The sequence below is a fragment of the Gossypium hirsutum genome, chromosome D11 (genome assembly GCF_007990345.1).
Source record: "Gossypium hirsutum isolate 1008001.06 chromosome D11, Gossypium_hirsutum_v2.1, whole genome shotgun sequence".
Classification (NCBI taxonomy): Eukaryota; Viridiplantae; Streptophyta; class Magnoliopsida; order Malvales; family Malvaceae; genus Gossypium; species Gossypium hirsutum.
Window position 1 is genome coordinate 854,299 of NC_053447.1, and position 254,492 is coordinate 1,108,790.

Sequence of the window (254,492 nt, forward strand, 5' to 3'; positions counted from 1 at the left end):
GGGTAATAACAGTGATTGTCAAGATACATTTGGATCGATGGGACAAATTCGACGAGAAATATGGTTATTATTATATTTTATGGTCTACAATTTCACGGAAATTTTCGTAAAATTTCGTTCGAAATTTCGACGTTTGGGCACTCAATTTAGTCAAAAGGACTAAATTGTAAATAGTGCAAAAGTTGAGTTCTATATGTAGAAGTATCTAATTGATATGAAATTTTAAATTGGAGGTCTTTATGTGGTAATTAGACCATTAGTTAGTTGATGGACAAAAATAGACATAAGAAATGAGAGAAATAGATTTTTTTAAGTGGGGCATATTAGTCATTTGGTAATAAAAAAATAAAATGGGAAAAGATGACAAAAATCATCATCTTCCTCATTAGTTGCTGCCGAAATTTGAAGGAAGCCATAGCTAAGGTTTCTTTGCTTTCTCAAGCTCATAGTAAGTGCATCCTAGCCCCGTTTTTAATGTTCTTCGCATTTTTGAATCCTCGTAACTCGGTTTAGCTTATTCTAGCAATAATTCGTGTTAGGCTCATATTTGGAAAATACCCATAGGTGAATGTGTTTATTTTGCTGTTTTATGGTGGAATATGAAGCTATAAATTATGTTAAACAACTTTTGCTAAGCGATTTAAGCGAAAACGGGTAAATAGGCATAATCGGTAAAATAATTATTGTTCATAAGTGTATGTTAGAGTGAGAATTTGATGTTGCCATAGAAGGGAAAAATGTTCAGCATGTCATAAAACTAAGAATAAGTGATGAAGTTTAATTTCCGAGCTTGGGGACAAAAGTGTAATTATGCAAAAGTTTGGGGGCAAATTGTAATTTTTCAAAAAGTTGGGTGGTGGATTATTTTAATGAATGTGAACATTAAATGAGTTAAATTTGCTATTATAGATCAAGAAAGACGTGAAGATTATCTCAAACGAGGAAAAGAAAAGATAGTGGAGTGAAGTGCAAAATTACGATATTTTGCACCGAGGTAAGTAAACACGTGACTTGATGTATTATTTTGACATTAATTGATATATGTTGAGATTTATTTGGAATTAAAATAAATGTTTGGCCATATCCTAAAATGTTGTTAAATCGGGAAAGGTGGTAAAGGGTTGCAATATATGATTTATGGGTTGAACACTCGGAATAAGCCGAAGTATGTTGTACATAAAGGGGTTGCTGTGTGCTGATTCCCCGATTCATTGGTGGTGCTATGTGCGATATCCACCGTATCTTTGAAATGTGAAAGGGGGTTGCTATGTGCTGATTCCCCGAGGGGTTGCTAAGTGCTGATTCCCCGGTTCATTGGTGGTGCTAAGTGCGATATCCACCGTATCTCTGAAATAAAAAGGGGGTTGCTATGTGCTGATTCCCCCAAGGGGTTGCTAAGTGCTGATTCCCCGATTAAGTGGTGGTGCTAAGTGCGAGATCCACCAATAACGGTTAACATTCCGAGTGCTCAACGAAAAAGTGTGGAAGGTGAATATTGCCATATGGTGGAAATTTTTATGGGGCAAATATTGAGTTGGATACTAAATCGATCCATGTATGAGATGGGAGAAAATATCAAAAACGAAAAAAGGAACGATTTAGTTATAAACTGTGTTGAACAACAGCAGATGGGTAACTTTGAAAAATCACCATAAATGGTGGAAAATGAATGGGAAGCTGAATAATATATGAAATTGAAGCTGAATGTGTCTATTTTCATATGAAATAAATAGAATAAGCAAAAGAGTTGTATTTTTGGAGATATCTGAATTTTACTGAAACAGGGCTGGATTGATTTCGGGATCCCCTGTTCTAACTTTGGAAAATCACCAAAATTGTACAAAATAATTATGGTGTGAAATTTATATTCCTGGATTCCTTATTGACTCTATTTTTAATAGAAACAAGCGAAACCATTTTTAAAATTTTGTACAGAGAGTTAAGTGAATTTTTTTGAGGAAGGGTCAGAACCGTTGGGCAGTGAAACAGGGGAAGTTTTAATGAATAAACTGTACTAATTGGCTGGGTAAAAAATTCTGAATTTTTATGGTGAAATGGTATATGAGTCTAGTTTCAGGGAAATTTACGAAACTCAATTTGGAGCCCTGTAGCTCCGGATAAAATAAATTAGCGACTATGACGCAGAAAAACAGTTTGCTGGAAATTGCCTAAACAATGAAGTTATTCATGAATAAGTTTATATTTTGGTGTAGTTATGTGAGTAATTACTTATTTATCATGTGTTTACTTACTAAGCTATATGCTTACTCGATTTTATTTTTCCCTTGATTATAGTGACTTCCGACAACTCGGAAATTTGGAACGAAGTCAGACAATCATCCACACTATCCTTCACACTTGGGGTATTTTGCTACTATCGTTCCGGAAATTATGGCATGTATAGACGACCTATGAAATATGGAATCATCATGTAATATATGTTATGGTTTGATTTAAAATGTGGTGTTCATTAATAGTTAAATTGTGAGTATTATTATAAATGAGTTTGGTTGATATATATATATTGGATTGTGATTTAAATTTGCAGGAGGTTTAAGCAAAATTAAGCAGAAATGCTGTCGAAATTTTTTTTAAAAAACTTAGTAATACCTCATACTCTGTTCCGAGCCGGAATACGAGTAAGGGGTGTTACATTTTAGTGGTATCAGAGCTACGGTTTAGTCGGTTCTCGGACCAATAAAATATGTGTGAAAGTCAGTCTATACATGCCATCAATATATTGTGATAGTGTGATGATTTCTGACAATTTAAAATTTTGTTTTATATAGTAAATGGATCCTAATCGAAGTATGGCAGATGATGTTGAAAGTAACACGCCGGTTCCCGCACAAGGGACCGCGCATGAAGAGAGTAGACATGAGACACTGGACAGGATGAGGCTCGAGAAGCCTTCCTCCGAATGATGAGTGATTGGTATACAGAATATGTCCGTGTAAATCCGAATGTTCCACCTCCTCCACCCCCTCCTATTCCTCCGCCGGTCCCCGTAGCTCCACGAAGTGCTGAATTGGTGAGATCAAGTAAACCACCCGTTGATAGAATTCGAAAGCATGGGGCTGAAGATTTCAGGGCCAATGTTGATGATGATCCGGAAAAAGCCGAGTTTTGGCTTGAAAATACTATCCAGGTATTTGATGAATTATCTTGTACTCCTGAGGAATGTTTGAAATGTGCTGTGTCTTTATTGAAGGATTCGGCATACCGTTGGTGGAAAACATTAATAACGGTGGTTCCAAAAGAAAGAGTTACTTGGGACTTCTTTCAGGAAGAATTCAGAAAGAAATATGTAAGCCAACGGTTTATTGATCAGAAGCGCAAAGAGTTTCTCGGATTGAAACAGGGCCGAATGTCAGTAGCAGAATATGAACGGGAGTTTGTCCGGCTTAGTAAATATGCCCAGGAATGTGTGCCTACGGAGGCTATTATGTGTAAAGATTTGAAGAGGGGCTAAATGAAGACATCAGATTACATGTTGGAATTTTAGAGTTAAAAGAATTTGTGGTATTAGTTGATCGTGCTTGCAAAGCTGAAGAGCTGAGTAGAGAAAAGAGAAGGGCAGAGATGGAAGCTCGAGATGTAAGGAAGAGGTCAATGGGCAGAACATTTCAATCTCACCCGAAGAAGTTTAAAGGGATGGATCCACGACCAACCGGTTCAGTTGGGTATTCACGCAGAGACCGAGGGAGGTCATATTCCGGAACTACAACTCGAGCTACCTCAGTGGCAAGTGTGGGTAATGTAGGAAACACCAGACCTGAATGTCAACAGTGTGGCAGGCGACATACTGGTGAGTGTTGGGGATTTAACGAGCTTGTTTCAGATGTGTTCCCAAGAGCATTATGTAAAAGACTGCCCTGAGAGAATAGAAGAAGAAAGATTACAAAGAGCTGGATCGGGTGATGTTGTCAGTAGAGGCAGACCACCGAGAAATGTGGGAAGCAAAGCCAGTGGTAAGAGTGTGATAAAGATGCAGCTGGAGGATCAGAAACTAGAGCGCCTGCCAGGACTTATGCTATACGCGCTCGAGAGGATGCCTCATCTCCCGATGTGATTACTGGTACATTTTCTCTTCATGATATTGATGTTATTGCTTTGATTGATCCCGGCTCTACTCATTCATATATATGCATGAATTTGGTGTCTAGTAAGAAATTGCCTGTTGAAAACACTGAATTTGTAGTTAAAGTATCAAATCCTTTAGGCAAATATGTCTTAGTCGATAAGGTTTGCAAGAATTGTCCCCTGATGATTCAAGGTCACTGTTTCCCGGCTAATTTGATGTTGTTACCATTTGATGAGTTTGATGTTATTTTGGGGATGGATTGGTTGATATTGCATGATGCCAAGGTAAATTGTAGACAGAAAATTCTTGAATTAAATTGTGAAAACGGTGAAATTCTCCGGGTTGAACAAATGAGCCGAATAAGTTGCCTATGTGATTTCGCACATGTCTGCTCAGAAATACTTGAGAAAGGATGTGAAGTTTATCTTGCTTATGTGCTGAACACGGATATTACTGGGTCGAAGCTTGAATCAGTGCCGGTAGTTTGTGAATTTCAGATGTATTTCCAGAGGAATTGCCTGGTTACCTCGATTAGAGAAGTTGAGTTTTCTATTGATCTGTTACTGGTACTGCACGATTTCTATTGCACCATATCGAATGGCTCGACTGAGTTGAAGGAATTAAAAGCTCAGTTACAAGAGTTGACAGATAAAGGATTTGTGAGACCGAGTTTTTCTCCTTGGGGTGCTCCTGTGTTATTTGTGAAAAAAAAGACGGCTCTATGAGACTTTGTATTGACTATCGTCAGCTCAACAAGGTGACTATAAAGAACAAGTATCCTTTGCCGAGAATTGATGATTTATTTGATCAATTAAAAGGGGCAACAGTGTTTTCTAAGATTGATTTGAGGTCTGGTTACTATCAGTTAAGAGTTAAGAGTCTGATGTGCCGAAAACCGCCTTTAGAACAAGGTATGGACACTATGAATTTCTAGTAATGCCTTTTGGGTTAACAAATGCTCCAGCTATTTTTATGGACTTGATGAACCGAATTTTTCGGCCGTACTTGGATAAGTTCGTGGTGGTGTTCATAGATGATATTTTAATCTATTCTCGGGATGAATCTGAGCATGCAGAACATTTAAGAACTCTGTTGCAGATTCTGAGAGAAAAGAAATTGTATGCTAAATTCAGCAAAAGTGAGTTTTGGCTTCGTGAGGTTGGATTCTTGGGACATATAGTTTCAAGTGAAGGTATTCGGGTTGATCCAAGCAAAATTTCAGCAATTGTTGATTGGGAGCCACCAAAGAATGTGACAGAAGTTAGAAGCTTTCTGGGCTTAGCTGGGTATTACAGACGCTTTGTCAAGGGATTTTCGATGATTGCTTCTCCTATGACTAAGTTACTGCAGAAGAATGTCAAGTTTGAATGGACCAATAAATGTCAACAGAGTTTTGAAAAGTTGAAGGCATTATTGACTGAGGCGCCAGTGTTGGTGCAACCTGAGTCCGGGAAGGAGTTTGTAATTTACAGTGATGCATCGTTGAATGGTCTTGGGTGTGTGTTAATGCAAGAGGGCAAAGTAATAGCTTATGCTTCGAGACAATTGAAACCGCATGAGAAGAATTATCCGACGCATGATTTAGAATTGGCTGCCATTGTTTTGCTTTAAAAATTTGGCGTCATTATTTGTATGGTGAAAGTGCCGAATCTTCACTGATCATAAGAGTTTGAAGTATTTGATGAGCCAAAAAGATTTGAATTTGCGGCAACGAAGATGGCTCGAGCTAATCAAAGACTATGAGCTAGTGATTGATTATCACCCCGGGAAGCTAATGTGGTTGCTGATGCCTTGAGCAGAAAATCTTTATTTGCTTTGAGAGCTATGGGTACGATGTTAACTTTATCTGATGATGGCTCAATGTTGGTTGAATTGAGAGCTAGACCATTATTTCTTCAGCAAATTCGGGAATCTCAAAAGAATGACAGTAAATTGCAAGCTAAGAGAGCTCAGTGTGAAGCAAGTGTTGACTCAGATTTTCAAATTGGTTCAGATGATTGCTTGATGTTCCGGGATAGAGTATGTGTACCAAGAAATGATGAGTTAATTCAGACCATTTTATGTGAGGCACATAGTGGTGACTTGTCAGTTCATCCGGGTAGTGTGAAAATGTATAATGATTTGAAGAAGTTGTATTGGTGGCCAGGCATGAAAAAGGATATCTCGGAATTTGTATCAAAGTGTTTAATCTGTCAACAAGTGAAGGCTGAGCATCAAGTACCATCGGGTTTACTTCAACCGATAACGATTCCAGAGTGGAAGTGGGATAGTATTACGATGGATTTTGTGACAGGATTGCCTTTAACTCCAAAGAAGAAAGATGCTATTTGGGTAATTGTTGATAGATTGACAAAGTCGGCTCATTTTATTCCGATACGCATTGATTACTCACTTGACAGGTTGGCAGAATTATATGTTGCTGAAATAGTGAGATTACATGGGGTGCCTAAATCTATTATATCGGATAGAGATCCGAGATTTACTTCGAGGTTTTGGATAAAGTTGCAGGAAGCCTTGGGTACAAAATTGAATTTCAGTACTGCGTTTCATCCGCAAACTGACGGGCAATCGGAAAGAGTGATTCAAATTCTTGAAGATATGCTCCGGTGTTGTATTTTAGAATTGAAAGGCAGTTGGGAGAAATATCTACCATTGGTTGAATTTGCTTATAACAATAGCTATCAGTCAAGTATACGAATGGCACCGTATGAAGCATTATATGGGCGTAAGTGTAGAACTCCTTTATATTGGACTGAGCTCGGTGAGAACCGGATTCATGGAGTCGACTTGGTGAAAGAAACTGAAGAAAAGGTGAAAATAATTCGTGATTGTTTAAAGGCTGCCTCAGATCGGCAAAAGTCGTATGCAGATTTAAAGAGAAAAGAAATTGAGTTTCAAGTAGGTGATAAGGTGTTCTTGAAGGTGTCTCCATGGAAGAAGATTCTGAGATTTGGTCGTAAAGGCAAACTAAGTCCACGATTTATTGGACCATATGAAGTTACCGAAAGAGTTGGCCCTGTAGCATATCGGTTAGCTTTACCACCGGAGTTGGAAAAGATACATAATGTGTTTCATGTGTCGATGTTGCGACGTTACCGTTCGGATCCTTCACATATAGTTTCCCCTACAGAGATTGAGGTCAGACCAGATATGACTTATGAGGAAGAACCAATAAAGATTTTGGCTCGGGAAGTCAAGCAGTTAAGGAATAAAAGTGTATCCTTAGTAAAAGTATTGTGGCAAAAACATGGGATGGAGGAAGCTACGTGGGAACCGGAGGAAATTATGAGGAAACAGTACCCAAATCTCTTTTCCGGTAAGATTTTCGGGGACGAAAATCCTTAAGGGGGAGAGTTGTAACAGCCCGATTTTGGGCCTAGTCAGAATAGTGGTTTCGGGACCACAAATCCGACGAGGGAAAATATGGTTATTATTATATTTTTATGGTCTACAATTTCACGGAAAATTTTCGTAAAATTTCGTTCGAAAATTTCGACGTTTGGGCACTCAATTTAGTCAAAAGGACTAAATTGTAAATAGTGCAAAAGTTGAGTTCTATATGTAGAAGTATCTAATTGATATGAAATTTTAAATTGGAGGTCTTTATGTGGTAATTAGACCATTAGTTAGTTGATGGACAAAAATAGACATAAGAAATGAGAGAAATAGATTTTTTTTAAGTGGGGGCATATTAGTCATTTGGTAATAAAAAAAATAAAATGGGAAAAAGATGACAAAAATCATCATCTTCCTCATTAGTTGCTGCCGAAATTTGAAGGAAGCCATAGCTAAGGTTTCTTTGCTTTCTCAAGCTCATAGTAAGTGCATCCTAGCCCCGTTTTTAATGTTCTTCGCATTTTTGGAATCCTCGTAACTCGGTTTAGCTTATTCTAGCAATAATTCGTGTTAGGGCTCATATTTGGAAAAATACCCATAGGTGAAATGTGTTTATTTTGCTGTTTTATGGTGGAATATGAAGCTATAAATTATGTTAAACAACTTTTGCTAAGCGATTTTAAGCGAAAACGGGTAAATAGGCATAATCGGTAAAAATAATTATTGTTCATAAGTGTATGTTAGAGTGAGAATTTGATGTTGCCATAGAAGGGAAAAATGTTCAGCATGTCATAAAACTAAGAATAAGTGATGAAGTTTAATTTCCGAGCTTGGGGACAAAAGTGTAATTATGCAAAAGTTTGGGGGCAAAATTGTAATTTTTCAAAAAGTTGGGTGGTGGATTATTTTAATGAATGTGAACATTAAATGAGTTAAATTTGCTATTATAGATCAAGAAAGACGTGAAGATTATCTCAAACGAGGAAAAGAAAAGATAGTGGAGTGAAGTGCAAAATTACGATATTTTGCACCGAGGTAAGTAAACACGTGACTTGATGTATTATTTTGACATTAATTGATATATGTTGAGATTTATTTGGAATTAAAATAAATGTTTGGCCATATCCTAAAAATGTTGTTAAATCGGGAAAGGTGGTAAAGGGTTGCAATATATGATTTATGGGTTGAACACTCGGAATAAGCCGAAGTATGTTGTACATAAAGGGGTTGCTGTGTGCTGATTCCCCGATTCATTGGTGGTGCTATGTGCGATATCCACCGTATCTTTGAAATGTGAAAGGGGGTTGCTATGTGCTGATTCCCCTGAGGGGTTGCTAAGTGCTGATTCCCCGGTTCATTGGTGGTGCTAAGTGCGATATCCACCGTATCTCTGAAATAAAAAGGGGGTTGCTATGTGCTGATTCCCCCAAGGGGTTGCTAAGTGCTGATTCCCCGATTAAGTGGTGGTGCTAAGTGCGAGATCCACCAATAACGGTTAACATTCCGAGTGCTCAACGAAAAAGTGTGGAAGGTGAATATTGCCATATGGTGGAAATTTTTATGGGGCAAATATTGAGTTGGATACTAAATCGATCCATGTATGAGATGGGAGAAAATATCAAAAACGAAAAAAGGAACGATTTAGTTATAAACTGTGTTGAACAACAGCAGATGGGTAACTTTGAAAAATCACCATAAATGGTGGAAAATGAATGGGAAGCTGAATAATATATGAAATTGAAGCTGAATGTGTCTATTTTCATATGAAATAAATAGAATAAGCAAAAGAGTTGTATTTTTGGAGATATCTGAATTTTACTGAAACAGGGCTGGATTGATTTCGGGATCCCCTGTTCTAACTTTGGAAAATCACCAAAAATTGTACAAAAATAATTATGGTGTGAAATTTAAATTCCTGGATTCCTTATTGACTCTATTTTTAATAGAAACAAGCGAAACCATTTTTAAAATTTTGTACAGAGAGTTAAGTGAATTTTTTTTGAGGAAGGGTCAGAACCGTTGGGCAGTGAAACAGGGGAAGTTTGAATGAATAAAATGTACTAATTGGCTGGGTAAAAAATTCTGAAATTTTTATGGTGAAATGGTATATGAGTCTAGTTTCAGGGAAAATTTACGAAACTCAATTTGGAGCCCTGTAGCTCCGGATAAAAATAAATTAGCGACTATGATGCAGAAAAACAGTTTGCTGGAAATTGCCTAAACAATGAAGTTATTCATGAATAAGTTTATATTTTGGTGTAGTTATGTGAGTAATTACTTATTTATCATGTGTTTACTTACTAAGCTATATGCTTACTCGATTTTATTTTTCCCTTGATTATAGTGACTTCCGACAACTCGGAAATTTGGAACGAAGTCAGACAATCATCCACACTATCCTTCACACTTGGGGTATTTTGCTACTATCGTTCCGGAAAATTATGGCATGTATAGACGACCTATGAAATATGGAATCATCATGTAAATATATGTTATGGTTTGATTTAAAATGTGGTGTTCATTAATAGTTAAATTGTGAGTATTATTATAAATGAGTTTGGTTGATATATATATATTGGATTGTGATTTAAATTTGCAGGAGGTTTAAGCAAAATTAAGCAGAAATGCTGTCGAAATTTTTTTTAAAAAAACTTAGTAATACCTCATACTCTGTTCCGAGCCGGAATACGAGTAAGGGGTGTTACACTTTTCATCTATTTTGGTCTCTACAATAAAGACCATTTGGGGGTTGTGTTGCTTCAGTAAATACCAAAGCTTCTGTACTGCCTGTGGACTCCCCAATCCACGGACAACTCAATATATAGTTGTCATTTCGCCCGGTCGGCTGACTTTTTGGCAGCCGCCGATCTATTTTGGTTGGAAACATAAATTTGTTTCAAATTTTCTACCGACAAAATTAAGACATCTTCGAGATGTGAATCTTATCTGTCATGTTTCATTCTTTTTACTCCATCTTCACGAGCTTTTTCTATACAGCATTATTCGATTTTTATTTCTGCAAGTTTTCTCTTCCTCATTATACTGTCTTCACTATTTTGGTTAATTGAGATCGTTGGACCAATTCTTTTTCAACTTGTCTTCTTGACTGGTTTAGACATCTCTTCCAGTATACAATTTTTTTATTCAACATTTCATTTTTCTCCATTACCGACCCTTCCTCCTGCATCTTCGTTGCCTTCCCTATTCTTCTTGATTGTAAATTATCCTCTAATCTCTAGACCATGGTGCTCCCATCCTCTTGTTGTGTATTCATCTCAGGAAGCTTCTCCGTGTCACCTATGTACAAACATTGAGGCATCATCTTCTTTGAGAGGGCACTAAACTTTAAACTCTCATTCCTAATTAAGTTTTGTTCTGCTTTTAATGCTAAAAAATATGGTGGATCATCTCTGATTTTATTTTTTTTGCATGTGTTAAACCAGTACATTCTTTGAGACCATGCCCTATCCTTCCACATCCAAAACAGAAAGTCGGCAGCTTCTCATATTTAAAAGAGATCCATGATTTCCTTTGATTATCTATTAAGACGAAAATACATCTACGAAGGGGTTTCTGCACATCCAATTGAATTCTAAGACGTCAAAAATCTCCATTAATTTCATATCTAATTACGCCTCCAAAAGTAACCCCAATGGCATACAATAGATCTTTTTGTCGAATTATGGTAAACACGGTCCTATCTTAATCCAAAATGGGAATGAATTAAGCCAAATCTGGCTTCTTTCCATCGGTTTAGCCAACCGATCAAAGACAACTAAATTTTTTCGAAATCCATGGTCACCCTTCCATAACCGTCTCTAGATCTTCTTCAGTTTCAAGCACGATCAGAAAATTTTTTTACCCTGATAGTTAAATCTCGAATTTTTTCCTTGTTTTCCATATACTTTTCACCTGTACCCTAAAACTATCTGGATTATAGGATTTTTCTGTCCATATTGTACAGAGTAGAGTTGACTTCTTGTTTGGTTCCACCATCGAGCTTTTAACCGATAATTGGATGAATTTTTCTACCAAAAGGGAGATCTCATCTCCTCCAATCCTATCGTCGCCACCACTTTCCTCCATCCCAAGCCACAGTAGTTATTGTTTTCGCTAAGATACTAAGCAAAGCACTCTGGGCCTAATGTTTTGATAATTTAATTACATTATTTTAAAATTTTAAATTAAATTAAAATGTGGAGCATCATTTAAAAACAATTCATTTGGTGCTGTTTAACCAAATAAATAAAAAAGAAGAAACTTTAAGGTAGTGTTTCTTAGGGGGGTTGCCTTGTCAATGAATAAGATAAAATTTCACCAAAACTCACTTGGCTTAATCCGCAAGAGAAAAATACTACAAAATCCAAAACCATTTTGATAGTTGTTGGTCGTAACCAGATTTGGCAATTCCTTGTTGAACTAAAAAACATGTTAGATTGTTAGATACAATTTATCAATAGAAATGGAAATATTGGAAGAGCCCTGGAAAAAGTGGAAAGAAGGTCGAACCTGGGTCAAATCTCGAGTTGGATTTCAAGTCAAATTATTATATAATAAAATATAAATTATAAATTATTATCACGGTATAACAAAATATATTATATTTTTAATACTTTAAAATCTAACAAACAATTAAAATTCACAAAAAAAAACATATTCGAGATCGAATAAAAAAATTTATTACCCTTCTTTTCTTTTATCCGTTTTTTCATATATTTGTATCATAATTATATATTTTATTTAAAACATAAATATGCGGCTATGATATGTCGTATACATTTTAAGTTGTACATCTTATTATATTCATATTGTATAATGCATGCCATGCATAGTAAATAACAACGCACAAATATAGTTTTTTTAAGTAATTAAATTTAATAAATTAAATTTACTAATTTTTTTATGTTTTATTAGTTAATTAACAATAGGATGCATTTAAAAAGAATACATGTTATAATTTTCTTTCGTAAAACTAAAAATATTCATTGCTTATATTTTATTAGCATAAACACATGGAGTTTTCTCTTCTTCTTTTTTTTGATTTCGAAATAATACATAGTTTATTGGGGCATATTTTATAGGGGGACAGGAAACCGACCAAATGACATTAAAAATTCGGGGTCATGGGGATGAACATAGCATTTGTTCCCAACATTTTTTTTTGAGTCTTTTTTGTCTATGTGGCAAGAGAAAATTGTAATTTTATTTTTACTCCAATCCAATTTCCGATGCATTAAGATGTCACAATATTTTTTTAAAACTTCTATACTAAATAATAAATTAGATAATGCCACTTAATTAAAAATTAGTATTTATGTAAATATATCATTCTAAAATACAATTACTAAAGAGAGAGAGAGAGAAACCCCAATTATTATATCTTGGTGGGTGATGTACTTGCCATTGAAAAGCGTACATCTGGTGAGAATGTATAATCATCATGATGGCCATTGATAGATTTATAAGAGCATCACAGCCGTTGATCTTCAGCAATGGCCCAACAGTGGACATGGCATGTCTTGTAATCCGACATTGCAACCATTTAAATATTGTCGTTAAATAGTATATATGTATATAGTATGTTTCGGATTTGGTTCCTCACTATACCAATGTCTTCTTCTTCTTTTTTTGAACGGGAAAATGTCTTGTTTTTAAAGGAAAGGTATTTATTTTCACAATTTTACATGTCTATGAAACAAATATCAAATTAACTATGTTTTCCCCAAATTCAAGAATTTTCAAAAATAAAAAGTTAATTGTATTTGGTTGATTTAAAAAAATAATTTTTTAAAATAATTGTATGAAACAATTAAATCTAGCTCGAATTTGAATTTAGATTTAGATGTTGTTTGATAATAAAAAATTTAAGTACTGAATTTAAGTTGTAAAATATATTTGGTATTATATAATATGATTATATTGTTTGATAAATATAAATTTAGAATTTTAAAGGTAAAATATTTAAAAGATAATGTTAAAAGAAATAAAACAAAATAAAAAGAATTAAAAATTTCTATATTAAATAATAGGTAGCTTCTTTATCTATTTATCATTTTCCACACTTTTTCATTGAAAAAAAATCTATCATTTGCTTTTATTGTTGCAAATTATTAAATACGTTTAGTAAATAAACTCAATAAAAATATTAATTTTTAGTTTATTTAACTTTTTTAATAATTTACCAAGTCATCAAATACTTAAAAGCAACCAAATTATTTTCCATTACACCAATAATTAATTGATAAAAAATAAATTTAAAATTTAAATAAAAACTCTTAAATTTAAAGTAATTGGAAGAATAGCATCAGATTCATAGGCTTTTTATTTTAATTTTGTTTTTAAAAGAAAGCAAACACTCAAATTTCACATGTTCCATAATCGTAATTTTCATTAATTTTATTACTTTTCAAATCATCCAGAAATAAAAAAATAAAATTGGGTGGTAGGAGGTCTCTATATTATCTATTAATTTAACAATTTGGAAAATGAGTATCTAACCACTAAATAATTAAATGATAAAAGAGACCTATAGAATAATACAATTGATCTCTAATTATGTGACCTAACGTTTATAAATATTAAGCCAATTGTATGAAAAATAAATTTAAGACGATAAAAAATATATAATTCCTTTTTAAACTTCATCATGTGTCAAATCGTGCTAAATTTGGGTTGAATTTATATAATTTAGTGTGAATTTTCTATTAACCTAAATATTACATTGGTTACGTAATAAAAATCATCCTATAGACAGTTGGTAGAAGTTTTTAAACTCACATACATTACATTTAAGGTGCTAATAATTTAATATATAAATAAATAAAATATTTGTTACATTCTTAATCATTTTTGAAGTTTTACGATTATCATTAATTTAATGGTATAATATTTAGTATATTAATAAAATACTAGAAATCACATTCTATTGCTTATAAAACAAATTTAATGAGAAAAGCAGTTTTTTTACAAGGTTAATTCCCATTTTTTTAATGTACCAACAAAAATCCCATCTATTTATTGATTGAAGCATACTGATTTATTAGTTGAGAATGCACCAAACTGGACGGATTACCCATTTTGATTGAATCAATCCAGCTATCTTTTTGGTCCAATTTTTCATCAATATTTTATAAATCCCATTCCACCTATGATTATCGTGCATTGTAGAACTAGAGACTAATACATAACAATTATGTTTGATGGGATTCTCAAATCTAAATTAACTATCCATGTTAGTCCTCACTGGTCGAAAAAAATCACGGTAAAAGTATCCTGCAATTTGCCCCCCTTTATTTAAAAATGGATAAATTAATTTCTATATACTAGATAAATGAGCAAACTAGTCCTTCCAATTAAAAATTCCATTCATTTTTATTGTTAAAAATTGGTCTTTATACGTAAGCACAACGTGTAATTTTTAGTTATTCCATCAACTATATCAATTTTTAACAATAGAAATAAATGAAATTTTTAATAAAAATAACCAATTTACTATTTGAGCTAACATATAATAACTAATTTGATGTTTTTTAATTAAAGGGACATAATATAATCTAAATACTGACCAAAGGACTTCTCGTAGTTTTACCAAAAACAAAAAAAATCAGTGAGGACCATGGAAAATGGGACATTGCACACTAGGCTTTCAAATCAAAGAGGCAATTATTCGGCACAGAGAAGGGGTAGTGGGGATTGCGCAATGCCATGGCTCACAATCAGCACAGGCCTTATTCTTGTTCCAAGTCATGCGATGCACCCTCTTTTCGTATCAACGATTTGACAGATCTCTGCTTCAGTTTGGCGCAATCGAAAATTTTCTTTGTTTCTTATCTAAATCCCAATTAGGTAGGCTTTGATTGACCCACTATTTTATATTAAAAATATTTCATATTGATAAAATATATTTTTAATATTCTATTTAAACTCAATTTTAAATAAATTTAAATTAACTCACGATTCAACTTGTGCAGATTCTGATTCAGATCAAATTCAATACCAAGTTGATAATATGGACGAAGTGAGAAGGCTTTTTTTAATCGAATTTAAATTATAAATTTGTAAGAAAAAAAGTTATCATTAAGACATATTTACCATTTTTATTTGGTTGCTTAAAGGTTTTTCATTAAATGTAGCATTTAAATTATCAATTTCATCACGTTTGGTCAAAAAAAGTGTATTACATCCAATAAAAATATTCCACATCTCAAGTTTTATTGGTTGATGTTTTGACTTGGAATGAAATAAAATAAAATTAATAGTTAAACACTTTTGACCAAAAACTTTTAAGTATTTAAGTGAGAAATTTAATTTAGTTTGAAGATTCATTTTGTATTTAAACCTATGTTTATTTATTGGGTTACTATATTAGTAGTCACCCAACTATGAAAAGTTACAAAATGATCACTCGATTATTATTAAATTTCTTTTTTGGTCACTTAACTGTTTAAATTTGTCTTTTTCTAGTCATCTAACTATTTTGAGTTTTTAGGTGTTTCTCTTTTTACGTTAGCAAGTCGATAATTCAAAAAGATAAAATTAAATAATTAGGTAACTATTTTGTAATTTTTCATAATTAGATGACTAAAATATAAGTTTATTAATAATTGAATGAACATTTTGTAACTTTTTTATAATTAGATGATAAAAAAATTCATAATTAAATAACATCTACCATAATTTACCCTTACTTATTTGTTAAGAGCAACGTGGGTATTCACGTGATATTCCTTACCTAATCTCTTTCTAATTATGGTGATATGATAGCTAAGATAATTTCATCATCAATGATCTTTGTGTCTGGTATTTTTAATTTATCCATTTAAAAGAAGCAATGAGATTATTTATATTTTATTATTTTAAAGAAAAAATTGTAAGTTATAAACTAGTACCAAAATTTGATCCAAAGTAGTACCAATAGAGTGCAATTTGAAATTATTCATATATAATCATCACACAAGTCACATCTTATACGATGATTGGCTAAAAAGTTAGAGATTTGTTTAAAAAATTACACAACACATTCAACGTAAAGTTCATTTAAAATTTTAATGGTATGACATTTGTTGATAGAATGTATAATAAAGAGGATGAAGGGTGATATTAAGGGGGTTGGTTCACCTAGTAAGGTGAAGAGCAGGAAAGAGACAAGAAGATGGATTGAGAATTGAGGAAGGAGGAAGTAGCCAGCGAGAAGGTTGCTTGAAAGGTTAAAAAATCTTTTTTTTTTCATTATTTCGGAGGATATTTATAGTGGAGGTTGGCTTATCTACTAGTGTAACGAAGTAGGCTTTTGTAAAGAAGTTGTCATTAGAGAGTACATGCAGGATGTGCATTGTGGTCCTCATTCTGTTATGACAGTACGAGGTTGTTATGCTCAAGTGGGGCCTAATGGTCATAAGAGGAGTGTTCATACTTGAAAGAGCAAGTGCCTGTCAAGAATATTTGCCAGGTGAGTGAGCAGTTGTTTGAGACGAGTGGCTCATGTCCGTGAGGAGAGAGCAAGTGGTTTGAGTCCCACGCTGATACTGAGGGATCCAGGACAACTAGTCATCAAGGTGCATTGGTGGAATCGAAGGGTTGACTGTAGGCACTTCTCAAGTAACTTGTCATGCTAACACATGTCCAAGTCCAGAGAAAGTATAACAGTATTTATCAAAATTTTTGAATATTTTTAGAGTTATTATTTAAAAAGTTCTAAAAACATCAAATTAACATTTTTACTCTAATTCGAAGGACAAAATAGTTATTAGCTATTGAGATAACATGACACATCATTATTTCATTAAGATAAAAAAATGGAATTTAATAGATGAGTGACAAAATAATGTGGATGCATATTATCACAATCTACCCTATCTTTAACCCTAAATATACCGTAAAGCCCCTGCTTACAATCGTATACTCCCAATTCTCAAAACCCTAGATTTCAAGAACCAATAAAAGCACGCCACATCATAATCTATTGAAATCAGAAAAATTCACGTAAGCTCTGATCAAAGAAAATCCATTTATCCAACGTCAGCCCGTAACTGATCATCACCTCAAAAGAGTTTACCCAAAATGGCATCATCCTCAGTATCTATTTCGGCCGCATTTAAATCCACGAATGAAACAAAGACACGCTACCATCAAACTCGCGTCTCCACAGCTCGATCTAAACACCGACTTCGTCGTGCTATCATGAGGAAACACGTGTCCTTTGTGACAACCGACACATTCGGTTACATACCGCAAAATTACCGGTGCAGCCGGTAACTTTCTCTCTGTCATTCCCGCTAGGTATATAAACAGCGTCCTGGAAAAATCTCCCTCTTTACCAACTTTCTTTTCAGTTTCTAAATTAAGTTATAAAATTAAAAAAAAAAATTAACATTTACTCCTTTTATTTATATATTTTTTCCAGCTCGTAGCTCGCGATTTTAAGGTTAGTAGATTCTCTCTTTATTTGTTTATTATTATTTTTATTTACTTAAAAGTAGCTTAATCTGCTTTGATTTCTAAAACCAGTTAAGCCCATCGTTTTCCTTTTTGGAAATTTTGTTTTTATTTTAAGTGATTCATGCTTGCTATATCTTGATCTTGATATTAAGTATTTAATTAATCGTTAATCTATTGATTCTACTGGGACTGTTCATCTTTCTAATTCGAGTTTGATTATACTGTGGGATTTTCAAAGTAAGTAATTTAGGACTAAAACCTGATTGGTAGCTCGTTTTGATTAATGGAACGATTAGATTGCTGCTATGTACTTCCAAAATGCAAAAACTTTAGGATTTTATTGTTCTAGTAGTTATACATTCTTGTTTTAGTGAGATGGGTCCAAAATTAGGGTTTTTTGGGGTGTGTGGGGGACGGGATGGTCGAGGGGATAGTTAAGGAAGTTTGTTTCGTTAAAATTATGGGGATTTATTCTTTGAATCATTTTGGTTTTCTTTTTCAGTGTTTCCAGACCTGATTGATTTATCTGAGTGGTACTGTTTGAAAAATTGTAACTTTGGACTGTTGAAGCACGTGCAATTTGAACTCTAATATTTCTTATCTGTTTTTTCTATCATACATTGTTTTTAGATATCTGCAACAAATTGTTGAGGGTGTGTTTTGTTATTATTAGAAAGGTCTGGCTCTGGATAGCTATTTAGACTCCAGTCACCAGGGGGCGGTGCCTCCGATGGTACCTTCTCGGATGGCTGGAGGGTTAACCCAATCTTCCTCAAGTTCTGGAATTTTCCTCCAAGGAAATGGGCAGTCCCAGGCTGTAGTTAGCTCTCGCTTGAGCTCACCTTATGAGAACTCATCTAATTCTATTCCTGGAACTGGGGTTCCTAATCTGGGTCCTGTTTCAGATAGTGTGGTGTTGAACAGTGTGGCAAACTCTGGACCTAGTGTTGGGGCAAGTTCTTTGGTCACAGATGCAAATTCGGCATTTTCAGGAGGTCCCCACTTACAGAGAAGTGCTAGCATTAATACAGATTCATATATGCGCTTGCCAGCTTCGCCCATGTCGTTTTCTTCCAACAATATAACCGTGTCAGGTTCATCAGTTGTTGATGGGTCTTCTGTAGGCCATCATGGCTCTCATCAAGACCCAAGTGTCCAACAGATGCAACAGAGTCAGCAGCTGCAACAAGGGGCCTCAAGTGCTGCATCTCGGCCACAGTCACAAACTGGGCAAGTTTCTGTTCCGTTGGGTCCACGAGTCCCAGGGCCCTTCTTGCAAGACCCTGGTAATTTATCCCAGGTGCAGAAGAAGCCTCAGCTAGATATCAAACAAGAAGACATTATGCAGCAGCAGATGTTGCAACAACTGCTACAAAGACAGGATTCCATGCAGTTGCATGGTCAAAACCCTCAATTACAAGCTTTGATGCAGCAGCAGAGACTTAGACAACAGCAACAAATTTTGCAGTCGTTGCCACCATTGCAGAGAGCACACTTGCAGCAGCAGCAGCAACAACAACAACAACAGCAATTGCAGTTGAGGCAGCAATTGCAGCAACAGGGGATGCAGCAAATAACTGGAATGAAACGTCCCTTTGATGGTGGTGTATGTGCTCGCCGCCTAATGCAATACTTATATCACCAACGGCAAAGGCCACCAGTGAGTTAATGTTTTTTATATACTGCATCTTGTGCCAAAGTATCTTGTATATTAATTGGTTTTATTCAATGGTTTCAATCCTGTTAAGATTACATTTTGTTTTTGGGAATCTGATTTATGTTCATATGCACAATTATTTTGTTGTTGCAGTCAACAAGTTATCTCATTATTAGCTAGTGTACGAATCTACTAGTGTTCATATGCTCAATTATCTTGTTTGCGGAAATCTGATTTATGTTCGTATGCACAATTATCTTGTGACAGTCTTAACTCATTTTCAACTTAGTAATAACTGAGATGCAAAGTTGTATGAATCCTGTTACATCTACTTGATTTTGTAGGACAATTCCATTGCATACTGGAGGAAATTTGTTGCAGAGTATTATTCTCCACGTGCAAAGAAAAAGTGGTGTTTATCAATGTATGATAATGTCGGGAGTCATGCACTTGGTGTTTTCCCTCAAGCAGCTATCGTCAGTATTTGTGCTTATTTCTTTCTACTTTGTAAAACTAGAAAATTTATTTTTCTATCTCGAAGTTAGTCTTTTCTACTGAATTTTTTGTTGTTTTCTGATTTGATAACGTTGCATGCATTCTTTAATGAGCAATACTCCATCACATTCCTTCTTGAATTAAATGCTTGTCTTCTAAATATGCAACATTCTTACTTTCATGTAAATTTCAGGATGCTTGGCAGTGTGACATTTGTGGGTCGAAGTCTGGAAGGGGGTTTGGTAAGAGATTTTATGAGCATTCCAATTGTTCTAGAGTGAATATTCTTGTTAGTTGATTTAGTAAAAGTACGCTTTAGGAATAGGGTATGTGAAACAAGCGTTCTATAGATTGTGCATGTTAGTGAATGTGTACCACACCACTGTAAACTAATTACTTTCTTTTCATTTATTTTTGGTTTCATCTTAGGACTTCTATGATTATAGAATATCATTTTTTCATTCTCCATATATTGACATATTGGACTGAAGATGGAAATGGAATTTCTTGAATTTTTAGGGTTATGGGTTTTAGAATAATTGGTATTCCTTTTTCAGTTAAAACTCCCCTAGAATACGCCTTTTCATTATGTACCAATGACTTGAAATGAACATTTATTGACTCATACTTATGGATTTAACCAACTTCACCTAAAGTCTAGTGATTTTTAACGTTCTATGGACTTGTAGACTCCATTGTTAATACGCTTATTTTGTCTGACTAGTTGAAAACATATGGCCTTGCAACTTAGCATCTGAGACACATACTGGATTTTGACTAACTAATTACTCATGTTTACAGAGGCAACTTTTGAAGTACTTCCCAGACTTAATGAAATCAAATTTGGCAGTGGAGTAATTGATGAACTTCTATATTTGGACATGCCCCGTGAGTGTAGATTTCCTTCTGGAATAATGATGTTGGAGTATGGAAGAGCTGTTCAGGAGAGTGTATATGAGCAGCTTCGTGTTGTTCGTGAGGGTCAGCTTCGCATCATATTCACTCAGGACTTAAAGGTCAATATAAAACCTGTTTCACATTTTGCTGCCGTTCTCGACAATCTAGGGAATAGCTTATTAACTGTTTCTGTTTTTCAGATATTGTCTTGGGAATTTTGTGCACGTAGGCATGAACAACTTTTTCCTCGTCATTTAGTTGCACCTCAGGTACTAAAGTTTGTGCCTTATTAGCTCTAACTTATGGATGATGCCTGTGTAAACAAAAACTCACTCTGTTTCTGTTTCTTTTGCATGTAATGTTTTCTGCTATATAAATCTTTGTGCTCTTTTCTGATCATATGTCCATTTTGTTTAAGTTCTTTAAAGACATCTGACATAAACTCAAAATTATAAATTATGTAGGTAAACCAGATAGTTCAGGTGGCACAAAAATGTCAGAGCACAATTTCTGAAGGCGGAGCTGAGGGGGTTTCTCAGCAGGACTTGCAAACAAACAGCAATATGTGAGTTAATCATATAAATGTGATTATTTTTCTTTTTATAAAATCCTGTGGACGATGTTATCCTGATTCTTCGATTGGAGCACTTGAGAAACCTTGGAAGTATGAAGTTCTTTTGATTTGTTACATGGTTCACCCTCCTCAGGTGCAATTAAGCCACAGGGACGCAACCCAGAAAAGTGGTTTTGCAGGGTCTTCAAATTATAGTGTTGATTTTAGCTTGAGCTTTATGTTTTAGGAGCTTCAACTGGATGCATGTATATATTTTAAGATTAGCATAGGTTATGAGTACATTTTTTGCTTTCTCTCAGGGTCTTAACAGCTGGACGACAGCTTGTTAAAAGTTTGGAGTTACAGTCACTGAATGACTTAGGTTTTTCGAAAAGATACGTGAGGTGTTTGCAGGTACGGTTTTAACGTAGTGCATTTATATTCCGGTAAACAAATATTTTTTTTAGTTTCTTTATAGTTTGTTTTGCATTATTTGTTAGATTGCTGAGGTTGTCAACAGCATGAAAGATCTGATAGATTTTTGTCGAGAAAACAAGTCGGGGGCGATTGGTAAGTCGTACAATTTGCCATTCTGACCTCTGGATTGGTAAGTCGTACAGGATAGCTTTTATTCTCATTCCCTGTTTTTTGTAAACACCGTATTTGCAGAGGGCTTGAAGAACTATCCTCGACATCCCTTTTCGACCAAACTCCAAATGCAAAAAATGCAAGAAATGGAGCAGATAACAAATGTTCGGGGTCTGCCAACTGACAGGAATACCCTCAATAAGCTGATGGCATTGCATCCTGGGATAAACAATAATCCAATGAGAAACAACAGCCATCAAATGGCTGCTGGTCGAGGAACTTTAAGTGGTTCGGCACAAGCAGCTTTGGCACTTTCTAACTACCAGAACCTGCTCGTTCGGCAAAATTCAATAAATTCAAACCCTAACTCACTTCATCAGGAAGCCTCATCTTCCTTCAATAACTCTAACCAGAGTCCATCTTCGAGTTTCCAAGGGCCTGCTGCCTCGTTACCAGCTCAGCAACATACATTAAGCGTCACAGCAAATAACCTAATCCAACAGAATCACATGCAGTCATCTCAAGGAAATCCGGCTTTACAACAACAAATGATCCAACAACTTCTCCAGGAGATGTCTAATAACAACACGGGAGTTCAACAGCAGTCCGTGAATGGGCAGAATGAGAATGGAAGTGCGGGGAGAAACACCTCTGCTCTGGCTACAGCTACCTCTACCGTGTCTGGAAGTGTTGCAGGGCCTGCACTGAGTCAAAGCAACAGTTTCAAAGCCACTTCAAACGACAACTCTTTAGCTGCCGGTGGCGACAACAGATTCAACCGAGGACAACCTGATTTGCCCCAGAATCTCCATTCACAGGACGATACAGTTCCGGATATAGCAAATGATTTCATGGATAATGGGTTTTTTAACAATGACCTTGACTATAATATTGGTTATGGCTGGAAGGCATGACTAACATAATTTTGCCCCATATCATTGACTTTCTGCTAGTTTGAATCTTTTGGGCAAATCATTGTACAAAATATTTGAAATCATTTTTTTTTTTGCCTCTCTAATATGGTATTACTGTGCCATAGCTAGCTTTTTTTGTTCTTAAGTAGGTATTTCCTGATTTTTTTTTCTTTTAATTTTCCCTTTCTAAGGGTTTTCAGTTTTCAAGTATTTCAAGTGTAATCTATTGAACGAACTTGAGAATAGACTGGGTATCTTTATTAATATGATATTTACAAGTTTTTCTGTCCTTTTTCTGTTTTAGGTAAAAAGGTAAAAGCTCAGCTCTGATCTAAAATCTTTACCGACAACCCTTTTTATTAATGTTAATGGTAAATTACACAAATGATTCTTAAACTATTATTAAGCTTATGTTTTGGTCACTTAATTTTAAAAAATTCAAAAATGATCCCTGAATTATTTAAACATTTTTATTTAAGTCACAAAATTATTTGGAAGTACTTATGTCACTGGACTGCTAATTTATTTTATTTTTTATTTAATTTTAACTAGTGAGCTCTAAGTAACATTTCAACGATTGTGGATCAATACCCATAGACAAGAGAACATATTTTAAATCTAAGTCGATTTGACAGTTTGTTTTGAAGATTGGAAAAGAAAATTGTTTGGATTTTGATTTGTAAATTCGTAATGATCAAAACAATTCCATAAAAAAACTGAATTGTAGAAGAGAACAGGAGGTAGAGCTTTTAGTTGGTGCAAACAGCACAAACATAGAATGTTATACAGTAGCGATTTTAATAACCCAGTACTAAAATAAAAACTTCTGAATTATGCAGTGACTATTTTAAAACTTTTTGAAGTTAAATAATCAAATAGTTTAGTGACCTTAACTATAAATTACCCAAAATGTTAATAACCATGGAACATGCCATAGGAAACGGCAGCAATAAAATAAGAGTAGTTACTTGGCAATTTTAAAATCTTAAATGTTTAGGTTTGGGTTTTCAGTGTAATTAATATATACATTTTCTCATTTATGGATTTAATTTTTCAATCCAGTAGTTGCAGGTCTTCACTTTGATTGAAGCTTTAAAAAATCATCAAATAATTAATTACAATCACGACTTGGACTAAAAATTGATAAAATTTCAATACATTTCTTTAAAAATTTGAGAAATTATAGATTAATATAATAGTAAAATTACAGTTGATCCCCAACTCTTAGGTGCCACTAATGCGAATACACAAATGATTTAAGATATTATTGTGTTTTTATATGAATGCAAATGGCTTGATTTCTTTTTTAATTAAACTAAAATTTGTAAACCACCCACAAGCAGAGCCTATTTGTAAATAGGAATAACCACCTTGGTTATATGCAAAATAGCCAATTTCTAACAAGTTTCAAAGGGTCAAAACTCCCATTATAACCTACGTTAATGTCGAAAAGCACAACAGGGTTCAAAACGAGTCTACTACCACGGTTCCAAAGACATCCTTCTAGATTGTCTTTTTTACATTTACTGACTGAATCTAAGCATCACGACTCTTACATACCACACACCAAATTCGAGAAGTAAGAACACGTAATCAATCTCCTCCGACTTGTCTCTTCCATGAGTCTTCCACAATCAACTCATCGACTCCCCAGTCTTCATAACTGAAATGTTATACCAAAAGTTTAATCCATTAGGATAACTAAAGCGGAGGCAAGTAAATTAAAAACAAGATCCCAATTCCAAAACAAAAAAACCTCACCTTCCATCAGGCAAGTAGCGTCTTATGGTAAAGGGTATTTTCCGCTCTCGAAGCTCCTTCATGGCAATCTAGTATAAATGCAAAAGAATCGAGTTATAGCAAAGAAAAAACCAAATCTATTGTTGTCGGCAGTATCACGTGTATATTGCATACGGACTGGCAGGAAGATGGCTTGTGGACCATATTCCACGCTAATGTGATAGTAGACATTAACAGAGTTAAACCCTAATTCATCTATTTAGTCTTGATTCCATATTAAATCAAAGGCTGAAGCCTGAAAGCCAGTGTGGTTTTATACATATAGGTATTCAAAACATGTATTGTCAAGTAGGAAAACCAAGTGGCAATCTCTTAACTTTATACTAAGCTAACCTATGGTTACAGCGTTATCAAATTCTTTTTATAACTCAAAATCAAATGCAATCATTAACATAATCATACCTCAAGTGGGTCGGTCTCACCTTCCAACTCAACCATAACAGGTGCATTCATACTGCTCATCAGGACAAACAACAACAAATAAAATTATCGAATCATACAACAAAATCAAAACCATTCAAGGTACACGAGATTCTAAAAGGTTACTAAGCAAACCTGATTTGCAAGGCTCGGGTACCCAAGATTCTAGCACGCTCGTATTTGGTCATATACTTTGATGTTTTACGAGTAGTTTTGTCTTTAGCATCTTGGTCTACATTGTCTTCAGTTTCGATAGGTTCTAGAGGAACATCATCGTTGTTATTGTTTTCCAAATCCTCCTCAGCTCCTTCCTGTTCACCATAAAGACAATTCAACACACAGTAAATAACTTTATCAGTTCACATTCGATTTCTTACAACAAACAATGTAGTTTTTAAAAAAAATCCTTACTTCAATCTCAGGCTCTGGTGGCTCATCCTCATATCTACAGCAACAATATCAACATCCCACAGTTAAGTTCTTAAGCAACAATGCATAAGAAACACACTACGTTCCAACCAAAAAGAAAATTTTGCCCTCTGTTTGCTTGTTTGTAAACATTAGGGTTCATAAGAGAAAATTTCCCATACCCTAATTTTATTCCCAAAACAATCGAAGAGCGAAAACTAAAACAAACCCACTTCTTGGATTTGATTAGATTATCCGAATTTCAATAAAAACAGGGAAATATAATCAAATTATCGAATCGACTACATAAAAAGCAAATTAAAAGCACATAGAAAGGAACAAAGAGTGAGATAGAGAAGAACCCCATGTCCATATCATTATAGTCGTCGTCCGCCATCGTAGGTTTTGCTTGAAGAAACTATGGAGAGAGTGGATTCTCGGAGGATTTTTCTCAAAAGGTCAAAACTTTTACTTCCCTGCTTCGTCTCTGTAAAGCCCTAACTAAACAAATAGAGGTTTTATGTTCTAGAATTCTCCTTAGTTATAGCCGATTTAAAGATAAAAAGGGTAAACTACCAAAATAATCACTTTTATTTGCCTCAAGTTACATTTTAGTCTCTTATGTTTGAAATATTAAGTTTTAGTCACTTACTTTATCGTGTTGTAACATTTTAGTCACTGAGCAATTTAATTTTTTTCTTTTATATTCTTTTAACTTTCTTTTTTTTTTCCATTCTCTTCTGCTTCTCCCTCTGTTTTCCTCCCTTCTCCATTTCTTTTAACATAGTTTTTCTATGTTTTTTATTTGTTAAAACTAGTCCACAAGCTCGCCTCACTCGAAAAAATTTAAATTGTTCAAAAAAATAAAAGTATAGGGATTAGTTTTAACAAATGGAAAACATAAAAAAACTACGTTAAAAGAAATGGGGAAGTGACGAAAACAGAAAGAGAAGCAGAAGAGAATGGAAAATAAAGAAGAAAAAAGAAAGTTAAAAGAACATAGAAGAAAAAAATAAATTGCTCAAAACGAAAAAATATGGGGATTGATTGTATAAATTAACCTAAAATTTTTGTTTGAAATGATGATTTAACGTGCCACGTCAACTTACCGTTACACCATTAACGACAATTAACAGCTCAGTGATTAAATTGTTACAACGTGATAACGTAAGTGACTAAAACGTAACATTTCAAACATAAGTGACTAAAATGTAACTTGAGGTAAACAAAAGTGACTATTTTGGTAGTTTACCCTTTAAAAAATGAGTAAATTAATTTTTATGCATTAGATTAAAAAGTAAATTCATCTTTTGTGTTACAAATTTTATGCATTTCTTCTGTTAAAAATCGGTTTGGTTAATGAAATAATCAGATAGTTACAGGTGACATGTCACATGTTACCTTATACTAGCCTACAATGATAACAATAGAATTAGATGAAATGTTTAATAAAAGGCTCAATTTACTCTTGATATAAATGGAACAAAATACAATCTGACTTTTAATACAAAAGTTTACATGATATTTTTACCTCAACGAACCATTAAAAAAAAGCAACAACAACTCAACCTTAAACCTCTATTATAATGTCGTGTTGGAGATATTATTAGGACATTATCTTAAATGATAAGATTTAAAAATAGTGGTAAAATTTACAACTAGTCTATATATTGTAAATTATGAATTTTATTCTTATTTTTAATTGATCAATTTTAATCTCTATATTTTTCAAAATTTTAAATTTTAGTCATGAACCAAATGGTAACAAATAAATCTGTTAGACTAAAATTTGTTATTTTGTTCCATAAGTAGTGGATTTAATCATTATTCTTCAATTTGATATTTTTAATCCTTATGCTTTTAAAATTTTAGAATTTTAATTTTAATTCAAACGACAACCATTAAATCTATTAACCATTAAAATTTCAATTCCTATGCTATATATGGTGCATAAATACTAATCTTTTCAGAATCCGTGATTATTTATGTTAACAATGTCAACTTCAGTTTTCAAACTTAAGTTCTCTTTTTAAGAGTACAATCCAATGTTATTTTAACCAAATCGGACCAGTCGGTCGAACCAATTAAATTAGAAACTGAGATAAAAAAACCACGATTAAACTAGTTTATAAAATTTTTAATTCTTTATTTATTGTTGGACTGACGATCAAACTAAAAATTAACGGTTTGATCAGTTCGACTATCAATCTAATAATTAAAAGATTGATGCAACTATCTTACCGTTACATCTAATCCAACTTTAGTAAAAGGTGATTTTTTTTTCTAATATTAAAAGATATAGTGAAAAAGAATATTAATTAGCCTAATGTGATCAGCTTGGCTGGACTTGAATAAAGAATTTTTTGTTCACTTGTATGACTCAGTTTGAATTTAAATAAAATGGTTATTAAATTAATTTTATTTTAAATTAATTATTAAATATATAAAAACATTAATAAAAAAACTTAAACTTAATCTCGAATATTTTTAAGATCCCTTTGAATTATGTTATCAAAAATTTTTCAATTTCAAAATTTGGCCCAAGTCATACATCCACGAGAAATGAACCCACCAACTGTTCTAAAAAAACCTTAGGTAACTCACACAATCGATCATCACACTGATCAACTCCCAAATTCCAATCTATAAATACAAAAAATCGCAGTGAATAAATCTCAAAAAATGAAAAACCAGCAAGAAATCATGGTAAGTCTCAAATCACTTGTATCTCTCAGTTCCCGATCCGCTGCCGTAGCACTACTTGTTTTGGTGGTTTCAGTGGCAGTGCAGACCCATACTACAAATGCACAAAGCTGCCCGACCGAGCTGACGAGCCTGAACGTGTGCGCACCTTTCGTGGTGCCCGGTGCAGCTGTGGCTAACCCTAGCATTGACTGCTGTAACGCACTCCAATCGGTGCACCATGATTGCCTTTGCAGCACTCTAAGGATCGCTTCTCGACTCCCTTCTCAATGCAATCTCCCACCACTCACTTGTGCTTGAAAGAAAAGCAGTGGTGCTGCATGCTTAATTGGGTAGGAAAATCTAATAACGCCATGGAATATGGATACCGCCCTGTTTTTTTCTTTCTTTTTTAATGGGTAATAAGCAATGGTGGTGGTAAAATGGAAACTAATAAGAGCAGCAGTTTCTTTTATATATTTTTCTTACAAAACAGTAAGTGTTTTTTTATTATTTTAAAGTTTTAATATTACAAATACAATCAAGTAATGTAAGAGCAACTAAAATATCAAATTAAATCAATGCAAAGCATAACGGATAAAGAATTAGAAAGAACGTAACATAATTCTCATGTAATCACACATTACAATTGTGTATGTTGAGACTTGACCTCATCATATAATTTTGATTATATTATCAATTTTTCAGTTAATATATCATTTGTTAACTAAATTTTACTTTAATGTTTAAGTTAATATTTTTTAATCTCAATTTGATACCCATATCAAATGACACCATGTTTGCTTTAATAAAAAAGATAAGAATTTAATTTCAAAAAAATATATAGGTATCAAATTAATCATTGAAGTTAAATTTAAGTGTTTAATTTGGTAATTGAGACAAAAAAAATTCAAGTATCAAATTGAACATCGAAATCAAACTCAAGCATCAAATAATATATTATTTGTTTAAGGGGTGTAAATATAAAAATATTTTTTTATACAACTAAAGAAATATAAAATCATTTTTTGTTGTTGAAATATTAGACATTTTACACAAGCGACCATACCAACGCATCGTATAGTAATAACCCAATACCATAACATCATTGGCGACGAAGAATGGTTTTTTTGACGCAGACAGGCAGAACCGAAACCTAGTTCTTACATGATAATAAGAGTCGCCCAACCCAACAGTCGACAGCGCACTAGATTGATTCTTAACTGTAGAACTAATCTGCTAGAAACCATACGTGTCAATCCCTAAACCAAGGACAGATCAATAGATTGTTAATTTTTCCTTCATTTTATTATACTTAATGTCTATGGGGCAGCCATAGTTATCTTCTTCTTGCAGCAGTTTCTCTCTGGGCATTGAAGTACACCGCCGCTACCGGAAGACCCAAACCGTTCTCCGCCGAGAACCTCCTGGTGTTGAAGTAATCCCTCGAAGACGGTGACTTCACCGTTCTTCTTCCTCTCTGTTTGAAAAGTATGAACACGTATCTGTGGATGCCGACCGCCGGATTTGGAGTCTCGTAGCTAACAACTTCCCTCCCTGTCGTCGTCGTTTAAAATCGATTAAATTCAGCCCTAAATTTCCATAGATTATAAAATGCATATATATATATTGAAATTGGGTTTCCGAAACTCACCAAACGAAACATCGGTAGTACCAGGAACGTCGGTAACCATCCTGCAACAGAAAATATACGTTAATGGCTGAAAATTTTACAAATTATAAACATATATACAGTTTATATTGATACAAACCAGTGCAAATGTTCTCTCAAGAAGGGGTCACTAGGGCTTGGAGCGTCGGGGTCTGTCATGATCTATACAAAGATAGCAAAAGGAAAATAAGATAGAAAAACAACTATATACATGACTGTAGAATGCAAGGGTTTATGGTGGAACTTACTAAAGTGTAAGCGTCTCTCATGTCGTTGCCGCCGATTTCAACACGAGGCCTAGCAGAGATGGCAGCAGGCATGAGCTCATGGCCATTGGCGACTTGTTTGTTGGGGTTGTACGTTACCGTCATTTGAACACTTGGGGTGAAATTGTCCACCACTTCTCCTATAACTCTCCCAACGGTAAGTGGCTCAGGGACCCTTGACATGATGAACAAGACGATATGTATGTATGTTTTGAAGCTGCTTTGATGCAATAGATTTGAAAGAGTATGAAAGCATTTTTATAGATCGAAGTAGGGATGGAAATGCCGCGAGATGAGATGGTTTTTTTCTTGTTGGATCATGTCCCAATTATAAAAGTTTTAAGAAATTTTAATTAAAAATATACAAAATCAGTTCAAATTATGTGAAGAGATTTATTTATATTTGTGTAAAATTAAAATAGGATTTACATCCCTTTATATCTCATTGTACGAATAATATTTTAATAATCTAATTGTTGAATTTATTGATATAATTATATTTGTCATATATGTAAATTTTCGAACCAATCTGATATCTCTATCATGTTGATCTAAAATACTATATATATACATATCTTCATATTTACTAAATGGTAGTTAAATTTTTTTAATTTACATCAAATTTGACACGCGTGATTGTAAGAATGAAATATAAAATATACATGATAAATTTTTGGGGTTTGATTCGAAAATTTTTAATAGAAATCCATTCCAATTACCTTAAATTATTTATTAAAAAGGTTTAAGTTAAATGGAATCAAAATTTTTCTATCCCTAAATAAAAGGGTGAAAGGGACTTGAAAAAGGAAGCTTGGGTTTGAAGCTGAATGATTCGAAGATGCTTCACTAAATAAGAGGGAAGAAAATGTGGATATCGAGTTTCCAGAAAGAACAGAAATTTACAAAATCACGATATATGGAATCTAACACGTTTTTGGCTTATGAATATAACTTTATTTCGACTTTAATATATATATCTCTTTGGACAAATGGGAATTCAGCATTTATATAGTGCATTATGTCATACCCTAAACCTTATTAGAAACTAGAAAATCAACCAAAAAAGGGATTTATAAATTTGACGTGTATAAATGATAATGATATTTTATTCATTTGATAAATGATAATTTATGAACTAATCATATATTATTGCTGATAAACTTATCAGCATGTTGTAGATAATTCGATATTGATGGGAGGCAAAATGCATCATTCAAAATGGTTTATAGTCCATAGAGATTAAAAGAAATTCATGATTACAAAGTAAGAAATGTTACTATAATTTTTTCAAATTTTTTATTTAAAATCTAGAAGATTACATAATAGATTTTAACACATCAATTTTACTGTTTTATCTAAAATTTTATTTATTTTTCATTAATTTTATATAAATATATTTATTTTTTCACATTATAACCTAACCATGCGATTACGTTGGAGACATGAGTATAACGCATTCTTTTAGTTTTTTTTAATAACCCTTGATGACTTCTCATGTGTGTATATATATTCCTTCTTTAAGGAGGCTATATATATAAAGCACGGTCCATTGACATGACATATTAGAAGTAACTAAGCACCATGCGTGAGTACATGTTACACCCTTAAAGATTACACATGTTTTCGAATACATAGAAAAACAAATAAAGAATAAGTGGTGAATACATAAAAAAGCGAGTGAGTTGGAGAACGAACGAGGAGTCAAATATCGAGTTAGATATATATGTTGTGCTCTATATTCCTTATATAATATATATATTTCATTTATCACATCCAAATTAGGTCAATAGTTTATCTTTACATAATATTTCTTAAATACATCTTTTTTCACCCAAATAGTAAATTTATCATAATAAGTTAATAGAATAAAATTATTTTTCTCCTTTTCCACAGTAACATTGCAACACACACACATTATCCCTTAAACTTTTGAACAGAAACATGACATATAAAGGTTTATAACTTTATTCCTTTTCCAAATTATGAATAAGATTCAAAAGAATAAGAGACAAGAGTGATTTATTGTATTCTAAAAGAAGAAAAGCAATATGTCCAGCTGTACGTAGGGAAATCATAGCAGCCAACCACATACAAATCTTTTGTCTTTCATATACAACAAGGGTTAAATCACTCTTTGGATCCTTAATTTGGTAACTATTCTCAAATTAAGATTTGAATTTTTTTTGTCCAAGTTAAACACTAAACTTGGTAATTGTTCCCACATTTTCTTTGTCCAAGTTCATTTCTGAACTTAGCAATTACTTTCATTTTAAGGTTTGAACTTTAGGGTTTTCAAAAAGTTTAAACTCTAATGTGGAAACAATTATCAAATTTAGGGCCTAACTGAAACAAAAACAAATTGGAGCCCCCAATGTAGAAATAATTGTAAAGTTGAGTGCCAAAAAGAAAGTGATTTAACCGAAGCACAAAACGAACATTGGGAAATGAATGAATGAATTCTAGACAGGGGAAAAGGAACATGAAACGGGGAACTGCCACACGTCTGATATTGTTTGGCTAAGAGAATAGTATAAACCTGTCTGAATTCGACACGTTGTTGAGGGATTTTCACCAGAATAATTTTATTTTGTCCATTTGACAGGGAATTCCAATCACTCAAAAAGTTCCTTTTTTCTTTCTCCGATTCCCTTCGACTAACATTTAGCTTTTACCTGCTCCCTCGACGATCAGCATAGAACCAGGCAAATATATGCTTTTTAAACAAGTGGTTTCTTCACGACAATGGAGCATGGCTAGGGTCTGGAATTGCCTCCTGGACCTGAAAGCCTGGAAATTGCATCATCACTGTTAAAATTATAACATAAAAATCATGGAAAAAGCCTGTTTTGTTTTAACGATGACTATGTCTCCAGGGACCATGCTCGTTATATTCTGAAATTAGCCACCTGAGTTAAGGTTCACCATACCGTTATGGTCTTAACACAAAGTGTACGGTGATTTAGTCCCTGGTTTTGAACTTTCAAGAGCTGTCATGTTACACTTTCATGACGGTTTCGAAAACATTGTTCAATACGTGTATGGGTAAAAGTTCGGATATTATCAGTTTATTAAAAATTAGATATTTTTATAAAAAAATATGTCACGTGTAATTATTTGGTTATTTCATCAATCACGTTAATAGGAATAAATGAGATTTTTAATAATAAAAAAAGACTAATCTACTCTTTAATATAATATATAATGATTAATTTACTTATTTTTAAATAAATAAAAATAAAAAAATTCATCATATTAAGAGTGCATTGGTTGGTCAATTTAGACCCATGATCCACAGAATTGGCTCAAAATTCTTACCCCTTGGAATTGATTGGGCCTTAGCTTTCAATTTCTAGATCCCACATTTTTAGACATTATGACTGCTTCTTTAAAATTTATGTACTCATTAAATGTTTAACTTATTATTTTATTGATAAAAAAAATGAAAAGCTAAGGAAAGCAATGACCCCACTTCATTTGAATGCTTGATCATGAAATCCGTTGAAGTTCGCATACTTCTTTTGACGCTATGTTTAAGCTTTTCCGCATTTAAAGTTTCGATAGGTTTTAGGGTTAAATTGCTCTTTGACGTTTGAATTTAGTTTTCTTTTTTTTGGTCTCATGGTAATTCTTACGGCATTGAAATCTAAATTTTAGGGTTTTTAAAGATTTATTAAAAAAAACTTAAGCCCCAATATAAAAACAATTGTCAAGTTCAAGCTCAAAAAATGATTTAACATTGAGTTTTAGTATTTGAATTTGATAATTTTTTAATACAATATTGAGGATAGAGGTTGAGGGTAATATAGCTTTGAATCTATGCTAAACGTGTGTTTAATAAAAGGCTTAACAACCACTCATCCGCTCCATACAAATTAAAACATTTCTTTTTTTAATTTTTAGATCTAAATATTTTTCTCTACATTAATTTTGGAATTTGGTAGTTTTTTTAGGTTGGTTCCAAATTTAGGTTCCGTTCAAGTATGATGATGTAAAATTTTAATGTTGCGGTATGTCATATCAATTGATTTTTTTATATATATCTTTTCATATTTTATATATATTTTTAAAATTCTTAAGTGATAACGAAATTAATTTTTAGAATATCACATCATCACATTTAATAAAATCTGAATTCAATGATTAAATATAAAAATTTAAAATTAATATAGATAAAAAAATTATGCAGAGACTAAGTTGAGAAAAATATTAAATTTAAAGACTTAACATTACTTTTATCCCTTAAAATTTTCATGGCAATATGCCGTTAACTTTAAGGTATAAAGTATTTTTGTTTAACAATCACTTCATATTTTAGACATCATCGGTATAGCTTCGATATGAAGATGGTGATAATAATAATAAATTTAATTCTTAATATTTATTTCCTGTCAATGTTAATTTAGTTATTATTATTTTAGCTACATTTAATCATTAAAATTTCAAAAATAATCAAAATATTTTTTTAATAAAATTTTTATCTAAAATATTATTTTTTTAGCGATATTAGTGTGACAAACGGTGTGATAGTCTATATGCACTTTATGCTAATATGACATTATTTATCTCATATATCACATTAACAAATGATTTAAATTTTATAAAATATTTAAATATCAAAAGAATTCAAAATTCAGAAAGAAAATAAAAGTTAAAAAAAAAGTATGAAGTACACGTCATGTTTGAAATTTTAATATTTTAATTAGTATTCCCGTTAGAAAAAAACAATAATTTAACTTTTTTTCAAAAGATTGATGGTCAAATTTGATTCTTTTTAAAAGGTTAAAGACCAAATTTAACTAAAAAAAAACAAGTGTTACCTGAAAAATTAGAACTCAACATCACAAAGGCTAAACTACACCCAAGGTCACTAAACTATTAGAAAATTTATGTTTTGACCACTTAACTTCAAAAAATTACAAAATAATAATTGAATTCGAAAGTTTTCATTCAAATCACTAAACTGTTCAAAAGTTTTTTATTTAAGTCACTATGTTATTAAGTTTTTTTCTTTTAAAAGTTCCGACTAGCGATCTTCAAGCAACAATCTGACTATTAGTACGATAGATTAGTATCCATAGACTATGAATAGAAGAACATACATTAGATCTAAGTCAATCTGATAATTAATATCAAAGATTGAAAAAAAATATTTTTATTTTAATTTTAATTTACAAATTCATGAAGTTAAAAGTTACTTCTTAAAAAATAAATTATAAAAGAAGGATAGAATGAAATATAGAATAGTGATTTATTACTGTACTTTGGCTTTGTAAAGGTTTTTTTGTCTTTTTGGAAGTAAAATTCAACGGTGTGAAGATATTAAAGTAACCCAACAAAAGAACAAAACACTACGTGTCGGAAAATTATAAACGAGAGAGAATGAAGGGCAGACGATTTTTGTTCCTTGAACGCATGGTTTTTTTTTTCTGGGTTCAGACAATCAAGTGTTTTCTTAGTCTAAGTTGATTTTTTAATAATTTTATTATAGGTTTTGATTATATCTATTTTTTATATAATATTTAGAATTATTAATAGCTTATTTCTAATTTTTAAATAAGAGAATAACGCATTTCAACATGCTCGAACTTACGTCCTTAGGCCGATTCATAATCAAATCAACCTTTTATTTATAGATTTATGATCACATATGGTTCACCCTCAGAATAAATAATAAATGTCTCATATGAATTTTTATTTAATTTTTAATATATAATATTATTAAATATAGATATGATATACTTACATTTTGTGAGTTTCTCTCCTATTTTACTAACTTTCTTGATCAAGAATCACTTAGTAAGTTAAAGATTCACTGTAGATGTATAATATTGAAAATCATTATTTCTCCCATACATGATGGATGTATCAATCCCCGCTTCAATTTAATTTTTTATACTTGTTTTTAATATTTGTAATCTTTTAAATGTCAAATAAATATTTAAACATAAAATATATAGATTTTTCTATAATACTTTATTACATTTTTATTCTTTTCTATACAAGGATAAAATGTTAATATCCATAATCGCTTTGTACCATTGTCCAAAAGAGAACGTCCACCTTGCCCTGTATACACTTTTTTTTTTAATATATAGATATATATATGTTTCGAAATTCATCGAGCATTTTGATTTTTACCATCCTACCAAGAAGTACTATGAGAACGATACATGAAGCCTGGAGAAAGTTTGGCGATATTCCCATATAATGCATTTGGGGACTAAAGAAAGGAATAGCGCTCAATCTAACCCTTCAAAAAAAATTCAAACTTCGATCAACTCTATCTCATACAACTCTTTGCCAACTCTAGCCTCACATTAACAAGATATGTTTAGAAAAACCCCCCCACTAGGGATGGACTTGAAACATTTGAGTCACACTCACCACGAAAAAAGCCAAGAAAAAGAGCATTAAAAAAAAGAACCTCGGGATCTTAAAAGAAAATTGGAGTCGCCAAAGCAAGAAAAGGAAGGCCTAGCGAATGCTTTTTTGAAACAAGTCCAAAAAGCCATTGCATGCGAGCAGACAATATGCAAGTTTTTTCTACTTCTTTATAAATGAGGTTAAGGCGTTTGTTTCCAAGCTCTTTAGGGTTTCCATCATCTACAATTGTTTTTCCCCTTCAATCATGGACCTACCTACGGCTTCTCGTTTAATTGAATCGCCATGGTTGCTACTGAATTTAACTTTTATTTTACTCTGTTCTACCATTTTCTCCTTTACAAATTCATGATTTATGAAAAGTGAAGGTGTTTTAAAGATTGAATTATTTGTTGGATTAATTTTGAAACCAGAGAAAATTTATCCTAATATCAAATGTTTTGGGGAATTAAAAATTAAAGTAAAAAATCAGTTAATATTGTTGTATCGTTGGAAGATATATAGTCATCAATTTCGAAAGAATTTGTACTTATAAACATTAAAATAAATATAAAAATTACTTATAGGATAATTTGATTTTATAAAAAAATCAAAATAAAATTATAAATCTTTAAAAAAATTTAACATTAAGATAACTTATATTAAATTATAACTTCTAAAAAAATATTAACAACAATTTTACTATATGAATCAAGGTGCTCAAAACTTCTGTTAGAGCTGATCATGAGTTGGGTTGACCCATAATAATAATTTAGGCCCGTTTGATAGGCTTAGGCTCGACCTGGCCCAAAAAGTGGGTTTAAATTTTTACTTAAATTTGACTTGGATAAAAAAGTTAAAACTCGAGTTCGGCTCAGCCTGCCAATGTTAAATTTTTTTTATATAAAAATAAATTTTAAAAATATAATACATCAAATAAACTAAAAGTATTAAAATAAATGTTTCCCAACAAATTGAAAATAAATAAATAAAAAAAGTCTTTATACTTAAATAACACTAAGATAGATGTAACTTAACAAATATATATCTTTAAAATAGTACCAAAATTAACAATAAAACAAGAGTTATATAATATTCAAATAATAATAACAAAATAATAATATAATAGTGAAATAACAACAAAATAGTAACAAAAAAGAACAATTTTTGTTTGCAAATTCGGGCCGGACTAGGCTCGGGGCAAAAAAAGCTTACCCGAGAGGACTTATTTTTTTGCCCAACCCATTTTTTGAGCCTATATTTTTGCCAAAATTCTCTCACTTTTCGAACAAGCCTTTAAATTAGACTAGATGACCTCTTGCGTATCACCTTTTTATCCATCTTAATAATTAAAAAAATGCTACAAGTACTTTTTATATGAATTTTCTTGATTAGTCCAAATGTCTTTTATTTGCATAATTCTCTCTGGAGGTAATATATAAATATGTCCGTACTTAGTCTGATAGTTAAAAACATATATTTCAGGTGAGCTTGAATGTAATAAATGGATATTTCTACCATGCATGTGAGTATTAATTTCTTACCAAAATGATTATAAAAAAAAATCCTTTTACTTCTATTTGAAGAAATTTCTTTTAAATTTAATTTCATTCAAAATATCACAAAACAAATCAATATTGTGTACAAGTTATTTATGCCGTGAGACTAACAACTCAACAATCTTAGGCGTTAACGGCACCTAAAAAAGTCTCACAAATTCACGTCATTGTCATTTATTAACTTTCTATTGTCAAATTACAACTTAATTCCAACCAAACACATTTGATCGATTCTTTTCATTACTCTCGAGGATTAAGCAAAATCTAGAAAATGGGTTCTATTTTTCAATTTTTATAATTAGAAAGAAAAAGAGAGAGAGAACAGTAAAATATAAGATTTTGGACTTTAAAGTTGAAGAAAAGAAAAAAGAAAAAAAAAAGAGATATATTTATATATATTTTATATATGGAAAGATGTCCCACGAAAGTTCTTGAAGTGGGGGGTGGGTCCTCCCTCAAGGTTTCAGAAATCATGTGCGTTTCATTCGCACGTGAATATTCCGGTCTGATCACCGTAATCATCATCCACAACCCGATGCCCGACCAAAAAGCTACCTAAAAAACCCGAACCCAAAAAAAGAAAAATCAATTACAAACCCTTTGATTCGCTCGGTGCACCTGCCGAAGCCACGGCGCGTCTTGGATCCCACGATCATCATCGCGCCCTCGGTTCTGGCAATCCAACGGCTCTAATTTAATAATCTCACTTCCACCGGGCTGTTGCAGTTGTAATTGCGTTTCGTCTGCTGCCGTCGCCGCTTCCGTCCCTACGCCTTCTCCTTCTTCCCTGGCCCGCTTTGCCGCTCCTCCTATTGGAACGCCGAATAACCTCGGACTCGTTTCTTCTTTGACTGATTCTCCCCATGATAACCGCTTCGCCGGCAAGAAATCTAGCGGTTTGTGCACGGGAGAAATGTTCTCCGACTGAGAACTTGCGTAATTCGACATCAAACTGAATATATTATTGCACAAGCTCTTCATCTCTGATAATTGTTTGTTAAGCTGCACGTTCTCTTTCCTCAATTTTTCGTTTTCTTTCATGAGCTCGGCCATAACGGTTCCTGCTTGGTTCAGCCTTGAAGGCGATGAGGCCGATGAAATGACTGGAGATTGCTCGTCTCCAGAATTCGACGGTGATATAATAGGCTTCGCCATTGGAATAGCCGCAACCGTCACCGGAGCCACCGTAACAGCTGCTGCTGTTGGCGACGAGATCTTCCGTCGCTGGATTTCGCACAAAAGTCGCTTTTCACCTCGTCGAAAATAATCGTTAGAGAATTCCCATCGATCGGGCACCACTTTTCTAAATCCCTAAAACAATTAACAAAAAATCAACAAAAATATATAAAAGAATTGCACGCTTAGAATATAAGAAAAATAAGACTAAATTTGAGAGATTCTTCTATTTGGCTCACATAAGTATTGAGTTGACGAACAAAACTAGAGAAATTGTTATGCTTGAAATATTTAGGAAGCAAATCACGAGCGAACACCGTGGGATTCCAAACGATAAAAGTAGATCCGTCGTCGTTCCACGAAATCACGTCGTCAATCGTGTGATCATCAACCAATTGATACGTTTTAGTCAAGAACGGTGTCGGAATAGACCTTTGTGATTCCGCCGTTCCCGTCGTTGCATCTCCGTTTTGCTCCACCGGCGGCGGAGCCATCAAAGACGATAATTAATAATTCCTTAAAGAAGGTGTTTGTTTCGTTCACCAGAGATGAGAAATCTGATTGTTAAATTCTAGAAAGTTCAGATTTTATGATGATTGCGGAAACAAATAAGGGGAAATAGAATACAAAAATGAGCGAAAAGAAAAAAAAAATACAAAGGAAAAGTGAATGGAACAGAAGAAGAAGAGAGGAAAGAACGAGAAGCTACGTTACGTCTCGTCGAGAAACTTCCTTGTCGATGTTATTCTTTATACGTGGCATCGCTTTTTTTACTTTTTGTCAAGTAAAAATATTTTTACTACCATAAATTATTACATCTGTTGAGGACCAAAATGACTTGTTTGAAAAAATATTTCTTTTTAAAAGTAAGTATTAAAATAGAATTACATTTGACTTATCTTATTTAAAATATAGATAAATTAGTCTATCTATATTATATTAAAAAGAAAATTAGTCATCTTATTAAAAATTTTATCAATTTTTATTGTTAAAATTTAATCATTATACATGTAACACCCCTTACCCGTATCCAACACCGGAATAGGGTACGAGGCATTACCAAAACACATACACTTGTAAACGTATTTAATCGAGTTATAAAATTTCATCAAAATTAAAACTGTCAAAAATAATTAACATGTTTCTATAACTTTTCACAATATATCCTCAAAATATTATAATCATAATAATTAGGGCCTGCGAGACCCGATACATACTCATGCAATTTAATGCTTCATTTCCATTTCATTCAATTCGCAATTTCTCATGCTCATAATTTAAATCATATCACTAGAAATTTCCATTTAATTCACGTACAATTCAATGACATCAAATTCAAAACTAATACGTATTTACCATTTAACTCAATGTTTATTGATTATACCATTCAATAACACATTTATGAAATTCTCAATTTAGCAATGAAAATATCACTTTAGTTTGAATAACAACATCGTCCTGATATAAATACACTACCACTTATCCATTTACTTTAATTCTTTTGGGCCCATTTGTCACTTACCATCCTTAATCAAATTAGAGAACGGTCACGGAAAATTGAGTACTTCACTTTCACTTTGCCATAGTATAACTATGGTCTTACGTATGATCACTTATCACTTGTCCCTGATCAGATAAGTGTAGCCACCTATCACTTTGTTTCTTGATCAGATAAGTGTAGCCACTTATCACTTTGTTTCTTGATCAGATAAGTGCAGCCACTTATCACTTTGTCTCTTGATCAGATAAGTGTAGCTAAAACTATCACTTATCACTTTGTCTCTTGATCAGATAAGTATAGCCGAAGCTATCACTTATCACTTTTCACTTGTCACTTGATCAGATAAGTATAGCCGAAGCTATCACTTATCACTTTATTACTTGATCAGATAAGTATAGCCGAAGCTATTACTTATCACTTTCCACTTGTCACTTGATCAGATAAGTATAGCCGAAGCTATCACTTATCACTTTATCACTTGATCAGATAAGTATAGCCGAAGCTATTACTTATCACTTTCCACTTGTCACTTGATCAGATAAGTGTAGCTAAAGCTACCACTTATCACTTTATCACTTGATCAGAAGTACTCAAATCCGGCGTTCCGCTCAATTTGATCATTTATTCATATATCAGGCTTACCAACATGTGTTAATTCATAAAACCATTCATGGTATTATTTCATGCCAAATCATATACTGAATATACCATACACACATACTATGAAACTTTATTTTCACACATGAGCTGAAACCATGACCAATAATGCACAAAAATAAGCATCATTCATATTTCATCGTTTATGAGTTATAATCAAACATATGACCATTTATACACGAATCATTCATATATTTCCCAATTTTCCTCCTCCTCCTCTCCATTCCACATCCTTAATGTGTATAACACACTTGAACAACATTAACCATAATTTCAATATTCACTAACATGTATATTCAAAGCTGTTTATCCGAGTCAGAGTCACTAAATTATTTTTATCCGGAGCTACGGAGCTCCAAATTAAGATCCGTTAATTTTCCCTGAAACTAGACTCACATATCTTCATACCATAAAATTTTCATAATTTTTGGTTCAGCCAAATAGTACAGTTTATTCTTTAAAGTTTCCCCTGTTTTGTTGTCTGACAGTTCCGACCACTCTTCACTAAAAATTAATTATCTCATTGTACAGAATTCGGATGATGTTTTAGCTTGTTTCTTCTAAAAATAGACTCATTAAGGATTCTAACCATATAAACTATAACTCATAATAATTTCTGTACAATTTTTAATGATTTTCCAAATTCAGAACAGGGGAACCCGAATTCATTCTGACCTTGTCTCACAAAATCTATTATATCTCATGATTTACAATTTCATTGCTCACATAATTTCTTTTATAAGAAACTAGACTCAATAAGCTTTAATTTCATATTTTATTCATCCTCTAATTCAATCTCTACAATTTTTGGTGATTTTTCAAAGTTACACTACTGCTGCTGTCCAAAACTGCTTTAGTGCAAAATGTTGATTTCCATTTTGCCCCAAATTTCACAGTTTATACAATTCGGTCCTTTCTCAATTAACCCCTCAATTAATCTAATTTTCTCAATTAGTACTTTACTAGACATTATAAGTTGTTACACAACTATTGAAATTCAGAATTGCCACATATAACTCTATCTTCAAACTCTTTTACTATTAGGTCCCAAACATTCACTTTCTATTCAATTCTTTCAATAAAATCAGCATATGAACAATTTAAAGCTCTAATTTCATGCTAAATCATCATATACTTCCAGCACATATTCATATCAACTTTCAACTTCTTTCATAAAATCAAAAACTAATGAATTTAACAAGTGGGCCTAGTTGTAAAAGTCATAAAAATACAAAAATTTCAAGAAATAGTCAAGAATTGAACTTACTTGTAATAAAAATATGAAGAACCAGCTTGAAGAAGCCCTTCCATGGTGTTTTAGCTGATGAGAATTCAGAAAAATGAAGAGAAATCTAGATAATTCCACTTGGGTCCTAACTTTATTAAGCAAATTTTGCAATTTTCCAATTTTGCCCTTAATTCTCCTTACTTTCTTGCTGATTTCATGCCTCTGCCGTCCAGACCAAATAGACCTTGGGTCTATTTGCTTTTTAAGCCCTCTTCCTTTTATCATTTAAGCTATTTAATCATTTCCCAAAATTTTGCATTTGTTACAATTTAGTCCTTTTTGTTCAATTAATTATCGGAACTTTAAAATTTCTTAACGAAACTTTAATACTAACTTTTTAACACTCCATAAATATTTATAAAAATATTTATGGCTCAGTTTAAAATCCCCGAGGTCTTGATGCCTCATTTCGATTCTAATTATTTTAATATTTATTTCTAGTGCACTATTCACTATTTCAAAAATTTTCCTAACTTCATATTTAACTTATACTTACTAAATTAATAATATTTTCTACCCATTTGTCGAATTTAGTGATCTCGAATCACCGTTCCAACACCTCTGAAAATTCAAGCCATTACATTTTTTTTCGTCGGATTTGTGGTCCCGAAACCACTGTTCCGACTAAGCCTAAAATCGGGCTATTACAATACATCTGAATAAGATACACGCGACAACTATCAATCATGTCATTTTTTAAAAGTAAAAATAAATTAAATTACTAACAGATAGGACTGATTTACTATTTAATTTAACGTACAAGGATCGATTTGTTCAGTTTTTGAGTAAAAGAGGCAAAATGCAATCTAACTACTAGTACAAAATATTTTATAATATTTTTACCAAAAGAATTATATTATTTAAAAGAACATTTTCAAGTTTGAATATTGAAAATAGTTACCTAATTCACTTTTTGAGTAAAAAGCTTATCCGTATTAAAAATGAAGGGTTGAGTACATTGAAACTTACAATTAGAATAACTAAATCTAGAAACCGACAACAAAACAGATTTGCCAACATGCCTCAAAATGGAATTGCCCTATCCCAATACTTGTCAACCAATAATTCTTGTATTCGTATTTACTAAAATAGGATAATGTTATGAGACTGTATAAGTGAGATGAGTAAGAGAATAACTAGGAAAAACCTCACACCACGCAGAGTTTGCAACATCCTTATATAATCTTACCCTGATGTTCGTTTTGACAAAATTGCCCCTTTCCCATGTGAAGCATCTTTCTTGATACCCTGTATCAGTCAAGTTACAGAAATCAAGCATCGAACGAAAGTCCCCCATAAGATGGTCATCTCATACTTGACCACCTTCTTTTTTCCCATTAAGAGAATATCTCATTGAAATCCCCACGACCATCTAGGGTAAACTTTGATCTTGGCCCAATTGTCACAAAAGATTCCAAGACTTTGATATTCGTCGATAATCTAGAGCACCATAACAACTTGTAAGCCTCCATATTATGCCCATCGAGAGAAGGTCCTAAGTGTGATATTAGTATCCTATTTCCATCCCATAGTCAGCTCTCCATGTAACCCCTTGGCCGAAATATCAATATCAATACCAAATCCAAAACCACATCTCCTTTGAATCCATTTCATCCTTTTAACATCCAACTTAGTTTCAATTAAAAACACAACCTGGGGATTAATCTCATTCAACATATGTTGAAACTTTTGAACAGACTGTGGATTCCCCAAACCACGGACATTTCAACTTAAATCTTCTTCAGGTCTAGTTGACCTGCTTAGCAAGTTCAGCTGATCTCGTAGATTGACTCGCATTAATTAGCTCACCTGAAATCTTGTTCAAATCCTCGTGGAAAGAAACGGGAGAGACATTAGAATATGATCTGGGTCTCTTTTTACCGTTTGCAATCAATATTTGGCCATCTTCGTGCATAACGATTCCATCCATTCCCTTTGGCCCAACCTAATATCCATCCAATCTCCCATTCAATCTGCTCGCTAAATTAATTCCAAGATTGAAGCACATTCCCTCCATGAAATTAGGGATATAAATATCCCTAGATTCCCTCCCTCTCATTATTTAAACCTTCTAAATTTACATCTCGAAAATCGCCTTCTTCCCTTAGCCATATGCTCATTCCGACAGTCTCCCGATAGGGAACCACCTTGAGTGAAATATCCTATTCCAATGGCAGCTATTTTTTCTCGTGAATGATTTGCATTGGGCAAAACATTTTGCCATGACCAAGACGACCACGTAGAAAACAAAATAATGTCAACTTTTCATACTTAAAATTCACATAGATTTGCTTTGATTGCGAAAGAACTAGTTCTTTTCTCCTTTTGAATGGCTGACACACATCCATCCTCACTCGAATTTGCATATAACTCCGAACACCATTAGTGATAGATTTGGCATCATAATCAATAAATCTCCCAATGAAATCGCCAAGTTGCTTGGCTATTGTTTTAGATATTAAGCCATGCGGAAGATCGTGAACTTGAACTTAGAAATTGAAAAAAAATAAAGGAACCCCTAACGGGCCTTCCCCATCCTTAAGAAGCTTGTGAAAAACAAGAAGATGGTTGTTAAACGTCCATAGAGCACCATCTATTACTCGATCCAGATCTACTTGGTAATAAAACTGAAATAAAAATCACTTTTCTCCCACTTGCGCCATTAAAACCCCTCCCAAAGGGTGCCAAAAATTCGCTAAAGTTGTTTGCTTAGATTGGTACGAGGAATTTGGCACGCCTCTTCCTTCCCATCATCGAATGCAAATCTGCTAAAAACCAAAGAAAAAGGGACAAAACATGGTACGAGGACAAAATAATTTGAAAACCCACATCCAATATTTCTTTTAATTCTATGGTTTTATAATTAACAATATATAATGGTGTTGTTTAAACATAGTTTAATTGGTACGTGATTTATAATATTTAAGTTGGTGATTCCAGCTTTTATATATACGTAAATAATTTGCATAATTTATATTACGCATTATACAAATTAACATAATTTTAATAATGTAATTATTTTAATTTTAGAAATCAGAAGTCAGAAAGAATTTTGAAAAAATTGTATAAAAAAGTAATACAAGTCAATAGATTCATAAAACGAGCAATCACTTGTTGACTTATAATAAACATATAAACATTTTTCTTAAATATCTTCCTCAATAAGTTACTTGAATGGGCAATGAAATAGAAATGCCAAAAGGGCTATCCCACTGGATTGGATAGAATATACCTTCAATATTCCATCAATTATCAGAGGGTGATTTTCCCTTTTTAACCTTTTTTATTTTAAAGTTTATAAACAGTACTTTATTTCTTATCTTTTAAACTTTTATTTTATAAATAAATTTTTATTTAAAAAAGTTGAAGTAACTTTAGCAATCCCTAACATATATATGTATTCTCGTTTTTGATTAATATAATTTGGAAATTTAGGCTTCGCTTGTATGGGTGTTTGGATTTGAACGTAATTGTATCGATCAAGTGAGAATGAATAATAACTATTAAGAACATTAGATTAGAAATTAATATAATAAATTAAAAATTTTAAATTATTTAATTTTTATGAAATGATCAAAAGTATGTGAAATTGTAATTTTATTTAATAAAATAATAATTTGTAATTTAAATTATTTAACGTATTTTTTACTATATTTTTTTTCTGCTATTTAAATACAAAAACATACTTCAATATGAGCAATTACAAAAGAAGCTAGTAACCTTCAGCACTGAAAAACATTAGAAAAGGCAGGGATAATTTTGATTGAGAAAAAGATCTCTAAACTCATTGCACCTTTTAGCTTTAGTTAAAAATAATCAGTACGTTCCATCGATCTCACCAATACAAAAACACTGGTTGAAGTGATTTTCTGCATAGAAAGTGTTAAGGTAATCTGACTCCAAAAAAACTTTTTTATATGTATTTCTAAGGTTCCTTTTTTATAACAAAACCCTTTTTCTCTATACTCTAATTACCTGCCAACTAAATCTTGTATCAACACAAAATTATGAGCCACAGCTAATTTAGAATCCAAAGGGCCCTTTTGGTTAAACTTGCAACAAAACACTTTCTCTTACTTGCATCATCCATATTTGCTGCATATTGGTCCCTTTTTGTATAACCACAAGTATTCTTATTTGTTTTATCATTTGAGTCTAGTCCCGTTCGAATAGGAAGTCTAATAATATCGATATTCCAATATTCGAACTTAGTCCAAATACTTAGAAAAAAACCTACTTCTACTTCTTCCAACCACTTAATTTTATAATTTTCTTCCAAATCATGTAATCTGACCTTACTATATTTTTAACCATTACAAGCTTCTAAATAATTTAGAGACTATGTTTTGGATATGGTTTGTGTTTCCCACATGCCTTTTCTGGATTTTGATATAAATTTTGAAGAATATATGTTTCCTAAATTCCATTTTTTCCCCTGGTCCCCTCTATATAAGGATACAAAATTGCCCCCTAACTGATATGAGGTTTTTAGACCATAAATGAATTTTGGCACTCAAAATAATGCCAAATATTCTTTATAATTATCGAATTCAAGAGAAAAAAGAAAAAAAGGGGGGTATTTATCCATCAACTGAAAGCAACTCAGCAATACAAGCCGCCACTTTGATTTTTCTTTTTTCATGCTATCTTAATCACGTTAAATTTGGGTTTAATGGAAAGTTTATTTTATTATATAAAATAGGAATTATTATTTGATACATTAGCGCTGAAATTGTTTAATTTTATATGTGGATTTAAAAAATCATCGTGTGTCTTATTTATTTAGTTTTTATTTTTTAAAAAGAAAAATATTTAATTTATTGTGAGTGAAATTTTTAAACTCTACAAGATTAAACTCCATAAGCAAGCAGAGTCAAGAGCTTGACAAGTGTCTTATAGGCTATAGTAAAATTAAAAAAAAGACATATAATAATTTTTCGAAGCTACTTGTATAATAAAAAAAAGTATACTATTATTGTGCCAAATACTAATCATTTTTAAATTATCAATTAAGCACACTTAGCAATTTCTTAAGTCTGCTTATTGAGCTAAAAAACTTCACCACCAGTATGAGAAAATATTTAATACACTGCAAACTCCACAAGCAAGAGTCAAGGGATTAACAAATTATACTTATTAAAGAATAAATATTAAAAAAAATGACAAATGATAATTTTTTAAGACGACTTTTATTAGTATACTAAATACTAACTCGATTAAAAATGATCTTTATATTTTAAGATATTTTATAAATTAAATTTAAATAAAAGTAAAAAGGTCGCATATAAATTCAGAAACTACATTGCTCAGTGTCAACAAATAGCAGCTGGATTGTCTCATAGATCCCAAACTATGGGTCTAAGTTTAAATTGATCCCTAAACTTTAAAATATTTTATTAATATTTTTAAACTTTCAAATTTATGTCAATTAGATTCTTTCGTTAGTTAATTTCACTGTTAAATTATACATTAAATCCCAAGTTTCATAATTTAAAAGTAAAAAAACAAAACTAAAACCTTAAAATGAAAAAAAAAGTTTACATTAATGAAATTCAAAGGTAAAAGGGAGAGAAAAACTATCTAAGCATTTCTTCTTACATCATTTTCCTTTATTTTTATTAATGAAACAATAGTATAACCTAGTGTTTAAAATTGACATTAACCAAATTTAAATGATTTTGACTAAACTTAAATTCAAATCTGTACTGAAAATAATAATTGTACAGCCCAATTTTAGCCTGGGCCAACACCAAATGAACCCACAGCCCAAATTTTAAAACCCTAAACGGCCCAATGGGGCCCAAAAGACTAAATAGCATCAGGGAACCCTAGGGTTCCCTCCTTTCCTTTGCGCCGCTGCCTCCATGTGCAGTGTTGGCGAGCACATCGCTCGAGGGCTACCTCTCTTGCACCAAAATGGTAAGGGTCAGCCTTTCTCTTCCATCAGCGCCTGCGAACATGAGAAAAGACGCGTTAAATTATACAATAATATCGATAGACAAAATAAAATATGGGTAGAGAGTGCTAGATTGGCGACTCCCTCTCACCTTGAATATTTTCTAAAATTGAATATAAATCAAATTCACACTCGCTCTTACTTCTAATTAATATATTATTTATAATAATCACGTTATGTTAGAACTTATAAAATAACATTGTGATTGCAAATCATAATTAAAAATAACCAGCTTATTCCCCCCTCGCCCCCGCGTAAAATCTGTCTAGTTACCACATACATTTAGATCAACACTACAATTAAAATTCTTGGCTGAAAGAAATGGACTTCATTTATAATTTAGTCTATAATCACGGATTTTGGAATTCAAAATGACCTGAGTTCGAGTTATACTAGTTATGTTGCTGTTAAGATTTTGCATTCCTCTTATAATTTATTAAATATTTTTTAAGTAAATATTATTATTCATAATTTCTTCAAACTCTTAAATATACTATACACATTAAATTCGGTAATACATTGAAATTTCTGGGAAATTTTAAATTCAAGCAAATGTGGCCTTCACGAACTACATATCGATGGCCTGATGGAGTTTTTTTTCTTCTATACATATTTCGTTCCCATTTACCGTCCCATTAGAAATTCAAGTTTGATTTCAACATTCTCAACTACAGCAAAACCTCATGGTCAAGGATAAACTGGACCGCCATGTATAAAGACAACTAATCATGGTCAAGGATATAATGATAAACATGGACGTTTTCCAATATTTTGATAAACTCGAATTCTTCTTCTTCTTTTTCTTCTTCTCTGCAAACGAATACTATAAATATGGAGCCTCTGAATTCATCTTCATCATATCCACAGCCATATTAATTTGTAGCATAAAAAATGAAGTCCCTCCAGCTCTCAATGTTACTGCTTTCTCTTGTTTTGGCTGCTCTTTTGTCGTTTTCAATGGGGGCTTTGCCTCATGAAGATTTTCTTCAATGCCTTTCCCTTCGTTCAAAAGATTCTTCTACTATTTCCAGTGTGATTTACACACGAAATAATCCTTCTTATTCGACTGTTTTGGAATCTACAATACGAAATCTTCGGTTCAATTCGACTAATACCCCAAAGCCTTTGGTCATTGTAACACCGTCGCGAACATCCCATTTTCAAGCAACGATTTACTATTCGAGAAAACATGGGCTCCAAATTAGGACCCGAAGTGGCGGCCATGATTACAAAGGTCTTTCGTATGTCGCCAAAGTCCCCTTTGTTGTCGTCGACTTGGTTAATTTCCGATCAGTGGATGTCGACGTTGAAAACAGAGTTACATGGGTTCAAGCTGGTGCGATTCTCGGTGAAGTTTATTATAGAATTGCAGAAAAAAGTAGAACACTATCCTTTGCGGGTGGCGTTTTTCATTCAATTGGAGTTGGCGGTTTTATTAGCGGCGGAAGTTTCGGGTTATTGTTCAGAAAATACGATACTGGCGGTGATAACGTGATTGAAGCTCAATTCATCGACGTAAATGGAAGAATTCTTGATAGGAAATCTATGGGGGAAGATTTGTTTTGGGCGATTCGAGGTGGTGGTGGTGGTAGCTTTGGGATCGTACTTGCCTGGAAACTAAAACTCGTTCCAGTTCCTGCAACTGTGACGGTATTTTCCGTCAGCCGAACACTCGAACAAAATGCTACCCAACTCATCCTTCGATGGCAAGAGATCGCTCATCAACTTCCCGACGAAATGAACCCTGACGTTTCCATGTTCAGCGTTAATTCAACTCAAGACGGGAGGAAAACAATTCTTGCTTCGTTCAGTTCATTGTTCCTCGGCACCATTGACGAGCTTCTCCCAATTATGCAACAAAGATTCCCCGAGCTCGGATTATCAAGACAAGATTGCTACGAAATGAGTTGGATCGAATCGATCCTTTACTTCAACCAACTCCAAAACCAACCCTTGGAAATTTTGCTTAACAGAACTTTTCGAAACCCCGTTGGCGGTCAATACTACAAAATCAAATCTGACTACGTAAAGGAACCCATCTCCGAAACTGCATTGAATGGTTTATTTTCAAGACTTTCCGACGAAGAAGCTGTTGTTCCAATAGGGTCGGAAGCGTATAAATTATTGTACTAAAAAATCACACAAAGTTCAATTCCCAGGAAAGAGAGGTGGATCACATGGATCTCTTAAATACCAAGTCTTTCCTTAGACAGAATATCCCTTCTATAGTAATTTAATAGCACAATAATTTACACGCTTTCGACCCTATTAGAATAACAAGTGGTATCAAGAGCCAAAGGTTAATCGTAGTATGCTCTGTGGTTGCAGTTTAAACTGATCTTCCACATCAGAAAAGATTTCCTTAGGTATATTGAAAGATTATGGAGAAAACGGTCGGTGTAGGAGCTTCAACATCGTCCATGTGGACAAGACCGACAATTGCAAATGCAAGATTGGCCGTGGAGATCTTTGATGACACGGGCCATTTTGGTATGTGGCAAAGTGAGGTTCTAGATGCCCTTTTTCAGCAGGGTCTAGACATTGCCATTGTTGAAGAGAAACCAGATGATGTACAGGAGAAAGATTGGAAGGCGATCAATCGGTTGGCATGTGGCACAATTCGATCGTGCCTTTCTTGAGAGCAGAGGTATGCTTTTTCAAAGGAGACTTCTGCGAATAAGTTGTGGGTGGCACTTGAAGAAAAATTTTTGAAGAAAAATAGTCAAAATAAGCTCCACTTGAAGAAAAGACTGTTTCGCTTCACATATGTCCCAAGTACCACAATGAATGATCACATCACCAAATTTAATCAGTTAGTCACTGATTTGCTGAATATGGATGAGACATTCAAAGATGAAGATTTGGCTTTGATGCTGTTGGGGTCACTTCCTGAGGAGTTTGAGTTCCTAGAAACTACTCTACTTCATGGCAGGAGTGATATATCTCTGAGCGAAGTCTGTGCGGCCTTATACAGTTATGAACAGAGAAAGAAGGACAAACAGAAAAACTCAATCAGAGATACAGAAGCTTCAGTAGTCCGAGGTCGTTCATACACTCGGAAGAAAACTCAAAAGGGGAGATCAAAGTCAAAGTCCAGACTCGGGAAAGATGAATGTGCTTTTTGTCATGAGAAAGGCCACTGGAAGAAAAATTGTCCAAAGCTGAAGAATAAGGGAAAAGCTGCTGTAGATGCTTGTGTTGCTAAGCATGATACTAGTGACTCTAAACTATCACTGGTTACATCATCATCGTCGTTCCATTCAGATGAGTGGATATTGGATTCGGGTTGTACCTATCATATGTCCCCTAACCGGGAGTGGTTCTCTGATTTAGTAGAACTAAATGGAGGAGTTGTTTATATGGGCAATGACAATGCCTGTAAAACTGTTGGGATAGGTTCAATCTAATTAAAGAATCAAGATGGATCAACCAGAGTTCTGACTGATGTTCTGTACGTGCCCAGTTTGAAGAAAAATCTCATCTCATTGGGAACCTTGGAATCCAATGGTTCAGTTGTTACTATGAGAGATGGGATTTTGAAAGTGACATCTGGCGCACTTGTGATATTAAAGGGCATCAGGAAAAATAACTTGTATTACTACCAAGGTAGTACAGTTATTGGAGCAGTCGCTACAGCTTCCGGCAACAAAGAATTGGACTCAATACAGTTGTGGCATATGAAGTTGGGACATGCCAGCGAAAAATCCTAGCAAATTCTGGCAAAGCAAGGATTATTGAAAGGTGCAAAGGCTTGCAAATTAAAATTTTGTGAGCATTGTGTTCTGGGAAAGCAAAAGAGAGTGAAATTCGGTACTGCTATCCATAATACAAAAGGTATTTTGGAATATGTTCACTCAGATGTGTGGGGGCCTTCCAAGACACCTTCATTGGGAGGAAAACACTACTTTGTTACTTTTGTTGATGACTTTTCCAGAAGAGTTTGGGTGTATACCATGAGAACTAAAGATGAAGTGCTTAGAGTTTTTCTTAAATGGAAAACTATGATCGAAAACCAGACTGGCAAGAAAATCAAGCGGCTTAGGACGGACAATGGAGGGGAATATAAAAGTGATCCGTTATTCGATGTGTGCCAAGAGTATGGTATTGTTTGACACTTCACAGTTAGGGATACACCACAACAGAATGGATTGGCAGAGCGTATGAATCGAACATTGCTGGAGAAAGTTCGATGTATGTTGTCCAATGCTGGGTTGGGCAAGCAATTTTGGGCTGAGGCTGTGACATACGCTGGCCATCTTGTTAATCGTTTGCCATCATCTGCATTAGAAAGAAAAACTCCTATGGAGGTATGGTCTGGAAAACCGGCTACAGTTTATGATTCCTTACATGTGTTTGGAACCACTGCATATTACCACGTGAATGAGTCAAAGTTAGATCCGAGGGCAAAGAAAGCTCTCTTTATGGGAATCACTTCTGGAGTGAAGGGATTTCGTCTTTGGTGCTTAAGCACAAAGAAAATGATCTGTAGCAGAGATGTTACCTTTGATGAATCTGCCACATTGAAAAAGGTAGCAGATAAAGATATTCAGACGAGTAATACTCCACAGCAGGTGGAGTGTACTCCAAAACAGGTGGAGTTTGAGCTGATGGGGATTTGCCCAGTTAATAAGTCTAATTCTCCAGCCACAATGGAGGAATTAGAGGTTGAAGAGGTTCTGACCCAAGAACCACTAAGTACACCAGAACCAGTTGCAGTTGCAAGGCCACGGAGAGAAATTCGTAAACCTGCTCGATTTACTGATATGGTGGCCTACGCCCTTCCCGTTGTTGATGATATTCCTATCACTTGTCAAGAAGCAATGCAAAGCTTAGAAAGTGATAAATGGAAAAGCGCCATGGATGAAGAAATGCAGTCTCTCCGGAAGAACAATACTTGGGAGTTGGCGCAATTACCGAAAGGTAAAGGGGCAATCGGATGCAAGTGGGTATTCGCAAAGAAAGATGGATCTCCTAGCAAGAAGGATATTCGCTACAAGGCAAGATTGGTAGCTAAAGGCTACGCTCAGAAGGAGGGAATTGACTACAATGATGTATTTTTCCCTGTTGTGAAGCATTCCTCCATTAGAATTTTGTTGGCCTTGGTAGCACAGTTGAATTTAGAGCTAGCTCAACTTGATGTTAAGACGGCTTTCTTGCATGGTAAGTTAGAAGAGGAGATCTATATGACTCAGCCAGAAGGATACACAGATGCTGGTGGTAGAAATTGGGTTTGTAAGCTTAACAAATCGCTATATGGATTGAAGCAATCCCCGAGGCAGTGGTACAAGCGATTTGATAGCTTTATGAGAAGGCAGAAGTACACAAGAAGCAAATATGACAATTGTGTATATTTGCAGAAGCTGCATGACGGATCTTTCATTTATCTACTCTTATATGTTGATGATATGTTAATCGCTTCGAAGAGCCAAAATGAGATAGATAAGCTGAAGGCTCAGTTGAATCAAGAGTTCGAGATGAAAGATCTAGGTGAGGCCAAGAAGATTCTCGGCATGGAGATAAGTAGAGATAGACAGATAGGCAAGCTTTGTTTGAATCAGAAGCAATATCTGAAAAAGGTATTACAATGTTTTGGTGTAAATGAAAACACAAAACATGTAAGTACCCCACTTGCTTCTCATTTGAAACTTAGTGCTCAATTATCTCCGAAGACTGAAGATGAAAGAGAATATATGGCGAAAGTCCCATATGCTAATGCAGTTGGGAGTTTGATGTATGCGATGGTGTGTACGAGGCCTGACATTTCACAAGCTGTTGGAGTTGTGAGCAGGTATATGCATGATCCTAGAAAAGGACATTGGCAAGCTGTGAAATGGATTCTATGGTATCTTCGAAAAACCGTAGATGTTGGTTTAATTTTTGAACAGGATGAAGCACTTGGTCAGTTTGTAGTTGGATATGTTGATTCCGACTTTGCTGGTGATTTAGATAAACGTCGTTCAACTACGGGGTATCTGTTTACTCTTGCGAAAGCCCCAGTGAGTTGGAAGTCTACCTTACAGTCTACAGTAGCTGTGTCTACTACAGAGGCAGAATATATGGCAGTTACAGAAGCTGTTAAGGAGGCTATTTGGCTTAATGGATTATTGAAAGACTTGGGAGTTGTTCAAAGTCACATTAGTCTATATTGTGACAGTCAGAGTGCTATTCATTTAGCGAAAAATCAAGTCTATCATTCAAGAACCAAGCATATCGACGTAAGATATCACTTTGTGCGGGAAGTCTTTGAAAAAGGAAAAATTCTATTTCAGAAGATTCCGACAGCAGATAATCCCGCAGATATGATGACCAAAGTGGTAACAACAATCAAGTTTAATCATTGTTTGAACTTGATTAACATCCTGAGAATTTGAGCACCTACAGGTGTATGGCGCTCGAGAGCGCATTTAGTGGCACTACAAAAGATAACTTTATCGAATTTGGGGAGTTGAAGGAAGTGTGTGAAGATGTGATTATCCTAATCAAATCTTCAAGGTGGAGATTGTTGAAAGGTCAACAAAGGTAGGAAGCAACTTGTTAAAAAGGTTGAGCAAGTTGCACCGAATGTTGAAAAGTTGAATGGGATAATTGCAATTTTGGTCCCTAATTTTTTAGGCCATTTGCAAGTTAGTCCCTGAACTTCAACTATAAATAGGCCTTTTCATTTTTCATTTCAACCATCCCAACCAATCTTTCTCTTTTAGTTTTCTCTCTCCTCCCATTTGAGAATTCTTAAGGAATTCTATTTGTTTGTAATACTTTGAAGATAGTAAAGTTATCATCTGGTGTTAGTGCCCGAGGACGTAGGTATAATTTACCGAACCTCGTTAAAACTCTTGTGTTCTTTTTTGTCCTATTTTTCTTTCAATATTTGAGGGTATAATAGTAGTATTTAATTGTGCTATTAAATTACTATAGAAGGGATATTTTGTCTAAGGAAAGACTTGGTATTTAAGAGATCCATGTGATCCACCTCTCTTTCCTGGGAATTGAACTTTGTGTGATTTTTTAGTACAATAATTAACACGCTTCCGACCCTATTGGAACAACAGAAGCCTCGTCGGCCATCATTATCTTCATGGCTTATGGCGGAATCATGGATCGGATTCCTGAGGACGCAACACCATTCCCGCATCGAGCCGGTAATTTGTACAAAATCTATTACAACGTGAATTGGCAAGAACAAGACAACGTCAACTCGCAAAAATACATCGATTGGTCAAGAAGAGTTTATAATTATATGACTCCATTTGTTTCGAAATCTTCCCGAGAGGCTTATGCCAATTATCGAGATCTTGACATTGGCTCCAACAATGTGGGTATCACAAGCTATACGCAAGCAAGCGTTTGGGGTCGTAAATATTTCAAAAACAACTTTGATCGATTGGTGCAAGTGAAGACAAAAATTGATCCTGAGAACTTTTTCAAGCATGAACAAAGCATTCCTCCCCTGCATTAACATGCTGAAAAAAAAGAAATAATTATGTGTCATTGTGTTAGAGTAGTTATCAAAGTAGTTAAGACTGTTAGTGTGGTTATCAGTTGCAGTTAGTCTGTTCTAGCAGTTTCTTTATTGTACGTATGCCTATAAATGCATGAGACTTCTACATGCATTAAATAAGCAATAATAAAAAGTAAGAAAGTCTTCTTTTCTGAATATTTTTGTATAAGTCTAACATGGTATCAGTTGTAAGTTTTTTCCTGGCGTTTCTTTCTTGTTAACCGCTGTGCAAATTTTCTTGGTTGATATGGCTGCTAGCTCTTCTGATGGATTGCTTGACAGCAGGTTCTTCTCTACAAAGAAGATTAGCGTTCTTCTTGATGATGATACGTTTTTGTTATGGAAACAGCAGGTCCTCTTGGCGGTAAAAGCGCACAAGCTTCAGCGTTTTCTGGATATTCAACAAACTCTTCCTCCACAGTTTATTTCTGATGAAAGTGGCGGTCAACATGAAAATCCAGAATTTGAACGTTTTGAGCAACAGGACAGTGCCCTTGCGTCGTGGTTATTGTCTTCCATTAGTCAGGCAGTTCTTCCGCATTTGATAGGTATGGACACCAGTGCCAAAATCTGGAATGCTGTAGTTACTTTGTTTGGCAGTAAAACCACCTCTAAACTGATGTTTTATCATCAAAACTTGCATTCTCAACGAAAAGGAGATTTGAAAATGAAAGAATTTTTGATGAAAATTAAAAGTTGTTGTGATAATCTTGCTAGTTGTGGTGAAGTCATTAGTGAGCGTGAGTATGTGACAGCAATTCTTAATGGTCTTCCTCCCGAATACGAATCTGTTATCTCTATTGTTACAGCCAGTCAAGTGCCCTACACAGTACAAGGAGTGGTGTCAATGCTTCTTGATGCTGAGACTCGGCAACAGGTGGTTAGTAGTGATATCTCTAGCTCTGCGAATCTTGTGTCTCACCAACCTTCTGAAACTGTTGGTTCTAATGGTTCTATGCCTGCTTATCGACCAACAAATGCAACTCGGGGGCGTGGTCGAGGACGTTATTCCAACTCAAAAATTCAGTGTCAATTATGTGGAAAACCTGGTCATCTTGTTGATCGGTGTTATCATCGGTTTGATTCCACTTACAAGAGCAATAATTACAGGCCTCCCCCACAAGTCAATATGTGCATGGCCGGTCCTTCTGTGACAACATGGCCTCCCTTCTCGCCAAGTGCACAATGGAGTACACAAGGTTTCACGCCAGTCCCTGGTGCAACACAGTCTCAAGCATCTTTGGCAACTCCAGAAACAGTTGCTGATAACTCTTGGTATCCAGATTCTGGTGCAACCCATCATCTCACAAATTCGGTTACTTCTATTGGAGACAGTGGTGCATATAAAGGGCCAGGTAAGGTATTTGTAGGCAATGGTGCAGCTCTCCCTGTTATGTCTACTGGACAATCATCCTTACTTACTCGATCTAGACCACTGTTCATGAGGTCTTTGTTGCTAGTTCCTGGAATTACTAAGAATCTTTTGTCAGTATCCAAGTTTGCCAAAGATAATCAAGTAATGTTTGAGTTTTTCCCTGCTCAGTGTCAGGTGCGTGATTTACAGACTAGAGAAGTTCTTCTTCGAGGCTCAGAGCATCAGGGGTTATATCGACTTCATCTTAACAAGTCTACAGCAACTCCTGTATCCTCCACATCTGCTCAATGTTTTACAACTACTATGAAGCTTCCTCTTAGTATTTGGCACTCTAGACTAGGACATCCATGTCATGCTGTTCTTTCTAAGGCACTTGCAAGTTGTAATATACAGGCTACTGATATTAATAAAATGGTCAATTGTATTGCTTGCCATCTGGGTAAGGAGCGTAAACTTCCGTTTGTCAAGTCCAGCACGGTTTATACTGCTACTCTACAATTGGTTGTTGCCGATGTTTGGGGGCCCACTCCGGTTGTGTCTAATGGGTTTCGCTATTATGTTGCATTTACTGACGCTTACTCGCGCTATACATGGCTCTATTTTTTGAAGAACAAATCTGATGTTGCTGGTATTTTTCCACAGTTCCATCACCAAGCTGAGAGAGTGTTGGGTGCAAAACTTAAAGTTCTGCAAACAGATGGAGGAGGGGAGTTTCAAGTGTTAAAAAATTATTTAGCTCAGCAAGGAATACTGCATCGCTTCACCTGTCCATACACGTCTGCTCAAAATGGACTTGTTGAACGCAAGCATCGTCAGGTGGTTGAAACAGGCTTGTCTATGTTAGCTCATGCCACCATGCCATTAAGTTTTTGGAATGAAGCCTTCTGTAGTGCTGTGTTTCTGGTTAACCGATTACCATCTCAACCTCTAGGTAATATATCCCCATATGAGTAATTGTTTAAAACGAAACCTGATTATTCGTTTCTTCGAACTTTTGGCTGCTTGTGTTTTCCAAATCTTAGGCCGTTCACAAAAATAAAGCTGCAATTTCGTTCAATACCCTGTGTTTTTCTAGGTTACTCCTCAGTACATAAAGGTTATAAATGTAAAGACCCCAATGGCAAAGTCTATGTCACCCGTCATGTCACCTTTAATGAAACTACTTTTCCATACAAAAGTCATTATTCACCAGTCACATCACCTATTTCTAGTCCACAAGTTAGTGCTAAACTTTTAGTTGTTCCTTCACCTCATGTGTCGTGTTCTAGCACTTTGCCTACACCTCCACCATATACGCCACCTACCTCCACTACACCTATCCCATCACATTCAACACCTATCCCATCACATTCAACACCTACCTCCACTACACCTTTTCCATCACATTCAATGTCTCACTCACAATCTGCTTCCCATAATGTAATACATAATACACCTACTTTATCACCTTTACCACCTTTTTCTCAACAAACAGTACCATCCCCACAATCCGCACCTGTGTCGCCTTCTCTTCAACAATAGGAGCAAACCCTCCAACCCTTGACACTCAACAATCATCACATGATTACCAGAAGCAAGGCTGGAGTTTTTAAGCCAAAGGTGTATCTTAGTACAGCAGCTTCTTCCCCAAAAGATGATCCTTCCAATATTCATGAGGCAATGATGTTTGAGTGTTGGCAGGAAGCAGTTTAAAGTGAGCTCCAAGCCTTGGCACGAAATAATACCTGGACTTTGTGCTCCCTTCCAGAGAATCGGAAGGCAGTAGGGTGCAAATGGTTGTTTAAGGTAAAAAGAAAGTCTGATGGCTCCATTGACAGATACAAGGCTCGGTTAGTTGCAAAAGGTTTTTCTCAACATGCTGGGTTTGATTTTCATAATACGTATAGTCCAGTGGTTCGAGCTTCCACCATCCGCACTGTTCTTTCACTTGCAATTATGCAGGGGTGGTCTCTTCGCCAAGTCGACATCAACAATGCTTTCCTTAATGGTAAGCTTACTGAAGAAATATACATGGACCAACCTCCTGGCTTTGAAGTCCCAAGTGTCACTGGTCAGAAACTGGTGTACAAACTAAATAAAGCACTGTATGGTTTGAGACAAGCTCCTCGTGCCTGGTTTCAGACTCTTAAGGAGTATCTCGTGACTCAACTCGACTTTCAAGCATCTAAAGCTGATTCCTCCTTGTTCATTCGTGTGTTTGATGGGAAGTGTCTTCTACTCATGGTATATGTTGATGATATTGTTCTTACTGGAAGTCATGATCAAGACATTGAAGATGTTGTGCAGCGTCTTCACAGCAAATTTGCTCTCAAGGACATGGGAGCACTCAGTTTTTTTTTGGGCATTGATGTTCGACGCACTTCACAGGGGCTGATGCTCAGTCAAAAGAAATATGTTACTGAACTACTTGAGAAGACTGGAATGCTTGGAGCAGCATCCACACCAACTCCGATGGTAAGCACGCCTAAGCTAATAGCTTCTGATGGCAGTCCTCCATTTTCTGATGTGCACTTATATAGAAGTGTTGTGGGCATGCTTCAATATGTTTGTATTACACGGCCTGACTTGTCGTTCTGCACCAATAAACTTAGCCAATACATGAGTGCACCAAGTGACACTCACCGGAGAGCAGTCAAACGGGTATTAAGATATTTAGCTGGCACCATGGACCATGGTTTATGTCTTATAGCAGGACAACTAGAACTGGTAGGATATTCGGATGCTGACTGGGCTTCTTCCATTGAAGATCGGCGTTCCACTTCTGGATATGTGGTATATCTTGGGTCAAATCCGGTGGCTTGGTGTTCAAAGAAACAGTTTGTAGTCTCTCGATCCTCTGCTGAAGCAGAATATCGCAGCTTGGCTAACTGCGTGTCTGAACTCCTATCTATTCAACAGTTGCTAAATGAAGTTGGAATGTCAATGTCTAAGATACCAACCATCTGGTGCGACAACTCTTCTACAGTATCTGTTGCTGAAAATCCTACTCATCATACTAAAATGAAACACGTTGAAATAGACCATCATTTTGTTCGTGAAAAAATACTTGCTGGTTGTTTACAAGTCAATTTTGTTCCCTCTGCTCAACAAATTGCAGATGTCCTTACAAAACCAATCACGCCTAAGCAATTTTCTTCCTTCAGACGTGCTCTTCGAGTGCTGCCATCGAAAGATCTTTGTAATACAAAAACAAATAAGCAAGGGGAATGTTAGAGTAGTTATCAAAGTAGTTAAGACTGTTAGTGTGGTTATCAGTTGCAGTTAGTCTGTTCTAGCAGTTTCTTTATTGTACGTATGCCTATAAATGCATGAGACTTCTACATGCATTAAATAAGCAATAATAAAAAGTAAGAAAGTCTTCTTTTCTGAATATTTTTGTATAAGTCTAACACATTGAAGAAAATTAAGTAAAATAAAAGGGTTTCAATACAAATTAGATTTATCAGATTGCTAAATAAAGAGTTCAGGGCATTTATAGTGTGATGGTAGAACCCTGGACTAATAACCTTAAGTCTTTGGAACAATTTGTAAGTAGGTTTTATCAGTTCTTTCTCCCAATTATTTTGTATTTGATGCAATATGTGATGTGATGTTATATTGAAAGTGTATTTAGGTTAGAATAAAACCATATTCAAATAGTATTATAAAATAATAATAATATATGAAATCATTTTTTCAATAGTTTAATATTACATCAGTATTTTCATAAATCTAAATGAAAATCTAAAATTTAAGATAAAATTATTAGAAAGAGATATCCGTACTTCATACAATTTTTTCTCTATTAAATAAATAGTTATTGAAAATATAAATTTAATCATACATGGTTTCATGCACAATAAATAACAATATGACATATAACCAAAAAGTAGTGAACTTAAAAATACACACTAACCACATTATATATAAACTCATTTATAGTTTATATTTTAAGATTTAATGTTTATACCTGGAAGATTTATTTTAAAATAAAATTAGTAATATTCATCTAACTTTTTTTTACGTAATTATTATTCTTATTCATAATTTTTCCATACTTTTAAATCAAACGATAACACACTTAAATATGATCAAATTTATATTTATCTGGTCCTTATAATAATAATAACGATGTGTACACTTTTAATGTATATAATTAGGATGGTATAAACTTTTAATATGAAACTGAGAAGTCATATAACATAAAAATTTGGTCACAAACCGAAATTTCCGGAAAATTTTCAATCAGACATCACCTCGTCACAACTAATGAAGCACCCGATACACGTTGATGGCTTCTGGAATTGCATCCTATAGAATTGATGATAGAATGTTCTTTAGAACATAGACTTTCTTATGCATTGAAGTCATAATTGCTTATGACTAAGTATTTAATTTTAGGGTAATTTATGTTTTTGATCATTTGACTTTAAAAAGTTATAAAATAATTATTAGGCTGTTTAAAATTTTCATTTAAGTTATTAAATGGTTAAGTTTTTTTCTTAAAAAATTTAGTTAGCAAGCTCTAAGCAATAATTTGACAATTTGTGTGATGGATTAGTACCTACATTGACGAGTAGAACATATTCTAGATCCAAGTTAATTTGACAATCAATATTGGAGATTGAATAAAAAAATTGTTTAGATTTTAACTTGTAAATTCGTAACATTTAAAGTTGTTTCACAAAAAAAAACATAAAAAAGAAGAGAAATGAAAACTTTTGATTGGTGTAGGTGGTACGAACAAAACAATCATGAAACAACGGTTTTAACAATGACTTTCAATAATTCAATAATTATTTTTTAACTTTTTAAAATTAAATCTTCAAAATTTAAACATACTAATAATTTTATTTTTAGTAAATTAAGAAGAGGACAAAACTCTAACATAACTTAAATTTAAGTCACACATAAGATGATAAACATCCTAACTATCATACTAACACACAGGAGTCCAACGTATTAATAATAAAATATAATTTAGTTTAATTTACTCATTAAACCAGTTACAAAAGAATGACGCCACGTCATTGTAATAATGACATAATTTTCGGACAACTTAAAATTGAATGGTCTAGTTACAATCTAAAAATTTATCAAAGCAGGGTATGAACCGAACCAAATGACTGTTTAAGTAAATTTGATAAACATTGAGGGTAAAGATTCAAACAAAACTACCCGTAACCCTCATTTCGCCTATAAAAGAAAGCTGAGGTGATCATTTTCAAACCACTCTTCTCATCACGACTTTCCCCATTATAGAATACAAGAAGCTTCCAATGTAGCATCCTTTATCTTTTTTCGCTTTGATATTTTAAAATTAAACTTATAGTCAAATTTCTCCTGTGTCTAAAATGGTGAATTTATAAAGAAAAATGATCATAATGTTTTAAAGCTTTAGTTTTTGAGGGTTGTTTTTCAAGCTGCGATTATCTGTTTTACGACTTTTTACCGGGTAAAGCTGAGTTCTTCCAGCAATGGTTTGGATTATGAATGTTTTGTAGTAAGTGCAGCGATGATTAAAATGAGGTTTAGGGTTAATGAGGCAAGGCTTTGCCTTAGCTATGATTACAATATAATCTCTAATGAGCTGCTTTTATGCTATTATCTGTTTTACGACTTTTTTCCGGGTAAAGCTGAGTTCTTCCAGCAAAAGTTTGGATTATGAGTGTTGTTTTGTAGCAAGTGCAGCGATGATTAAAATGAGGTTTAGGGTTAACGAGGCAAGGCTTTGCCTTAGCTATGATTACAATATAATCTCTAATGAGCTGCTTTTATGCTATTATCTGTTTTACGACTTTTTTCCGGATAAAGCTGAGTTCTTCCAGCAAAAGTTTGGATTATGAGTGTTGTTTTGTAGCAAGTGCAGCGATGATTAAAATGAGGTTTAGGCTTAACGAGGCAAGGCTTTGCCTTAGCTATGATTACAATATAATCTCTAATGAGCTGCTTTTATGCTATTATCTGTTTTATGACTTTTTTCCGGGTAAAGCTTAGTTCTTCCAGCAAAGGTTTGGATTATGAGTGTTGTTTTGTAGTAAGTGCAGCGATGATTAAAATGAGGTTTAGGGTTAATGAGGCAAGGCTTTGCCTTAGCTATGATTACAATATAATCTTTAATGAGCTTCTTTTATCTTTCTAACGACGTTTTTCCGGCTGAATGTTCAAGATTTATAAATAAATGTTTGGTTTTCGAGTGTTGTTTTGTAGTAGTTGCAGCGATGATTAAAATGAGGTTTAGGGTTGTAATGAGCCAAGGTTTTGCCTAAGCTATGATTACAATATAATCTCTAATGAGCTGCCGTATCTTTTTTACAACGTTTTTCCGACCGAATGTTCAAAATTTTTAAACAAATGTTTGGTTTTTGAGTGTTGTTTTGTGGTAATTGCAGCGATGATTAAAGTAAATTAAGGTGTAGGGTTATAACGATCGAAGTTTGTGCCTAAGCTATGTTTACAATATATTCGCTAATTAGGTGCCGTAAAGTCTTTTTACGGCGTTCTTCCAATTGGAAGTTCAAGGTTTTCAAACAATTGTTCTGTTTTTGAGTGTTGTCTTGTAGTAATCGCAGCGATGATTAAATTAAGGTTTACGGTTAACGAGCGAAGTCTCGTCTTTGCATTGATTACATTTAAATCTCTTATGAGCTGCTGTCTATGGTGTTTTTTTTTTTCACCGAGTTTGTGTCTTTCAGTTAAGGTTTGGTTTTGAAGTATTGTTTTGTAGTAAATGCAGCAATGATTATGTTAAAGTTTAGCACTTTTGCTTCGATTACATTTTTATTTACTTGTGAGCTGCAGCTGTTTTTTTTCTACTTTTTAAGATTGTAAATTTAGTCTGTTTTTACTTTGAATTTGAGGTTTTTTTGTTTTGTTTGTCTGTTTTTTATATAATATTTTAATTTCAACCGAAGCTTGAAAGAAATTTAATCTTAGTCTCAAAGATTGTATCTTCTGCAACAATCCTCAAAAATTCGACCTTAATGAAAGTGAAAATGGTTAATTAAGACAAACCAGCTAAGCAGCTTTTAAGGGAAAGAAAGAAATTATATAATAAAATCTCAGATTTTCATAGGTCTTCAAACCCATTCTGATAAGATGGCATGATGTGATAATGACATAGCGGCTTGCATTACGATCCATTATATTGATTGAGATCCTCCTCGGTGATCTCGCTGAGCTAATGGTGATCCTCGGACGACCCCATTATACTCGTGGGTTTTTAATGTAGTTCTTAAATATGTTAGCTATTGTAGCTTTGTGCTTAACTAATCAAAGTTAATTATCTCTTGCAAGGTATCTGTAAAAGAAAAATAAAACATGCCTATGTCGATAATGTGGCATAACCGCATTTTCTTTCGTTGATTTGATAATGCATCTTTATAGCCTATCGATTGTAACCATCTTAGAAAGTACTCGGCATCAATTTTTATTTGGTTTCCTGTAAATCTCTTGAGAAAGAAGAAGCCGAATTTAAGTTATTTAGCCCAACTCTTAGCTTTCAGACCCCAAAAACATCCCTCCGAAAACACACGCGACGCACAATACTAAGGGCTAACATCACCCCTTAAGGCGTTTTCACGGCTTCGTTGAAGCCTATTTACGTACCGTTTGGTATTGGTCGAGTTCGATTTTTAATTTTTTAAAAGTTTATTGTGTAATTGAACTTAAAAAATATCATTTATGTTTTTATAAAAATTAGGAACAAGTGATGACAGCTTAATTCTAAAATAATGGAAACAAAATTATATTCAAATTTAATATAAAATCTAACTAAATGCTAATTCAGCAATTTTTGTTATAGCACCATGTGTTGTGTTGTTTGGAGAGTTCTTATAAGCTTCAATTGGGCTTCAACTCAACCTCTTTTACCGAACATAGCACATAAGCAAGTCAAGCGAGTTGATCCATTTTCATTTCGCCCTCTATCTAATTCAAATTTTAATATTCAAAAAATATTAAACAACAAAAATATTTTCTGGTAAGTTACTTTAGCCTAGTGTCAAATTTAAATAATTTTTTATAATCTTTATATGATTAATTAGTAACATTTTAATTGTTAAATTTATTAATATAATCGTATATGTTAATGAAGTTTTTGAGGAAAAAAAATCACTATATCGTATCTAGCCTAAGACTCAAAGTCTATGGGGTTTTTTTACTAAAATATTATAAAAAAAATCAAAATAATACATAAAAAAATTATTTACTAAAATAATACAAAAAAAAACGGTTGAATGGAGAGTTTGTCGTGGCACCAATTATGCCAGTGACAGAGGCGGCACCTACATGTACGTAATTTAGCTCTTTGTTCGTATTTTTTTTCGATTTTATTATTTTAAAAAATATATTATTTTTTAGTTTTATTATTTTACATTATTTTAATATATTATATTTGAAATGTATTTAGTTAGTGTGTTTTTTATTGGAAGTAATAAAATTCAGTAAAAAATACAAAAAAATAGTTGAAATAAGGGTTTTTTTAAAAATTTATTTAAGCACACTAAATGAAAATATTTTAAATATAATGTATTAAAATAATGTAAAATAATAAGATTAGAAAATATTATATTTTTTAAAAGTAATAAAATTCGGGGAAAAAATACGAATAAAGGGCCGAAATAATAGTTTTTTTAAAATTTATTTAAAAAACACAGTAAATTAATACATTTCAAATATAATGTATTAAAATAATATAAATAATAAAATTAGAAAATAATATATTTTTTAAAGTAATAAAATTTAGAAAAAAAATACGAATAAAGAGCCGAAATAAGGATTTTTTAAATTTATTTAAAAACACAATAAATTAATGCATTTCAAACATAATGTACTAAAATAATGTAAAATAATAAAATACAAAAAATAATATATTTTTATTGAAAGTAATAAAATCTAAAAAAAATACGAACAAAGGGCCGAAATAATGGTTTTTTTTAATTTCAATAAAAAACACACTAAACGAATACATTTCAAACATAATGTACTAAAATAATGTAAAATAATAAAACTAGAAAATTGTATTTTTTTAAAGTAATAAAATCCGGGAAAAAATACGAACAATTTGCCGAAATAAGAGTTTTTTTTAAATTTCAATAAAAAAATACACTAAATGAATACATTTCAAACATAATGTATTAAAATAATGTAAAATAATAAAACTAGAAAATAGAATATTTTTTAAAAGTAATAAAATTCGGGGGAAAAATACGAATAAAGGGCTGAAATGAGGGTTTTTTTTTTAAATTTCAATAAAAAAACACACTAAATGAATACATTTCAAACATAATGTACTAAAATAATGTAAAATAATAAAAATAGAAAATAATATTTTTTTAAGTAATAAAATCGGGGAAAAAATACGAACAAAGGGCTGAAATAGGAACATGTTGGTGCCGCCTCTGTCACAGGCACCGTTGGTGCCGCCTGTGCCAGGCCCTCCATTCAGCCTTTTTTTTGTATTATTTTGATAAATAAATTTTTTTGTACATTATTTTGATATTTTTTTATAATATTTTAATAAAAAAACCCGTATAGTATATATTAATGACAAAAAGTGGATTATTGATGTTACATATTGGTGAGTGAGCTCAGCTGTCATGGTGAGAAGAAGGGATCCAGGGCATTAGGGTCGACATCTGTTAATCGACAAGTGTGTGTATACATATACATGGAGCGTGTTAGCTTAGAGATGTCTCTGTACACGTAGGTAGCTTAATTAAGTATTGACTGTAAGGCTTTATGTATATTGACAGACAGAGATACGGTGGGGAAGTACTGCTCCACTGTCTCATTCATTTTCTATCATAAACTGTGTCTCTTGCTGACTTTTATGGCAACTATATATATAAATATTGCCGTTTTACATTCCAAGCTCCCTTGTTGGCTCCCTGGTTTGGTGATGATGTTTGATGGACGCGTATATATACATATGGCAAAGTAACAAGTCTCCTTCTATTGGTTTTAAATCTCGTATTCTTAAGATACGATTTTTTAATCTCAATAAATGACTTGTATAATTTGTTCTAAGTCACTTGCTAACTACCCATATGTGTATATAATTATGTCAATATTCAGTAAAATATAGAGTTTAATCCAATAATTTTGGAACACATTTCATGCTCCAATTGAACACATTAATCAACGTCTCTTCTATCCATTTATAATATAATCAATTTAATGTTTTGTACTTGAGTGATTGGAGCACCATTAATTTATAAGTTGGAGATTAAATAATGGAACTATTTTTTTATTCAACAAATAATTGAAAATATGTAATATATATATATATTTGTATTCAAATATTAAAGAAATTAAAAATATTTATTTTTTTATTTTATGTACAAAAATAACCATTAAGACTATAGTGAAAAATAATAATATTTTGGATTAGCATATTCATGTTATTACTATTTTGGAAGCCCTAATTTGACTTTATATATCAAATTAAAAGAGAAACAAAAATGGGGGAGGTAGGTGGAGGTTGAAATTGTGTGAGGCCGCGTCATTACTCATTTTGAGATCTTTTAATGGAGGTTGGTATGAAAAAGAACTGACATAAGCATATTGTGTAAGCATCACGAAATCAAGGGGTTAGAATTAAATCTTAAAATGTGATTTTATTATTGAGAAGTTATGGGTAGATTTATTATTTTTGGAGAGTCGGAAAAGTTTTAGAGGTTAAAACAAATAAAAATTTCGTTAGATTAATTTAAAATTTCACAAATTTTAAAGGGATCAAACATAATTTTACCCTCGAAGCCCGTGCTTATCCCTAGGTTGGTAACATTTCGTAATTATGGTGGCAACCATACAAAGGTGAGAGTCAAAAAAATTGGGTAGAATTAAATTATTTATTTTCATGATAATAATAGTCTATCTTTATAATTTTTAAATGATTGAATCAAAATTTTATTATTTTTGAGGAGACAAAGTGTAATTTTAACATTACTAATTTGAAATTTTATAAACCTTTGCCAGCCTCCACTGGCTTCGCTGTTGGCAACAATGCCAACTAAGGATAGGTAGATTTTTGTCTATCTATCATGAGTTATATTTTATGTTCCATTTATGTAAATTGTATATACAAAGTATTAAGTAAATTAATAATACCTAGTTATTTAATTGACATAATAATAAATTTAGCTCTTAATGTTTACATTTTTTTTATCAATTTAATTTGTATTCTCTTTTTTTTTTCTTAAACAAAATTTAGCTCTTAACGTTTTAAAAAGAATCGAATTTAACCATCAACATTTAAAAAAAGAATCAAATTATTGTTTTCTTAATGGAAATACTTACTAAAATGAATTTTTTAAACATGACAGTCTGTATGGCAATCTATGTGCACTTCATGATAATTTTTTTTATAAACTTTTAATTTTTTTAATTGTTTATAATTTCTAAATTATTTGTTGACTTCAGTATCATATCAACATGAATTACACATAAACTATCTCACGGGTTGTCACACCAACATTAATAAAAATTAATTTTTTAGTCGCCATTTCTATTTAAAAACGATCCAACTTCTTTTTTTTTGAAAGTTTTAGAGCCAAATTTAGCTAAAAAAATAATGATTAAATTGAGAAAATATAAACATTAAGGGTTAAATTTATTATTATACCTATTTTATATTAAAACTTAATCCATAGGCCATAACACTTTTTCTTATTCATTTAAATATTATTTATTCCAATTATAAAAAAAAAAAAAACTTACACACAATTTGTCAAATGGCTCGTAATCTAATTTGAAGAATGAGTCATAATTGACATAAGATATATTTTAATAAAAATATTTTTAAACCCCCCTTAAATTTTATCGTTTTATTAACGAAGGTTCTTATAATCTTCTAAACCTAAATAAAATTAAATGAAACTAAGCAAAATGTAACCATTTAAATAAATTAAATAATAACTCATATATTTAAAAAAAATATAGCTTAATTGATAAATGATTAGCATATAGTTGAAAGAAATAAAATAATAATTAAATGATTAGGTCATAATCCCGACAACCAGATTTTCTAAAAAAAAATCATATGATTATATAACACGCGTTTTATTAAATAACAAATACATTAATTAATATATTAAAAAAATAACATATAATCTATAAATAATTGGATGGTCAAATTTATGCACCAATTACTTGAATTTCAGCATTAATTTAAAATAGGAATTAAAATGATTGCTGAGGACAAAAGCATCAAACTGTCGGTAACATCGTAAAATACCAAAACGAGTTCACATTTTTGTTTTATTTTTAAGCAATAAATTATTCAAATACTAATCACCTCACCTAACTTGTTAATATTTTAAAACAATAGCTTTATGTGCGCTAATTAAAATGTGGAAAATTTTGTTAATTATATGGTCTTCATGTTGATTGGTTTAAGTTCTGGAGTGAATATGTAAATTTCAAAATTTTTGAAGAGTTTAATGAAATTTTGTAAAAAAATTAATTATGTATTGTTATTTATTTGTAATTAGCTTTATTAAAACATCGAGTTATTTGATAAGATTAATCTATTAATTGGTACCTAAATTTAGTTTCAATATTTAAATTAGTATATGAGTTTCTGATTTTTTTCTCCCAATCCAGTACTAAGCATACGTACGTGTGAAATATTCATTGAGTCATATGACGACGTTTGATTTGAATACCAAATTAAATATTAAAAATAAGCTCGGGTATCAAATAAAAAATAAATTCAAATATTAATCGAATGTTTGGATAAAGTGTTTATGAATTTGGCATTGAAAGGTAGTTTTATTACAGCATATACACATATTTGTATAAAGTCAACTAAAGAACAAGAAGCAATTTCAACGAAAATATAAAGAAATTATGCTTACTTGGAAGATACCAAAGAATTAAAAAAAATATCCCTGCGTACTAAGAAGTAAAAAAAAAAAAAAGAGTTTAAACTTATATTATTGGAGATAATTGCAATATATAAAATTAAGTATTAACATCGAATTTTGTAACTAATTCCACCAGTAAGTGGTTTAGAATTTAAAAAAAAAAAAACCTTAATCTTACTATTGGAAGGTTTTGTTCTTTTATTTTTGGTCCAACAAGAACTTATGGTTAGGTATAATGAAGTCGATAATAATGTAAAAGATATTATTGTACTCCAAGTGTTGATTACGGGTGTAAATGAGATACTTGTAAGCTATTTAAATTTTATTAAAAAAAAAAAACTCAAACTCAATTTGATAATAATTGAGTTGGATTTGAGTTTGATCCACTCAAGTTATTAGTCAAGTAGAATTCTAACACTATAATACTTTATTTGAATGACTCTCGAGTCTTATTGAGGTTTTCTTTTTTAATATATTTTTATATTATGAAATTATATTATTACTGTTATTATTAGAAAGAGCTTAATATAATTAAGCTCGAGCTTAAAATTTGATGCTTAAATCAAGTATTGAGCCTCAAATTTATAATCAAACTCAAGCTTTTTATTATTCGGGCTCAACTCAACTTGATTACATTTCTATTGTTGAGTGCAACAATAAAGCATATCGTACATTCAAAGAGACAATTTAAGTTCGAACTTTAAAATTGACATTGTTAGAAAAAACGTGTATAAACTCTAAAAATATTATTTTTCATGGTTCTTGAAATGAACATGAGCAACACCTTAATCATATCAGCTTAAAAATAATTGCAATGGAAAACATGGGTTGAATGAGTATTCATTAACATTCTAGTTAATACCAGAGTTCGAGTCTCACAAATAAATTTTCAATTGACACTAAAATCTGATTCGATTTTAAAACAACCCCAGCCTTACCCTTATAAAATAAAATAAAATTCAATAACAGAAAAAAAAATTAAAGAAAAGCCCACATTGTTAATTGTTTATTCCACAACTGTTCCATTTTTAAAATGATTGAACTTACAACTAATTTCAGCTTTATTTTATGATCTTTTTGGGGTTGCCTATTTATTTCTTTTGGTACTGTTCCTGTAGCTTGCCCGTTCAACCTCATTGCTTTTAGTTATCTTTTTGTATAAGTTTTTAAAGCTAATCTCTTTGAGTTTCAAGCAAGCAAAAATGGGTTCTAAATCATCAGATCAGAAGCCAAGAGCTAAGCACAGAAAGGGGTTATGGTCACCTGAAGAAGACCTTAAGCTTAGAAACTATGTCCTCAAACACGGCCATGGCTGCTGGACCTCTGTTGCCATCAATGCAGGTCAGTCTATATGTATACACATACCATTTAATGTATTTGTAGGGTTCCAATGGACCAAATTGCATTTAAACAAAAATGACATTGGGTCCTCTGCAAATATTCTGGCATTTTATTTGTATTCAAGTGCATTGCAAGTGCTGCAGATTATTGAAATGCACCAGGTTTTCTTTGATTTGGGCAGTAATTTCTGCTATAGACACGATTATCAAACACGAACATATTTTTTTAATAATGGGGATACCGTAGCTTACAAGTTAACAATACACAGGTTTACAAAGGAATGGGAAAAGTTGCAGATTAAGGTGGATTAATTACTTGAGACCGGGTTTAAAACGAGGGATGTTTTCGCCTCAAGAGGAAGACACTATCTTAACCCTTCACCATTTGTTAGGCAACAGGTAAATATTTCGTATCCGACATTTATATCCGAATATGTGTTTAAAAAATCCGATTGTTCCGGAGACAAATATGAACTCAAATTAATAATGTAGTTGGTAGCATTATTGCTGAAGTCAACAATGGTTTTTGCAATGAACTAACTAGGATGCCATGCTTTTTTCTTTAATTGACTAGGTGGTCCCAAATTGCACAAAATTTGCCTGGAAGAACTGATAATGAGATTAAGAACTATTGGCATTCACATCTGAAGAAAAGAGTTGCAAAAGCTGAAGAATTGGAACCTCAAACCAGGACTCCATACACCACATCTAGCTCGGAAAACACTGATTCCGCTTTGTCTCCTCGAAACTTTGCCGACATGCGAATCCCGAGCTTTGAACCCTTCCATCACATCGAAAAGCCATCGATAAGTACCGATCAAACCGTTGCAAGGCAATTAAACTTCTCTAACGAGCCTCACGGCAGCCTGATGCCAAGGCTTTTGTTTGCAGAGTGGTTATCAATCGATCAAGAAGGTGAAAGTGTCACGAATTCGGCTTCCTTAAATGGATTTAACCGTGGTTCGAGTTCAAATTTCCAAGACCCTTTCTTGAGTGCATATTTAGGATCATTTGACAATGATTTTCAAGATGGGCTGAGCTATGCATTGGTGAATGACGAAATGTTTAGCTCAGAATTCAAGTTCGAAACCCAGATTTCAGAAGAAGAATTTCTTGGTAATGAAATAAACAATAATGTACTGTACATATAAGGGCATATTTTACATGGCGAAATTTTTCAAGGGAGGATAATTTCTATAACTTAATTAGTAGCCAAAAAAAGAGAGAGAGAGAACACCTCATAAATAAGGCTTCAAAGTTTTAATTAGTTGATATTTTTCTTCGTGTTTGTATTTTTTCGATGTAATTTTATCTTTTAATTGATTATGTAAATCAACGAAATTAAATTTATGTTTTTCAGTTAAATAATGATTTAAGAAGTATATACAAGCCAAATAGCATGTACCATATCATTAAATGATCCTTAAGTGGAGTTCAAAATATTTTAGATTCGTTGACTTTCCAAAATAATAAATAATAAATAAATTTCAGCACATAACCTAACTCTGCCTTACATCATCTTCACGTTTATATCCGTTAAGCTAGGGGGGCTTTTTGCCTCTCAACCCATGCCCAACCTGTTTTACCATTTTGAATAATAATAAATTTTAAAAAATATTTTTATATTAACATTTATATATTTTTATAATTAAATTTAAATTTTATTTTATTTTATTTTATTTGAATTCAAACGGGAGTGAACTCATTCAATTTTTGTTTCATTCACTTTGGGCAACACAAGCTTCTAAGAAGATGATGAAATAGTTTAAGGGATAGTCTCTAAACTTAGATAATTTTTTTTAATTTCGTCTCTAATTTTTTATGCGTGTTAGTTTCATGTTAGGTTTTTATTTATTTATCAAAATTATAAAAAAAAATGAAATGCCAAAATGGTATAGAATGTAGATTATTTACGAAAATAAAATATTTTTTTACAATGCTATTAAGGGTCACTAACCTGTCAGCTGATACTCTAAGCTTTCCCCCAAGCCAATTATATTGTTCAAAACAAATGTTTTTAAGTGGTACTGCCAATATGTTTTTTTCTAAATAAAGTACAAATAATATATGAGTACGATATTTTTTTTTGTAGTACTGCCTGAGATATTGGTGACACCAATTTAATTTTTTTTAATAATATTGGCAAAAGAAAAAAAATAGATAACGTTTTTAAGGTGGTGCCGCCAATGTGCCAAGCAACACCGTTTGAAATTTTTTTAAAAATAACTTTTGTAAACAAAAAAATCGAAAAGAAAAAAAATGTAATGTTTTAAAGAGTGTCATCTAACAGTGTAAACCACTATTTAAACCCCCCCTTCCTGGCTGAAAAAAACAAGTTTCGATTGTTTATGGGTCTCAAACAAAACAGCGGAGAAAAAGATTTGTTAGAGATCAAAATTGAATATCAACAATATTTATTTTTTATTTTAGAATTTAATTTAATTTTTTTTTACTTCAAAAGTCAAATTTGAATTGATAAGTTAATTTCCAATGGCATGTAGAAAAAGTCCTATTTTTGTAGATAATTTACATCCTATACCATTTTCGTAATTAATTTTTTATATAATTTTGATAAAAAAAATTCATTTGTGTCACATCATCACACATTAATAAAATTTAAATTCAAAGATCAAATTAAAAAAAAATATCATATTTTTAAGACTAATGACAAAAATTTTCAAGAACTAAGATGGAAAAGATTGACAAGTTCGAATACTAAATGTAGATTTATCCTTTTTATTGTAGTTGATGAATTTCTTTGGCCTTAAAAGCTCTATAATAAAAACTATTTTTGGATTTTTAGTTATTTTATTTTAAGTTAGTAAACTGATAAAGCTAAAATTAAACAATTAAATGATAATTTTGTAATTTATTTCCGTTAGGTGATCACAAATGTTTTCTATCCCTTAGAACAAGATTCCTTGTAAAAATAGGAAATTCAGTTTGTAGAATGAAAATCGATACGTAATCATTTGAATTATGTTTTTGTATTCGTTAAAAGTACAGGGTGCAATTTTGTTAACACATTATGTGTTGTATTATGGATAGGATTGGAAGGTAAGGTTGTTTTATTGATGGTTTTGAGTCCTCCTTTGATCGTATAGAGGAAGAAAAATGTTTGGCCGTCAAGATATAATCTTTCTCAAATGTGGTAAAATCTTTATAGTTAAAAAACATTAAAACTATATTTGATTGGTTGTAATAGACTATGTATTTCACACTTGTTTAGGCTTAATTCTCAAATCTACAACCAAACAAAAGGTTAGGTTTAATGGGCTGTTTAAGTTCCCATTACAATTCAGGGATTGAATACAATTTAGCAACCCTACATCTGAATTGTTGTTTGGTGTAGAGAAAAAAAAAATCCTCCAGATACCTATTCACATTCATCTTCCTCACCTAATCAAGCCATAAACCACCTAGCTCATTCAATTTCAGTGAACCAAGAAATCTCTTCATTGAAAGGCAACGCTACAATGATGTTATTCGTTTCAGTATAACACTCCGTCACAAGGTATGTCTCAATCTCTCTGTGCTTAGATTATACTCCATTTGATTTGATATTTCCTTAAATATATAATTTCTTTTTTGTCTTTTCACTCTAACCCCCCATCTTAATTCATTTGATTTTTGATGTTAATGATTTATTATGATTTCTGATTCTTTTAAGCTCTTGGTAGCAAATCTCTCCTCTTACTCTCCATCAAAGTAGGCTTTGTTCAATTTCTTATTTCTGTAAAAATTGGTCTGCCCACTTATCTATATAATTAAATGCAGAATTATTAATCATTCGTGGCTTTTTCTTATATCTATTCTCTTAAACTATAGGAATACGATTACATTATTAATTCTATCATGATACTCGATTCTATTTTATTTATTAGTCTATTATGATACTCATTCACTATTCTATTCCGACAATAAAAAAAAAAAAAGAACTCTATTCCATTATAATTCATGATCACCGAATCAATGGTTGTGATTCTCAATCCAATTTCAACTAAATAATGATTAATTCAACCAAGCTCAACCGATTTTCCATTCCAGTTCAAAAAATTCACGATCTAATCAATCTAGTTCCAACTATGACCTAGTAACAAACTTATGTTTGTTTCAATTCTTTAACACCAAATTCAATACTAAGATTTAAGTTGATGAACAATTGCCATATGTAAACTTTGCCCAATTATATTTCAATTCTTAGTGTTAGTTTAATGTTAATTAAATTCTATTCTATAGGTCATATATTCATATAACCGTACGTTTTACTGGTAAACTCCTAAAAAACTCCTTAACAATCCTTTCCCATCCCCTTCTTTACAAATACCCAAAAATGATTCTTTTAAAAAAATTGATTAAATTATGAAATCAAATTAACCAACCTAATCGATTGAATCAATTTTAAACCAAAAAAAAAAACGAAGCTCTGATTGATTGGATCTTCCACCTGCCTTTCTTTTAACCATGACAGAGAACATTTAAATTACTGAAAATCATGACATTGATTTTTTTTTAATTTTAGCTTATTCTAATACAAAGCATACAAAGATAAAATTAAACAGTGATAACGTTCATCCATAATTGCACGACCAACACTGACCTCAAACAAATCCCCCACTCTAGTAATGAAAAACACGTCATGGTGTTTTTCTAGTACGACAGATAAGGGTGAAAGTACAATCATCTCCTTGGTTTATTATTATGACAAGCTATCATCAATTCCTTAAAATGTTCAATGTTTTTCATCAGATTGAAATTGGGTCTCATAAAATTTACTAACCTTAGAACAGGGGCAAACTTGGTGGGAACCGCACATGCATCCATTGTCTTTCATACGTTGATAAATGATTCCATCCAATCTCATCCAGCAATGACAGCTTCATTTCGTAGAATTTCTTCTTTGGTGGCTCTCCATCATCCTGAATCATGTCATTTAGTACCTGCGACAATAGCAGATACTTGAGCTCAAGTTCCAGTACAGGGGAAACTAACCACATTTGAAGTCAACTAATGGGTTGTATCGGAAAATAACTTGTGAACAGCCTAAGGCAGTAACTAGCATAAGCCTAAAAACATATCAAGGGATAGAGAATCATTCCACATAGTATTCAAACATTTTTTTTCCAGGCTGACAAGTGATATAAAGCATTGACAATCCAAGTTTCTTACAGTCCTCGTTCTTTCACTTCCAATTCTTTATTCCTATTATGAAATTAGTGGTTTGTATTGAAAGAGGGAAGAGACTTGAATTGAAATAATAATAAATGCATCAATATTCTTAAGGGGATCCATTTACACCTGTGTAAAACTAAAGTAGTTCTATATCATTTAATATCTTTTTGAATGATTAATATTTTAACAACCCAACTGTTGAATTTATCGATATAATTATACTTATCATACATGCAATTTTTTGAACCGATTCAATATGATAGATCTAAAATATTGTATATATTAATATTTATTGAATAGTTGAAAGTTTTTCAAATAAAATAAATAATTGAAAATTTAATATGCATGATCTATATAAACAAAATATGAAAATGACAAAACCATTAAAATATTAATCGAACAAAAAGACAAAAAAGGGTGTAAGATCACTCTAGTTTTATACCGGTTTATGTAGATAGTTTCCTATATTATTATTGTCATAGTTTCAAATGCATTTTAAACAAAATACCATTCAACTCATCAATTGAAATTTTCATCAGGTAACTTCTTTTTAGTGCTTACTAGGATTGTAAGAAGAGAAAATACCTTCAGTGCAGTTCCAAGCCTCCCAAATCGCCTCTCCCGCAGTACATAGAGGGTGCCATATTTAGAGGACTTCACATCTACCCATTTTGTCAGTTCTTTAAAGTTTTCCTCAAATAAGTCTGACCGGAGATCAGAACTGACAGCTTCACTTGCAGCCAAGGCTGAAGGTTTCTCACCCTATAATGGTGATGAAGAAAATGATTAATTCCAATGAAGATGATAAACCACCATAAACATGCTGATATAAACAATCTCAGCACCATAAAACCAATTAGAAATAGGTGGAGATGCCCGATATAACACCACAGAAAACCCAATATTTAACATATGTAGGATAAAATCACTTAACACTTCCCTCACGTGTAGTTCACACATCCTACAAGTGGACAATCTCACTAGAAGTCGTCAACATCAATGGGGTAGACATGCTGAAAAACGTAACAGAACCTGGGCTAAAACTAGTAATGAGACGTATCAAATTCACCAACGAACTAGCAAGAAAAATGTAATGCAGAATGGAGATTAGTTCAAGACATTAAATTCCCTCAGCTCTACCAAAATAATAGGTTTTGCATAACGGCCATGGGTTTTATTTTTGTGCCATTGCTTCATATCTTCGTCTCAGTAATGGACTTATAAAGTTCACTTTTCTTTGTGAATATGTATGTCAATGTTTCTTTCCACTTTGAAGAAAAGATTAGAAAATAACCAATATCAGTTAGATAATAAGCTTATTTAAATTGGAAAATAACCAGGTGATACATATACCAAACAATACCTTTATAGATTCAATCTCAGCCAGTGCAAGTCCTTTTTGGTACAGTGCTTCTGCTAATCGATCACGAGTTGTCTCCATCTTCTTCTTATTTTTCTGAAGAAATTAAAAAGGGAAGGGGGGTTCTCATACATTTTGTGTATAAACCGCAAACACTAAACCCCTAATGATGCACTAAAGCATAAATGAAATTGCAGCACAGGAAACACCTTGGAGACAATCATAACCATTGAAAAATAAAAGTCAAGAACAAAAAATACGTTTAGCAACTTCAATTCTGATAATATACTTGGCTGAATTTACTAAGAGGATGTTCAGCATAGTATGAGCAAAATGATGGAAAGGGTAGAGGGAAGAGCAAATTGACAATTTAAAACCGAACCTCTGAATCCTCATCCTCAGGATCAGCTTTAAGTGAAAAGAGTTTTGCCAGTTCATCTGCATCGATACTATCAATCACCTCATCTGCCGCACTTATAATCTGAAAAGTTCAACTATATTAGTTAAGGAAAGCATTTATTTCAGATTTTCCATTTCAGTTTTGAGTACTGTAAAAGATAAACTGACAACCTTAATATCAGTCTCTTAGCTACTTCTCATGTTTGGTATTTTTATATATTCTGGCCAGTATTTTTTGCTAAATACATAAACTTCAAGCATCTCCAGTAGATGCAGGTTATGAACTTTCAACAAGTCCCCCACTAGAACCAAGAGAGGGTTCAAATTTTAGGCCTTCATGGGGCTCACTTAAATATCGTTATGCTTAAAAATAAATAAAAAAAAGAATATGAAAGCTAGCAACCTATAAGGATACTTTCCACTTGATACCAAAAAATGAAAAAAAAACAACTTTTAGGCATGCATATATGTCATCTTTACGAGTTAAATAAGTAACATCCACTCTGAAGTGAGTCATTGATTTACCACATTATATCTCTGAAGGTAGTTCAGATTAGCAACATTGAGCAACTGAGAAGAGTTACATGGCAGCAAAGCACAAAACAAAATGAAGGGAAAAACCTCAACAAGACACTTTACAAAGCAAACTCAAGAGAGCCATCAGCATTTTCATACCAAAATATGCTTTCAATACGACTCACCTTTTCATAATAGTGGATTTTGTCCCCAATATTGCTTCGTGAAAGCAAACTTTCCAAGATCTTTACAAGCAATGGAGTGTACTTAGGGTACTCAGACTGCCAAAGAACACATGTTACATATTAAAATAGGTACAGCACACTATTGACTGCCTAAGACAAGCAGCTCCAAAAACATCCACTTCCAGATTTAGACATGTTTTCATCTAGTTTCAGGAATTATATGGCAACTAAAACACAATTGACTGCAACAAGCTACAATAGCACACTTCTCCCACTAAAAAATTAACCGGACTGAAAATGGAGGCCGCTAAACCTTCTCTGCCATTTGACAGCCATTTAGACAGTTATAAGACAATAATCAGCTTGTACTTAAAGAACTAATAAACTTAGGTGCTGCAAAATTATTTTTCAGGTATAACTTGTACGTAAATTTTACATACCACTTATTCCTAGCTATAATATTGCTACAAGCACACCGCTATTTGAAAAGAAAAAAACAGAACACTCAACCTGATATATACTAGACTTGCAATGTAGCATTCACTAACCAAGAGACCCTTTGACAGAAAGTGGAGAAAGTAACGCTTAGGGAGAGAGGATGACTCCTCATAAAGAAATATATCCTTCTTCAACTCTTCGCATAGAGTACACCTAAACTAAAGAAAGGACGACAGAGAGTTCTAACCTTGAGAGATTGAGCTAATTTTTTCCATTCTGAGCGATCTTCATCACTATCTTGCTTCAGGCTTCCAAAAACCTTTATTTTTGCCTCTCGAACCTGATTGAGGAATTGAACAAGCATTACTCCATATGTTAACACCAGAGAAAACAAATGTTTTAAAAAGCTAGTTGATCTTGATGAAATTTGTTCCGGTTATCTTAATCGATACCATACAATAGTAAAAATTTTTCAAAATAAATGAACTATTCAAAGCAAAAAACACCAAAGTGATTATATGAATATATGGGCAAAAAAAATCATTAAGTTAATATAAGAGATTATTATAGTTTGACAACATTTAAAAAGTATGAGAAAAAAACTTTGCAACTATTTGATTACCAAATATCAAGGTTAGCATAAACATTTGTGCAAGTACCTCTTCTTGTAAACGTTCGGCCATAGGTTTAGTGCTAGCTGAAGAAGAACCTTTGCCTTTGTCTTCATCAATCTGTCAATGAAATGCCATGAGTCATGGCAGAAGAAAGAAGAATGCAAAACATGGAAGTAAAGCTCCAGAGTGCATCACTTAACCATAGAAGCATTATTAGGCCTTCCCATAAGTACCATACAAGGTGTAATAGAAATATGTAAATATTACATGGGTAAAGGCAAAAGTATCACAACCTTGCTGGGTGGCACCACATAAGATATCTGATATGATACAGGATTCTTCTGTGGATTTTTTCCCTCTCCAGCATATGATAGGTTCCCGTGTGATATTGCTCCCAGCAATACAGATCCTTGTGAGGAACACTGCAGGAACAATTCAATTGTTACATCTTCTATGCTGTTTACTTAAGTAAAAGAGACATCAAAAAATGTACTACCTTTGGAAGCTTATCTTTGTTTGGTGGACTTAAATAAAATGATTCCTTTATCCTGAAAAATAATGCTTCAAGTTAATTAGAGAGTAAAAATAAGAAAACAAATTGGACAGGATTGCTGTGAATAGCCTAGATGAATTACATATATTCGAAATCAGACATACCCTGGAACCAAAATAGAATATTTAAAGGTACCATTCCCCATCACGGGGCCATCTGGTTCAGAGAAAAAGTTCAATGGAATAATGTCCTGATTTCAAAATAACCACAGGGATAGTAATGAGCATACCTCATAAACCTTTCCAAACAACCATGGAAGATGAAAATAGCTAAAGAAATCAATACTAATTTAAAGCAATTTGACAATACATCTACTATTATGCCAATAGAAAAAATACAAGACCTAAGAGGCAATGGTTAAACCATTTTCTGCATGCATGCCTTATAATTTAGAAGCAGTGCTTTTAATATAGAGCCATTTCTAACGTGAATAAAGAAAACAAACAAACAAAGACACGATATTACCTTTTCCTCCAAATTCCTTTCCAGAAACAGAACTAATTGCTTCATTTTTTCTAAGTACTGGACATTGTCATGCCTGAAACATGATAAGTCAATGTAAGTGAAAGCAAGCTTGGATTGAAGCATCTCATTAGAAGAGATTGATAGGATGAGAATTCCTGTTTGCAGCTATCCTACTACAAAACCAATTTCCTAAACCTTCAAAAACAAGAAAGAAAATGGAATATAAGAACAGACAATCTCAAAGTTACAAGATAATCGTGATATTCAGGAATTCCTTTAATTAGCTAAAACCAGAACAGAGGGCCTATAAAGGAGTTGTTTGGGGGCTAGGGAGGAGAAAAGCCACACCAGTATCCAAAAGAAACTAATTTCATTTGATAATTTTTAGCCACACACGACTTGGTTTCAGCAAATGGAAGGAAATTTTTTTATTTATTTTCAAGAGGTCTTTTTTGTACTAGAGTTTTACTCATCCTTCTAATATTGAGTTCGAATTAGTACTAATTATTTTAACACTTATGTATGGTTAAGCTTGCTTTTCCTTGATTTAATATACTAAATAACCAAACGAGGCATGAATGTCTAGTATAAAGCACATCTATAAGTACCTTAAGTACAGTCGCAGTGAGTATTCACCCTTTGGAAGTTGTGAAGAGGCTGGATAACAATCACCCATTGCATATACACGCTATAATTGATGAGAGCAAAAGGATTTTAACAGGTCAGCAAAATTGTGGCACAAGAAGGAAGTAGGAGCAAATTAGAAACCCATTATGGTAGAACAGAATAAAGCACTGGAGATGTAAAATGTGGATTCTACATGATTTGGAATAAAGCATATTTGTCCAGATTTGTTGCTACTGATTCTTTTCAAAATGATTGACAGTACAAATAAAAATGTACCTTGTTTGTGTCAGAAATCATGTAAAATTGGGACTCAAATTTTGTGTCATATATACGATTATTGAGCAATGGAATATGCGGTTTCACTTCTGCTCCATCTTCCAATTTAAAGTGGTAACTGTAGAAGCAAAAAAAGTAAAGCGCACAAACAGTAATTGAAGTGATTGATTACATATGCACATATAAAGGACATTCTTCCATAAGCAACTGAAAAAATACACACGTTAGTGTCAATGCCAGTATCTGTTTCCCTGATGGTAATTTGTCACGATTAGTTGGAAGAGTACAAAGTTTTGCCTCAGTAGGTCGATATGGAACTCTTATCTGCATATTGAACATATAAAAAAAACAGAAAATTAAAAAAGAGCGTCTTATTAAATCCAAGCAAGAACATCAAAAGGAAAGCAAAAAGCCCAAAGGAAGAGAAAGCCTAAATGGCCTACATGGCACTGTACAGGATAGACTTCATTACCTTGTTTAAAGTAGCAGTAGGGGCAAGTCTTTCAGAGGCCAATAGTGCTTCAGCCTCAATTCTGATGGGTGCTTCACTTCCATCAAGGACTACTTCAGTTCTGTTGACTCCAATTCCATGAAAGACGATCTAAACCATTCATAAAAAAGAACCCAAACATAAGACTCTCAAATGCAAGATAATTTAAAACAGTATTCCCAAGTTCGCTTCATTGAGATACCACAACTTACAGAGCATGCAACAGTAAATAAGTAAAAGATACTAGGTAAGGTTCTCACAAGCCAAAACTAAAACAAAACTTATGCAGGATAAAGCATCGTTGACATAGGCATGGCCCCAGGTTGGGGAAACACATCTAGAGAAGAAAGCAGAAAATCAAGAAAATTGAAAAAGAAAAGTAGACCATCCAAGTGCAACTTCAACAAAATGGTCTAGGGTGGCAAATATTCACTAACTGAGCAATTATAGAAGCAGTAGTGATAGTAGGAGATAAAATAAAAATAAAATGAACCGATCAAATAATCAGTAGAAAAGTTATTAGCAGAAGAAAGTTTCTAGATTTTTTGACAGAAAATTACCTCAAAATCTACAATTGTCGTCTCGTGACTTCCCATGCCACTTGACCAAAACTGAGCTATTGCTAATTCCATTGTTTGACCACCTACAACAGGAAAGTCAAAGCTTTTGGCAGTAGGAGAAGAAAATGTTACAACACTCTCCCACTTGATAGGCCTTCTCAATGGACAGAGCTGCACATTTTAAAACAAGTCAAGACTTAGGTCAATCTGGTATGGGTTCAAAGTGCATGCTATACCTGAACGGTGTCAACAAAAAATCGTCTACTAGTATCAAACCCAGATGTCCTCATGGTAGCCTCAACCCAACTAGCACCAAGCGGTACTTCTATATACCTTCGTTCTATGTGGCCTAGACAACCACAAAGGAGAAAAAGGGAATCAACTCATGGAACAATCATAGCATGAAAGAATTTTTAATGTATAAAGGGTACAGAAAATATAAGTTGGGACGAATTCTATGACAAAATAACCTGGAAGGAATGACATCTTTGAGAATGAAACCAGTGGTGGCCGATTCAATACAGCCTTGGGCTTTGTTATAGTAATTGGAATTCTGAACAAAGGACCACGCCATGGGGCTTTGCAATCAATTCCATATACTTCATAATAGTGCAGCCCATCAGCCAGATTGAAGGGATCAACAACTACACTGAAAAGAAACGAAAATAATGCACCATTATCAAACAAGCAATCTTCCAAGATCACAAATCTAAGCATCCAACCCAAAACCAATTGGTAAGAGATGGAGGGCCCAATAAAACCACTAGAAACCCGATGCATAACAGATATGAGATAACACTACTTAATACTCCTCTTTTGTGTAGCTGTTAGGACCTACACATGGACAACTTTACTGGAAGAACAACATAACAAAACCCAGACTCAAACATCTTACTCATCCAATCATAAACCCATTAGCAAGAGGTGGAGAGGCCCAACTTTAACATACAACCATATAAAACCCAATACTTAACAAAGTGGGATAACATTACTTAACACATCAAATATGGAAATTACAGAAATTTTGATTCATCTACCTTACAACTCAAAAGAGGATGGCAAAATAAATAAATTGTAGTAAAATGAAGTTCACAAAAATGAATAAAAAAATTGGAGTTGATAGACAAACTGCACACAATTTATTAGAAATAAGAACTTTCATATGGGTAGTGAAGTATGTTTACTAACTTGAAGGTGCGCCCATTATGAGTGAGGAGAAGATACTCAGGTGCTCTCACAACTGCATTATTACTAGAGCGCAGCTCAATACACTCCTCAAAGGGAACCAATTGTTCTAATTTACTTGCATCATCATGAAACCTTGGTTCAACATGCACTGCCCACTATTTAAGATGTAAGTTTAGCAGCTTTAAAAATCAAGGATAAGCAGAAAACATGAAGTTGTAAGGCAGGTGGGGATTGAATATCAGAAACTAAAATAATCATTTTTTTTTCCTTTTGAAAATGAACACTTAATGAAGGGAACACCACATAATTATTTAGTAATAAATGAAAAGCAAAGAGCAAAAAAGTAGCCATGGACAAAAAAGTTATAAAGTATATAAATCAGCACACCTCAGTAGACTGTTGGCAAGCAGTAGCCTCTCTTAGGTAGATGCCTCGTGATATAGGAGCTGCAAGTGAAATACACAGTAAAATGGATTGTAAATGCATGAATGAGATGGACCAAAGGACAAGCAGTTCCTAATGGAATAGGTAACAAAGCAACTTTCCCACCTACTGCCACTAAATCACCACTTCCCCATGTCAAACTAGCGCAAAAGATAGTTAAGTTCCATAGCTAAATCCAGAATCCATTGAGAGAACTCAAGCTTCTAAACGTTCTCATTTGCGAAATGGATGCTCATAACAAACAGGATATTAAATAAAAATCAGAAAAAAGCTGACTCCCAATATCAAAGCAAGTCCTTAAGAAGTTAGATAAAACATAAAAAGTTTATCATTATTGCTCTTGGCACTAGGTAGAGTTTATCAATTTAAAACAAAAAACTCTTCTATTAATGATTTGAGGCTTGCCTCTGATATTTAATGAACATCCACAAATTTTTGGATCGTAAGTATAATAGTACTGAACACATTGAACACTGGATAGCATTTTTCAGCACATCAACCTAAACTTACTTGATTTTCCAGATTGATTAACCTTTATTTGATAACAAACACATGAAAGATCTTGAGACTTCTGTATATATTCATATGCTCTGCCAAACATAAGAATCAAAGAAGTTCAGAACTAAGAAATAATATATAAAGAAGCAAAGGATATGGCCAAATTTCCTACTTGTCAACTTGCATAAGCCCTTGACCAGCGGTTAGCTTATCTTCGGGCAAACCACCTACAGGAATGGATGTATTCTCAAGAGCTATCCTTACACTATATGGGCTCACAGGAATTCCCTCAGCCTACAGACAACATTAGATAATTTTCCTTTAGACACCACAACAAGAGGGAAAAAATGGAGAGGGGAAACAAACAATCAAAAACTCAAATAAAGGAACTCAAATAATCCAAAGAAAAACCTTCATAGCACTAATAAGCAGTGCGATTCCCCCACAAGCAGATGGAGACGCCATTGATGTTCCATTCATGAGCATGCGCCCTTGGAGAGTCCAAGTAGGAACAGGGGCAACAGCCCCTCCAGGAGCACTTATACAAACTCCAAGATCTCCATCAGCTGTTGGTCCTCGGCTGGACCTGCATCCATTGCAACCAATTTCAACGAGTTAAAGATGAACAAGGACAAGGATTGAGAGCTGGAAAAAGTGAGACTATATGTTTGAAGGCCAAACATGGAAGAACTGAAATTATCTTACCAAGTGTACTCAAGCCCTTCGGGTGGAGGTTCAACTACAGAATGAGCACCTGCAGCCATTGCAGGAGAGACATATGCACCAACTCCTATGATGCTTGAAGAGGTACCACCTGGAGCACCAACTGTGCTCAATGCTGGCCCACTATTACCAGCACTACTCACAAATATCAAACGATATTTATTCACGACCTAAATTAGACCCAAAGATGACACCCATAACATCTTAGAGAGAGAGGAAAATGAAGGTAAACTACACTAAACAATTATGCCTATAAGGAAAATTTGGTGTTCTTACTTCATTAACAAGATCAACAAAGCGTCCATAGTCAGGTAATAATGTAGGTTCTCCGTAGCTCATGTTGATCAGATCACATTTATGCTGTGAAATAAAAAGGAGGTAAAACAGCCAAATGGTTACAATTAAAATGTACCAGATTGAAGTCAGTGATATGACACATTGACACAAAGGGACACCCAAGTACCATTTGCAGTACAGAGACAATATGCTAAAATAGCTAACCACCAACACAAAATGAATACAAACATCAAAAGAAAATATGAATATATGTTCTATGCTCATATTAAAGGAATGAATAGACTGCAGATATGCCAGATGGTCAAAAAAAATCAAGATAATAAATGCCTCAAGGGCCATAACAACACAAAGGTGAATAAATCATCAGAAAAATGCACTTTTAACCACCTCCACAGCAGCTATTAGTGCCCGTGTCAAGCCTGTTCCAGTCTCCATCGAACCTAAGCGTGCATCTCCAATTTTACATGAAATTATCTGGGCTCCAGGTGCAACACCATTTAACAAGGGCTCCTAAACCATCATGCAAATCAGAAGACATTTTTTATGAGAACTCTGAAAAGAAAATGCCATAAACCATCAGTTAAGCATACAGTACCTGTGGGTGGAAAGCAGTAGCAATACCAGCAACATGAGTAGCATGAGGAGAGCAGTCTGTAACAATACTTAAGATGTTTCCCTCGTCATATACATTAACAACAAATGTACAAGCATCTAATTCACTAAATATGCCATATTTCTGTTCAATCCTGCAAGGATTATTTCAGTAGAGTTAGATAATAATTATATTATGTTTGTTTCAGAAAAAACGAAGCACAAAATCAAAGAGGGGCACTTAAAATTTTTTAAGACAAGTGGTTAACAATATGAAACAATATGCAAATAGAATGCCACGTGCAACCAGCCAAGCAAAAATCTAGCAAGGAGCTTCATTAATATTAACATTCTCCATCATTAAAAAACCACTTCATTGCCTTTGTATAAATTTCTGCCAAAGAAATAGTAGTCAGCCAGGTGATAAGATAAATGACAAAGACACAGACCTGTAATTAGTTAGGGGCACAAAATCAGCCAGTTTCCCACATTTACGATCATCATGAAGACTCTGAGTGTCAAGAGCAACCCTCCATAATTCTCCATCATGCCATACGACAGCATCTATAACAGGTCCTTTATCATCATAGCTCTAGCACATTAACGTGAGAAAAGCTCAGAACAATGTAAATTTAGTTAAATAAAAGCAATTAATAAATCCTTGGTACTCACATCGCCCTGCTTTTTTAAGAGGTCTATTCTATTCTGGAGATCTTCACGAGCCCTTTTCAATTTTAGATCCTCCACTTTTGTATATTTCTGTATACATGGACATAGAAATTTTCAATTTTAGATCCTCCACTTTTAATGGTAACAAATGCATGCAGCACAAGTATGATGATAGAAATTTACCCACCATCTTTATCATGGAAGACTTTTCTACTTACCCCTAGAGAACCTTCATTATCATGGAAGAAACCAAACATATTTTGAAGCATATGAGCGATTAATGAACTTGAATTATAAGAAGGTTAAAATAATCACTTATCACCAAAATGAATGATACTGAGTACAGAAAGCATGTAATCTTTTTGTTGCTAACCAAAGAAAGAGCGAACTCATCCCTCAATGCTCATATATTTCAAATTGAAGTCAATCTTGCCAAATTAGTGAAGATATAATTAAGGCATTAGCTACACAGCACTGTCACAGCACAAGAAATAAATAAATCTGAAGAACTAGTTATGCATGCAAATATATATGGAATATATATTTGACAATTTGCATGCAATTATACCAGGTTTATTCAAACTAAAGAAAAACCTATTTGAAATATGAATATCTATGTCTATTATCATACAGAAAGAGATTAGCAAGTGGAATTTTCAACAACCTGATCAAATTCATCAAGATGCAATACAGCCTTTGCAATCTCCTCCTGATTCTTTTCATCCCATTTTCTCTTTCTTTCTTTCTGCAACATGAATAATGAAGGGAATAATAAGAAGACAGTCATTCATCAGTTAATTTATCATGGTCAATAGCAAAAATTCAAAAATTCTGATGAATTAAACAGAAAATAGTTCTTACCTTTATACGTGAAGTCAAAGTGTCAGTAAAGAGCTCATAAATCAATTTATAGCCCACATGCCACTCACCAGAAGGGTTTTTCCAAGAAGAATTGACAACCAATGAAGCCCCTATATATCATTTTTTATCAAAATACAGAACATGGGATCAGAAAATAGAAAGTCAAGTCAGAATCATGATTATGCTACAAGGATATATACAAAAAGACAATAGCACAGAACATTGCCAAGAAGCTAAATACTGTCACACAAGTACAAGAGAATAATCCACCATGCTCTGAACATTTGAAGATTCACACATTTTATTAACAAAGATAAAGTGAAGGAGAAACTATCCAAGAATTACATGAAAATAGACCCTATTGATCAATCGGAAGACAAACTACATGAATAACCTATCATTTAGCATTTAATTCAGTAAGTTTTAGCAACCACTCCAATGCAGAACCAAGTAAACCTCGAGGAACAAGAAAAGGAACTCCCATCTTTTGCTATAATAATATATATAATTACAAATGTGAATAATCTTTTGAACTAACAAAAATACTCTTATTATATTACTAAATTGACATTAGAATAATATTTTATTTTAGCATATTACTTATTAGAAGATTTACAAAATTATATATCCCCCATGTCAAGTCGAATTACACTTCTTTTCTATGTTGAATCGCACTTTCACTATGATTTTAATTATTCCCTTTGCTCGATAAGCAACGAACTATAATTGTAGATTAATTCGCACTTAATTTGTATTACAGATATTATAATATTTGAATTATCAAAATAAGTAAATATATTTCAAATATATTCAGCAAGTTGAACAATGATTGGTTTATATGTAATAAATTAAAATTAAAAACGTAAAATCACTTTATTCAAAATTAATCTACTGCACATTTCCATAATCACAAGTTCATCAAATATGTCAGCAATAATACAACCTGAAGCTCCTTGAATTCGACCATCTTTATCAGCCTTCACCACTTTTGAGGTATCAACATCTCCACTCCCAGTACTAAATAAATAAATAAATAAATTCTCAAGTAACTTTAAAATATAATAAGTAAATAACAAGTTCAAGAAATAGATAGTACAGCAAGCTGAAAAAAAGAAGTACCAGTCAATAACATCTAAGATCTTTGGCTTCCCATCTGATGTCAGTTGCAAGCCAGAAGCAGCAGGGTCAACACCAGAATCTGAAAACAACAATTTTAATCAAAAATTTTTTTTTAAAAAAGATCAAGAATCAAACACTTGCTTTCTTTTCTCTTCATTTACAGATTCTTTTTTTTTATTAACAGTCAAAAGAAGGTACCAAAGATTGCGATGACGGCGCCGCGACCGTCGTAATGAGGATGAGCTTCAATGAAGCGATCGGCGCCAATCTCCTTCTTCGGCATCAGAGAAGCTAAGAAAGTGTGCTCGTTCAGCTTGAAATTGTGAATACGCCCATTCACATCACCTCCGTCACCGCCACCACAAAAATTATTGCTAGTCTCGATCGAAGAACAAGGCATCGCAGTATAGTTACCACCGCGAATCCCGCTTCCGCTTCGATGATGACGCTCCTTTTTCTTTGAAATTATTAGTAATAAGTTTTAGCTTTCTGTTGGGTCCAGTGATTTTTATTTTTTTTCCCCTTTTGGTTACAGTGATCAGTACAGGCGGAAGAGTGTAAAATGGCGGAGATATTAAGGTCAATGGGTGGTTCAGTAGTCCCTTAAATCTCAAAAATCTTTTGCTCTTGGGATTAAGGGTGTTTTGGGAATTCCAGTGGCTTGTTGCGGTGCGTTATGGTAGAATGCCACATGTTTATGAGTCTGAGTGTCAGTTGGATAAGTGGGTTTTGATTTGGTAAAAGTGCGGGGCGGGCATGGCATGTAGTTAAATTACCCATTTTGTCCTTACATTGCAACGAAATGGCGTGTCTGTTTGTCATGTATGAAAAATGAAACAAAATGTTTATTCGTATTATTAGTTCATTTACATTATTTTCTTAATACTAAACACGTGAAGTATTATTTTATTTTATCCAGCTAGCTCTTCCTAGGCGTGTAGTGATTTATTTATTTCTTTGTACACATAAAAAATTTTATTTTATATTTTATCCAATAATCTCTTTATATTTTATATTTGTATGGTATCAAATGAGAATTCGGGTTGACTTAAAAACTTAGTAGCAGTGGATTTATCACTATTTTATTTGACGTTATTATTTTATTTAAGTATGATTTTTTCTATTTTTAAAGGAGGAATTATGGGTACAAATAAGCATGGTATAAAAAATAATAGTGAATAATTTGGATCCGTAGCTGATACTCTCTCTAAAACCTCCTCTATCTTTAATAGCAACACATTGCCTTGTTGGCATCGCTTGTGCGATTGGTTGGTTGCTTTCCTCTTTCAATGAACTAATGGGTTTATTTCGACTGTTTCATCATATTTTCGTTATTCATTCGTTGGATTCTTTCATCTCTTTAAGGGAGAGTTTGGCTAGAGTTTGCTTCTTTTTATTTTTCACTCATTCAGCATTGTTTCTCTACCACTATATTTGACTTGTCGAAGTAAATGGTTTTGGGCGATTAGGCTGTTGTTCTTGCCTCCATTTGGAGGTGTGGGCCTTTTACTAAGCTTGAGATTAACTCTAGTTCTCACCTCACCTTTTGTCTTCTTTGTGATTTGTCTTGCAGAGTTGATAGTTGTTAACGTGGAGAGTGCAGTTATTGTTGGGAATCAATGCACTTGTCTTGGAATGAGTGATTGAGCACCTTTTATTTGTGTTTTAACACGTCTCCATCCTTGGTCCTTGTTGCGATAGCTACAATGGATATCTAAATGCATTTTCTTTCTCATGGGAGGGATAAGTTATAGCATTCTAGCTCTCAAGTGCTTCAATTGCTTTGGCTCTTTTCTCTCTATGTGAACGACAAATATTGCTCTTTATAAAAAATAAAAGCTTAAAGAAAAACACACTTTGTTTGTAATAACATAAAAAAATATTTATTATATATGTATTATAATAGTTAAGCATGAAATAAAAATAATTAGTATAAATTTAAACTTGAATTAGAAAGATAAGTAATAACTCTTGTAAAAAATAATACATCTTCAAAATAAACTAAAATTTTTCATCCTCTTTACTAAAATTAATTTATGAATGAGACTAAACATTACTAATTAAATTAATTTATTACTAACTTATATACTAAATATGTACTAAAATTAAAATTAAGAATATTTTTAAATGTAAAAAGAAATTATCGTTAAAAGTGGAATGCTCAACAACCAAAATAAGTTCACAATATATAATACGGTATTGAAGCAAGTTTCAAATAAACATTAATAAAAATAAATGCATAGAAACAAAAGTAGGTAAATTAAACTTACATTAATAAATGTTATTTTCAAACTTTCTTTATTAAAAATAAAAAAGCCGTTTTTTCCTCCTTATTAAAATTAAAAATTTTATTAAGTATGCTTATGAAAATCATAAATTTAAAATACAGATCTATGTTTAAGAATAACATATAATAAACATATAATTAGTCATCATACACTCCAATTTTGTTGAGAGGTTAAAAGTTAATTTTTTTAAGTTTATTAAAAATATTATTGATATAATGGTAAAATATTTGTTTATAAATCCATCAAATACGAGTTCAATTCCTTAAAATGTTATTTTTTAATTATTTTATTTTAAAACTATATAAAAGTATGAAACAAATTAAAAAAAACCATCAAAATAATAATCATTTAATGAAATGGTATATTAAACATTTTTGAACTGTCCGTGGCACCAACTTAGAATTTTTATTAATAATATAGATATTGTTAACTCGTGACACCAATTAAGATAAGAATTTTATTAATAATAGAGTTGATACTCAATTAACCTGTGACACCAACTCAGGATTTTTATTAATAGTAGATATTTTGATAGGAATTAGTTTCTCACTTTGATTTTCAACTTTTACAAAATAATACATTTTTTTAATATTTAAGGACAAGTTTTAAAGTTATATATTAATTTTAATTTAATATGTAATTTTATACCAACTCAATCATGAGTTCTATTAATAGTATAGATATTTCAAGAAAAGGTTTCTCATGTCAATTTAGAATTTTCATAAAATGATACATTTTTAATATTTAAAGATAAATTTTAAAATTATACATGAATTTTAATTTAATATATAATTTTATATACCAACTCGGTTAATAAATTTATTATAGTATAGATATTTCAACAAGAGTTAGTTTTTCACTCTGATTTAGAATTTTTACAAAATAAGCATTTTTTTTAATGTTTAACGGTGAATTTTAAAATTTTACATGATTTTTTATTTATCAAGGTATCTATTGAAGCGAACCCAGTAACTAGTTTTTCGCATTTTATAAGCCCATTAAGAGATAGATGTTGCCACGAATTTTAAAACTACTCCATACCCAGGTCGATGATCAAACCCTTGACTACTGGTTAGTATGTATTTTTTTTAGATATAACCATAGCTATCTTTATTTGTATGGTTTAAGATTTATATTGTTTGACTAAGGGTAGTATTCATTACGTGGAATATTTGTTATGTGAAATTAAACTAAAAAAATATATAAAAAAATTAAATATCTTTAGTATTTAAATTTGGTAAATTTTTTAACTTAGATTTTTAAAATTTTTTTATCTACAATGATTTCAGAATTTGATAATTTTTTTAATTTGATCTTAGAATTTAGATTCCGTGAAGGTATGATGACCTTTCACGGCAACATCTAAATTTTTTAATTTAAAAAATTTAAAATTTTCCAATTCTAAAAATAAATGATATGGTACAATCATATAATACTTCATCATTGAACAAATATAGAATATATATTCAATGATTAAATTGAAAAAAAACTGTGAAATTCCAAAACTAATTAAATCCAGAAAAATTCAAGAAACAAATTAAAAAAAATCAACAACTAAATCTTGCTTTGTAAAAAATCATCTTAAATTAAAAAAGTAAAAACACTTGCCACCCAAGCTCAATTCATGAAGACAAAAGAAAATTAAAAAAAAAAAATCTGTCGAAGTGAATAAACCAAGTCCAAGGTTAGTCTTTAACGAAAATATCTTCTCCATAATCTTACCACATTATTTTTCTTAATCCTAATTTATGTTTCTTTCCCTTGTCCTTTTACTCATCGTCGAAGATCAAATTTTTGTTGTACATTTTTTTGGGGGTTAGAATATGCTTATATGTAAGAATTTATTTTATTTATTATTTTCTTTTCATAAAAATTTGTAAGCCTTAGATTGTCTGCACATATCTTGAGTAATTATCAGTGCGTTTCATCTTAAACTTTCTGCATGTTGATTTGTATGGAATTTAAGTTTCTGAGGTGATTTTATATACATCGACGTAAAACAGAAACGAAAATGTAAGTTTAATTGTTTCTCGACGAGAATGGTAGTCGTAGTTGAATGCAGCTAAGCTAAGCAATTGAATTAGGTCTAATGTGGATCTGGGGCTTCGTGTGATTAAAGAAAATTTGTTTGAATTGTAATTAAGTTTTTTTAGTTTTACATCTTTAAGACGTGTATGCAGTTAAATTTTTTGGATTTTAGGTGGTTGTTTGGAGCATATTTTCCTTCATGTCTCTGTTTGGCTTTTGAGATTTTATATGCAAAATCAGAGGAATGAATGTTGCCTCAAAAAGGATTAAACAGAATGGGGAATGGGATGCTAAGGTTGCAATTTTATAGATGACCTTTGTTCGTTTTTTTATTTTGAAAGTATGGCTTCTGCAGTGAAATTGATTTTTTTTTCCATTTTATCTTAAATTGTTATTCTTTTACCTGTAAAACATGATATATTAGTAGTGGCTAGGGCTGCATCAATTTTATTTGATTTAGCTACCGATCTGTTTTTAAGTGTTTTAATAGTTATTGAATTGGCATTGTTTTGCAGGTTGCATGGATTTCTCTGCTTATAGTGTTTAGGGAGGTTGTGCAACTTTGAGCTCATCGTGTGTTGTATTTGGTTTATGTGCTTAAAGAGCATACATGATTAGTTATGGAATCTTTATGGAAGCTTTTATATTTACTTGAACCTGCTCCCATGACTCTTATAGTTACGGCGATGGCTGTAACATTTGGATCTGCATTTCGTGCTCTGAATCATGGGAAAGAAATGGAGCGGAACCGTGACTTGTTGGAGGCATCAATTACTTTAGATAGGTCCCAAGCTCCAATGATCCCGGTAATGAGCTCCTGCAGCTTGCTATTGATGTTTTACCTTTTCTCGTCTGTCTCACAACTCTTGACTGCATTCACGGCTATCGCTTCTGTTTCATCCCTTTTCTTCTGGCTATCTCCTCATGTTGCTTACTTGAAATCGCAATTCGGTTTGGCTGACCCATTTCTGTCTCAATGCTGTTCGAAGTCATTTACAAGAATACAAGGGTTATTGTTGTTGGCATGCATCTTTATAGTTGCCACTTGGCTTGTTTCAGGTCATTGGATTTTGAACAATTTGTTAGGGATCTCTCTCTGTGTTGCATTTGTGAGTCATGTCCACCTTCCGAACATTAAAATATGTGCGATGCTTCTTGTATGTTTGTTTGTGTATGACATATTCTGGGTTTTCTTCTCTGAAAGATTTTTCGGCGCTAATGTCATGGTATCAGTGGCAACAAAGCAAGCATCAAACCCGGTTCACACAGTTGCTAATAGTTTGAGTCTTCCTGGCTTGCAATTTATAACAAAAAAGCTTGAGTTGCCTGTAAAGATTGTATTTCCAAGGAATTTGTGGGGTGGTGCATCCCCTGCTGGGAATACAGCAGACTTCATGATACTCGGTCTAGGTGATATGGTATGAAAGCATTATCTTCTGTATCTTCAAAGTAGTTTTTGTTACCTTTTGAAGGTGTCTTACTTGATGAAATTAGCCGTCATCATTGCATCTCATTATTTTGAGCCCAATTTTTCATGAATGAATATGTAGAATAATTCAGATATCTGTCTGCTATGCTGCTTCAGCAGTAATTACGGGCAACTTTACTGGTGCAATACTATTAAATTCCCTACAGTGAGACTTTTTTTTGTTTAGAGTTAATGTATTCAATTCATTATTCTCTTTATTTTCCCATGTCACATATCATGCGGTGCCTTGCATATTTGCATGTCTGTGTTGTTCTTTGTTACTGGGCAAACATTTATTAGTATCTATTTTAAGGTGCATTTCAAGTAAACCTGGTAATTCGAGTATTCGTGTTCATGTATTTTCTTGTGTTATATTCATGTTTAAAATGTTTTTATTTATATAAATTTTGACATGTTAATAATTTGTGGTTATATAGATTTTGCCATGTTCATGCATTCATGTCATGTTTTATAAGTTTTTTGTAGTTCTTTTTTTCCTGTATCATGTCTGATATTGTGAGGTCTAGTTTCGAGCTTTGAAAAGTTTGTTGTTATTACTTACTGCCCCTTTTCCCGGCATGATTGCCATTAGATGAACAAACATGTCCTCTCAATCAAATCTTAGTGTGCAGATGATACTTGCACAAGGAATACCAGTGCTGTGTACTTGTGGACCAACCATAAACAATTTGCAATTCATGGTTTTGTAACGACAAGCACTCCCAACTTATGCATGTGACATATTGAGAATAACATTCTAGCACTGTTTGCCAGTTCTACACTATTTTGCCGGTTAGTTTCCGTCTTTTTCCTTATCATTAAAGGTTCTGATTAATTTCATTTTATGTTCATGTAGGCCATTCCCGCCATGCTTCTAGCATTAGTCATTTGTTTTGATCATCGAAATAGTAGGGACACTGTAAATCTTTTAGATTTGCATTCCTTGAAGGGGAACAAGTATATATGGTATGCTCTTCCTGGGTATGCTATCGGATTGGTGACCGCCCTCGCAGCTAGCATTTTGACTCACTCACCTCAACCTGCTCTTCTTTACCTGGTACTTTGTTATCACTCTTATCAAACTACTTTATCAATATCCAATGCGGTTTACATTCAACGGGTAATAATATTTAATTGTTTTTCCCGGGTTCTTCTATGGCATTATATCCTCAATCCTGTAATTTTACACAGGTACCTTCAACGCTGGGACCTATATTTTTTATCTCATGGTTAAGGAAGGATCTAGCTGAATTATGGGAAGGAACCATGCCAAATCTCAATGACAAGGCTAGACAAATAGAATTGTGATCCCAAATCTCAATGACTAGGCTAAAACAAATAGAAGTCCGAACCATTTCTTTATGCGATACGACCATTAGGCCGATGTCAGGTTAATCGGAGCCTTTTGTTTGTATATTCCTTTTTGATGTTCTGTTATCGAAATGTATCAAACTTTTTTCGGCTTACCGGAACATGCCAGCCTGCCATTAGCTTATGAGTTAAGATGTTTGACTGATTTAAACTTTGACTTCATAATTGTGATTTTTTTTTATATCTTCCAAGTATCTAATTGTTAGAAAGGTCTATTACAGGGGCCAAATCTCAATGACAAGGCTAGATAATTAGAAGTCTGAGGCATTAGGCCACATCAAGTTACTGGGATCCTTTTTGGTTGTATATTCATCCTTTTGATGTTATGTGATCGAAATGTAACAGTGTTTTACAGATTTAAACTTTGAGTTTTTGCTAATGTGGCTTTGGTATAATTGCCCTAGGACTTAAGTATTTAGGTTCTAGGTGTTAACATTAATGGGAGACAACATTAATGGCAAACAATACAAAGTGGTGCACGTTTAGCACCCTAAAGTTGACTTTGAAAAAGTGGCATGGGATAATTTTTTTTGGTCCTTGAGATAATGGGCTATTTATTGTTTGGTCCTTAAACCTCAACTATAAATAGGCCTTCTCATTTCTCATTTCAATTCATCCCAACCAATCTTTCTCTCTTAGTTTTCTCTCTTCTCCCATTTGAGAATTCTTAAGGAATTTTATTTGTTTGTAATACTTTGGAGATAGTAAAGTTATCATTTGGTGTTAGTGCCCGAGGACGTAGGTATAATTTACCGAACCTCGTTAAATCTCTTGTGTTCTTTCTTGTCCTATTTTTCTTTCAATATTTGAGGGTATAATAGTAGTATTTAATTGTGCTATTAAATTACTATAGAAGAGATATTCTGTCTAAGGAAAGACTTGGTATTTAAGAGATCCATGTGATCCACCTCTCTTCCCTGGGAATTGAACTTTGTGTGATTTTTTAGTACAATAATTTACACGCTTCCGACCCTATTGGAACAACAAGTGGTATCAAGAGCCGAAGGTTAATCGTAGTATGCTCTGTGGTTGCAGTTTGAACTGATCTTCCACATCAGAAAAGATTTCCTTAGGTATATTGAAAGATTGTGGAGAAAACGGTCGGTGTAGGAGCTTCAACATCGTCCATGTGGACAAGACCGACAATTGCAAATTCAAGATTGGCCGTGGAGATCTTTGATGGCACGGGCCATTTTGGTATGTGGCAAAGTGAGGTTCTAGATGCCCTTTTTCAGCAGGGTCTAGACATTGCCATTGATGAAGAGAAACCAGATGATGTACAGGAGAAAGATTGGAAGGCGATCAATCGGTTGGCATGTGGCACAATTCGATCATGCCATTCTCGAGAGCAGAGGTATGCTTTTTCAAAGGAGACTTCTGCAAATAAGTTGTGGGTGGCACTTGAAGAAAATTTTTTGAAGAAAAACAGTCAAAATAAGCTCCACTTGAAGAAAAGACTGTTTCGCTTCACATACGTCCCAAGTACCACAATGAATGATCACATCACCAAATTTAATCAGTTAGTCACTGATTTGCTGAATATGGATGAGACATTCAAAGATGAAGATTTGGCTTTGATGCTGTTGGGGTCACTTCCTGAGGAGTTTGAGTTCCTAGAAACTACTCTACTTCATGGCAGGAGTGATATATCTCTGAGCGAAGTCTGTGCGGCCTTATACAGTTATGAACAGAGAAAGAAGGACAAACAGAAAAACTCAATCAGAGATACAGAAGCTTTAGTAGTCCGAGGTCGTTCATACACTCAGAAGAAAACTCAAAAGGGGAGATCAAAGTCAAAGTCCAGACTCGGGAAAGATGAATGTGCTTTTTGTCATGAGAAAGGCCACTGGAAGAAAAATTGTCCAAAGCTGAAGAATAAGGGAAAAGCTGCTGTAGATGCTTGTGTTGCAAAGCATGATACCAGTGACTCTGAACTATCACTGGTTGCATCATCATCGTCGTTCCATTCAGATGAGTGGATATTGGATTCGGGTTGTACCTATCATATGTCCCCTAACTGGGAGTGGTTCTCTGATTTAGTAGAACTAAATGGAGGAGTTATTTATATGGGCAATGACAATGCCTGTAAAACTGTTGGGATAGGTTCAATCCAATTAAAGAAAAAAGATGGATCAACCAGAGTTCTGACTGATGTTCGGTACGTGCCCAGTTTGAAGAAAAATCTCTTCTCATTGGGAGCCCTGGAATCCAATGGTTCAGTTGTTACTATGAGAGATGGGGTTTTGAAAGTGACATCTGGCGCACTTGTGATATTGAAGGGCATCAAGAAAAATAACTTGTATTACTACCAAGGTAGTACAGTTATTGGAGCAGTCGCTGCAGCTTCTGGCAACAAAGAATTGGACTCAATACAGTTGTGGCATATGAAGTTGGGACATGCCAGCGAAAAATCCTTGCAAATTCTGGCAAAGCAAGGATTGTTGAAAGGTGCAAAGGCTTGCAAATTAAAATTTTGCGAGCATTGTGTTCTGGGAAAGCAAAAGAGAGTGAAATTCGGTACTGCTATCCATAATACAAAAGGTATTTTGGAATATGTTCACTCGGATGTGTGGGGGCCTTCCAAGACACCTTCATTGGGAGGAAAACACTACTTTGTTACTTTTGTTGATGACTTTTCCAGAAGAGTTTGGGTGTATACCATGAGAACTAAGGATGAAGTGCTTAGAGTTTTTCTTAAATGGAAAACTATGATCGAAAACCAGACTGGCAAGAAAATCAAGCGGTTTAGGACGGACAATGGAGGGGAATATAAAAGTGATCCGTTCTTCGATGTGTGCCAAGAGTATGGTATTGTTCGACACTTCACAGTTAGGGATACACCACAGCAGAATGGATTGGCAGAGCGTATGAATCAAACATTGCTGGAGAAAGTTCGATGTATGTTGTCCAATGCTGGGTTGGGCAAGCAATTTTGGGCTGAGGCTGTGACATACGCTGGCCATCTTGTTAATCGTTTGCCATCATCTGCATTAGAAAGAAAAACTCCTATGGAGGTATGGTCTGGAAAACCGGCTACAGATTATGATTCCTTACATGTGTTTGGAACCACTGCATATTACCATGTGAAGGAGTCAAAGTTAGATCCGAGGGCAAAGAAAGCTCTCTTTATGGGAATCACTTCTGGAGTGAAGGGATTCCGACTTTGCTGGTGATTTAGATAAACGTCGTTCAACTACGGGGTATCTGTTTACTCTTGCGAAAGCCCCAGTGAGTTGGAAGTCTACCTTACAGTCTACAGTAGCTGTGTCTACTACAGAGGCAGAATATATGGCAGTTACAGAAGCTGTTAAGGAGGCTATTTGGCTTAATGGATTGTTGAAAGACTTAGGAGTTGTTCAAAGTCACATAAGTTTATATTGTGACAGTCAGAGCGCTATTCATTTAGCGAAAAATCAAGTCTATCATTCAAGAACCAAGCATATCGACGTAAGATATCACTTTGTGCGGGAAGTCTTTGAAAAAGGAAAAATTCTACTTCAGAAGATTCCGACAGCAGATAATCCCACAGATATGATGACCAAGGTGGTAACAACAATCAAGTTTAATCATTGTTTGAACTTGATTAACATCCTGAGAATTTGAGCACCTTCAGGTGTATGGCGCTCGAGAGCGCATTTGTAGGCACTACAAAAGATAGCTTTATCGAATTTGGGGAGTTGAAGGAAGTGTGTGAAGATGTGATTATCCTAATCAAATCTTCAAGGTGGAGATTGTTAACATTAATGGAAGACAATTAATAATGGTTGCCATTAACATTAATGGGAGACAATCAATAATGACAACCACCAACTTTGGAAAAGTGGCAAGGGATAATTTTTTTTTGTCCTTGAGATAATGGGCTATTTATTGTTTGGTCCTTGAACCTCAACTATAAATAGGCCTTCTCATTTCTCATTTCAATTCATCCAAACCAATCTTTCTCTCTTAGTTTTCTCTCTTCTCCCATTTGAGAATTCTTAAGGAATTCTATTTGTTTGTAATATTTTGGAGATAGTAAAGTTATCATCTGGTTTTAGTAGCCCGAGGACGTAGGTATAATTTACCGAACCTCGTTAAAACTCTTGTGTTCTTTTTGTCCTATTTTTCTTTCAATATTTGAGGGTATAATAGTAGTATTTAATTGTGCTATTAAATTACGTTAGAAGGAATATTCTGACTAAGGAAATACTTGGTATTTAAGAGATCCTTGTGATCCACCTCTCTTCCCTGGGAATTGAACTTTGTGTGATTTTTTAGTACAATAATTTACACGCTTCCGACCCTATTGGAACAACACCTCGTACGTTGGTGTGTAGATTTAATCCCTTTGATGGCTCTAACTATAGCATCTTTTAATGGAAATATTTGGCCCAGGCGGAGTTTGCAATTGTATATTGAATGGATGGTCATATTTTCAAAAGTTATGCCCTCAATTTGCATGAAAGATGGTGCTTGATCTGTAGGAATTTCGGAGCTTTGTCCACTTTAACACCAACTTCGACTTTGGCTTCAAATCCTTCCATTTCTTTGAAGTCATCGCCAAAATGTTGGGGTCCGGAAAAGTGAGATTCGACTTAGTTTAACATTATTTCTCAAAAGTACTTTTGGGTCAAAAATCATTTTTAAGTAAAAATTAAAAATTTTTGCTTTTGTTTTTAGTTAATAAAGTGTCTTTGTAAATTTTTTTTTTGTCCCAAAAGCATTTTTGAAAAACTCAAAAGTATCTTGTTTTGCAATGTTTTTATCTTAAAAATATTTTTTGTCCCAAAAGTGTTTATTAGAAATAATGCTAAACTGACCTTTGAATTACAATATTACATCATTCTAACCTTTAAATGTCTATTACCATTGGTGTAGTAGGCTATAAGATTGGTTCAGTTCAATTAAAGGCATCATCTTTTACATTTTAGTTATCACCAACTCTTGAATAGAAAAATATTAAAATTTGAAAATCTCCACTTGATATTATAAATTTGGAAGCCTTACTATGAGTAGACACTTGATATTATAAATTTGGAAGCCTTACTATAAGTAGACAATCATAAATTTCGTATTCATAGTCAACATCTTCAACCTCTGCATATATATTGATTAAGAAATTGTTAATTTATTAGTGTCTATATACCATGACCTCGATAACATTATAATTTAATGTGATTTCAACAAACTGAACACATCCTTTCGTAAACTCCTATCACTTATATTTTAGACGAGTTATCTTATTTGTATTTTTAGTAATGATTTTCCTATAAACTTTCATTTTTAACTTCGGCCCCAAAGATGTCAAGGCTAATCTATCCAAGTCAAAATTGTATCAGTGCAAGTACAAAATTTCTATAAGAATTTTTGAAAAAAAAAGACCAATATCAACATTAGTTGATATCGAAGTTAACATAGTGTCAACTCATTATATTCTAAAGATGTCGAGGTCTAAATTCCAGGAAAAAAAACATAATATTTTAAAAAACAACAAAATTTTAAAAAAACTATATTTGAGAAAAAAAAATAACCTGTTTAAAAGATAAAAAATAGCCGTTTCCCTTCCAAAATAAACCCTAAATATTTCAAGAAATAGCCGTTGCGCCTTCCATAAGAAAACCTAGATTAGAAAAGTACTCGAAATACAAAGACGTCTGCTTATTATCGGCGTTCACTATATAAACTCCATCGATTCCTCCATTAATCTTCAATTAATTCTCGCCCCAACGTCTCCATCTCCTCTCGCATCGCATCTCTTTAATCTTTTTTTTCTCTGTCTATAACATTTTCCATTTGATTTTGTTTTTGTTTATTGTTTTTTCTTTGAAATTTTGAGATTGAATTTTGCAGGTTCTGGGTTATTATTATATATATTGGATTTTGCTTAACTATTTTTTGCAGGATCTTAAATAGTTTTATTGCTTTTTTCTTTCTCTTTTATTATATATATATTTGGATACTTTGATATTATGGATGCAGGATCTTTGAATTCTTTTTCAAACTTGAAGGGTCAATCTAGATGCCCACTTCAAGAACAGCTTCTCTTCAGAAAGAATTCTAAAGAAAATGTAAATATTTCTTCTTATTTTATTAAATTTTAATGATTGCAAATCTGGAGTTTCTTTGTTTTTGATTCATCACAAAAGAACAGCTTTGAATTAATTGATAAATTAGAGTTTGTAAAGACATTGAAATTGAATGTGCTTTTATTGTTATTGTTTAGATGGATAGATTCATACCAAACCGTTCAGCAATGGACTTTGATTATGCACATTACATGCTGACCGATGGAAGGAAGATAAAAGAGAACCAAACAGTGTGTTCACCTGCCAGGGAGGCCTACAGGAAGCAGCTGGCTGAGACTTTGAACATGAACCGTACCCGAATCTTGGCTTTCAAGAACAAGCCACCGGCACCTGTCGAACTCTTCCCTTCCGAGCACTCAACCACTTCAGTTCATCCGACCAAATCCGCAAAGCCGAGAAGACACATTCCCCAGGTAAGTAGAGCACTATATGGATATTTTGGTTAGTTCAGAAAATTCTGGTTCAACCGACTCTAATATGATGCGATTTTCAATTCTTCAGAGCTCTGAGAGAACATTGGACGCTCCTGATCTCGTTGACGATTTTTACCTGAACTTATTGGATTGGGGCAGCAGCAATGTACTAGCTATAGCACTCGGAAACACTGTGTATCTGTGGGATGCTTCAGATAGTTCTACTTCAGAACTTGTCACTGTTGATGATGAAAATGGACCAGTAACAAGTGTGAGTTGGGCTCCTGATGGTCGGCATATTGCCATCGGCTTAAACAATTCTGAAGTACAACTATGGGATTCAGCTTCCAACCGACAGGTTTTGTAGACTTATTTGCAGCCTGTCCTTTTTGTTCTTCCAACGTTTACTCTGATACTAATCTTTCTGTTTGTTGCTGCAGCTGCGTACTCTGAGAGAATGTCATAGATCAAGAGTGGGTTCAATGGCATGGAACAATCACATCCTCACGACAGGAGGAATGGATGGTCAGATTGTTAACAACGATGTGAGAATTAGATCCCATGTTGTCGAAACTTACAGGGGACATCAGCAAGAGGTTTGTGGGCTGAAATGGTCGGCTTCCGGGCAACAACTAGCCAGTGGAGGCAATGATAATGTTGTTCACATATGGGATAGGTCCATGGCATCTTCAAATTCGCCAACTCAATGGCTTCACAGGTTGGAGGAGCATACCTCAGCTGTCAAAGCCCTTGCCTGGTGCCCTTTCCAGAGCAATTTGCTGGCCACAGGTGGAGGTGGCGGAGATCGAACCATCAAGTTTTGGAACACACACACTGGTGCATGCTTGAATTCAGTTGACACCGGCTCTCAGGTTTGCTCATTGCTGTGGAGCAAGAATGAGAGGGAGCTATTGAGTTCTCATGGATTTACTCAGAACCAATTAACTCTTTGGAAATATCCATCGATGGTGAAGATGGCAGAGCTAACTGGCCACACGTCTAGAGTACTTTACATGGCTCAAAGCCCTGATGGGTGCACCGTGGCATCAGCTGCAGGGGATGAGACACTAAGATTCTGGAATGTTTTTGGGGTCCCAGAAGTGGCTAAAACTGCTCCGAAAGTGAACCGTGAGCCATTCTCTCATTTGAACCGTATCCGGTGATGATGAAAGACTAGGAGATGGTGCCTGATGCTGTCCCTGTAGTCCCTAACTCTACCATAGATGGTCCAGTTGTAGTTCCTTCTAAACCAGCTTCAAGTTATCCAAAAGGTAGTCAGTTGCTCTAACTTTTCATTTCTCCAACTTACACCCGAGTCCAAGTAATATATGTCTTTATTTTGAGCAAATGATGGAGATTTACTTCATCTGGGAGCAATCGCCACTATGGGAGGCAACAATGGATTTTGTACATTTTTTTAGGGGTTTTGGACATCAATTGATCAATTGTTTCTTCAAGCTATTATGTTGTCAATTCTAACTCTTATGAAATTGAGATAGGTTCATTTGACATGAATATCAATGACAAATATATATAAATAAAGAATAGTAATATCCAAACTTGGACTTAGTTCAATTGATACATACAACACTCCTAGTAAGGTGATATTTAACAAATTCAATGATCAAATTTTAAATGCTGTGTACTATGATTTTAAGAGCAACAAGCCAATGGCAGTGACTAAAAGGGTGGAGGGGACTCCAAATTTGAGATGGTTCCAAAAGGTTAGAGTGTAACCCAGATCCGGAACACGGCTAGCTTGTTCACACACTATCAAGTTGGCTGCCGATCCCAACAACGACAGGTTCCCAGCCACTGTGCTCACCCAAGCCAAAATCAGCCATGCTTTCTTCTCGTAGGCTGTTGATATCAATGCTGCGGATGCCGCCATTCTTGCCCCAAGCAACAGAACTGACACAGGAGAAACATGCTTCAAATAATGATTCGAAACAAACAAAAAGTTCATCACATCATATTGTGTTCTTTGAGCTCCTTGAAGGGTTTGTCACCCGCAAGTATGCCTTTCTTAGTTCGAGCCGATGACTGACAACACAAGCACCGATTGGACTAGGTAGCTTGAGTTAGTGATCCTTGGTTTGAACCAAAAGACAAATCCTTGAAAGGCTAATGAGTAAAGAGTTCCCATATGTTCCAAATATGATACATTTCTAATGCTCAAAAACTCACATTAAATAAGGGGTAAAAGAATCATGTTTGTTCCCTTTACTAAAAAAATAAGCAAATTAGTCCATGTATATTATTAGATCAAAGAGAAAATTGGTTTTTTTGTTAAAAATTTCATTCATTTTTACCATTAAAAACTGATCATTGTGTCAGCGTGGCATGTCATGTTTCACTGTCTAGTTATTTCGTTAGGCATACTGGTTTTTAATAATACAAATAGATAAAAATTGTAACAGAAATGACAAATTTGCTTTTTGGTCTAATAAATAAGGAATAATTTCTCCCATTTTTTAAGTAGAGGGGCCAAAATGCAATAAATTCCTAGTACAAAAGCCTCTATAATACTTTTACCTAAAAGAAGGCCGAGCACATAAAAGAGAAAAAATCAACATACCAGTAGGCACATTTGAGACCAAATTTGACAGTACAAGAATAACAAGTGCAAGAACTGCTATTCCACTGATTTCATCAATCTTTGCATAAGGTTCCATTAATTCCCATAAAGCACTAGGGATTCCAGTTTTATTAAACCCTTGGACTGTCACAAACATCCCACAGAAGAATATTAGAAGAGAGTAGGATACCTGTTTACAAAAAACGAAGAAATTAAAACCCCAAACAAGCAATTAACACAAAGAACAATAATAAGTGTCAATATTGAGTAAAAGTACCATGGAGGTTATTGTATCAAGAGTTAGATTGTATTTTGCCCCCTCTACTTAAAAATGGGCAAATTAGTTTCTACACATTAACAGTTTTTAAGAGTAGAAATTGATGGAATTTTTAGCAAGAAATAGTAGAAATGAATAACAGGAAAGATTAGTTTACATTTTTATCTAATATACAAAGATTTGCAAGTAAATGAGTTAAAATACAATTTAACTTCTAGTATAGGACCTTCATGGTACTTTTACCTCAATACTGTTGTTTTCTTTACCTTCTCCAAGCATGGGACAGCATCTTTGAAATCAAGAATCATTAAAGCAAGGGCTGCAGTAATGGCAGTCCCTGACATATTAAAGCCCATAAGCAAAGACACCAACATTCCAACAACAACAATATAAACACATGATTTCCATAGTTTTTGGTTCCTATGGTCCCAATAAGCACCATTTAAAGACCAAGGAACCTCGGCCGCGCCCATTGCTTGCTTCGAGTTAACTCGGTTTCTAAGACTTTCATGATGATGAACTGAGTCCACATTTGTGGTTTCCACATGTGACATTGTAGCTGGTGAAAATTGGTGATCAACACCATCACCATTAAATGCTACAGTTGAATCTTGTTGACCTTTCTTAACAGATAACAAGTCACCATACATGAAAATGAGCAACAAAGCATTACATACAAGTCCCAACACAGTAGCAGGGAGAATCCCAATTAAGAATTCACCAAAAGAAACCCCACTTTGAGTAGCTATCACTAAATTTTGAGGGTTACCAATAGGTGTTGCAGTGGATCCAATATTAGCACTTGAAGCAAGTGCAAGCAAAAATGGCTGTGGTGGGAGATTATTTTGCCTTGCAATTTTCAATACAAACTCAGTTAATACCATACAAGATGTATCATTAGTGAACAAAGCACTTGAAATAGCTGAAATTAAACAGATCCTACAAATCAAATCCTTTGCACCTTTGCTTTTCCATGTTAATAACTTACCCAAATACTTAAACGCATCGGCTCTTTCGAGGTATCCACTTACCACCATTGTTCCAAAGAGAAGAACAAGGATTGAAAGATCAATGGCTTGATATGCTTGATCGACGGTTAAGATTTGAAAAATGACCATTAAAATACCTCCTAATAAAGACCCGGCAGCTCTTCCAATAGGTAATAATGGAACAGTGGGGAAAACTGCTAATACCCAGAAGATTGAAAAGGCAACTGAACCTAGAATCAGTTTCACATAAGCTGCCATAGCCATCTTTAAGCTAAAAAAAGATCAGAGAAAAACCATAGAAATCTCCAAATCAAAGAAACTGCAAGGTTTAATTTGATGGGTTTTATCAACTTTAAACAAAGCCGTTGAATTGAAACTACATGAACTATAAATCCCTTTACTGGAATTCAGCTTTTACACTGAGAAATGAGAATATGAACCCACATGTATGATCCCACATGTATTTTAGCAACTTAGCCTGCCTCTCATCTTTCCATCCTGGATAAGATCCAGCTATTCGTTGATTTTGTGTTATTTTTTTAATGAATTGATAATATTAGTATGGAATACAAATTACTTTCAATAATTGTAGATAAAGATGATATATATTTCACATATATTAATAATTTAAATTTGATCTAAAAATATCATGAGGCTCATGTATTAAGAGTTAGATTTTATTTTATCTTATTTTTTTAAAGAATAGTCAAATTAATTACTATAGGTTAGATTAAAGAAATTAATATATAAATATTAAACACTTTGTAAAAAAAAAAGAGTGGTTATTTTGTAATTTATCATAGTTGAATATACAAAAAAATTATTACGGATTAAGTGATTGTTAAAATTTAATTAATAGAAGGGTTTCGAAGTTGCAAGCCAATTAATGTGGAAAGGGAAGGTTTAACAACTGCCATGTATGAGGGTTTCAAATGTGAAAATTTTGGATAAAAGTATTATAGTGTATGTATTAAGAGTTGAATTATATTTTGTTTTATTTATTTAAAAAAAAGTAAATTAATTTTTATACGTTCGATCAAAAAATAAATTAGTCATTTTGTTAAAAATTTCATCCATTTCTATTGGTAGCTATGTCAACTTTTAACTGTAAAAATGAATGAAATTTTTAATGGAAATGACCAGTTTACTTTTTGATCTAAAGTATAAAGACTGATTTACATATTTTTTAGAAAAAGGGGCAAAATATAATATAACTCCTAATAAAGGACTTTTATGAATTTTTTACTCATATTTATGGTATTATATTTTTGTAATCATGTTTATGATCAGAGGCGAAGTCAAAATAATTTTTTAGGGGCGAATGGAATTTTAATTTCTTATAGTCTATATTTTTATAATTTTTAAAGTATTAAATTAAATCTTTATAATTTTAAGGGTTAAATTTTTTTTAAAATTTAGAAGGTCTAAATAGCAAATTTCCATAATCGCCTCTGTTTATGATTTTAATTAATAAGGGTTTGAAATGTGACAATCTCATTTCACTAATTTAATGGGTAATCTACTCACGTCATGAGTGCAATTATTCATGGCACAGATCAGATTTGGACTTTAATAAGCAACTGGGAAACCTAATATAATTTTATTGGAAACTTACTAATAGAGATATTAAACTATTTGGATGGACCTTAATGAAAGAAGATTCTAACCATCCAATAAATAAATAAATACTGCTAAAAGGAAAACAATATAAAATTCTGTTAATAATAGCGACCTATGTACTAAGAGTTTGGTTATATTTTGTCTTCTCTACTCAAAAAATAGGTAAATTAGTTTTTGTATGTTAAATCAAAAAGCAAGTTAAAATTTTCATCCATTTGTACAAGGCATAGTTTTAAACAGTAGAAATGGAAGAAATTTTTAACACAAGAACTAATTTACTATTTCATCTAATATATAGGGACTAATTTGCTCATTTTTTGAGTTGAAAGAATAAAATACAATACAACTCTTAATATAGAGACCTCCATTATGCTTTTATCGATTCATTTCTTGTTAGTTATTACTAGGTGTATGCACATGGTTATACATGCACAAACAAAATCAAAGTTTCAAATAAAGATTTAATAGATAATTAAAATTATCGTAAATATTGAGATTTGAATATTATTGGATTAACTTTGAATTTAAGATCCTACAATATTATACTTGATATTTTTTTTAATAATAAAAAACCTCACCGTTCTTGATCAAGTGAATGTCATGGATTCTCAAATTAGTCTCTTCCTTAGTTGAGTTTCAATTCAATTGTAAAATTACTAATAATTTATTATTTTAATTATATTCTTATTTTTTTTATATTTTTATATAAAATCAACAACTTTATTATCTTAATTTTATCATTTCATCTAAAGCTACATTTAATTTTTTAAGTATTGCTTTTATAAAATTGATGAGAAAAAAATTCTATCTACATAGTAAGTTGTGTCCAAATCTAATTTATAATGGTTAAAATATGTTTTCTTTTCATAAATTTAAAATTTAGTCATTGTATTTTTCATTTTCAGGAATTTAGTTTTTTATTAAATTCGTTAGTGTGACATTTTGAAATTTTTTAAAAAATATCATTTGTCAGTAATATAACTCAAAAATGACTTTGTAATAACTTGAATTTAATAAAATAATTTTAACAGTGTTAACAGTTATACCTAAATTTTAAATTAAATTTCTAAAAATAAAGTACTAGGACTAAATTTTAAATTTACAAAAGAGTACAGATGTTATGACATATTTTAACCAATTTATAATTAATTCTGTTTATGTTGTAATAATCATCTAATAAGTGTCAAACCAATTGCAGTGACTATAAGCGTAGAAGGAACTCCAAATTTAAGGTGATTCCAGAAAGACAATGTGTAGCCAAGATGTGGTGCTCGACGAGCTTGCTCACATACTATCAAGTTCGCCGCCGATCCCAACAACGACAGGTTTCCGGCTACCGTGCTCACCCATGCTAATATCAGCCATGCTTTCTTCTCTTCACTTGCTGATATCGCAGCGGCTGATGCCGCCACTCTCCCTCCAAGCAACAGAACTAAAGAACATACATATATATTAGCTGTTAGTTACTGTACTTTGACAAAATTTTATAAAATATGCTGTTAGTTGATGTAGTTTATAAAATTTAAGATTTAGTGTGTACTTTAAAACTTAAACATTAAGTCTTACTATTTTATCAATCATTAAAATTATAAGTATTTTTTTATTAAAATTTGTCAGATTGACATGATGATTTGACTGTTTTCATGTGATATGAATATGATTGACGAAAAATAAACATGTTATGTTAGTAAATTTTGATTAAAATTACTAGAGAATACAATGATTGGTCTAAGATTATTAAATGAAAAAAAGGTACGAGGATTGAATTGTTTTTACTTTTAAGTATAGGGATTAAATCTCAAATTTTTTTAGAATATATGAACTAACATCAAAATTTGTCCAAATTTATATAAAAAATCTGTAATCTTGTAGGCAATAAATTTAATAATATATATATGTGTGTGTTTTCTAGGGGAGATTGATTCTTTCCTAAGAAGTCCTCGAAAATGTCGTTCATTTAGAGTCGATGAACATCTTAACAAGTCGGTATTATTATTAGGTCAAGCCGAAGTTTTATCTCATGACTCTATGGAAAGTTTGAGTTCTTGAGGTTGTTTTAAGAGATGATAAGTTCACAAGAATACTTATGATAAGTGACCATAAACCACGCAAGGTCCAATCCAACAAGACGTTTCTACTCTGTGAACCTATTGTCTCTTCAGACAATCTCAATCACTTGAACTCTCTTTAAATCAAAGACAAGACCTTAACTTAACCTGAGTACAGTATCGATCCATTAAGGAATCGATCAAATTCCGGATAAACGAGACTCCAAATATTTCTCCATTCTAAAAAAAAGTTGAATATATTTTACCGGTTGGTACGTTGGAAGCCACATTGGAGAGGAGAAGAATAACGACAGCTAAAACCGCAATCCCGGAAACACGATCGACCTTGGCATGGGGTTCCATAAAGTTCCAAAGAGTACTTGGAATCCCAGTTTTATTGAACCCTTCCACCGTAATAAACATTCCACAGAAGAAAAGCAAAAGCGAATACGATACCTGCTCATACAAAAAATCAAGCAAACCTTTTTTAATCATTCAAAAAAAAAAATCAAAACTTAAAATCCCACTCTGTAATCTTAATTCAGAAACCTTTTCCAAGCAAGGCCTTGCATCCTTAAAATCGAGAACAACAAGTGCCAATGATGCTGTAATGGCTGTCCATGACATATTCAAACCCATAAGCAAAGCAACCAACATCCCAATAGTGACTAAATAAACACATAATTTCCACATCTTGTTCTTCCAATGCTCTGCTTTTGATTCTTTGTCCTCTGAAATTTGAGTCGGCGATGATATATCATTTGAATCAATCGAACCACAAGGTGACCTCTGGATTTCAAGTTGATCGCCCGAGTTGACTCGGTTCCTAAGGCTGTCAAGGTGAGTTGCTAAACTTCCATTAGTGTTATTAGGAGAGCTCTGAACATGATCCATTGAATTCGAAGCTGAAATATGTGACATTGTGGCCGGCGAAAACCGATGTGAACTCACATCATCTTCACCCACGATTTCACCAGTCCCATCTTCTTCATCTTTATGAACAGATAACAATCTCCAATACATAATTATAAGCATCAAAGCATTCACCGACACACCAACCAGCATTGCCGGCAAAACCCCAACAAGAAAATCCCCAAAAGAAATCTTACTTTGAACAGCAATCACCAAATTCTGTGGATTCCCAATCGGAGTAGCCGAAGAACTTATATTAGCACTCGAAGCAAGTGCTAACAAAAATGGGTGAGGAGGCAAATTATGTTGCCTTGCAATTTTCAATACAAACTCAGTTAATATCACACAAGAAGTATCATTAGTGAAAAAAGCACTTGAAATCGCAGAAACCAAACAGATTCTACAGATTAAATCCTTAGCTCCTTTACTTTTCCATGAAAGCAATTTACCTAAATACTTAAACATATCGGCTCTTTCGAGATAAATACTAACGACCATGGTGCCGAATAAAAGACCCAAGATTGGTAGATCAATGGCGGCATAAGCTTCATCTGGGGTTATTACTCTGAATAAAACCATAAGCATGGCACCGAGTAAAGACCCGGCGGTTCTTCCGATTGGTAGAAGTGGGACGGCAGGGAAAACAGCTAATACCCAGAAGATTGCAAAGGCTATTGAGCCGAGAACCACTTTGTATGTAGCGGCTAACGCCATTGTTGTTCTGGTCTTAAACCTTCAACTTTTTTTTCTTTTTTTCTTTCGATCATGCAGGATTATAATCTTAAAAACATTTATAAGAAAGTAAACGAAGAAAAGAACAAAGACTTGCCGCTTTACAATTAAATTAAAATAGTTATGGTCATTGTTTGTTTGCATGTGAACGCCTTTAATTCGATGAGAGATTTGGGTCAGTAGTTTTAAGTTTCTCGAGTTTTTAGAGGTTCTTATACAACTGCGACGAATCCTGTATGATTTCATTTTTCATGGCCGTGGCCGCCACGTACTTTTTTTTTCTCCTAAAATCATAGATTAACCATGTTAAATTCATGTGTGTAATTTTAAAAATTATAAAATATTATTGAATTATTTGAAAATTTTTTATTTAAGTTATTAGGTTATTAAATTTATTTTTTTTTAAAAATCTGGTTAGTAAACTTCAACTGACAATAGATACGATAAGGTAGTGATCATCAAAGAGTTGAAGAATAAAATGAAGAAAATTATTATTTTATTATTTTATAATTTTTTAAAATTAAATAATCAAAATGTAAACGAATCATTATATAATGTAATTGATAATTCATGCATAGATGAGGTGTATATATTTTTGTGGTTTTTATGAAGTGTGTAGGTTTTGATGATGCAAGTTACAACCCTACCATATACTAACAAATGTACCGTAGTAGGAAAATATTAATATTTTAGATTAAATATAAAACTTTTAAAAATTGATTAATAAATTTTTCAAAAAAGACAAATACCATTAATGAAAAAACCAGGAAGGGTTGGAGCCAATAATTCAATGTTTAGGAACAACGATGGACTGGGACCATCTTACATTTTCCATACAGCCAAGACCTAACTCTTGGGACCAAAACAGCGACCAGTTTTGGTATTCTTATTACTATATTTGGCCTTATTCGAAAACATTCATAATTTATTTAATTCTTTTAAACATGCAATCATAATAATTCCTTTTTTAATTAAAATTAACGAAAATTTTTGAAATTTTATTTTTCTATAATTTAGTGTTGGCGAAAATTTAATTTTTCTAATAAAATAATAATATGGTAATTAAATGGTTTTAAGTATTTCTATTTGTTAGACTAAACATGTTACGTTTACTTGTAATAATAGTTATCATTGTAATTTAATTATAGTCGATAATGAAATGATAATAAAAAATTGACATTTGTTTATTAAATTTTGAAAAATTCAGAAGCTATGACAATTTTTTCATAAGGTGTGGTGTTTTGACGTGGACAGCATGCTATAATTAATCCAGAAAGTCAACAACTATGTTTTCATTATTATATTTTAAAAATTATTTGTATTTAATTATGCAACTATTTATCTAATTTAATATATAAATTATTTTTTTTAAGGTTCTCAAATATAAATTTATGCATGATCAATATACGGGCAAATGACCAAAAAAAGTTTCTTTTTTTTAATTACCGAAATGGGTCAATTAGCTAATTATTTACCAGAATGGTCCATTTTTCACGAAATCGCGTCCACGTCAGTGCGATTTGTTGACGTGGACACAAATAGCGCCCTCTAAGACGCGATTTACTGACGTGGACACAAATAGCTCCCTCTAAGACGCGATTTGCTGACGTGGCATGAACAGTTTATGTTTTTTAGCTTGGAAAACTTTGAAAGGCCATAACTTTTCGCTCGGTTGTCCGATTGAGACGATTTTTTTTTATTTCGAATAACTTTTCGAGATCTACGTTTCATCAAAAAAAATCTTTTTTTGCCCCTAAATTTCGATTTTTTCAGTTCAAAATTGAATTTTGAAACATTCAAATCATTATTTTCCTTATTTATTCGAAGTAAACACCAAATTTTTTTTACAGAATTGTTGTATTATTTCTTTTGATTTGACACGTGTATGGAATAGGTCCGCTAAATCGTTAGAACGTAAGTAATATAATTAAGATAATAACAGTATTTTTATAATATATCAATTAATTAGTTTAGTTTAGTTGGTTAAGATGCTTGCTCTTTTCCCTTAGTACCTTGGTTCAAATCTTGTTGGTAACAATTTTGAATCTTTTGAATCAATTAACTCTTCAATATTACATCAATAGCAACAAGTACAAAATTCAATTTTGAACCGAAAAAATCAAAATTTAGGTGTAAAAAAGGATCTTTTTGACGAAAAGTGCGGCAAACGGCAGTTTGTCAGTGCGTAGATCTCGAAAATTTATTCGAAATAAAAAAAATCGTCTCAATCGGACAACCGAGCGAAAAGTTATGGCCTTTCAAAATTTTCCAAGCTAAAAAACATAAACTGTTCATGCCACGTCAGCAAATCGCGCTGATGTGGACGCGATTTCCTGGCGCATAACCTGACATCGCACTGACGTGGACGCGATTTCGCGAAAAATAGACCATTCCGGTAAATAATTAGCTAATTGGCCCATTACGGTAATTTAAAAAAAAAAACTTTTTTTGGTCATTTGCCCTCAATATACCATATCATAAATAAATTAATGAAAAACTAAGTATTAAATTTAAAATCAAAATTTGTTATTTTTTATTTACTAAAATGTGTATATTTTTACAAACTCTAAAACTATTTTCTTTTTTATTTCCATTTTCTATTTTGGAATTGGACCGCCATTAATAAAGAATTACAAAAATATTATATTTGGTTAAATGAATTAACAACTCGTCAAATATTTATAAGCAAAATGCTGGCTTCTTATAATTGAAACATCGTATCAATTAATCATAATTCATGTTTAAAATCATTTCATTAATATAACAAATATTTAAGTGATTTTGGTACAATGTAATAATTTTGGAAACGATACATATCTAACTAACCCTAAATATGAATTATAAAATGGTTATAAATAATGTAAAAAAATTAAATTTTTCACTGATTTTAGTGTCATAAATTAATCGAGTACTAACTCAATTGAGTAATAAATAATAACAAAAATAATCACCCAAATTTTTATAATTTTCGATATTTATATTTTACTATTCAACCAAATTACTAAAACCCACAACTGAAAATTCTAGAGTGCAAGAAATATGAAAAAATTAACTAAACAATGTTTACGTAGAAGAAATAATGTTAGGAATTCAAAATTATAACTGTTATTTCTTTTAAAATAAGATTTAGTATCTAAATTGATAATGGTGTTATTTTTAATACATATAAATTTCAACTAATAATATTTTGGTTAAATTTTATTATTAAGTGCCTATATTTTGCAAAAATATTGATTTAGCCTCTCTAAAATTTGGTCAATTTTAGTCGTTATATTTTTTAAATTTTAAAATTCTAATCTTTACAAAAGTCATTTCCAAATTAGGCTCCGTTTGTTTGCCAGTAAAATATTTTTCGAAAAATGATTTACTTTTCTGGAAAATGATTTACTTTTCTGGTGTTTGGATGAATCTATGTAAAATATTTCCTGTTGTTTGGCAGATTTCCTGAAAATATTTTCCGAAAAAGCTGTTTTTACATATATTAATAAATTTATATACATATTAATAATTTTATATTTTAAATTATTTTTACATATATTGCAATGATTTATTTATAAATAAATATTTGATCACTACAAAAAAGATGCAAGATTTTTATAAGATCACATATATGACTAAAAGTTACCATGACTAAAGTGCATACATACATATCAAGCTAATTATATTTGCATTAATAATTTTTTGAGAAATTAAGCTACTTTCTTTGTAATTTTAATAATTTTTTGAGAAATTATAAGCTACTTTCTTTGTATCAATACTTCAATAAATATTAATATATACAATATTTTAGATTAATTTATAATTTTACATGCATGACAAGTACAAGTATATTAATGAATTAAATGGTTAGTTCGTTAAAATATTAATCATATCAGTATTAGTTTTTAAATATATTATTTTAATTATTTTCTGGTATCACGTAATCAAAATATATTTTAATTAAACATTGCATATTCTTGGGCATATATACTTTGCTATCAAAATGGAACCCAATGGAACTGATTGTAAAGTATAAATTTTTTTATTAAAAAGTTAGATACATAAAAACAGATGTGGCGACAGAGGATGTCAAGTATTTTTGCCTCCCTCACAAATAGAAAAAAATAATTATTCTTTAATTTATAAAAATTTGAAAGCTATAAAAGTAGTACAATAATAAAATTATATTATAATGTTTGCAAAATTTTATAACTCAATTTTGGTCCCTCCATAAAAATTAATCTTTCTTCATATTTCATAGTCTAAAATTCATCAATAAATATATTTTCCTACTAGATAAACATCCAACAAAACATTTCGGATAAATATTCATCAATAAAAATAACCCTTATGCAACGTCACTGGAGCTTATGGATATTCATGAGGCATGGTTAGATTCTTTTCAAAACATTGAATAGTCAATTTTTCGGTTGTTTAACCTCTAACGTCCAACAGATACGTTCATTTTTTCTTCCAGGTAACTTTTCAATCTTCAACTAACTGGCATTTATATGTATAAACCATCACAAAACTTATTAGAGCACCTTTTCGCTCCTTAGCTACAGAATTACTACATGCAGCAAGACAAATTCATCAACAAAGATATTCATCTCTTCCCCTCATATATGAGGATCAATTTTTTATGTTATATTCATAAGTGTCTTACAGATTGCAATAAATGATTTTCAATCCTAACTTTATAGATTAGTGATCCTAAAATTTATCCTGACTTTATAACGGCTAGCAAGTGGCACATGTTTACAATCAACTAGAAATTCTAAGCAATACCCAATGCTCTGAATCACACAATAACTTCACTAACTCAATAATCAAAAGCTACAGAGAACTAAGATCAATTAGATATTTACGTAATAGCACTATAATAGTTTACTTAAGGCACTTTCCAGTAAAACCCATATGAATGTTAAATCATGATTGAATCACCAATTCAATTTACCTTTTATTTAAATAAATTTCTAAACTATATAACTCATTTATGTAAATCACCTCTTATGCATCAAAACAAAAATTGCTACCAAGGCTGTTTGCCCATCTCTGCAGCACAAATTTAATAAAACAAACATATTAGAATCAGAATCAAAATCATGAATCAGAGATTGATAAAGCTTAAAACATAATCAGGGTTTATGTGTGGAAAAACCTTTTACAACCATATCATTAACACATTATGACTTAAGATAGAATCATAGTTCAAAAAAATTAGCCCAACAAATAAATTTCAGCAAAATAACCAAACTCGAGCGGAAGAACACTGCCATTTATTTTACTATACCTCCAGCTGAGCAACAAACTAATAATATATATCAATTAAATATCAATCTCATTGAGATTGTACATCGACGACTTGAACTAGCTTTGTTGAGTTGCAAGGACTCTCATTTCCCGATTGTACACCAGGTTAATGCATTTGAAGTTTACTGTTCTTAAAATAAAACAAGGAGAGGCATAATATATCTACATTTAAAATAATAAATTCATTATCCAATTAACTATTCTAAACGAAATAATGATTACAATTAATGCAAGTAATTCAACCAAGAACCATAAGGAGAAGGAAGCAGGGTGAAACCCATAATTAGAAAAAGTGCCCAATAATCCATTAAATGAAATGTATAGAAGGAGAATGCACGGAGAAATACAATTTATTACAAGAAAAACTGAATATTCATTTGAGATCATATGTCTATTATATTTGGAACATATGTCCCAACTCCCAACAGTATATACATGGCTCATGTTATTACTGTAATAAAAAACTGAAAAACATATATGTGAATGCATGTATGAATTCAATATATGTATGTATGTAATGTATGCTGCCATTACACCACGTAATGTTCCCATCCATCTCATCTGCAGTAACTTTCAAAAATATTCCCCAATGTAAATCCAAGCCAAGATTGAAATGAACAAAATCCAATTTCAATCATTTTTCTGACTAATCAACAAAATCCAATTTCATCAAATAAAATGCTCCATTTAACACAGTAAAGCCAGTTGAAGCTAAAAAATTACCAATTTTTAATTCCTCAAGTTTACATCTCAATCCTACTTCATTCGTTGAACCTCAACAATTGAACAAAATAAAAAATAAAATACTAATACAAATATGCAGAAACCTCTAAAAATTAAATCCTAGAGCTTGCAATTAAGAATGTGAGTAGAAATCTACCTTCGATGAATCGTGAGAAGCGATGATGATTCAGGCTATAATTTTTTAGCAACCTAACGAGAAGAGGTGAACCAACATGCATTACAAATCTGCCATTAGAAGAGAACCAACATGAGCATAAATAAGAAAGAAGATAGTGATATACCTGTGGCTGCTAATTTTTTAAGGTTTCTTCAAAATACAGACTTGACAACGGTCGACCGACAGAGATGACGAGGCCAACGAACAGAGATGAGGAGGAGCGGCGGAGGCTGATGGACAAAGGAAGGGAGAACCACTGCGATAAGAGTGAAGAGAAGGGAATGGAAAATGTCTTACAGATTCCAAATCGGTAAGACGTTTTCCGAAAATTGGGAATTGATTTACTCGTGTTTTGGAGAATGTTTTCCTTTAAGAATTTATTTTCCACCAAACAATCGCCGGAAAATCCGGAAAATGTTTTCCGAAAAACATTTTCCACCAAACAAACGGACCCTTAGTCTTTATATACATGGCATATCACATATCACTACTTACTACTATTTGGTTATTTTTGTCAACCATGTTAGTTTTTAACAGTAAAAAGTAACATAAACTTTTTAACAGAAAGGGTAATTTGTTCTTTGATCTAATGTAAATAGATTAATTTGTCTATTTTTAATATAAGGGTTAAAATACAATCTAAGTACATAAGCCTCTGTAATATTATTATCAAAATTGATCAATTCCAACATTATAAAAGCTAGAATAAACCAAATATATAGAGACTAAAATCCATAATTTTCATAAAGCTCATATAATAATAGTAGAATTTAACCTAAGACTTTCTTTCATTTATCCAATTCAATATGTCAGCAGATTAAAAATTCAAGAGTAGGAAACAATTTCAATAAGGAGCTGAAAATATAATGTAGACGGGGATGAACAATTTATCCCACTATCCCTAACATTACTCTACACATGCCATCAGAGGAAAAACTTTACAAAACAAAGAATCCAACGGCACCGCCACTACTCCTAGTCTTTTTCTTCATCACCGGATACGGTTCAATTGAGAGAATGGCTCACGGTTCACTTTCGGAGCAGTTTTAGCCACTTCTGGGACCCCAAAAACATTCCAGAATCTTAGAGTCTCATCCCCTGCTGCTGATGCCACTGTGCACCCATCAGGGCTATGAGCCATGTAAAGTACTCTAGATATATGACCCGTTAGCTCTGCCATCTTCACCATCGATGGATATTTCCAAAGAGTTAATTGATTCTGAGTAAACCCATGGGAACTCAATAACTCCCTCTCATTCTTGCTCCATAGTAATGAGAAAACCTGGGAGCCGGTATCAACTGAATTCAAGCATGCACCAGTATGTGTGTTCCAAAATTTTATGGTGCGATCGCCGCCACCTCCACCTGTGGCCAGCAAATTGCTCTGGAAAGGGCACCAGGCAAGGGCTTTGACAGCTGAGGTATGCTCCTCCAACCTGTGTAGCCATTGAGTTGGTGAATTTGAAGATGCCATGGACCTATCCCATATGTGAACAACATTATCATTGCCTCCGCTGGCTAGTTGTTGCCCGGAAGCCGACCATTTCAGCCCGCAAACCTCTTGTTGGTGGCCTCTGTAAGTTTCAACAACATGGGATCTAATTCTCACATCGTTGTTAACAATCTGACCATCCATTCCTCCTGTTGTGGGAATGTGTTGCGCGGAAGCGTGTGAAAGAGTAAAATTATTGTACTGAAAAATCACATTAAGTTCAATTCCCAGGAAAGAGAGGTGGATCACGAGGATCGCTTACATACCAGATCTTTCCTAGCCAGAATATCCCTCTATCGTAATTTAATAGCACAATAAATCACTACAATGACACTTGCAAAATATGCAGAACAAAAATAAAGAACACTAGAATTTTAACGAGGTTCAGCAAATTTTGCCTACGTCCTCGGGCACTACCAAATATATTTCACTCCAAAAATACAAGTGAAAGTTTACAAATAGGGAGAGAGAACAATTGCCTTAAGTAGAGAATGGCAAGTATGGGATGAAGAAAGTAAGAGATGGTTAGGCCTATTTATAGTTGAGGTTTAAGGATAAACTTGCAATGTCCCTATACAATTAGGGACCAAAATTGCAATTATCCCATGCCAACTTTTAACCCAACTTGCCAACCAATCTTACTTTCTACTTTCGGTGCCAACTTTCTGCCACTATTCATCTTTGAAAAGTCAAAGATTGTAGGTATCTAATAATCTCCACCTTGAAGATTTGATTAGGATAATCTTATCTTCACACAATTCTTTCTTCCTTTGACAACAATACTTGATAGTGCCTTCTTCAACTGTTAAACTTGCAGGTTATTGATCAAGTTCAAACAATGTTCGAACTTGGTTGTTGTTACCACCTTGGTCATCATATCTGCGGGATTATCTGCAGTCTTGATCTTCTGAAGACAAATTTTCCCCTCTTCAATAATTTCCCGCACAAAATGGAATCGTACGTCGATATGTTTTGTACGTGCATGATAGACTTGATTCTTTGCTAAATGAATAGCACTTTGACTATCACAATATACGTTAATATGCTCCTGAACCAACCCCAAGGTTTTAGCCATACCTTGTAACCAAATAGCCTCCTTTACAGCCTCTGTTACAGCCATGTATTCGGCTTCTGTGGTTGACAATGCAACTGTAGACTGTAGTGTAGACTTCCAACTTATTGGTCCTCCAGCAAGTGTAAACACATAACCGGTGGTTGATCTTCGCTTGTCCAAATCACCGGCATAGTCAGAATCAACGTACCCAATAACACCTTTACCAAGTGTATTATCCTGCTTGAACAGTAATCCAACATCCACGGTCTTCTGAATATACCGTAGAATCCATTTCACAGCTTGCCAATGTCCTTTTCCAGGATTATGCATATACCTGCTCACTATACTAACTGCCTGTGAAATGTCGGGTCTTGTACACACCATTGCATACATCAAGCTACCCACTGCATTAAAATACGAAACTTGCAACATGTATTCTCGTTCCGTATTCGTCGAAGGAGATAGTTGTGCAGAAAGCTTGAAATGAGAAGCCAACGGGGTACTTACAGGTTTGGTCTGCTCGTTCATGCCAAACTGCTGTAGTACTTTCTTCAAATACTGCTTCTGAGATAAGCTAACTCTGCCATGAGCTCTATCTCTACATATTTTCATGCCGAGAATCTTTTTAGCTTCTCCTAGATCTTTCATCTCAAACTCGAGATTGAGTTGAGTCTTCAATCTTTCAATCTCAACTTTGCTCTTAGATGCTATTAGCATATCATCAACATATAAGAGCAAGTATATGAAAGTTCCTTCTTGTAGCTTCTGAAAATATACGCAATGATCAAATTTACTTCTTGTGTACCTTTGCCCTTTCATGAACTGATCAAATCGCTTGTACCACTGCCTCGGAGATTGTTTCAATCCATAAAGCGACTTTGTCAGTTTGCAAACCCAATTTTCTTTATCAGCAACATTGAATCCATCAGGCTGAGTCATATAGATTTCCTCTTCCAAATTACCGTGTAAAAATGCTGTCTTCACATCAAGCTGAACTAGTTCAAGATCGTATTGCACAACCAAGGCTAGCAAAATTCGAATAGACGAATGCTTCACAACTGGAGAAAACACTTCATTGTAGTCTATTCCTTCTTTCTGAGCGTAACCCTTTGCTACCAATCTAGCCTTGTATCGAATTTCATTTTTACCAGGAAATCCTTCCTTCTTTGCATATACCCATTTGCATCCAATTGCCTTCTTTCCCTTGGGCAGTCTCACTAACTCCCAAGTCCTATTTTTATGAAGAGACTGCATTTCTTCATTCATAGCTTGCTTCCACTTTACACCATCAGAGTTACTTATTGCTTCTGTGTAAGTGGAAGGAACACCATCATCTGCAATTGGAAGTGCATAGGCCACCATATCATCAAAGCGAGCAGGCTTATGAATCTCTCTTCTTGGCCTCCTATATGCAATTGAATCTTGTTGCTGTAGAAGTTCTTGGGTCGAAACTTCTTCATCATTTGTTCTTTCAATATTAGCTGGATCATCATTAACCTTTTCAAACTCCACCTGCTGCAAAGTACTATTGGTTTTGTCATCCTTTTGTGAATCCTCGTTCTTCATCATGGTTGATTCATCAAAAGTTACATCTCTACTGAAAACAATCTTCCTTGTATCAGGACACCAGAGACAGTATCCTTTTACACCACCAGTTATACCCATGAATAATGCTTTCTTTGCTCTTGGGTCTAACTTAGATTCTTTTACATGATAATATGCAGTGGAACCAAAAACATGTAAAGAATCATAATCAATAGCAGGTTTACCAGTCCACATCTCCATAGGAGTTTTTCCATTTATTGCAGCTGATGGCAATCGGTTAATTAGATGGCACGCATATGTAACTGCCTCAGCCCAAAATTCCTTGCCCAATCCAGCATTGGACAACATACATCGAACTTTCTCCAGTATAGTCCGATTCATGCGTTCTGCCACCCCATTCTGCTGTGGTGTATCTCGAACAGTGAAGTGTCGCACAATGCCCTCATCTTGACATACTTGTAGAAATGGATCATTTTTGTACTCAGTACCATTATCTGATCGAAGTCGTTTGACCTTTCGACCTGTCTGAGTCTCCACCATCTTCTTCCACTTCAGAAATGCATCCAAAACTTCATTTTTTCTTTTCATTAGATACACCCATACTTTTCTTGAATAATCATCAAGAAAAGTGACAAAATAGTGCATACCTCCTAAAGAAGCCACTTTGGTAGGTCCCCACACATCACTGTGAACATAGTCCAGAATTCCTTTCGTATTGTGAATTGCTGAACCAAATTTTACCCTCGTCTGCTTGCCCAGAACACAATGTTCACAGAATTCCAATTTGCAAGAATTTGCACCTTTCAACAAGCCTTGCTTCGCCAAAGTCTGCAAAGCTTTTTCACCAGCATGTCCCAATCGCCTATGCCATAACCTGGTAGCCTCTGAATCTGCATCTTTCGCAGAAGCTGTTGATGTTGATCCAATAACTGTACTTCCATTTAAATAGTACAAGTTATTTCTTCTAGTGCCTTTCATCACCGTCAATACCCCAGCTACTACCTTTAGTAATCCATCTCTCAAAGTGATTGTGAGCCCTTTAGATTCTAAGGCCCCTAATGAGATGAGATTTTTCTTCAAGCTGGGTACATAGCGAACATCTGTCAGAACTTGGATTGAGCCGTCATGGTTCTTCAATTTGATTGTACCTACACCCATTGTCTTACAGGCACTATCATTGCCCATAAAAACAACTCCACCTTCTAGTTCTTCAAGACTAGAAAACCAGTCCTTATTAGGACACATATGGTAAGTACATCCCGAATCCAATATCCACTCATCCGTTTGACATGCCATTGCCATGCCAACCAAGCTAAAGTCTGACTCCTCATCATGCTCCGCTACACATGCATTAGAAATAGACTTGCCCTTTTGTAACTTAGGACAATTCTTTTTCCAATGCTCTTTCTCACGACAAAAGGCACATTCATCTTTGGCGGGTCTCCCTTTGGACTTACCCCTTCTACCAGGTTTGCTGCTGTGTGAACGACCTCTTACTGTTAAGACTTCTGCAGTTGTATCTCTGTGATCTCTTTTATCTTTCTTTCGAGTCTCAGATCTATACAACGCACTACAGACTGCATCAAATGTGATTGAATCTTTCCCATGAAGCAATGTGGTGGTAAGATGATCATATTCATCAGGAAGGGAATTCAACAACAATAATGCCTTGTCTTCATCTTCAAATTTCTCATCCAAATTTAGCAAGTCTGCTAAAATTTTATTGAATGAGTTCACATGGTCATTCATCGACATACCGGGTGCATACGTGAACTGAAAAAGTTTCTTTTTCATATAAAGCCTATTTTCAAGACTTTTCGTTAGAAACTTTTCTTCCAATGTATCCTACAGCTTCTTCGCTGATGTCTCCCTCATGACGGAGTACTTCTGCTCTTTGGCCAAACATAGGCGGATTGTACCACACGCCTGTCTATTGATCTTGGCCCACTCCTTGCCATCCATCTTGTCAGGTTTTTCTTCAAGGGCTATATCCAGCTCTTGCTGACATAAGACATCCAGGATCTCACACTGCCACATACCAAAATTATTGGTACCGTCAAATTTCTCTACTTCAAATTTTGCATTTGTCACAGTAGTCCTTGCTGATGACGATGCTGCTGCCATTTTTCTCCTTAATCCCAACTACTGTATATGTGAACAGTACCGTATACGTGAATAGTACCGTATACGTAAATAGTATTGTATACATAAATAGTGCCGTATACGTGAATAGTACCGTAAACGGTCGTATTCCCCAAGTACGAACCTGGCTCTGGTACCAATTGTTGCGCGGAAGCGTGTGAAAGAGTAAAATTATTGTACTGAAAAATCACACTAAGTTCAATTCCCAGGAAAGAGAGGTGGATCACGAGGATCGCTTACATACCAGACCTTTCCTAGCCAGAATATCCCTCTATCGTAATTTAATAGCACAATAAATCACTACAATGACACTTGCAAAATATGCAGAACAAAAATAAAGAACACTAAAATTTTAACGAGGTTCAGCAAATTTTGCCTACGTCCTCGGGCACTACCAAATATATTTCACTCCAAAAATACAAGTGAAAGTTTACAAATAGAGAGAGAACAATTGCCTTAAGTAGAGAATGGCAAGTGTGGGATGAAGAAAGTAAGAGATGGTTAGGCCTATTTATAGTTGAGGTTTAAGGATCAACTTGCAATGTCCCTATACAATTAGGGACCAAAATTGCAATTATCCCATGCCAACTTTTAACCCAACTTGCCAACCAATCTTACTTTCTACTTTCGGTGCCAACTTTCTGCCACTATTCATCTTTGAAAAGTCAAAGATTGTAGGTATCCAATAGAATGTGATTGTTCCATGCCATTGAACCCACTCTTGATCTTTGACAACCTCTCAGAGTACGCAGCTGCAGCAACAAAGGGAAAAATTAAAAAATGGAGGAACAATAAGAAGAAGCTGCAAAATGTTCGGCAAAGACTTTAATATGGAACCTGTCGGTTGGCAGTCGAATCCCATGGTAGTACTTCGGAATTGTTCAAGCCAATGGCAATATGCCGACCATCAGGAGCCCAATTCACACTTGTTAACTGGTCCGTTTTCGTCATCAACAGTGACAAGTTCTGAAGTAGAATTGTCTAAAGCATCCCACAGATACACAGTGTTCCCGAGTGCTATTGCTAGTACATTGCTGCTGCGCCACTCCAATAAATTCAGGTCAAAATCGTCGACGAGATCAGGAGCACCCAATGTTCTCTCAGAGCTCTGAAGAATTGAAAATCGCATCATATTAGAGTCTGTTGAACCAAAATTTTCTGAACTAACCAAAGTATCCATATCGTGCTGTACTTACCTGGGGAATAGTCTTCTAGGCTTTAAGGATTTGGTCGGATGCTTATGACATATTTTAAACAATTTATAATTAATTCTGTTTATGTTGTAATAATCATCTAATAAGTGTCAAACCAATTGCAGTGACTATAAGCGTAGAAGGAACTCCAAATTTAAGGTGATTCCAGAAAGACAATGTGTAGCCAAGATGTGGTGCTCGACGAGCTTGCTCACATACTATCAAGTTCGCCGCCGATCCCAACAACGACAGGTTTCCGGCTACCGTGCTCACCCATGCTAATATCAGCCATGCTTTCTTCTCTTCACTTGCTGATATCGCCGCGGCGGATGCCGCCACTCTCCCTCCAAGCAACAGAACTAAAGAACATACATATATATTAGTGCCAAGAGAAACTGTTAGTTACTCTACTTGACAAAATTTTATAAAATATGCTGTTAGTTGATGTACTTTATAAAATTTAAGATTTAGTGTAGTTTAAAACTTAAACATTAAGTCTTACCATTTTTTGTTCAATCATTAAAATTATAAGTATTTTTTTATCAAAATTTATCAATTTGACATGATGATTTGATTGTCTTCATGTAACATGAATATGATTGACGAGAAGTAAACATGTTATGTTAGCAAATTTTAATTAAAATTATTGACGAAGATAATGATTGGTCTAAAATTATTAAATAAAAAAAAGGTATGAGGATTGAATTGTTTTTACTTTTTAAGTATAGGGGTTAAATTTTAAATTTCGTCAAAATATAGGACTAACATCAAAATTTGTCCAAATTTATATAAAAAATATGTAATCTTGTAGGCAATAAATTTACTAATATATATATATGTGTGTGTGTGTTTTAGGGGAGATTAATTTTTTCCTAAAAAGTCCTCAAAAATGTCGTTCATTCAAAGTCGATAAACCTCTTAACAGGTCGGTATTATTCCTAGGTCAAGCCGAAGTTTTATCTCACGACTCTATGAAGAGTTTGAATTCCTAAGGTTGTTTTAAGAGACGAGAAGTTCACAAAGCGAGAACACCTATAATAAATGACCATAAGCCATGCATGGTCCAATCCGACAAGACGTTTCTACTCTGTGAATCTACTGCCTCTTCAGACAATTTCAATTACTTGGACTCTCTTCAAATCAGAGACAAGACATTAAATTGACGAGAGGACAATATCGATCCATTAAAGGATATATTTCTCCATTCTAAAAAAAGGTAGAATATATTTTACCGGTTGGTACGTTGGAAGCCACATTGGAGAGGAGAAGAATAACGGCAGCTAAAACCGCAATCCCGGAAACACGATCGACATTGGCATGGGGTTCCATAAAGTTCCAAAGAGTACTTGGAATCCCAGTTTTATTGAACCCTTCCACCGTAATAAACATTCCACAGAAGAAAAGCAAAAGCGAATACGATACCTGCTCATACAAAAAAACAAGCAAACCCTTTTTAATCTTTCAAAAAAAAAATCAAAACTTAAAATCCCACTCTGTAATCTTAATTCAGAAACCTTTTCCAAGCAAGGCCTTGCATCCTTAAAATCAAGAACAACAAGTGCCAATGATGCTGTAATGGCTGTCCATGACATATTCAAACCCATAAGCAAAGCAACCAACATCCCAATAGTGACTAAATAAACACATAATTTCCACATCTTGTTCTTCCAATGCTCTGTTTTTGATTCTTTTTCCTCTGAAAATTGAGTCGGCGATGATATATCATTTGAATCAATCGAACCACAAGGTGACCTCTGGATTTCAAGTTGATTGCCCGAGTTGACTCGGTTCCTAAGGCTGTCAAGGTGAGTTGCTAAACTTCCATTAATGTTATTAGGAGGGCTCTGAACATGATCCATTGAATTCCAAGCTGAAATATGTGACATTGTGGCCGGCGAAAACCGATGTGAACTCACATCATCTTCACCCACGATTTCACCAGTCCCATCTTCTTCATCTTTATGAACAAATAACAATCTCCAATACATAATTATAAGTATCAAAGCATTCACCGACCCACCAACCAGCATTGCCGGCAAAACCCCAACAAGAAAATCCCCAAAAGAAATCTTACTTTGAACAGCAATCACCAAATTCTGTGGATTCCCAATCGGAGTAGCCGAAGAACCTATATTAGCACTCGAAGCAAGTGCTAACAAAAATGGGTGAGGAGGCAAATTATGTTGCCTTGCAATTTTCAATACAAACTCAGTTAATATCACACAAGAAGTATCATTAGTGAAAAAAGTACTTGAAATCGCAGAAACCAAACAGATTCTACAGATTAAATCCTTAGCTCCTTTACTTTTCCATGAAAGCAATTTACCTAAATACTTAAACATATCGGCTCTTTCGAGATAAACACTAACGACCATGGTGCCGAATAAAAGACCCAAGATTGGTAGATCAATGGCGGCATAAGCTTCATCTGGGGTTATTACTCTGAAGTCTGAATAAAACCATAAGCGTGGCACCGAGTAAAGACCCGGCGGTTCTTCCGATTGGTAAAAGTGGGACGGCAGGGAAGACAGCTAATACCCAGAAGATTGCAAAGGCTATTGAGCCGAGAACCACTTTGTATGTAGCGGCAAACGCCATTGTTGTTCTGGTCTTAAACCTTCGACTTTTTTCTTTTTTTTCTTTCGATCATGCAAGATTATAATCTTAAAAACATTTATAAAAAAGTAAACGAAGAAAAGAACAAAGACTTGCTGCTTTACGATGAAATTAAAATAGTTTGTTTGTTTGCATGTGAACGCCTTCAGTTCGACGAGAGATTTGGATCACTAGTTTTAAGTTTCATGAGTTTTTAGAGGTTCTTAGACAACTGCGACGAATCCTGTATGATTTTCATGGCCGTGGCCACCACGTACTTTTTTTTTGCTCCTAAAATTATACGGATTCGATTAATAGTGTTAAATTCATCTTTGTAATTTTAAAATCATAAAATGTTATTGAATTATTTTAATTTTTTTGTTTAAGTTATCGGGTTATTAATTTTTTTTTAAAAAAACTCTAGTTAGAAAGCTTCAAGTGACGATTGATTCGGTGAGTTAGTACCCATCAAAAAGTAGAAAAATCCTAAGTCAATTCGACACTATTAGTATCCATCAAAAAGTAGAAGAATCATAAGTCAATTCGACAGTTAGTGTCGGAGATTAGTGAAGAAAGCTGTTTAAATTTTGAGTAGTAGATTTATAAGGTTCAAAACTGTTTTGTAAAAGAAATTAAATTGTAGAAAATAATGTCATTTAATAACGATTTTAATATTCCAATAACTTTAATATTTCTAAATAATTTAGTAATTATTTTATAATTTTATAATTTTTAAAATTAAATAATCAAAACGTACACTGATAACCCTTACGTATTAATTAACAAGTGGACGATGGATTTGATAATTCATTCATAGATGAGGTGTATATATATTTGTGATTTTTACGAAGTGTGTAAGTTTTGGTGTTGCGAGTTACAACCCTACTATATACCAACAAATGTACCGTAGGAGAATATTCATATTTTAGCTTAAATATAAAACTTTTAAAAATTGATTAATAATTTTTTCAGAAAAACCAAATACCATTAATGAAAAAACTTTCAATTTTTAGGAACAACGATGGACTGGAATTTGGCCTTATTCGAATACATTCATAATTTATTTAATTCTTTTACACATGTAACCATAATAATTCCATTTTTAATTAAAATTTAAGAAAATTTTTGAAATTTTATTTTTTTATAATTTAGTGATGGCGAAAATTTAATTTTTAAAAAAATAATAATATGATAATTTAATTATAGTCGATAATGAAATGATGATAAAAAATTGTAAGGAAAAAAAATTAAGATTCAAATATATTTAACTGACATGACATTTATTTATTAAATTTTGAAAAATTCAGAAGCTATGACAATTTTTTCATAAGGTGTGGTGATTAGATGTGGACAGCATGCCGTGATTAAACCAGAAAGTCAACAATTATGTTTTCATTATTATATTTAAAAAATTATTTGTATTTAATTATGCAACTATTTATCTAATTTAATATATAAAATAATTTTTTTAGGTTCTCAAATATAAATTTATGCATGATCAATAAACCATATCATAAATAAATTAATGAAAAATTAAGTATTAAAAACGGTATGAAAAAAAAGAAATTTAAAGAATATAGTTAGAAAGAATCTCTACGAACCTCAAATATAAATTGTAAGATGGATATAAAGAATATAAAAAAATTAATTTTTTTACTAATTTTAATGTCATAAATTAATCAAACACTAACTCAATTGAGTAATAATTAATAACGAAAATACTCACCCAAACTTTTATAATTTTCAATATTTATATTTTACTATTCAACTAATGTACTAAAACTCACAAGTGAAAATTCTAGAGTGCAAGAAAAATGAAAAAAACAACAACCAAACAATGTTTACATAGAAGAAATAATGTTAGGAATTCAAAATTATAATTGTTATTTCTTTTAAAATTAGTATCTAAATTGATAACGATGTTATTTGTAACACCCCTATACCCGGTCCGATCGTACAGACTCGGTATAAGACTATTATATTTGGTGCCAAAATGGTTTTGGCTAGACACTATTTAATTTAAGCATTTATACATAGGATTTTAACTTATTTAACTCAAAAATTATTAATATAAACGTGTGGGGTCATTATTGGACGTTAGATTATGTTTGGAAATGATTTTAACACTATTTCTACTCAAAATAAGGGAAAAAATATCGATACCAATGACAAAAACGATACGAAAATCACATCCTGTTTTGGAAATTTTGTATTTCATAGCCTAGGTATCAATACCTATACCCTTGGGTAAAATTTGGCAAAAATCAGTCTAAAAGTTCACTAAAACCCCTTGCAATATATATATTATTCTCAACACTTAAGACCAATTCAAAATATATTAAAATTACTTAAAACTACTCGAAATCAATCATAATCATCATATTAGCAAACCACATTTGCAAACATACTTATAGTTTCAATAATTCATTTCATATAGAATTAAAATACTTCAAGTAAAACCAAAATAGATAGAGTTTCAAGAGTTTGTATTTTAGTCCCTAACACATGGGAACACATTTGGTCTACCTATGTACATGTCATTTTAATTCAAAATATGATACCAACTCTTGAAGCTCTTGAGGATGTGATGTGATGAGATGAGAAATCTCCTAACCCGACTCTACTTCTTCAAGTCTAATTGTTACTACGCGTTAAAAATAAACACGTTAAGCCAGTGAAGGCTTAGTAAGCACTACAAAAATAAATAGGTAAATGAATCATAACAAAATATTTTAAACTTATTCAATTAATACATATTTACACACATACAAGTTTCTTCAACTATACCTTACTTTAATACAATTTAACTTACATTTTGTAAGTTATCAAACTTACCTCAACACATTGGTGATTCACTTTTGTTCACAACTCATATTCTTAGCCCAAAGTAGACTTTATAGAACACACCAGATATACATAACAAATACAGAGGTGCATTATTATGCACTATTAAACAGAGAGCACTAAAGTGCTATACAGAGAGCACAAATGTGCTAAACGGAGAGCACTAATATGCTAATAATTGAAGAGCACGCTAAGGTCCCTTAATGGTATGCCACTAATATCCTAGTAGTTCTAAATTCCATCTATTTTGGCATTAAAGCTAAATTTATACACGTAAATACTTTAGATAAATATTTCGGAAAAGATTTCTCATTTCTCCATCATCTACAATTTAGTCCCGATTTCACAAATAACAAATATCACACCTTTTTCACACATATACTTTTACCACAACATCATTACTTAGTGTTCAAACAATATACCATTTCATATTCTCCACCATATAATTTTCTTTACAAATTTCATCATTTCATAATCTAATTTTTTTTATCTATTTACAAATTTAAATATATATTTTACATTTCTATTCTAAGTAATTCCATACTAAAATATAAGCATTTAAATAAAAATAATTTAAAAATCTTGTAGTACTTACAACAAAAAGGTTGAGATGATGTATTTTCTTATTCCTTCACTCCTTAGCCTTCTCTTTCCCTTTTTCTTCAATTAGGCCATCTCCTTTCTTTTCTTTCTCTTCAATTTCATATAAAACATATAACATTTATATGATAATTTCATCATTTCTTACCTTAGCTCTTTTTCAATCTCAAAATTCGAACCACCGGTATCTTTTCATCTTAGAAGTCTTTATTGCAGACACCACATTCGTCAATGCACTATATTTTTCACCGATTATAATCACTTCCTCTCCATCTGAAGTTCTCAAGGAAATTCTTTTTCTTCTGCAATCAACCATAACCCCGTGTTCTGACAACCAGTCCATACCTAATATCACATCAAACTCATGAAACGTAAGTGCCATAACGTCTGCTGGAAACTCATAATCATGAATTTTTAAGGAAAATCTTCTATACACTTTATTAACTTTCTCATTTTGCCCAAAAGGGTTAGTAACTACTACTTCGTATTCTATAGGTTCTACTGATAACTCTCTTTCTTTCACGAATGTAATGCATATGTATGAATGCGTAGAGCTAGGATCAATTAGTGCAATTACAGAAGAATCAAATAAAGAGAATTTACCAGTAAGCACATCAGGAGCATCTCCTTCTTCTCGTGTTCTAATAACATAAATCTGAGGTCTCTAAAATTCAGATCTATCGGCTATTTCTCTCACAGATCTTGTACCACTACCAATACCACCAAAAATTCCAGGTCGTCTACCTCTTTATGGAGCCGAGCTAACCTCTCGCAGACTATTTTGTAACACTTTCTGACACTTTTAGACAATCTCTGATCAAATGATCTTTCGATCCACATCGAAAAAAGGCTCAGGAATTCAGTCGACATTCTCCCAATTGATATATTCCATGATACTCACATGATGGCAGTGTTGGTTTTCTTTTGGAACCCCCAGTACTAACTACAGAAATCGTCTGTTGAGTTTGTCTTGTCTAACTTCTAGATCTTTGCCCAACAGTAGAAGTGTATCTAGAATCTCTAAAATCCCTCACTCTTTTTGAAGACGGTGGTGGTGCTGAACTAGTTTTGCTAATCTCTTCCCAAAACTCTTCTCTTTCGAACGAGCTAACCCTTCTTCCAGTCGTTGTGCTCTATCAACCAAAATAGGAAATGCTTGTAGATGTAATGATATAAGAGGAACATAAATTTCTTCATTCAATCCCTACTCAAATCTCCTGCATATATCTGTTTCATTTGCTATTAATTTCTTGGCATATTTACTCAATCTGATAAATTCACGTTCGTATTCAGCAACAGACATGTTGTTCTATTTCAAATCCAGAAATTCTCTTTTTTTCTACTCAAGATAAAGTTGACTCACATATTTCTTTCTAAATTCGAACACAAAGAAATTTTAATTAATTTTCTCTACAAGATGAATATTTATGACAGTAGTCCACCATTGGTAAGCCTCACATTTAATAAAGATACTGCACATTTCAACTTTTCATCCCTTGTACACTGCAATTCTTTTAACATCATTTGATTGTTCTCTAACCATTCTTTAGCTTCAGTTGGGTCATTATCTTACTTTCCTTTAAGCTCTTCAGCTCCATATTTTCTTATTTTCTCCAAGGGAGATCGATGACTAGTTGCAGACGATTGTGGTTGTGGAGCAGTAAGAGGAGGAGGTGGTGGTGGAACAGGTGGAGCATTATTAGTTCTTACAACTTGCTGCAATAATTGATTCATTATCTGTAACAAAGCTGCAATTGGAATTGCTTCTCTAGACGGTATCGGCTCAGTTTCAGATTGAGTTCTTTCTTCCAATTCAGGCTCCCTATCATCCCCTAAATTTACCAATTCACATCGGGCGTGAGCTCTATGTTGATATCTTTCCCTATCGAGGTTTGTCGCCCTACTCTCTATTTCATCTTCTAACCCTTCACGAGGTCTATTTGACATCTTTAAGTTTCTACAATATTCATAAATTACACAATTAAATAGCTAAACCTCATCTCATCACATCAATATACAAAATGACATGTGCAGATAGACTCATTCCCAACCCAAGAATTTAGAAAACCTAGGCTCTGATACCAATAAATGTAACACCCCTATACCCGGTTCAATCGTACGGACCCGGTATAAGACTATTACATTTGGTGCCAAAATGATTTTGGCTAGACACTATTTAATTTAAGCATTTATACATAGGATTTTAACTTATTTAACTCAAAAATTATTAATATAAACGTGTAGGGTCATTATTGGATGTTAGATTATGTTTGGAAATGATTTTAACACTATTTCTACTCAAAATAGGGGAAAATCGATACTAATGACAAAAACGATACCAAAATCACATTCTATTTTGGAAATTTTGTATTTCATAGCCTAGGTATCAATACCTATACCCTTGGATAAAATTTGGCAAAAATCAGTTTAAAAGTTCACTAAAACCCCCTGCAATATATATATTCTTCTCAACACTTAAGACCAATTCAAAATATATTAAAATTACTTAAAACTACTCGAAATCAATCATAATCATCGTATTAGCAAACCACATTTGCAAACATACTTATAGATTCAATAATTCATTTCATATAGAGTTAAAATACTTCAAGTAAAACCAAAATAGATAGAGTTTCAATAGTTTGTATTTTAGTCCTTAACACATGGGAACACATTTGGTCTACCCATGTACATGCCATTTTAATTCAAAATATGATACTTACTCTTGAAGCTCTTGAGGATGTGATGAGATGAGAAATCTCCTAATCCGACTCTACCTCTTCGAGTCTAATTGTTCCTACGCGTTAAAAATAAACGCGTTAAGCCGGTGAAGGCTTAGTAAGCGCTACAAGAATAAATAGGTAAATGAATCATAACAACATATTTTAAACTTATTCAATTAATATATAATTTACACACATACAAGTTTCTTCAACTATACCTTACTTTAATTCAATTTAACTTACATTTTGTAAGTTATCAAACTTACCTTTTGTAAGTTATCAAACTTACCTCAACACATTGGTGATTCACTTTTGTTCACAGCTCATATTCTTAACCCAAAGTAGACTTTATAGAACATACCGAATATACGAAACAAATACAGAGGTGCAGTATTATGCACTATTGAACAGAGAGCACTAAAGTGCTATACAGAGAACACGAATGTGCTAAACGAAGAGCACTAATATGCTAATAATCGAATAGCGCGCTAAGTTCCTTAATGGCATGCCACTAATATCCTAGTAGTTCTAAATTCTATCTACTTGGGCATTAAAGTTGAATTTCATGCATTTAAATACTTTAGATAAATATTTTGGAAAAGATTTCTTATTTTTCCATCATCTACAATTTAGTCTCATTTCACAAATCACAAATATCACACCTTTTTCGCACATATACTTTTACCACAACATCATTACTTAGTGTTCAAACAATATACCATTTCATATTCTCCACCTATAATTTTCTTTACAAATTTCATAATTTCATAATCTAATCCTTTTTTTATCCATGTATAAATTTAAATATATATTTTATATTTCTATTCTAAGTAATTCCATACTACAATATAAGCATTTAAATAAAAATAATTTAACAAACTTGTAGTACTTACAACAAAAAAGTTGAGATGATGTATTTTCTCCTTCCTTCACTCCTTAGCATTCTCTTTCCCTTTTTCTTCAATTAGGTTATCTCCTTTCTTTTCTTTCTCTTCAATTTCATATAAAACATATAACATTTATATGTTAAAAAAATCACAATCAAGTGACTTTCCTATACTATTTAATAAAAATAAACATGTATGGTATGATAAATATTTCATCATTTCTTACCTTAGCTCTTTGATTTTTACTAAAGAAATTTCAAAAAAAAAAATTAAGGTTTGAAGCTTGGATGGTTCAACTATGATGAAAGGACATGAAGGGAATTAAAAGAAAAGTTGGATGAAACTTGGGGGGAAAGAAGTGACGGTTTGGCTTGTGAAAAGATGATATATATTTTCATCTTTTCTCCCACTTTCTACACCATTCTACTAAAATATCTCACATTTTTAATTAAAATGGTCAAATTGCTACTAAGTCCTTAAGCCATCCATCTTTTTACTTTTACCCATCATAATTACACCTAATAAATATTTACTTGGCTAATTACCACTTTGTCCTTCCTCATCTTTCATATTTCTTAGTATGACTTATACAACACTTTGGTTAAATTTCTTTTTAGTCCTTCCTTCCTTTCCTCTACACTATAATATATCTCATAACTTAATATTTTTTCTACTTTGGCCACAACAATTTTTTTATTCTTTCAACTAAATCAATGTATCTATTTTAAAATTTCCTATCTAAAGAGTATTTTTTTTATTTTTTTTTTCTAATTTCTTATTAGATCTATATACTTCCTAATTTAATACTCAAAATTCATATTTATTATATTTTAAAACTTTTATACTAATTCTTAACCCGATTCATCATTGTACCTAACCCCGAGTTAAAACGCGGATGTTACATTATTTTTAATATATATAAATCTCAACTAATAATATTTTGGTTAAATTTTATTATTAAGTGCCTATATTTTGCAAAAATATGGATTTAGTCTCTGTAAAATTCAGTCAATTTTAGTCTTTATACTTTTCAAATTCTAAAATTTCAGTTCTTACAAAAGTCATTTCCAAATTAGTCATTTTCAAATTAGGTACATATCACATGTCACTACTTACTACTATTTGGTTATTTTTGTTAACCATGTTAGTTTTTAAGAGTAAAAGTAACATAGGATTTTTAACAGAAGGGTTAATTTGCTCTTTGATCTAATGTAGATAGATTAATTTGTCTATTTTTAGTATAGGGGTTAAAATACAATATAACATCTAGTACATAAGCCTCTATAATATTTTTATCAAAATTGATCAATTCAAAAAATATAAAAACCAAATATATAGAGACTAAAATCCATAATTTAACCAAAGATTTTCTTTCAATTTCCAATTAGAAAAAAATTTCAAGTGTGGGAAATAATTTCAATAAGGAGTTGAAAATATAATGTAGACGGGGATGAACAATTTATCGCACTATCGCTAACATTACTCTACACATGCCATCAGAGGAAAAACTTTACAAAACAAGGAATCCAACGGCACCGCCACCACTCCTAGTCTCTTTCTCCATCAACGGATACGGTTCAACTGAGAGAATGGCTCACGGTTCACTTTCGGAGCAGTTTTAGCCACTTCTGGGACCCCAAAAACATTCCAGAATCTTAGAGTCTCATCCCCTGCTGCTGATGCCACTGTGCACCCATCAGGGCTTTGAGCCATGTAAAGTACTCTAGATGTATGACCCGTTAGCTCTGCCATCTTCACCATCGATGGATATTTCCAAAGAGTTAATTGATTCTGAGTAAACCCATGGGAACTCAATAGCTCCCTCTCATTCTTGCTCCATAGCAATGAGCAAACCTGGGAGCCGGTATCAACTGAATTCAAGCATGCACCAGTATGTGTGTTCCAAAATTTTATGGTGCGATCGCCGCCACCTCCACCTGTGGCCAGCAAATTGCTCTGGAAAGGGCACCAGGCAAGGGCTTTGACAGCTGAGGTATGCTCCTCCAACCTGTGTAGCCATTGAGTTGGTGAATTTGAAGATGCCATGGACCTATCCCATATGTGAACAACATTATCATTGCCTCCGCTGGCTAGTTGTTGCCCGGAAGCCGACCATTTCAGCCCGCAAACCTCTTGCTGGTGGCCTCTGTAAGTTTCGACAACATGGGATCTAATTCTCACATCGTTGTTAACAATCTGACCATCCATTCCTCCTGTTGTGAGAATGTGATTGTTCCATGCCATTGAACCCACTCTTGATCTGTGACAACCTCTCAGAGTACGCAGCTGCAGCAACAAAGGGGAAAATTAAATAATGGAGTAACAATAAGAAGAAGCTGCAAAATGTTCAGCAAAGACTTTAATATTGAACCTGCCGGTTGGCAGTCGAATCCCATAGTTGTACTTCGGAATTGTTCAAGCCAATGGCAATATGCCGACCGTCAGGAGCCCAATTCACACTTGTTACTGGTCCGTTTTCGTCATCAACAGTGACAAGTTCTGAAGTAGAACTATCTGAAGCATCCCACAGATACACAGTGTTTCCGAGTGCTATTGCTAGTACATTGCTGCTGCCCCAGTCCAATAAATTCAGGTAAAAATCGTCGACGAGATCAGGAGCATCCAATGTTCTCTCAGAGCTCTGAAGAATTGAAAATCGCATCATATTAGAGTCTGTTGAACCAAAATTTTCTGAACTAACCGAAGTATCCATATCGTGCTGTACTTACCTGGGGAATATGTCTTCTAGGCTTTGCGGATTTGGTCGGATGAGCTGAAGCCGTTGAGTGCTCGGAAGGGAAGAGTTCGACGGGTGCTGGTGGCTTGTTCTTGAAAGCCAAGATTCGGGTGCGGTTCATGTTCAAGGTCTCAGCCAGCTGCTTCCTGTAGGCCTCCCTGGCAGGTGAGCATGCTGTTTGGTTCTCTTTGATCTTCCTTCCTTCGGTCAGCATGTAATGCGCATAATCAAAGTCCATTGCTGAACGGTTTGGTATGAATCTATCCATCTAAACAATAACAATAAAAGCGCATTCAATTTCAATGTCATTACAAACTCTAATATATCGATTATTTCAAATTTGTTCTTTTGCAATAAATCAAAAAAAAAAACCCAGATTTGCAATCATTGAAATTAAATAAAATAAGTTGAAATATATACATTTTCCTTGGAATTCTTTCTCTGGAGAAGTTGTTCTTGAAGTGGGCATCTAGATTGACCCTTCAAGTTTGAAAAAGAATTTAAAGATCCTGCATCCATAATATCAAGTATGCAAATATATATAATAAAAGAGAAACAGAAAGTGATAAACTATTTAAGATCCTGCAAAAAAAATAGTTAAGCAAAATCCAATATATATAATAACCCAGAACCTGCAAAATTCAATCTCCAAAATTAAAAGAAAAAGAAAACAATCAACAAAAACAAAATCAAATGGAAAACGTTATAGACAGAGAAAAAAAAAGATTAGAGAGATGCTATGCGATGCGAGAGTAGATGGAGATGGAGATGTTGGAGCGAGAATTGATTGAAGATTAATGGAGGAATCAATGGAGTTTATATAGTGAATGCCTAAATGATAATAAGCGAAGGTCTTCGTATTTCGAGTAATTTTTTAATCTAGATTTTCTTATGGAAGGCGCAACGGCTACTTCTTGAAATATCTAGGGTTTATTTTTCTTCTTCTTGGAGAGCGGCAACGGCTATTTTTCTTCTTCTTTTTAATAGGTAATTTTTCCTCAAATATTGTTTTTTTCTTTTAATTTTGTTATTTCATAAAATATTATGTGTTTTTTTTGTTTTTTTTAACTTAGATATCGATATTTTTAGAACATAATGAGATAGGTTCATTTTGCCCTCTTTACTAAAAAATAGGTAAATTATTCCTTATATATCAGATTAAAGAACAAATTGATCTTCCTGTTAAAATTTTATCTATTTTAACTTTTAAAAATTAATCAATGTTCGTCAAAATGAAGTACACGTGCGACTTCGTAGTTATTTTATCATCCATGCAAGTTTTTAACAAAAAAAAAAGATGAAAATTTAAAAAAAAAAACCAAATTACTCTTTATTTTAACGTACGAGAACTAATTTTTTTATTTTTTAAGTAAATGAGACAAATTGTTTAGGAATCTCCATGGTATTTTTACTAAATTTCATACTTGTACGAATTTGATTTAGATATACTGATATCTTTGGGTGTAAAATGAGGATTAATATGAACACCGGAAGTAAAAATGAAAATGATTATTCATAGGAAAATCCGAGCTAAAAATTCAAATAAGGTAACTAATATAGGTGCTAAAAAATCAAACCAATCTTATCAGCCCAAGATGCTTACACCTCTAGGAGACATTCAAATGTTAGAATGGTCCAATATGAAGTTCAGCCGAGAAGTGATGTATTGTAGGACGCAGGCCCTAATTGATCTTGAGATATGCAGATATAGGACATTGATGCAAGGCAAGGCATGACTTTTCAAAACATGCCCATGAACTCCTCATTTATTATTGATATATTTTATAAATATATTAATTATATAATTATGTTTTTTTATTTATCACGAGTGTGATTTAGCAATTTAGGTCGCGGGTTCCTATAGGATATAATATTATAGCAGTTATAGATTATTTAATAAATTTTGCTGTCCTGACACTGCTTAGGGGGCTTGTCTGCTTGCACTTCTCCCATTTTGGGAGTTTGTTAATGTAAAAAAAAATTAAGATTGTTATGTATGGTAAAATTATCTACTAATGCATAGAAAATAAAGTTATCAATATTACATTTAATACCATCATTATGCCAACGAGGCCTCAACTCAATTCGTACATGTACATTATTTATATTTTAATTATACTATATTTATTACACTTACAAAAATTGTCAAAAAAAATACTCTCATTATTATAAATAATATACTAAATAATCTTTAAAGAGACTTGTTAACCAAACCTTCGCTTTTAGTTCCAGTTAATAAAACTACGTTAATAATGCACTATTTACATAATACTTCCTCCTATAAATAAACCAATATCACTATGAAACTACTTTAATAATGCACTATTTACACAAATACTTCCTCCTATAAATAAATTCTACATTCGCTATCAAGATAATCGGTTAGACATTACCTGCACTTCGAACATGATGACATTCGGCGACGCCGTTTACGATGGTGATCGATGATTCAACCTCAAAGTAACCATTGTTGTTTCCCACTTGATGTTATAATTCCTTATATTCTCCCAGTGGACATGGATTGCTCGCAGAGCTTTGAGAAGTACTTCCATCATGATTTGGAATAGAAAGGCAAAGGCCTCGACACTGTAAAAAAAAACAGTGCAATGTCAAACTTCGGTGCATGAAAGAAGCTGGTTCCATTACTGGTACTCATAATAATACATCGCTACATACTTGAAACTCAGCTCCACCAAGATAGTCACTGGAGACGCCCAAACGGTTGTCCAATAGCAAGCGGTAAACAACAGTTCCCTGGAAGATAATGAAATAAGAAACAATTCCTAAAACCCATGAAGGAAAACTGAAAAAAGGAAAAGGAAAAAGTTGAAACCTCGTTTTGAACTCTGTTGCAAAGAGATTCAACCAAATGGTTCCTTTCAAATCCCTCCCTAACTACGTGCTGAAAGATATCATCATCAATCTGAAATTTATGTTTATCAATCAGTAACTATATAGTATGTACGTGAGCCCTGTTTCCACAACTTACGTTGAGCTCATGAGGGGAAATAGTAACCAACGTTTTGGGCTTGTTGTGTTGTATCTGTTGGGGAAACAGCTAAATATCTCGGCAGATATGGTTGAAACCATGGGTGCTGGGGGATTCCAGGAATGGTCAGTCTCTTCGTTGGATCAACTATAAGAATCCGTGCGATCAAGTCTCTAGCACCGGGAGATAAATGACTTGGAATAGTGTAAACTCCGGCCTGAAGGACAAAAAAGAATGTAAAATCCAATGTGGAAATTATAGACAGGATAGAGAGAAACAACAAAGAGAAAGATCATATATGAGCATAAAAATATCCAATCAAGACCCTATTCGTTAAAGAAATCTATGAAACATGTATCGTGGACTAAGAAAAAATATAAATTTGACGTCACTTGCCTTGATTTTCTTATATAGGTTAGGAAAGTTATCATCCTCGAAAGGAAGGATGCCACAAAGAAAGGCATACAAATAAGACCACAGCTGCATATATCCACTTCAGGCCCGGTGTATGGTTTGCCAGAAAGAATCTGTAACATTGGATATCCGCATACATTAGAAAATCCCATCATAACAACATTAGAACTTCATGTTGATTCGACTCTTCATTTTTCTTTAAGTAACCTTGCTTGACATCATATTAAACACATGATTTTCTAACCATACACAAAACTCCTACCTCTGGGGCTGCATAGTTTGGGCTGCCACAACAGGTTTTCAGTAAATGGCCCTTTTGCATTACGTTGGTCAAACCAAAATCAGCAATCTTCACATTATAATTGGAATCCAGAAGCAAATTTTCGGGCTTAAGGTCTCGATGAACCATCATATTCTTATGGCAGTACTCCACCCCAGAAATTATCTGTTTCCAAACAAAGATTCCATGCCTGTAATTTCTCAGAAAAAAAAAGGTAGACAAATAATATTCATTTATATATAAGAATATCCAACAAGACCTGTTGAAAAAGCTTGCGAGCCTCGTCCTCATGAAGCCTTCTTTTCAGTACAATATAATCAAATAATTCACCAGATTCTGCATATTCTGTGACCATGAAAATGTCTGTTGTTGTCTCGATGACCTCATAAAGTCGTATAATGTGAGGATGCATAAATAATCTCGATATGTTAATCTCTCTTCTTAGTACAACAAAACATAAATTAAGCACTCTCTCAGTCAATAATACATGCAATGAAACGACGAAAAACTTAAATTCAAGCTTCGAAAATAACACTAAAGCAAACTTTAAAAGATATATTTAGAAGTTTATAAATCACATGAGCAATCTAATTAATGAACTAATTATCAACACAAAAAGTGACGAAAATAGTCAAACATTCATTCAAACAATTTGAATAAAAAATTATATATACCTTTTTCCTCCATCGCCTTAGTCTTAATTTTTGTGAGATCAAGATTCTTAATTAATAGCAACTTTATGACCAGTCAATACATGTTCAGCAACTTTAACCTTTCCAAACGAACCGATTCCGATCGTTTCCGATACAATTCCTCTTGATCCATCCCTTTTTCTCTTCCTTCAATTCAAAAACAACTAAAAAATCAGAAGAAAAAAAATTCAAAATCAATTGAATCAAAAACAGTTTAAAAATCATGCAAAGTAAATTGTAAAAAAAAATCACATTATTGAATCGAAATTGCCTCCGCTTTGGCTTTCTTTCTTTATTATTGAAGAATTCGAATTGAAAATAACAAACAAGCAAAGATAGTAGCTACTTTTTTTTTTCTTTCACTTTCTTTGAGGGTTGTGTTTTCGAGGGCAAATTTTTGTATATATAAGAAGCTAAGTGAAAGAAAAAAAAAGGAATGAAGATCTCAATGGTTTATTTTATTTAAAGAAGATTCAATATAATATATGTAAATAATTAGGATAAAAATATATAATATTTAGGTTGAAATAATTTATTCTTTCCTTTTATTTTTTAAATTACTATGTTAAAGCGAGGGAAAAATATTTGGATGATGTGGCATGGACGCATAATCTGGTCACCTCAGTTTGACTTGATTAAAGTAGGGTAGGGATTACCTTAGATAATGGTAGATAAGATACAATGTATATATATAAATTGATGAGTTAAGTAAATACAAAAATAATAGGTAAACTATACTAACACTCAACTATTAATAAATTTTCTTTTTAATCATCCAAATATAAAAAATTATAAAAAATTATTTATTTATTCAATTTTATTTTTTAATAACCAGTTGAATAACGGCAACAATTTTTAAAATTGACATAATAGCAACTTTAACCCTCAATAAATTTTTTTATTCAACAACCTTAAACATCTATACATTGTGTCAATTTAGTTTTGATTTTCATATTAATTTTTTATTTTGAATTTTTGAACTATTTTGATAAAAATAAATTTTATTTTATGACTTTTGGATATTATTTTTAAAAGCAATATTTTCAAATAAAAATAAAAATAAACCATAACTCTTACATGATATTGTTTAAAAAATATTTTTTATAATATTTTTAATTTATTTTCATTATTTAAATATAAAAAATTATTTATACATCACAAACAAATTAAAATTAAATATAAATAAAATTTCACTCAATTTAAGTAACGCGATTTTTTAACTCATATTCCACGACGGTCTAAATGGTTTAGTTTGGGCCAATTTTTAATTTTTCGAATTTTTTCGCTCAACCTTAGTTCAAACTTCAAACGTTAGTTGTCATGGGCCGAGACTGAGCCGGGCCATAGTTCAGTCCAAGTCAATTTTTGCGCTGTTCGCATCTTTTTTCTGCAAATTTTGCTCTTAAATTTTATTAAATTATTGCATAGAACACCACTGTTTTATGATCTTCACCGAAACAAGACAAAACCATGCAGTTAATTCCATGCAGCACTGCCATTAATAACACAGACCAAAGACAAAACATTAAAAATACGAATTATTAAACTATTACAAACACCAAAATAAATCCTAAAACAGTAATTAGCACAATTTCAATTTTCATAGTACCCTACTTCCATGCAAAATACTATACTTCCATTAAAAACTCTTTATCCTTCTCCAATTTCTCCATAGCTTGAGCTTCCATGGTGATTTCAACGTCAATGCTCCGGCCACCGCTCTTCCCTTGATACAAATACACCATTCCATCGAACCTGTTGTTGGATCCACTCCTCACCCCTACCGGCTTTCCCCACCCGAAATCCACTTCGTAAACTTTAAACCTCGGTGAGCTTCCGACCGCTACACAGTTGACACCGGCGTCTTTGAACTGGAAAATCTTCGGCGCTGCTTCCCATGCCTTGTTACGTTCATCGATGGCTTTAGCGTCGTGGGATTCTATAGCTTTTTGTATCACTAAAGCTCCGAATGACGGTGGGTTTTCCAATAACAACCCGGCCGCTGTGGCGGTGAAGATGGCTTGAATCAAGTTTCCGAAGTAACTGTCGGGCATCGGTGGATCAACCCTTTTACGACAATCGGCGAAGACAGTAAAAACCGTGTAGTCTTCGGGTTTGAGGTTACGTGCTTGGGATACGTGTCGCCAAATGTGGACAGCTAGAGATTGGAAAGTCGAGAACGGTTTAGAGCCATCGGACGGTGGTGGGGTTGAATTAGCTCTCGATTTGATCTTATCGACGGCGGCTTCGGAAAAACGGAAGAGTTTCTCCCTCATCTGCGGCGCCGGCGGGCCTTGTTTGGTGGCGTCGTCGCCGTTGCAAGAAACGACCGGACTGAGGTCGAGCTTCACGCGGGTGTTTCGAGCTTTGGTCCGATCAAGAAACGGCGGCACAACGACGGAGCTCGAAGTACCGTTACAGATTTGAGCCCAAGAGCTCATAAAATGCCAAGTGGAGGTTCCGTCGAGGACGGCATGGTTGAAAGCACACCCCATTGCGATACCATCTTTCAACTTCGTCAACTGTATGGACAAAAGAGGCCTGTGAAGACCCTCCAAGTTCAAGACGCCATTAAAAGGTATCAATTCCTTAAATGAGCTCGTACCATCATCACCCGTCAATTCATCGACGGTAATCCCCTCTGCCACGGCTTCCACCACTTCAACACCATCCATATCATCGTCATAATCAACTCTAAGAACCTCATCGTCATCTTTCCCGAGCTTACCTCCTAGCTGATAAAACTCCTCTAACACCACCCTCAGCCCTTCCTTGAGCTTTTCAACCTTGTCCTCGAACTCACCACAACCGTCTTTCTTGTAAAACAACAGCTTCTGGTTATAATAGAAAGCCAGGTAGGGGAGATCAAAGGTGACCAACTGACACTCTTTTCTTCCTATCAACTTTCCCGGCTTGACGTGGCTTTTTCCGGTGATTCTCACAGCGGTCGCCTCCTCCTCCTTCCCTGCTTCGACGCCTGCCATTTCCTTTATGATCGTTATTTGGTGCTGAGATACAAAGATTGTGGCTACAAATAGAAGAAGAAACATAAAGACACACGCTTGATGTAGTTGGGTTTGCCATTAATGGTATTCATGAGAGCAGCTGTGCCTGTGGTCCATTAATAGAACTGATTAGTCCCCCACTGGTTAATATGGGGAAGCAGCGTGGGGTGAAAATGTGGTAGCTCACTCTGGTATGGCCAAAAATAAATGTCAACATTGAACGAATAAATAAAAAGCCTAAAAATTTGTGCTCTTTGAGCAGCAAAAGATTGTAATATATGGATAGCCGGATATATTAGTACAAGTAGAGGGTTTGAATCTATTCTCCAAGTATAAATTAAAAATTGAGATAAAAGTTAATAGTTGAATGGGTTGAATTATTGGTTTAATTAAATTGATTAAATTAAAAATTAGTGGTTTGACCAAATTATTAGTCCAATTATTAAAACATTATATATTACACTCTAAGATTGTACTACGTAATTATTCAATATTTTATATAATTTTTTAAAATTTTCAAGTGATGATATAGTACAAACTCAATATTACGTCATCAAAATTTTATATTTTTCAAGTTTAAAAACTAAAATTGATCTAGTTTCAAAGTTAGATACCAAACTAAATAATAATAATAATAGATACCAAAGTAGATTTACTTACCAAATTCAAGAGTCAAAAATTATATCATCCTATATTGAAAATGAACTTGGAAAAATAAACATAATGAATAGAGATATCTATAATTTTTTAATATGTTTAATTTATAGTTTATTATCCATATTTACATTTAGATAATAATATATTTGCTAAGTTTAATATTTAATTTATTACATATTTTTAATGGTTAAAACATAAAATTAAGTAAAAAAATTAAATATGTGAAAAAATGTAACGTATCTTGGATAAAATTTCAGGGCTCGTAATTAGTTTTGAGTTTTGTTAGATAAAAAGATTTATTAAAATAATATTCAACTATTTATACTATTATTTAATATTTTTACTTAATTTATATCATTAGCATCAATTCAAAAAATTATTAAATTACTTAACTTTTTTTACATTTTTATTATTTTATTGATAGATTATTATTTTCAAAAAAAATCATTGAAATTGTTTAGATCTTTTATTGTAAGCAAATCTCGAAATCAATGTTTATATATTTGAGAGACTTGCCTAGATAAATGTATTAGAAAAATAATTTTGTAAGAGTGTTACTTTTATAGTAAAATCATTTATGGTGATTTTACTTCTTGTGATCACAAAGGGTGATCATAGCGGTGAGAGTATCGCATCTTCGAAGTGCAAGAGTGAGGGAAACGATCACGGGGTGTGTGATTGAGTAGGTTCACTTTGTAATTGTCGAAGAGAATGCATGTTTCTCACTGAACTAGGCTTCATAAACATAGAGGAACTAAATTGTGTAATCATCTCGTTGTATCTTATGTGTTTGTTGTTCTTTATTTAGTGTCCGGAAGAGAGCCCACCAACTCAAGCACCAATTTAGTCGTGAAATTTCTACTCTTAAAAACGCCCTTTTTGATAACATACTCCTTAAAAAACAATATTATACTAAATTATATAATATACTAAATAGAATATAGTAACAGAATAAATAGAACATAAAATAATAACTAATGTATAGATAACCATAAATGTTTATATAGTTGGATACTATGAATTAAGATTAATTAAATATGTTTATTTACTATCATAAAATATTAGTCTAAATTAAGAGTGATTTGATATAATTATAACATCGCATAATTAAATTAAAGTATAATTTTATAGTAATGTAATTAAAATTTTAAATATATGTTTAAACTTTTCTTTAATTTCAATAGAATTCTCGTATTCTTGATTATTAAAATAAATATTGAAGTTAGAAAAAAAAAAGAGAGTATATATATGGAATTTTCATTTTGATCTCTCAATACATAAATAATAAATAAAATTATAATTTAATTGATAATAAAAGCTAAAATCATCCTAGTACAGTAATTTGGAATACATGAATTTAAATGCGCTTATACACGTAGTATTTTTCATTTTAGGAGTTTAAAAATTATAAATAGTTTAAGTAATGTATATAAAAATTGGCACTTGAGCACATTTAAATTTATATCCTTCTAATTATTGTAATAGCACTTGTGCTAATTAAACTAAGACTAAATTGATTAAGTAAAGTGTGACACCTCACTCTCGACCTCATCATCGAATTCAAATGCGTGATATCACATTACGTTGCTGAAGCAACTCAAACTATCTCAATGTCATATTTAACAAGCAACATCCATTCAAATAAGTAAAATCGCATAAAAGCTCAATTAAAACACATGAGTATAATCAATGAATGCTAATGAACCATGCTTAAAGTTTTTAAATGTTGTACGGGGTTATAAATGGGTTTAGAATTCGAATCCAAACTCATTTATTCAATTTCCACTGGTGGTCTCGAAACATGTTGTTGCTGTCTCAAGACACTAATGTTGAAGTACCTAAAATAAACATTCCAAGCATGCATTTTTACCATTTATTACAAACCAAACTTGTACCTGCTTATTCCAAACGCCCAATACATCTCAACAACCTAATCATGAAATGTCACTCGAAACCACAATCCAACAAAGTTAAATTTATAAAAGATCACTTATAATCATGCATACCAATTATTAATTCAAGCATCAAAATCCATCATTTAAAAGCATTATAAGTAAAGTTACCAAAACCATCAAATTAAACCATAAGTCACAAGACCTAACTTAGATATATGCCATAAATTGTATACATACAAAACGAGCACAAACTTGGTCTAAGCTGAGTCGTTGAGTTTTGGATACTTCCAACTTTAATCTATTGAACCTATATCAGACCTACGCATAAAAATGAACAAATCGTACGCTAAGTAATATATACTCAATGATGTTAACATAATTTGAAGAAAAAAAAACTCTGATAAAACTATGAAATCAAGTTTAATAACATGTTTAGAAATCATCTTATTACATAATAACTAGTAAGCTATCAAAACTGTAAATCATATAAGTTTTCATGTTAAACGTCTTGTAAATCACCCCGACATATTCATTTAACACATTTGATTGTCTAGTATATCGATGGACCATCAGGGTATTAGCACCTCGTTTTGAATAATTCAATTAAATCTCAATATTCATGTTTACTCATTAACCATTAACCATTACATTACACATGCATTTAATTATTGATACGACTCCTATTGACTCAAATTTGAGGACGGATACACGGGTCAATCCACCAACACACCCGCATACGCACCAAAGTACTAGTCGAGCATAAATGCACTGATCCCACCAACCACACCAGAATACACTGGTGCCCCAGGGTATTTGAGCTGGTGATACATTCTCAACTCCCAAGATTTAGAGAACTATCATAATATAATATGTGCCCAGCACTAGATCTCTCACCTATCAAAACAAACCTTATAGTATGTCAGCTATACCCGTAACTTTATCCGAAACTGTTAATAGGACATTTTCCTTTATCATGTATAATATATCAAATCATGTTACATAGGAAAATAACATCCCAATATCACTTTCAACCATATAACATAGATAACCTTTTGATGTCATCATTACCAAAAGTACACAATCGAAAATATACCAAACCATTTTCACCATATACATAGCATCGCAATGCAATCTCTTATTTACATATTTCAAGCATATCTTGAGCTTATTGGTAATTAAGTACATACATACCTCGAATTGTGTCTGATGAAAATATTATTTGATTATGTTAACTGCCTATTAAAGCATAAATTGAGGTCAAGTTATGAGTGCACAACTTTACCTTTCAATTAACCAATTTAAACATAAATCAGTCTTAGTATTCAACGCAAATCAACTTAAATAATAAATCATATAACACCATATTTCAATAAAAACTAATATAGTCTTTTAAACTCAACATTGTTCAATCTTTCAAATATGATTTCAACCTAATTAATTCTATGTCTTAATTACTTAGTAATTAAGTGAAATCAATTATGCTAGCACAAATCAAAATTGTTGCCCGTCTTTTGATTCACATTTGTCCCTCAACGTTCCATTCTTGTTATTAGCTACGTTCGATAAGTTTAATTACGAAAATCTATTAGTCAAACATTTCGAACATAGGTTACAACAATTTAAATATAAATGCATTTATTTCAATTTGATCCCTCAAATCACTAATGTCCGTAATACATATATCTCATAATTTACCTGATCAAATTTAAATCCGACTTTATAAATATAGTACAATGACCTCATAATACTATTACTCACTATCAAACCTCAAAGTTTTATCCCTTACAATTAGTTCTTTACTAACACATAATTAATTCTATAATCTAAACTTGATTCAAGCTTATACCAACAATTTCCACTATCTTTCAAGCATGATTTTAGCACAACCAAGCTTAGTTATATTCAATTTCATGTTTTCAATCTTCAATACTTTATAAATTCAATAATGGCAATTTGAGAAAAACTTCATAATAGCACAAACTAAAAATTGGGTTAAGCATATCATGTTTTCTTAACCAAAATTCCATGAACAATTTGTAAAATGTGTTCACTTACCTCAGGTTAATTTGGCCGAATATGGAAGAAGCTCAACCCATATTTTTCTTTCTTCCATAGCCGATTGTAGATGAACAAGAAAAAGAGAAATGTGTTTTCTCTTTCCTTCCACTACCACACTAATGTTTGTATTAATTTAACCTTAATTAATTATTAAAGACAATTAATCTATGGCCATGATCATTTATCAACAAATTTGGTGGAGATCAACGGGTAGAATTCATGTCAACCCACTAGGCTAATTAATCATTTGCTACTTAGAGACCTACAAAAATTCCAAATCAAATTCCTCTAGTTTTGGTCACCAAACAATTTAATCCCTGTACTGTTTCCTTTAATTATTCAAACCAATCACTTTATGCTTCTGATTACTAATTCAATGTTCAAATAATAACTATCTCCGGTTTAGTAATCGAGCTCTCCCGGTTTAAAAAAATTCAGGCTCAAAAATCGGTTTTTTCAATCAGAAAACAAATCGGATTATTATACTATTTAAATTCGATTTATCAATATCTTCTCTCGTAACTAATTAATAAATAACTCGACACTCCTACTTCAATTTTATTTTATTTTATCACCGCTACTGAACGAATTCTCACATCCAAAATTTTTGAGATTTCACGTAAAAGCGTTTATCAATCTACGTCAAAAAAACAAAAAGGAAGGCATTTTGGATGCCTAATTTTTGCTTTATTCGATAAAAAAATAATCAAAACAACAAATAAATTAAAAAAATAACAATAAAAACGACAATATATAACAAGACACCATTTACGTTAATTGATTATTTAATCTTCATTCACTACCACTAACTTTTTTATCTCCATCATCATCACCTCTCGGTGCATCCAAACCCTCCGCTATTGCAAGTCCACCCAAAGCCCCTACACCCACACCCATAGCTGCACCCATCGCCATTCCCGCCCCCATCCCGCCAAACTTTTTCTTATTATTATTATTATCTTCATAGTACCTACCAACGGTGGCTGCGGTTGCACCGAATGGAGCCTGAGTCTGACCATGGCCATAACCATGACCCGTTGGAGCTCCGTATGAAGCTGGTTGAGGTTGAGCATTATAATTGTACGCATTATATGAGTAGCCGCCTTGTTGGGCAAAAGGATAATACGGATTTTGCGGTTGTTGCAATGGTTGTTGAGCATACGGGTAACCATAACCCGGTAGAGCTCCGTATGAAGCTGGTGGATAGGCTCCATACGGAGTCGATGGATGAGCCCCGTAAGGTGCCGGTTGAGGGGCTCCATAAGGAGCCGATTGAGGGTGCCCGTATGAAGGTATTGCGCGGCTTTGATCAGGCACATGATACCCCGGCCCTCTTATTAAAACTTTGACGTCAACTTTACCTTGTGGTCTACCGGAAGGTCGCTTCAACTTGAGTGATTTCTCGTATTCCCCATAGCGGCCGCTGTCTTTTAAGACATCTCGGAGATTCAGTTTAGCTGAACCGATAAGAGGCTTGGTCTTCTCCTCGTTGCCGGCATGGATGACATCGACGTAAAGGTTAGTGTCGTCATTGATGGGACAAAAAAGAGGGATGACTAGGGTCGAGTTCCATGTAGGATATGTGTCGCCTTTTTCGTCGACTTTAGTGGCCAATTTGCTGCTCGGGTCCACCCACACGACGGCGTACGGCTTGATCGGACCGTGTCGCCAGTTCACGTTTTGAAGATCTTTGCCGGAGACGAAAGTTACCTGCATTTCTTGAGGAGCGGCCATTTTGTATTCCTTTGGTGATATGAAAAAATGAGAATGTTTTTTAAGAAGACAAGGCTATGGGCTGAGAGTATTTATAGGTTCCCATGAATATAATTACAATATTGACCATCTAGACCAGATAAATTTTGTAGGATAATGTTGGATTTAATGGGGATAGTTAGGTAAATATAGGTGTGTAGGGAAATAAAACTCATGGATATTGATGTAGGGTAATTAAAGAAACGAGAGATTAATGGTATATCGCTTAATGGCTAAATTACTGGAGCATATACTGTATGTATTCTAATTAATTATGTAACATCTGTTAAAAATTTAGAGGTCGCATTTTTTTTTATAATATATGATATCACTAAAAAGTTAATGTATAAGTCCTTTTGGTGCTCCACAATGATTCGCCGTGATTTATTAATTGATAGAGCTTGCATTTTTAAATAGTGAACTTCAAATAATTTATTTCTTTAATGAAAAATTGATAGTATTAATAATTAGAATGAGGTAGATTTATACACACTTCAACGCATATATTTCTCTTATTTCAAGGGTATTAGTAAGAATTGTATAATAAAAATAAATAATACAAGCTAATTATTTGTATTCTAAGAAAATTTAGATTTCAATTTTTAAAAAGTAGTTGAGAAAGACGATTGTGAATCTAAAAATATTATGTTTTTGACAGTAAAACCAAATATACCAATACAATATTTGTATTTATATGCTTTTAAACTTTTAATGTATTATTTAAGAACACAAACATCCAAATTAAAATAGATTGATATAAAACAGAATTAAACAAAGAAAAATAAATGAATGAATTGACATTCAAGCTCCAATTGGTTTATGACTATAGTTGAAAACTAGGGACTTAATTTTTTTCCCCGGCTGATGCAATAAAGAAAATATAAAGAAATACAAAGAATTTTAATGTCTCTAAAAAAAGTTAAAGATTATGTGAAGAAAAAAAAAGAACAAAAAAACATTGAAAGCAAAAATTAATCTCTATTTCAAAATTCATAATAATGACGAACATTTACACCATGTTCGATTACATTATAACTTGTTTGTAAATTATGGGATTATATTTTGTAACTAATGGTGAGGGTATGGGTAACCATAAGGCGGGGGAGCTGCCTGCCTGAACTTGGTGGAGGAGCCCCTTATGGTGCCGGTGGAGCAGCCCCATACGGTGCCGATGAAGGAGGTGCATATGAACTCGGTGGAGGAGCACCGTATGGAGCAGCCCCGTAAGGAGGCGCGTGGCACGTGATAGCCCGGTCCTCTTATTAATACTTTGACCTCAACTCTTCTATGGGGTCTCCCCCCCCATTAAGTCGTTTTAGCTTGAGCGATTTCTTGTATTCTCCATAGCCATTGTTCTCCTTTAAGACGTCCACGAGATAGTCAAACCGGTGAACGATTTGGCCCGGTCCTCGTTGCCGGAGTGGACGACGTCGACATAGAGGTTGGTCTCGTCGTTGATCGGATCGGGAAGAGAGATGACTAGGGTTGAATTCCTAGTGGGACGACTATCAACTTTTTCGTTGACTTTAGTGGATAATTTGTTGTTTGGGTCGTATGGCTTGACCGGACTGTGACGTCAATTGACGTTTTTAAGACCTTCGCCGGAGACTATGGTTACGTGTATTTCTTGGCGACCGGCCATTGTTAAATCCTTGGTGACGTAAAAATGGGGAAATTTGATGAGGAAGGAGCAATGTTCGTTTTAGATTCCGACAGACAAGGCGAGTTTAGGGTATTTACAGGTTCCTATGAGATGTAATTACCATATTAACCGTCATGAATGGAGAAGCTATGTGGGATCATGTTGGATACAAATGAGGGTATTTGGGTAATTTAGTGGAAAACTCTAATTATGGATTTTGATATCTATATATAAAAAGAAGGCCGCCCTAAGTCCTTCCTTACTTGAGACTTGTATGTATTTTCATGTCTTTTGTTTTGTTTTGTTTTGTTTTTACATAACAATATAAGAGCACGTTTGGTTCGCTGTATTGGATTAGAGGTGTAATGGAATAGAGGTGTAATGGAATATAGGTGTAATAGCAAATCAACTGTTTGGTTGAATGTAATGGAATAGAGGCGTAATAGTAATCCTGTGTTTGGTTGAATGTAATAGAGGTGTAATAGCATAATGGAAAAAACTAAAATGACTAGAATACCCTTAGCAGAAATTTGTTTAGGTAAATGATTATTGTTATTGTTATTAAATTTTAATAAGATTATTAATATCAATAATAAATAATTTAATCATATTTTAACATAATTATTATTAAATATATTTTAATTAAAATATATAATTTAATAAAATTCTTAATAATCAATATTCTTATATTAATTTTTTCATTTAATTTAGAGAAATTTAAATATTGTTTGCAATATTAGTACGATAATAATATTGATTTTGTGCCTTTGAAACCATTTTCTAACATTAGTCCATTGTTTTTAATATTAAACAATACTTTATGTTATAAACAATATTTTTAAATATAAAATAAATTACGGTCAAGATTATTAAATTATTAGTAAATTTACTTTTTAATTACTCTATTTAAAAAAATTATAAAATGATGATCTTAAAATAGGGCAGTAATTGAATGAGCAATCCAATGAACCAAACACGATCCTCAATTCCTTCAAGCATGTTTTCAAATCAAAATTAAGAGTATATCTATTTTGTTGACAAATCTAAACTAAGCTTTTTCTAATGATTGGATCTAAAGGGTGAAGAACCCCAATAAACAAGAACAAGTATAACTATTGTTTTCTATGTCAGTGTGATCTTCTAATGCAATCCTATAACTAGGAAGAACCGCATATAATTGGTCGGATTGCGGCTTTGAGATCATCGTAAAATCTTTGCTCCGAAAATCTGCTAGCTCTTCTCTTTGCTGCTGTAGCTATCTTGAGTCTTTCAGACTCGGGCATCTTCACGATTTTCAGGACTGCATCTGCATCTGCATCTGCATCTGCATCTGCATTAATTTCAACCCCATAGTATGGCATTGAAAGGGTTCTGAGCATGTTAACAGACTGATTTGATTATTGATGCAAGAACAAAAATGATAAGAATCGGGTTGAAAAATAGGTAGTATAATCCATGAACAAGCAACAGAATGTGAATCCCATGCTGTGAAATGTAATAAGACCATGTTTTTGCATGGGATAAGCAAACCAGATAGCATATACCCAAACCTTAAGACACTAACATTGCAACAAAGGATAATTATCTAGGCCTATTGAACAGAGGTTTGATTCTACAAGAATGAACATGGTGCAACTTTACGACAAAAACTTGATTGCGATTTCAAGCTGCATATAAAACAAGCAAAGAAGCAGAATTGGGTTCTAACTGACCATAGTGCAGTGTCATAGTGAACATGTAGAAAGCTTCATAGCTTCCAACTTCATCCGAGTTCGAAAATTAACAGCCTATTGAAAAAAACATGCCTAATATGCCACAAAAGTGAGAACCCTATAGGCCTAGACTAAGGTCATGCAACTGAAAGCTGCAATAGAAGAAGCTGAAACCTATACTAGATGATAAGATAAAACCGATATACGATTTGTACGAGCAACGGTGTAAACAAGTCATCAAGTGAAAGCATTACAAATTGTTCTCTATCAGCAGACATGAAAACTTGCTCTAATGAAAACATTGTTGCAAACGGTTTAAACACGAAAATAGAATCTTCGTCGCAACCCCATGGTACAAATATGTTTCAAACAAAACCAAATAGTAAACGGGGAACAGATTCTGTCTTACAATGAACATGTAAGGCATATATTGAATCGACGTAAACGACATAATGTTGAATTATGATACAATATAACAAAGGATAAGAAAAACAATGGATAACCAAAGTAACATGAATACAAACAAGAAAAATAGAAGCAATTCATTCAAACTTGTGCTTTAAAATTGTAGTGCACACTCAGCTTAATAAAGGAAAAAAAAGAAAAGGGAAAATCTTGAAAATAATACCTTTTCCTTTCTGATAAGCTTGCAACCTTCAATAGGATCAAAACCAGGAGGCAGATTTCCTCTTGGGATTGGCTCTATCTGCAAAATATAAAGAGGAAGATGATGTAAATATTGACAATAAATTTTAGCTGCATTTGAAAAAGAGGAGACATCCAAGGAGATCTAAACAGGTTTTATAGTCAATTACATTTTGTTTTTCTTCTTTTGCTGCCCTATATTAGTTTATCTGTCTATATAGGGACACCTTGTCATTGACTTAAAGTAACAAAACTCTCATGCGCTAAGGCTGAAGATTGGTGAAATTTAAGATCCCTTTGATATAGTATTTAATTAGTTTAACAGTAAATGAAATAGACTTGATAGGATTTGCTTTTTGTGCAAACCTCTTTAATATTAAACGTGCCTATCCATAGCTTGATTCATTTTGCAGCCAAAGCCAAGCTATCATTCAATTAGAGAGCTCTATGGGAGAAACAAAACAAAAAACTTAAAGAATGCAATATTTCAACACAAATCCTCATGAGCATATACCCAAAGGTTACTCTAAGAATCTGCCCTGCTCTGTCCTCATAAGTCAAACTTTCCTTTTTCTTTTATTTCTTCAATTCAATAGCAGGAGAGGACCATGGTCATATTAATACTTGCCTTTGGAAATCATATTTTTAAATGACAACAGAAGCAGCAACAAAACTACTCAAATAATAGGGCACTTTACCTTACGTTAAGGCCCTAGATTTAAATTATACTTAAAAGATAAAAGATATTAGCATAAACCATGCACATGGTGACAAATGGAAATAATTTAGCATAAAAGAAGAAAGCTTCTTTGCATATTCATCTATGCTAGTTGATCAAATGGAAATAGTTTAGCATGTTAGAGGACCTAACATTCTTTAGGGCCTAAGATGAAACTTAAATGATATATGACTATGCATGCCAGGACTTTTAACATTCTTTCTCCTTTTATGTTACTAAAACCTTGTCCCTCAGAGAATTTTGCTCTTTTGATCAGGTGATGAAAAGCTAATTAGATCAGTCTCAGCCTTTAGAAGACAATTCTAACTCAATTTCAAACAATGGAATGCACTAAATCGAAATTTTAAACTAAATAAATTAAAAACACAAAAAAATTAGGATAATCGGGAAACATAGATAAACATCTGAAGCGTAGAAATTAAAGGAAAGGAGACAAGGTATTCTCACTGGTAGTAGAGGCGCAGGCGGCGGTGCTGGAAGGTCAAATATGTGAAAGTGATGAAATTTTTGGGTCCTGATAAAATGAAGAGCAAAAACGTATGAGAAGATGGAGCTGAGGGCAAAAATCGATTTTAAGTTCCCAAACGTAAGAGGGAAAAATCAATGAAGAAGAGAAGTAAAAAGATTACCTCTGCAATCAATGGAAGGGAAACGTCGGAGAGGATGAAGCTTGATGAGGGCAAAAAAAGATTACCTCCCTTCCCGCTACTGTTTCTCAGTCGCTGCAAGAACTGGAAGAATGGTGAAGCCCTTTGGCTGTCAGCATACCTTTGGCCGGAAGAAGATGAAGGCGAATCGATTTGGCTGGAAGAAGATGTGAAAACGTGAAGGTGAATCGATTTGGCTTGATTTGAGGATATGAAATCGATGGGAAATTTTTTGGGAGAAGAAGGCAGGCTATTTTGGTCTCAAAATTAAAGAAGAAAACGATGAATAGCCATTACAAACTAAAACCCAGGAATCCCTATTACAGTTGCTGAGGGAATAGGTAAGGAATAGCAAAACCTCCGATTCGGTAAACGGTGAACCAAACGGCGTATTGGGTGGGGCCACCGAATCGGGGTGTAATGGATTAGCCATTACACCCAACCAAACATGGTGTAATAGTTAAATTTTAATTCTAACCTTTTTATTTTTTTAAAATTATATAAAAAAGTAGTTAATTTTCAGTTTTCATCTCTTTACTTGCTCAAATTTAATATTTAATTTCTATATTTCAATTTTGAAATAATTTGATACCTCAACTCTTTTAATGCTGCTAGTTAGTCTAAATGCTTTATTTTAATTAAAATGTTTATGTGAATTTTTAAAATTTGTTAACACGGTTAAAATTCAAGTTTATTATAATATCATTTTGTTATATGAATACCGAGTATTTATTTTTTAAATTTCAAATTGTCACACAAACAATTTTAACAGTGTTAACAAATATTAATTCTAAACTCAAAAAGTAGAAAGACTAAATTACTAAAAGTAAAAGTATGAATATTAAATTCCAAATATACGAACAATACAATACTTTAAAGTATATTGCAACCTTCAAATTTTTTATCTATAATTAAAAAAATAAATATTTAACCTAATGCGAGATACTAATAAAGATAATAGAAAAGCGAGAATTAATGCTATATTGCTTAATGATTAAATTAATGGAGCATATAGTGTAAAATAATTATATTATAATTAAATAATTAAAATTATGTAATTTTAGAGATGATATTATTGTGAGATTTTTATATAAATATCATCTCTTAATTGAATAATATTGATTTCATAACGTAAAACGAATAAAAATACATAAAATTATATCGAAAGAATCAGGCCTATACTAAATAACAAACAGTGCATTCAAATAATTACCGTAAAAAAACCCATCTGCTTGAAATGTTGTTGCTCACTATCAAAAACTTGTTGATTGTGAACCTTGCTATCATTTAGGGTCAGTTTGATTGAAGGAATTGATTTTCCAGAAAATTATTTCCAATTTTTCCAGCGTTTGATTGACGGAAAACATTTTCCATTTGGAAAATGAACTCCAAAACAAGGAAAAATGGGTTACATTTTAGGGAAAATGTCTTACCCTTTCAATTTCCGTAAGACATTTTTCGTGCTCTCCTCTCTATCGCCTCCTTCATTCCTTCTTTCATTTCCGATAGAAATTCACTTATGTTTATCGATTTTCCAGTAACTTGTTTTTTTAATTATTCAATACTTATTTTTTTAACACAATTACAAATAATTTATTTGATATTAATTTTTTTCAATTTATAACGATTAATATTGTAGCTTAATAATTGAGTATTATTATAAATAAATCATTGCAATATATAAAAATTTATTAATATATATCAATATATGTAAAAATAATTTTTTCGAAAAATATTTCTAGGAAATCTGCCAAACAACCGAAAATATTTTACACAGATTCAATCAAACACCAGAAAATATTTTTCAGTAAATCATTTTACAGAAAAGTAAAACATTTTCCCAAAATTATTTTACAAAAAATATATTACTGACAATCAAACAGACCCTTAATCTACCTCGTTAAGATAGGTGTCGAGTCACCCTAATGTACACGAAGCTTCATCAAATCTGCACGAAGTCTAATAGCAACCTGATCGTTAGGTACATCAAAGGTTGTCGTCACAAAGCTAAAAAGCTATCATGCCCCTATAGAGAAGTCTAGAGCAAGACCTACACGAACACATGTCAAGATTGAAAGGAAAGAGCTATCTAACCTTGTCTATACAAATCTCTTCCTTCATTAAAAATGTATTAAACTTCTTTACAAGTGACTTTTTCCATGGTTATACCTATGGTTTAAACCAATCAACCTCAATCAAAAGTTAGTGTTTCTCTTTTATTTTATTTTTTTTCATATATATGAGATTTTTATAAGAAAAAGAAAGAAATAATATCGATTAAAAGTGTTCATAGATCAAGTTAAATTGTACTTAAGTATAATATTAATATATTTTATTTTTATCCAAGCCTAACTCGATTCAATATATAAGCCTAAAATTTTATCGAAGTATATCCATATTCATAAATGACTTAACCTAAACCCATTTTAAGGTCATCCATATTCAATATATATTTATATTATTTTTAATTTTTAATTTAATATCCTATATATTTTTATTTATTAAAATTTTATATAAAATTGTATTAAATTTTTTTAATGTTCACATTGTAGTAATATATAATATTATTATAAATTTAATTTTTATGTATTATAAATTTTATAATACATAAGAATTACATAATATAAAAAACATTATAAAATTTATCTTTTTATATTTTGTGCATATAATATGCGATGCAATTTTTTAATCTATTTATATTTTATACTATAATAATTTAAGAATATATGTATTCGATCCACGGTAAAAATCTAGTTTATAATTATATTTAATTGTATTTATAATACTAAAACAATTTTTAGAAAATGATAAAAGGGATGAAACTCTATTTTGAAGTTGATAATAATAACAAATCCATTGTATAAGACGTTGGGCTTTGATGTGTTGCGCCCATTAATGGTTGAAAAATGTAGGAAAGGTTTTTTTTTTTTAATACAAATTTGGGCTTAAATCCCATAAAAAAATTTTAAAAAATGCCATAAACCCTAGTCGTCTTCTTGTTCTATATAAGTGAAGTATAAACCCTAGCATTTGCCTTAGAACATTTTCATCGCCTCTCACTCTCTGTTTTCACTTAGTTTCTGATTCTTCACTTTCATTACTTCAAACTCTCGCAGCGATGAGACCTCCAAGAGGTAAGTAACCAATGTCTCTTACGTTTCCTATCATTTTTAGTTACAGACTCTCGTTATGGCATTTCTAATGGTTTAATCATGTTTCAGGCCGTGGTGGTGGTGGGTTTAGGGGCAGAGGAGATGGTGGAAGAGGGAGAGGAAGAGGAGGTGGCGGAAGAGGTGGTGATAGAGGTGGTAGTGCCATGAAATCCCGCGGCGGTGGCCGTGGTGGAGGCCGCGGCGGTGGAAGGGGCCGTGGAGGAATGAAAGGTGGTAGTAAGGTTATAGTTGAGCCTCATAGACACGAAGGAGTTTTTGTCGCCAAGGGAAAAGAAGATGCCCTTGTTACTAAAAACATGGTCCCTGGTGAAGCTGTCTACAATGAAAAAAGAATTGCCGTTCAGGTCATTTGCTTGATTGATTATGCTCTTGTATTTAGCTAATTACTTTTTTTAATCTTCCATTGGTCTTATTCACAACATTATATGATTACATTTTCCGTGAGAAATTGAGCCTATTTTATGACTTTTGCCCTAAACAGAATGAAGATGGGACTAAAATTGAATACAGGGTATGGAATCCGTTTCGATCTAAGTTGGCGGCCGCCATTCTCGGTGGTGTTGATAATATTTGGATTGTAAGCTACCAGTTCTCATTTTGTTGTTCTTCATAGAAGGTTACATAGTGTATATAACTGACCCTCTGTAAACACTTGTTATTATTGTTCAATTTAGAAACCTGGTGCTAAAGTTCTTTACCTTGGAGCTGCTTCTGGCACTACTGTTTCTCATGTATCCGATGTTGTTGGTCCCGTAAGTATATTGTTAACCCCCCAATGTTTGAGTATCTTGTATATGTTTATACCTGTAGGATTTTGCTTACCAGGTTTCCTTTTTGGCAGACTGGTGTGGTTTATGCAGTGGAATTTTCTCACCGGAGTGGTCGAGATTTGGTTAACATGGCTAAAAAACGAACAAATGTTATACCCATCATCGAAGATGCTAGACATCCAGCCAAATACAGGATGCTAGTTGGAATGGTGGATGTCATATTTTCTGATGTTGCACAACCTGATCAGGTTTGCGCCTTCGAGTATTTGTTACTTTATTTGAGACGCGTATAGAATGGTGAATGGATTAGTAATCAGGAGGATTAGCTTATTGTGTGCTTGAAGTTACATCCGAGTTTCTTTTGTGCTTTTAGTTGCTTGCCTGCATTGCTTTTGGTTGATTTGCCTTCCTATTTGCATTGGTTTTGGTTGTTTTTGCTTCCTATTATATGCATATGATGAACTCTACTCGGATTCCCCTTCAAGACTTCATGGGTGATGCTAACTCGAGTTTCTGATGCAAACATTAAGTGATCAATTTTACATAGTTCACAAATTTGGTTTGTATGAAAGTATAAAAAATGTGTTTCTTCATTCTTTCTTCAATTTGGTTTGTTGATTTGCCTTCCTATTTGCATTGGTTTTGGTTGTTTTTCCTTCCTATTATACACATACAATGAACTCTACTTGGATTCCTCTTCAAGACATCATGGGTGATGCTAACTTGAGTTTCTGATGGAAACATTAAGTGATCAATTTTACATAGTTCACAAATTTGGTTTGTATGGAAGTATAAAAAATGTGTTTCTTCATTCATTCTTCAATCCTCTAATAAGAATACAAGTTTCTGATGTGTTTTTTCTTTTCTTTTCTTTTCTTGTTTTATTAAACATTATCATTATGCAAATGATGAAGTACTCGGATTCCCCTTCAAGACATCACGGGTGATGCAATACCGAGTTTCTGATGCTTGACTTCTCATGTTTGCACTAGTTCTTGCAATCCTTTTTTATTTCTTGATAAGCTAACACATCCGTTATCAATACTCGTCATCCATGTTTGTGCTAGTTCTTGCAATCCTTTTTTATTTCTCATAAGCTAACACATCCGTTTTCAATACCTGCATCTGAATGAAAACAAAGGATGAAATCTTGCCGCATTTCTTTATCATGTCTCAATGTGCTTTAATACATTTGCAGGCGAGGATTCTAGCTTTGAATGCATCATATTTCCTAAAAGCTGGTGGTCATTTTGTTATTTCAATCAAGGTGAGTGTTCCGAAATCATGTTTTGGTTACATTTCTCAATTAAAAGCTTTTTGGCCATAACATGATGGAACATTTTGTTTGCAGGCTAACTGCATTGACTCAACGGTTCCAGCCGAGGCAGTGTTCCAGAGTGAAGTTAAGAAACTGCAACAGGAGCAATTCAAACCTTTTGAACAAGTGACGCTCGAACCGTTTGAGCGCGACCATGCTTGTGTTGTTGGTGGTTACCGGATGCCGAAGAAACAGAAAGCTGCAACATAATGTTTTTGTAGTCTTGTTTTTAAGCCCTAAGTTTCGTGGCTTTGGATTAGAAGTGATGAACATGTTCTGGGATCAAACATCTTTCTTTTTTGTACTAAAAATCAAATTTATTTCTACTAAGGAGAAAGGGCTCCTAATTAGACAAACAAAGCACAAGAATCGTGTCTCTTATTTTTAGAGAGGGTTCAATCCTTATTTGAGTTTGGATTTGACAATAATTACTATTGGGGTGTGGAAATTTCTGTTGTTTAGATTGGTACTTGATATGTTTTCATTAGGAATTGAGTCTTTGAACTTGGTTAATGTTTTTGCATGGGTTTTTAAAGAAATATGTTTTGTGAGAGTGATTGTTAAATTCAATTGATTTGGATTAAAGTCTAAATTAAAGCAATTTAATCTTTTAAAAATTCACTTCAATTTTATAGTAATAAATCAAGTTATTTTAATTAACCACATTTTATTTTTAACATGGTTTTTCTTTTCAAAAAAGAAGACTACTTTTTAGGTTTTGAATGGTCCATCCTTAAATAATTTGTATGAAAGGATCTTTACGCATGTATAAAATGTGTAGATTGATAAAATGATTACATTCATGCCACATGTCATATACATAAATGATAGAAATATAATTAGTGAACTCTTTTTTCTTTTTAATAAGTGCTTCCATCTCTATCTATAATAGGGATTATTTATTTTTTTTATAAAAAAGTTTTCTTTCTGAAGCATTTTAATATAGGTTTAATTTCCAAGTGAGGGTCACTTTTGAATATATATTGGCTATTTCAATTTAATTTGGATTCCATATGATTTTTAATATATTTTACAACAAAATTTTGCATTAATAATCTCAAACAAAATAACGTGAATTTTGTCAGTTTTAAATATATTTGGTGAATTCAAATGCTTAAAAAAACAACCACTATTTTCTCTACATTTAAATTTTTGATGAATTATACACATTCCATTTTTTTTCTTGAAATAATGAAAAATATCATAAGTTGATATCAGTCTCCACCCCCATATTTAAACATGGGATTGGGTCGATTGCATTTTGAAATCGGACACCTCATGTATTTTTATCATTTTATCCTGCCATTATCATATGCTAAGATATTTTATATTTTATATTTTTTTATACATGATTTAATTTTGATTTAATTTCACCCAACATTCCTAAATTATGATCGTCATTTTAAATTGATCTTCAAACTTTAAAACGTTTTAGTTACATCCTCAAATTATGGATATTATATTAATCAATCATATCCTTTCATTGTTGAAATTGTTAATTTAACCATTAAATATCACAAAATCTTACTCACATCATTTTGTACATCAATACTTAGGGTCTGTTTGATTGAATGAATTGATTTTCCGGAAAATCATTTCCAACTTTTCCAGTGTTTGATTGGCGGAAAACATTTTCCATTTAGAAAATGAACTCCAAAACAAGGGAAAATGGGTTACATTTTAGGGAAAATGTCTTACCCTTTCAATTTCCGTAAGACATTTTCCGTGCTCTCCTCTCTATCGCCTCCTTCAGTCCTTCATTCATTTCCGGTAGAAAATTGCTTCTATTTATCGATTTTCCACTAACTTATTTTTTTAATTATCCAATACTTATTTTTTTAACACAATTACAAATAATTTATTTGATATTAATTTTTTTCAATTTATAACGATTAATATTATGGCTTAATAATTGAGTATTATTATAAATAAATCATTGCAATATATGTAAAAATAATTTAAAATATAAAAATTTATTAATATATATCAATATATGTAAAAACAATTTTTTCGAAAAATATTTCCAGGAAATCTGCCAAACAGCCGAAAATATTTTACACAGATTCAATCAAACACCAGAAAATATTTTCTAGTAAATCATTTTACAGAAAAGTAAAACATTTTTCCGAAATCATTTTACGGAAAATATTTTACTGGCAATCAAACAGACCCTTAATGTTATATGTGCATTAAAATACTTATGTTTTTTTACTTCTTTGATATAAATACTAAATTTATACATGGTCTAGAGTGTAATTTGATACATGAATTTTGATTTGGTGTAATTATATACATGAAATTTAAATTGTGGTTTATAAGTATGCATTAAACTTTGATTTTGATTCAATTATACACATTTAAATAAATGAATACATACATTTATTTCATATTGGGTTAATATAATTGTTTGTAGATACAATATATCAACATAAAACGCACGTTAATTCGATAATGTTGTTAGTGATTTGTAAAAATTGAATCAAATCAAAATTTCATGCATTAAATGGAACAAAATCAAACTTTATGTATGACATTGCACATCAGACCAATGTTTATGTATAATTTTGATATTTATACCTTATTTTATTTTTTTGAAAGTTTGTTTCGTATCACTTTCAAAAAGAAGTTTTGAATAATAATACTTGAATTTAATAGATATACTTGGTTAGTAATATTTTCTTAGGGATAAATCCCAAAATTATTCGTGAGTACTGTGGTTTAATGTGCAATTATATGCATAAACTTTAATTTTGTGTAATATCAGATCTCAACTCAAATTATTGAAACTCAATCTAGTAAAAAAAAGATTAACTTATCAAATTTTATACATTTTTATTTTTGATAATTATATCGAATTAAATCTTAAACGGAAAATAAAATCTCCTAACATTATTTTTCGAACCTGAGTCACTTAAACTAGACGCAGTGACAAGGGGGCTGGCAGTGGACTCTACCTTTAAAATGAGAAATTCATCATTTGACTCTTTAAAATTTATAAAATTTTAAATTAGTCCATGATAAAATTATATTTTTATCTCAAGACTATAAAAATTTCAATCTAGTCTTTTAAAAATTACAAAAATATAAACTATTAAATGCTTAAATTGCATTTCAATTATGATAAAATCATACAATTTATTTCTGACCCCCAAACAAATTTCTAGCTCCAATCTTGACTTAAACTTTACATAGAAAAGGATGCTGACGAATTTTTAAAATTAGATTAAAATAATATATAAGTAAATAAAATATTATATTATTTGTCAACACACTATCCCATCTTTTATATAAGTTAAAAAATATTTTATATATCATAATTAATTTAAAATAAAATATTTATTCTTAAACAATAATTCGAGTTAAGTTGAGTCTGGAATTTAAACTTCTTTCATCCAAAACCTGTCCTTTGGATATATTTATTAAAGCAATGAAAATAACATACATTTTTTGAAAAAATAAAATAAAAAATGAAACTTAATTTAAAAATAAGTGTTTAAAGAGTAAAAATACAATCAAGTGTAAATAAAGGTCAATTTGTGTTTAATAAATGGGGTGCATACAGTTAATATTTGTTGAAACAACATAATCAATGCAACTTATTTTTGGCCACAAAGCTCATAAATTTTGTATGCTAATCTTACAAACTTGTGAAGCAAAATTAAATAGAGTCTGTTGGGATGTTGAAATCAAATATTTATTGATTATAACAACCCATATGGGAAATAAAAGTAAATATTCCTTCCAAAGACATTTCCAAATATGAAACTTGCTTTGTGGTTACAATCAGATCCCATAATTGAATCGTTTGAATATGTTAAATTGGAATAAAAAATCTATTCAACTAAAAATTAGAACGATGTAATCGATTTTTTAAAATATTTTTAATAATTTATTTAATTAAAATCAAACTAACAACTACTAACTTGATATCATGTAAGACTTAAAAAATTGTTATATGTCTCATTTATTTTTAAATATTTTATCATACCATATAAAATACTTGATATCACCCAGAATCTAAAAACTCTTATAACAATATATTAAATATTTTCCCTTGTATAATTTACACTATATCATATATTTTTTCAAAAATTAAATGATAAATGGGTGATAAAAATCAAATTCTAAAATGGTTATCATACCAATAAAATAAGTGTCATCATTCATTAATCATTTAACGGTAAAAGAAAATAAAAATAAAAACATTATAACTAAATTATAACTTTTTTTTAATTAAATAATACTAATGGTGCATTTACCCTAAATACAAAGGAATATAAAATTTGATATTTTATTTCAGAGAAACCAAAATCGGCATGACTTTAATCCGTTTCCGTGAAAACGTTATATTTTTCATGTAAGTTGAACCATCAAGGAGGCGGTAGATCCAGCGACTCGAACTCTTTCTTCCGGCCAATCTAAAGAAGAAAGGCCGAAAAAGAAAAGGTTAAAAAGGAGGGAGAAAAAGCGAAGGGCGGCCAATAAATGCAAAGCCTGCAGCAGCCCATTCCATTCTCTGGGAAATTGTAAGATCACGTGGCCTGCACGCTAACGGTTTCGTACATATTCGAAATAAAATCCTCACCAATGTAAGTGTTAAGTGAACCCACATAATCCAACGGCGAACACTCCACAACCAATTGAAAAAAAAGCGCCGTCGTCTACGGTGCTCACTGTTGAGAATAAATTAAGAAGGGCAAAAAAGTAGTTCAGATTGTGCAACTGTCTCTACTCTACTGACGTTACCTGCTACAACCTGTTTTGATTTGACAACTCTTAGCTATTTCCGCCCAATATCTCTCACCGGATACACCCGGTAAACGGTAACAAACTCTTTTATTTTCCTCTGTGGCTGTCAAGTTTTAAAAAAAAACTCGAAGTATATAGTTTTTAATTTACCAAATTATTGGATCCTCAGTTTGATCAAAAGCTATTGGATAAACTATATTGATAGTTATTTAACTTTAATTTTTTTATTTTAAGTATTTTAAAAGGAAGTTATTGCAATTTAAATATTCATGTTGCATGATTAAATATTTTGATTACCCGTTAAAATCTTAAATGAAAATGAAATTTTCTGTAAATAATAATATTATTTTAAAAATTATGCCTTTGGTTCCTTCGGCATTGTCAAAACCCTCTCCACCTCTCCCATCCCATTTGTCAGAGCCAAAAACTTCCAACACCACGGAAGCCGAAGTTGATGTGGAAGAAAAAGACCTCGAAAGTAATTCTTCTCTAAATGGACCCTTTTTGAAGAGAAACAAAACCCTTTCTACCAATCCATTAGCCTTGGTTAGAGCCACTGTGTCCCATATAGAAAGCTTGGATTATGAATAATCATCTTATATATATTCTTGAAATAGTCACTAGCTTTCTTTGTTGAATTACTAATTGGATTAATTGCCACTCTTATCAATCTCGCTATTGAAATTATTGGAGAGGGTTCTGACGATGGTTATGATGAAACAAAGAAATCAAATGTGTAATTTTTAAAATATTATTATTATTCCATTTCTGTTTGGGATTTTAATGAAATATGTAATATGCATACCTAAATTGTAAATATTTTTTTTGATGCTTAAAATGAATTTTTTTATAGCTAAATGATGATTTGTGTAATTTATCCAAAAATAAATATATTTTTCGCAACATTCATAACGCCCCATTAAGTTGGCTGAACTACTATTCCTAACAGTGAATATATGTAAATAGAAATAAAAAAATGAATTTAATATTTTTAGACGAATATTATTCTAAAAACAAATATGGAAATACGAAATAACACTGCATAACATATAAAAGACTTTACGATGTTTTTCTCATTAAAAAGGGATAAATATTAAATATATATACATGAACTTTGATATATGAATTTTAATTTGGTGCAATCGTACACATGAAATTTGAATTATGGTTTATGTATACATGAAATGTTGATTTTGATTCAATTCTACAAATTAAAACAAATGAATACGTAAATTTATTTTCACGTTAGATTAATATAATTATTTATGTATGCAATACATCAATATATAAAACGATGACAATCCAATAATGTTGCTACCGATTTATGAAAATTAAATCATGTCAAAATTTTATAAAATTGCACAAAATTAAATCAAAGTTCATAAGTTTGGATCGAAACTTTTTAACTAAAATGAAAAAAAAAATATATTAGGTGTGCAAGAAACTCAAACTTTTTAATTAATTTTGATATATATTTTTGTTACATGACAATTAATTTTTTATTCTATTGATATTGTTGTTATACCTATATCTTAGAATTAAGAATTATATGAAAATATATAAATATAAAACATGCAATGAATGCACTTTGCATAATTAAGGTGACACTTTTTATTTTTAAAATAGAGCATAAGAGCAGCAATTTGTATAAAATTGTTGAGATTTTTAATTATGTTCCTTCACACATAGAATTTTTAAAAAGAAACCTTTTAGAGCATCATTAATTCTATAATTATTACATATTTCGATTAATATGAACATTATTACCAGTACAGGAGAACGCAGATTCGAGTGCGTTGAAACGCATTATCCTCTTATTTAAGAGTTGGGGAGGGGCTATTGATAGTTCTAAATATTCTGAAAAAAAAACAAATATAATTAGAATTTATAATAAAATTGTTCTAAGAAAAATGAAAAAAAAAACTTTGAAAAGAAACTTGACATGAACTCAAAATAATTTTTTTTTTATTACAATGATATTGAAATAATGTTGGGGTTGTAAATGTTTATAGGTGGAGATTAAGGGCTAGTTTGACAATGCTTTTGAAAAGTGCTTTTGAAAAATTTGAGTGTTTGGTATTGCTGTCAAAAAGTACTTTTGAGAAATAAAATATCCATTTTACACATGATATTATAAAGTAACAAATATGTATTTAAATAATGTTCAAATTAGTTAATATTATGATATTTTAGCAAAAACATAAAAAATAATTTATTATAACTTATTGTTAATATTTTAATATATAATATTAATTTTATATATTTCTAAGTAATTAATATTAATTACTTCTTAAATTTAATTAGAATATATAAACTATATTTGGAAGAAGAAATAGTAATGTAAAAAAAGTAAAATATCAGTCAAAAACACTTTTGGGCTTGAAAAAGCTAAAAATTTCTGCTTTTTCATCTCTGAAAAAACACTTAAAATAAGTTAAAAAATTTTCTACACTCACCTCTATTCTTTGTTACTTTTTAGGAAAAATTATTTTTTAATAAAAAACTCATCTGAGAAATATTGGAGAACACAACCTAACATTTATTAAATTAAAATGACTCAAATTAAACGTTTTTATTATAATGATATTGGTGCAATTTACAAAAAAAAAAAAATTTGAGAACACTCAATTTTAAAAATCTAAAATAAAAAAAAATCAAACAGAATCTAAAATTAAATTAATAATTGTTAAATAATTAATGTTTGGATATGAAATATAGGAAAAATATTATTATTATTATTATTATTATTATTAAATCTGAAAAGTTAAAACATTAATTAATAAATTTGCAATCATGAAAGCAAAGCAGAATATAATGAATTAGAACATGCATAAAGTTCATAAAAAGTTGATGTTGCTAGCTTAAGGATTATTTAATAAATTTGATTAATATACAAAAAGAGCAAGAGAATAATTTTTAAAAAAATAGAACAATTATTTAGATAAGCTTTTAAGGGTTCTTTCATTTTGTATTGCAAAGAATCTCAAACAAAACAATAAAACAAAAGGGAATTAATTGACAAGAAATTTTATTCTATATTCTAATACTGATGGTAAAATACATAGATTTGATTTTTTTTTTCAATGGAAAATTTCATCTAGTTTTGTACTGATTATAAGTACACCAATTGGAACAAGTCAAATAATTGGATTTTATGGTGTTTATTTGGTTGGTTTGTAATTTTTTTTTATTTTATAAACTAAACTGATTGCAAAGAAAATAACATGTAATTAAAATTAAATAAATTGTATTTTTTTAATTTAGTTATTTTTTAATTTTAATAATTTTCAAATACAATGAAATGCTAAAAAAGATTAAATTACACAATGTGTAAATATATAAATGTTGAGGGTTAAATTTTTAGAATCAAGACTATACGGATGTCGAAACTGCCAAAAATAAAACTTACTTGAAGGAAAATAATTAGTAGAAAGTAGGATCGGATCCACAAATTTTGGTATAAATTTTATTCTTTCGACTAAAACAAATAAAATAAAAAAAGGGGGTTTGTTTAAAGAAAACTAAAAATTAAAATTAGAGATTTAGAAAAAAAATAAAGAGAGTAATAATCAAAGTTTTGGGGAAAATCAATGAGATGAAACTTCTAGTCAAAGTAAATTCTTCATTAGATTCATAGGTTTTATCATTGATGGAAAGATAAATTTCAATGTTCTTTTATAAATTGGTCATAGTTACTGACAATTGCCAAGTAATTTAAACTCTTCTTACATTATCAATAATCAAGACAATCATCATTAATTACTTCCTTTATTAACAAACAACCCTATAATAATCGCTTAGAAATTTAATTTATAAATAATCTAAAAACGAAAGAGACTTAATTCTAACCAATAAACGCACAATCAAGATTTATTTAAGTTAAATCGCATGCCCATACTACACAAATTATCATGCAGTTGTCACAATTATTAGAAATCAATCAATTGACTAATTACCTAATTGACAAAGTAATTATTCTAAGTTATTAAATACTAGCCACATATTTAACAAACCTAAACAATTGTAATTAAACCAGAAAACATGCAAATACCAAATAACAAATAATATATTAAGAGCATTTAATTCTCACAAACTTTTGGAATCAAACTTCAAATATTACTTCAACTAGAAAAGAAAAGTTTAGCCATCCATAAGAAAATAAAACCCAAATTGAAGTAAAATTGAAAGTGGAGATAATTCATCTCTTTTCTACGATCCTATATATAGAGTTTATGGGTTTTAAATGATTTCAAATTAGGGTTACAAACTTGATTTAGACTAAAATACTCAAAAAGACAGAAGTAGCATTGCATCTCAGTTTTAAAACAGTGAACAGACCCATAAGGCATAAAAAGTAGCGTCGTGGCTTGGTGAAACGGTGCTACAGTCGAGGCTCGGGGCACTAGATACTGGGTTGGGTTGTAAGGCCACAGCTCGATCGTCCTTGTTTGGGCCTTTTTAAGACACACTCCTTCCATTCACTGTGACTCGCAACACTGCCTTCTAAGTTGATATCCACCTAATTCAAGTTACAAAAACACTCGAAATAATCACTTGTAACCAACTAACATAAAATCAAACTAAAAATAGAGAAAAATAGCAAAGCATGCATAAACAATACTAAATGCAGAAACGAAGCTAAAACACAATATTTCGCTCATGGAACAATAAGAAATAAAGCAACAGGGGTTCGAAATATATAAAATATGAGTGCTTATTGTTGACACAATTTATAAATGTTCAAGGTTAAAGTTGCTATTATGCTGTTATGTAAAATTTAAAAGTTATCACCGTTAGTCAACCGGTGACCAAAAAAGACAAAACTGAATAGTAGAATGATTATTTTGTAATTTTTCACAGTTAAGTGACCCAAAAAAATACTAATAGTTGGGTGACTACTAGAGTAGTTCACCCATTGTTTTAATCAGAACAATGTATTACAAAACATAATGAAGTGATAATTTGAATAGTTTATATTTTCAAACTTAGACTAAATTAAATATCAACAAAACTCACGTGTAAAAAGATTTAAACTGAAATAAATCTAAAAAGATCCACCCCGATTTAAATACAATGAAACTCAAACTTAAACCAACAAAATATCAAAAGCTTGATCTTGTTAGCAAAAATGTAATGCATGTAAATCATTTTTCAAACTTAAAATTTTTAAAATTTTATGCAAATGTATGTAAAACAATTTCATTTTTTTTATAAAACTAATTTAATAATGATAAAAATTTTCGTCGGTGTATTTTTTTCATAAATTCTTAATTGCAAACGAAATTTTGCTGAAGAGGACAAAATTCTCACAAATTTATTTGAAAAAAAAATCATTAAAACAATTACACACCATGTTAATAACATGGTGCCAAACTTTTAGCGACGAGCCGTTCTTCACATGCCCAGGGGAGAATCCTTCATTGTTGCTTGATTTTAAGCAAAGAAATTTTAAAAAAATTATTTAATATATATATACAGTTTTAAATAATTTAAAATATTTAATCATATATTCAATTAAAATTAATAGATAAAAATCAATTATTACAAATTATAAAGGTGATATGATAGAATAACAAATTACAGATCGGAGATAATCTAGATCATCGGGTTAGGTTTAGATAAGATTTTTCATGTCTCTTATTAATCTGAATTAAATTTAAATAATAAAATATTTTAAATTAAATTTAATTGTTAAATATAAAATATTTTTTATACCTTATTAAATTTTGAACAGTGAAATCAACTTTTTGAACTGAATGAGTTTAGGCTTGAAATCTTGTTGGAGCTAGGTTGCGGCCTCGACTCAACTTATTGATAGGTGTATCCATGACTCACACTTCAACGAGATTTAAGTCAAAACAAATTTAAACAAAGAATAGAATCTGAATTTGGACATCAATATGTAAAAATAAAATGGTGATCAAATTTATTACATCAACAGATTTTTATTTAATCGGTCAAACTGTTAACTTAATATTAATTAAATAAAAAAATTATAAGAGGTTAAACCATTGGTTTTTTGTTCCATTCTCGATTTGTTATCAATTTACAATAATTTATTGTATTTCCGATTACACTCCACTAATCAAACTGATCAAAACATGATTTTTCTATTCAACCATCTAATCCAACCATCAAAAGGTTTTTTTTTTTTAATGAAGTTATAACACACAAGAAGATAGTATCTTTATGAGATTATGGAAGATCTTTGAAAAATCTCTGGAGAACAAATGCATTTTTAACTGTTTATTACAAGGTTGGATGATTCACATGAATCCCTTTTAAAGCCAACTTGATTTAATCATTTCTCTCAAATTGGCTTTCAGTGGGGACTAAATTTTGGACCCCCCCTCCCCATTTCCCTTTATAAAAACCAAATATTTCAACTTTTATTATTTTTTAAGTATTTTGCCCTTATTCACATAACTTGATTAATGTAATTAATTTAAAGTAATTATTATTTGGTATTAATGAATTTTTTTAATTTTGCAAATAAGATTAAAAAGTCGTATATGTTTAAAAAAAATTAAATACCAAAATTTCTTATGAAATTCAAAAAATGTGAATTATTAAAGTATTAAATAATCATCCAATTTAAAGAATATTAGAATAACATAAACTTATATCTCATAATTACGTGAATCCGTCAAACATTACAGAATATAATACTTTTTTTTCATTGAATATAATACCTTTAGTATAAAAATGAATAATATTTTATTATTTGCTTCTCTGAAATTTAGGCTACTAATAGTATTAGCAGTATTTTTTTTATTAAAGAAAGTAAAGGTCAGTGTTTATTAAGTAATAACACTTTTATAAGACAATATGTGAAATAAAATTTATAACTAAAATTATTTATATTACGAATTTTTTATTTCGTCAGCTTTTTGGGATTTTCGCGTCTATAATTCCTAGGCATGCATGGGACCAATCTTTTTCATTGAATTCCTGTGTTTCTCACTAAATGTGGACCGCTTTTCATACATACATATTTTTTTTTCAAGTATTAAAACATTAAATTTTCGTCCAAAAAAAACATTAAATTAAAAATCCGTCTTTAAATTAAGTAATCTCCCACATTATTTTCGGGGTTTATGGGAGCGTGGATTTCGTGTGTCATGGATGGCGTGTGGGTTTAGCGTGTCCAAAACCGAAGAGTCGGCGGCAATTCGATTCCTTTTGTGAACCGGCTATCCCCGGTTAAAAGAATACCGCTTAAAACCAAACGGGGTCCCACAACAATGGTTATTTAATTAAATGACGTTGCTGCCCCCCTTTTAATCTTATGTTATTAAGGTTTTATTTTTTCCAAATTAAATTAAGTAATTAACTAACCAGAGAAAGAAGTGCTTTGTTCTTTAAAATATTTCATCAATTGAATTTTGAAAAAATTGATAGAATCAAAATGTTTAAAAAGATGGAGACTTGGGTTTTAAGTATTAAAGATATTATGTTAAATTAAAATAGGCGGATTTTTAAATTTTATCATTTATTTGTGGATTTTAGTTTAGTTAGTTAGTCAGATTGATTTAGTTATCAATTTGTGTTCTAATAATTTGATTATTTGTTCTTGTTATTAATTTGCTTGTACGGTAACAACTTGATTCAACACCAAATAGTTAATTTGACATGTATTTGTACTTATATTTTGATTGTTTTATACTTAGTGAACTTTCAAAAAAAAAGGGTTAAGAAAAAGAGTGGAGATGATTCGGAGGACTTAAATTTTGTGTTTTGAGATGCTTTATGATGCTTAAATTAATAGGGGAAAGAAAAAAACAAGTTGAATATATGTATTTAACAAAGTAATGATAGTATTAGTAAAAACACCTATTAAAATAAATATACCTATCTTGATATTATTTATTGTGTAGGAGTGCATAAAGGATAAATTTATTGAGGCATGTGTTCTTAATATGATAGAATTGTAATTTCAAACTCTTTGTTAATTTTACCTTTTGACTTACGCTCGATTTAAATAGGTTGATAATTACTTGCTTTTTTTAATTTATTTAAATTTAAAATTTTTTTTCTTCGGGTGAAATAATAATTTAACAAATAAATTAAAAAGCTCAAATTAATAACAACATACATGTAAAAACGAATTGATATTTTGCTTATCTCACTCATATAAATTACAAAAACGTGTATATTATAATTTATACACATATATGATTATAATGTTATTAAGCAAAATACTTGATGATGGTGAATCACGTTACCTCTAAAAAACTTTGGGATAAAGTATTTTAATATTCAAATAAATTAATTTTTTTAAATTATAATAAAATTAAAACATGGATAAACGGAAAAAAATAAAAAACCGAACAAATGGAAGCTGATAAGTGGGAGATGTGATACCATTTGACACGTGTCGACGTGGGATGTTTTGATTCTGTTTGATGAGAAGAAAAAACATATAGTTAAATAAACGGAAAGTAGTTTTAGTTTTACTTTTTCGTAACCAATTTTTTCCGTAAGATTTTGCCTAACACGCAACCTATTGCAAATTGTCAAAATTTTCATTCTTTTGCTTTCTTTATTGCACGGAATAATATAAAGTTAATTTTATAAATTTAATATAAATTACAAGTAATAAATATTTAATAATTAAAATAATTTATTTATAATAATATAAATCACAAATATTCAATCAATTGTAACTAAAAAAATTGAAAACTTACAAGAGTTCCGAATGTTAAAAATTATTATTTCTCTATAAGCAATAGAAAGAGCCATTTTAAAAATATATATTTTATATTTGCTATTAAATATTTTTAATGACACGTTGATGCCACGTATCATCTCAAATATTAAATATATAAAATATATATTATATGAAAGGGCTAAAATCGTACAACGGTGGAAAGCTGCAATTTAGCCATCTTTTACTTATTCCAACTCAAAATAAATTTTATTTATTTTTCGATTAAATATTATTTTGTTCGAATTATGGTTAACATAACAACACATATTATACCTAAAACAGATAAATTTAGCTAATAATTATAAATTATATAAATAACTTTTTCTAAAATTTTTATAATTATATTTTTATACCTTGTCTCTAAATCAAATTGATAATACGGCTAATTTTATTAAATTTTATTTTTAAGTAATTTTATATTTTGTCAACCAAATAAAAATACCAACTTTCAATCTAATGAATCGAATAAGATAATATGAATATACTCAGTAATAATCTTACATTTCGATAATCCCATTACGAAATAGTGTTATATTACATGAATTAAACGACCAAAGTTATTGATTGAATTGGTATCACATGTAAAGTGAAGTTTTACAATAATATTTATATCTTTCAATAATTTTAGATATTTTAAGAATTGAATAGATTAAACTTTTATGTTTAGAGGAAATTCAAAAGAAATTACAATTTGAATGAGTGGTCAAATTGTAAATTTTAAGAAAATGGATGAAGGGGTTAAATAAAATTTTTTAATATCCTTTGGATGCAATTCTTTCCCGTTTATTTTGATATTTTACTATATTTAAGGTTGCCAACTGCCTCTCCCAACTTAAGTGTCGTGTAATATAGTATACTTTAAAGATAATTAATTATAAATTATTATTTGATATATATATATTGTTATTTTTAAAATATTAATCAAGATCATGTTTGTAAACTTTAAAAACTCCAGTATATATTAAAGAATCTTGGGGTTGACCCTCCTATTATTAGATGTAATACTTTAAAACAAAACAAAATTGTAAAGATTTAATATTATCATCATGCAAATCTTAATAATAAGTTGGTTAACTATTCCCCCCCCCCCGCTTATTTAATATAAATTAAAAATTATATATTTTCTTTTCATCCCACTAAATAGTTTTTAGTTTAATTTTTTGTATGTTAAAAAATTATTATAGATAAAAAATATATCACCAAACTTTCAATGAAATAGTTTTAAATATTTTTATAAAATTTAATTAATTAAAATATTTTAAAAATTAAGGTGGAAGGTAAAAAAAGTTTGACAGAAAACAGTGACGAATGTAGAATTTTTTTAATAAGGGCTGAAATTTAATTATAAGTTTTTTATAGGTCAAAATATAAATATATTATGCATTATTATTTTTTAAATTTTAAGGGGATAAAATATAATTTTATAGGTATTGTATTTATAAAATAACTAAATTTTAAAAACTCCTATCTGCCCCTCAAATTCAACTCGGCTAGAAAGATAGTAAACCATGACATTATTATAGAAGAAAAAAGAATATTAAGTCAGACTAAAATTATGAATTCGATTATAAAATTCAATAATTTTCGACTTAAAAAAATAATCAATTAATGTAAAATGGAATCGGTTAAATCGATTTTAAGGGAATTTTTGTTCACATATGAAATTCTAGTGTTTGACTACTATTTTGATCGGTCCAATTTTGGTTCACTGACGGGTGGCCAAGTAAAATCCAAATTACTTGTTCTAGTGCGAAAACGGTCATTTTCACACCAAATATCTTGTCAAATTCGGTTAAATTACAGCCGTTTACCAACTTTACTTTAATTTAAAGAAAATAAAAATAAAAACCATAATGACTTTCGTATTCAAACCATGCTTGTGTTATTTTAACGAATGAATAAATATTATGCACTCAAAATAATCATATAGAAAACGAGTAGAATAGCTGTTTCTTAGCTGAAGCTTTAATAAATTCTGTTTTTGGTTTTAATGCATAAAATATTTAAATTATAAAATTATATAATTTTTTAGGTGTCGAAAAAGATTATTTTAAGGTCGGGGCTAAACCTTTTAATGGATTTTGAAATTCTCTGCCCGAAACGAACACGTGTCGGTAAGAATGTAAGAGAATCAACCGGGAATCGTCGGTTAAGGTTAGGACAAACCGAGGTACTGGAATTTCGAATCAGCGAAACAAGCCACGAGAAGTTTACAAATTCACGGGGCGGTTACCATGAGTTCCATCAAAGCTCAACCTCATTGCTCCACGTAGTCCATAAATCGCTTTCGTTGTTGTTCTGGATTGCATTTCTTGGGTTATTGTCGCTCGCCTTTTTAAACAGTTGGTAACTGTCCTGTCAGGTGATCAAATTCCCAACCAAACACCCTTTCCCCCTATTTGAATTTCTCACAATTTGAAATTCAAGTCCGACGATCACTTTGCTCATCGCGTGGTAACCACTTTCCTTTGTTTTTTAATTGCGTTCTCATTTGCGTGTGGTCAACGCTCGGGTAAGACAAGTGGTGCTTGTTTCAAACTGCTGGCCAAAGAACCTATATCCAATGTAAAATAAGAGTTGGTCTTATGGTTTTAATTTTGAAAAAATAATATTTAATCACCGCACGCTGCCAAATCACGAAGAAATTAACGGCCATGATCTAATCCTTGTATTTGATCAAGTCTGTTCACATTAATTTAAATAGAAAACCGAAAACCACTAAAAAAAAAACCAGATGGATTTTGGAAAGTCTCTCTCTCTCTTCATTAACCTTTTCTCCGTTACATTCAGGTAATCATTTATTCGCCATTAGCGAAACTCTCTCTTTCGCTTTTGTCATGCGTTTCTTAGGAAGTTTGATTCTTTGAACCCTCTGCTTCTTTTTTTTTTCTTTTTAAACTGTTTACCTGAAGAGAGAGTGGGAGGTGAAATGGCGTCGGGATTCTCTGGGGGTGGCCCAGATTTTTACGGTGGGTTAGCCGGTAGATCGGTGGGTAACACTGGTACCATCAACAACAACCAAACGACGGCACCGTACCGGACACAGGTCCCCGGAATGTTCATGGACACGTCGTCTCAGATCGTGAACCGAGCAACGCCTGGTTTCATCGGGAAGCGAACACTAGCGGATTTTCAAACGCAACAAGCACTAAACAATAATTCCGGTCGTCTTTTTCTCCGTTCGGTTAAGCCCAGAACTTACCAGCATACTTCTCCGATTTCTCCGTTATCTCCAATCGATTTACCGTTCAACTTGTCGCCTGATGTTATGAGTAATTTCTCGTCTCCTTCTTCTTGCATGTCGCAGCGGTATGGTTTGCCGCTTTTACAGCAACTGAGGCCGCAACAGGTTCCTCTTGGTATCAACACCGGGGCTACAATCCAGGCCGTGAGCACTGGGTTATCAGGTGGTCCGTACATGAACCAGGTTTCGACGCGGGTTGTTCAGCCGCACGACCCGGAAAAGAAAATGATGAATCAACTTCAAGATCTGGAGAAACAGCTGTTGGACGACGATAACGACGAAGGAGACGCTGTTTCTGATATTACCAATATCAACAGTGAGTGGTCTGAAACGATACAAAACTTGATCGGTTCAACCGGCAGCCCTAACAACCCGATTGCCCCATCACCTACATCAACCACTTCATCGTGCTCGTCCACGTCATCGACGGCTTCTCCAGCTTCACCTTGTTCAAAGCAGACAATATTGGATGCCGCAGCCGCTATTTCCGAGGGCAAAAACGACGTCGTTAACGAGATCCTGACCCGATTAGCTCAAGCTGCTAACTCAAAAGGTAGCTCAGAACAGAGGTTGATGGAGTGCATGCTATCAGCTCTTAAATCGAGGGTTAACTCGGTTGAAAACCCACCACCGGTGGCCGAGTTGTTCAGCAAAGAACACGCTGCTTCAACTCAGTTGCTTTATGATCTGTCTCCTTGTTTTAAACTTGGGTTCTTGGCTGCTAATCAGGCTATCCTGGATGCCACTTTAGACAAACCAAGCTATAATAAGTTTCATGTTGTTGATTTTGATTTTGGGTTAGGGGGGCAGTACATGAATCTTCTCCACGCGCTTTCTGAGCGTGGGAATGGGAAGCCTGCAACAGTAAAGATCACTGCCATTGCTGATAACGGTGGAGATGAAAGGTTGAAGACGGTTGGCGATAGGTTGAGTCAATTTGCAGAAAGTTACGGAGTGAGTTTGAAATTTAATGTGATATCCGGACTCAAACTCAGCGATCTGAGTCGCGACTCACTGGGTATTGAACAAGACGAACCATTGGCCGTTAATTTCGCGTTCAAGCTTTACCGGATGCCGGACGAAAGCGTCTCCATCGAGAATCCAAGAGACGAGCTCTTGCGCCGCGTGAAAGGATTAGCACCGCGCGTGCTGACATTAGTGGAACAAGAAATGAACACGAATACGGCGCCGTTCGCGTCAAGGGTGGGAGAAGCATGCGGATATTACGGAGCTTTATTCGACTCGGTTGAGTCGACCGTGTTGAGGGATAACCCGGACCGAGCGAAGCTAGAGGAAGGGCTGTTACGCAAAATCGCCAACTCAGTTGCTTGTGAAGGTAGGGACCGCGTTGAAAGATGCGAGGTTTTCGGGAAGTGGCGGGCCCGGATGAGCATGGCGGGGTTCGAGTTAAAGCCACTGAGCCAAACCGTTGCCGAAACGATGCGCGCCAAACTCAACTCAGGCAACCGAGTCAACCCAGGATTCACCGTTAAAGAAGAAAACGGAGGTGTTAACTTCGGTTGGCTGGGCCGAACACTCACTGTCGCATCTGCTTGGCGTTAAACTTGGCTTTCCCTCATTTCTCTCTCTAATAATAAAATTATTATATTATTATTAATTGTTATTATATTTTTAACGTTTTCCTTAGAAGAAAAAGAATATGAAAAAGCGAGAGAAAAAAAAATCCCACCAAACCCAAATAATAAAAAGGAGTGTTTGGATTGGAAGAAATTTCTGCGTCTCATTAATGGTTTTTTTTTTTTTACATTTTTGTGTGTGAAATGAAGTGTTCGGTATAATGCTGACTTGTGGATATGGCATGATTTGTGGTTTGCTCTCTCGTTATATAATTACCAACAATTCATGGATTTTATTTTCTGGATTTTTATCATTATTATTTTCGCATTTTTTATGCTTAGTTAAATTAATTCTAGCTGTTTGAATGTTACGTGTTGGAATCTAATTGGAGCTTCCTTGTAAACCACATAATACTTTCTTAACAATGTAATTCTGGTTGCCAACTGTTTTTTATTAAAAATTTCAAATTGGTTTTTTTCTTTAAATTATGGTTATCATTTGGTTTTATAGCAAAACGTACTGTAGAGAGGTTTCTATTTCATTTTATCTTATCTATTTAAAAATTAAGTAAATTAATTATTTTGTTAAATGTTAAAAGTGTCATTTACTTTAATCTATGTACATGTGTCACTATTTGATTAATCTGTCAACTAATAAGTTTTGAATAGTATAAATGAATGAATTTTTTAATCAAAATGACCAATTTGCTATTTCATTTGACGTATATAAATTAATTTATCCATTTTTTGGTAGAGAAAACAAAATGTAATTCGACCTTTAATATATGAACATCTATGATACTTTAACTAGCAACGATTCGGATTTAACTTTTTTTCCTTTTTTGTAATTTGAAACATTTTATTATCTTTACTTTTCAAGACATTAAATATTAAAATTTAAAAAGTTTTACATATATATATGTTCGAGTAATTAAATCATAAAATTAAATTAATCAACACTTTCTTAGTAAAATTTTGTAACATGTGTTATTAATTTTTGTTCTAAGTTGCTCGAACAATACAGATAGGGTTTTTTTCAAAAAAATACAATTAGGATGTTTTATTTTTAAATTATTATTTAAAAATATATGACCACTTAATCCCACTTATGAAATAAAAGAAATTATCACTATAGTACGAAATAGTTATTATATATTGTGTTTTATAAGATTATATATTGCATTTTAAAAATAATAATATTTTAATCGATTGAGTTTCAATTCGATTGACATGGGCATTATTGTTAATGCAGGAGGACGTGGATTCGAGTGCGTTGAAACATATTATCTTTCTATTTATAGGTTGAGAGAGATTATGGATAATTTTAAGTATAATTCTAAGCATTATATCAAAAAGAACTGATATAATCAAAATTTATAATAAATAATAATAATGTTTTATAACCTTGTTTGATACACATAATAAATACACCTATCTACTATCGTAATAAAAAAGGAATGATGGAAACAAGCAATAGGAAAAGAGAATAATAACTTTCCGTTTTTCAAATAAATAGTTTTCAACAATTTTTAAAGCCATTTGCCACTTCTCTGGTCTCACTATTTATGAAGATAGATTTTTTTTTTGTGGAATGGGTATTTTTACTGAAAAAATAATAATTATTTGCTTATTCCAATTTTATTCCATTATATTTGTTCCTTAAAAAAAAAGGTTCACTGAAATTTGAAAGGTGAATCTCACTATTTTTTTTTATGTACAAATTGATAAATGATATTGCTTTCATAGGAATTATCAAAGTATCCTAAAGATTATCATTGGCAAAATAAGTATTTATTTATTTTATTTATTTAAGATTTTGGGTTTGCTTTGGTCATTGTCTGCTTCACATACATTGGTCATGATTAGTTCATCTCTACATTGGGCACTTATAATACTCTCAAATTAGTTACAAATATGTAACTCATATATTATCATTTAGTATATTCTTAAAGCAAAAAAATTGCAAAAGTTTAAAATAATGACTTGTCTCTTGTAACATATTGAAATTTTAAATAATAAACAAATTAAACCCATCATCATTTTAATCCTATTTATTTTCACTGACAAATTATATTATAATAATCAATAATGTATTATTGAGTGTGGGTTGGCATTTATTTATAAGAAGATATTTGATACACCGATAATATATATGTCTCATGCATCATCCGTTAATAATAAGATGATATATATTTTTTAAACATAAATAAACACAAAAAAACATAAAATCTAAAATCAACTCCTAAGGGAGTCATAGGAGTTAATAGAGGTATTTTAGATAGTACAAAAAATCAATAGGCATAATTTAGACATTGGTACTTAATAAAAACTATTTAAAAATAATAAAAAAGTTAATTAGTTTATCTATAAATTTTAAATATTTTTATTATATTTTAGTTATTTTATTTATTATTTAATTTATAGATAAATATATATTTTTTGAATTATGTATAGGCCATATTGGTCATATAATGCAAGCAAAAAATAATAATTTATTTTAATTTTAATTTTTTTATGTATAAATAAATCTATTTGTATATGATTAAAATTTTTAATTTTTTAATTAATTATGTACAAGAGAAAGAAAAAAAATCAAGATCATTTTGATTTAAAACTAATTAGGTTTATATTTTATGACTTTAAACTTCATACAAGTTACATACGATTTATATGTATTAATATTGTTGTTATATTTTAATTAATATTATGTTTTATTTAGTTTTTTATTGTTTGGAAGTTACTTTTTGTAACTTTTTAATTTCATAGAAGTTACAAACAATCAATTATATATATATAAGCACATACATACATGTAACTATTCTTCGAGTTCCTTTTTAGTGATAATTTTATTTCACTTTTGATCATTCATTGTTCTTTCATTTTAATTTTTATTATATTTTTTATTTGTTTTTGTGTATAAATAAATCTATTTTTAAAATTTTAAATTAGTAAGGATAAAATTATATTTTTCCTCCCTAAAAATAATAAAAATTCGATTTAATCATCTAAAAATTATAAAGAAATAAACTATTAAAATGATGAAATTACATTTTTACTATCATAAAAATTATAATTTAATTTTGATTCCCTAAATTTTTTTTCTATCTTTGCTATTGATGAATCATTTATTTATTTCAGTTTTTATTATTACATGAATGTTGAAAAAAGAAATAATTTGCTTTTATGAACATCGGTTGCACCCATAACTGCTTCCATTTAACGTAGAATTTAAAAAAAATAGTGAATTATTTATGATCGTAATTTTATATAATATTGAAGTATAGATATAATACTAGAATATTATTCTATATATAATATTATATTAAAATTATTAAAATTATAAAACTAATATATGCAATACTTCAAGGGATAAGATACTTTCATTACTAAAATACTCTTTTATATATAAAATAAATTATATTATTATAAATGTATTTTTATTTTTATATTTTTATTTAAAATAATCAAAAATTCGATTTGAACTCCATGACACGATATGTAATTTAAAAATTTAATTTTCTCACTTAAATGAATCAAAATTTTACTTAATTTTATATAAATTTTCAATAAATATATTTATTACACCTGCATTATATACACACACCATAATTTAATATATATTCTTTAAAAAATTGTCATTCATAATTCATAACAAGTAGAAGCAAAATTCGCGAGGTGAAATTTGATTTTTACCGTTTGATTTAAGATTTATACAAGAATTTAGTATAACAAAAAAATTACACCCAACTTTCGTAAAAATAATTATAATAAAGTTTCGTAAAAAGGTTTCTTGCCACTTATAATTGAAAATAAAATATTAAATGATTAGACAAGCTAAGTTAGAAGGTGCTTAGGTATAACCACCTTTTTTAACTTTAACTTTAGCTTACAACCCCAACCGACGTTGCCAAAAAAATTGAAAATGATATTTTATTTATCACTATTCTATCTTTTATTTTATTTTACTGTTTATGAAAAAATATTTTTTTTAAAGTTTGCTATTCTTCTTTCTCCAAAATTGAATTAAAATTTTCATTTTACAAGCATAATATATCTTGTTATTCCATCAAATATTTATTTAATATTAAAAAAAGTAATAATATTGCGGGAGTTTTTCGGCCAAAAATAATATGGTAGTTTATTATGGTTTTAATTCGTATATATACATTAGATTATGACATACTTATGGGAGTGAAAATATAAAAAAAAACATTTTAAATATATATAAATTAAAGAGATTTCGATTGAAACGGTTAAGTAAAAGATTTGAAAACAATTCAGATATTTTTATATAAAAAAGTAAAGATATTATCATATTAATTTTTATTATTTTGTAAAAATAATAGGTTTTAGTAATTTTTTAATTGAATTAGTGTCTATTCGACTTGAAATTATATATATAAATTTTTTAAATTTAAATCAAAGATAAAAAAAGTCTAAATAGAAAAACATGGAAAACCAATCATTTATTTATTTTGAGTGGTAAATTTGACGTATTGCCCATTATGAATCCACCCAAAAAAAAAATCTATTATGCTTTATTTATTTACTTTTTTTTGGGGAAAAAATAAATAATACAAAGCATAAAGTAAACACATAAGCCTCGGTGTTACAAAAATAATGGTTTCCTTAATTTTGAAGCCATAAGCATCTTTCTTTCTTTGCGTTTAAAGGAAACTATTGTTTCACGTTTCAATATTTTTATCAAATAAATAACAATTAAAAAAAATAGGATGCAACATTCTAAATGGGACTCACAATTTCGTAAAAAAGACATAATGATGATGCTATTTTTCCAAACGATTTAAAATGTTATATATTTTTCACATAATTTAATTAATTCTTCATTTAATCAAATTAAATTAATAGATAGTTGGAAATTTTTATATTATTAAAACCGAAATTTATTTGATTAACTTATTTTATCTAATCAAAATTAAATTTATTAAAATAATTTGATTAAAAATCGAATTTTATTTTTCAATTAAGGCTCTCTATATTACTTGGAAAATACCACTTTCCAACACTGCCAAGAGGAATCAATTGAATTTTATCATTTTAAAATTAAAAAATTAGTATTTACTGAATTTAATCCTTGTAATTTATGAAAACTGATAAATTAATCTGGCTTTAGATAAATTCATAATTTTAGATTGCTGCTTTTTGCTAATTTGTAACATTTAAATAAGTGAACTGTTAATTTTTACCAATGTCTTGTAATTTATTTTCATATTTGAGATTTAATAATAAAATTTAATAGTGTTATTTAATTCGACTAATTTCTCAGTTTATATAATGTACAAAATTAGAGAGATAAAAAAAATTAGAGGGATGATTTTTTTAATAAAAATAGATGGATAAAATTCACATTTATATTGTTTAGATATTTATTTTCTCTTTTTTTTTTGTCTTGTTTGTCGTTCATCTTCATGTAAAGTTTTAAAGTAATTATAACAAATGGTAAAAATATTATTGAGGTTCTTATATTAGGAATCAAATTTTATTTTATCTTCTCTATTAAAAATTGGTAAATTAATCCCTATACATTAATCAAAGAGTAAACTGATCCTTTTGGTAAAATTTCCATCAATTTTTATTATTAAAAACTTATCTCTATACGTTAGCATCAGGTACACGTGGTACGCCACATGTAACTATTACACTAATTTTCAATAGTAAAAATAGATGAACTTTTTAATAGAAATGACCAATTTGCTTTTAATCTAATCTACGAAAACTCATTTTATTATATTTTCAAGTAAAAATGATAAAATGTAATTTGATTCTTAGTACAAAAACTTCCATGGTAATTTTACGAAAGTGGGCAAATTTCCAACATGCATTTTCTTCAAAGCCTATAAAAAATATGAATGTAAAAATACCAATTAATCTATAATCAAATAACAAATTGTAGCTTAAAATTTTTTTTGACCATCTTACAACAAATTACGTGTTCATGTAAAAGTATGTTTGGATCCCCATTAAAAATACATTACAAGTTTTCTAAGAACCATTGTTCCAAAGCCAATGCCTAAAAAAGTTGCAGTGGCGATTCCAAAAGTGCCTGCTAGAATCCCTGGGACAACCAAAGATCCCCATCCTTTGGCTGTGGCCATCCCACACGCAGTCGTCGGGCTGCCGATGTTGGCATTCGAGCCAAAAGCAACAACTTCAAATCAAACCGAGTAGCTTTCCGAGTCTGAGCATCACTGCAAGATGTACAGACACTTGAATCACGGCCAACAAGAAAATACTCGGTGCCGTTTTGATAACATTCTGCACGCTCCCATTGGCACCCACCACGCCGAAAAATAACTGCCATGAACAACAACGCATGATGTACAACTAATTCCGATACCCTGTATATATGAAAATATCGGAAAAGAATTGAATATACTTGTGTCAAACACATAAGCCCGAACCTGCATGAGCTAGTATTGCAACAATAGCTATTACTCCAGGAAGGATGCCCCCTTCAATGTTTTATAAATTCGTAGCGTACAAGTCCGCTTTCCATATCGAAAATGATATGCCAAGAGCCATAGCAGACCGGAGTGCGGGGATTTTGCTCTCTGTTTTAGTATCCGAATTCCTTTCGATGTATTAACATTTCGGCTGTTACATTTTACATTTTGGACTAACTTATTGCTTGGGTTGGACTCGGATATGCATGTTTGCGTTTGGGGCAATAAGTTTAAAATTATTATTTAATATATTTATAATATATTATATTCGGGTTAGGTTTAGATTTAAAAAATTTGCTCAAAGCCAGGCCCAACTAAAAAAATGTGTCATAAATTTTGTCCAAACCTATTTTTTATTTAGACTTTTTCATATTGTGGATTAACCTTTCAGTTAAGACCAGTGACTTGACTCACAAATATGTCTAAAATAAACTAATCATTTATTTTTTTAGTGGTAAATTTGACTCTTTCACCTATAATATTTTATAATACTTTTTAAGTTTACAAGTAGAATTATTTAAAAATGATGTTCGATACACAATTATTGGAATTAATAGATAATTAAAATTTTCTATTAATTCAATCAGAATTTATTTGATTTATTTATTAATCGAATTTAGATTTATTAAAATAATTCGATTAAAACTTAAATTTTATCTTTCAATGCTCTCTATATTACTCGGAAAATACCACTTTTCAACTCGCCAAGAAGGAGAATCAATTGAGGAATTGAATTTTATCATTTTAAAACTATTTTTTTTAATTTTTAACTTGTATGAATTTCGTTTTCATATTTTTATGAAATTAAAAACGAGTTTGATTATCGGTAAATTCATAAACTTGAATATTTTTTTTTACTTTTTAATTATATAAATTATTGATATTTATTATTTTTTATAATTCTTTAAATATAAATGGTTGAAGTACTTATTTTTATATTAAGATATAACAATAAAATTAATAATGTTACTTAATTCCAATAATTTTTTCGTTTATATGAAGTACGAAAAGAGGGTGCAATCGCATGACTTGGAACAAGAATAAGGTCTGTGCTGCTTGTGAGCCATGGCATTGCCGAATCCCCACTACCCCTTCTCTAAGCCGTATAATTGCTTCCTTGATTTGAAATCCTCCATGGCCCTTAGTGATTTTTTTGGTAAAACTAGGATGCGTTTGTATTCAGGAGTGAGATTGTATTTTGTCATCTCTACTTAAAAAATAGTCAAATTAGTCTTTGTTAGATCAAAGAGCAAACTGGTTTTTTTAGTAAAAATTTCGTTCATATCTATTATTAAAAATTGATCCCTATACATCAACATGAAGCACATGCGGCACGTGACATGTAATTTTCTGGTCATTCTGTCAGCTATACTAATTTTTAACAGTAAAAATGGATAAAATTTTAAATAAAAAGGACAAATTTACTCTTTAATCTAATCTACAAAGACCAATTTTTTTTTAATAAAAGGGATAGGATGCAATTTAACTTTTACTATAGGGACTTTTATGGTACTTTTACCCAAGGCCAATTTACAATATGCAGGTTTTCCAAGGCCTATAAAAGAAAAAGAAAAAAAGAACCCATTGATCTATAATCAAATTGTAGATTAAAATTTTCTTTGACGATGTTGCAACAAAATGACATGTTCATGTAAAAAATACAAAGTTTACCAATTCTACCATTATGTTTGGATCCCCCTTGAAAATACATTACAAGTTCCTAAGGACCATTGTTCCAAAGCCAATGCCTAAAAAAGTTGCAATGGCTATTCCAAAAATGCCTGCTAGAATCCCTGGGACAACCAAAGATCCCCATCCTTTAGCTGTGGCCATCCCACACGCAGTCGTTGGGCCGCCAATATTGGCATTCGATGCCAGAAGCAATAGCTTCAAGTCAAAACCGAGTAGCTTTCCGAGCCCGAGCATCACCGCAAGATGTACAGCCACTTGAATCATGGCAAACAAGAAAATACTTGGTGCTGTTTCGATAACATTCCGTATGCTCCCACTAGCACCCACCACGCCAAAAAATACCTGCCATGAACAAACATGATGTAGAACTAATTCCGACGCCCCGTATATATGAGAATCTCGGAAAGGAATTGAATATACTTGTGTTGGACACATGCCGTGTCAAACACGTAAACCCGAACCTGCATGAGAACCAGAGCAAGTGCATCACCAGCTGGTGCAAGCTCACCAAATTGTTTAGGGAATAAAGTTGCTAGTATTACAACAATAGCTGTTACTCCAGGAAGGATGCCCCCTTCAATGTTGTATAAATTCGTAACATATGAGGCCACCTTACATATCGAAAACGAAACGGCAAGAGCTGTAGCAGATTGGAGAACGGGGATTTTGCTCTCCATTTTAGAATCTGAATTTGTTTCGACATCTGCCCAAAACATCGGAAGGTTCTTAAATATCAGCAATATAAAAAATTGAATCTATACGAGTCAGGCTATTTACCATCGGTCGAGGTTGAAGACTCGGGAGCTACTTTCGAGGCTAATGCAAACAATACCATGAAGTATATAGCACAAATGACATTGTCCGCAGTGACTCCGGCAGCCAAAACAGACGGAGAAACACCGAGTGCCTCTGAAATTGCAATGTAGTTAACAGCTACAGTGATCCAACAGAAAGTGCTTAATTATTAAACTTTACTTTGAATCGAATAAATGTCGATAACGAATACTTCAAGCAAAATGAAAAACCGGAACAACATAACTGAAGACCGAGGAAACTTACATCCACCAATATAACTACCCATGAGTGCAGAAGCTATTTTCCAATTATCTGAACCGAGAGATCGCATAGGCACCATTAAAAATGCCACTAGAGTCCCAATTATAGTTGAAACTGTCATCCAAAAGCATAAACAAGGGTTACTACTAAGCCGAGCCTCAATATTAGCAAGCTCAAGCTCAAACTTGTTTATTAATGTGTAAAATTACTTTTTGAGATTTGAACTTAATAATTATTTTCACATTAGGTCATACATTTTTTTTCAAGTTCGGGATTAATTTGCATAAAAAAGGTTTAAACCTCAATATCAGAACAATTGGCTGTTTCAAACCCCAAAATAAGAATAATTGTCAAACCCCAAATTGTAATTTAACCCTTTATCAATTTCCGTACTTAAACAATGGCATACTCACTAATTAAGGTATAGAAATTACTGGCCTGATCCAAGCAAGAAAGCAAGTAACAATGTGCCGGTTGAGCGCAATACACGCCGCAAATCTGCTCTAAACAAGAGTAAAGGAACAGCCAATGGAAGCAAAAACCGCATGTAAACCGAATAAGCCGGTGCTTCAAAGGGGATTATGCCCAGATTGCTTGCTGCCAGCCCCACCAATGTGCTCACCAATGCCGCACTCACCATGCTTCCAATCTTTGTTTTCTCGGACCTTGATAAATATCCCATAAAATTATACAGTTACTCATTTTCAGTGACACGCTAGGAAAAAGAACCCTCATTAATGAAAAAAGAAGACCCAGAGTGGTAAGGGGTATTAGTATTACCATAGACCAAAAGCACCGATGGCGAAGAGAGAAGCCCAAGTGCCCCAACGGTCTTCAGGAGAAATGATTGGGCATCTAAGCTGTGAATGGACCTTTAAATTTCGGGTCTTTGATATTAAAGATGGTTTGCATAACGAGGTTGTGTTTTGGTGATAGAGCGGGCGGCATGTTGAGGCGGGTATAAGATTATGGCGGGAAGAGAGAGGTGAACGGCGGAGGGAGGTTGGGAAGGGTATAAGGGATAAGGATAAGATGAAAGACGCCATTAATGGCTGATGATTTGAGACTCCAGAGACCATTTTTCAGTAATTGAGGTTGTATTAGTGTTAATTTATATGTCAGTTCGTTCGCAGGACGGTGACTTTGTCTACATGCTGTTGGTCGGCAGGGATAGATATGGTTTTAAGAGTTTATAGCTATATGATTATAGCTGCAATTATGATTTATGAATTTCAAGTATGACATAAATTATAGAACTAAAATTAATTTAATAAAAAATTAAAACATGATTCTTCATAAGTTTAGAATTCTTGTATTTCTAAAAATTTAGTGATCTGATAGTAACCTAGATATAAATTCTACATCTAACTATATACAAATATAAAATTTGTCCCATTAGAAACCAGTTTCTGCCTTTTGGTAAAAGATTAAATCCGAAATAAAGAGCTTAGAGATCACAGTCGGACTGGATCAATCCAAGTCGGTCCCGTTAACAATGATCATTAAATTCTTATCATGTCAATAAACATCTAGATATCATGTTCGGGACAATTCGGATTTTTGTGTTTCCCTCGCAGTCTTTAGTAGTGAAATCCGAATTTGGTTTGATTCAGACAGGATCATAAATCCAAATAAAATCTTAAAAAGGCATCAGTAATGTCTTCTGGATCTTAAAAACTTGCTTTGTTAGCTGGCTTTAGGCTTCTTCGCGCCATCCCTCTCTTCATCCAAGGCTTTCAATTTGTTCTTAATTGCAGCTATTTTGGCACTGCGACTCACTTGTCCCGAGATGGTACTAGTGGTGCCGCTTTTAATTGTATTGCATCCAGCTTTGGAAGAATTCTGTGCTGCTGCTTCCTCCAAGTATTTCTCGCTAGCTAGACGAACCATTAATGGTCGACCACAGGCTAATCTCCCATGCATCTTCTCCTTGGCCAATTTAGCTTCCTGCATACTCACTTTAAACGTGGAAATCAAGACTTGCCCAAAAAAAGAACAAAGAGAAAGAAAAAACAGACAACTTAACTCTTTTGTGCTGTATTGGATAAAGGCAAACCCTCGTGGTTCTCCACGTTTGGGGCCACGAGTGTGCCATAAGAAATCTTCAGATATAATCTTTCCATATGGAGAAAACATCTTAATCAGAGCAGCTCTGGAAAAGAACATCATAATTTTAGTTCCTACAGGTATTTTGCAATAAAAGCTTCAGCTTAAAATAATTTATGCTCACTCAGTTATTCTTAGATCAAGGTTTCCGACATATAGTCTGCTCTCACTCCTTTCATCAGCGAAACTCCTAGGATCCTGCAGGTCGGCCATTACACCTAATTCATAATCATAAAAATGTTCTAATAGCGAACCAATCTTATTGGAACATCATCCAATTTAGAACAGACAAAAAAAATAATGGTCACCCCAACAAGTTCAAAACATCTTGATTCGAGACAAGACAAACACATTTTGGGCACAAAAACAGAACCAACATCAATAACAAAGAAAAAGGAGGGAAAAGGAAAACAAGAAAATAAAAAAGAACTAGATTAATTTATATGATGACAATCTATCGGGAAGTGTGGAGAGCTGATTTTCATCTTGATGCTCGAGAAAAATCAAAACATGGCAATCGATGAATGTGAGATACCCAATGTAGCACAAGGTCCCTTGAGATTAAGAAACAAAGATCCTTTTGTATCGTGTTTCTTGAACAGTAAAATCCAAGCCAAGGAACACGGGAAACTATGACAAGAATCGGCACAATAGTGGCAAACTATTTAGCAGGTAGGATTCCGAGATGCATTTCAACTTTAACATATACCAAAAAACCTTACATATCAAAGCTTAGGATAGCGAATTTACCATAGAATGCAAAGTGTATTAGATAACGATTAACGTGGTAGGCACACGCATAAAACACTTCCAGAGATTCAGAGCATCAAAATCCTGCAAATTCTAAGAGGACAAAACGTCACATAAACAAGAATAGAATTTATAATTCCTTTTGCGGTAGAATAAAAAGTAAACATGAATAAAATACCATACTATTCATTAATTTCATGTTACATACAAAAACAGAAAGAAACCTACATGACAAATTGCAACAAATATACACGCATCGAGTTAGAAATAGTTATAAAAACTGAAAAGGCCTGAGCCCTCACCCTTAGACCTCACAGATAAGTAAAGCTGTATGCAAGTTAACATCTAACAGCCTAACAGGGAAACTCCCTGGATGAAGAAAAGCCAATAACAAGTCGATTACTCTATATTTAAATGTTGAAGAAAATACAGATAATTATTTTAAATATCAAAAATTTCCAAAAGGAACTCATTAAAAGAAGACAAAACAAACAAATCACTTAGGCTTTAGAAACATGCAAAGGTGAAAGAAAGATCATTGCATTCAAGATTTAATGCTTTTCACAGAACTTGTGAAATTTTTGGAAGCTATGTTACTCGGACTTGGATGTGAGTGTCGAATACAGCCTTCGTCCAACATGGCTAATTTCAATTTCTTTTCCAAGCTTACATGTATTTGGGGAGTCTTGGAGGATTATATCTTGGTTTTGAAGGGACTTAACAGAATTTGCAATTTGACCATATATTAATTTATAATATAAAGGGCTGCATAGCAATTTTTCCATTTTGCGCCTGCCCCCTTAAATTCGCCCCTGAAACTAGGGTTCTAAGTCCTAACTAAACAGTTATACAGGCAAAATGTTTTTTTTTTTATTGTTATTCTTTCATTCGGACTAAGTTTTTTCAACTAGCCATAACAAAATTTTCAAAAAATAAAAACCTAATTTTTTCTTCGTCAACTTCAACAAAAAAAAAAACATAAATTATATTACCTAGATAAGATAAAACTGAAATTACACTAACACAAACAGAAAGTTTTCAGGCAAGATCATGTATTAACGATTGAAGTAATGAATGGAAAGCCCTAACTGATTTCAATACGAAAGATGTTAAAGCAGAGAAATTTATCGGTAAAAATTGTAACAAAAAGAAAGCAAATAGTGGATGATTATTCCATAACTTACAGGATCGATGAGAATTGAGAAGGGAGCTCTATGATACTGAGTATAAAGAGGTACAACTGCTTGCTCTTTTTCTTTGGTACGCCAATTACAGAGATTCGTCGGTATATTATCCCAACAACCAGAGAAAAACAGGTCAATAAATAAATAAAGCCGTCCGCGTTAATGCGACGCCTTTGTAAATGTTACTATCCGCACGTAACGACGCCGTTTTACATAATATAACATCTTTGCTATTGTAAAAGTACCATTGAGTCCACTATTTTAGAATTCAGATTATATTTTAGCCCTTTTACTCAAAAAATGAGTAAATTAATATTTGTACAATAGATCAAAGTATAAACTGGTCTTTGTACGCTAGCATAAGGTATACGTGGTACGCCAAACGTTACTGTCTGGTTATTCTATCAGTCACGCCAGTTTTTAACAATACAAATAGATGAAATTTTTAATAGAAATGATCAATTTACTCATTGGTCTAATATACATGGACTAAATTACTCGTTTTTAGTAGAATGAGAAAAAAACAATTTAACTCCCAATACAAGGGACTCTATGTACTTTTACCTTTTTACTCTATTTAAACTGTTAGCTAAGTTATTATTATTATGACTCATCAACTTAGTTAAGAAATTATTAAAATAAATTTTTTTATATAAAATAAGTTATATTATTACAAGTTATTTTTGTCTATTTGTATTTTATATAAATTAGATTTGAACTTAGGATAAGGAATTTTTTAGGTAATCTTTATATTTGTTTTATGATCAATTTTTAGGGTTTATAATTGTCTCTGCCAACAACATTGTTTCCAAGGACACAATGAATTTTAAATCTTAATATACTTTTAATCAATATATTTATTACATTTTTTCACTCGTATCATAAGTATGTCATAATCTAGAAATAAGAAAAACTTTGTATCTATATAATATCAGTCTCATTGATATTGCCAATTTAACCTTTGATCAATTAGTACCGTTGCTATTATAGCAACCAAGAGGACGTCGCTTTAAGGAATGAAAAGGATTATAAATAGAAATACATCTTATATCAAAACTAATCTCATTAATAGTACCCATAATTTTATAAATTATAAGTTCAGTTAAAAAAAAAACCTCTAATTTGACTAGATTATTATCCAATCAAACCATAACTTTAAAAGTAATCGAATTCTAATATTTTAATACTTTAGTTGAATATCCCATGAACTGAGTTTTTATTATTTTTAATTAATACCGAAAATTTCAATTCAAACTCATTTTTGAGCATAAAATAATCAAATTAGACATCGCACGCTTATTTTTTACTAGATAATTGAACTTAAGCCAACTACTTCGAAAAAATCGATTTTTATCACAAACGGAATTCAGCTTAACAAGTCTTCAATAAAAAGTAAAAACAAAATATCAAGCCTTGAATAAATTCAACATCTCAATCACGTGTCTAATACAATTAAGCATCAATGAACTGAGATGGTGAGAGCAAGTCATTGATGCATGCCTCACAAAGTATCTTCAAAACCATTCATGTTGGGAAGAAAAAAACACTTGATGAAATGGTCAACAACAGCATGATGGTGCAACAAAGGTTGATTACAGAAGAAAAGCAGCTCGACTAACAGAGTCATCAAAGATATATATATACATACAGAGCCATTATTCAGACTTTGAGAGCAAAGGTTTGACGTAGCAACAAACACTATCCTCAAAACATAGTTCAATCATATCCTCTGAACATCCCGTTGAGGACGACCGTGTTTACCTCTGCATTCTCTGTAATCCGAAGTGCCGAAACAGCTTGCGCGGCGATAAGACCAGCTGAAAGTCCTGCAGTTCCCCAAACACTATCCTCAAAACATGGTTCAATCATATCCCTTCCGTAGTCTCCACATGAGAAAGACCAGTCACTGTTTCCGAACATTGCCCACTCACATCCAGCTCGATATGATGCATTAGTGACCAAACCTTTTGAATGAACTTGATGGGGAAGGCAAGGACCACTTCCTCCATTGATAAATAGATCGAAATTGCCGACATCATCAGTGTCTTCACCAAGTAGGACATGCAAAGCAACAGCCTCAGCAATTGCAGCACCTTCTTCATCAAGCCTTTGTTGTTCTTCCTTTTTCTGCTGTTTCTTTTTCTCTAGTTCAGAACGTATGGCGGCGGAAGTAGCAAGGGCTTTCTCTAAGCGCCTTTTTTTCTTCTCGGCCTGTTTAATACGATCCAACTCATCCTTCACTTGCTTCTTTTTCGCTTTTCTCACACCCGGTCGCACTTTATTACAAGCCTTGTTATCCATGAAACTTTAAAAAGGTTCCCCTAAATTGTATATTTTTCCCTATGTAGCTGTCTTTTTTTCCTTCTTCTATAATTGTATTCTAAAAAAAAGCTTCCGATGCTACCTATATAATTATATAACACCAAAGACTACACCCATTCAGGTATGTAGGAGTATCTCATCTTACGGACAATGCAATCCCAAACAGAAACAACAGGGGAACAAAGAAGAGCATAATGGTAAGCTTTTGCAGGTCCGTCACCCGTTAGCATCCTTCCTAATTTCCCACAACCTTTGCATTTACCCATTTTGTACCAATACCGAGAATAACCGATACATTTACCCCGTCAAGAAAGTCGATAATCGTAGTCCAGTTCAAACAATTCACATGGCCTTCCCTACTGGTAGACAACATTTGAGTAATTAAACCATGAAACAAAAAATTCATTGCAAAAGCACTTGACAAACATTCACAGGAAAAGATGCAGATAATATGGATAAAAATACAAAGATAGCTATAAGCTGCTGTCTACGATAGTTAAAAGTTCAACCATAGAAATTCATTGAAGGATTCAACAGATTGTACTTATATAAAACCATCCAGCCTTTTCATAACCTAGTTAATCAGGTCATGGACTTATTGCAATTTAAATTTAAAAAGTTCTGGAACTCTAGGATAAGCAACAATTCAATGTTCATGGTATCGTTGTGAGTGAGACAAAATATTAAAGCATATAAGGATGACTTCAATGTAAAAAACCTCTTATAAATCAACGTTTATGGTATTGGTGAGACACAAATTATCAAAAGCATATAAAGAGTATGCGCACACAGCTTTCTTCACACAGTTAACAAGGGAACCTAAATACGTAAACAGAGAGTAAATTTGGGCAGAAAAAAGATAATATACCCAAGTGACACCAAGCCAATTCTGGAAATTCTAACCAATCCTATCGTTTACTTAGTAAATCTTTGTAAATGGACTAAATCTGACTTAATTCTTCAAGTAAGGAATATGTAAAGTAAAATCGCACTAGCTAAAATAAGATAGCTTTAGTTAACTTCTTATTTTTTTACCATGATATATATCAAATCTCAATATCAGTTTTCCTTTTCTTTTCCCTAATATTCTAGAAAACGAAAGAGAAGCAGCATCTGGATCTATATTCTATCCTATTACCGAAATGAAATCCCAAATTCAGATCGAATTTGCACAGTACAATTATAGAAAGAAAGTGATACATTCATACAAGATTCAGAACAAGAGATATTTAATTAAAATAAATCGATTTAAACATGAATCAGCATCGGATCCGAATATCCGAAAATCAAAACCATACAAATCGAGAATCAAAACTGAAAAAAGAAAAAGAAAACAAAATCACCAAGAGAGAAGATTTAGATGAATCTAACCTTATCAAGAATGTCAATGGAAAAAAAAAAAAAGAGCCTCCACCACTCCTTTTTAGTATAAACAAAAGATAAAAGCCAAAGCCAAAAGTAAGTAACTGGTTACTAAAGGTGCGTGTTTGGTTCTCGAGAAAAATAAAAAAGAAACTGAAAAAGGAGAAGGGAAAAAACCAATATCTAACCGGACATATATGAGTTCAGAGGTAGAGAAGATGCGAAAGGTTATGGTTGTCTTTTTCCAATGGTAGTGGAACACGTGGCGCATAAATACTGTTTTGAGGGTAAATCTAGAACATTTGACTGTTTTTATTTTGGTTGGTTTTTGGTTTATGGTGTCCGTGCTGTCAGCAACTTGACCATCAATTCGTGATGGGTCGTACCTAATTATTGTGGGCTCGATTAGATGGGATAACAATAATAATCGTCCATTGATTACTGCCGTTTCAACGGATGTGATTATAGATCTGAAACAAATTATGATAGAAAAAGGGTACACTCGCCAAGGTACTAGAAACCGCTTTTAAATGCTTGTATAGGAAAAAAGTAGAGTGAATTGTACATTTTATTTTCATTATTAAAAAAAATAAATTAATTATTATAAGTTAGATCAGTTGATATTTGTTGTTAAAATTTTCATCTAAAATTCCTTGTTCATCAACATAATGTACATGTCCACATCATATGCCATTATCTAATTATTCCATCAACCACACTAATTTTTAACAATACAAATGAATGAAACTAAAAAAAACAATTTACTCTTTAAAAGAACAATTTATTCCATCAACCACACTATCTATGTTTACCATTTGCTTCTGTAAGCTCCCCAGATAGAATGATCCTACAGCAACAGTTCATCATGTAATGGATAATGCTGCCACTACTTAAGATGGTGATCAAACAAGGAAGCCATCTCAATCTGCAATACAATCCAAAAGAAATTGAACTGTTTAGAAATCTAGAGAGGAACCAACAATAAGCACTTTTTCCTCATTACTGTGCATTAGCAACTTGTATGAGACAAAAGGAACAATTTATCTGCCAATTTATTCAATAACAGAGAAGCAGAAGCAAGCAGATGCTGGGATTCAAATCCTAAACTTGAATACCACCTCTTAAGAATGACTACGTGAATCAACTCTAATATGTGCAATGCAAGCAAGCGATGCAGTGATATTATATATCACTTTCTTAAATCCTTTATTAGAAATAGAACACGTCAACAAAAACAAGCAAATTACGGAAAAAGAAAAATGAATGGAGAATTAAGGAGAAATCATGGAGCTTCATATACCAATAAGAAAGCACACTCTTCCGCTAAATTGGAATTACAAAGAAACTGAAAATCAAATTCCAATAATACCAATAATAAATAATAAACATTCAAGCAGTAACTGCTTCCGCTAAAGAATACTCCATTACTGTACAATCAACTCACCGCCGTTAAAGCACACTCTGCACCTTTGTTCCCAGATTTACCACCAGCTCGATTTAACGCCTACAATTGTCATGTGAAATAATTACATAAAATTCCACTCTTGAAATCATTTTTTTTCTTCAATTGCGAAATCATTTTTTTTCTTCAATTGCATCCAAGAATAAAAGACGTCAACCCCTCTTACATTCAAATATATCATCTCAAAACTACTGTAAAGGAAATGACACATCAGATAACATCAGACTGCCCTCACAGTCACTTGTTGGTATGCACACAACCTACAAGTTGACCAGATTTCCCCTCCTTCTGACATTCCAAAATTCAATGTGAAGGAAACTAGAGAGGGTACCCCACTATAGCTGTTTGTGTAGCTTCAGTGAACAACCTATCTCACTTAACAAAAAAACCTATAGTTCTTAGTGTAAAATGATCTTTTATCCAGCTCCTGTATCATACCTGGTCCATGTTCTCGCAAGTCAAAACCCCAAATATGCAAGGAACACCTGCAAAGTTGATAAATTGCAGGTTCAAATCACAAGGAATAATAAAAAATGAAAAATAGAGGGAAGAGACCAATAGCCAAGTAATCAATGGGCAACTCCATTTTAATACATGAAAACTTCCATAAAACCATTTCCTACAGAATATTTTTTTTTAATCTTTAGGGCATGAGATTGATACAGATCTTAATTAACAACTGCCACATTGAAATTTGTCCTCCCAGTTTGAAAGGAGGGTAATTTTCAACTTTTAAAATGAAAAGTATCTTGCAATGTGGTCTCTTGCGCTTTCTAATTGAAACAATTAGGAGAAAATAAACAAAATTTGCAAGATTAAAATTCTCAAACATTATGAATATAGGGTGAAAAGTAGGGAGTCACCTTGAAAAGTGCACATACTGAAGATGGTATACTTCAGTCTAAAAACGAACTGTAAGCATATCAAACAAAGTTCTTTATAACTTCAACAAAGCTTACAATATTAACGGCATGAAAAACATTTAACTGCATATGCCTTTGATTAATGGAAATCCAAATATTGTCTTAATTTATAGTTGAGATGCCAACAGCAATTTACTCTTGAAGCCATGGTAGCATTTTACACGAAATGGGTTAATACAAAATAACATTAAGCATGAAGACTGACCTGAGTTTAGGCCAGCTGAAAGCACCCCAGATGCTACAGAACTAGCCACGGCGTCATAGTGAGTAGTATCTCCTCTTATCTGTTGGCAGAATTAACAGATTTCAGCAAAATGTACTCAGAAAGGACCCACCATGAGCAGATAAAAAGTAATAGGAGAAGATCTCCAACAAATACGAAAGAAACCATACCACAGCTCCAATGCATAAAATTGCATGATAATTTCGAGACTTGCCCAGTCTTTCTGCAACAATACCTATTTCAAAACTACCCGGGACCCAAACAACCTGATAAGAAAGTGAAGAATCGATCAAGCCATCCAAAAAGTTGGCTAAAAATTGTCTAAATATTAATTGAAAGATTTGGTCGAAAGATTCATATGCTGAAAAAGGGCTTGTAATAAATAAGATGATATACATAGCAAATCATGAATCATAGAAGAAAAAGTCTCTGGTAGCATTGCCATCAAATGAGAGAGGCAGAGATACCCTACTCCTATATCCCAGTCTTTTGAACTGCAATTGTCTAAATAATCTTAGCATTTGCAGCCATAGTAGCAGAGAAAGCCCAGACGTGTAGATAGATACAAAGAAAAAGCAGACATCTAACCCGAGATAGAGATATGAGATAGCATGATATTAAAGAAGACTTTTATTTTAGTAAATTAAGTAGAAGGGTGGTTAGTGGTTGTTACACACATCGATGTCTTCTTCATTAACTGAATACTTTCTGAAAGTGTCCAGAGCTCCCTCCAAGAGCGGCTTTGTCACAATCTCATTGAAACGGGCGACAACCTTTGACAATGTAATAAAAAATTGAAGAAAACAATTACCATAGTAATAACATAATAGTATGAAAACAATCGAACACACAAAAAAAAGAAGGCAAAGTCGATCTTTGACATTGTAGTTGCAAATGACGATTAAAGAAAAAACTGACCACAGCAAAGCGAAGGCCTTGAGTTTTGGTAACAGATCCCACCAAATGGCGGACTGCAGCCGTTTGTATAGAGGAGGAGCTCTGCTTCCTATCCACCACAAATCCTGATTTTATCAATATATATTAGTAATTATATCCAATAATCCAAAGCAAATGTTCTCTTCACTTTTCGCTGTAATATAACGAGTTCCAGAGAAGATAATTAATAAATTTTGGAGCCAATTATTTACACCGTTTCCTGTAAATTCAAATACCAATTGCAAGTCCACGAAAACAAAACTGAAGATGTTTGAAAACGTGAAAATAAGTGTCTTGCTTTAATTGAAGTTTTAATCTCAATTAAAACTGCAGATGTTTGAAAACGAATTCTATGAATTCCCAGGATGAAAGCGAAAACAACCCAAGAGAAATTCCCAGCCTCGTGAATCGAATCGAAGGATGACAACCTTATAAATTTCCAAAACAATCTTAAACAAAGCTGAGATTCAAGTTTTAATTGAAGCACCAGGACATGAGATTCAAGAAAATAATAAAGAAAGATAACCTTGGAATTGAAAGGAAGAGGAAAAGGAGAGAGCCGTTGACTTAAGGGGCAAAATGGCAGTAGAGGACCTACTCCTGGGAGTGAGGAACACGCCACATCCATTTCCACTTAAGATACGCTCCTGAACCCAACAGCAACCATTTCCATTTAAAGCCATTTCCTTCTCTTTCCTCTCTGTTCTTCTCTGCAATGTTCTATTTGACTATCGATTGCTGCGCCTCCTCTCACTGCTTTAGCCTTCTAGTCTTTAGCATACATAAGATGGGCTTACAGGAGTGATAGAGAACGGGCTCTACAACGATGAAGGAACAGTAAACAAGTTTGATGGGCCAGACAGAGACATGAAGATGACGAGCCCAAGAGGAGAGGGTGAATCAGCTGAGTAAAAACAGAGAATCTAACCAAGGAATTTACAGCACAGCCTGCTATGAGCTGCTGATAGGTATTCATAAATAATTAGACAGTACTTGTAACAAACAAATATATATAACGGCTTGTTTCTTCTTCATGAATGAAAAATCGGAACTTCTCTTTTTCTCAATCTCTATCTCCATCTCTATTCTCTTCTTAATCTTTCAATCATCAATCTCCATTAAAATTTCACAGTCAAGCTGTGACAATGTCTCCGCCACTCCTTTTAGTGTTAACAAAAGTTAAAAGCCAAAAGTAAGTGACTGGGTACTAAAGGTGTGTGTTTGGTTCTCGAGAAAAATAAAAAAGAAACTGAAAAACGTGAGAGAAAAAAACGAGACAAAAGTTTATTTTTATTTAAGTGATTTGACTTTAAGTTTTTATTTTCAAAACTACCGCTCTTTAAACTAACATCTAATTAATTTCTATTTTTACTTAAAATTTTATTCAAAAAAATTATTTCAATTACATGGTGAGAGACTCAAATTCTGATGGACATTGATGCAATTTAAAAATACAATTTATAGTTTATCAATATCTTTTTCATATATTTATTTATAATTTAATCATCATCTTTTATCTTTCAAATTTAACTATGAAAAATAACAAAAAAAATTAAGAAATTAAAATGCTATGTTCCAATACTGCCCTCTTAAGAAGCAGAGTACAATTTTTTATTTGCTTTTGTCCTACTAGAGAATCTCTCTTTGCTTTATGCCAGTAATGGCTGCTTGTGCTTTACATTATGCAATGCATAATCTCTTTTGCAATTCGTGCAGCAATTTAGGACCCACTGTATTGACATCACCTGTTCGTTTCAATAACAAAAAAGCGGCTCGATCAGATTAATTTTCCGTTTAAAACCTATCATAATGAGATCTATCATCTTAACGATCGATCACCTCACCTGCACCAAGGGTCAATATAACGATTTCACGAAGAGGGTCCTTGCATATCTCAAGTGCTAGTTTATCAACCACGTCATCCTGGAAACGGTGAGGGACTTGAGAATCAGAACTTATAAAAATAAAAATTGAACACGTACGAATAAGGACCGAATTTAAGGTCATCCGTAAAGGCTTAAAGTTTGGTACTACCAGAGAGGGGATGTATTCGGATGTAGAACTGATGATTGAAGTAGCTAAATCCTTTCCACAAACATTCCGTGGACCTGCTTCTCGGACCGAATAAACCTGACATCACAAACTGGTAATGTGAGTACTGTTCCCGGAGATAGAAAGTTCAACCAAGGTGACTGATGTATTTGTACCGCTGTAACCACAACGTGATCTGCGTGACTTAATGCAACAGCAAAATCATCCTTTAAAACAGCTAACCGACTGCAAAACCGACCCAAAACTTTAAGTCATCTAAATTGTACAAATATTATTATGTCAACAATTCATGTATTGTTTTAAGTGAATGCCTGTATGTATGAGGCTGGAATACCACCACTAGTCTCATTGATGGGAATCTCTGTCGTGCTGCTTGAAGAACAAAATATACTTCGGTTGGATGGTGTGCATAATCATCATATATATCACATCCGTGTATTTTTCCAATCCTCTCAAAGCGTCTAGAAAGACCAATGAAATCGAGCAAATGTAACTTTAAAGAGTTTATTAGTTCATGTACTTGTCTTCGGCCTTGTAAGAGTACCGTCACTGTGGCAATAACCTGCACAATATGTAATGGTAAATTATACTAAAACTAGTCAATAAACCTCTCAAATTTCAGCCAGAGATGAAAAGCTCAAGATACAAGTTGAAAAATACACCGATATAAACATACAAGCTTATATAATCCTTCTGACAACACAGAGAACATGATCACTAGAAGAAACTAAATTTAAAATCAGCGCCTTTTTACTCACAGCTAGAGAGTTGAGGACATTATGAGCTCCTGGAATCTGTAAGCTAATATTTGCCAGTGGCTGTCCTTTATGATACTGAAAGTTATAAAAAGAATTCCATAGAGTGAAAAACAATTTAAAAAGTAAAAAGACATAATTACACACATGGAGGGTCACAGCTAATTTGCATTTGTAAGCCAGGAAACATAAGTTTAAAACTATGTGAGATGATAAGTACCTCTCTATATTCACTATATTCGCGAACAATACGGATAAGTAGCAAACTACAAAATGCTGAATAAAATGACCAAGTTTTGTACTTGGTTCCTGAAGTGCTTATCTTACTAGGTAAAACAAACCAGTTCAAGTTCTAGAAGAACCACGGCTCAAAAAACATATGCAATCAATGTTTCTTAAAGGACTTGTAGATATTTTAAAAATCCTGTTACATACGTTTTACATCATCTCAAAAAGCAATCGAATAAAATTTGATAGCTTTCTCCGATTAGGTTGTCAAAGCAATAAAACAGCGAGAACAAAGAAATTTAGGGCACTTACAAGTACATAGTCAGTGCCACCCTTTGAGTTGGGACAAATTGATGAAGCATGCCATTCGTTAGTACTTGAAATTCCGTAAGTTATTATGTTATAACCATCTACATCTGAACTTGTAACCGACATAGTTCCACTTGCATGCTCTGGTTTACTTCCTTCACTCGTGTAATCTAACAAGGAACGTGCACCAACACTGTCGGTTCCCCTCCAAAGGAACTCCCTCTATTAGAATAACAAATTTTATTGACTTCTGGATGTGCTATGCAAATGCATGCGGAAATTTTTTTAGGACATGTCAGCAGACTTAGCATGAGTTTCAAACACCCTTACTAATAAAAGAGACCGATAAGTAATCACCGGTCAATGACAATATGCTGAAAGGAACTTTGGAGGTAAAAGTACCATGGAAACCCCTGTATTAGGAGTCAGATTGCATTTTATCACTTTTACTCAAAAAAGGGACAAATTAGTCCTTTTACTTTAGATAAAAAAGCAAACTAGATCTTCCTGTTGAAATTTTTATCTATTTTTATTATTAAAAATTGGTGTAATTGACAGAATAACCAAACAGTTACCTCATTCTAATGTACATGGACTAATTTTTAACTGTAAAAATGGATGGAATTTTTAACAAAATGAACAATTTACTCTTTGATCTAACGTATAATGACTCATTTACCAATTTTTTAGTAAAAGGGGTAAAATGCAATTCAACTCCTCGTACAAGTGCCTCCATGGTACTTTTACCGAACTTCAGGGTTTTAAAAAGAACATTCAAAGATGTCACAAAAATGGGATATGCGACAACATAGTTCAGCAAAGCATACTCATCCCCACATATGATGAGATGTCCACCCACTCTGATTCTTTTGAGGAACCTCCTGAAAAATGTTTTAACTGCTTCCTAAAAGACAAGAAAAGATAATTTCAGCTCAAACTAACCCGAGTTGCCAAAGGTTTTACAGCAAAATTATTGATAGCCATAATTATTTGACAATGAAGGACAAACCTCGTCTTGAAAAAAATCCACATGCTCCCACTCCACATTTGTTACAACAGCTATGTAAGGTGACAACCCTAAGAAGCAGCCATCATATTCATCAGCCTGCCTCATACATTAAATGGAAATGTTACCATACAAGTTTAATCACATATCCAAGGAAACCCGACATCCTAATGCCTTATAGCCCAGAGAAAAGGACGAGGAAAAAGTTATATGAACAAACATCAATCATTTTGATCAATTTGAAAGAAAATCAAAATAACCATTATTCCACAAGAAAGATATTCAAGTACTGAATTACTACCTCGATTTTACAAAGTTTTTATAATGAAATCAACTATTAATTGGAAGCAAAACCATCCTTATATGTACTGCAAATGTTCATCATGTTCATAACACAGGTTTAATCGGTCATAGAAACAACAACCAATCAAAGTATACCTCAAGCACAAAGTGCGGACCATCACCCCAGATTACATTTCCACCAGGAAACTGCAAAAAGGAATCCATTCGGAATAATGTTAAAGATGAGGCAAAATGCATAGCTAAGCTAGCTTTTGTACAAGTTGCAGTTTCGAAATGTTTGCCTGCGGCATGGAAGCGCCTACTACAGCCATGAGATCATCTCCCATTGCTTTCAAAACATAAGCAAGTAAAGCAGAAGTTGTACTCTTCCCTGAAACGTGTAACAGAAACTATATGTTTATGGAAAAAATGATGAATATGAATTAAATAAAGCTATCTTCACTATGCTTCCAAAACATATCCATTATACATCTAATGAAATTTCAAATGTAAAATCTAAGCTACAATGAAAATTGAATGTTAGGCAGTATATAGGGTAAAAGTGCCATGGAGGCTCCTGAACAAAGAGCATTTTCACCCTTTTATTCAAAAAATGGGAAAATTAATCCATGTACATTAGATTAAAAGAGCAAGCTGGCCCTTTCTATTAAAAATTCTATCCATTTCTATGTACGGGGATCAATTTACACATTTTTTAGAAGAAGGGCAAAATGCAATCTAACTTCTAGTGCAAGGGCATACACCATACTTTTACCCAATATAAAGATGAAGCATAGCATTGCAATAGCATAATAATGCAAGCCTTTATACCATGAGTTCCAGAGACAGCAATCAATGTGTGATTCTCGGTGAGCTTTGCCAACCAATAATCTCGTTTGTAACTGAGATATAAAGAACACAATAAGCACCAAATACTCTCCGCCATCAATCAAAACGAACCAGTAATTGTAAATTGGAAGAATTTAGGGAATTAAAGTGAGCTAATTAAAGCTTAATACTCACACAGGTATTCCAATTGATTTGGCATGTAAAACCTCAGCATTATCTTCACTGATAGCACTAGAAACAACAATGCAATTGGGGAATCTGGACCCATTTTCGCTTTGAATATTTAACGTAGAATGACCGATGTGCAAGCGTACACCAGCTTGTTGAAGCCCATCCATGAAACTGCTCCATTGTATATCTGAACCACTAACCTCAAAACCCTAAAGACCAAATCAAACAAAAAAAATCATTTTTTCTTTCTCGTTAACATCACACTGTTAGTTCAAGAACTCTGCAAAAGCTTACTTGTTTGACAGCAATCAAAGCTAAAGCCGACAGCCCACAACCTCCAACACCTACGAAATGAACCCAGTTTTGTTGATTTCGATCCTTTAGATGTTCTATGTTGCAGTGTTGTTCCCTTTTGGTTGCACGAGTTTTTAGAAGTGAGATACGACGATTCTTTTTCGAAGCTAAGATGCATTTCTCCAACACTGTGTTTTTGTAGCGTAAACCAGTTAAGTGGACTTTTATTTTGACTTTCTCGAGAAAATTCGGCTGAAAATAGCGCGAATCGCACACCGACGTCAAGGGAGATGTGCTCATGTTTTTAGTACTGCATTGATTTTCTTTCTTCTTTTTTGCCGTGAAAGTGGCGGATAACGAGGGACATGGTTTAAATTCGGTGTACTTGATAGCTAAAAGCGTCATTGAAGCCTTGGATGCGTTTCGCCTCTACGATAAAAATGAAAAAAGTGAAAAAAAAAAAAGTAAATTAGTTATATCCAATGTTATTGAAATTGGGCCGGATTGACTCATCAGATCGTAAATCAGCTACTACACTGATCCAAAATAAAAGAAAAAAATGATTAACTCGTGAATGGTTAAATTATGGTTGAACACGAATCTTAAACCGAATAAACCAGTTCAACCGGTATTCATAACATTGGGGCCAAATATCCTGACCCAAAAGAAAGAAACACTTTTGACCCAAATCATGGCCCAAGCTCTATATTTTCTAAACCTAATCCATAATATTTCAGGCCGAAAAATGGAAAAAAAAATATAAAAATTAATATATATTGTTGAACTGATTTTCAACTGGATGAATCAGATAGATTGAAAATAAGTAGTTTTATCGGTTTGATTATGGATTTGGTTTTTAAAATATTAGTTATGTCGATGAATAAGCTAATCATTTTATTAAAAGTTTCATCTATTTTTATTGTTAATAAAAAGTTTTTGTACACTAGGATGAGATACACGTAGTATGTCATGTTTCATCTTCTAATGATGAAAATTTTAAAAGAAAAGATATATTTACTTTTTAATCTAATGTATAATGACTAATTTACGTATTATTTTAGTAAATAAGACAAAATTCAATCTAATTCTTAATACAGGGGCTTTCATGATACTTTTATCATGTTGGAAAATTATTTTTGAATATTTTATATATATTTGAAGAAACCTTTTATTCGTATTTTAGTTTTTATTATGAAAAAATTTAATTGTTTTAATAAAAAATATTAAAACTATACATAAACTTTAATTCAATATTCAGTGTTATACATGAATTATGATTTTGTATGATTTTATAAATAAAATTTTTATTTGATTCAATTTTCACAAATTATTAACAACATTATCGAATTAGGACCATTTACATTGATATATTGCATACACAAATAATTATATTAATCCGATACGAAAATAAATGTATGTATTTATTTATTTAAATGTGTACAATGAATCAAAATCAAAACCCCGTGTGTTGACTTGATGGCCAGTGTGTTTATTGCTCTAGGTGTGGTTTGGGTTTGAGTCGCACTAGTCGCATTACTGTTAGGGCTTTGCCTCCTCTTGTATTTCACAAAAAAAAAAAGTTTCATATATATATATCCATAAATCACAAATCAAAGTTAATATATCAAATTACACATTGAACTAAAACTCATATATAAAATTAATATTTATCCTTTTATTAATAACCTAATCTCGATCCTCACTAATCTTTTATATAAACCTTTTAAAAAAAATTAAAAAAATTAAAGAAAGTTAAAATTTATATTTTAGATTGAATTAAAATTGAACAATTATAGATGATAGTCTATTCGATTTCATCTGTGGAAACTTGTAGTACATATTTTGCCTAACTTACACGGCTCTACAATGCACGAAAGAATGGAAGTGATGAAACTAATTGATTTAAAGTGAAAATTTAGGAAAAGAAATTGGTTATGAGAATTGAATTCCAGTGGGCAGAACAGAGGTTTGAGTTACGTGGTACTCATTATAATTATATATATCAACGAGGCTGTAATCGAATAAGGTTGAATTTAGATGTAATAAAATTGAATTTATTAAAATGTTGAAAATTAATATTCAATTTAAGTTTGAAATTGATTTGAGATATTTATTCATATTTTAGCTTCAACTGACTTTATATATTCTATTTATACGAAATAAATTATTCAAATTATTAAGAAAATAATTATTTGACATATGTCTATTTCAGACATTTACATGCATACAAGTAACATACGTTACTTTAAATAAATTGCAAATAAATGGTTAAACACATGACATAAGTCATTTTTAGCCCCTGTTCTTTTTATTTGTAAAAATTAGATGTTTTTATTTTTAAAATTTTAAAATTTAAGTTTAATTGTTAAAAATATTAAAATTATTTTATTAAAGTTAAGTTTAATATAATTTTAACTTTTTAGATGCATTGCTATTGAGTGAGTTTACTTTTTTTTTAAATGTCGAACTAATAAATTTAACGAGAAAATTGTAACAATATTAAAATTTTAATTTAATTTTTAAAATATAAAAATAGAAAAATTAAAATTTTAAAAGTATTTTGAGAAAAATGAATTATGTCATATTTTAACTTTTTTAAGGATATTTTAACCTTTTACTTTTTACGAATTATGACAAAAAAATTTCCCTTACTTTTTTGAATTTCGGACCGAATAGATTCGGTGGGTCCCAGACAAAGTTATTGGTTAATCAGCTAGTCAGTCGATGCATGCCACGTCAGAATGCTTTTAGATCAAACGGTGTGAAGAGGACGAAAAAGTGGAACCTTTTAGCCATACGAGCATGATATCACCGTTGATCAGAAAAATGCAAATTTCGCCATATTGTAGTTTCCTTCTACGTAAAATAATTTATGCCAATAGCTCCGTATGCTTTAATTAGGTTTTAGTTTAAATTTTGCGAATAAAAAAATAATATTAAAATTTAAAAGAGTTTGTTCTTTTTAAAAGTTTAATATAATTCAAATTCAGATTTAATATACAAAGATTTTTGTATATATATTAGATTTAAAAGTAAATTGATTCTTCCGTTAAAAATTTCATCTAATTCTATTGTTAAAAATTAATGTTTGTATGTCAACATGCAATATACATGACACATCACGTGTCACTGTCTTATTATCCTGTCAATCACACTAATTTTTAATAGTATAAATTGATAAAATTTTTGACAGAAATGACCAATTTGCTATTTGATCTAACATATAATGATTAATTTATTCATATTTTTAATAGAAAACAAAAATGAAATGCAGCTCCTAATACTAAAACTTGCAAGATACTTTTCCATGTATTCTCTTCAAGCGTATGCTATTTTTTCATAAAAATTTAATTATATTTTCCAATAACAAGCATTAAAAAAATTTACTTTTCAATTGAATCATAGTTCTATTGACATAGTATTGTTGTCAATATAGAAATATGTGAGTTTGAGTGTGTTAAATCGCATTATCTTTTTATTTATGAATTAAAGAAGTACTATGACTAACTCTAAACATTGTATAAAAAAAATAGATATATTTTAAAATTATTTAAGAATAAATAAACAAAACAACATCCAATTGGGTTATATTTAGAAAGCTTTAAATCTTGCTTTATTTTATTTAATTAATTTTTACTGTAACGCCACCTGATCAAGGATTTGCTCATAATTATAGTTACTATATATAAATTGTTGCACATTAAACCATTCTCTATATGTAAGTTTCTCTTTGGCAAAGAAAACACAGGTGTACCTCACTAGTTTTCACTTATGGAGTTCTCGAGAAAATCCCTTGTAATCTATCTCCATGCCATTTGCACATCCCTTCTATTTCAGTTTTTCTTTTCTTTTCTATTCTTGTTGTTTCTCGAGAAAATCCCATGTCGTATTTCTTTTCTTTTTTTTTTATCGATGAAAATGGGAGTAAAAAATGTGACGAGAAACTAAGCTTGTTTGTTTCTTTTTTTAGGTGATCAAGATGTTGATCTCAGCAATATTTCTATTGGGATTATCGAGTTCGAGTGTAGCGGAGTTTCGACTCGCCAGACATGCGACGACGAGTACGACGATCGAGTATCCGGCGTTAAACTGTCGGAAACACAGTGCGGTTCTGACGGAATTCGGTGGTGTTGGTGACGGCAAAACATCCAACACGGAGGCGTTTAAAGCTGCGATAGCAAATCTCAGCCAGCTCGCGGAAGATGGTGGCGGAGCACAACTTGTTGTCCCGCCGGGGAAATGGTTAACTGGGAGTTTTAATCTCACCAGTCATTTTACTCTTTTTATCCATAAAGATGCTGTTATTCTTGGAACTCAGGTACTAATATATTTTTACACTTCAATTCCATATCGATGATAGAAAAAATAAAACCACATTACTGTTGATTTTCGGTGGATAAATATATGTAAATCTTATTAATTATTAAAAAAATTATGAATAAATTTTTATTTGATAAATATATTCATAAAAAATTCAAGAAATAAAAGAGTTTTTGGTTGGTAATAGAAAAATTGATTTTTGGTTGATGAATAGATATAAATCTTATTATTTATAATAAAAAATTATGGATACTTTTATTTAATAAATATATTTATAAAAAATTAACGTAAGAAATAAATAAGTTTTTAGTTGAAACCGATGACAGAAAAAATAAAGACGGTTGATTTTCAGTCGCTGAATAGATATAAATCTTATTAATTATAAAAACAATTATAGAACAAATATATTTTTAGAAAAATTAACGTAAAAAATATAATTTTTTTAATAATCTCATTATAGGAGGATAATGTACTTTAACACACTCAAACCTACGTTTTCATATATTGACAATAATGTTCATGCTAATAGAATTAAAACTTAATCAACAAAAAAATAAATAAATTTTAGTTAAAATAATAAAATTACACTGTAATATTTTAAATTTAAATTTTATTATATAAAATTTTCTCAACAAAAATACTTGATATTTAATAAAATAATGAATTTTACAATTAAATCATAAACTCATTAAATTCTTTAAATAATATATATATATAAACATTTGTTTCAATATAATTTAGATCACCAATAGCTGACATTTCACTCCCTAACTTTCCTTTTTATTGACTGAGTTTTCAACCCACTTTGAAAAGTTTGGATGTTTCAGGTACTAGAATATCTACCTTTTGAATATAAGACCAATTTATTTAGGTTCATGCATGTGGTATTTTTATGTTCAAATCAAATTCACATGTTTATTTATTATCAATTGATTTTATAATATCAAAATCATGTTTTATTATGCGTTGTTTGGAATATTAATAATTTTCAATTTATTTTTATATTTATAAAAGTATTATGGAAGTTTATATTATGAATAGGATTGTATTTTATCTATTTAAGAGTAAATTGATCTTTTTGTTAAAAATTCTATCTATTTTTACTGTTAAAAAATGACTCATACATGTCAGCATAAGATACATGTGACACGCCACGTGTAGCTATTTAATTATTTCATCAGCTATACTAATTTTTAACTGTAAAAATGAATTAAATTTTTAACAGAAAGAACCAATTTACTATTTAATATAACATAAAAAAACTGATTTACTTTTTTTAGTAAAAAAAAAGCAAAATAAATTGATTTGACCAACAAAAACCTAGACCAAGCTTTTATTCCAAAAAAATATAAGCCATTGTTACCTAACATTGTAAACAAAAGTGTGGAGTGGGAGAACTAACTTTTTTTACCAACAATCGAATACATTAGAACCAGAATGTACCATTAATATTGTTGGAGGTTAACGTTAAACTAAATCTTTGGAAAAAAACAAACAGGATGAATCAGAGTGGCCTCATCTTCCTGTTCTGCCATCTTACGGGAGGGGAAGAGACGCCCCTAATGGAAGGTTCAGCAGTCTTATTTTTGGCACCAACCTCACAGATGTCGTCATTACAGGTAAATTCAACACTAATACCTATCAAATACAATCTTATAACAATTAAATGCAAGCGTAAATTTATGGTGTTTATGAGCCGGACCTAACGTATTTATTGAACATATGTGGTGGTTTGTAACTTAAGGTAACAACGGTACCATCGATGGCCAAGGAGCTTACTGGTGGAAAAAGTTCAAAGAGGAGAAATTAAATGTAACCAGGCCTTACTTGATCGAGATAATGTATTCTAGTCAGGTGCAAATTTCGAATCTCACATTGGTTAACTCTCCATCATGGAACGTTCATCCCATATACAGCAGGTTAATCCGGTCTATCGACAATTTTAAATTTTAATTGACCATTTTTTGACTCGAAATCGTAATTGCAGTGATATAATTATCCAACACTTGACCATTCTTGCACCAGTTGATTCTCCTAATACAGATGGAATAGATCCAGGTTTGCTTGCTTTCATAGTTTGTAAGTTTTTTTTAACTCATTTAATTACTAATTTATTAATTTATTACTTTTTCTTTTCCAGATTCATGCACAAACACCAAAATTGAGGACAGTTTTGTAGTCTCGGGGGATGACTGCATAGCAGTCAAAAGTGGTTGGGATCAATATGGAATCAAGTTCAACATGCCAACCAAGAACTTAGTGATTAGAAGATTCACCTGCATATCTCCTGACAGTGCCACCATTGCTCTCGGGAGCGAGATGTCAGGTGGGATCGAAGATGTAAGAGCCGAAGACATCACGGCAATCAACACTCAATCTGGTGTGAGGATTAAAACAGCTGTGGGAAGAGGAGCTTATGTGAAAGACATTTATGTTAGGAGGATCACATTGAATACAATGAAGTATGTGTTCTGGATGACTGGCTCTTATGGCTCGCATCCAGACCCCGGTTTTGACCCAAAAGCATTACCCGTAATCAAAGGGATCAATTACAGAGACGTTGTGGCTGATAATGTTACATATTCAGCAAGACTGGATGGGATCGAAAACGATCCTTTTACGGATATTTGCATTTCTAATGTCAATATCAAACTAACTTCAAAGCCAAAGGAGTTGCAATGGAACTGCACTAATATTCAGGGAGTTACTAACCAAGTGACACCGGAACCATGCAACTTGTTGCCTGAGAAGGAGATTGATTGCCCCTTCCCTGAGGACAGGCTGCCTATCGACAATGTCAAGTTGAAGACTTGTTCGATCAGCGGCAACTTCTGATGTTAAATTATACTACTGCTTATAATGAACCACAGTACCACACCTACTTTAGCATCTGAGAGAAAATAAAAAGAGAGATGTTTTGTCAACTTATGTCATCTATGTTTAGCACCTGATTAATGTTACATTTTATATAAGTTTTTTATATATAATATAATGCCCTTTATATCCTACCATCTTTACTACACATTCATCTATTCATGTTAATAATGGTAGAGAATGCAGAAACCCAATGTAATGACACCCGATAGTACAAACAACTTTTAAAAGATTCAGTAAAGACTAGGAATTAGGTATCTAAATTAAAAATCTCCAATGGAAAATTTTCATTCCTGAATTCGTATACAAATTAATAAAGCCTTATATGCAGCATACAGACCTTCGTGGGTACACAAGGATATAGCTTTTCATGGCACGCAAAGCTGCTCAATGTCTTTATTGTCGATTTGTCTCCTTACTGGATGTAGCTTGATCTCATAAAGCTTTGGCCAGAGTTTTCCAGTAACTAGAAGGAAACCAAAAAAAAAAAAACTCAATATATTTTGGTCATTTTAACCACGCCAATGTTACTCGGAATCGGTGTAAATTTCAAATGGGTATACTCAATTTTTTTAATTATTTTTTGATATATTTGAAATATTATACCCTGTACTCATGTCTGACACTATAAAAATAGGGAAGTAAATGATGATTCTGAAAGCCAAATCGATCTTAGAACTTACCAAAAATGCGATTTTTGTTGCTATCCCAAGCAATGCCATTTAAAACATCAATTCCCTGAAACATAGTGAAATTTTGGCATTCATGAGTTAGGCTGGCCACTCGGCGTAAACATTGATGAATTGATGCAACTATTTAGCAATGAGATTAAGATAAGTAAAAGCAACCTAAAGAGTATCTATCATCATGCAATTTCTAATTAAGTTCTTACGTTATATCCAGCTGCTATGAGTCCTTGTCTGTAAAACACAACGAACAGCACGATGGATTTAATTGTTAAATCATCAACAAACTTCAAGTATACCTTAAATGGAGACATTGATCAGGATTTCCAAATAAGCATAAAAAAATAAACCTTAAAGTCGGGAGAAGAATCCATCCAAGCATTCTACCATCCTTAGGTGAGATTCTAGCAATGCAGTCAGTCTACACAGAAAGAAAGTAGACTTCAGGAAGTAATTTTATGAATCATCATAAAATTAAATAAATTTTATACCGAGGAAATAGGACATATGATAAAACAAATTGGTTCTCATGAAGACAACTTTGAGATAAGACACGTCTAGAACAACAAGTTGATACGTTGCACCACATGCAAGTGCAAGGGAAAAGGATTTAAAGTTCATACATATATAATATATATTTGGATGGAAGGATCATTAGGAAATAGCTTTCTGTGCAAGACATTAATATAATAACCTTCGTCAGAAGACTTTGTTTAGAATGTAAAGAACTGCAAGCCAGTCAAATAGTTGCCTTCTTATTTTCTTTATGCTATGCTGTCATCAAAGCACAGAACATTGCATTCATTCCATAAAGTGGACAAGTTGTTATAAAGCCAGTTTCAACTAAGTTTTAAGCAATGAATCACAATAACCATGCCACAAGAACCACAAAAATAAAATTCTAGAGGTACAAAGGCATACCTGCCAAACATTTGCCCATATTTCACCATTTATATATTCCAATTCATTCAGATAGCGTACTTCACGGCCATTAAATTGGATGACTTGCTTTCTTGTGGCTGTAAGATGTTGTAAAAGAGAGTATAATTAGAAAAAGGATGGTGAAAACGGAGGATATATTTAGTAATAGTAAACGACACTCAATTATACAGTGAAATGCACCATGAATAAAGTTGGGAGCAATAACAAAGTTGAAACCACTAAATGAAGGGGGAACATATAATCATCAAAACATTTGTGCAAGGGCAACCTTTTAATGTTTGAGGATCTATCTGATACAGTGTCGAAGTCCCATCACTTCCATATAAGATTTTGCCATCAGTTGCTAGGCCCCAACCATCTTCCATCTGATGTGTAAATCGATCTAACTACAGTGAATATGACAAAGTAAAACCATCATGGACGCACACAAATCCATACAACAAGCATTGAATACACTTCAATTGAAAAGAAGTAAAACGTGATTTGACAATTAGATGTTTAAGAAAGCAGTAAGATTTTGTAGTGAGATATAAACATGATGATAATTTTAGTCAGTGCGGGTGGATGGGGAAGCCAGTGAGCCAGATTAAGCTCATGACAGCATAAATCAAATAGGTTAAGAACTCTGCAATATCAGTATAGCATTGAGCTGACTAGCTTCCCAGCAATGAAATTGTACAGAAATAGAATAATGGAAATTTATCAAAAGTCTATATTAAACTCAACCATGCATGCTCAGAATGCTCAATAAATGAATATACAAAATGGTAATGCAAATTAAACAGCCAAATGGTATAATAATGTAGAGACTGGAAGCACAAACTTTCTGCAAATTTTTTGTGTCATATATGAAACCAATTTTCGTCAACCAAGTTACTTGGAACAGCCTACAAAAGAACATAAGAACTATTACATTAGTCTTAATAGCACGCAAAAGGTCATGCCATGTAAAATTCACAAATACAGAACCTTATTAACAGAAGCCATCCAAATGACAAAGCAGAAAACCGAAGTAGATGAAGAGCATAAACATCAATTGAAAGCATATAAATACAAAGCAATTTACCAAATATGAATAGAATTTCCACCGACTGAAAAATGATCTCTCTAAGTACTTTAAACTCAGAGGCAAATCTGAGGGGTGGCAGGCAGGCCCCACCCAAATGAAAAAATTTCATTTCAATCTCCTTATAAATAAAGAAATTATAAATTAATGTATGGTAAAATTGCACTTTGCCCCCCTATAAATGAAAATTTTCATGTTGGTCATTTCAAAAATGATGAGATCATAAACGAATACATGATAAACTTATATTTTGATCTCTCGAAAATTTATTCCGACCCTCGCTAAAAAATTTTTTGGCTTTGTCCCCTGTTTAAACTTCAAAAAATCCAAAAAAGCAGCACATTTCAAAGGCCTTGATGGAAGTAGAAAGGGGAGAAAACATGGCAGGAAGAAGAGGAAGAAAAAGAAGAAAGGAGATCACTGTTTTAGAGAAACAGTGGAGCCAAATTCTAACAGCTGAATTACTTCTAACTAACCTTTCACCGAGAAGGGTTAAACCCTCTCCAAAAAATGAATCAGGCATCTTGTGAAGAACCTCAACCTGTATGTATAGAAAACCATCAGTAAACAAACTTAGAATTCCAAAAAATAGTTTGCTTCAGTTTACAACCAAGGACCTATTAACTGATTTGTCACTTGGATTAAATCAAAAGCCATTTTAAGTTCTTAACCAACCTTAGTTAACAGAATATAGCACATATACTGATCCCATAGTAGCATACTGCATTCCTACTAGCTAACTTTCAAGTAAATTTAACTATGTTTTCATTAATTCATTAAGAAATCTCAATAAATCTTAGTGTTACGTGTAGACAAAATTGTTCTTCTAAATAATACTAATATGTGTTGATCTTATCATACAAATGGATGACAACCAAGAACCAACAAGCTCGAATGGAAATCAAAAGGCAGGAACTGTGTACCTTTCCCGTCTGAATAGCTACTCTGCGAACAGTTGACTGAAACCAAAAGATAAATTAGGAGGTTAAGAAATGGTTACGTATCATTAAAATTCAACCCTAAACAGAACTGATAAAGACACAAGACAATGCAACCTAATTTTGGAACTGAAAATAGATCAACTCGACCTACAATGAGATAGCAAACAACTAACCTGCTTGTAAAGTCCAGTTGACTCGTATAAGGATTCATTTCCAGCATAAACAAGGCCCTGAAAGAAGCAAAAAAACCAAACAATTTCAATTCAAAAATATAGGCAAAAGCGAATTAAGGAAAACAGTGACACCGGAAAAAAAAACCCTTAAAATTTCATCTACCCATTGCTTTAGGGATTTACCTGAGTGAAAGCACGGGGATCGTGGGGGAATTCATTGACTAATTCAAATCCGTAAATCTTAACGGAGTAATGATCCGACGATATCTTAAACGACGTGTTTGACGAAACTCCCAAAACAACAATTACACAAACAGGCAACATAATCGAAATTAAAATGAAGAATCTTTTGAGATGAAAATGCTTCGGAGATGCCATCGGGGAGGAGGCGGGCTTGGAGCTTGACCGCTTGCTGTTAGGCTTCTTCTTAGACGATTTGGACGCCATGAAAGCTCATTGGCGCGAGCCTTTGAAATCCGAATATCGCGGGTTTTGGAATTTGATAAATAGGGTGGCGGAGGAATTTCTTGTAGGCGGCATACGACGGAGGCTACACCTTAGCTATGGGGGGAACATGGTTAAAGTTGCGCATTGTGGTCCGCAGAATTGGCTGTTTGGTCAACAAAGGTTCGTTGACTAAGATCCTTTTGTGGATGAACAGTAATGTCCTGCCAACAACCAGGTGTTGCCAATCTTCACCCGTAGCATATCCCGTTTCCTTGTCAATTTTTCCTCTTTTCATTTTTTCTTGGGTTAAATCCTTATTTTAGGGTTTCACTTGCAACTATTCGCAAATTGGGCATAAACTTTTTGGGCCTATCTCATAACTTTAATGGAGATATTGTTGTTAGAGTATTTATACTCAATTTTATTCTCGATTTTTGTCTCTCTACTTTAAAAAGAATTCAAATAGATATACAGAATTTGAAAAAAACACTTAATCCACTAAGAAACGTTTTTAACATTTTTTATCTTAACGGGGTTTAAACTCGTGCTCTTCAATGACATTAGTGAATAAAAATACTACCACTTCATTAGTACTTCCGTTGAGGGTCCAAGATCGGTCAAATAATCAATCCCCTCAACAATAATGTAACCCAAAATCATAAAGTAAAAATTTAAGAAAACACTACCACTTCGCTGGTACCTCCATTGAGGATGTGAGATCGGCCAAAAAGTCGATCCCCTCAACAAAAACCTAATCCAAATTCATAAAGTAAAAAAATTAGAAAAACAAAAATAAAAATTCAAAAATATCGAATTTCCCTGCTATATATAGTGGATTCCATTATAATTTAGGTTAATATATTATTTGATATTTAATTTTGGCTTCAATATTTAATTTGGTATTTTAGTTTCTTTTTTGTCCCAGTTTGGTACATGAGTTTAGCTTCGATGTTCACTTTGGTACTTAAAATTTTAATTTGATACTTGAGGTTTTTTTTGTTCCAATTTGGTACCTAATTTTTTTTCTTTATCCCAATTAAGTACCTTTTTTTTTACTAAAGTATACATGTCAAACATTTATTAGGTCACGTGATGTAATTTAGTCTAGGTATTAAGTTGAACCTTGAAGGCAAACTCAAGTACTAAATTGGGGAAAAAAATCTTTAGTTACCAATTTTATCCTTTGAGGCAAACTTAGATACTAAATGTTATGGTAAAAGTATCACAGAGGCTCTTGTGATATGAGTCAAATTACATTTTACCTTTTTACTGAAAATTTGTACATTACATCAAAAATCAAATTAGCCCTTTCTATTAAAGATTTCATCCATTTTTACTGTTAAAACTAAACGTGATTGATGGAATAAGTAGACGTTACCTCATGTTGATGTACATGGAGCAGTTTTTAACAATAAAAATGGATGAAATTTTAACAAGAGAACTAATTTGCTCTTTTATCTAAAATACAATGACTAAATTGCACATTATTCCAGTAGAGAGAGTAAAATGTAATCTGACTCCTAGTACAATAGCTTTTATGCTACTTTTACTCAAATATTACATTAGCCCTTGTAAAATTTTTAGGGTAAACTATACCTAAGGTAATTAAACTATTGGTAACTTTACATTTTTATCACTCAACTTCAAAAAGTTACAAAATGGTCACTGAACTATTTGAAAGTTATTTTTTAAGTCTGGCTAATGAGATCTAAGCAACGATTCGACAATCAATATCATAAATCAATACCCATCAACGAGTAGAAGAACATACCTTAGATCTAAGTCAATTTGACGATCAATGTCGAAAATCAAAAAAGAAGGTTGTTTGAATTTTGATTATTAGATTCATGACATTCAAAATTATTTCATAAAAGAAAAAAACTTAACTATAAAAGAGACGGGAATGAGAGCTTTCAATTGATGCAGGCAGTGTGAATAAAAAAATGTCATATATCAATGATTTTAACAGCCCAATGATTTAAATGAAAACTTTCGAATAGATCAATGACCATTTTGTCACTTTTCGAAGTTGAGTGGCCAAAATGTAAACTTACGAATAGTTTAGTGACATTGGTATAATTTTCCCTAATTTTTAGTACCGTACCTCCCTCCAAATGGGCTGCCTGCCTGCCAGTGCCAATTTCGGCCTCGTACTGATACTGTTAGTCTCCATAATCATGTGACGCATAAAACAAAAAGGTCCTTGCACGCAAGTTCTCACTCGCCCTGTACTCTATACTCTCTTCTAGGCACTAGCTATATATAAATTTAAAAAAAAAACACCAATTTTTTTTTATTTCCAAATTTGTTATCAATTTCTTCATGTTTTCTTTGCTTCCAAACAGCACACATTCCACGTACGAACATAATTTTCTCGCCAACTTTCTCCAGGAAACAAAAATTCTCATGCAAAAATGCAGTTTGTCCTCTCTTGACTCAAATTTTCGTATCTGTTTTTGTTTTCATCGTATAGGATTAGAAATTATACAAACTTGTAAGTGTGTATAACACTATAACTGCGTTCTTTTGGTATATTATTTCAAAATTTTGACATAGGATTATTGAATCGTACACTTTTTTTCTTTTAGAGATGAAGATGAGATCGGAAAATGAAGATCAATGTTTAGTGCTACGATCAAAATCGGAGGATACAACTCGTGATTTTCACAAGTAATTTTTAATCTCGATCTCTCAGCTCTTGTTTAATGTCTATATACAGTAATGATTTGTCTGACTCTTTTTTTTTGCACTTTTTTTAGTTATATACGATTTGAAAATGTTAGTAGCAATACGGTTAAGAACGTTGTTTGGTTGCCGAGAAAAACGTAAGGAGAAAAAAAAAAGGAGTGAATGAGTGATGTTTATGAACTCCATGCAACTACTTCCCTGTTTTACTTGATGGCAAGGTTTTAGAGGATTTCGTTTTTAAATTCCAATGGTGCAAACAGAGGACCGTAAAGTCTATAAGCAGTAATGATTTGTCTGACTTTTTTTCGTTATATACGATTAGAAAATCTTAGTAGCAATACAGTGAAGAACGTTGTTTGGTTGCCGAGAAAAACGTAAGGAGAAAAAAAAATGGAGTGAATGAGTGATATGTTTATGAACTCCATGCAACTATTTCCCTATTTTACTTGATGGAAAAGTTTCAAGAGGATTTCGTTTTTAAATTCCAATGGTGCAAACAGCGGACTGTAGTAGTGCAAAAAACCAACGATTTTATTACTATTCAGCAAACAAGTAAAGCATGGATACTCAGTACTTATAATTTATTTCTTTTTCACTTTTTCTTTTTGGCGCAGAAAATCAAAACGTTCATATTCTAGAGAATTTCTCTTTTCCTTTGCTAAACTTGATACATGTAAAAAGTTACCTACTGGATTTGACAGTTCAACACTAAGGTAATATATCACATTTTATCTTTTGCATTTTGTTGCATCAATGTTCTCAAGATAATTTTTGTGTTTTTGTGTTTTTTAACAGAGAACTTAATGATCAATCAACTAGTGTGTTGCACTCGTATCATGATTCAGGTTAGAAGTTTCTCCTTGTTTTCCCCCACTCATACTTCAATTTAAAGATGATTAGCAATTCCTAGTCGTATGGTAAAAATGGTATTGATTGATTGTGTGAGCCATTTTAAAAATCAAGTTAGAGATGGCAGTAGTGGGTTGAGTCATTATGATATGAGCTGTTTTATGTTGTTTCAACCCATTATTACTGTGCCTGTTTATCATTGTTCTTATATAGACTTCGACATACATTACAGTATGTGATTTCAATTGAGCATGACAGAGACATCATAACGATCATTTAATTTTGTTTAATTGAGTAAAAAAGCTATCTAATTACAATTTTTTAAAATTAGTGATGAAAATTTGTCTTCGGTTCCTTTTAAAAACCAGAGTTTGAGGTACTCATATAGTCATATAGTTGAAGCTGCTCTTCAATTTCTTGCTTGTTGAACCATATGTGTTATTGTATAGATGCTAGCAGATTTCAAAGCAGTCTATCTCATTGTTCAAGGCGAAATCCTGAGCAAGGAATTTTGGGAAGTGGTGCAAGAGTTCATAGAGATATAGCAGAGACTATTATTCCAGTAGTTCAAGGCAGTGGCTTCCACCTACTCAACAGGAGTGTTGAACCTTATCGGCCTCCACATCTATGCAAGGTACATGCAGATAATACTATCTGATTCATCTAGTGCTAGTATCAAGGATTTTCAATTGATTCTCTTTGTGTCTTTAATCTCTGTCTGTGGTACTTGTATTCTATCAGCAAACATTATATTTAGTTTCATATCACATTTTGTGCTTATTTCAGGCAAAATATTATTCAGAAAGAGACTTATTTCAGGCAAAATATTATTCAGAAAGAGAAAGTAAGGACCATTACAATGATGAAACCTTTGGTTCCCCTGATAATCTGAGTCAAGACAGAGCAGAGGAGGAAAAAATAAGAAGAGGTAGAATCCAGTTTTCTGGTGGTTTATGTTGTTATTGCTTATGAATTTCAAGGTTTCAACCAGGTAAAGCTTAAAGATATGTAACTTTCCCTGTGTTCGTTGAACAACCTTGTATGCTTAGATTCATTTGAATTGATGAGGAAGGAACAAGAAATGGTTACTCAAGAAAAGCAAAAGTTCATCTGTGATGATCATACAGAGAATTTGAAACCATATATTGCTATAGCATTGGAGGATTCTGAAGGTGATTTTGAGTCCAAGGGATCTGAGGTATTTCAAATTTCTATTTTTAAGAAATTACTATCTGTGGTTAATGATTGTTGATTAGGTATAACCTCTGATAACATTTTTTTATTGTTTGACCAGTCTCGTGATGTTAAAGAAGGTCAATCTGAGAACCCTTTGGTCTGTTCCTCTGACTTAACTCATCTGCTTGCTGAAGGAGGTATACTAAAAAAAAGAAAGAAACACAACAAAAATATTATTCATGTTCCTTCAGCTCTTCAAAACTTTCTTAAAAGTGGGATTTTAGATTATGGGTGAATGTCCCTTAGAGGTCCCTATATTATAGGGACTTGATCAAATTAGTTCCTCTACTATTAAATGGATCAATTTAGTCACTATACTATTGAAAAGAATAAGGCCAAACTTGAATAGATTTAGTATTTACTATTTAACAAAGATAATATTTTTAAAGCTTCTATGATTCTGTAAATGAAATTTTTTGTTTAAAATTGAACTGCAATTGAAAAAAATTAATTTTCAAGATAATTTTTCATAGTAAATGTTGTATTACAATTTAGATTTTTTTTAATAGTATAAGAACTAAATTGATCCATTTAATAATAATGGACTGATTTGATCCAATCCCTATAATACAAGGACCTCCTAGGTACTTTAACCATAAATTATGTTTCATATCCTTGCTTCGTTAATCAATTGGCTTTTTTTTTTGGGGGGGGGGGTGGAAATTCTCTAGAGAAAATGACTGCTGTTGATCAAAAGGCCATTGAGCATGACTCAACGAAATCTTCTTTTGGAGCAAATGGATCTGGTCACAATCTAATGAAATCTGTTCCCATTCCTGTCACAAAGCGAACCTCTACGGAATTGTACGGACCTTGTAATCCAGGAGTTATTTCTTGTGAAAGCTTGGAAGAACCAATTCTGTCAGAGATCAATGGACATTGTTCAACTCAGAGATCAAATTGTTCCTGTTACGATGAAGAATCTCAGAACATACTTTCATTGTTACGGAAAGAAGCAGGCTTGACAGACCTGGTAGAATCCTCAAAGCTAAATAATACATGGTCCTTGGATAAATCCTATGTTTCTGAAACTGAAATTGACAACTACCAGCTAAACAAATTTAAGAAGAATCTTCATGGACCTATCTCTAGATCAACAAGCACCAAAAAAGACTTGACAAGCAGGTTCAAATGGGATGATTCAGTGAAGTCTCGGCCAATTGGAAATGTCGAAAGCATCGAATTCTCGAGCTTTCTTGTGCAAACTAGTGCAAGTAAAAGAAGCAGTGATCTTCAAGATGCGCTAGAATCAAAGAACAGTTCTCTGTGTAGTTATGATGAGCTTGAGATTTGTTTGCCAGATGAAGATAGCTTGATAACCGTAGATGACTACATACTTCCACAAGAGTCCTTGTTTGTGGCAGCCGATGAGAACAGATTCGATCTAACCGGTTTCGAAAGTTCTGCTTTCGTTCACCGTTCTCATGATCTTACAAGCTCGGAAACTTATTTTAACAATCCGTACATGCAACAATCTAACCCACAACTCCGCCATTCTCAGCTGAAATCAACGAAGGAACGAGTAAGTTGTTCCGAGTACGAAACAAGTCGAAAGAGTTCCATAATCAAGCCTAGAGATTTAAAAAGCTATGCCTACAATCTACAAGCTCTTCAGCACTTCCCTACAAATGTGCATCACACACCCTCCCAATATTTTCGGGCTGCTGCAACAGGATTTGATCATTGTATGGGCTATCATCTCCCTCGCCAACAAATGTATGGGCTGCCAAGAGCTGCATTTCCTCAACACACTTCAGATCAAATGGCTTGTTATGAACACGACCAAGACGCAACTTTTAATTCGTCCCTGAATTTTAATCGACAATAACTCTCTTCAAAATGCCAGTTCCAGGTAAGGCATCAGCTTCATAACTTTTCGAATGAGTTGCAGATTTTGTATAGTCTCTAACCGCACTTTGACTAATTGATGAGTTTATCAATGGAAATACTAATCAGGGTAAACTTTTACAGGCCTTCCGAGATTGTAATCGAGAGCGAAGCCGATGGATCTTCGTACTTCGGCTGGCCAAGTGTGGAATCAGTTTGGAAAACAAATTGAAAACAGGCCTTTGGCAGAGGTAATCAGCTACAAATTTTCAGCTTTTTGCTCAACTTTGCAATTGTTTAGCCAGATTCATCTTTTGTTCAATCTTCTCAAAAACCGCTAGGTAGGTTTAAATACAGATCGATGAAAACGGATATAGCATTTGATATTTGGCTTTTGTAAACAAGGATGAAAAGGAAGTTTTATTACTAAAAACTCGCGAAAAAACCCCTACATTTACTCGTAAATAATCGAATTTAGGCTAATATAGGTGCGAGTGTCAAATGTCGTAACTATTCTAAGCTAAGCTTATGATGTGTTGGTTAAAATGTCACAAGTTTTTATACTTTTTTGTAGATTTAAAATTTAAAATTTATTTTTTAAATTTCAAAAATTTTCAAAAATTTTCAAAATTCAGATTAAACTGTTAATATTATTAATTTTTTGTTGTTAAATATGTTATTGTGATATTTTAAAATTAAAAGACTACTTGTGAGTCATGTAATTAAAAATGACTTTATAATAAATTTAAATTAAAAATAATAATTTTTTAATAGTGTTAAGAGTTAGAACTCAATTTTGAAATCTAAAAAGTAGAATAATTAAATTCCTAAAAAAAATATAGGGACTAAATTCTAAATTTACAAAAGCACAAGGACTTTGGCATATTTAACCATTTGAAATATCTTATCCTCCGTACGTATACGCATCTAACACAAAGTTCTCCGACAAAAAATGTCGGGAGCAACATAGGAAAAAAACCGACACTGAAATTTGTATTTACCTCCATAGTAGCAGCATAGAGAATACTGTGTTTATATAAGAAAATAGGCATAATATCACAATAAAAATATGCAACCAAAACTTGAATACACAAGGCAAGAAGCCAAGAACCTAGCATGTACAAGATAGATACCAACTTCAAAACAAAGATAAGGGTAGCACTGTACACTCTTTTCAACTTTACTACTTTCGTTCTGACCAGCAGTGTATATATACTGATGGTATATCGTGGTTCCGAACTCATTTGATGTTAGCCCTTTTTTCCTGGAATGAAATAGAGTACGTACAAATTATACAAGAATAAAAGAGACTATGCGCAAGCTGGAATTAGAAAAGAATCTCATTACCTACAATATTAAGTGATTCGTTTAGATTGGTTGTTATCAACAGCTTTACAGGCACCACTGTTAATATTATTTGTCTCGGTGTCAATCTCGTAGGAAGATAGCAACCTTCTCTGCATCACAAAACAATATCTTATAAATATACAAAATAAATACATGGATGATTAGATCCGATTTATGTTGCAATTCGAACAAAATCTGCGAACATAAATTTTCTCAGCATTCATCCACCAACAAAAATCTACTTTTAGCAATAGCAGTTGAATCGCATCACATATACCGGGAAGGAAGAAGTAAACATTAGAAAGAGCTAACAGAAACTCACATGATCCTCAAAATCGGGACTTGTCAGATTGATGGAGAGGTTTCTCATCAGCAACAAAACCTAAATAGGAGAAGAAAAAATATATAAGTAATCACGTACAAGGCAAGATAGACAAGTTCCTATAAATTGTCATTGTAAAATGTGCGTACTGTTTCAACATCTATCGGATCCATCTTCTTAAGTTTCTGCATATGACCCTTAGCGTTTGGATCGAAGACACTGCCAATAAAACTGTATACTTGAGCAAAATCGGGCAATACTGCACCAAGCAAGAAACTGGTTTAAAGGGTGCGAGGATATTAGCTAGCAGAAAAGATTATAAATTTCGAGCAGATTTAAGATAAAACCTCTCAATGCATGACCATGATTTCCCTGATCAGTTGTATCCCCAACTTCTGTCGTCTTTCGGGTACTTTCAGTGCTACTACATGAGTTATTGGCCATCCCAGGACCTACAAAAATAATATACAACAAATATTCAAAATCTTAAAACTTTTAAGGGAACAAAGCTATATATCATAGATGATTTCAATGTTAGAAACCTTTTTTATCTTGTGCAAAACTGATGGTTTGTGCGTTGTTTGTTTGGGGAGAAGCAGCAGCTCTAGTAACAGGGTCCGCGAGCATCAACGAGGGATCGGATCTAAGAACATATCCAGTGTCGAGTAAAGCAGCAGGTGACTGCAAAGGCTCAGATACTTGTGGTTGCCCAAGAACTGCTAAATGTGAAACAGAGTGACAAGGTTATTAACTCAAGTCTGTTCCGTGATTTTACAATCATACTTGAGATCAAATATCCTCACCATTTTTGGAGGCTTTCTGAGGATATGGATGAGCGGCTTTTCTTTTAGGTCGAGGCGGAGGTAAATGTTCACTTGTTCCACTCTTTTGAACCTTTAGAAAGTATTTCTGGGCATGGCTACGAATCTACGAAAAAAACAGAAGGCACACTTCAATTCAAATCATTAAAAGCAAGCTCAAATATAGACAGAACAGAGGCTTTTACGTCATAATGATTTCTAGGCTCTTTCCTTTCAAAATACAGAGCCAGAATTTGCTAAGGAAAAAATATAGGTACATTTTAGTTTTACCTGAATAACAGTCTTAGACCCGACATATGCTTCAATCTTTTTCCAGTCACGGTCAAATCTGAATAGAACCAAAGAAATGTAAACAACAAAAAACAGTGAGACCAGGAAAACCATTTTGGCAAACATAATCACACACGCACACACATATAGAGGGAGAACATAACATTGAGTCGCCGCTATTTAAAATCTTTCAATGTCTTCAAATATACAAACAGTGTTCAGGGTCTTCTCATAGACATACACACACACATACATATAGAGACCGTAACATCAAGTCGTTGCCGCTGTTTAAAATCTTTCAATGTCTTCAAATATATGAACAGTGTTCAGAGTCTTCTCTCTCTCGCACACACGCACATACATCCATCCATACAGACATACATACATATAGAGAGAGACCATAACATCGAGTCGTCGCCGCTATTTAAAATCTCTCAATATATTCAAATATACAAACAGTGTTTAGATATGAAGTCTACAGCTAACTGAATATAAGAAGGAAATACACAAATTTAACATAAGCAATCTAGAAGTTTCAGTTAGTTACTAGTGAAATATGAATTACGATCTTAAACATCAAACTCAATTCAAAAACCTTGAAACTGAGTTGCCAAAAAAATAAAAGACATAATTCCTAAAAATAGTCATTAAAAACCCTAATTAGAAATGGAAGCAAAGCAAATTCGTAGAATATAGAGATAAAAAAAAACGCTTGTTACAGTTGAAGAGCTTCGAGGAACTTGTCGTGTTCAGGTTCAGTCCAGCTCTCTCTAGACTTGCTTATAGTGTAGGGCTTTCGGATTTTCTTATTCGGATCCTCGGAAGATGAAACCGTGGACGCCGCCGTTTCCGCCGTGGAAAGCGGTCCCAGGCCAGGTAACGCCATTACAGTCGGATCCGGGTAAAATCACGGAACCGGGTTCAGACTCTTTTTTTATACGATGTAAGATTTTTTGGGAGATATTATTTTCGGGGGTAAGCTTTTAAAGAACCAAGAAAATAGCGTTCCAAGGGGCGGTTGAGTTTGTACATAAAGGGCTCGCAATTTGGATTGGCTGTTGCGTGGTTTTCATTTGAGATTTAGAAATAGCGAATAAGAATCTGCCACGTCTACAAAATGTTTGGTCCAAGTCAAATTTATTTTAAAACTATTTTTTATTTGTTCTTAAATAAAATACATTTAAATGGCTTAATATTTTTTTCTAAACGTTCCGACATCAAATCAAAATAATTGAATACGAAAATAGTTAGTGAATACAATTAATTTTACATTTACATTCCCTTGTTAAACAAGCAAATTTTACAATATTTTAAGATTCAAATAGGTTATTCTTCTTCTTAGAAGTTAAATTGATTGTTGTTAATTATTAATTTGTTTAATTTATTTATATATGTAAAGAAATTTATTAACCGTCAGCATTCGGTCAAATTAAGTAAAAGATTTTAATTTAATCAAGTTGATTAGTTTTATTTTATCATTCTAATTTAGTTTTAATTTTTTTTAAATTTAGTCAAGTTAAATGAAATTCGAGTAGAGTTGAATCAAGTAAAATTATACAAGTTAAATTAAAAAATTAAAAATTAAAAATTTCAAATTAAAATCTTGTTACAGTATAACTAATTTCATGTTAAAGCACATTAATTTTTATATATTTATATTTTTTTAAATATGATGACGAATAAATTTATTACAAACATTTCAATTTAAACTTAGTTCCAATTGTATAAATGTTAAAATATGTCCAGAGTTAGTTTATTCACGTATGTGAAATTTAGTTTTTTTAGTTTTCTAAATTTTATAATTTTATTTTGACTTTTAATACTGAACTCATAGCTTCATTCCTATCTCAAGTTTTTATATCCAAAACATCTAATCGTAAATTTATAATACCACAAATAAAGTATAATGATAAATTTAACTCACAATGTTTATATTTTTATCAATTTAGTTCTTATATTTTTAATTAAATTTGACCATCAATTTTTTAAAAATAGTCGAATTTAATCATCTATATTTTCAAAACGAATCAAATTACAGTTTTTTAATAAAAACAATATCATATCAACATAAAATATACATGAATTGTCACGTAAATTATTTGTAACCATCCATATTTGTATCAACATTATATATTATATAAATTATCGTAAAATATAATAATATTGAAAGAAACAAACACTAACTTCTTCTTTTTTTACTTAAACAATATTATAATAAATTTATTAATCTATTTATAATCCTAGTTGGGGGAACCTAAAGGGTCGGTCAAAAGGTTAAAGGGACAAGTAATGAGACAGGATAGGTATTTCACAAAACGACACGTGCTAGAAAAAGAATAACAGGTACCGGTAATGTATGGTTTAGATAAACTGTTATGTGCTGAGTTGTCAGAACTACAGCCACATGATGTGAAGCAGATATTTAACACTGGGCCCTACTTGAGTTGTCCACTAATTTGGGCAAAATACCAAAAAAAAGTCTTATTTTTTTAAAAATTATCGAAATGGGCTTAGTATTTTATTATTTACCAGAATGGGTCATTTTCCCTAAAATTGCGTCAACGTCAGCGTGATGTCAGGGGACGTGTCAGAAAATCGTGTCCATGTCAGCGCGCTTTGCTTACGTGAACACAAATCGCACCTACGATGACACGATTTGCTGACGTGGATGAACAGTTTATGTTTTTTAGTTTGGAAAAGTTTGAAAGGCCATAACTTTTAGCTTGGTTGTCCGATTGAGACGATTTTTTTTTGACTTCGAATAACTTTTCGAGATGTACGCGCTGGCGGTTTGCCGTAGTTTTCGTCGAAAAAAATCCTTTTTTGCCCCTAAATTTCGATTTTTTCAGTTTAAAATTGAATTTTGAAACATTCAAATCATTATTTTCCTTATTTATTTGAAGTAAACACCGGATTTTTTTTATAGAATTGTTGTATTATTTTTTTTGACTTGACACGTGTATGGAATATGTCCGATAAATCGTTAGAACGTAAGTAATATAATTAAGATAATAATAGTATTTCTATAATATGTTAATTAATTAGTTTAGCTTAGTTGGTTAAGATGCTTGCTCTTTTCCTTTAATACATTGGTTCAAATCTTGTTGGTAACAATTTTAAATCTTTTTTGTACTTGTCACAATTGATGTAATATTGAAGAGTTAATTGATTAAAAAAATAAATACAAGTACAAAAAGATTTAAAATTTATTTTTTCAAAATACTAAAAAATCCCTATATTTTTAAAATTTATCGAAATAGGCTCGGTATTTTATTTTTTGACCGTTGGGTACTGTTCACGCGCGGGCCGAAATCACGTCCACATCAGCATCTCGCGCTGACGTGGACGCGATTTCCTGATGCGTACCCTGACATCTCTCTGACGTGGACGCGATTTCTCGAAAAAAGGACCATTCCGGTAAATGATTAAAAATAGGCCCATTTCGATAATTTTTGAAAAAAAAGAGCTTTTATTGGTAAATTACCCCACTAATTTACGTGCCTTTTTGATTATCTTGTGGTCAGATATATTTTTGCTTCACTTTCTGTTTTATTGTTTTTCGTTTTCTCTCGTGTGTTATTTTTTTTAATTTCGTTTTGTTTTTTTCTTCTACATGAAAATAAATATCTCATTTAATGTTTAGGCTGAAAAAGAAAATATTTAATTTCACTTTTGTGTAATGGACGCTTGTTGGACAAAGTATGATAAATTAGGTTAAAATATCTTTTAAGTTCGGTATATTTAGAATTTATTTTCTAATTTATTTTATTTTTCATTTTTAATATTTAAAAATATAAATCTAATTCTTTAAATTTTATCAAATTTTAGTTAATTGCATCAAACACCCTCAAATTATGATCCTTATTTTGAAATCGTTCTTAAACTATTGATGTTATATCAATCATGTCTTTTTATTATTAAAACCATTAATTTAACTGTTAAATGATATGTCAAAAATATTTTTTGAATAATCTTATTATAGGTTCTGATCATATTTGCTCTTTTTAACACAATGTCTAGAATTATTCATAGCCCCTCTTTAACTCTTAAATAGGAAGATAATGCACGTTGAAGCGCACTCAAACCTACGTCCTCATGTAGACCTGTACTGGCAATAATATTCATGCAAATCGAACTAAAACTCAATCAATAATGATATATCAAATCTTATATAGCTAATTTTTAAATGAAAAAAATAAATAAATAGAACGTTATCATATAACTTTTAAAAGTAAAAACTAAAAATAATTTAAAGCTAGAAAAAGAAAAAGAGTGAATGATAAAATATTTGTAAATGTTTTGAAAACCTCGAAACTAAGATTTTTAAAACATCTATTTTTTCAATATTCTTACTTTCTTTTCTTTTTTTAAATCATGTCACAAAAGATCTAACGTGTCATTTACTAGTTAAATTAGCGAATTTAATAACGAAAAGGCCTGATTGTTATAACATTGAAAGTTTAGAGGTGTAGTTATAATGATTTGAAGTTTATAGAGCAATATAGAATGACGTCATATATTTGATGCAATTATCTCGTTAAATTTAAGTTAATTACAATGTCATTTTTTATTATAAAGTTACGAAATAATTTCTTATTATAATTTCAAAATGTTAAACTAGTGAATTGAATAAAATAATTATAATGGTGTCAAGATGAAAATTTTCAAATCTGAAATATAAAAAATTTTAAATTTTTAAAAATAAAAAATTTAAATTTAAATGCATTTTAAGCATATTTCAATAGAATGAATTATTCTCCATCGAAGGAAAGTGTGATGAAATTCAAGAACAGCACCTGCACATGAATCTGATATTGAAACTGAAAACAGATCCTAGTATATTTCATGAGGAAGCCCAAAACAAGTTTGAACCCATTTACTTAACATGGATCTAATTGCAAACAATTAAAATTGGATTTCACGTGTACCTATGCTTTTTAATCTCAATTGTCAACTTTTGATGTGTGGTTTTCATATTAGCCTCTTAAAAAAATCTTTAAGTTGTAATAAAGAATTTTAAGTTGTAATTTATTGATCGAGCGTTCATATTTTAGGAGCATAATCTCAGATCATATTATTGTTATACCAAAAAAGAAAAATCTCCTAAAAGTAACACAAATTGAACATTATACTCATATGGGTTCAATTTTTTATTCTAGATCAGTATCATGCTCTCGGTCCAACCAGTTGGTCTGATTTTAAAAACAGTGAATTCATGTACTTTTCAAAATTTGAAATTCCAATCTTGACCCAAACTATTGTCGTTGAATCTCTTGAGTTAAATTCTACTTTTTCAAACATCTTATGCAACAAATATTTTATCATATGTGCAATGTCATGTCATGTTAGTTTTGCTATTTTTCACATATCACTCACAAAAAGAAAAAAACCACGTCACTTTAGTTAATTAATTTAACACATTACGTTTGAGTTAGAATTGGAATTTTTGTATTTAAATAGTATGTACTAAAATGACCAAATTAGAGTACAGGGACTAACTTTGCAACTTATACGCATATTATAGAGTAATAGCAGAATTTGACCTAACATATTTAATTGTTATCACTTGTGTTAAGATTAAATTTTTAAAAATTGAAAAGTATGGGAGTAAAATCGACTAAATTGGAATATAAGAACTAAATTAAAATTTATTAAAAATATATATTTGACAATGTTTTCATGTTTTCTGCCTCAAGATTTATTATTCTAATAGTAAAATTGCAATTCTCCCAAAAAAATGTAATCATTTTTACACCCTAATACAATTTTTTTTCTCAAACTGCTATGTAATGCTTGCGCTTTTTCTTCATTAAAAAAACTCCATACAAAGTAAAATAAAATGCAAAAATCATTAAAAATCATATAAATATCGGCAAAACTATCATGGAGGTCTTTATATTTTGTTTTCTCTACTCAAGAAATTAGTAAATTAGTCCATATATATTAGATCAAAGAGTAATTTAATCCTTTCTATTAAATACTTCATCCATTTCTATTACTAAAAATTGGTGTAACTGACGGAATAATCAAATTAATACTCATGGTGTGCTAGAGTGCTTCATGTTGACCTATAAGGACTAGTTTTTAATAATAAAAATAAATATTTTTCTTTAACGAAAAAAAACAATTTACCTTTCAATCTAATGTACATTAACTAATTTATCTATTTATTAAATAAAAAAATAAAATACAAATTTAACTCCAAATATAAATGCTTCTATATATATTTTACCTACAAATATCACCCCTCACTAGAAATTCCATAAAACTACACCATTATTGCACTATACAAAGACTAAAGCATATTATGGGTCACGAACCCATCAAAGTAAACCAATAAGCAATTATAAGGTAAAGCAATGTTTTAGAAATGTATCGGTTAGTTTAATTGGTTTAATTATAAAATTATTAATTTTTTTAAAATAAATATATTAAAATATTGAATTCAATTGTTTCGTATTGTTTTTTTTTGATTCAATTGATTTAATATTATACTCTAAATAAATATCTCGACAATCTAATTCCGGTGAAACAACATTACCATTTATCGAAATGTTAGATAAACTGAGTATGAAATTGTGATATCCTAACCAGATTTATATATATTTCACCAAAGCGGGCAATTTACCAAAAAAAATTATTTTTTTTCAAAATTTACCGAAATAGGCCCTTTATGTAATTATTTACCGGAATGGTCCGTTTTCCGCGAAATTGCATCTACGTCAGTGCGATGTTAGGGTACGCGTCAGGAAATCGCGTCCACGTCAACGCGATTTGTTGACATGGACACAAATCGCGCCCCCTAGGACGCGATTTGCTGACGTGGCATGAACAGTTTATGTTTTTTAGCTTGAAAAACTTTGAAATGCCATAACTTTTCGCTCGGTTGTCCGATTGAGACGATTTTGTTTTTGATTTCGAATAACTTTTCGAGATCTACTCGCTGACAAATGCCGAAGGCAGTTTGCCGCACTTTTCGTCGAAAAAGATCCTTTTTTGCCCCTAAATTTTAATTTTTTTCGATTCAAAATTGAATTTTGAAACATTCAAATCATTATTTTCCTTATTTATTTGAAGTAAACACCGGATTTTTTTACAGAATTGTTGTATTATTATTTTTTGATTTGACACGTGTATGGAATAGGTCCGATAAATCGTTAGAACGTAAGTAATATAATTAATGTAATAATAGTATTTTTATAATATGTCAATTAATTAGTTTAGCTTAGTTGGTTAAGATGCTTGCTCTTTTCCCTTAGAACCTTGATTCAAATCTCAACAAGTACAATTTTTTTTTGAATCAATTAACTCTTCAATATTACATCGATAGCAACAAGTACAAAAAAGATTCAAAATTGTTATCAACAATGTTCTAAGGGAAAAGAGCAAGCATCTTAACCAACTAAGTTAAACTAATTAATTGACATATTATAAAAATACTGTTATTATCTTAATTATATTACTTATGTTCTAACGATTTATTGGACCTATTCCATACACGTGCCAAATCAAAAAAAAATAATACAACAATTCTGTAAAAAAATCCGGTGTTTACTTCAAATAAATAAGGAAAATAATGGTTTGAATATTTCAAAATTCAATTTTGAACTGAAAAAATCGAAATTTAGTGGCAAAAAAAAATCTTTTTCGATGAAAAGTGCGGCAAACCGCCTTCGGCATTTGTCAGCGAGTAGATCTCGAAAAGTTATTCAAAATAAAAAAAATTCGTCTTAATATGACAATCGAGCGAAAAGTTATGGCCTTTCAAAGTTTTCTAAGCTAAAAAACATAAACTGTTTATGCCACGTCAGCAAATCGCGTCTTAGAGGGCGCAATTTGTGTCCACGTCAGCAAATCGCGCTGATGTGGACGCGGTTTCCTGGCGCGTACCCTGACATCGCGCTGACGTGGACGCGATTTCGCGAAAAACGGACCATTCCGGTAAATAATTACATAAAGGGCCCATTTCGGTAAATTAAAAAAAAGGTTTTTTTAATAATTTGCCCCACCAAAGCATCCAAAAATAGGAAAATAAATAAAAATAAAAAGCCCACAAACCCGGGACCTAAAATCTCTGCTTTACCACTTATTTGCTTCACTTTTTTGACTCGTATAATGTAGAGTATGTATATATATAAATATATATTTGTAATAAATTAAATTAAATATAATAATTTATTTAACCTTTTAATTTTATAAAAAAATATTTTAACCATCTATTTAAAATTTTATTTTTTTATAATTTTTAAATTTATATTTTTTGTTAAATCACCTTAAAATGGATGTAAAAATTTACATTTTTTTTAACTTTACTAACATGACATACACATGAATTTTCATATAGACGACACATCCGCATTTTTTTAATTTTTAAATTTAAAAACCTTTAAAAAATTATAAAACTTGTTTTTAAAACTTAAAAAATATTAAATTTTATAAAAATTTATTTTTAATACAATTAAAATAAAAAATTTAATTAAATGCTTCTATGCTATAATGTGGTAATTCACGTGTATGTCACGTCAATAAAATTAATAAATATTATTTTTTATCTATTTTAATGTGATTTGATAAAAAATTATAAATTTAAATGTTAAAGAAAACGAAAATTTAAATAAAAGGTTAAAATATTATTATACATTTAATTTAAAACAAGTTTGATCATTACTTCGTGGATAGGCTTTTATTTTTTAAAATTATGTACTGACTGAGTATGAGAGATAAGTTTTGGTTATATGATGCGAGAGGCATAGTGACCACAAAGTGGTAATGCCATTCCATTTCTAGTAAAAAAATAAGCCCCCATTATATTTAATGATGGTCAAAGCACAAACAAGGGCCAAAAATGTTTCATTCAATTTTTAAAATTCATCAATTAAATAAAAATTTAAACAATAAAACAATCAATTCTTTAAAAAAAAACTATCTATAATTCAATCTAACTTATAAATATCTTTAATGAGAATCATTACATTCTTTATAACATCTAGATTGATCGGTATTAACAATTTCAAACATAATATTTCACTTAAAACCCTATTTTTTGGGTCAATTGAGTCTTGCTCGATTTGTACGGATATTATTATCAATGCAGGAAAATATAGGTTTGAGTGCATTGAAGCGTATTATTCTCCTATTTATGGATTGAGGAGGAGTTATCGATAGTTTTAGATATTATGTCAAAAAGAACAGATCAAAATCTATAATAAAATTATTCAAAAAAACTATTTTTAGGTTAAAAAAATATATCCACATATTTTTCTCCCAACTTTTCTCTTTTGATTTTTACTTCAATTTCAATTGCTTTTGCAGTGATTCTTCAATGGAAATTTTTAATTGTTAAAAGTGCATTATCATTTTATTTATAAATCGGAAACGAGTTCTATATTATAATATATTACAATTGCTATTTTAAAAAAATATAATTTCAAAACATACAACACATAAATTCTAATTTATTTTAATTAATTCATATAAATTGTGACTACATCTTTTCAAACTTCCACTTGAAAAAACTTTAAAAAAGAAAAAAACAAAAAAAAAAACATAGTGCTCAACCTATTGAAGGAAATCGAGCAACTTGTCAGAAAGTTATGTAATCATAGTCAAGAAGAAAAAGAAAAGCTAACAACGTGGACATGGTGAAATTGTTGGCTTCTCCTAGTTTTTTGGGTACCCCCCTCCTCTCTATATGTCAAAATCAAGTTTCAGATAATAATATTTTATATCTATTTTGATATACTTTTATTTCATTTTTAAGTTTTTTATATTTTTTAAAAATTAAATTAAATACGTTTTTTATATAAATATCAAATTAGAAAAGTATTATAGAGGTTTTGTATTAGAAATTAGATTGTATTTTATTCTTTTTACTCAAAAAAATTAATAGATAAATTAGTTTTAGATAAAAAAATAAAGTGATTATTTCTTTTAAAAATTTTATCCATTTTTACTGTTAAAAATTAGTGTAAATGATAGAATAACCAAATAATTATACGTTGCAAGCAACATGTATCATATTTTGAAGTACAATGATCAATTTTTCACAGTAAAAATGAAAAAATATTTTAACGGACTGACCAATTTACTTTTTGATCTAAAATATAATGATTAATTTACTCAATTTTTAAGTATCGCGTGTACAAGATTCTAATGTACAAAAATAAAATTTTAACAGTAAAAATTGATGAAATTTTAAACAGAATAACTAATTTACTTTTTAATTTAATATATTAAATTAATTTATTTATTTTAAAATAAAATACAATTAAACTCTTAATATAATACTTTTATCATATAAATATAATCCTTTGCGTAAAAAAGTATTATGGGAGCAGTAAAAGGATAAAAAATAAACTGGTGATAGTGGGGGGATGAGTTGCATACAGATTATGATATTTTATAGTGACAATTTAAAAATCTTCCTGCCAAACGCATAAAGCTCAAAGACTCCCCTCTTCTCTCTTTTAGTGTCCATTTTTCCTTCCAATTAATTTTCTTGTCACTGTCTATAATCATCTGCCAAACCCACGTCAGCAACATTTCTATCCATTTTCTTTTGCGATTTATGTTATTTGGATATAACTTTGAATGTTGGATATAGAGTATAGACATATAAAATGTTATTGTCCATAAAATTTAAGTTTAATGATAAATTTGATATTTTAAAATTTTTAAAATTTTAAATTCGAATTGTATTTTATATAAATGTGTAAATTTTCATCTAAATTTAGATGATTAATTAGTTAGTTAGAGATGAGTTAATTAATTGTTAAAAATAAATTGTATTTAAACCGTTGTAATTAAAAAATAATTTAAAGAAAATGTTTTTATGCTATTAAATTAAAAATTAAAAAATATTAAATGCATGTTAAAAATTTTAATTTTTTTAATAATTAATATAGGTGGTTGATAATAAATTTGTATTTTAATGCTGTTGAACATGTGTTCAATAACTGAATTTGTAGTTTTTAAATATTTTATTTAAAGATGATATAAAAGTATGAAAATATAAAAATATTATTAAAATAATATTAATTATAATTTAAAATAAGAGGTATTTATGTATATATATTATTAAAATAAGAGGTATTATTAAAATATTCTCGTGTACATATATATATATATATATGATTCTCACCTAAATTTATATAAGATTAATTTTATATAAAATATGTTTATAGGGTTTTCTCAATCAATCTAAATCAAAACACAATTGAGAGTAATAAATCAAGAGAATTTAGTCAAAAGGGGTTATCATCTTTGCCCATATTAGTTAAATTCAAAGCAAGGAACCTTTTTGAGTCACGTTAACTTACTTTTAAAACATCTAATCCTACTATAAAATTCCAAAAATATGTTCTATTATAAGTTAGATAAATATGGGGTAGTCCACTTCTAAATTTTCTTTTTGCATTTATCAATTTAATCATAAGTACTCTATATATTAGACAACATAGCACCCCAACCTAATTGACATTAAAAATTGGTTTTTCGCAATTCTATTCATAAACATATTTTTAATTCCACTATCATGATGGGGTAAGTAGGGCGTCATATATGCACTGTATTGCAGCATGTGCATTATGATCGAGTTGTGGGTTCTAATTGATCTATCAATCAACTAAGTATGTGCACTAGAGATCGTAATGTGTGTAAGTACTAGAGTTCGGGTTTGAGTAGAGGTGCTCATGGGCTGGGTGGCCCGACTCGGCCCGACGGTCCGCTCGAAATATGGGAGGGTTTGGGTAAAAATATAGGCCCGAAATATGGGCTTGGGTAAAAAAACGAGGCCCGATTAAAAAACGGGCCGGGCCTCGGGCACCACTTTTTTTTCCGGGATCGGCCCGGCCCAAATATAATAAATATTTTTATTTTTAAAATTTTTTTAATTTTAAAATACTTTTTTTAAATTTTTGTTTTAATTTTTAAAATAAATTTTTGGTATTTATTTTAAAAAAAGGGCCGAGCCGGGCCCGGGCTTATGAATTTTTCCCGGTCCGGGCCTGGGCAAAATTCTAGGCCCATATTTCGGGCCGAGCCTAGGACTTGGGCCGAAATTTTTTTCTGGACCCGACCCGGCCCATGAGCACCTCTAGGTTTGAGTTGCACTTGTACCAGCTGCATCGAGTACCATGATTGCTTTTTTTTTATAAGATGCATGTTAGGGGGTAAAAGTACTATGGAAACTTTATGATTACATTTTACTTTCTTTATTAAAAAAAGGTAAAGTAGTTATTGTACGTTGGATCAAATAAAAAATTAATTCTTTTTGTTAAGAATTTCATCAAATTTCAATGTTAAAAATTGACATGACTGCTAGAATAGCTGTCACGTGTACCTCATATTAATGTACAATGATAAGTTTTTTAACAATAGAAATAGATTATTATTTTTTTAACAGAATAAGTAGTTTACTCTTTAATCTAATGTACATGAATTATTTTATATATTTTTTAAATTAATTAAATAAAATATAATCAAACTCTTAATATATAAACCTCTATAATATTTTTACTCATGTTAAATGCAAAATCGTCATGCGTATACACAACCACATGTTGTGAGGGAGGCTTAGCTATGAGTACGGGTCACCTCTACTTAGCCTATGGACCAATAATAAGAGCATGTAATTATACACGTCAATTGGTTTGTATTGCACACTCACGTTGAATTATCTAGAGGGAAAAGTATTTTGTAAAATTTTGAATATTATAATTAAATAAAATACAAATATGTGAATATAATGATGTCCGTAATTCTTTGGAAAAGAATCACATGCTGTCGTCTAAATGAAATAAATCTGATCGTACGAAAAATAAGGTTTTGAATCTAAGTTCACACGATTTTTATTACTTTTAAGTTCCAATCAAATGCTTTTGCATTGAATTCTCATCTCCCACGTCGAAAAGGAATACTCCAATCGGTAGCTATATGGTCGTGACTGTGGATACTAGATTCCACCATAGTGCTCGCCTCCTTCTAAATTTCCCACTTCCCACGCGCCGCCGACTAGAGAGTACCGTCCGACATGTAGTTTGGAGAGTTTTTTTATAGTGACTTAATTAAAAAATTAAAAAATGATTATTTAATTATTCAATTTTTTTTGTTGCCATCCACTGAATGGTTAACCCGAAAATGATGTGGCAACTTTTAAAGTTGACATAATAATAACTTTAACATTCAACATTTTTATATTATGTTAATTTAATATTGATTCTAAAAAAATTTAACCATTAACATTTACACATCATGTCATTTGGGTTTTTTTTTGTAGTTTTGTTTTTCTTTATGATCCTTTTACCTATAAAGCTAAAAAACATTATTAGCTAATTTTGATTAAAAAATACCAAAAATAGAAACACCCCGAAACCCAATATAATAAATTTCATTTTTTATCATTCTTTTAAAACTAACCTTCAATGCCATAAAGAAAAGCAAAATTACAAAATATATCAAATTACACGATGTGTAGATATTGAGGGTCAGCTTTTTTTAGACTAAAGATTAAATTGACATAATATATAAATGTCGAGGGTTCAAGTTGCTATTAGCTAATTTTAAAAGTTGTTATCTTTCCGTTACTAATTTAACAATTGGTGACAAAAAAGAAAAAGTTGAATAATTAAGTGACCATTTTGTAACTTTTCATAATTTGGTTGACCAAAAAAAGAAATTCACTAATAATTGGGTGACCACAAGTGTAGTTTATCTTAATCTTATTGAATTATAAAAAGAGTTAATTTCACTAAACGTCTTTAAACTATAATCCTCATTTTAAATTGACTCCTCATCTTTAAAACATTCTAATTACATCTACAAACTAGACCTATTTATGGGCCAGGCTATCTGCCCGAAATTTAGGAGGGTTTGCATAAAAATATTAGGTTTTAAGTTTATAATACTTCATATTATGTTATTTAGAACACATTAAAAAAATAAACTTACACTAAATATATAACACCACTCTAATGTAAACATCAAAATAATGTTAAGATGACTATATAAAAACTTTTAATAAATTAAAATTGTATAAATTTATTAAATATTAAAATAATATAAATTAAAAATAATATGGGTGAGCCTAAAATGAGATTTGATTAGTCTTTTACAAATATTGGTGGGTTTGAGCAAAATTTTAAGCCTATAATTTGGGTCAAATCGGACTTGGGCAAGCATGAAGTACGTTAATATCATACTTAGGCCTAGCCAGAACTCGGTCCATGAGCACCTCTACTCCAAACTAGTGACGTTATATTAATTAGGTCATTTTTTACTAAAATTATTAATTTAACTGTTAAATATGTGACATAGTTAAAAATGAACTAATTAAAAAAATGAATTTTATAAAAACATATATATATATTTAATATTAGTTTTAAATTTTTGAAATTTTTACAAAAGCTTTGTCATCCGTTGATTTTTTTCTCAACTTTACTTTATTTTTAATTTTTTACTTTGAAAATTTATGCAATGGCATTCTATTTTTATTTGAATTTAGTTATATAAGGTTTGGCGTATCATTTAATGGCTTAACTCCAAAAAAACTATAAAAGTTTAATAACAGTCTTATATTTATTAGAAATTTTATGTTTACTAAGATATTTAAAACATAATTTACTTAAACTAATTTATTTTTGTTGTATTTAATTTTTAGTTTGTAACACCTTAAACTAATTTATTTTTGTTGTATTTAATTTTTAGTTTGTAACACCTCTATATCCGATTCAACCCAAGAAACCTGATATAGGAATATTACATTTGGTGTCAAAGTGATTTTAGCTAATCACTAATATATTTGAACATAAAAAAATTAAAGTTGTCATAACTTATATTTTAGTCCCTGCTACTTGGAAGTTGGAACACACTTGATCTTCCTAATTACATGACATTTTATTCAAAAATTTGAAACATACCCTATTGGAGATGAGATGGATGTCCATGACCTCAACTACGACTCTTCAAAATCACTTTACCTACACGTTGAAAATAAATGCGTTAAGTCGGTGAAGACTTAGTAAGTACCCAAGATATTTAAATTCTATTAAATTTCTTAATTTCTGATATCTCGTTTCTTTGTTTATTTATCATATTCATTTGTAACTTTTTACTTACTTCACGATTTAGTCATTAAGTCATCAAATCAACTTATAACTTTTTATACATGTCTCATATTTCACCATTTAGTGTAAATGTTCATGATTTTCTCACTATTTCTTTCACAATTTATTTTTAATTCACTATTTCAAACATGAATCAGAAATAAACTTTTACCTTGTAACGAAAATTATTTACCTTTTTAGCAGAGGCCCAGTAGACTAAACAGAACACTTGGGATATATGGAACTGATACAGAGGTGCATTATTATGCACTATTAAGCAGATAGCACTAAAGTGCTATACAGAAAGCACAAATGTGCTAATAATCATAGAGCACTAACGTGCTAATAATTAGAGAGCGCGCTAAGGTTCCTTAATGGCATGCCACTAATATCCTAATAGTTCTAATCTTGTCTACATATAATGCACACGTATCACTTTTACACTTTTCGCATAATGCTTTTACATACTTTACAATTTAATCCTTGTACCAATAATCCATATACTTATATCTCCACTATCTTTAATACATGTAATATATTTCTAAATTCATTATTCATCCATATTTCACTAATAATCCTTATCATGTATTTCATATATCACTTTGATATATTTTGTAATTTAGTCCTTAGCACAAAATTCCATGTAGCAGTATATTTTGCTTTTAATAACACATATAACATAATTCATTACTCATTAATATTCCAAAATTCACTACAACATCAATGTTTCTCATTCTAAGTGTTATGCACTTCACTTCTCTATTTCTAATATAAATTTTCTCAAATTTACGATTTAACCATTAATTTCCACAACTTAGGAAATAATTGTAGTTTGGATTACAAAATTCATATATTATTATTTCACTATGTGCTTTATTATCAATATTTTCTTGTAAACCTTTATAAATTTCCAATTTAATCACCTTTTATCATAAAAGTTCTCTATTTATTATTAAATAAATTTTCTTTCACATCTCACTTAATTCACATAATTAATTTCACTATCTCATTTTCCATATCAAATTTCTATGTATTTCACTTGTATTATTTCCACCACATATATTTCCCAAGTCTTTCAATTTAGTCATTGTTTCCATAAAATTTCACATTTTCCCATAATTTCACTTATCTAATACTTTGTATGTTTTTGCTAACACATAACCCAGCTATTATACTTTTATTATAATTTCCTCCTTCACTTAAGAAATTATTTCACACTATATTTATATTATTTACTTAATTACCACTTACTTTACGAAAAATCACATTTTAATCCTTAAATAACAAGAAAGTTCATGAGTACTTTCCTCTTTTCTATCGAAATCTCTCGTTTTTCTCTTCTCCTACCACTTGATTCACTTACTCAACTTCTCTCTTCATCAGCATGTAAAAAACACAATATTTCCTCATGAGAAATCTTTACTTCAACACCATTTTTATGCTTTTCTATCACTACTAAACTTAAAAATAACATAAAACCTTAACATCCACACCTTATCTCCTCCAACTTCTATTTTCTTGAATCTAACTTGATATTCTAGCTCCCCAAAGTCTCCTTATTATTTTTCTCTCTTGATGGATATGGAAATTCATTTGATTTCTAAGTGAAAATGGTAGATTTTTGGTAAAATGACCAAATTGTAAAGAAAATAAAATTTTTTCTTTCTTTTATTCTTCTCACATTGGAACCATGGAAAGATGAAGAGAATTCTTCATCTTTCATTCCTTATATACTAAATAAAATAATAAAAAAATACAATTAAATGTCAAATCAAAATATTAATAAACTAATATTTATTTAATTAATTAATCTAAATATCACCAACATCATCATTACTCTTCAAAATTATCTTCCTTGCTAAATAATCATTTTGCCCCTTATGATCTTTCAAAATTCTTCCATTGAATCATCACTTGTGATTTAACCCTCACACTTTTCCACTTATTCAATTTGGTCCTAATTCATCCTTTTTCCTTAGTTTCTAGACCCTTCCACTCTTAAAATATTTGCACTATTGGTCCTTCAATGTTTCCATATTTACACTTCAACCCCTCTAATTTTGAGTATTTACTCTTGGGCCACAAATTTTTTTTTACTTTTTTGATTTAGTCATTTCTTGAATTAATATGTCGTAATATACTTCCTAAATAGATTTTGTTGACATAACTCAAAATTTCCCTTTTTGTCAAATTATTTCCTATTTTATTATACCAATGACAATATCTCACATTCTTAGTGTAACAACTTTTAGGGTGTTACATAGTGGTTATCATGCATAAATTATTTCTTTATGTTTTGTTCTATTTTCTCTCAAATTCATGCATTAAAATGTATATCTCCTTGAATTGGTGGTATCATGCATAAATTCTTTCTTTACCGAACTATTTATTTCGGAAAATAAAGAATAGAATTAATTGAAAATTCTTGGCATTAATATGACTGACTTTCCGTGTATGTAATGTATTATATTCAGAGAAATTCAAAAAGGTTATCATAACAGGAAAAATATTAGTAAAAAGAACTTTAATGAAATTCATTTGATATTTAATGTCATTGGAGGTAAATTTAGTAATTTAATATGATACCAAAATTTAAAGAAAATACCGGTAACATGTTTAATTAATATATGAAAATAATGTAATACATTATTGAGTATTTGCTCGATTGGTAGGGACATTGTTGTTGCCAATGTAGAAGGACATGAGTTCGAGTGTGCTAAAACGCATTATTCTTCTATTCATGAGTCGAAAACGAAGTATGAGTAATTGTAGGTATTAATACAGATTTGATTGATTAAAATTAAAATCATCTTTAAAAATATTTTAGTTATTGGATTTGATTATTTTAATTTTTTTAATTAATACATAATTTACTTTAAAAAATAAATTAAAATTAACTCAATATAAATAGATAATGGAATTAAATTAAAATATATTCCAACAGACCATAAAGGGGATAAGGTATTTTATTATGATTGTAGCATCAATTTGAACGTTGTGGATTTAAGTGTTCTAAGTTTTTTAAACTTAAAGGTTTAAGGAATTTATAATTGTAAATATATATATTTTTTAAAATTTTATATGTACAAATAAAACAAAAATAAACATTTTTTATTAAATTAAAATAAAATTTTACATGTGTACTTGTAAGTAATTAAAATTATTTCGTATTATTTATAAAATAAGAATTCATATATAAATTTTTTTAAATCCTTCATTATTAATAAATACGAATAGATACATAAAATGGAAATGACACTGTTGTAATCCAGCTGCAAGGCATGCGGAAGACAATATAACCAAGTGGTGTACAATACTGGTGATTTACACGCTCGAGAAGAGCGCGTGATGATTGCCATACCTTTTGGCTAAAGGAAGCACAATGTCCAATTAGATTTCGAGTACAAAAATCAACAAAGGCGGGGCGGGGCGTGTAGCATAAATTGGAAGCATAGGAAGCATCGTCCTTACAAGTGCCACTGCCACATTTGCCTTAGCTTTGGGCCCCAGTTTTGACAAATTGATAAAGTCAAAGGAAAAGCAAAAGTGAAGGGACATTTAAAACCCATTACCCCAAAAATATATAATTTAAAATTATGACATAGCAACAATATAATTAAAAATAAAGTTATATAACAAATGTATATATTAAAAATTTATATAGATAATAGATGAGTCTTTCTTTTTTAATAATAGATGAGACTTGATTGAAAGGTAAAATAATATTGAAAATTTAAAGAGACATTAGTTTAAATCTAATTATATGTGTATTTTTTATTTTATTATATGATATAAAATAGTATAAATGATATGAAAATAATTTAATTTATTTTATAAATTAAAAATATTTTCATCATTATATGATTGAATTGGTATTAAATTGACTTGTAATACTAACTCACTTAAATACTTAATATATACCTTCAAATTTTATATAATAATTTATTAATATATAATAATTTTTATAATAAAAATAATGTTTAATATTTATAAGTTTAGTTCAATCGAATTCAAACCTTATTATCATTTTGTTTCATTATAATATTTATTATTTTTATATTGAAATATTTTTGTTATTGCAAATGAATTGTGAGTTTAAATATAATTTAAATAAAATAATTTAATATTAAATCATAAAATCAAGTGAAATTTAAAAATTCTAATTTTTTTCCGGTGATACCCGTATTTTGATTTTCTCACATGTATAAATAAATAACAAATAGCAAGTCAGGTGCACCACCCACCATTTTCCTCTCGCTTCTTACTCTTTGTAATAGTCTTTTATGCTTTTTCTTTTCTTTTCCTTTCTCTCCGTTAATTTTCTTTTCATTCACAACTGGAAAAAAGTCAGCGCCGCCGTCCTTTCCGCCTCTCGTGCCTGTGCGTTTCCTTTTCCGCTCGTTTGCTCAACAAAATAAACAGCTGTATTCGGTGTTCGGAAACTTTCTACGTTGATTTTGGGAGTAACTGAAAATGGCTGCAGGGGACTGGGATCTATATGCGGTGGTGAGGAGTTGTACGTCCGCCACCAACACATCCACCTCCGCCGTATCAGGAAACTATTTCTCGAATGGGAATAATGATAGTTGGCGCGAAGACCCTTTAGCTTGCTTAGCTTCGTTGACGTTTGAGGAAGAAGATGATCCGTTAACATTTCCTAATCTTAAAAAAGTGGTTCTTTACAAGATTCTTACGAGCCTTTGTTATCCGACCCCACCACCACCGTCATCAACACTAATCGTGCTACAGATCCGAGCTCTTCGAGGTCCATTAATGGAGTATCTAGTGGCCAACATCATCAATGGCAGCAGCAGCTTATTAAGTCATTAAACACACAACAGCAGTTGAAAAAACCAAGAAAGAGGTAAAACTAAAAACGACCCGTCGGCGGCTCCTGTTTGTTTTTGGTTCATTAGCTAAAAATCCACCATTTTTTTCTGCAGGAAGAACCAGCAGAAGAGAACTGTATGCCATGTAACAGCTGATAATTTGTCGTCGGATCCGTGGGCATGGCGTAAATACGGACAAAAGCCTATCAAAGGGTCACCGTATCCAAGGTTAATTAACATCCGTACCCTTCAATGGCATCTTTGGTTACTTTTCATTTTGTTTTATTTTTTTATCGTAAATATTTGTTTTTTTTTTTTGCAGAAATTACTACAGGTGCAGTAGCTCAAAGGGGTGCTCAGCGAGGAAACAAGTGGAGCGTAGTAATTTGGAACCCAACGTCTTCATCGTTACGTATACGGGTGACCACACGCACCCTAGGCCCACTCACCGGAATTCTCTCGCCGGTAGTACTCGGAACAAGCTATCAAATGTTCAAAGGGCCGCCGCCCCCGCCACAGCTTCTTGCTCTACTTCGCCGACCACGGTTTCAGCTCCTGGAGGCACAGCAGCCGACGTGAACAACAACGCAGGCGATAATGGAGATGACGATGACGAGAGCGCTGACAACATCGCTCCTGAAATGTCACCGGAAGCGGTAAACGATGACGAAGATGATCTTCTGATCCCCGACGTGCATGTTGATGACGATCTCTTCAAGGGATTGGAAGAGCTGGTAGGTGATGCTGGCGGTGGCAGCAGCAGTAGTACTGGTAGTGGATTAGGAAACAGCTCTGCCTTCGGTGATAAGTTCTCCTCTTGGGGCACCGGTAGCTCCGCCTCCGCCGCCGCCGGTGGTGGCTGGTAGGCTGATTTTCACCTTTTTTTGGGCGGTAAACGTGTAGGGTGTGTTTTTTTGGGTAGCTTAATTTTCTCTTCTTTAAGTTGTTCAATAACATAAATACAGAAGAGAAAGCATATTTTACACCTTTAATTTCGTGTATATGTCATAGAAAAGATTCTATTCATCCAAAGTTAATATTGTATCGTATCGTTCAAAAAAGAAAGTTAATATTGTAATTATAATAATAAAGTTGTCGAAATTTTATTTTATTTTAAAAAAAGAAAAGAAAATTAGAATCAACATATCATTTCCCTGAAAATAAAATGATATATCCGAAAATTTTACACTATCTTTTTGAATTTCTATAAAATTATTATTATTGATAGAAAAAATATCAACAATTTATTATTTAAAAAAACAGTAACTTGCTGAAAGGAAGTTGATATTTTCTAAAAATATTTTGGTTTAGAATTATTATTATAAAAGAAACAAATATTATCATTATATTTATATGTAAAAGTTAAAAAAAATGCGTAAATACAATAAGTTTTAAATTTAGATATATTTTTATAAAGATATTACATAAGTGCAGAATGTAATAATATATTTATTCAGTCTAATTTCGGAACGTGAAACCATGTCCGGTTGGGATGCCTTCATCACGAGACAAAAAGTCGCTTTTTTATTTTTCCTGTGGGTTCACACGGGTGGGGTTCGCTAGTTGGATCCGTTCTATGGTCAAACTTTTATTTTATTTTTAGATACAACAGTTGGTCAATTTTATTTTATGCATTATTAATATTTTAATTAAGGGTAGTTTAATTCAATAGGCAAATAAAATAATAGCATGTTAGTTAAGAGTAGAGTAATTTATCATTGTTGACATCCCCATACTAGAAAACCATGGATGGTCATGGGAGGTGATGTATAGTGGTGTTTGTGCAGCTTGTTAGTCCAATTTATCAATTAAAAGGTTTTAAATGAAAGAATGTGACCAAATGCATTGCGGACCTTGTCAATCTTGAGAATTTGAGTCGATGAATTTGTTTATAAATATGTTTTGAAGGTAAAATTATTAAGAATGTCTCCATATTTGGGTAAAATCGTATTTTATCTCTCTTACTTATAAATATATAAATTAGTCTTTGTATATTAGATGAAAGACTAAATTAGTCATTTTTATCAAAAGTTTTATAATTTTTATTATTAAATACTAGCATAATTAACGGAAAATATAAACAGTTATGTTGGCGCCATTTTCTTGGATGAAAACGGGGTCAACTTGGGTTTTGGAAAATGAAAACAAAAATGGGAGTCGCCACCAATCCTTTTTTATGAGGTGTGATTGGATTACCTCGAAAAATGGTTGTTTTTAATAAACGGTTTGATTTTATTAAAACAATGGTTTTGGTCCACGAAATTTAGAAAACGGGTTCGGGAGTCGGTTACGCACGAGGAAGGATTAGCACCCTCGATACGTCCAAAATTGGTACCTAGTTGATTACTTAATGTCTTAATGTCGAAAATTGAGAATTTAAAAGAATTTTATACGACCCTTGTATTAAAATGTTAAAAATTTTCAAGAAAAGGAGGATATTTCACGTTATTCGAGAGAAAGAATCATATTCAGTAAGTTAGAATACAATATCTCAAATTCTCGATACGCGAATGAAAAAGTTTATTTAAGAAATTTTAGCCATCTCGAATTTAAAAATGAGATCATGACCAGTAAGTTAGGATGCGACCTCTTTTTTTAAAATTCGAGATCATTTAAAACTTGATTTTAAAAAGATTCGTGTATTTAGATTCATCGAGAAAATCGAAACCCAGTAAGTTAGGGCACGATTTTCTCGAATCCAAACACGAAATGCCATTTTAAAAATTGTTACATCAAGTAAGATAAAACACAAAATCATAGTGAAAGCAAATTACATTTTTATGCATGGTAAATAATAAAAGTTAACAAAAATAAAAAATAAACAAACAAGAATAAAGACATTTAAGCAAATAATAACGAACATGTAGATAAATAAATAAATCAACATGAAATGATAATTATAATAATGAATAAAATGGTGATATATATATGTATGTATGTTAGAAACAAATTATACGGGGTAAAAACATAAAGTTAAATACAAAAAAGAAGTATATATATAATTATAAAATGCATGTATATACATAAATAAGGAGATAGAAATGCTCTTAAAATAAAAAATAAAATATTCATATGCACGTGTATTATATTGTAGGTATAAATATTATATAGTATATATATAAATATATAGATATTAAATAAATAAAAAGCAGGATAGATATAAAAAAATATTGAATATATAATATAATATTATTATTAGATATATATTAAAGTTTGTAAATATATAGATTCGTAATAATTTTAGACATATATATTATAGTATAAGCACATATATATAAATAATAATATAATAATAATAAATAAATAAATGAGCAAAAAGGAAAAAAACATGCTTAAAAGGGACTTAAATCGAAATAAAACAAAGTTTCTGGGCCAATTTAAAAATAAAAAAGGGCGGAGGGACCTAATTGCAAGCGCGCGTAAAAAAGGGGGGACCGAAAGGGTAATTAAACCCTCAATGTCAAAACGACGCCGTTCCAGGGAGGAGGGCGCAGATGGTCGAAGGACTAAATCGAAAAACAAACTAAAATAGTGGGCCAATTTGCAAAAATTAGAAAAGGATTAAATTAAAAATAATTAAAACTACGGAGGGGCTAAACGAGCAATTAGCCCCTTCGCAAAGAAAACACGCAGATCCTCCTGGTAATGGGTCGGGTCGATCCGATCCAAAGCAAAACGACGTCGTTTTGGGCGTTATGGAGTTGGGCCCAAAACAGCGTCGTTTCACACGCCTATATATTCAAAAATTTTCCCAAAAAAAATTCATTTCCTCTTTCTCCTTCAAAAAAATCCAAAAAAACCTCTCAACCCTCCCCTTTTCTCTCTGAGCGCCGGCCAAGGGTCCGGCCGAGAACCACCGTACTGGCCGCCGGTCGCCGGCGCCGGCGTCGCCGTGCACGGCGGTGGGGAAACCAAAAGTTTCCCCTTTTCGCCGAATCGCCTCTCCTCGGTGAGTTTCCCTCTCTTTTTATTATTATTTATATTATATGTATATAAATAGATGAACAAAAAAAAAGTAAAATGAAAAATGGTAAATATGTAAAAACAAAAAGGGTCGGAAATCACCTTTGATTTTCTTGTTTCTTATTTCTGTGAAAAACGTTACAAAAAAAAATCTCTACAATGGTTTTTCAATCGGTTTTGTACCGAAAAATGAAAAAATCCCCCAATCCTTCTGTTTGAATGGCTTTTAAATAGCCATTTTACAATTTTTCTATTGTCTCTACTACTGTTTTGTCCTTCTTTGCGTGATTTTCTTCTTTGCAGGCAAGTGGGTGATGGGACGGTGGCAGAAAGCAGGTGAACGACGGAGTTGGTGGCGGTGGCAGAGGGTAGGTGATGGGGGCATTGTAATTGGGTCTGCTGGTATGTGTTAGTGTTTAGGTGGGTTATTGGGTTTGTGGGTATTGGGTTCTTTTGTTAGTGGGCCGGGCAGAAATTGGGTTTGTACAGCTGCCCCTCTTTGCTCGTTGTCGCGTCACGATAACAGAGCAAAGACTAAGAAAGACCAATTTTTGCCCAGTCTTTGCCGAGTATTGACTTCTCTTGACGCTTCTTTCAAGTAACTTATTCTAGTCCACTGTGTCTTGTTGCGTCGACCCACTCCACTGTAACTTCCAAAAGACAAAACTTGTAGCTTCAATCCACTCTATTGTAGCTTCAGGGGGTAAGGTCCATCATTTTGACCCGCTCCACTGCAACTTCGGGGAGATCGGACTCATATCCTCAACTTGCCCCACTACAACCTCAGGGGGATAAGATTCATGACTTCAACCTGCTTTACTGCAACTTCAGAGAGACAAGGTTTGTGACTTCGCTTCCATCTATTCTACTACAACTTTAGGGAATAAGATTAGACATGATAAGAATCACTATCTTCTGTCCGCTCCGCTACAACTTTAGGGAGACACGCCTTATTGTTTTCAGTCTGTTCCACTGCATCTTCAGGGAAATAAGACTTGATGCGATCTACTCTGCTGTAACCTCAGAGAGATAAGATCCTTTATTTTAATCCGCTCCACTGTAACTTCAGGGAGATAGGATAGTGTCTTCGATCTGCTCCGCTGTAATCTCAGGGAGATAAGATCTCTAGCTTCAATCTGCTCCACTGTAACCTCAGGGAGATAAGATCCGAAATTCTTTGGTCTATTCCACTGTAATCTCAGGGAGATAAGACCTGATGTGATTTTCCCTACTGTAACTTCAGAGAGATAAGATCCTTTAATCCGCTCCATTGTAATCTCAAGGAGATAGGATTACTATCTTTGATCTGCTCCGCTGTAATCTCAGGGAGATAAGATCTGAAATTCTTTGGTCTGTTCCACTGTATTCTCAGGGAGATAAGACCTGTATAATAAACCTAATTATGCCTAATGATTAGGATGACATGATCAAAATGAAACAAATGCTCCTAACTAGACATATGTGAATGGTGTTTGCATGAATGCAGAATTTTATTTTCCGAGAATGATCTCGCTTAGGTTATCACTACTCGAAGTTTATCAAGGTTTTGTGACTGATGTGCTACAACGCCTTCTCGCTTGACTGATTTTTCTGAAGAAACATTAGCCAGACTGTCCCCATTGTAAACCTCAAGTTATATCCACTGGGACGCCAAAATTTGTACCATCATTCTCTCACAGTAATCTAAGGGTAGAAATATGTGGCTTTTCCTCTGTCCTCTTTTACCACAATTCGGGATATAGGATCTGAACCGTTCTGGTTTCCTACACCATTCTCAAGGTGTCGTACCAAATCCTATGCGCAAGTGAAGGCTCTCTTCTCCGAGGTAACCTCTTCCTATTGCTTGATGATCATTGCTTGCTTGTTCATTTAAGCTTTTAATTAACACGACAGCTTGTCATTTTGTTCATCAATGTTTAACAACGAATCTGAAAGGTAGTCTTTACTTAGATCTTCTTCTTAATTTCACTTTAATTGGCTTTCTAAATTAGTTGTTTCAGTTCCTATATTTTTAACTTTTTAGTATTCAACTTCTTTCCTGAAGTTTTTAGTTCGTTTAATATCTATCAACTGTTTCAAAAGTCATATGG

At 32.2% G+C, this 254,492-nt stretch overlaps 26 protein-coding genes, 2 long non-coding RNA genes, 3 other non-coding genes and 3 pseudogenes across 51 annotated transcripts; 12 read left to right on the plus strand and 22 right to left on the minus strand.

Annotated features, from left to right (window-relative positions):
* The first annotated feature begins 17,724 nt into the window (after window positions 1-17,724).
* LOC107904618 (probable transcriptional regulator SLK2) lies at window positions 17,725-23,250 on the plus strand. 5 transcript variants are annotated; one of them, XM_041105401.1, is made up of 10 exons: window positions 17,725-17,843; window positions 18,763-19,517; window positions 19,859-19,990; window positions 20,203-20,251; window positions 20,811-21,025; window positions 21,107-21,175; window positions 21,371-21,471; window positions 21,780-21,873; window positions 21,960-22,029; window positions 22,129-23,250. In XM_041105401.1, exons 2-10 carry the CDS (start codon window positions 18,897-18,899, stop codon window positions 22,959-22,961), a joined length of 2,184 nt encoding a protein of 727 aa, XP_040961335.1. In that variant the 5' UTR covers window positions 17,725-17,843; window positions 18,763-18,896; the 3' UTR covers window positions 22,962-23,250. The 5 variants fall into 5 exon arrangements, with proteins under 5 accessions (XP_040961335.1, XP_040961331.1, XP_040961332.1 ...); XM_041105397.1 differs by having other exon boundaries at window positions 17,735-17,843; window positions 18,488-19,517; XM_041105398.1 differs by having other exon boundaries at window positions 17,735-17,843; window positions 18,531-19,517.
* Window positions 23,251-24,375: 1,125 nt separating this feature from the next.
* Window positions 24,376-26,144, minus strand: LOC107904617 (DNA-directed RNA polymerases II, IV and V subunit 6A). Its single transcript, XM_016831047.2, has 6 exons — window positions 25,952-26,144; window positions 25,593-25,626; window positions 25,317-25,492; window positions 25,164-25,215; window positions 24,723-24,790; window positions 24,376-24,624 (listed from the first exon to the last, which is right to left on the minus strand). The coding sequence occupies exons 1-6, from the start codon at window positions 25,984-25,986 to the stop codon at window positions 24,555-24,557; spliced, it is 435 nt and encodes a 144-aa protein (XP_016686536.2). The 5' UTR covers window positions 25,987-26,144; the 3' UTR covers window positions 24,376-24,554.
* Window positions 26,145-29,253: 3,109 nt separating this feature from the next.
* Window positions 29,254-30,541, minus strand: LOC107904616 (CEN-like protein 1). Its single transcript, XM_016831046.2, has 4 exons — window positions 30,192-30,541; window positions 30,044-30,105; window positions 29,926-29,966; window positions 29,254-29,828 (listed from the first exon to the last, which is right to left on the minus strand). Exons 1-4 carry the CDS (start codon window positions 30,390-30,392, stop codon window positions 29,611-29,613), a joined length of 522 nt encoding a protein of 173 aa, XP_016686535.1. The 5' UTR covers window positions 30,393-30,541; the 3' UTR covers window positions 29,254-29,610.
* A 7,987-nt stretch (window positions 30,542-38,528) lies between these two features.
* LOC107904615 (heat stress transcription factor B-2a-like) lies at window positions 38,529-39,945 on the minus strand. Its single transcript, NM_001326936.1, is given in 2 exon segments — window positions 38,529-39,439; window positions 39,544-39,945. Coding segments are annotated over 2 exon segments (981 nt in total). The 5' UTR covers window positions 39,799-39,945; the 3' UTR covers window positions 38,529-38,713.
* A 31,596-nt stretch (window positions 39,946-71,541) lies between these two features.
* On the plus strand, window positions 71,542-73,104 carry LOC107903068 (transcription factor LAF1). Its single transcript, XM_016829123.1, has 3 exons — window positions 71,542-71,768; window positions 72,037-72,166; window positions 72,342-73,104. Exons 1-3 carry the CDS (start codon window positions 71,630-71,632, stop codon window positions 72,916-72,918), a joined length of 846 nt encoding a protein of 281 aa, XP_016684612.1. The 5' UTR covers window positions 71,542-71,629; the 3' UTR covers window positions 72,919-73,104.
* Window positions 73,105-76,250: 3,146 nt separating this feature from the next.
* On the minus strand, window positions 76,251-90,475 carry LOC107904614 (tripeptidyl-peptidase 2). Its single transcript, XM_016831044.2, has 34 exons — window positions 90,011-90,475; window positions 89,813-89,891; window positions 89,637-89,710; window positions 88,694-88,803; window positions 88,497-88,577; window positions 87,836-87,922; window positions 87,613-87,755; window positions 87,168-87,318; window positions 86,960-87,082; window positions 86,552-86,635; window positions 86,258-86,445; window positions 85,964-86,138; window positions 85,725-85,846; window positions 85,565-85,644; window positions 84,998-85,056; window positions 84,611-84,765; window positions 83,893-84,071; window positions 83,659-83,771; window positions 83,423-83,593; window positions 82,845-82,973; window positions 82,596-82,696; window positions 82,373-82,490; window positions 82,078-82,157; window positions 81,470-81,542; window positions 81,109-81,194; window positions 80,948-80,999; window positions 80,745-80,873; window positions 80,497-80,568; window positions 80,085-80,177; window positions 79,400-79,495; window positions 78,682-78,780; window positions 78,303-78,395; window positions 77,525-77,701; window positions 76,251-76,707 (listed from the first exon to the last, which is right to left on the minus strand). The coding sequence occupies exons 1-34, from the start codon at window positions 90,210-90,212 to the stop codon at window positions 76,549-76,551; spliced, it is 3,933 nt and encodes a 1,310-aa protein (XP_016686533.2). The 5' UTR covers window positions 90,213-90,475; the 3' UTR covers window positions 76,251-76,548.
* A 3,185-nt stretch (window positions 90,476-93,660) lies between these two features.
* On the plus strand, window positions 93,661-97,148 carry LOC107904613 (signal peptide peptidase-like 1). Of its 3 annotated transcripts, none has more exons than XM_016831041.2 (4): window positions 93,661-93,784; window positions 94,644-95,546; window positions 96,453-96,653; window positions 96,788-97,148. In XM_016831041.2, the coding sequence occupies exons 2-4, from the start codon at window positions 94,749-94,751 to the stop codon at window positions 96,902-96,904; spliced, it is 1,116 nt and encodes a 371-aa protein (XP_016686530.2). In that variant the 5' UTR covers window positions 93,661-93,784; window positions 94,644-94,748; the 3' UTR covers window positions 96,905-97,148. The 3 variants fall into 3 exon arrangements, with proteins under 3 accessions (XP_016686530.2, XP_016686529.2, XP_016686531.2); XM_016831040.2 differs by lacking the exon at window positions 93,661-93,784 and adding an exon at window positions 93,797-93,933; XM_016831042.2 differs by lacking the exon at window positions 93,661-93,784 and adding an exon at window positions 93,835-94,113.
* A 5,312-nt stretch (window positions 97,149-102,460) lies between these two features.
* LOC107904612 (cell division cycle 20.2, cofactor of APC complex) lies at window positions 102,461-104,960 on the plus strand. Of its 2 annotated transcripts, XR_005920905.1 has the most exons (5): window positions 102,526-103,014; window positions 103,170-103,445; window positions 103,534-103,803; window positions 103,886-104,716; window positions 104,793-104,960. XR_005920905.1 is itself a non-coding variant. In XM_016831039.2 (4 exons), the coding sequence occupies exons 1-4, from the start codon at window positions 102,916-102,918 to the stop codon at window positions 104,606-104,608; spliced, it is 1,368 nt and encodes a 455-aa protein (XP_016686528.1). In that variant the 5' UTR covers window positions 102,461-102,915; the 3' UTR covers window positions 104,609-104,960. The 2 variants fall into 2 exon arrangements, 1 of the variants encoding a protein (XP_016686528.1); XM_016831039.2 differs by having other exon boundaries at window positions 102,461-103,014; window positions 103,886-104,960.
* Window positions 104,950-107,851, minus strand: LOC107904610 (silicon efflux transporter LSI2). Its single transcript, XM_016831038.2, has 3 exons — window positions 106,567-107,851; window positions 106,024-106,213; window positions 104,950-105,356 (listed from the first exon to the last, which is right to left on the minus strand). Exons 1-3 carry the CDS (start codon window positions 107,551-107,553, stop codon window positions 105,091-105,093), a joined length of 1,443 nt encoding a protein of 480 aa, XP_016686527.2. The 5' UTR covers window positions 107,554-107,851; the 3' UTR covers window positions 104,950-105,090.
* Window positions 107,852-109,942: 2,091 nt separating this feature from the next.
* LOC107904609 (silicon efflux transporter LSI2) lies at window positions 109,943-112,777 on the minus strand. Its single transcript, XM_016831037.2, has 3 exons — window positions 111,507-112,777; window positions 111,224-111,413; window positions 109,943-110,341 (listed from the first exon to the last, which is right to left on the minus strand). The coding sequence occupies exons 1-3, from the start codon at window positions 112,581-112,583 to the stop codon at window positions 110,079-110,081; spliced, it is 1,530 nt and encodes a 509-aa protein (XP_016686526.2). The 5' UTR covers window positions 112,584-112,777; the 3' UTR covers window positions 109,943-110,078.
* Window positions 112,778-116,991: 4,214 nt separating this feature from the next.
* On the minus strand, window positions 116,992-119,113 carry LOC121223599 (uncharacterized). The gene is made up of 3 exons (XR_005920906.1): window positions 118,919-119,113; window positions 118,774-118,826; window positions 116,992-117,635 (listed from the first exon to the last, which is right to left on the minus strand). It is a non-coding gene; the product is annotated as an uncharacterized lncRNA (long non-coding RNA).
* Window positions 119,114-119,770: 657 nt separating this feature from the next.
* LOC107902531 (cell division cycle 20.2, cofactor of APC complex) lies at window positions 119,771-120,439 on the minus strand. Its single transcript, XM_041105402.1, has one exon. It carries the CDS (start codon window positions 120,428-120,430, stop codon window positions 119,786-119,788), a length of 645 nt encoding a protein of 214 aa, XP_040961336.1. The 5' UTR covers window positions 120,431-120,439; the 3' UTR covers window positions 119,771-119,785.
* Window positions 120,440-125,934: 5,495 nt separating this feature from the next.
* On the minus strand, window positions 125,935-126,216 carry LOC121203221 (cell division cycle 20.2, cofactor of APC complex-like). Its single transcript, XM_041105403.1, has one exon. The coding sequence runs from the start codon at window positions 126,205-126,207 to the stop codon at window positions 125,935-125,937; it is 273 nt and encodes a 90-aa protein (XP_040961337.1). The 5' UTR covers window positions 126,208-126,216.
* LOC107904608 (silicon efflux transporter LSI2-like) lies at window positions 126,021-128,870 on the minus strand (annotated as a pseudogene).
* Window positions 128,871-137,223: 8,353 nt separating this feature from the next.
* LOC121223600 (cell division cycle 20.2, cofactor of APC complex) lies at window positions 137,224-139,580 on the minus strand. The gene is made up of 4 exons (XM_041105404.1): window positions 139,027-139,580; window positions 138,599-138,874; window positions 138,241-138,510; window positions 137,224-138,155 (listed from the first exon to the last, which is right to left on the minus strand). Exons 1-4 carry the CDS (start codon window positions 139,123-139,125, stop codon window positions 137,433-137,435), a joined length of 1,368 nt encoding a protein of 455 aa, XP_040961338.1. The 5' UTR covers window positions 139,126-139,580; the 3' UTR covers window positions 137,224-137,432.
* Window positions 139,581-140,729: 1,149 nt separating this feature from the next.
* Window positions 140,730-143,908, minus strand: LOC107902530 (SNF1-related protein kinase catalytic subunit alpha KIN10-like; annotated as a pseudogene).
* Window positions 143,909-144,452: 544 nt separating this feature from the next.
* Window positions 144,453-146,278, minus strand: LOC121223601 (BAHD acyltransferase DCR). The gene has a single exon (XM_041105405.1). It carries the CDS (start codon window positions 146,029-146,031, stop codon window positions 144,610-144,612), a length of 1,422 nt encoding a protein of 473 aa, XP_040961339.1. The 5' UTR covers window positions 146,032-146,278; the 3' UTR covers window positions 144,453-144,609.
* A 4,983-nt stretch (window positions 146,279-151,261) lies between these two features.
* LOC107902529 (protein SRC2) lies at window positions 151,262-152,384 on the minus strand. Its single transcript, XM_016828694.2, has one exon. It carries the CDS (start codon window positions 152,328-152,330, stop codon window positions 151,389-151,391), a length of 942 nt encoding a protein of 313 aa, XP_016684183.1. The 5' UTR covers window positions 152,331-152,384; the 3' UTR covers window positions 151,262-151,388.
* A 2,659-nt stretch (window positions 152,385-155,043) lies between these two features.
* Window positions 155,044-158,037, minus strand: LOC107904605 (uncharacterized). Its single transcript, XR_005920907.1, has 4 exons — window positions 157,716-158,037; window positions 157,534-157,600; window positions 156,331-156,408; window positions 155,044-155,308 (listed from the first exon to the last, which is right to left on the minus strand). It is a non-coding gene; the product is annotated as an uncharacterized lncRNA (long non-coding RNA).
* A 2,663-nt stretch (window positions 158,038-160,700) lies between these two features.
* On the plus strand, window positions 160,701-163,507 carry LOC107904604 (rRNA 2'-O-methyltransferase fibrillarin 2). Its single transcript, XM_016831034.2, has 7 exons — window positions 160,701-160,867; window positions 160,955-161,250; window positions 161,388-161,483; window positions 161,581-161,658; window positions 161,748-161,924; window positions 162,875-162,943; window positions 163,028-163,507. Exons 1-7 carry the CDS (start codon window positions 160,852-160,854, stop codon window positions 163,202-163,204), a joined length of 909 nt encoding a protein of 302 aa, XP_016686523.1. The 5' UTR covers window positions 160,701-160,851; the 3' UTR covers window positions 163,205-163,507.
* Window positions 162,125-162,197, plus strand: LOC121224003 (small nucleolar RNA snoR60). Its single transcript, XR_005921466.1, has one exon. It is a non-coding gene; the product is annotated as a small nucleolar RNA snoR60 (small nucleolar RNA).
* On the plus strand, window positions 162,343-162,415 carry LOC121224005 (small nucleolar RNA snoR60). Its single transcript, XR_005921468.1, has one exon. It is a non-coding gene; the product is annotated as a small nucleolar RNA snoR60 (small nucleolar RNA).
* LOC121224004 (small nucleolar RNA snoR60) lies at window positions 162,576-162,646 on the plus strand. Its single transcript, XR_005921467.1, has one exon. It is a non-coding gene; the product is annotated as a small nucleolar RNA snoR60 (small nucleolar RNA).
* A 15,611-nt stretch (window positions 163,508-179,118) lies between the features above and the next one.
* Window positions 179,119-181,570, plus strand: LOC121223602 (scarecrow-like protein 8). Its single transcript, XM_041105406.1, has one exon. It carries the CDS (start codon window positions 179,383-179,385, stop codon window positions 181,258-181,260), a length of 1,878 nt encoding a protein of 625 aa, XP_040961340.1. The 5' UTR covers window positions 179,119-179,382; the 3' UTR covers window positions 181,261-181,570.
* A 7,758-nt stretch (window positions 181,571-189,328) lies between these two features.
* On the minus strand, window positions 189,329-191,906 carry LOC107904597 (uncharacterized membrane protein YjcL). The gene is made up of 6 exons (XM_041105407.1): window positions 191,267-191,906; window positions 190,925-191,151; window positions 190,490-190,600; window positions 190,208-190,363; window positions 189,892-190,133; window positions 189,329-189,772 (listed from the first exon to the last, which is right to left on the minus strand). The coding sequence occupies exons 1-6, from the start codon at window positions 191,563-191,565 to the stop codon at window positions 189,449-189,451; spliced, it is 1,359 nt and encodes a 452-aa protein (XP_040961341.1). The 5' UTR covers window positions 191,566-191,906; the 3' UTR covers window positions 189,329-189,448.
* Window positions 191,907-191,975: 69 nt separating this feature from the next.
* Window positions 191,976-194,719, minus strand: LOC107904598 (probable RNA-binding protein 18). 5 transcript variants are annotated; one of them, XM_016831022.2, is made up of 5 exons: window positions 194,527-194,682; window positions 193,343-193,426; window positions 192,717-192,810; window positions 192,512-192,638; window positions 191,976-192,433 (listed from the first exon to the last, which is right to left on the minus strand). In XM_016831022.2, the coding sequence occupies exons 3-5, from the start codon at window positions 192,803-192,805 to the stop codon at window positions 192,173-192,175; spliced, it is 477 nt and encodes a 158-aa protein (XP_016686511.1). In that variant the 5' UTR covers window positions 192,806-192,810; window positions 193,343-193,426; window positions 194,527-194,682; the 3' UTR covers window positions 191,976-192,172. The 5 variants fall into 5 exon arrangements, with proteins under 5 accessions (XP_016686511.1, XP_016686509.1, XP_016686507.1 ...); XM_016831020.2 differs by having other exon boundaries at window positions 191,976-192,638; window positions 192,717-192,790; window positions 194,527-194,719; XM_016831018.2 differs by having other exon boundaries at window positions 191,976-192,638.
* Window positions 194,720-195,919: 1,200 nt separating this feature from the next.
* Window positions 195,920-198,451, minus strand: LOC121203054 (uncharacterized). Of its 2 annotated transcripts, none has more exons than XM_041105408.1 (2): window positions 198,220-198,451; window positions 195,920-197,207 (listed from the first exon to the last, which is right to left on the minus strand). In XM_041105408.1, exon 2 carries the CDS (start codon window positions 196,825-196,827, stop codon window positions 196,243-196,245), a length of 585 nt encoding a protein of 194 aa, XP_040961342.1. In that variant the 5' UTR covers window positions 196,828-197,207; window positions 198,220-198,451; the 3' UTR covers window positions 195,920-196,242. The 2 variants fall into 2 exon arrangements, with proteins under 2 accessions (XP_040961342.1, XP_016686504.1); XM_016831015.2 differs by having other exon boundaries at window positions 195,920-197,204; window positions 198,220-198,414.
* A 382-nt stretch (window positions 198,452-198,833) lies between these two features.
* On the minus strand, window positions 198,834-203,027 carry LOC107904594 (6,7-dimethyl-8-ribityllumazine synthase, chloroplastic). Its single transcript, XM_016831014.2, has 8 exons — window positions 202,281-203,027; window positions 201,737-201,840; window positions 201,496-201,591; window positions 200,989-201,084; window positions 200,801-200,879; window positions 200,111-200,157; window positions 199,655-199,714; window positions 198,834-199,135 (listed from the first exon to the last, which is right to left on the minus strand). The coding sequence occupies exons 1-8, from the start codon at window positions 202,435-202,437 to the stop codon at window positions 199,097-199,099; spliced, it is 678 nt and encodes a 225-aa protein (XP_016686503.2). The 5' UTR covers window positions 202,438-203,027; the 3' UTR covers window positions 198,834-199,096.
* A 134-nt stretch (window positions 203,028-203,161) lies between these two features.
* LOC107904593 (UDP-N-acetylmuramate--L-alanine ligase) lies at window positions 203,162-208,136 on the minus strand. The gene is made up of 14 exons (XM_016831010.2): window positions 207,701-208,136; window positions 207,410-207,615; window positions 207,218-207,288; window positions 206,689-206,777; window positions 206,543-206,593; window positions 206,108-206,203; window positions 205,926-206,002; window positions 205,102-205,291; window positions 204,565-204,639; window positions 204,118-204,368; window positions 203,962-204,031; window positions 203,789-203,884; window positions 203,599-203,677; window positions 203,162-203,499 (listed from the first exon to the last, which is right to left on the minus strand). Exons 1-14 carry the CDS (start codon window positions 208,103-208,105, stop codon window positions 203,435-203,437), a joined length of 1,821 nt encoding a protein of 606 aa, XP_016686499.2. The 5' UTR covers window positions 208,106-208,136; the 3' UTR covers window positions 203,162-203,434.
* A 3,274-nt stretch (window positions 208,137-211,410) lies between these two features.
* LOC107904590 (probable polygalacturonase) lies at window positions 211,411-215,018 on the plus strand. The gene is made up of 6 exons (XM_016831007.2): window positions 211,411-211,495; window positions 211,671-212,018; window positions 213,519-213,639; window positions 213,765-213,939; window positions 214,008-214,078; window positions 214,161-215,018. The coding sequence occupies exons 1-6, from the start codon at window positions 211,472-211,474 to the stop codon at window positions 214,853-214,855; spliced, it is 1,434 nt and encodes a 477-aa protein (XP_016686496.2). The 5' UTR covers window positions 211,411-211,471; the 3' UTR covers window positions 214,856-215,018.
* LOC107904592 (glutaminyl-peptide cyclotransferase) lies at window positions 214,435-219,500 on the minus strand. 2 transcript variants are annotated; one of them, XM_016831008.2, is made up of 12 exons: window positions 218,886-219,500; window positions 218,703-218,759; window positions 218,512-218,547; window positions 218,065-218,129; window positions 217,346-217,409; window positions 216,791-216,908; window positions 216,502-216,599; window positions 215,931-216,001; window positions 215,787-215,814; window positions 215,578-215,632; window positions 215,235-215,360; window positions 214,435-214,910 (listed from the first exon to the last, which is right to left on the minus strand). In XM_016831008.2, the coding sequence occupies exons 1-11, from the start codon at window positions 219,147-219,149 to the stop codon at window positions 215,263-215,265; spliced, it is 954 nt and encodes a 317-aa protein (XP_016686497.1). In that variant the 5' UTR covers window positions 219,150-219,500; the 3' UTR covers window positions 214,435-214,910; window positions 215,235-215,262. The 2 variants fall into 2 exon arrangements, 1 of the variants encoding a protein (XP_016686497.1); XR_005920908.1 differs by lacking the exons at window positions 214,435-214,910; window positions 215,235-215,360 and adding an exon at window positions 216,275-216,354.
* Window positions 219,501-221,451: 1,951 nt separating this feature from the next.
* LOC107902528 (uncharacterized) lies at window positions 221,452-226,299 on the plus strand. Its single transcript, XM_016828693.2, has 10 exons — window positions 221,452-221,643; window positions 221,738-221,819; window positions 222,452-222,550; window positions 222,633-222,682; window positions 223,136-223,320; window positions 223,473-223,614; window positions 223,736-223,884; window positions 223,981-224,059; window positions 224,594-225,774; window positions 225,894-226,299. Exons 2-9 carry the CDS (start codon window positions 221,740-221,742, stop codon window positions 225,748-225,750), a joined length of 1,941 nt encoding a protein of 646 aa, XP_016684182.2. The 5' UTR covers window positions 221,452-221,643; window positions 221,738-221,739; the 3' UTR covers window positions 225,751-225,774; window positions 225,894-226,299.
* Window positions 226,300-226,718: 419 nt separating this feature from the next.
* Window positions 226,719-229,510, minus strand: LOC107904589 (protein REVEILLE 6). 8 transcript variants are annotated; one of them, XR_005920910.1, is made up of 9 exons: window positions 229,229-229,510; window positions 228,510-228,567; window positions 228,222-228,345; window positions 227,961-228,137; window positions 227,766-227,870; window positions 227,568-227,694; window positions 227,419-227,478; window positions 227,101-227,206; window positions 226,719-227,013 (listed from the first exon to the last, which is right to left on the minus strand). XR_005920910.1 is itself a non-coding variant. In XM_016831004.2 (9 exons), exons 1-8 carry the CDS (start codon window positions 229,393-229,395, stop codon window positions 227,105-227,107), a joined length of 903 nt encoding a protein of 300 aa, XP_016686493.1. In that variant the 5' UTR covers window positions 229,396-229,509; the 3' UTR covers window positions 226,719-227,013; window positions 227,101-227,104. The 8 variants fall into 8 exon arrangements, 4 of the variants coding, with proteins under 4 accessions (XP_016686493.1, XP_040961343.1, XP_016686495.1 ...); XR_001686257.2 differs by having other exon boundaries at window positions 227,101-227,201; window positions 227,568-227,677; window positions 229,229-229,509; XR_005920909.1 differs by having other exon boundaries at window positions 227,101-227,201; window positions 227,568-227,677; window positions 227,961-228,134; window positions 229,229-229,508.
* Window positions 229,511-247,909: 18,399 nt separating this feature from the next.
* LOC121223604 (probable WRKY transcription factor 27) lies at window positions 247,910-249,554 on the plus strand (annotated as a pseudogene).
* The last annotated feature ends 4,938 nt before the right edge of the window (window positions 249,555-254,492 follow it).

Excerpts from the sequence above, each read along its gene's own strand:
- LOC107904598 (XM_016831018.2), bottom strand. The coding sequence starts at position 192,805 with ATGGCCGACCTGCAGGATCCTAGGAGTTTCGCTGATGAAAGGAGTGAG. Across the intron at positions 192,639-192,716 it reads CTTGATCTAAGAATAACTGA|AGCTGCTCTGATTAAGATGT; the intron begins GTGAGCATAAAT and ends GTTCTTTTCCAG.
- LOC107903068 (XM_016829123.1), top strand. The coding sequence starts at position 71,630 with ATGGGTTCTAAATCATCAGATCAGAAGCCAAGAGCTAAGCACAGAAAG. Across the intron at positions 71,769-72,036 it reads CTCTGTTGCCATCAATGCAG|GTTTACAAAGGAATGGGAAA; the intron begins GTCAGTCTATAT and ends AACAATACACAG. Across the intron at positions 72,167-72,341 it reads CACCATTTGTTAGGCAACAG|GTGGTCCCAAATTGCACAAA; the intron begins GTAAATATTTCG and ends TTAATTGACTAG.
- LOC107902531 (XM_041105402.1), bottom strand. The coding sequence starts at position 120,430 with ATGGATGGTCAGATTGTTAACAACGATGTGAGAATTAGATCCCATGTT.
- LOC107904617 (XM_016831047.2), bottom strand. The coding sequence starts at position 25,986 with ATGGCGGACGACGACTATAATGATATGGACATGGG. Across the intron at positions 24,791-25,163 it reads GTGAGACCGACCCACTTGAG|ATTGCCATGAAGGAGCTTCG; the intron begins GTATGATTATGT and ends CATTTATACTAG. Across the intron at positions 24,625-24,722 it reads CGCTACTTGCCTGATGGAAG|TTATGAAGACTGGGGAGTCG; the intron begins GTGAGGTTTTTT and ends ATAACATTTCAG.
- LOC107902528 (XM_016828693.2), top strand. The coding sequence starts at position 221,740 with ATGAAGATGAGATCGGAAAATGAAGATCAATGTTTAGTGCTACGATCA. Across the intron at positions 222,551-222,632 it reads TTTGACAGTTCAACACTAAG|AGAACTTAATGATCAATCAA; the intron begins GTAATATATCAC and ends GTTTTTTAACAG. Across the intron at positions 224,060-224,593 it reads TCATCTGCTTGCTGAAGGAG|AGAAAATGACTGCTGTTGAT; the intron begins GTATACTAAAAA and ends GAAATTCTCTAG.
- LOC121223602 (XM_041105406.1), top strand. The coding sequence starts at position 179,383 with ATGGCGTCGGGATTCTCTGGGGGTGGCCCAGATTTTTACGGTGGGTTA.
- LOC107904590 (XM_016831007.2), top strand. The coding sequence starts at position 211,472 with ATGGAGTTCTCGAGAAAATCCCTT. Across the intron at positions 211,496-211,670 it reads AGTTCTCGAGAAAATCCCTT|GTGATCAAGATGTTGATCTC; the intron begins GTAATCTATCTC and ends TTCTTTTTTTAG. Across the intron at positions 213,640-213,764 it reads CACAGATGTCGTCATTACAG|GTAACAACGGTACCATCGAT; the intron begins GTAAATTCAACA and ends TTGTAACTTAAG.
- LOC121223600 (XM_041105404.1), bottom strand. The coding sequence starts at position 139,125 with ATGGATGCAGGATCTTTAAATTCTTTTTCAAACTTGAAGGGTCAATCT. Across the intron at positions 138,875-139,026 it reads GAAAGAATTCCAAGGAAAAT|ATGGATAGATTCATACCAAA; the intron begins GTATATATTTCA and ends GTTATTGTTTAG. Across the intron at positions 138,511-138,598 it reads CTAGAAGACATATTCCCCAG|AGCTCTGAGAGAACATTGGA; the intron begins GTAAGTACAGCA and ends TCAATTCTTCAG.
- LOC107904594 (XM_016831014.2), bottom strand. The coding sequence starts at position 202,437 with ATGGCTTTAAATGGAAATGGTTGCTGTTGGGTTCAGGAGCGTATCTTA. Across the intron at positions 201,841-202,280 it reads CTCTTCCTTTCAATTCCAAG|GATTTGTGGTGGATAGGAAG; the intron begins GTTATCTTTCTT and ends TGATAAAATCAG. Across the intron at positions 201,592-201,736 it reads AAGGCCTTCGCTTTGCTGTG|GTTGTCGCCCGTTTCAATGA; the intron begins GTCAGTTTTTTC and ends ACATTGTCAAAG.
- LOC121203221 (XM_041105403.1), bottom strand. The coding sequence starts at position 126,207 with ATGGATACTTTGGTTAGTTCAGAAAATTTTGGTTCAACAGACTCTAAT.
- LOC121223601 (XM_041105405.1), bottom strand. The coding sequence starts at position 146,031 with ATGTTTCTTCTTCTATTTGTAGCCACAATCTTTGTATCTCAGCACCAA.
- LOC121203054 (XM_041105408.1), bottom strand. The coding sequence starts at position 196,827 with ATGGATAACAAGGCTTGTAATAAAGTGCGACCGGGTGTGAGAAAAGCG.
- LOC107904610 (XM_016831038.2), bottom strand. The coding sequence starts at position 107,553 with ATGGCTATGGCAGCTTATGTGAAACTGATTCTAGGTTCAGTTGCCTTT. Across the intron at positions 106,214-106,566 it reads CTGTCCCATGCTTGGAGAAG|GTATCCTACTCTCTTCTAAT; the intron begins GTAAAGAAAACA and ends TTTTGTAAACAG. Across the intron at positions 105,357-106,023 it reads GGTCTCAAATGTGCCTACTG|TTCTGTTGCTTGGGGCAAGA; the intron begins GTATGTTGATTT and ends CTCCTGTGTCAG.
- LOC107904616 (XM_016831046.2), bottom strand. The coding sequence starts at position 30,392 with ATGTCAAGGGTCCCTGAGCCACTTACCGTTGGGAGAGTTATAGGAGAA. Across the intron at positions 29,967-30,043 it reads TTGAGAGAACATTTGCACTG|GATGGTTACCGACGTTCCTG; the intron begins GTTTGTATCAAT and ends TTTCTGTTGCAG. Across the intron at positions 29,829-29,925 it reads TACTACCGATGTTTCGTTTG|GGAGGGAAGTTGTTAGCTAC; the intron begins GTGAGTTTCGGA and ends CGACGACGACAG.
- LOC107904614 (XM_016831044.2), bottom strand. The coding sequence starts at position 90,212 with ATGCCTTGTTCTTCGATCGAGACTAGCAATAATTTTTGTGGTGGCGGT. Across the intron at positions 87,083-87,167 it reads CTACTGCTTTCCACCCACAG|GAGCCCTTGTTAAATGGTGT; the intron begins GTACTGTATGCT and ends ATGATGGTTTAG. Across the intron at positions 86,446-86,551 it reads TTGTTGATCTTGTTAATGAA|GTCGTGAATAAATATCGTTT; the intron begins GTAAGAACACCA and ends GGTCTAATTTAG.
- LOC107904618 (XM_041105397.1), top strand. The coding sequence starts at position 18,588 with ATGGTACCTTCTCGGATGGCTGGAGGGTTAACCCAATCTTCCTCAAGT. Across the intron at positions 20,252-20,810 it reads GAAGTCTGGAAGGGGGTTTG|AGGCAACTTTTGAAGTACTT; the intron begins GTAAGAGATTTT and ends TCATGTTTACAG. Across the intron at positions 21,026-21,106 it reads TATTCACTCAGGACTTAAAG|ATATTGTCTTGGGAATTTTG; the intron begins GTCAATATAAAA and ends TCTGTTTTTCAG.
- LOC107904604 (XM_016831034.2), top strand. Across the intron at positions 161,251-161,387 it reads AAAAAAGAATTGCCGTTCAG|AATGAAGATGGGACTAAAAT; the intron begins GTCATTTGCTTG and ends TGCCCTAAACAG. Across the intron at positions 161,659-161,747 it reads TATCCGATGTTGTTGGTCCC|ACTGGTGTGGTTTATGCAGT; the intron begins GTAAGTATATTG and ends CCTTTTTGGCAG.
- LOC107902529 (XM_016828694.2), bottom strand. The coding sequence starts at position 152,330 with ATGGCCGCTCCTCAAGAAATGCAGGTAACTTTCGTCTCCGGCAAAGAT.
- LOC107904612 (XM_016831039.2), top strand. The coding sequence starts at position 102,916 with ATGGATGCAGGATCTTTGAATTCTTTTTCAAACTTGAAGGGTCAATCT. Across the intron at positions 103,015-103,169 it reads GAAAGAATTCTAAAGAAAAT|ATGGATAGATTCATACCAAA; the intron begins GTAAATATTTCT and ends GTTATTGTTTAG. Across the intron at positions 103,804-103,885 it reads ATTCAGCTTCCAACCGACAG|CTGCGTACTCTGAGAGAATG; the intron begins GTTTTGTAGACT and ends TTGTTGCTGCAG.
- LOC107904592 (XM_016831008.2), bottom strand. The coding sequence starts at position 219,149 with ATGGCGTCCAAATCGTCTAAGAAGAAGCCTAACAGCAAGCGGTCAAGC. Across the intron at positions 218,548-218,702 it reads CAACTGGACTTTACAAGCAG|TCAACTGTTCGCAGAGTAGC; the intron begins GTTAGTTGTTTG and ends TTTTGGTTTCAG. Across the intron at positions 218,130-218,511 it reads TAGCTATTCAGACGGGAAAG|GTTGAGGTTCTTCACAAGAT; the intron begins GTACACAGTTCC and ends CTATACATACAG.
- LOC107904613 (XM_016831041.2), top strand. The coding sequence starts at position 94,749 with ATGGAATCTTTATGGAAGCTTTTATATTTACTTGAACCTGCTCCCATG. Across the intron at positions 95,547-96,452 it reads TACTCGGTCTAGGTGATATG|GCCATTCCCGCCATGCTTCT; the intron begins GTATGAAAGCAT and ends ATGTTCATGTAG. Across the intron at positions 96,654-96,787 it reads AACCTGCTCTTCTTTACCTG|GTACCTTCAACGCTGGGACC; the intron begins GTACTTTGTTAT and ends AATTTTACACAG.
- LOC107904597 (XM_041105407.1), bottom strand. The coding sequence starts at position 191,565 with ATGGTCTCTGGAGTCTCAAATCATCAGCCATTAATGGCGTCTTTCATC. Across the intron at positions 190,364-190,489 it reads GGGTAGTTATATTGGTGGAT|CTGTTAACTACATTGCAATT; the intron begins GTAAGTTTCCTC and ends GGATCACTGTAG. Across the intron at positions 190,134-190,207 it reads GTCTTCAACCTCGACCGATG|ATGTCGAAACAAATTCAGAT; the intron begins GTAAATAGCCTG and ends TGTTTTGGGCAG.
- LOC107904593 (XM_016831010.2), bottom strand. The coding sequence starts at position 208,105 with ATGACGCTTTTAGCTATCAAGTACACCGAATTTAAACCATGTCCCTCG. Across the intron at positions 206,778-207,217 it reads TGCTGTCTCTGGAACTCATG|GGAAGAGTACAACTTCTGCT; the intron begins GTATAAAGGCTT and ends TACACGTTTCAG. Across the intron at positions 203,500-203,598 it reads TATATTGACCCTTGGTGCAG|GTGATGTCAATACAGTGGGT; the intron begins GTGAGGTGATCG and ends TGAAACGAACAG.
- LOC107904609 (XM_016831037.2), bottom strand. The coding sequence starts at position 112,583 with ATGGCGTTAGCCGCTACATACAAAGTGGTTCTCGGCTCAATAGCCTTT. Across the intron at positions 111,414-111,506 it reads CAAGGCCTTGCTTGGAAAAG|GTATCGTATTCGCTTTTGCT; the intron begins GTTTCTGAATTA and ends TTGTATGAGCAG. Across the intron at positions 110,342-111,223 it reads GGCTTCCAACGTACCAACCG|TTCTGTTGCTTGGAGGGAGA; the intron begins GTAAAATATATT and ends TATGTTCTTTAG.
- LOC107904589 (XM_016831004.2), bottom strand. The coding sequence starts at position 229,395 with ATGGCGTTACCTGGCCTGGGACCGCTTTCCACGGCGGAAACGGCGGCG. Across the intron at positions 228,568-229,228 it reads TTCCTCGAAGCTCTTCAACT|ATTTGACCGTGACTGGAAAA; the intron begins GTAACAAGCGTT and ends GGTTCTATTCAG. Across the intron at positions 228,346-228,509 it reads GGTCTAAGACTGTTATTCAG|ATTCGTAGCCATGCCCAGAA; the intron begins GTAAAACTAAAA and ends TTTTTTTCGTAG.